The sequence below is a fragment of the Periophthalmus magnuspinnatus genome, chromosome 16 (assembly GCF_009829125.3).
Source record: "Periophthalmus magnuspinnatus isolate fPerMag1 chromosome 16, fPerMag1.2.pri, whole genome shotgun sequence".
Classification (NCBI taxonomy): domain Eukaryota; kingdom Metazoa; phylum Chordata; class Actinopteri; order Gobiiformes; family Gobiidae; genus Periophthalmus; species Periophthalmus magnuspinnatus.
This window is the reverse complement of record NC_047141.1, coordinates 18,525,520-18,813,877: the sequence shown is the minus strand read 5'-3', so window position 1 is coordinate 18,813,877 and position 288,358 is coordinate 18,525,520. Positions and strand designations below refer to the sequence as shown.

At 38.8% G+C, this 288,358-nt stretch overlaps 9 protein-coding genes across 19 annotated transcripts; 6 read left to right on the top strand and 3 right to left on the bottom strand.

Moving 5' to 3' along the window:
- Positions 1 to 75,658: 75,658 nt before the first annotated feature.
- mms22l (MMS22-like, DNA repair protein) lies at positions 75,659 to 90,032 on the top strand. Its single transcript, XM_033981062.2, has 26 exons — positions 75,659 to 75,761; positions 76,061 to 76,267; positions 76,353 to 76,478; positions 76,622 to 76,674; positions 77,061 to 77,148; positions 77,244 to 77,421; positions 77,547 to 77,640; positions 77,782 to 77,912; positions 78,158 to 78,271; positions 78,362 to 78,538; positions 78,630 to 78,689; positions 78,781 to 78,900; positions 79,002 to 79,237; positions 81,067 to 81,283; positions 81,496 to 81,785; positions 85,139 to 85,320; positions 85,579 to 85,729; positions 86,401 to 86,540; positions 86,623 to 86,765; positions 86,920 to 87,076; positions 87,184 to 87,329; positions 87,603 to 87,818; positions 87,906 to 88,068; positions 88,463 to 88,559; positions 89,225 to 89,392; positions 89,573 to 90,032. Exons 2-26 carry the CDS (start codon positions 76,095 to 76,097, stop codon positions 89,646 to 89,648), a joined length of 3,696 nt encoding a protein of 1,231 aa, XP_033836953.1. The 5' UTR covers positions 75,659 to 75,761; positions 76,061 to 76,094; the 3' UTR covers positions 89,649 to 90,032.
- Positions 90,033 to 90,820: 788 nt separating this feature from the next.
- Positions 90,821 to 111,636, bottom strand: klhl32 (kelch-like family member 32). Its single transcript, XM_033981061.2, has 11 exons — positions 111,452 to 111,636; positions 109,604 to 109,725; positions 106,929 to 107,106; positions 103,359 to 103,466; positions 100,063 to 100,161; positions 98,376 to 98,591; positions 95,425 to 96,151; positions 95,036 to 95,094; positions 93,220 to 93,412; positions 92,628 to 92,722; positions 90,821 to 91,995 (listed from the first exon to the last, which is right to left on the bottom strand). The coding sequence occupies exons 2-11, from the start codon at positions 109,624 to 109,626 to the stop codon at positions 91,834 to 91,836; spliced, it is 1,860 nt and encodes a 619-aa protein (XP_033836952.2). The 5' UTR covers positions 109,627 to 109,725; positions 111,452 to 111,636; the 3' UTR covers positions 90,821 to 91,833.
- A 730-nt stretch (positions 111,637 to 112,366) lies between these two features.
- LOC117383947 (frizzled-6-like) lies at positions 112,367 to 121,986 on the top strand. The gene is made up of 8 exons (XM_055228162.1): positions 112,367 to 112,502; positions 113,787 to 114,155; positions 117,365 to 117,561; positions 118,009 to 118,591; positions 119,000 to 119,419; positions 119,594 to 119,742; positions 119,847 to 120,269; positions 120,632 to 121,986. The coding sequence occupies exons 2-8, from the start codon at positions 113,970 to 113,972 to the stop codon at positions 120,792 to 120,794; spliced, it is 2,121 nt and encodes a 706-aa protein (XP_055084137.1). The 5' UTR covers positions 112,367 to 112,502; positions 113,787 to 113,969; the 3' UTR covers positions 120,795 to 121,986.
- Positions 121,987 to 122,159: 173 nt separating this feature from the next.
- LOC117383839 (collagen triple helix repeat-containing protein 1-like) lies at positions 122,160 to 126,746 on the top strand. Of its 4 annotated transcripts, none has more exons than XM_033981077.2 (5): positions 122,160 to 122,327; positions 123,004 to 123,075; positions 125,463 to 125,681; positions 125,967 to 126,183; positions 126,604 to 126,746. In XM_033981077.2, the coding sequence occupies exons 1-5, from the start codon at positions 122,214 to 122,216 to the stop codon at positions 126,744 to 126,746; spliced, it is 765 nt and encodes a 254-aa protein (XP_033836968.1). In that variant the 5' UTR covers positions 122,160 to 122,213. The 4 variants fall into 4 exon arrangements, with proteins under 4 accessions (XP_033836968.1, XP_033836970.1, XP_033836969.1 ...); XM_055228163.1 differs by having other exon boundaries at positions 122,169 to 122,285; XM_033981079.2 differs by lacking the exon at positions 123,004 to 123,075 and having other exon boundaries at positions 122,160 to 122,285.
- Positions 126,747 to 126,991: 245 nt separating this feature from the next.
- Positions 126,992 to 130,368, bottom strand: LOC117383775 (mitochondrial folate transporter/carrier-like). Its single transcript, XM_033980995.2, has 7 exons — positions 129,926 to 130,368; positions 129,317 to 129,467; positions 129,133 to 129,218; positions 128,857 to 129,011; positions 128,487 to 128,600; positions 128,172 to 128,317; positions 126,992 to 127,968 (listed from the first exon to the last, which is right to left on the bottom strand). Exons 1-7 carry the CDS (start codon positions 130,128 to 130,130, stop codon positions 127,842 to 127,844), a joined length of 984 nt encoding a protein of 327 aa, XP_033836886.1. The 5' UTR covers positions 130,131 to 130,368; the 3' UTR covers positions 126,992 to 127,841.
- A 275-nt stretch (positions 130,369 to 130,643) lies between these two features.
- On the top strand, positions 130,644 to 138,000 carry dcaf13 (ddb1 and cul4 associated factor 13). Its single transcript, XM_033980994.2, has 11 exons — positions 130,644 to 130,857; positions 131,757 to 131,956; positions 133,330 to 133,437; positions 133,551 to 133,640; positions 133,713 to 133,868; positions 133,948 to 134,025; positions 134,097 to 134,179; positions 134,265 to 134,429; positions 134,553 to 134,688; positions 136,876 to 137,039; positions 137,531 to 138,000. The coding sequence occupies exons 1-11, from the start codon at positions 130,788 to 130,790 to the stop codon at positions 137,616 to 137,618; spliced, it is 1,338 nt and encodes a 445-aa protein (XP_033836885.1). The 5' UTR covers positions 130,644 to 130,787; the 3' UTR covers positions 137,619 to 138,000.
- Positions 138,001 to 139,256: 1,256 nt separating this feature from the next.
- Positions 139,257 to 239,199, top strand: rims2a (regulating synaptic membrane exocytosis 2a). Of its 8 annotated transcripts, XM_055228158.1 has the most exons (32): positions 139,257 to 139,441; positions 158,473 to 158,505; positions 159,447 to 159,539; positions 162,435 to 162,645; positions 169,744 to 169,967; positions 185,006 to 185,919; positions 190,486 to 190,697; positions 191,727 to 191,846; positions 192,770 to 192,869; positions 193,241 to 193,364; positions 193,503 to 193,549; positions 193,637 to 193,749; positions 194,187 to 194,234; positions 196,017 to 196,147; positions 196,792 to 196,963; positions 197,626 to 197,779; positions 198,354 to 198,380; positions 199,178 to 199,246; positions 201,564 to 201,702; positions 202,800 to 202,916; positions 204,013 to 204,198; positions 205,257 to 205,363; positions 211,024 to 211,056; positions 212,266 to 212,366; positions 215,891 to 216,057; positions 217,121 to 217,357; positions 222,917 to 223,134; positions 235,855 to 235,996; positions 236,073 to 236,185; positions 236,293 to 236,394; positions 236,477 to 236,616; positions 236,703 to 239,143. In XM_055228158.1, the coding sequence occupies exons 1-32, from the start codon at positions 139,257 to 139,259 to the stop codon at positions 236,904 to 236,906; spliced, it is 4,983 nt and encodes a 1,660-aa protein (XP_055084133.1). In that variant the 3' UTR covers positions 236,907 to 239,143. The 8 variants fall into 8 exon arrangements, with proteins under 8 accessions (XP_055084133.1, XP_055084130.1, XP_055084134.1 ...); XM_055228155.1 differs by lacking the exons at positions 202,800 to 202,916; positions 211,024 to 211,056; positions 217,121 to 217,357 and having other exon boundaries at positions 222,890 to 223,134; XM_055228159.1 differs by lacking the exons at positions 194,187 to 194,234; positions 198,354 to 198,380; positions 202,800 to 202,916; positions 211,024 to 211,056; positions 217,121 to 217,357 and having other exon boundaries at positions 222,890 to 223,134.
- A 1,127-nt stretch (positions 239,200 to 240,326) lies between these two features.
- Positions 240,327 to 242,887, top strand: LOC117384189 (dendritic cell-specific transmembrane protein). Its single transcript, XM_055228081.1, has 3 exons — positions 240,327 to 241,373; positions 242,053 to 242,382; positions 242,828 to 242,887. The coding sequence occupies exons 1-3, from the start codon at positions 240,327 to 240,329 to the stop codon at positions 242,885 to 242,887; spliced, it is 1,437 nt and encodes a 478-aa protein (XP_055084056.1).
- Positions 242,888 to 248,175: 5,288 nt separating this feature from the next.
- dpys (dihydropyrimidinase) lies at positions 248,176 to 256,310 on the bottom strand. The gene is made up of 9 exons (XM_033981202.2): positions 256,047 to 256,310; positions 255,453 to 255,611; positions 255,181 to 255,360; positions 253,971 to 254,160; positions 253,494 to 253,650; positions 253,017 to 253,158; positions 252,260 to 252,402; positions 248,973 to 249,180; positions 248,176 to 248,244 (listed from the first exon to the last, which is right to left on the bottom strand). Exons 1-9 carry the CDS (start codon positions 256,296 to 256,298, stop codon positions 248,185 to 248,187), a joined length of 1,491 nt encoding a protein of 496 aa, XP_033837093.1. The 5' UTR covers positions 256,299 to 256,310; the 3' UTR covers positions 248,176 to 248,184.
- Positions 256,311 to 288,358: the final 32,048 nt, after the last annotated feature.

Here is a 288,358-nt window from a genome sequence, read left to right as displayed (position 1 = left end):
TAGTTAGGGGAAATTTCAATATTCCAATTCACAAAAGATTTATATTTATGAAAAGGTGGAGGAGGCTAGGGTGAACACAGTAGTCATAGGTCAGAGGATTGAATGGATAAACTCTTTGCAAGTTAAACCCTGTTAATCAACATCATCTGTTATCCATTTACATTATAAACCACATTGGTACACATTTGAAGAAAACCAAAGATTAGATGACTACACATCCAGCTCCATTTTTCAGAATCAGCCAGAATATTCTTTAGGATTATGTTAAGATATAGTAAAATATACTAAACACAGAATGGCAAAAAATCTGTAAAGCAAAACCTGGTACCTCTGTGTCTGATGGAGTTTATTAATTGAATTAGGCTGTGAAACTGAAACAAACATGAATGCAAAGCCTTCATTGAAAAAGAAACAGCATATTTTCCCATTGCCTCTTTGTTGGTGACTTAGTAAATGGTTCCTTCCTGATGAATGAAACCAGGAAAACAGCAGCTCCACATCTGAGACTATATGGCACAATGTATGTGTTTATTTGTGTGAAATGTGGGAAGAAAGAGTGAGATGCAATGAATGAGCAAGTGTGAGAAGCAGAGCCAAGGAGCGAGCTGGGGATATACAGTCATACACAGAAAGAGAGAGAGAGAGAAAGAGAAGCAGAGAGGAGAGAGCTAGAAGGACTAAGAAGAACTGAGAGGAAAGAGAGAGAGGAAAGATGGAGAGAGCAAAAGGCAAAGAGAGTGTGTGTGTGTGGGTGTGTGTGTGTGTGTGTGTGTGGGGAGGGGGGAGCATGAAAAGGAAATAAAGAAAGAAAAAGAGAGAGGGGCACTGAGAAAGTGAGAGAGTGAGAGAGAGTGGAAGAGGGAGAGAGAGTAAAGGTAAGAGAAAAAAATAAAGAAAAAGGAAGAGAGAGGGACTGGGAGAGGAACAGGGGGAGAGAGCATACAAGAGGGAGAGAGAGAGAGAGAGAGGAAGAAAGAAGGAGAGACGTGCGCTGAATGCTGCTTATCCGCGCCACAGAAAGGTGATATATAGTTTAGTCGGCAGCAGCGGGTCACGACAAAGCCTTTAACAGTAATGTCCTGGGAGTCGGCTCGCCCAGGGGACCCAGCGCTCCATTTTACAGCCAAGCGACTGAGACTGAGACAGTGTGGCAGCTGCAGCAGTAAAGCCTGCCTCTAGTACCATCCATAACATGAAGACAACGCTGATACCTCCACAAAACACAGAGCCCGAGGCCACACCGACAGCTGGCGGGCCGACAGGGATGAGGGAGAGAGGAGAGATTGGAGGAAAGACCATAGACAAAGGAGGCAGAGGGGAGAAGAGCAAAGTCGTATATTTGCAGGTTCAGACAAATGCAAAGGGAGAAAGACTGGGAGAAGAAGATGGTGCACATCAAAGGAGAGTCTAGACAGCAGGCGCAGGAAGGTGAGCTAAGGGAGAGGTGCGAGAGAGCCACCATTACCATGTAAGAATAAATAGGGGCAAATTATATTCATTGAAGTCTAAATATGTTGATAGCACTATCTCATATGTACATTCAGTCTAATTTCTAATCTAATGCATACAGTAGCTTAAAATGTAGTATTAATTATTTTCACAGACTGAAAATTGTACAGACATACAGAGACATGTTGTTTTCTAACCATAGACTGTCTATATAAATGGACATAGCTAACTTGCAAGCCGCTGCATTTCAAATACATTCATTTTACACTGAAAAACTATTGCCCTTCTTTAAGTATCTGCTGCTCGTCTTAAAAGTTTGTATTAACCCACTCTAGGTGATTCTGATATTTTTATTACGCTATTGTGTCCCTAAATCAAAATATGAACATTAATAACAAATCAGGGGCATTCTGTCCCAGAGGTTGTTCCCGCTAGTGTTAGAAAAAGGTTTGACTGACAGTGTCGCAAATCACCCGCTCCCTGCTAAACCAGGCTCACCTCTGATTGGTGCTTTGGTTACTATGGTACTTGCAGTCGGAATTCCAAATATGAGACTCGGCTCCAAATTCGCCCCTATAAGTGCTAGCTTTGATGAACTTCATTTGACTGGAAACAAACACGCTCCCTTAGTCCACTTGTTTATACAGTCTGTTATTTTAACATACAAAGATTTATATTCTATCTCTATGATTTCTGATGGGCATAATTGAGAAGGGGATTAACCAATCAGAGAAACACATGATTTGTCTGTGTTAAAACAAACATGGTATATTACAACTCTGAGGCAAAAGCAGTTGCTTATTTTGTTTGACTGATTTTGAGAGATGCACATACAATTAAAAGGCAGGATTGTCACAAAATTGGATGGTTGCATACTTATAAAATGCCCACAGTGAATATAGTGCTAGATACACTCTGACAATGCCATTGGCCAAAAATATGCTTATGATGATAATCTTGCCACAAGCCAGAGGAATCTATGTAGTGGATCCCATGTCCAGACGAATGATAAGGGTCTGGGCAAGAGAGACTCAGAAAATAAAAAGCCTTAGCCAGATGAAGAAAAGAAAAAAAAAATCTAAATCTATAGCATGTAAGAATATAATATTCAATTTAAACAATTTGAACAGAATACATAATATACATCTTACTACATTAAGCTATCACCAGTTATTCAAAGGTAGTTGGGTACATCTTTACACTGATAGTAATTAAAGCCAGACTTGTCGGTTTTGACCACCTTCTAATAAGAGTTGGAAAAGGGCAGGCATCTCAGCAGCAGGCAAGGTGAAAAGACACTGTTAAATTTGGCCTTTCTGTATGTGTATAGTCCTGAATTTAGCACTGCGTTTCTTCCTGGCTTTTTCACTGTTACCTCCACCATCAACACCTCTTCCTCTCCCTTTCTCAGCCCGTACAGCTCTGCTTTACCTCCAATTAACACTAGTTTGCTTGTGCATGTATCCGCGTGTGAGCTTGCCCAGCACAGTCACCTAGGTCATTTGGCATGCCGCTATAAATATCACACCAGTCGCTGCTCTTTAACAGGCTTATTGTGGCGTATAAGAGTACCCACATACATACATAGACATCTATATGTACTCATTAGCTCTAAACACACTCCTTAGATGTGTTGGCAGTGTGAACTAACCACAGATAGTGAAGCTCCCTCGCCGGCTGCAGTCAGAGCGACAGCCACAACCCCAGGGCAGGCCATGCCAAAGGAGGCGGGGTCCCCTTTTTTGATTGACAGTGCCGATGGCAATATTGTAGATGAAGTTGACAGGACCATCACAGCTGCTGCAATGGTCAGCTCTCTGCCCACACACAGACACTAGCCTCCCACCTTAGCCCTGGAAACACATGAAAACAAACAGTATAGAAAACCTCCATAGCAATTGTTTCCATGAAGTGGGCAGCAATTTCATCTTTGAATGTTAACTTTATCCCCTATTTTAAGCTTTTATCTGCATTTGCGGCCTATGTAAATCACTATACAAGGACTTTGAGTTGATCTTGATCAATCTGGTGATTAATGAGCAAAAGAAGAAATTGAAATGTAAAGATTTGCCAACTTATACAGAATGTGAGACAGGGAATGGCCAAGACGATTGAGTGTTCATACATAGACAGCTACTTTCTAGTCACATTAAACAATTTATGCAATCTCAAATAAAAATAACATTCTATTACATTATATAATCGATTCAATGTCACCTTTGAAATACAGGCTTTATTACATGACATGTGCATAGTAATGTGAATCTGCACCTATGTCTCTGCAACCAACATTATGAGCAACAGTCGCTCCACAAAGTTACAAAAACAATATGAAGGAGTCTGTCTCAAACTGCAGACAGTAGTTAATGTTTAGTATGACCTCGATGTACATCTAAAAAACTTCAAGAATAAAACATGTGTGTCACAAAATTGAGAAAGTTGTTGAAATCCCTTCTGCAGTGATGACACTATCAAGGTGTCTTTTACATCAGACAGAGGTGAGCTGTGGACGAGGAGTAAAGGCCTGCCTCATGGCTCCCTATAGCCGCAGGGCCCCTCTGTCAGGCTGCCGTCCATCACACTCGGGATGTCCCATGGGCCCAGTATGCACACACAAGTCGATGAAGTGGACACCGAAGGTCAGAACTGCAGACTCTGTGGCAGCAGTGACAGGACGGTCCGAAAGGGGAGGCCAATGGATCAGGGTTCAGAAGTGAGGCTGCAGGAGGATTTGGGACATAATACTGTTTGAAAATTTCACTTTTCTTCTCAAAGTTGTGTCTGCTGTAGTCTAGTGACACACGATTCTTGTGCTTGAGCGTGGTTTTCACTGCCATCTTCTTTGAAAAAATGCTTATAATCTGAGTGAGTAGATATTTAAACATGGGAAAGAATTGCCAGTTGAAAACAATGTTTACTTTGCCAGCCCTTACTTAAAGTTACAAATGTTGTGTCTGGATTTCATATTCAACATGAAGTGACTGCTTTTTTTTTTTTTTTTTTTTTTACCCTTTTTTAAACTTCTTACAGTGTGAATTGCTTACAACGCCTCTTAATATGTCCTCAACATGACTGTACCTGCATCTTGCTTTTATGTCCGTTTTTAAAATAGTTTATTCATTGGTGGTAGAAATATTCAAAGTTAGTAAATTTGAAAACAACATTCCTTATCAAAATTTATGTTTAGCAACATAAGAATATTGTCATCTATAAAACGAAAATGCTGCAAATGATAAAAGTAAGAAAAAGAAAAAAAACAGAAACCTGGCATGCAATCTTTCAAAGAATGATAAAATGATATTTCTACACTTACTTTTTATCTTACCATCATGACAGGCTCATTTTACCACATTTTTGATGGATTCCAGAAATAATATCTGTTTATCTTTTTTCAGAAAAATCACAAAAAAATATCAAAGTAATGACATTTGTCAGTATTGCCTGGTCCTACTAGTACAAGTACATTGTACTTGTATAGCTTTTCACAAATAAAGAGTACAAGTGCTAGATTATAAACGATAAACAAACTAAATGAAATAGAAATACAAAAAAAAAATTAAAAAATACAAAAAAATAAATGAAGAAACAGCCCTGGCCCTCCGTGAGGTCCAGGGCATTCCACAGTCTGGAGGCTACAGCCTGGAAGGACCGGTCCCTCCGAGTTTGAGAACTAATCTTTGGGACCATGAGAAGGCTTTGGCTGGAGGATCGGACAGAGCCGCCAGAGGAGTAAGGGCACAGCAAGTCTGCAATATACTGCGGGGCCTGTCCATGCAGTGCTCAAAAAGTGAAAACACAAAGTTCAAATCAATGCTATAGTTTACTGGTAACTAATGAAAAGATAATAACACGGGGGTGATGTGGGCTGCAGCCGAGTTTTGCACAAGCTGAAGTCTTTGAAAAGCAGCCTTATTAAAATAAGTAAAAACTGAGTTGTAATAGCCGAGATGAAAACATGTATGATCATCTCCTGCCAACATTTTCCTCACTTTTGTAATGTTTTTCAAGTGATAAAAACGGTTTTAGGTCAAATGTCTTGAGTGACCCTCAAAAGGCATAGCCTGGTAGAACACAATACTCAGGTTTCTTAGGCTGGTTTGTACAGGGGAGCTCAGAGATTACAAAGTGCTAGATTATAAAAGGATCTTTTTGTCAGGGGCAATGATTAGAGTTTTTGATACAAGACACACACTCTAAAAACAGGGTTAAAAAAGTTCAACTCTGAATAACTGAAAGAACAATACAGTTTGATATCATCAGCATAAAAGTAATAAGACACATTTTTAAAACCACAAATAATCTGACCAAGAAGCACCAGGTACAACATGAATAAAACTAGACCAAGAATGGATCCTTGCAACTACAATAGCTACATATATCATTCTTAGCTTTAGCATGACCTTACATATTATTACTCAAACCTACACCACCAACTCTCTTTTTTAAAATATAGTTATCGACTTCTTAAAAACAGTGAAGCTGAAGATCAGATATATACATTTACAATAGTTTCATGTGTCAATAGCAGCAGACTTAAAAGTGTGGAATCCTACGCTTTCAGAGAGCTCACACATTCACAGTCACTATTGACATCTCTGTAGATGGCTCAATCATTTATCACTTACCTGCAATTCATCTGCCATGCACTTAGCAAAGACAGCTTTTAACTCTATTTATCAATTTTGTGCTTGTGTGGTAAAAGAAAGCACAGTTCTATGGCTCAATCCTGTTCAGTTTGCATAATAACATGATCACTTATAGCTTCAATAACATATTTGGACTTATATAGAAGAATATTGCTGCCTGGTGTGTAGAAGGAGCAATGATTTGGCATTATTTCATCTAGACCAACGGGCTGTAATGTCAGAAACAGTGATGGAGTAACAGTAGCTCAGTTGGTAGTGTTTGTCGACTGATCCAAAGGTTGGCGGTTTGAATCCTGTCCTCGACAGAAAAAAACATCATTGATAGAGTGATCAGATCTACTGATCCATTTTGGCGGTGCGATTCCAGCTCCCACAGATGAATGCCGTTGTGCTCTTGGGTAAGACATTTAACTCATCTCACCCCTAGTGTCTGTGTACACTGGTGTTTGAATGCGTGTAAATGGGTGAGTAGTTCCTTGCTGTAAAGTGCTTTGAGTGCCTTGAAGGTGGAAAAGCACTATATAAAAATGTCACCATTTACCAAAAATGTGACCATGGGTGCCTTGGTAGCTCCACACATACTAAATGCCAGCATTAATTACTTAAGTTTAAAAAAAAAAGGATTTTTTTCTGAATTAGTTATGTTAAGTGCATATGTATGTTATAAGGACAATGCGAAAGCATGAAAAAATTGAACTGTACTGGCTATACAGTATATCAATATAGCCTTAATGTATATTTTATAAAAACTCCCCAAAGTCAAATCTACAAAGACATACTACATAGTCTCCTCTCACTCATCTCTCATTGTCAGACTGTGAATAGAGGTTTTGACACAGCCGCAGCTCAACATGCATCTTTTATACAGGTCTATGGCTCCAGCTCCTGTCTGCCATATTGTTTTTGTAAGGCAGGATAAAATGATCTGAATGATAACATGAGGTCTAACAGCACAAAGACAAGCCTGAAACAATCCTCTGCAGGGCTCTTGTTGGTTTCTATAGAGGTTAAAGTTCAAATGTGGGACCCCTCTTCTGTGTTAATAACACTGTATGAAACAGTCTTTAAGAAAATAGGTCAAATGAAGAAGACATGAACACATATCCAAACATTATCATACTCATTAACTGGTGGTTTATGGCAGTCTCAGTATATCCTATAAAACCCAGTGTGTTTGGTTCATTTAACCCTGGCCAGTGTTACTACCAACACTAAAAAAGCCATTATTGAAGCTCCCACTGAAAAATGAGCTGTTAAATTAGGGTCAGCACCGCTCAATAGCTGCTCACAACAGCACACTTTAGGTGGAAAAAAGAACACAATTATTTGTCTGCAACCGGTTTCTGAAAAAGCCAAAGGGAGGTTTGAAAACTGAAATGGTTAAACATATAATAACCCGGAATTTTGTTTTTGTTTCCATTGGGTCAAATAGTTGGAAAATTTTTCAAGTCAGATTTGCAAAAATGCATAAATCATGCAATTACTTTTATCATCTGTCTCCATTACAGTCAATTTGAATAGCAGGTAATACACAGGATTCCTACTGCACTCTAGACAAAAGTATGCACCGCAGTTATTTCAGTGAGAAGCAATCTTTGTCCAATTCGGGTAAAAGATAGAAAGTGGAAAATGTAGATATATATTTGCATACCTTGTTATTGGAGTAAAACATACTTCACATCTTTGTGAACAAGTCTGTCACAAATCCATTATATATTCTTGACACAATTAACAGCAGTGAAATGTGTTGATCTGCCATGGCTAGATATAGAAACTCTTTATTTGTCAAAAATAAACTTTTAGGTGTAATTCTTGTACATTCTTATACATATCCTGGTAACAATCAGCAACATACCCACAATGCATTGCTGATTGTGTTGAATGTCTACTTTATAGTTTACATACACGGCTGTTTGTGTCCCTTACCTCAGTTTTGGCGCAAAGGGAGATGCCCACACTGAGGTAGGAGTAGCAGGACTTGACAACTTCCTTCTGTACCTTAGGACTGAAAGAGAGAAGACAAGAGAGGTTGGCTACTTATTATTTTGTGGATTATAGATGTAATTATATTCATATCCTACTGTAACATCTTGAATAAAAAAAAATAGGAATAAATACAGGTATCATTAACACAGACATTTTATGCTTTTATAAAATAAATGTGAAGACCTTTACACGAACATTTCAGACAATAAAGTATCAACTAAATTTGTAGAAAACATTTGGATTAGGTGCCTGTTGCTTCCTTTAAACTTTCCGTATGACAACATTTCACTACAGTATGAAAAAAATTGCAGAAACCAACATGTTTTTTTGAAATACAATAACTGTAAGCAACATTGCATATATATCATGACCATTTTCCATCTAATCTGACGTTTTAAAATCATGTTGCACTGTGTCCAAGGGAATAATTCAAGTTTCAATAGGACTTCACTTTGCAGACTGATTCTGTTGTGAGGTTTGCTAGCATGACCAGTTTGAAGTGAAGACGTTTATTTGCTCTTTTTCTCTGAAGGGCTTCAATCATGTGACATTCCTTTGTGAAACAGTCAGGTCAGTACTGGCAAGGACCTGCTGTAAAAGCTGACAGAAAACAAATGGGAGTGCAGTGTGAGGCGATGTAACCCTCAACACAAAACATCACCACGACATGACAGGAAATGAAGGAACGCCATAAAAAACTCTCGCTATTGGCACTCGAATTAGCCTGTCAACATATTTCTTTTGACTGACGGCAATCTCTGTCAGTGTGGCCTGTCTCTGTGCTGGTTTATGTGTGCGCGTCGTAAAAGTGAACATGTTTGAATGACTTATTTGCCAGAGTATATAGGCATAACGCGAGGAGGATGCCTTGGCAGCAAACTGTACAAGTGCAATTATGTATCTTTCTGCTCGCCTCTCCTCCTAGCTTGCGTTCCAACTGGGCTTATCCATGCCAGACAATCTGCTGTGACAAAGTACAAGTTGGCCTGAGCGCTTCAGACTGCCTATAGGATTATAAACGACACAGCGAGCGCAAACAAAACTGCCACTCCACATATGCTTTACAACCAGCCTGTGAAACACCAGAATTAAACTGTTTTATGAATGTTTTATTGATTTTGAAACAAAATTAATTGGCTTGACATCACCACGATAAATAAATCTTATATGGGGTTTAAATGATGCAGATGAAATCATTTGGAAGAACTTGGAGTATTATACTGTAAACTGCCAGGATATTTACTCCAATCAGGCAAAACATTATGACCACTGACAGTAAATAACAGAATATCTTTTCAGAACAGAATATCTCGTCAGTCTTTACCATATTACTTTGGAATAGTATGAGCAAGGCAACAAGTCCTCACTAGGATTGCTAAAAAAAATATACCCTGATACTAACTGACTGACCTATTGCAAACATAAACAAGTGCAAATCTGTTTTTGTGATACTGGTATCAAAAAAGCCCTCACAGTTTTCTTGTTTCTTGTTTTGTGTTTTCGTATTGTGCAAAGGAAATTATTACATAGCGATTTGACACAGCAAAAACTTTTGACACAACAGTTGTAGCCAGATTTTTGATCTGCGGTGACCAGTACGGAACGTCATGCAAGAGAGGTGAAGTGGTGACAGGTGGTGCACATAGTCAGAAAAAGCTTGTCCATGTGGTCTGATTCAAAACCAATGACAGAAATGTGGACACAGTGTATCACAATTGTGTGGGATTGTGGGAAGTTATAACGACATGGCTGATTGGTGTATGAGCATAAAAGTTCAAAATGATATTCATAAAATCCATGGGGAGAGTAAAAATATTTGAGCAGTGTTTCATTTATATGGAACTTAATAAATAATGTAGCCCTAATTCATAGATCTGTGTCAAGTGAAACCATAAAAACTATACTTGTAATCTACACCTTAGACAGCACAAAGAAAGACCAATAAGGGACAATTTAAACCAAACACAAACATTTCACAGCAGAAATTGGCTCCAAAAACTAAAACATGCCCAAGTGCACTAATTACTTTCAACCAAAGAGGTGCTGTTTCCAGTAACTTGCATTGGGTGACAGGTAATTAAAACTTTGAATTTTGAGTGCCCTACTAATTGGTGTAATTAATTTGCCAAAGTGCAATGGGGACGTCTAAGTTTTGTCAAGATTGGGGCTTTTGGTGAGGAGTGTGCGAGGTGCTGAATATGACTAAGAGCCTGAACAATAGGACAAAATAATCCGGTGCCCCCTCAATTTCAATGTTTTTACTGCCACCGTTCTTTGCACCTATTTTCTTTCTTATTATCCTTTCTTTCCACATCAGTTGCCCACTCCTCGCCAGCCCCCTCCCCAAACCGCCTCCATCTCTGCTGCATCAGAGCTCCTGTGGTCTCAGCCGGGGACAGGCGAATGAGGGCCCCAGGAGGCCTGTGCAGGCACTGCCACACATCACTCACTCTCCCTCAATCACACACACGACCCGCCAGCCTTTGTCCCATGTGCAGGAGGGGCCACGGGTTGTCATGGGAACGTACAGTAAGGTTTGTGAGGCCTGAGAATCTGAGGCGGGATGGAGACCAGGGAGGCTAAAGAATCACTGACATGTTAGATCTCCAGCAGTACCTGTTTCTTATAGCACAACTATGAAAGATAGTGCATGAAATAAATGTAATGTTTTTGGAAAGTTCACAATTTCAGTTCAAATTTAATAAGCAACACTCTAGCTAAGGTGACCCATTTTTGTCCTAAGACCACCATTTGGGATTCTCCAATAAAAATGTCACTTTCCAACTGAATATAACTTGGCAACCTTCAACCTTTGTAAACACACTGTCCTCTGAGCAGGCATTTACCGGTGGATGCACCTAGCAAAGAAAACCGCTCTGTGCTGTAATTTGAGAAGAATTCCTTGTCTGCAGGAGGCAAAAGAGAATGTTTTATTAAGAGTTAATCTTTGTTTCAACTCAATTAAATAAAGATGTCTTGGTGTGAATTCACACATGTACCTGGTATGTGTGAGCAGCACTCAGCGTTTAAAAGGTGCCACTGTCACTTATTCAACTTTGTGATGGAAACATCCTTGAGAATTAACGTCAGGCTTCACAGGAGGAGGCAGAGTAACAATGTGCGCAATGCATGAGTAATGCATGTACATAGGACTGAACAATATTAGGCAGTAAGAATTTTATTGGAGACATTTTGGGGCCCTAAAGTTTAAAGAAGGCATAAAAGTTTTATTTGAGATACAAAGTTATGGAGCACCTGTCAAAACTAAGACTTTAAACTATGAAGAAAAAAAACATGTTTTGGGCAAAAAACAAGTGGTTAGTTCATATAAAGTGTTCCAATATAACTTATTTTAACACTGCACATTTCTTTCATAACTTTCAAAAACAAACATTCATCGTGTTTAAACCATCCATAGCATATGTACTTTCAGAAGTGGACACGTTTAACCAGTTCTGGCTTATCTACAGGATGAGCAGTAGGACACTCCTAACAGGTGTCAGTCTGAAAATCACTATTCTGTCTCCTTCAGTATTTACCAAGAAGATCAGAGTGCAGAAATACATTGAGTTAGGTGCATCCTCCAGTATCTATACATGGCCATAAACACCTCCATAAACACACTTCAGCAGCACAGTCCAAGGTCTTGTGAAAAAGTAGAAATTCACATCCCACAGTTAGATGGAACACTGTAGGTGGTGGAGCCAATGCAAAACGCTCTATGAATACAAATGCTTTGAACCTGGCTGACCCGGTCTAGATTGTGATTGTGCGGGTGTGTCTGTGCGCATATGCCCCTCTCGCTCTCTGCATGTGTGTATGTCGCAGTCTATCTACTTGCTCCTGCTCCATTCATGTTGGTCCTTAGTGTCAAACGCACACACCAATCAGACAAGAGGATGCGTCAGGGGCCATTTTGAGCCAACGCTGAGTCGTGCTCGAGATGCCACTGAGAAAATGAACCAAAGGTACTTCAGAGGAAGCCATCGCTGCACCTGGGGCTCCTGGACATCTCCTGCCTTGCACATGTCCGCTGACAGGGTTACTGTACAAGTCAACAAGGTGTCTCTGAACTGAAGGCCTCAGAAGCACTGCCCTGGCCTATCATTGCCCACAGCAGGCACAGTAATGTGGTTGGTTATGACAAAAGGTCATCTGGTTTAAAAAATAATTACCCTTTTACCTCCAGTTAAACATATTTATTCATTTAAGTCTTTAAACATGATTTAAAATGACAGCATTTGTATGTGTTCAACTAAAATAAACTATAACTAAAACTAAACAAGAGCAAGAATCTCTTTGTTCATGGGTGGGGTTTTGCAAGTGCTTCCAGTGTTTGGGTGGCTTTCTTCTAGACACTTCAATTTCTACCATTAACCCAAAATAGATATTATATTTTTGTCTGTGTACCCGGTAAATAGACATAACTCTTTCTTTTAAGGTTGTCCTGAGTTCTGACCACAACATTTCGATAAGGGTCTCCGGGCGCTGCACTGCAGCTGGCCCACTGCAGCTGGCCCACTGCGGCTGGCCCACTGCGGCAGGCCCACTGCGGCTGATTCACTGCGGCTGGCCCACTGTGGCTGATCCACTGTGGCTGACCCACCGCAGTTGGCCAAATGCAGAACACATTTCCCCACTGGAATTTAGACATATTTAGACATATTATGGTTACTATCTAAATGATATAAGAGGGGATATTGTGGAAATACTATATTTTCCAAAAACAATGTATTAACATATTTTATCATGTTTTATAAGTATGTACTAGGCATGGCAAAGGCCTGTGGGCTGAGCATTGCACAGAATCTTACAGCTAATCATAAGCAGGGTTCAAATAGGGCCTATGGGTGATACTTAAAATACTCAAACATGCATGCTTGGCATCAAAAACCTCTTCTCAGACATGTTCTTGATGAGTAAACAACATTATAGATGGGATATTAATAACAACGACTCTTTAAATAAGCTGCTCTAAACACGAGTTACTGTCCATCTGATATAGTCATACCATGTCTCTATTGTCATCACTCCCAAAGAACTAAATGAAATGAAACCTCACCAGATCTAATCCAGCACTACAACTCACAGTCTGAATGGAGCCAAACTGTGGGCTTAAACACTGACTGCAATCCTTCTATAATGAGGCTGCTGGTGGCTGATAATTTGTGTTGGTAAGTGTGAAAATGAAAAGGGGAGTCGTGTGTGGAGACAGAGGTGTGTGGCAGAGCTCTGTCAGGGTGAGACTTCCTGGACCTCACCTCCCTCTCATTAATCAGCCTGCTGTTTCAGAGGAGATGGAGTGGACACACTGCTGTAATTAGCCACATTTGTTAACTGTCTGTGCACTTCTGAGTGTGATTTAAGGATAATGTGAGTGATGGAAAGACTGAAAGAAATGAAAAGCTAAGGGTGGTAAAGTACAATACTGTATTGTGGGGTTATTTAAAGTACTGGTACTTCAAATTTTAGGTGATAATAAGAAAACGTTTCACTTTCTAACCCAGAGCCTTGAAAGTATACTTACTTCAAGTACCACTCAAAGTTTTATTTTTACTAACAAACCCACAACCATATCTGCTAACTACTTTTTCTTTTACTGTTACTGTTTCTACTAACACTGTATACCCTGAAAACTTTGGCCAAAAAGACAAAAAATCCTTATTCAAATATCTTGGAAGTCTTCTTCAGTAGTACTTTTTCAGTCAAACAGTAGTACTTCTTCTGTATACTAATGTAAGACAATAGTTACTTTATACCTCTGAAAGAGAGTGAGCCATTAAGGACAGAAAGTTTAAAAATATAGAAATGAAAAAGGCATATTTGAGAAGACAGAACTAAAGAAAAGGTGCAGACAGGATGTGAAGACGCAGCAGAGGAGATGCGAGGAGAAGAGTTTGACACCTTTAAAGTGGGCATTAGTATTCAAGAGGCAGCAGTCTACCCCTCCAGTGCACCCCACCGCCCCGCAGGCCCAGCGGTCAGCTCTGCTCCTGCTACGGGAGGGATGGCTCAGAGAAAGGTGCCAGTGGAGGTGTGGGTGGACGCCTGTTTGTGTCAGTGTGTTGTGACTGGAGTTCAGTGCAGGTCCCAGACATGGCCATACAACACTCTCACCAATACAGATATCCTGAGATCCAGTGACTTTTATATTGACAGCATTAGCACTGTGTAGCAGTGTGCTCTGAGCTGTTACAAGAAGACCACAAGGTTCTAACTATCTAAAGCTCTATTTCGTATATGCTTATGTTTTGTTTATTTATAAAAAGCCAAATACATGCTTAGGCAAATAAATAAATGAATTGTCACATTCTGAGATAAACCGTGAATGCATTTTAGAGGCATCATTGCAAATATGTATTTAGCAGAGTTTAGTTATAGTAGTAGAGTCCTTGTACGGGTCTCACTACCACAAATTAAAATGTGAATAAACTACAACAATACCTCCAGACTAAATTTACTAAGTGAAAAAGCTGGATATGTTTATGTGGCTTGGGATTGGCACAATATCTACACAGGATTCTGGCCCTCTGTATCAATCTATATTTGGCCATTTTCCTGTTAGTCCCAAAAGCTCTAATTTCAAGATCATCTGTCTGCTGTAGCATCATGTAAACACTGCTGAACTCCTTCTCTCTCCTACACTGCTTTACTCTGATTTGACTAATTATATTCACCCAGAATCATGTTGACAAATTCATTTTGAAATCCATTAGTCCCGCGGCGTTGTTTAAACAATGTTAATGTCCATTGCTTTAATACTCCTGATTCACATACTAATAGGCATCCGATAAATCAGGTTATCTACAACACCTTCTAGACGCCGTGAAGAGCGGAAATTAGAGAATTATTAACTACTGCCGCGTTCTGGGGTGTTAGGAAAAGGAAGAGATGCCACAGCCCAGCAGAAAGAGAAATTAGTGGAACAGATAAGTAAAAAAAGACTAGAGGGGAAAAACACATTGATAAAGACCATGAAAGCAGGCGGACGTGGGTGATAGTAACTTTATGTAAGATTACAAAGAGTCGGGCCATGAATGAGGGTGGATTAAATAGAATATATAGAAACATTTCATGCGTGGCACCGAAACCATTGTAGATTCATTCCACTTAATTCCCTCTGTTCAGCTCTTAGCATTACTCCCAGAAATGACCAATAAACGTAATTGAAACATTTAAACAAGATGACTTTTATCAGCTTGACTGGAGTGCAATTGACTAAAATGTACAAAATATAGACCAGTTATATAGGTTTTCACATAATAGTCTTTAAATTACAGAGGAGATATCATAATTGTAAAGCAATAAGCAGTTTAATGAAGGCAGCGTATGTGCATAGGTCACCAAAGCTTTGTTTAACTTAATTGCTTGTTAAATCAATGGGAACTACGGAAGGTTTGCTGCAGTAATGTATCATATGAATGGATGCAGATAAAGGGGCTTGTGTAGCTCCTCTTTAGACTGGTGTAAGGTGAACTTATAATTCCAAGGAGGTTTTATGAGTTAGGTCTGGTGACAAGACTGATGTAGGGTTTTATATACTGACAACAAGAGTATAATGCAAAAAAAAAGCAATTTCAGTTCCATCTAACATGCTCTGTAAATCTGTCTGTTAAGTGTGATTTCAGAAAGCTGGTCAAATACTACAATTTTGAGCTATTAGACAATGTGAATATACGTGAATTAAGGATTTCACTGTTAGGATAATCACAGCATTAAAATTTTGTATTGTAGGTTCCTTCCAGACACTTAATTGAAACAAAGACTGCATACGTGCCCTAAGCATTTTCACCACTAGTCTAGCTGTCTGCCTGTGCTCCTCCTCTATCCCTCCTGTGACCCCAGCTAAGCCCAGCTCCTCACAGTTCTCCCTTCTATCCCACTGTCTCCTCCTCTCACCTGTGCCATGCCCGGGGTTGTGCGAGGATTACTGTCGACTCACCGGGCTGATTAGCTGCTTGTTTACTTATCGGCACCTCCACCATGCCGACCACGCGGCTTCAAGGGCAACGCAGGAGGATCAACTCTGCACAAATGCTCATGAAATGGCCTCAAAGACAAACAGTGTGGCGGGCTGGTCTCGGGGTTTGGGTGCCTGCGGCGAGTGTTTGTGGCATGCCGCCCCTCTCGAGTCGCCCGCAGTGGCACAGGGCTCTTAATTAAGACGAGTGTTGTGTGTTGAGGGGGTGGAGCAGCTGGCAGGAGGCTCTGGAGCTGGAGAACATCTGCAGGAGGCCACAGCGCCACATGCCTGAATCACCTGCACACGCACACAGACATAGAGGTGTACAATGTCAACATAAAGCAAGAGACAAAGCTTGAGGACTGGGAAAGTATTGTAGTAGAAGTTGCTATTTTTGAAAGTTTGAAATATGAGAAATGTTTGTAGACATATTTAAAAGTGATTGGAAATTCACATTATTCATGATGGTAAAGTGATGACAAAGTCTTCCTTTGTTTGCATCATTTTTAGAATTGAAATATAATTGGGCAAAATTGAGCAAAATATGGTTACAATATTTGTCAAAACGACAGCCTTTGCGATTTTATAAATGTTAAGTGTGAGGCCAAATTGCATTTGTGATTCGATTGTGGCCAATTGTGCAGCCTTACATTAGAACAATCAATTATCAACCAAGTACAAGGGGTATTAGGGATTATTTAAGATACAAAAGCAAACCAAATGAAAATGCACCACTGAGCAAGTCCATTCCTGTTTAAAAACATTGGAGGTGGATATGGCTTCTTTACACATGCATCTTAACAAAACCTGTTGGCATTACTGTTTTTTGTTGAAGAGAATGCCCTGCTTCCTTGCTCTTCTTGGCTTGGTCTTGTTTGTAGTTGTGCTGAACTATGTGGCTCTTCTCCATGTTTTTCTTGAATGACTTCTGCTGAAATATTGACCCATGCTTGGCTGAAGAGTGACTAGCCTATCCTGGCTACCTTGGATTTGAACTCTTATGAGCACTTCCTGATATTTGGGGCTGGGCAGACCACAGCTTCTCCTTTTTTGTGGTATGTCAAATGTATGTTTGTATTAGGGATACAGTCTTTTTGAATGCATCTTTGGATGGAATAAAGAGTTTAAGTAGAAGTGGTTTCTCCGTGGTCATCTTTGTGTTCTTCATATCTGTATAGTGCTGTCCAAGTCAGTGTCTCTGCCGTTGTTGCTTAGATTGAGCCTTTCTGAGGTTGTTGGAAGTGACATTCATAGCATCAATCTTCCCTGGCATTGGACACTGGAGTAGGATGCTGGAGTTGCAGCCTCTGTGGATTGTGTGTGCAGTCTCTGCACAGTCTGTGCAGTCTGTCGAGTGTGTGGCCAAACTGAAATGTACTGCTGAATGTCATAGTCATTGTATGACATTACATTACAAAACTTCAGGCCCTATTGGCTGGTCTTGGTGTCATGGTGACAACTGTGGGCATGTCTTAATTGTTGAATTAAAAGAGGAGTATCTTTTTTGTCAATTTTTTTCTAAACCAGTCTTAGCTGCCTTCCGGGCACTGCGCTGTGGCACCCACTGGTTCTGACAGGTTGCCCCAGCGGCATTGAAAGATGGGTCAAATACAGAGGACAAATTTCCCTATGGCGACAATTAAGTGTACTTTACATTACCAAAAACAGCAGGTCTTTATTTTATTATTTCAATGATCATCAAAATATTGATGTACACTTTGCTGGCAACAAGCTTTTTCTAATCTTACATACATACTGTAAATTTTGTAAGTTCTAAAAGTTACAAAGTGATTTTTAAAAAGCATCAACATGTTATGACAAATTTCTGACATTATTGTTGGTTGCTGAGATTTCAATACATGGATATTATTTGTTGACCTCCCTCTTCAAAACATGTCTAAAATGACACTTTACGTCCAACAGTGAATTGGAAGACAACCACGACTGGGAATGTACCAGCAGGACCGTCACTATGGCAACCCACCAAATGGTCATGTCACCCTGGTTTAGTGCGACGGGTGACAGCGAGAAAGAGAGGGCGAGAGAGCGATCGGCAGGCGATAGAAAAGAGCAACAGACAAAGCGAAAGAGAACGAAGGGCAGTAAACACCCTCCACAATGCTCAGCTTCAAACAAAAGAGAAAAAGAGGGAGGGAATCTAAAAACATGGCTTCCACTGAGCAGCTCTAGATGTGAGGAGGTCAGCAGCTTAGAGAACTTCAGACGCTCCACGGGGCCTTGTGAAGTCCTCTTTCAATAAGTCAACAGGAGCTGCAGTGTACAGTAAAGCACACACATACACACATAGTCCTATACAATCGAAAGGGGGTGTTATGGTGATGGAGAGGAGAGGGGGGGATTTGTCCTTGCTACAGGGCAAAAGCTAAAGCAATGAAGAAAGGTTTAGCCATTTTTGAATATCCTGCTGATATGTGTCTGACCATTTCAGGAATTCAATTTTGCATTTAAGGTGTAAGGTATGTTGCATCTAGCTGTGAAGTTAAATAGACCTTTGATTTTAGCATTACAAACTTGAAAATTTGAAAAGTAAGTTTATGAAATAATTCCTGCATTCTTATGGTTTTAATTCAGTTTGTATAGAACACTATACATTTCCCATTTTTGGTGAGATAAAGTTGGGCGGTGACTGAAGATGACAGATTTTTATTGGTTGCTTAGAAACCAAATACAGAATAAATAAGCCAAAGTCTTCAAAAATTGCATCTAAATATGTAATTAAAAATAAAGCGCCTATAGCAAATTATGAAAGGTATCATTAACTTTTTATAGCATGTCAAGTGACCAGAAAATATACAATTTTACCATTAGATACATTTCATAAAAGACTCAACCAACCAAAAAAGCTATAATTTCATGTTGTTTTGCAGTCACAATGTTTAGATAGCTACACTGCCAATACCAATGCTACGTTAATGCTGATCATTTTTACAGGCGGTATCAATCAATGTTTTCAATCATGGCACAAGAAAAAAGTAATTTCTGCCTCATTTTCACTTTATCTGCAAACATTCCCAGCAGACGGTAATTTGAGCGTTCATCTCTGTCCCACATATTGACCATTAATCAGGTTCTAATCAGACGTCAATCAAAACGAGGTGCTACTCCACATTATCTCAACACTGTCATAATGTAAAACTGGAGAGTGATTGATCGATGACCACACTGACTTCATTGAAAAAGTGAACCACTACTTTAGTAAGGACAAAAATGTGGCATGATTGTACTGGCAACCCGTATTGTACAACACAGAAAATTATTTGTTGTGAATGTACAAAGTTGGTGCATAAATATTTTCCATTTACATTTCATGTTTACTTTTTACTGTTTTTTTTTTTTTAATAATTAAATGAGTGCTCTTTTATAACTGCACTGACATAAGAGTATACTGTAGTTTGTTTTTTTAGAGGAATGACAGCAATAAATATGAAGAATTAGTTAAATCAGTTATCAGTTAAAATAATAGTAAAGATGGTAAAAGCAAAATTAAATCTATTGTTATCAAGTCTCTAGGGAAAGATAAAAATTTACATGAGCGAATGTTATTTGTTTCTCCAAAGACAAAGTGTGATTGGTGCATTCGTCTGGTTCATGGCCTCATCTATTGTTGCCTAGTGTATTGCTATTATTTGTTTAATGACTCCAGAAGCTTCTTTAAATCATTGTTGATGCGTGGACATTTAATCACAACATTGCATAACATGTCAAATTTAAATAACTAAAATTTAAGTGTTGCTTTGCCTTGAATGCTCACAATTTTTATATCAATACTTCAACAATTCAGTGCTAAGCAAAACTGTCACAAGGAAAAAAATAAAAGGGTTAAAGTTTATTACTACATACATACTACTTGACTATCACTATTGATTGACCTACTTTACAATATATTAATAGCATTGTTTTTGATAGAAATAAGTTCTGCATACAAGTGTATTTTGATGCTGATAATTTACACACAGATAAACATAATTAATACAATTGAATGTTTCAGATTATTTGTATTGTATTGTACTGTAATTCTGTAATTTTCTCACGTCACATCTCACTGCACATCTATCTTGTTTCTTATTCTTTCTGTAATAATGGCAAAAAGCAAAACTATACATTAAAAACTGTTCCATGAGAGGTGCTTTAGTAGAATATCTTGTATCTTTGTTGCAATGCCCTATGCCACTGGCTATATACTGTTGCGCAGAGGCTTTTGGTTTGTGGCTATTAGAGAAAAAAGGTCAATCGCTGCTGTATGATCCCGTGAGTGCAACTGTCTGAATGTGAATGGGGAAATGGCCCATGAGACACACACTTACTACAGTTCACAATGGGAGATCTAATGTTCCTCTAACTTACTATAGACAAGAATACACGTGTTGTTGTCTTTATCTTGTTATTACTATATCTCTTAAATGTATGTAAAAGAAAACAAACAAGATCTTTACCATAAAACGAGCACATATGCATTCATCAATACTGGCCCCTTATGCTCTCCTCTGTGGTATTGATCTGCAGCCAGAATGTGGGCCATACACACTTGACCCTTGGCACTGATATGTACATGTATTTTCAACATAAAGCTTGCCTATAGTTTGGCAAACTGGATGGCTCTTTTATGCTAAAAGCAACAATAGCTAAATTAAAAAGTAGCTGTATTTTCAGTCAGGTGCACCCAGGTGTGTGTTATTAGCACAATGAAATATCTGTATCTTTATCTATGTTATATGAAAAAATAGTCACACTGACTGCATACATTTTAACTAAATGTAAAGATACAGAATTTACAAATCCTTAGCCATTACAACATGATTTGAATCTAATAAGACCATTAGATCTTAGAAAACAGAGATTATATTAGAACATTATTTGATGGCTAGAAAAAAAATGTGAACATTTTTGCGACTATATGAGTTGAAATCTGCAGAAATTCTGTTTTGTTGCCATCACCAAACTAGTACAGTTCATCTGAGAAAATAAACAAAATATGACTTATTTAATAGGTCTTAAATAGAAGATCATAATCAGTGTGTTCATGTACAGTGTGTGTTGTACAGTAATGAACGCAAACTCAGCCAAAATCAGAATAAATGATGGCTCGACATCAGCTTTCACTGTGCGGATCAAATACTCCGCCTGCTAAATAATGTAGCACATGGGGGCCAACCAATGTCCCTTATGGAGTAGACATAGAGAAACCCAATGTATAGCAGGTAGTGGAAGTATGTCAGCATGCGCCGTTGAATACTCCAGGGGGCGACGTAGAGATCACTGCCAGTTAATGCACTATTCATATTCGTATGTGTGTTCCATGCCCTTGTGTTTGTGTTTGTGGCTATGTCAGCAATGTGTGTCACTCATCAATAATGTACAGGCTGAGGTCTTGGCGCTTCAAAGCAAGTGACGCTACTGTTCCACATAATTAACTCTCACTCATACACACACAACGTGCTAGCAAACATATACACAATGTGGGAGAAAGAGGCAAAAAGGAGAGCACTCTCAATGTATGATAAGGGGCCCATGATCTGAAATTGATGTTAGCAGCATATGTTTAGTTGCTTCCCTCAGTTTTCACAATATCGATATATTAAAATCATGTTTTCCTTCTTTACTGACTCTGTAGATGATTAGTGCTCATCTTTGAAGGAAAAAGACTTAACCATTCATAAACAAATCATTGCAACATAAAACCATTGAAGGAATACATGCATGGTAGTATTATTTATCAATTAAACAATTAATTTTAAGATATAAAACTCTTGCTCTCATCAACATAAAATAAAAATTGATTCAAATGTTTACTTCAATGAGCAGAGAATAAACCACAAACCAATGGCACAATGACCTTTCAGCATATGCAACACAGCCTTAGGAGAGAAGGCAATAGTAGCTTCAAAAAGATGAAAACAAATAACAGTTTTGATTCATCTAGCTCTCAACCACCCTGTTACAAATAAACAGAATACCTGCCTATGGTGGTTAAAATCCACAGTGCTTTAACAGTCAGAGAAGCAAATGCCATAAAAACGTATAGCTCCCAGGCTTTATGACTGGAGCATGAGTCAGATCTGAATCACAGACGAGAACAGGCACTTTAGTTACTGAGGGTTTGATGCTGCTTTATTTCTTAATGTATTGTCGGCATTATACAACAGGGAGCATTATATTGGGAGCTAGTGAAGTAGTCAAGGAAAGGAGTTATTTAAATAGCCATAAAGCTATAAGTAAAAAGTGCCAAACTTTAAGATAAAGATTACAATGATATTTTTTTCTTTTCACAAAAAACAATCTGTAGTGAGCGCAGAAATTTTATCTAAATGATGGTTATTCTTTCTTTATATCAAAACATATTTCAAATTGCCTTTTTATAGAGCATAAATTATGTTTATGTTTGGATGCTAAAAATATAATTTACTGGTTGTGGTGTCTTTCAAGGATGCGTTCCCACTTGCACAAACACAATATGTGACTAAACCCAAAACAATACCTGGACCAGATCAGGACTAAATCAGGGCTTGAACAGCACCAAACCAAGTCTGCATCAGGATCAAACTCAAACCAGGACAAATATGCACACAATCAAGTTGTCAGTGCAACAAGTTACTGTAAGACTAGGTCTACCCCAGCCAAAGAATTTGCATAAAGCAGAGACTCATTTGGCTCATGAAATGCACCACACATTTTTATGTCTTTTGTGACAGACAGAAAAGTTAATCATTGTGATCATTTCTTAAGAAAATGACTAATAAAGAAATAATCTGGCGTGAAATGCAATGATAGCGCTATTAACAGCCACCATAATGATTTTTTTAGTGTGTCTCATTGGATTTTTTTCTTTTTGGGGCTTTTACAGAAATGGATTGAAATAGTCAGAACGGCAGGGGCGGTGAGGGAAGACGGATCTATTTTCTGACAATTGCATGTGCTCTGAAATTGTGCTTCAGTTGGGGAGAGATGTGTAAAATACTCAGAGACATGCAAAACACATCTGCACACAAGTGAGTGGTGTTGATGCCAGCTCGGAGTGATGGTAATATCAGAGACTGGAGGAGCTGCTAATGAACAGTGCGAATGGGAAGAAAGGCTCCAGCTCAATCCACTAATTGCCTTAAAAGCTTTTCATACAATTTACCCTGTCAACAGAGATGCCGGCGCTGCTGTGTATGTGAAGTGTGTGTGTGTGTGTGTGTGTGTGTGGAGGAGGCTGGTGGGTGGTGGTTGTGTGGCACAAGAAAAGGAGATAATTCGCAGAAAACATATTGTAAGAAACCAAGAAGAAAGAAAAAAGGCACAATGGTCTGACGCCCACACGAGGCCCAGTATCAAACACAGTGTCTCACATGTAGCAAGATGTCTCACTCAGCTCAAGACAGGAGCATTTACAGTGAAACAGAAAGAAACAGAAAATGTGCAATATATGTATGTATGTAGTTATGTAGTATGTAACCTTTTTTTTTTATTTTTGGTCACAGCCAAGGTCACAGAAAGTCATAACATTTCTATAGTATTGAAAGGTAGGATTTTACAATAAAATCCTACCTTTCAATAAAAGTGGAAATAGGAAAAATGTTCAGATGTTCCTTACTATCTTTTAACATTTACCAATTATTTTAAGCAGTTTCACAGATTTAATTATTAAAGTTTACAGTGGCATAAGAAAGACAGAGACAGTACAATTTAAAAGATGGGAAAATGTACAGTATACTTGAGCGCTATGTAACTTTGTGGTGGAGGATCTGCTATCTGTTATTGCCTTGCCTGAAATGGTCCATAATATGGTATTAAATGTAACGTCCAGGTGTTTTTAGTCCTCAAAAACATGTCCTCTTATTTGCTGGTTTGCTTCTCCACAGATCTGAATTGCAATTTGAGCTGGTGGTGTCATTTCCTCCCCTATCTGACACAGTGCACTTTATATGAGCATTTCACTGGTTTTGTTTATTTATTAATTTATATTAGCAAAACTTAAACAGGGGAAAAACCTAATATAAATAATAATAATAAAATGTGAATGCAATATATAATATGAAGCCCACATGCATATAAATCTCAAGGGTAAAGAGGCCCTAAATTGATTGCATCCCTGAGTCCTCTGGCATGAGGCAGCAAATAGAGAGGTGACATGTGGCAGGTCATGACCAGTGAAGGAAGGTTTGCGGGGTTAGCAAGAGGTCGCACTGTCACAGGGTGCCACTAGAGGTCAAAAGGTCACAGGTCAATTTATTACAGTCAATAGATAGATGGATGGAGAGATGAATTGGTCAGCTGATACCCCCGCTGGACCAATGATGAATGACTGATGATGATTTATGGGAGCATACAGCACACGCACAGTCTTATACGGAAGGGTCATCTTGTTCGGCTGGAGATATGGGTTTTAAGGATCTAGCCCCTTAAGACCTTGGCCTCCCCCCTTGGCTCTGATGCCTGTCAATAGGAACGGCATTGTGAGACGAAGCTGGCCCTGGGTCAACACCAAAGCCAATACCTGAAGACAGACAGCACACACACAGCAGCACGCAGCCAGGAAGCCAATATCTGCAGCCCATTATCGAGCCGGCCAGGTCCAAGTTCTGACACGAGCCACAATTAACCCCTGAATCCCCACTGGGTGCTGGGATGTTCATTCGGAGCGGCTAACGAGGCTAAATGTGAGAGCAGTGGCTTCTGTAATGAGACAGGATAACTGCACTGTGTTCCAGCTCCAGAGGGTCAGCTGTCATTGGCCTTCACATAATACCAGAGTTTCACTAAAGATCCAAGCTCGCAGTTAGACTATATTTTGGAGAATAATGAAATTATATACAATAATAAATTTGCATTTGTACATATGTGGTGCAGTTTTTAATTTTCATTTCAGTTATTTTAAACAAGAATTAAACTTATAACTGAAACAAAGCTTAAGCCTACTGATCAAAAGCCTCCATTAACAGTGAATAAATTGACACACATTCATAGCCACAAGTAGGTGTAAACATCTGCTTTGTTACAGCATGATACAACAAAAGAAAAACAAAATAACTTTAGTCTTTAGTTTCGGTACGTCCAAATAATACTGTAACACTGAAAGTTTGAAGCAGGTCAAAGGTTTTAGCCACATGCAATATTTGTTTCTCATTCACAGTAACTTGAGGTGGTTTAGTTACATTTGTCATGAAACTTTTTACTAGCAAAGTACCCTACTACATTAATAAAATCATTTCAGAGAACTAGTTATTATAGTGAAGATTATGTAATAGTTCTGTAATAAGCAAGTCTATTAATAGCTGGTTACCTTCTTTTAATATGATTGTTTACATATACTACATTCTGTATTCTTCAACACTGTAATTAGATTTGAATCAATAATTAATGATGACTATCCAACTTCAAATCCAGCTCCACAATCTTCACCATCATTGCACAACCATCTCAAATAACTTCAAATCAAAGTGAGCAGAAAACTGTAAACATCTCCTCTACTGGATCTGACTGTACTCTATACTCAGTTCCAGTCTCCCTGCCGTTTATTTTCCACTCGGGCGTTATCAGACGGCAGTGTGTGGTGAGCAGAAAAGGAGAACGCAGAGAAAATAATTACCCTCTGCCTCAGCCAGCTGGTTTGCTCATAAACACGCAATTATGATTTCATGGCAGTCCATTATACACAAGCCACTCCAGGGCACAAAACCCGGACCAGAGCACGATCACGGAAAGCGTCTTTAAACGCCTTGCGATGGCTAATACCTCAGCAACACAGAATGCAATTTTCTGATTTGCTTGGCAGCTCCTCAATAAGAAATCAATTAGGCTTTAAGAAGTATGAGCGAAAAGTCGTGTAAATCCAATGAACTCGGCCTTTGGAGAAGTTGTGAGGGCATGGATACCAAACATTCAGAGCAATGGTGGGAAGAGGGCCGTTGCTGAATAATGCTATTATTCTGTTAAACTTTTGAGAAACAAATCTCAAATCTCTCACTTTGTTCAATTAGTTTTGAGTGACTAATTTGACATTTTATCTTTTTTCCTGTATTAATTAAACCAACATTAAGTAATTGGGAACAGATAAACATATTTATATGAAACGAATTCCAGGATGGAATAAGCAGGCAGCCACTTCTGGCTCTAATGGGCCTTATGTAGGATACATAATGGACAATGGTCAGCCATGTAGTTGCATGTATTTAGATTATGAAAGGTGGAGTATTGAAATAGGGACCAAACCCACACTCTCTGCAACAACACACTTAAGTACTGTGCAGTCTACACTGGAGTCTAAACTGTATAAAATAATTATACTTTAGTTTCTACATTAGAAAAAGAAATAATATTTCTTGTTCTCTTGATTTGCTCTGCCATCTCTCAAAAATAGTCAGTCTTTTAAAACTCTCTCATTGATGTAAGTATCTGTTATATTTTTTTACCCTAATTATTCACAAACACAGCTGGGGTCCTGCCACAGCAGAGTGAAACGGCAGGCTAAATTGGTGCCACTGAGCAAAATAAGGCAGAGCAATCTAAATTTAGGTCAAGGGGATTTTCCACCCACTCTGACCCTTCATCAGTGACAGATTCATCATAACGTCATTCTTAGAAGTGCTGCAAAAAGCAGTCTAGTGTCTACTACGACTACTCTGTATCTAAGCCAGGGATCAATGGATGTGGCTATGATGCTAGATATGCACTGTTAGCATGTAGCTAATTTGCTCCTATAGACGCATTTCCTTACTCAAGCAACATACACAGAGAACAAATGAATACAACTATAACAAAACCATTAAATCTTACATTCAGTTAGGAACTTACTAATTGGTTCCCAGGTACTTAAGATGCTTATAAATATTAACACTAGTGCGGAAACTAAGTACTGTTTTATAACACTATTTACAGAAGGTGCCAGTTACTTGAAGAACATGTAATAGTTTAATAAGATTGAATACCTTCCCAACCGCTCAGTTTATTTGCTCTGGCTGTAAAACACCCAGTGCATCCATCATTTGGTCAAAGCTGGCCCTCAGTCACAATTCACTGACCCTTGACGACAAGTTGAAGAAAAATGTAACCGTGAAAAAAAATCCAGATATAAACACAGTTAGCAGCAGGTCGACAGATGTACACCAGCAGCCTATGGGAGCCACCTTGCTGCATTCTGGGAGTAGTGTCTCGATGGGGGGGGGTGTCACTTCCTGGTAGGAGAGACCTCACTGTTAGAGCAACATCTCCTGGGACTGCGAGCTTTGAAATAGCGATACATGCGCATTGTGGTGGAGCAGTGGGCCCAGCGGGTGCATGTGTCTATTGCCAATGAATGTGTGTTACATAGATAGGGAGTAGTACACACACATGAAGGAATGTGCACACCTCTGATCTATAGATACACAGCAGCACAGCAGGAAGTAGGCTTTTGTTGGCTCGGAATACACACCAACAAACACACAACATGTATTCGTACACGCGGATCGCACAGGGAGGAAATATCCCCAGTGCCGCTGCCGCAAACACACGGGGAAGAGATGAAAGACTAGTGCATTCTTAGCAACCAGCTGCAGAGACATCTTTCAAGTCTATCCACTGACTCTACTATCAATATATGCCCGGTTTGCACATTTTCCAAGCAACATCCTAAAAAAATAGAGGAAGTGTTACACAGCTTTGGCCATTGGACCTTGTGAGCAAAAGCCCCCACCCCAACCTCAATGCACCCATGCCGGGCTTCCCTCCACGATCAATGCCTCTCCTCCAACCTGGAATCACATCAAAAGTTTTCCCCTGGACCCCTCTCCCTGCACCACAAGGTTGGCTGAGCTACAGGTAACCTTTTTCTCTTTCATTCCCTCATCCAATCCCCCCTTTCGCTCTCTCTCAGAACCAGAGAGCATCAAAGACCGCCAGGCTTCACACCAGGGGCTCTCCTACTAAGCAACGCGCATCCCCGGACCCCCCGCTAACACGCACCAAGGCCCTCCCCCTCCCCGAATACCAGAGCACTTCCACCCCACGAAGCACCGCGCGGATCCACCTCCCGCCAGGCCCCTATGAGAGGAGATGGCTGGCCCCCACGCTGGCAATGCATACTGTAAACAACAAGCTGTCAACTGGGCTCAAGTGTGCCAAGTACGTGATGTGACCTATGCAATACAAAGTCTGGCTGTGCAGAGGAGGTCTGGGACACAGCAGGGGTGAAGGCGAGATCTGGGGGGTACACAATGAGATCGGGCAGAGGAGGCAGGGGGCAAGGTGGGATAAGATTGACTCTGTAGGTGAGGATGCTCAGAGGTAATCCTTCTCATCCAACTTCAATAAACAAGGCACAAAATAATACATCTCACAGAGTTTACACAAGGATGTAAAGTGGGTTCAGCAGGTGTAACTGTCCATGGTGCTGAAATAGCAATTCGTAACAGAGAGACTTTTACATAGTCTTAGTCATATTCAATCCAGCTAAACACAGCAAGACATTCACACCTGATGTCATTAGTTGTTATAGGACATATGTTATAGAGAGCACTTTTGTGTTGCAAACTGGGTTTATGCCATAGGTTCAGATGACCCAAACTAACAGAAACTTTTATACCATCTATTTTGTATTTTTTTTTTCTCATTGTAAATAAATCAACATTACAATTCTAATGAGTAAAAGCAATATTTGATTTAAACATGTTTAATATCTGAGGACATATGGTAATTCTTATCTATACCTTTTAAGTAATTGTGTTTAGGACCTTAACCTTAAACAGCACTGAACCTATATATATATATATATATATATATATATATATATATAATTTATTTTTATTTTTTTCTTAACATGGAAAGCTGTTCAGATTTCAGTGATTCAGATAATTGAGTATGCATCCATGGATTGGGCTCCAGCTGTGAGATAAGATGTTGTGATAGTGCTACATTCAAGTCGTTTCTCTCTAACCTAGTCTTGTGCCTTCTGATATGCCTTTTTTCATCTGATATTCTCTCTTTTGACAGGACTTGTAAGTCTTTTACTGTCTCTCCTCCCTGACTATTGTCTATATGCTATTATTACGGTGATCTCCTTGGCTCCACGTTCACCCCACGACCACCCCCCGCCTTAGCTTCTACCCCCGTGTCTTCCTCTCAACTGGCACTCAGATTTGTGGCTCTTAATATTGTATCTGTCTCGCAAAAGGACAGGAGCACAAGAAATGACATGTTTCCGCCTGGGGTGAGAAGACACACACTCATTCGCTGACACAAAGTACACACTGGAGCCAATGGAGACTAGGCCGAGCTCACAATGTAATTATGGGGAAAGGGAGCAGCGAGTTGCACACCTGAGTGGCGCCTGGATCAGAGCTGGAGCTGGTGTGAGGGCTGACACTGACGGGTAAAAGCCAGGAGTTAGTGTGTTAAAACACTATGACAGACAGCTACATCTACTGACACGGCCGCTCTGACACACCAAATATTTGGACTGAGAGGAAATGCAATTGGACAAGCTGCACTGAGGAGGGTCCTATGGAAGCACAGAAATACTGTATGGAAAATGTACTCCAGAAATTCAGGTAACGGAGTCACTGGTGTCTAAAATATACAAAATTTAACTGTACTTCAGCAAATAAAGTGTATCAATTAGGTTTCAAATTAAAGCAAGACAAGCTTTATATGTGCATTTTGCAGTAATACAGTATTTTTTTTACAACAATAAATGATAATATAAATATAAATAATAAAATAAGGCAGTCACCATAGCGATAAAAAATGTACATATTTTATTCTGTATATTTAATGGTAAAAAAATCATCAAAATTATGTCCACAAAAACTGACACCTTCCCTCAGAGGAGTATTCCCACTCCAGTTTCGCATCACAACTGATGATGAGAGACGACTGAAAAAGCATAAAGTTTAGGCAATACAAGAAAATGGACTGTCCAATGTGTTTGCATCTGCTTATATTAGTCACATTTTCTCAATTTTAAAACATTCACATGTTCAACTTCACTAGAGCTATCCCATCATGAGATTAAACTAGTGACAGCAGCTCCTTAGACGTCTGTTTCTGAAGATTATCACTGATCTGAACAAATCTCACACAGAAATACCACAAAAAGGGTGCATCAGTTTTACCAGTCAATCAACAACATTACTTAATTAGGAGAACAAACTATAAACACAATTCTGAAAATGTGTAAATGATAAAAAAACATAACTCAAATGTGTTCAGTCACAGATTACATAAACAAAAATATATCATACTACATTGTTAATTGCTTTTGAGGAAGCCTAAAAGATAACATACCAACAAGATAAGGCTAAAAAATAATCCAATGTTAAGCAGGGAAGCACTATACATTATTGTACACCTTAGCCTCCATTATTCTGCTAACAATAGGGTCCCATTTGCACTGTATAACATGCACATGTGTTGGACCACAGGGAATGAGGGGCCAGCTTGATAAATGGCTTAAATAATGAGCAGTCCCAGGAGTGCACAACTTAACTACAGTCTAAGGCAGCCTTCCCTATGAAGATATAAGAAGATTCACACATTTGCAGTATTTGCACAAAAGTGTTGCTTGAATGCCCTTAATCATATTGTTTTAAATGAATGCAATAAATAGCATAGACATAACATCCCAGGCAGAAGATAAAATATTTGCTACATTTGCGGAGATTATATTTATCAGAAGGATGTTCCTATAGTCTAATTGCAGGATTGAGACACTGAGAAAAACAAGAGAAGATAAACTTTTAAATGAAAAAAGGAAATTATGTAAGAAACATATTCAATTAAGGATTGAAAATATACCTATACACCTGCAGAATATATACATACACATGTTTTGTTCTTGGTTATTTTGTTGGTTTCAAGATTAAATTATCTTTCGGAAATATGTTATGTTATGTGCACTGTTTGCCTATTAAAACATAGCTCATTAATTGCACATAAAGTAATCTATTTTCCTTTAACAAATCAGTTGTAAGACATGCTAAAGTTAGGATAGAAGCCGCTAATCTTCACCTCCTAATAATGCAGCAGTGTGGAAAGTGCTACAACGTGTGTAGCACCACCACACATGTGCATATGTCAAGCACGTGAGTGTACACAATCAGGTTTAGCATTGTGCCAACACATGAGAGAGAAAAATAGAAAAAAACAAAAAAAAAAAAAAACACGAACAGTAGCAGACATAATGATCCGCTGAGGCAGTGAGAGACACAGCCGTGTGGGTAGGGCCTGAGCACGAAGCACCGGGTACAGCACCCCACATGAATATCAAAAAGCTCCCTCCCTTTGACCTTGAGATTAATATTTAAAAGCTGGCTACAGTCTGTACGCACTTACACAGGGAGATGTGCGCGTGAATATACACAGCACTGCTTAGTGAGTGCCCCATGGCCGGCAGTGTGCTCACTCCTTCTCATTAACGCGCTCTTCGGTCTGGATAAGGTCTGGATGAAAACAAGTCAGAACAAAATGTGGATAGAAAAATTGACAGTTTTCTGTTTTTACATCCTGTAGGATGTCATCTGTTTTGTTTAAGTCTCTTTACCCAAACAATGACATGATTTAAGGGCCATCATTATACATGAAGTATAATGATGAACTATTAAGAGATATGCGTATGACGTTTTCACTGAAATAAAAATCTAGTCATGCAATACTATTTTTTTTATAATTTTACATTTTTTTATTATTTCTATTCAGAGACATTTTTAGAAGTCTAGTAGATGGAACACCAAGAGACCCAACAAGCTAGTTACGGTTTGCCATTTAGCATCAAATTGTTAGGCAAACCTCTGCCACACTCCGAGACAGGTAATCAAAAACTTTTTTTTTTTTTTATTTACATGAAAATGTAAAGTGATCTAGTACAGTAATTTACCCAGATTAGTTATTATCTACTTTTTTTCTTTTTTCCTCTACACTTTTATAAAGTTTGTGAAGGCGCACTGAGCACAGGTTTGTATATTGAATGGAAAGTATCCTTGCTGCCAGCGTGTTTCATTTGCCAAAATTGTGATCAAAGCTCTGTCCATTTGTTTGACTGTATACTTCAAAGTTCAAATTAAACATTCAGCAGATATACAAAATGCTAGACATGTTTCACTTGTAATCATTGTTATTATTCACAGATATGTCTTTGCCAGTGCACAAAATGCAAGCATAATTGTGTTTGTTGTATGAAAAGACAGACACAAAATCAACCAAAGCACCCTGCTGATGCTGAAGCTTCAAATAAAAGGAAAACAATTTATATTTCTTTATCTATCAAGTTTCATTGTATGTTCTGCGGATGTGTCTAACGATTACCACTACTTTATTTTATGAACATGATGTCAAACCATTTTGAAAGTTTTTTTTTTACTATGACTCTGCATAACAACCATCAACAACTCCGAATTTATAGCCCTGTCATTATTCAGCCTTTTGTATGTGCGTGGTTCATATCAAGTCCTAAGAAAAAAGATAACCAACCAAAGACAACCAATAGAAAAAATATGCAATCTTAAATATGTAATAATGATTTTTGCTTTTCATTAACTGTAATCCATCATTATTCACGTTAAACTAAATTCAAACATGTACTTCACTCACAAGTATGAACTACAACATTGTAGTCAACGATGATGACGCAAACAACTCCACAACTTTATCTAGTACAGAGTCTGGTATTCTTGTTGGGTGTTAGTATTGACATATCACACTGCCGACCAACACTGAGGGAGTTTCTCTATGATTTCATCCTTTGCTTGTATCTCCTGGCCTCATCTCTGTCCCATGTAAGTCTTTCTCTCATAGCTCTCCTCTATCTCTCCCATCTTCCTCCTCCTCCTCCTTCTCTTCCTCCTCCTCCTCCGTCTTATCCGGCACCTTCTCATCTGTACGTCTCTCTCTCAGACATGTAATATCAGGTCGAATCTCCAGCTCACTTCCTGTACCTTTCTGTTCTTCCGTTTCCACAACATCTGCACTCCCTCCTTCCATTTTGATACAGCCCTCCTGTGCCTACATCTCCTGGTGGCATCTATGAACGCATCCCTCCTCTCCCCTCCCTGTATTTATCTCTTCCTTATCAGGATCTCTCGCTCCCTTTCTCCATGCATGCCTATCTGTCTGTATCAGCTCTTCTTCCAGCCTCAGTTATAAGGGGAGGGCGTGCAAGCAGGAGTCTACCTCAAATGGGAAATTGTTTATTCCTGACAGCATTCCCGTTCCCACTAAACCCTGATGAAGGTGGTGAGGAAAAAGGAATAAAAAACAAACAAACAACCAAAACAAGTCATATTCATCACCGTAATTGTGTGGGTGCGTTGGGTTTGCGTGCGGGAGCGTGCCGATGAGGGATGGCGCTGTTCACAGGCCGCGGTGACGTTCATGAATCACAGCTGCAGTCGCTCGCCGGCCCTCAGCCGCCATAAAACAAAAGATGGAGATGAAAAATGCAGCAATTAAGTGATTTGATTTCTGCTCTAGCCCCATGTCCTCCTCCACCAGCCCCTCGGTTTGCCACACACACCACACATTCAAACGCAATGGGACAAAATGGTTTCCCACTCTGCAACTAAGAAAGAAAGAAAATATATTAGATAAAATACATGCAAGCTAACTTTAACATTACCCTGAGCATAACATGATGAGCTATATCTATGTCTGGTATTCCTAATCACAAAGTGGGAAGGTTTATTGGCAGCCCATAAAATGTTTCTTTAGAATGCAATTAACAAGTATAAAGTATTAAAAATCAATATATATATTAACAGGCTCTTGGTTAAAAAATAGAGAGAGAGTAAAGATCAGTTAGACAAACCCAGTCAGAAATAGTAGTATACAATTTAAAATGAAATGAAGATAACAACAAAATATATATCTAAGTGAGGATAATGAGAATCTGTTCCCCTGGCCAATAATGTGCAAATGAGAACCATTTTCACTGCTTAAATGCTGCTGTTGCACAGTGCCTATATTTAAAATATGAGGAATGTGGATGCTTTAGCATTGTTTAGCATGGGGGGTATGCTTAATGGGACTTGGCTAAGCATGTGTAATTAAGAGCAAGGGTAAGTGGTGAGCCGCAGAGTGCCCCGTGTATGCATTTGGTGGTAGTTTGTGTGTGTATTTCAGAGGGGCACAGCAGCAGCAGTGGCGGCGGCTTGGGTCCATGATGGAGTGCTTTGCAGAGCCAAACACCCATTCAGCAAGCTGTGTGCTCATTAATCCTGCCAAACTCCACTTGTTACATGCACGCACAGGAAATCATGAGGCTAGGTAAACAGGGAACTGCTGTGATCCATCACGGCACACCAGCCAGCATAAGACCACACCGGACTGTACATGTGTGTCCACCAAAAACAATAGGCACACAGATATTGGAGGAAAATGTATACAAGTACAGGTGCTCAAATGCTACTATATATGTGCTGGCAGTTTTCCTATGGATTTGAATTAAACTTTAACTCACACAGACTTGTATGTATACTAGGACGCTAAATGTGATTTTTTGACAACTCATACAGTATGTTTAAGTGTTGTCATACCTTACTGTAACATGTTCTGTATGAAACATGTAGCTTTTTTATATACAAAAGCATTTCTGACTACCAGGACAAAAAATAAAAATAAAAATAAATAAATAAATAAATAAATAAATAAATAAATAAATAAATAAATAAATATTTACAAAAAAACACACATAACTACAACAACGCAGTCAGGCACTGTATATTAGTCTATTGATTTTTGCAGCAGTTAGATTTCACATTTAAAAATTACAAGTTACAAGTACTCTCGTTTTAAGATTTTATTCAAATGACGCAGTAAAACTTAACAGTTCTAAAATACAGCACATAATTATTTGGCATAAGTAATCAGGTGAGAGGAGCATAAGACTTTGTGCACATGTGTCTCAAGTACCATTTGCAGAGTATTTTATGTGTCTACACTGTAAGATTTTAGTTCTGATTAAAGATGTCTTAAACTTTAGTTCTTTGGCCAAGTTAGATAAACACATTTAATGTTGTATATTAGTTTGTTCAATAAGACCCATGTCTTGGATATTTACAATAATAGTTTTCCACTAGTGTTGCACACAGCCGTGATGGTGAAGGCCTGTGCACATGCTATTGTTAGTACAAAGAAATACTGCCACAAAGCTGGGAAAGAAATCAATAGAGCTTGACCCTGGTTTGACCTCTGCTTGAATGGAGAAGTTATAGGACCACGCTGGCCTTGACATTAACTTATTTGATGTGTATTTTCCCAACAGCAGCTCGGTCTCTCTCTCTCTCACCTCTCCTTCCATTCTCTTCCTTTCTCTTCTGCAGCTCTGATTGCATCCATTGCTTTGTTTCCATCTCCTAAAAGCCCATACCCACATGTACGCACATATACGCACACACATGCCAGCACACACAAACACAGGATCACATGACAGATGCTGTATATGGCCAGTTACACAGCCCACTGGTTAGATGCAGTGCTGGAGCAGATCTGTTATATCTATACGCCTGCCTGACTCGTACATTTACTGAAGTCATCAGTGAAACGACATCCCATATATCTTTGACAGAGAAGGGAACAATACTATTTACACCAATTTAACCTATCACAGGGATTTACAGTTAGTGGTCAACTTGTTTTTTATGTTTGTTTGGTTTTTTTTAATGGCCACCCTTCAGCAAAACCGATCATGACAACTGACATTAACATTGATTACACACAGATGTATAATTTAGGTTAGAGCTGTGCAATTACTCAAAAAGGAGATCCAGATTCAATCATTTTTAATTGTCAATGTTCAGCTTGGGTCATTTCAATTGAGAGGTTTACAGTCAATCCTTAGTAAAAGCATGTGGTTTGGAGTAGAGTTCAGACTTTGAGGGGAGAAATTTGACTAGTTTTTATGTTAAATGGCACTGACTGAAATTATTGTATTGTATAGCGTATTGTTTCTGTTCAGGTAATTAATATTGAAAGCCATTTTTATCTAAAAAATAAAAATAATAGATATTTTTAATAAAACTTATCAATTGTATTTATCAGCTTTATCAATGTAAATGCATCATGAATTTGAAATCAAACTCACAAAGAAACTACAAAAGACTACAAAAGTGATTTCTCAATATAGCAAAAAATAATAATAAAACAAATAACACCCAATCTCCGCCATGCAACAAATATATCCTTGCTACAGACCAGTTGATTGTTTTGGCCAATAACAGCTCATAATGTTTACACAGCATGACCATTTGTCTGTGTGGTAGCCTGGGAACAGGAGCTCTGATAAGTTCAAAGTTCACAGGTCACTGAAAGGCCAATCAAGGGTTAGTGCTTGAGCAGGTTCAGGTTTGGACTGAAAAGAAAAGGTCACTGGGGCCAGGTCAGGGCAGGTCTGGGAAAGGACTTAGTGCCTATAGGGCTTAGTGCAAGAAGACATAATACCTCTATTTGATACAAACAAAAAAAGTATAGATATAAAACACAAGGACTAGAATGCAATTAAAATGTGATGATTACATATATATTTATAATACATAATGTTTTACCTAAATCAATGTTACTTAAGGGCATTTAAATGTGAACATTTGGAATCATTGGATTACAAAAGAAAATGAATAAAACAAAATCTATGCAGAGATAGAGGCCTGTAAAATCCTGAAATAATATAATTTAATTTGAAGATAGGTAACATGACTTAATAAATGTACTGAACTATTGCATCGAAGCTAGTCTGAAAAAAAGAACCTTACTTCTTGGCTGAGGTAATAGAACTGTCAATCACAGAAAACTCATCCATTGTGACCAATAAACAAATGATTCCCTCATATGCAGGAGAATGCACCACACACACAATACAGGTGCAGAAGCAGCAATCACACATAGCCTAATGCACAGCTTAGAGACACTCTCATAGAAATAAACAGCACAGACACTACACAGCCACTGTTAGGCCCAGACTGTAGAAGTCATCAGGGACCTGTAAAGCATTACCCTCTGTGTGACTCGGGCCACTCCAGAAATAGCCCCTGTAATGTATTCTTACCGCCACCGTCTCTTTTGCACAATAGTGCCCTTAATAACACACTCCATTTCTGTTGGCATAAATAAGGGCTCCATTTCCATCTTATTTCATGCAAATGAGTGTGGCGGCGCCCAAACAGGTAGTAGGAGTAGTGTGTGGCAGTGTGTAGTTGCTGAGTGTAGTGGCATGATTGGGGACGAGTGAATTCAAATGAGCGTTTGAGAGACCCCACAATGTGCCAACGACTCCTACGCTCGCCTGCCAACAGTGTGACAGACAACGTCACTTATGGGTCCGCGCCTGCACCGTTGCCATTACAGGGGCCAACGCAAAACCAATATTTATCCAGGCAAATGGTTCTCTGGAGGGAGATTATTGATGCCGACATAGAGTTAAACTAAGGCAGCGAGCACTGATTTGGACTTGCACTGAACTGATTGCTCTTGCTCTTTTCTGATTGGCTCCATAGTCACCATAATATTTAACCACAGAGAAAAGACATTATACAATTTTCATCAATAGAATTAATTATATATATATATATATATATATATATATATATATATATATATATATATATATATATATAGTCAGATTGACATATTTGTGCATTAGTTTTAAAATACAAGTGAAGGTATACATATTATGAGATAGCATGTACATTTGAAAATTATATCTAGACATGTTCAAATCATACACTCTGCTTAACATTTGAGTATATGACTTTTTTTTGTTTCAAATTCATAGCCTCATTTCTCTCAGGTTATATTAAAATGCTACACAATGCCATAGAAAAACTAATTTATTTATAAAATGCCCAGGCTTCCTTGCAATAAGTGACAATTATCAAGCTCTATGTGGAGTAATATTTTATGAATGATGTAGGTCTATACATGACACGCTTGCAGTATTACACAAGATTCACAAATAAAGCAAAAATGCCAGCAGCAATGCCAATGGCAACATGAGGATAATGTTAAAAAATTAACTTCATGTTACCTCATCCACAGATATAAGACAAACTAATAAAAGTAGTTGTACTGAACCGAAAACTCTTCGGAGAACTAGATTTAACCACACTTACAAGCAGAACCAAAAATTAACTTTTTCTGGCCCTCATTGCTCAATGTGCAGTTTCATTTAAGGGTTTACTCTATTTTGCATTTGATTAGAAGAATCTTTTGAGCCCATGCTACTCACTGTCCTTACTGACATCCTAGTTATGTCTAAAGTCAGCAAGTATAGGTTCTATTTTCATACATAAATTAAAGCAAGGGCTATAAGGCTACAAAGGTTGTAGACTTGGTTCTAGTGGACTTTGTCACCGTATATTTACACTGCACTCACGCATGATGGCTCGTCACTCAAAACGTGTGGGTGCCTCTCTGACAGTTTTCTCCTCGAGGCTTCGGTTCTGTTGACGAAGTTTCTGCTGGTGCTGTGCCGTACTTTTCTAACCACCAAAGCTGTCAATGCAAATGTTTACTTATAGCTAAACATGCCATGTTGACTTATAACTAAATATACTGCCAGCACATAAAAGACCAGCTTCAGGTACTATACTTAACCTACTTCAGGTGGTTATGCTGCACTGGGGGAAAAAAAAAAAAACATGTTTAAATAGTTGATATATAGTTGTTACAAACTGGCAAAACGACATGTAAAAAATGTTTTGTTTAACACTGTATTTAGGGGTTTCTGTGCATGATTGTCACAGCAACTATGACATGGTATGGGCTCTACTGAGGATGCCCTCAACATTTTTCAAAACTTAACATCAGCACAAAACGCACACCCATGCCTCCTGGTGAGATTATTATTATTAAATACAACACTTATCATTTACAGTAATAACATTTGTAATAAAATATGACAAAGAAAACCTAAATATATTTTTACAATATTTTGTACAATCACCAGGAGACAGGTTATTTGGTGTGCGTAAAAAAAAGAAAAAAAAAGAATGACATAACATGCAACTACAAAAAAAACAAAAACAAAACAAAACAAACAACAACAAAAAAAAACAGTACACCTCTCGTATAAATATGATATAATATATATGAATTTCACTTTGAATATAAATACATTTTAGATTGACCTGTGAAGTCCTGGTGGAGCAGCTGGTGGCAAGTTTTGGCCAGACAGGAAAACAATGTAGGTTTACAGGGCTGGAGGGTGGTCCGATAAAATGGCTGCAAACTCGCTTCAAGGAAAGGTTAATGTCTCTCTCTCAGTTTCTCTTTCCCAGCTGAGGTCTTACAGCAGGTCCAGACTGCATTAGATTAAATCATAAATTACCAGCCCACCCCCATATCTGCATCCCCCATTCTGTGTCCCTATCACGCTGTACCCTGGCCGTCCTCTCCCCTATCTCAATCTCACTGCCCCTTTATTCTCACATATTCCATTCCCCATGTATTTTCCCCCGCTCCTCCTCTATTATTTCTCTAATCATTATTCTTCTTACTTCACACAACTCCCCCAGCTCCACACTCTCTCTGTGCATGTTCCACAATACAGCCGTGTTAGAGGATAGTGGAGTGGTTTTGGTCAACAGGGCATAGGGCTGTCCACAACTCAGATGTGTCTGTATCTGCCTGGGTTATTGGGCTTTGTGTTTCAGTGGTGCAAAAATACATGATAATACAATAGAAAAAGTAAAATTTAGAGAGCTAGCAAACAGGAACATGGAGGAGGCGGAGTGTGTGGAGGGAAGGGGGTGCACAAAGTTTTATTTAAAAATATATATATATATGAAACACTGAATAATCTCCAACTATAAAAGTAAAAAATATATATATATATGTTATCTGATAATCTGATAATATATGTATATATATATATCTTTTCTTTTTTTAAGGTATTTCTAATAATCCCTCTAAATGTAAATCATGTTTCAGATCCTGTGTTATGGTCTGAGCATAAAATAGGGATGTGAAGGAAAACTGCTCTGCAAAAAAAAAACAAAAACAAAAAACAGTGTTTGGTGGCCACACACCCTGCCCCAAAGCTCGCCTGGAAAACCAGGGAATAAAATAGAGTGACCCTGCCACGAGCATCTCTCTTTTTCCCCACTCTCTGCATCCTCCCCCTTGCCGTGTGAAATCAAATTTCCATGTGGCTCCTGTATCTGTTGCACAGCGAGGTGATTTATCAGGGATGCAAAGAGCATGCAGAAACAATCTTTATTACATCCATTTCCTGCTTGTCAGCCGGGATCATGTTGGCTGTTCATTAAAGGCGCGGCGCAGGTGAGGAGAATGCATCCCGATGCCTTGATAGATTGTCTGCTCCCCTGTGGTGACAGCAGCTGGATGGATTGAACAGCGGGGGTGAGGAGCGCAGAAAAAAGAGCTGACTCCGGCGCTACCCCTGTCACACACACTTTTACAAACTGGCCAGTGTCATTTCTACAAACAACTACACACACAATCACACACACACACACACGAGTCTCTGACAACCTGAACCAGAGCACGCCTTATGCATATTGGCCATATGTAAGCAAAAAAGATTTGCTAAACTTAAAATTACGTAAAAAATGTTAAAATTTTCAGCTGTATAGCTTCATAAAGTTTAGGTTCAAATCATCAGTATACTGATATTAATCAATAGGCGTAAATGGAATGTGGTTAACTTGTAAGCAGTTAATGTCCATCACAGGTTACACTTTATTACTACACATCAACTTCTGAACAAACTAATTAAAATCAGTAACTATACTGATTATAGTGGTCCATTTTTTGACCATTTCTGTCCCAACAAAGACCACCTTGTCAACTTCTTAGCTCTAATACAACATGATTGACTATGTGATGTCTGTTGCATTAGACTAATCTAAAGCTCCTTTGTGAAAAAGAGCTGGGGACATAAGTGGTGCATCCGGCCACTCACTTTTTAAATCAAGAGTCACAGGTGCTTTTGCGTTGCTTAGAGACCACTTGTTTGTCTACTTTTCAAACATGGAGGGAGATAATCATGTAATTGGGATTATTATTTTGTGCAAAGGAGTGCAACATCTACAACATTAAGTAGTGTGTTGTCAAAGGCTTACATGTAAGACTTTTAGTGCTGCATTGATAAAAATAATGGCTAGCTTTGTGCATAAGGTGCCAAGTTGTACCTAACAACAAGTCATAAGTAATGATCAAAGCACGTCATCTTTACTGAGGGCACCAAATAATGTTATTTCCAATGAACCACACGACTTCTAAACAACACATACTCTACAACATGGACTAAACTGATTCTCACAGTGCCTTGTTTCACATCATTCACAATTGTTTCACATCAAAAGACACTCAATAGCTCAATACAATTCAATCATACTAATACATATGTGAACCAATGAACAGAGAGCACCATATCCAATTAATCAAGCTCCCCCTCCATTGAAAACATGATTTTGGTTGTGTTTTGTTTCATTCAACAATTTTTTCTCATAACAATATTTTAACAATACTTAAGACAATCCTATTTTTTGTAACTATTCCTGTATTAATCATCATAGAACAGCTGCCAATAGTGCTCTCATCCAACAGGCACCAAAACTGTTCGTATTGTAGTGCCTTAACTTTTCTTTTTCATTACCACAGAAGTACCTTTATTTAGCACCCGGCACTATAAATCATGCATTTTCAAGTATTGCGGTACCTCTTTGAGCTAAAAAAAAAACTTTGTTAGACAAATCGCTGCCCACATATATCAGCCCTTTCCTATTTGAGGAAGCACACATAGCACTACTCAGGAAAAAACCTACATTTCTATACTATATTTACAGTCAAATTGTTTAACACAATGCTGTCCAGGATGTCACCACGATTTAGAAATGAAAAGTATAACGTATCACCTTTTAAAAGTGAATATGTTACAGTGCCTTATGCTAAATTAATATTTACCTTACAGCATTAGAAGTAGACAGTCATATAGCATATTCAAAAAAGCCATTACTAGGCTCTTTGCAAACCAGTCACATTGATGACCCTACATTATAGGAATAACCGCTTATTAAGTTCAATGACACGGCTCAGGTTTGTGGGTGTAAATTATCCCCGAGTTCCTTTCTGTCTGTCTGTCTGTCTCTCTTTCTTTCCCTCTCTTTCTCTCTTTCTCTCTCATCTCTCTATATGTCTACTCTTCTATACTTCCATTTCCAAGTCTAATTTGTGGCAGCGTTGTCTGCCTGCATGTACCAATGACATGTAATGACAATGGTGTAAGTGTGGATCAATACCAGCGTTTCAGGTCACGCAGTCAGAAGAGACACAGGCGGGACAGGGGACAGTGCTGATGGGAGGTTGATGTTCGAGCATCCTGGGACAAGGAAGAGGTGGTTAGATGCAATTTTTTTTGATGAATCTAGTTTCTAAAATCAGCAGACTACAGCTTGATCCCTTATGTCAAACCTTGGCATTTTGCACCCTGAAGGCCACATAGGGGCCTTAGCCTGTTTAAAACTGGCCCCTCTTGAAAGTTTTTGATAATAATTATTATAGCATAGTAATAGATTACAGTAGCCTATATTTTACAGAAATTTGCTTATGAGCATTTGCTGCACCAATGACCAAGTTTGTTTAGTCCTCTGACTCACGTCTGGATTCGAATATGGCCCTCAGGAAGAAATAATTGTCCACCCCTGCCTCATGCTTCTCCACTGACAGTAGCCTTAGAGAGTACACATAAACATAAATGACAAAGAAATATATAACATGTATGTGCATTTTTTTAATGTTTGGCATGATTTGGACATTTTGTTGAAATATTTTCCTTTTTTTTCACTATTTTAAGTTAATTTTGTGCTGTGCTGGTATCCAAAAAGTGCACTGTTTGTAGTTTGGAAGAATAAATGACACATACTTTTGTGTTTAATAGTAACATTTTTCATTTTTAAATGGTTTGTCTTATGTTAAAAGTCCTATTCACATTTATATTTTATTTTTATGAGAAACCATAAAATCAAATGTAAAATCATGATCAGTCAATATAAGGAAAATAATAGATTTTTTTTTTTTTTTTTTTTTTTTTTTTTCGCAAATCATCACCAAGTCCTATATGCATGGTATATGTAAATCACTGAAATACCAAACCAAAATCATTTCATATAAAGAGTACTTATGCTTCACTATTTAACTAATAAAAGGGATTCAGCTTTTCCCGAAATGTGCTTTAGAAGACATTCTGAGCAAATCAATATAAATACTCTAATGCACACGTATTAAATGTTGCAACATTGGGACAATATCTGAGAGAGGAGTCAGAGGCGCACACACAAAAAAGCATACAAATTGAAGGTGGCACAGTGAATGCGATGAGACATTTGTAGAGGGGCCAGCTTCAGATGCCAATTACATTACCACTAAAACAGAGCGATTGGATTGAAGGATGGGGTTAGAACGTGATACAGGAGAAGGCAAAGAGGGAGGGGCAATTCGACTGAAAGAAAAATAATTTATTTCATTGTGATATCAAAATCAATGGTTATCGATTGAAAGGTGGCTAAAGGTGAGTGTGTACATGATCCTTCAGTCATGAGAGGCAGACTGTCTTAGGAAGGAGGAGAGGACACGAGGAGGAAGGAGAGAGAGAAGTCACCTCCAGTTAACAAAGAGGGAACAGGGGAAAAAAGAGGAACAGGCAAGAAAATGAGAGAACGAGACAGAGAAAGAGGAGGAAAGAGTGCGGTTAGAATCAATACAGAAAGGTGGAGCAGAGTACAATAGCCAGAGAGCGAGAGAGAGAGAGAGCCGATTCACTGGTGCAGGTCTAATACTCGCACACACACTCACGCACACACACACGGACATTAGCGCACGCACAACCCTCTCCCCTCAATCCTTCTAGCGCGGGCTTTCTCCTGACATTTCCCTCTATATCCTTCCTCTATTTCATTTCTTTTTTCTCATTTTGTCCCCAGTTCTTTTTTTCAGAGGTGAATATACATAACATGTCTGCATGCAAAAAGAGGCACAGAAGATGCAGAAGGGACTGTTTTATAGCAGACCATTTCAACCGCTAGTGATATGCAGTAAAACGTGTTTTCACAACATAAACACTGAAAATGCCTATGTCCAATCTAATAGATACTGATACTAATCGCCACAATAACTTGTATTAAAACTAGATACTCATTTGAACAAGTATCAATAGTAAAACATGGTTCCCAAAGGTTTATACTGGTACAAACAGTCAATATTTTATTCATTTTTTATTTTTTTTATTTCATTTTACTGATAAAAAACCCAGATACAGATAAAATCTAGTTACGTCTATACATTTATGACAATACTACAAGCATAAAGTATTATTTATATTATCTAAGATTTGACTACTGGCAGCCACGGTAGTCATCTCTATTAAATATAACCTTTCCTGAGTGGTTTTAGTCTTGATGTTGTCTAAAATTGTGTTTATTATCAGTATCAAGTATCAAAGCTTTTTCCTGAGTATTGAAATGTTATCAATGTGACAATTGTACTGAACTAAAATTATACATTACAGGTATTTTTTTGTATTTTAATTCTTGTCAGTGCTATATTTGAATAATATATTCTGTCTACATGTGTGTTTCCCTTCTTTCATCCAATGTTGTTTTCTCCCCATCAGGGCTCCAGACTAGCAATCTGAGTTGGGTTCATCAATGCACCTAAGAGTTTCATTTGGATGCACGAGAAGAGTGAGCTCTCTTACTCTCAGTTTCAATAGTTGATCTTTGGAGTCTTTTGCTGTCTAGTTTTCTTTTCTTTTTCACCTCAAACATCGGCAGCCTCATTTGGAGGATCTACAGGTCTGATAAAGGTAAATACAGTGTCTAGATTCATAAATAGATAGAAACAAGCCAAACGTATGAGAGCGGGACCTGAGCTCCGACTGGCTTTAGCGGTCTGTTCAGTTTTTTATTGTAGTTGTTAATTAAAACAATCAGTGTGTGTTATATAATTTTATCTGCATTTATAATGAGGAGAGAAGACACATGAGAAAGATGTAATGAGGATCTGTCAGGTGCACCGGTGTGTCTAAGGAATATTTTTAGTCGCACCAGCAAAATTTTAGGCACATGTGGGCCCAAATTGGTCGCACTCTGGAGCCTTGCCCATGCTTTGATATAGTGCGAAAGGCCCTCAGATGCTAAAAAGTGTCACATATCTCTTTAACACAGAGGGAAGGAACAGCGCACCCCGACACTACTCTGGCTCTATCAGCACTTGAGACTAGTGAGGCTTCAATTAGTTCTTGATGAATGAGCCCATAAGATGCTGCTCTCTCATTTCCCTTGTTGCCAGATATCCCAGCAATCAGAGAGAAATGAATTCTCATTGTGGCGTGACTGAGACAGAGATGACTATGGGGGGATGCACCAACATAAATCACCCAACCTCTTCACTTACAGGCTCAAAGTTCAGCTTCACACCAAACTTAACAAGACTTTAGATGTTGTCTGTCAAAATGTGCTTACCTAAGATGTATGGGACCTAAAACTTTTTTCACTCACTTTTCAGCGGGAGAGACTGATATTTGCAGGTTATGCAGCTGTTGAATGAGAACAATATTACACAGTTTCAGAGTTTATGAAAAAATGTGGTTGTTGGTAGTGAATAAAGCACCCTTTGAAACTGCCTTGCACTAAAATATCACCCATAACTCTTGGTCTCGGAAAAAATAATATCATAGAAAAAAAAAATTCAAAAGAAATTTATAAGATTCTTCTAATTGAAAGATAGACTTGGCCAGGCCATATTTGTAAAAGATAATTAGTCCTCAATCATTTCACATGGAAAAATATAGTTAATTATTACACTTACCACTTTTGTTTCTGGACAGAGTTTGCACAAAATGGCACCAGGGAAAACATGCACTGCTGTTGTCCTGTGAAAAGAAAAAGAAAGATTTGCACAGTTGAAAGTGCACTATGTATGTTTTTTCATTGTGTTTGCCACCTGCTTATCTCCATGGAGATGATACTGTTTTGCCTTTGCTTTGTTTTTGCCCTGGAAAGTTCCACCGTATGGCACAGAACATTAATGTGAAACCTGTGCTATAAAAGAACAAAGGCAAGCCAGATAGATGGTCTAAACATTTGTTTTATCAACTAGAAATAAATGAACATAATGTGCAGTTAAATCAAGTGGGGGTAAAGTGTGTGTAAGTGCTGGTATTAGTGCCAGAACAACCATGTTAAAAGATAATATTTTTGAAATGGTGGATGTGTTATGACATTTAGTCAGTATAATCCCTCTGCTCAGTACCAGCAACAGATCTCAGCAGATACAAGTCTCTAAAAGATGACACATAGTGCAAAAAAGAAATGTGTTTTACATTACATTTATCCACTTTCTTTGTTGAGTTTTAAACATACAATTACTCTTTTATGGATAACCTTGTGCCCAGAATGATCTACAGGTATTTTTGTATAGCATGACCTGCACAAGGATTTTCTTTTAATTTATTAACATACCAACATTTTAGATCCAGGATACATTTAGCCTTGCATCTAAAAGGCTGTCATGCATTTGCTGACGGTAACCTTATGTGAAAAAACATCCATACAAATGCTTCTTACAATTCTATTAACACTGCAGCTGCAATTCCCATGAGACCCACAGAAGCGCAAATTACATGCATACTGCCTTGCACAGAGCCAGCCACACAGGTTAAAAGCTGTATAGGCAGAAATATAGGCAATGTATCTGGTCATATAGAAAAATACAGAACAAACAAACACACTTGCTAAAATGTCAAGAAATAGGCCAAACTCTACAGCTGCTCCATTCGTTTGCTGTTCAAAGTGGCTGTTTTAAGTTCTTGTTGTTAAGAGGAGATATACGGTAAAAAGATATACATTGTGAAAAGGAAATAGCACAAAGTAGAAGGCTGTCTCCGGTGTTAGCGTACATGGCTGAATCTCATGTATGTGTCTAACTGGGGTGGTTTGCATCCTTGGAGCAGTGTGGCTTTGGTAGTGGGTGAAAATAAAGGAGATGAATGGAGGTGGCCAGTAAGCTAACGTCCACTAGAGCATGTGAAACAGCCCAGGGGAGCAGGGTGTGAAAAAGTGTTTTACAATAGATAAAAGATAAGTGTAAAGGGAATTTGGTGAAAAAGTAATTTAAGTATACACAAATGTAAGGTGAATGGTGTTTCTTTCATATTATCACTAATTATTACAAACAATGTGGCTAAAAAGGTTACTCTACTCCACACCTGGTGATGAAAACCTTTCATCTTTTTTTTCTGTAGCCATAGCTGCCCTGGAGTAGATCGATGGTACAAGACTACACCATTGCCACCATCAATCACTTGCATACACAAAAAAATTCAAACATGTGTTACTGTCTACTTACACAGAGAACCAACATTAAATCTATACTTAATACAATTTTAATTTAATGTTATTATCCATGCCACAGTACTGCTTAGATGTCCCCAGTCACTTTTGTTTTATTTAAGTTTTTTTCACAGCAGCCCTCAAGCTAAAACACGCATTACAGCCACTACAACAAGGACATCCAGAACACAGTATGGATTTTAGCAGCTCAGAGGAGATGGACCATGCCAAATCCAGGTTTCTGTCCAATCCGATGTGTGTTTGTATCATCAGCTTTTATAGCCGTCAAGCTAGGATCACACAAACACATATACAATGGTGTGGTCCTGGCAGGCTCCCAACCCCAAGCAGATTACTGACCCTCAATCAATAGCCCCATCCACCAAAGGCTGATTAAACACAGCAGAATGAGAGCAACACAAGCGAAGGGGCAGCCGGAAGAAAGAGTCAAATCTACATCTATTTTATGTTTTTGTCAAAACTTCAGGACTTATGCATGCACTGTAGATCAATATAACAAAGACCACAGTGCAAGCTTAATAAACTTAAAACTAAAGACTTTAACTTTTGTTTTTGTAATAGACAAAAAGGAAAACAATACATGAACAAGCTAAACAAACTTGAATTTTAATAAGAAGATAGAGCAATCAATTACTGTACTCTAGGTCAACAGATTCACTTCAACTAACGTTTGCCCTCTTGCACAACATCTGTAAATCTCTTCTTTGGTCTTCCTCTCTTTGCATGATTCTGACCTGACTCGTCACTTTCCCTTATGTGTCTCATTTCTCTTTTCTAAATCATTCAACATTCATATTTGAGCCAATCTTCAAGTAGTACATTCTGCTATTGCCACAGAGCCACTCTAATCAATATGCTTGGCTAAGACTTCTACTCTGACAGTATTTTGTAAGAAGCAATAAAGGATTTATAAATACTACTACTACTACTGAGAATTGGTGCAACCTCATATTTGTACTGGAAAACGTAATGGTATTAATATAGTTATTTGGATGCAGCTGAGTTGCTTCCTTGAACAGGTGTGAATTGACACCTGTTGGGAGTCCCCAGTGGTTCATATTCTGATGAGCTACAATTAATTTTGCCCACTCCACACATTTGTACTATTACTACATTTGTGCTGACAATTAACATTTACAAAGTCTGACTACTTTAACAGAACTTCTTCACTAAAACCCGAACAGCTAAATAGCAGGAGCGAGAGCATCATCACGTATTTATTACACTTGTTAATGTGTATGGTTGTTGCTTCTCTTGATAAAAATAGTACTACTATGCTTACAATCTTAGCATAAGAGGGCAATTACAGCCAATAATGTTTTGGCTTCGAAAAATTACAATTCTAGATGAAAAGTATTCCATTTGTGAAGCTCGGTGAGTTTTGAAATACAAAAAAGGTTTATTCTTTGTTACAGCTGATATGGACAGGTCCCAGGCATCCCCTGGCCACAGACTGGTAGCCTTCTGGCATCCCAAGTCTCTTTGAGTCTCTCCACTAGAGCATCTCTCCCCCTGGTCCTTAGTCTCCCCCGAGCATCTGAGCTCTGAGTATTTATACCAGAATGGCAAAGCTACATACATTTCAAAGCAGAGTGACACTTGTTTCACACTGATGAGATAATTAACTTTTACACTTAGACAGGTAGAACAACATAGAGTTTCCTGTGGGATAGAGACAGAGCCCTCACACATGTTAATGTCTGGTCTGGGTTTGACAGAATGACACAGATCAATTGCATTTAAAGATATAAAAATATTTTCTTCACAGCATGAGTACACTTAAATTTCCTTCACCACGTGTTTTAAGCAAAATTATTCTGTGTACTTTTCTGGTGTTATGTTGTTGTTTTATGTTATTGGTTAATGGGTTGGGCACAAAAAATGATTTTTTTTTTAAATTTACATAGCACTAATCTGAATATAAACATTTAAAACTGTCTATATTGCTCAAGTTTCATGGTTCAAAAGCCCTGAGAAACATTGGCGCTAGTATCTTATACTGCACTGTGAGAGCTCCTCAGAGCCTCATCAGTCCTCGACATCTGTCTTAGTTCAACACAGACACCCTCTTTACTTTGTGCCTCTCTGTTATTCCTGTCCTGCTCCATAATCTCCCTCTCTCCCTTTGTCTTCACTCTTCAAAGCCTGCTGACTTATGCCTGTCAGAGGAACATCCTTCACAGTGGAGACGAGCTGGGAAGAGGAGAAAGACTCCAGATAAGGCCAAATACGAAGAGCACACAGTTTTACACCCACCTCCTCTTCCTGCTGTGGGCCGAGACATAGCATTGGAAGTGAGGCCCTGGTCACATGACTGTTTTTCTAAGGCTGTCCTCCGTCATTGTAGCCTCTGTCCGTTGGGATCTGAAATAACACAGACATCACTTACGGTTAAATTATGCTGCTTTTTCCCTTTGAATTGGCATCCAGAAGTATCCAACTTGTGGTGAAAAATATTTGTTGACTTTCCTGTCACTACCAGCCACTTTGCATCTATGACTACGTAATAAAGTGTCCATACGATGCTAAATGTGTATAATTTTCACTGAAACATAACTGTAAAAGAGTAAAAGTTGCCTAATTGTGAACTTTGACACAGGAAGTCTCCCATCTTTAACCAATAGTGTGAGCCCTCCCAGTCTCCCCTTCTCTGCTGTGAGTGTGAATACTGGCGGCAGATTAGCATATTATTAGCATCTCATTACTGCAGCAATGCTTGGCTCACAGTCTGCCGCTGTGCTATCAGCTTATCAAGGCCTCCACCTTTTCTCGGGGATATATTACATGTTACTCCTGCTCCTTACACATTTTTCACCTCGGAAATGATGCGCCGTATCGCTGCCATTCCCTTTCTCTCCCCTGCTACGTGCATTACTATGAATCACTTTGTTTTATAGATATTTATGGCGCTAAAATCACACCAAGTGCTAATAGAAAGCTGTTGGCTGGGAGTGTAATAAAGCTTTCCACAGCGGTGTAATGGTATGCGTATTCATCCTGAACATACGCACGGCTCCGTGGTTCGATACTCGCTCTGAACCAAGTAATTACTGTCACATTAGGCTAATACTGTCTAATGAGGTCCATGTCTACTATGTGTTCAACAGGCATTTTAAAATTAGTGGCCGGATGTAAACTAATGCTCTCAGATCCTGTATGGTGATATACTATAATAAATCACAAGCAGGGCATAATGTCATTTAGAATAGACATCAGATATATACACATTTGATCATTTTTTGGTGGTTTCTTAATCATAATCTCATCATCTCAGCTTCAGTTTGGTAGTGTTCTTAATGGTAGTTCTTTCCAAACAATACTAATACAAGTAAAGTGATATACTGAACTATGGGATTACTTTGTTCTAATTACACAATGCACTTCTAGTACTACAATTATTGGCAGTGTACAATTACAACAGTTAGAGAGCTCTCTACAAGTGGTGGGCAATATCTAATTATCAATAATATTGTGACATTTATTTTTAAGATGTGAGGAATTAGAATATAATAATAATTAAATCATGTTACATTAACAATATGTATGGTAACAAAAATAAAACTATAATGTTTAGTATGAGTATTTAGTAAGTCTCCCATGCCTTATCCTGCTTGCAAATGGATTGGGCCATAATCTTGGAAATTAAAACTCACTGAACTCGAGCAGGATTGAAAACAACATTATATTGTAGTATATTACAGTACTTATAAATCCTTATACATAATAAAAATTAGGTCATCAAACAAGATTAAAGTTAAAATGCCACCTGCTTCCTAATAGTATATACCAGCACTAAAACCGAGAAGCTGCATAAGGGTCCTCTCCATTATTTCAAAGTCTTGTCTTTACCGCCCTGTTGTCCGAGGTTAAAAGCATCAAAACCCTCACCTACTCTGTCCTCTACACACAGGACCACAGCTAACCCACACACAGCACTGCTTTCATGGGCCGCTTTGATCTGATAAGAGGCTGATCCTTGTAAAGGTGGGCCAGCCGAATCAAACAACACATCAGACATACTCACAATCACGTACCACTATTGTCCACTCACACTTAAATCAGAGAAGAGCTGCAAAATATATAGTACTGAGACTGGAGGTTTTTATGAGCTGAAAGTGCTGTGTTTTTGTTAAGGTTTTTTATTTTATTTAATCAGCTAGTGCTGGTTTAAGCAACTGATTTGAGTTTAGTCCATAAGATAATATAGGGAAGATAATGATCCTGTGTGTCATGTGTAGTAAAAAAAGAATACATAGAACAAAATATTTAGGGAGAATGAGAAATTGAATTAAAAAATAAAGAAATAATATGAACAGATACAAAAATCGTGACACACTCAAATGGTTGATTTAATATAGTGCTCTAAACAGCCAAATTTTTTTACATTACTTCAAAATACCAATAACCATACTGTTAAGATGATTACTTTTAAAGAAAAAAGTAAAGTTGCTTGTGCTTTTTATCCTTTACAGCTTCACTGTCCCTATTGTGTATAAACCTCAAGTACCTTGTAAAAGCCCCTGCAGCCCCTCCTCTGGAGCAGGAGCCAACACAGTGATCAATACACATGATAGGGAGCTAATCGCTCTCTGTCAAAGCCAGGCCTGCCAGCCACTAATGGCAGCGCTCACAGGGGAGCGTGTGTGAGCGTGGCCTATAATGGCATTGGGACTCTTTAGAGAGTGTTGCTCAAGGTTAGGCTCAGGGGACGAGGGGCAATTGACCGTACTGTCTGTGACACTGACCCCTCCACTGTCAGCGCATTCATCATCCGGAGCTGACATGCAGGAGGATTCAGCACACACATCTGCACACGCACAGATACCAAGGCAGATAAAGCAGCAGTGCACAGTATAATATGTTTAGGCTAGTCAAAGATGAATTTAACAAATGGATAATGATCATAACAAAATTATGATATACATGAATTAAATACATACATACAATATAATTCAAATGAAATATTACAACTCGATAATGAGAAACTAAAATTATTCATTCTTATTTTGCTTTTCTATCTTTGTTCCTCCTGAGAGTTAGCACATTGAGCCACACAGTGACTTCCTGACTTTACTTAAAATAAAAGTGCCATGCTCATAGACACAAAAACAGTATATGTTCCAACAGTATATCAAACCACATCCCACGTATGTTCTGAATATATGTTATTATTGTAAATGTAAAATTGTAAATATATTTAAAATACCTAAATTAAGATCTGTCATTTACTTTTCAGAGGGGTTTGAAAGCACTGTTTTACAATTATGTACCGCTAGATGGAGTCAAGAGTGACAGGAGGCCACTAACAACCAGAAACATTGATTACAAAATTAAAGACTTAATTCATACCTTAAAATCTAAATATCCTTGTGAAATTAGAGAGAATCTATTTATTGGCATTACAATGTCAAATCTGTCTCCACCAATAGGATATTTACATAATGCAAAGTTAAAGAAGATAAAAAGGTTGAAAGATTTAGTGAAATAGCTTTATAGTGGAGAAGTGAACAATGTGCAGGTGAGAAATAACAAAATGAAAAGTGTGGGTCTTGGGTGCGTTGGTGCGTGGCCTCCTGCTCCTATGTGCACACAATGCTCCATGTCTCTATATGAATGAGTGGATGGGCTGGATGGCAGGCAGCTGCAGCAGTCTGATAGGAGGCGAGCTGCTCAGATATCAGCGCTGACATTTTGGGCTTCGCTACCCACCCACGGCCTCCTGGGAAAGTGATGGCAGTGGCTCTGGTCATGTGCCCTCTCCACTAACCCCCTCCTCCTGCACACATCCTGCCTTTGGCTGTCAATCACAGCTGCAGGCTTTCTGATGCTCTGTCGCCTCAGCCCTGGATGGACCTATTGTGGCACCGCATGAAGGACCCCGCCACCCCGCCACCCGGACCCTGTCCCCTATCTGATCCACGGCACTCAGCTACTGCCTCTTCAATCTCTCATCTAGGGTTGCCAGATGGCCCTGCCCACGACTGAAAAAAATAGATGAGCAAACAGTTAAATGAACAGAAAGAAACGTTAAAATATAAATAAATAACAGCATACAGTGGAGAGTCTTATAAAAGAAGAGGAATTGCATAAATCTAAAATAGAGAGTGATAAGAGAGATACACTGTGGCCCCTCCCTCTCTTCTCTCAGGGCACCTGTCTCTCCTCTCTCCGCTGCCCCCCGCCCCTCCTGCCCAGCCCCGGGCCTCTGTGTGCTGCTCACTCCATTGTGTCAGCCTTCACAAGTGCTCAGTTTGAGTGGCAGGCCGTCACAGATCAGTTCCCAGCTAAAGCGGCCCGGCAGGCCGGGGTGACGGGCCAGGAAGGGATCTAAGTGGGGTTTATCAGCGCTTCTTAACGCCTCTCCGGCTCCCTGACACAAAAGAGAGGGGGTATTAAACATCTAAAGCAAACCAAAAAGCGTGAAAGCTCCTTATAGGGCCGCGGGATTGCGGATGTGACTGGAGTTTTTAAAAAAAGAAGAAAAATACTGTTGGAAAAAAGCACACAAACGTCTCAGCGGTGAGGAAGCGTTGAGGGAAATTCTAATGTTTTTTTGATCCCATGTGGATTCAGAGAGTGGGTGGTGCAGAGATATACACAGATAGAAAATGAAAGAGAAAAGGGAGAGTAAAAGAGCATCTGTAGGATCAAGATGGCACTAAGCATGTAAAAACTAGTTTAGTAAAGCTTTACAGCCGCCACCTGGTTTGTTAATCTGACCCCAACAACAGCTTCTGCTAAAAACACAAACAATCATTATCACTGTGTCAAGGTTAGATAGAGACAATCAAAACAAAGAGGAGTACAAGAGCCTCTTTCGACCAACTGTGTTAACATGACAAATCTGACAAAATATTTTTACATTTTGTACATGTACATTCATCAAAATGGTACCATTTTCTATTGTATTTATATAATAAAGATACAGCAATGTGCTGCTGTTGTATGTATTTTCTACCTCTAAGTATTTTATTTTAGATTATTTTATTTTTTAAGCATATCTTTTTTAACTTTCTGCATGCCCTTATTTGTATTTGTATTTTTTCAGTGTGTTTTATGTTGCACTTTATCACCGAAATATATTCCTAGTTTGTGAACTGTGTTCACAGACAATGGCAATAAAAGTCTTCTGATTCTGATTCTAATAAAGTTAAAGCTAACAAATATATATATATTTTTTCCCCTCAAATAATTTAGTGACACTTTGATAAAGATGGAATCATGGATCGTGAAGTCGATTACTGCACTAAGATACAGAGAATACAATGCACAGAAGATTCAAACTATGGCAGGGAAATCAAGTTTGAATCAAATTGAGATTTAATCATTTTCAAATAGTCAATGATCAGCTTCATTTAAAGTATGTGGTTTGGAGCACAGAATTTGTGTGTGTGAGATAAATGTGCAATATTTAAAGTATGTCTGGTTAATTAAATTAATACTGAAGACCATTTTCATGTATTTACAAATGTTGAATCAATTGTATTTATTTATTTTTTCTTATCACTGATCACCCTTTTTGCCATATCACACAATCCCAAAACACTGTAGCATCAATATGAATGACATTCCTATACAAACAAAATACATAAGAATAAATAACTCTCAGGGAGGTATAAAAACCTAAAGAATGGCACACACTTTGAACAATGGTGTGTGCGGTCAGTGCAGCAGCGGGGACTGTGTGTATGTCAGGTGGCTGGCAGGGGGTTAGTAACTGAAACATTTGGTAAAAGGTCACTATAGAGTTCATACACAGTGGATGATGTGAGAGAGCTTCCACAGTTAGGACAGATAGAAGAAGCAGCAATCACAGGTAGAGCCTTTAGTAAACAAAGAGAAAAAGCAAGAGGTCTGACAGAATAGCAAACTAATAAAAAGAGCCTATGTTAGAGGTAAGGTCACACAATCGTAATAACATCATATTCAATTTAGGTGATTTGGATGTTAGGACAGAAGTCAACTAAAGAAATTCTTGTTTGGCTAAAGACATTCCCTATGCATTAATTAATCGACTAAAAGAGAGTGCAGTGCAATGTTGGCAGAAGCTCTCAAAATAATTGTTTTTCAGTCCCTTGTGATATTTCTTCCCATGTTTTTTCCTTGTATGCAGCCATATTTGTTTTGATATGGATGAACTATGCATGTCACTGATTGGCTGTCAATCACACTCATCTGAAAATAGGGAGAAAATGGGTGTATTCTGGATCCAAGGCAGCCAGTCTTCAAATTGAGGAAACATAACATATAGCCTATAACATAATAACTAACTAACTAACTAACTAACTAACTAAATAAATAAATAAATAAATAAATATGGATCTGGCTGAATGAGGCACTATTGTGGAATTTCTAATAGTAAAAATCTTGAAAATATAAAATCAATGGAGAAGTTGTCTTGGATCAAAGAGTCTGGTTTATTGAATCAATTGTGCACCATTGTCAAAGAGCTGTTGTCCCTAACAGAGTGTCGTCTTGCCTTCAGCTGACAAATGAACATACATACAGTGTATTTATACCATCAAAACAATTGTACCAGGTTTAGTCCGCTGCAGCAAACAAGCGATACACCCATGCATAACAACAGATGGTATTACGAAGGTTGGGTTAAGAGATGCATAGCAATACAAGTAAAGATTTAGGGTAAAGAAGGCCATAACAGCGCCCTGCACAGCATATTTTTAAAGTGGTCCTGTATGCCAAAATACACAATGTTGTCCTTGAATTGCAGTAAAAATCTGTAAATTGCAAAATATTTATATTTTTTACATTCTCCCGATCTGGAAACGACATTGTTCCACAACTATGTTACGTTTTGTTTTCCAATAGTGTGCCATCCCCTCTTGAATCCCTATTATTTGTGTATTTAATCACATGTGTTCTGTTATGATGTATTCATTACGTGTTTGCCTTAGAGCTTTCCTTTCTTTATGTTTCTGTTTTAGCACAGCCTGGTTAATTATGTCATTAGCTGTGTGATTAATACTACGGCAGCTGATTGTGACTGGGCTGACGGAGAGCTGCATGTGCTGGATTATATGGTGCCAATGCCTCCACTGAGAGACCACCAGGACTTACATTCTCTCAGTGTAAATGATAGGCTTATAGAACAGGCTCGGAGCAGCTCTCCCGTGGACTGTTGTAATCAAGCCAGCATTTTATATGAGCTATAGCAGCTGCTGTAGCACTCATTCAGGGGCATTGGCAATAGCACTACGCCTGATGTGATTTATGCAGGATTTACCACAAACCTATAAGTTGAATTCTTATAGTATAGTTTGTGCCTAATTAAGACAAAGGCAACATCATGATTTTATGTATTACATTATACTTTTCTAATGTTATTCCTTCTTTTTTAACAACCCCATTACAAATATGTTTGGTTTTTCTCTTCCTACAAGTCTAACAGAAGCAGCTTTCTACCGATGTAGAAATTCATGGGATTTTTAGTTTATCAATTCATATTTTAGTTTTCTCTCAGATGTTAATGGTCCTGAATATAATCCTCCTTTTTAAACATAAATCGCAAACGTAATCACAGTTTGCTTTCCCAAAAATGTTGAGCTCTAATCTGAGCTCTCTGACTTTATCTCCTAAAACAGGGAACTTGAGCTGTCCCTCTGCTGTCCTCATTCATAGCCCTTCCTTATCCTTACGATTACTAAAGAGAACCCCAAAACTAGCTATATCCAGACATGCCTTGGGTATTTTCCTCCTTGTACTACTTTCTCTAGGAGTTTTTAATATTATTGTTACAGCGACAAATGAATGGTTCATATATTAAAGAAACAAGCAAATATATGCATTGTAGCACAAGGAACTGTCCATGGTCCTTAAAGTTTACAGAATGCAGAAAGCAAGTCAACGTGTGTGTGTTGGATTAGTGAATTCCCAGATGTGTTTGAGTAGCTTTGCATTTCTTTGTAACTTAATTTGCCCCACATCTTCTTTACTACATTTGCTGAGCCCCGAGCGATTTTTGATTTGGTTTAGAAGGTAACTGAAGTGCAATGTTACTTCCGCATATATGCAATTGTCAGACTATTCGAGACAAATGAATAAATAAAGTCTATAAAGGTCTATAGTATTTTGACGTGGAGATGTGGAGCAGCATGCAGGATGAATATTTATGTGTAAACAAAAAGCTACCAGCTAAGTAAGGCTTGCATGTTGCTTCAATTAATGAGCCCTAGACTGTAACCCACCTGCATGAAAAGCAAAGGGAGGGCGATCAGGTTTCTATAGACACAGGCCTGGTCAGAGGTGGGAGGAGAGAGCACAGCTTTGGCAGCGGGCCAGCTTGTGTGGAGCTGACACTCTGTAATTGTGTTTGGCAACACATAACCCACAGTAAATATACTTTCCGTAAACCAAACGTCCTTTTATCAGTAACAAATGCATGCAGTTAAACTGATTCTATTATTCCAAGTGGGTTAAGTACGAGAGAGAGAGAGGGAGAGACAGAGGCAGAGATAGAGAGAGAGAGAGTGAGTGAGAGAGCGAGAGAGAGTGAGAGACTAGTTAAAGTGATGCCTGAATGCTACTGTTCATTATTCCAAAACATTATTTGTTTAATCCATTAAATTTAAGACTCATTATAAAATGGAAGCCATTTTGGTTTGGCAAATTTATTTTCCCATAAAGTTACAGAGGAAGAAAAGTAATTAAAGTTACACTTTAATGAAATCATGGAGCATACATGGAATCACTAGAGATTGCTCATAAATTACTTCAATTAATCACACGCACACTGATTCAGATGATAACTCTTAATCACAAACTTTCAGATCCTCCACTTTCTCTCATTTACACACTACTGGGCAGAGGTGGCTAGAAATTACTTTCACTCTGTTACATTTTTTGAGTAACCTTTCTGGGAAAAAAAGGTTAAAGTTAGAGATAGTTATATGATCATGGGTTTTGGGTAATGACCAAGAGAACAAGGTTGCAGGTACAAGTTGTTGAAATTAGCTTTCTCCGTAGGTTGGCCAGGCGCCCCCATAGAGATAGAGTGAGCTCAGTCAAACGGGAGGAGCTTGGAGTACAGCCGCTGCTCCTCCACGTCGAGAGGAGCCAGCTGAGGTGGTTCAGTCATGTGTTCCGGATGCCTCCTGCACGCCTCCCTGGGGAGGTGTTCCAGGGATGTCCCATCAGGAGGAGGCCCAGGACATGCTGCAGGGACTATGTCTTAGACTGTTGTCCCCGCAAGGCGGTCCCAGATAGGAGAAAGAAATTGGATGGTGGGTATTTATATTTGGGAAGGGGAGAATTTTCTTTGAAGTAAGTAACAATGCTGTGTATAATTTTGACTACCACAGCTATTCTTGGTTGACTAAAGACCTACCTCCCTACAAAGCAGTTTACTACAGGCGTGTTCTGATGTCTATTGTCACAGGGATCAGATCGCAATTAAAATTTTCATTGTAATATTGTCCAGCCATATTCTCTACCTACCTCTGCTACTGTGGCTTTAAGTGTTTTGTATGAGTGCTCTGAAGCACGTCTAAGGCTCTGCTACGTCCCAGAGAGAGAACAGGGGCAGCGCGCTGACCCTACCTCCCCAGACTAGACCCTCCTCTTTCACCCCTTCCTGTCATGGGGTGTCACTGAGGGCGACAGTTTCCATGACAACACAAGTCCGGCTTTGAGGCCACACTGTGCAGTCCAATGCACCAGGAGTTTTTAGAGGTGATGAGGGAGGGTGCATCCAATGATATCGGGTGGAACAGACAAGGTAAACAACTTTGTGCCATTACTCACCACACGGCTCTCTTCCTCTTTTTTTACTTGTCGCTAATCAGCACTAGACCCTGATTAAAACAGCAACGCCAGCCAAATGAAGCTCTATTTGCATATACATGCTGTGTAAAATCAGAACCAATGGTGAAGTGTGATTCGCTTTGACATGGCCGTGTTAGATGTATCACACAGTCACGTCTAAGGAGCTGAACACTCTGATTTGCTGTACTTACAAATCCATTTCCCGCTGAGATACACAAACACACTAGTAAGGCCAAAATAAGGTGGCATCTTTGGGGAACCTGCAGCTTGGCTCAGTTCACACACCCACAATATCTCCCCTCTCTGGATGTGAACTAAAGAGTAGAACTAATTTGTTATTAGTGCACTTACCCCTGCTGTTTTTGCAAAACTCTTTCACAAGGTGGCTCTGAGAGGGTGCCCCCTGCTGTCTTGTAGTGGGTACTTCTTACCCGGCTGCCAACCTAGACATGTAAACACAACCCAGGTCATAATAGAAAATTCAATTTAAAAGCCCTTATGTGTATTTCCATATAAAAAGCTGAATATACACATTGTTTCATTAAAGTGCTATGGATAGTTGGATACAGGGGGTCAAATCGCTCCCATATTAAACCTTAATCACCTACATGACCTCTTACACAACATGATTTCACAGAATTCCCTATAGCCAGTCACCTTCTGCTGTTTTTTCTACGAGCCAGAGCAAAATCAAATAGCACACACTTTATCTAACCTTATCCTGGGCTTTTCATTTCCAAGCCTTATAAACTCGATCGTATTGACCGCCTGGGAGAGTTAGAACTAACTAAGTGAAATCTACTCGGCGGCAATTGTGTGTTAGATGCACAGTGCAGCAGCAGTGGTGGTGGGTTTGTGTGTCCGTGTGTGTGTGCGTCGCACTGATTCTATCTCCCTTCACTTTCATTCTCTCTATTCTCTGTCCCTGAGGTGCATCAGGGCTGAGACTGCTGAGTAAATTGTCCCAAATTGAGTTCCTTCTTGCCGGCAGATACAGGCCACATCCCGACCGTTTAGAGCGAGGCAGAGAGAGAGGGAGGAAAAACAATCACAGAGCACATCACGCGCTTGAAAATGCTCACTCTAATTTCGGTCTTTTTGTCTTTCTGTTTCCTCCATTCCACCTATCCCTCCTGTTCTGTCTTGTACTACACTCCCAAAAAAGCTACACAATCTATGTATTGTTATCTCCAAATGTAATTTTGCAGCATTCTTATTGCAACTAAAAGACAGTCACTGTCCACTGAGTAACATCCAGAGCGCTCGTCTATCAACTCAAATTGAATTATTATTATGATGATGATTTAAATCCTGTAATTGTCTAATTTATGTCTGTAATTAAGTCCCAGCTTACATAGTTTAGTCCTGATTTTGTAATAATTTATTTTTATGTAAATCTTATGTAATCTACTTGGACTGTTTTGTTTGTTTAGTGTCATTTAAGAACTGCTTCAGATCTTTGTACAGGTTTACGGAGGGAAAATCCTGATTGTTCTTTTCTTTTCTTTTTTTTTTTAGCCCTGGTATATACATTGTACTGTGCTGTTCTACAAATCAGTGATATAGTAATCCATTTATTAACACATTTTTTAAATTCTTTACATTGTTTTTTTTTTCATATTGGGCAGCTCTAATTCTCCCCCTCTCCTCTTTTGGCTGCAGATTTTGGTCATGCGTCCCTGGCTCTGGGGCAGGCTGTACTCTTTGACACAGTCCCATCAGCGTCAGACCTCCTGGAGGAGAAGTCTCGCTCTGACAATAATCACACAGTAAGTTTAGAGCTGAGCCGAGCCAAGCGCACACCACTCCCCAGACGAAGGCACACTCCATTTAACTCTGCAGGGGGCTGTGGCAGGCTGGGATATGGGATGAAGCAAGAGGCAAGGAGGTTTTTTTTTTTTTTTTTTGAGAAGGAGGAGGGGGAAAGCTGTGATGGGGAGAGACTGGGGACAAATATGGAAATGAAGAAGGAAGGGTTGGTACAGAAAATTGTGCTGCGGGGCAAGACTGGACCCAATAGTTGGGTTTGGAGGTTGTTTAGCGCCTGCAGAAACAGATAATGGCATAATGTTTATATGCTTTCTCACAGGCATAAGCTTTATGACTGTACAAACTTTGCACTCAAAAGGTAGCTGACTTATTTGATGACACTGATAAGCATTGTTGAACTACATATACATATATATATATATATATATATATATATATATATATATATATATATATATATATATATATATATATATATATATATATATATATATATATATACACACACACACACACACACACCCCCACACACACATACACACACACACATATATATATATATATATATATATATATATATATATATATATATATATATATATATATATATATATATATATATATATACACACACACACACACCCCCACACACGCCCCCCCCACACACACATACACACACACACACATATATATATATATATATATATATATATATATATATATATATATATATATATATATACACACACACACTCCAAAGTTCCAAACATCCAACATCACAGACAAAAGAGATTGTACAGTAGATAGATAGTTATCTGCTGCAGAGCTGCACTTAAGTTGGCCATCAGAATTGTACAAACTGATTGACTTAGTACTTAATTAAACATTAAACTGAATGTATAACAGTGCTTAATAAAATGTATATGATTCTTGTGTTTTGTGACACTGAGACCCAAACAGGCACAGTATTTTTGCTTTGATTAAAGATCAAATAAACCTCTTCAACATTCAGTGATGAAGGGGGGTGGTGCACACTCTTCAGTCTATGCTGAGTGGTCAGCTTAATTAATACATGCATCATTGGCAACATAAAGTAACGCTGCAGATTTGTGGTAATATGGACTTCACCCACTCGACTGGTTCATTTACTCTATGATAAATTACTGAAATAATTCACATTTAAGTCACGTCTAAGGAGTACATCTTAATTTTATTTATGTAATAAATAATTATACCATATATTTCATTCTTTTGGCCATTGGAAGAGTTATATTATAATTGAAGCAATTTAATTTCTAATTTAATGTATAATTTGGGTAGCTTTTCCCACAACTAAACTTTCACAAGAGTAATAATTGACTAATTGGCCAATGACTAGTTCTGAATGATTCAGAGAATCAAAGAGTGGTCAGTATCTATAAAAAATGGCCAAGGAAAAAACTACTTTGTTCAAGCAAAAGTTAATTTTAATGGAAAGGTGTCGTAGGTGTTGTAACTGCCATATGGCCACCAAATACTGTGTAAGTGCACATTCACATTAAAGATTATGTTGTCATGAGTGTCTCATAGTACTACTGTATGATAGATGTCAATTATGTCAATTTATTCAATTAAAAATAACTTGACTTTTCACAAAGAGCATACAGCAAAGACACACACTGTGAAAACCACATTAATCAACACACAGCCAAAACAAACACAATCTCCCCAACACACTGTGCCCTGCCAGCACAGGTTCACCACAAAACAATATGAGGCCAATCAGGGGGACCATTGGTATGGCTCTCCCTCTGCTAATGAAGGCACTTTGAAAAGGTAATCTAATTCACCAGCAGCAATTAAGGCTTGGGAGCGCCTTGTCACTATCAATTATCCGCTCCTTCACTCATGTTCTCCAGTGCGGACGCGGAGGCTGCCTGACACACAGCGGCCCTGTTGGACAAATCAAACCCGTCAGACAGGCAGCCACAGACAGCGCTAATCATGACACACATACTGTTACACAAGTCACTGACCGATGGAGTGAAGGTACTGCCATGTAAATAAAGTTGCAGACCTAGGATCTTTATCAACTGAGTACTGTTTACTACTACCAACAGCAATAGAACATTAATGATTCTTTAAAAATAAAAACAAATAAATGCTTGCTTTGGTGAAATGCCATTATTAAGAGGCTAGGCATCTCTGCTTCGCAGTTTTGAACAGGAAGTCAATGGTCCCAGTCCTATTAATAAACTGTTTTAGATCGATATTATGATAATGGTGATCTACATGTCGTTGTTTATGAATAAGCACAAGAAAAAACCATACATTTTGTGCCAGTCTCAAATTTGGATAAACTGACAGAGTTGCAACAAGAATCGCAAGAAAGGAATCTACTAAAACATAAAAGTAGTTCAATACATACTGCCCTGATTGTGTACTGTCCTTCTTCTACCTATTAATCATCACCATCATTAGGCAGTATCATTCCTATTTATCTTTTCCACCATTCTGTCCCAACATTTCTAGACTCTTCTTTTTAAAACTAAGAAGTCAAAGTCACGAAGCTGCTTTCTCTTTTAATACTTATGCAGTGCTCTGACCTGTGACCCTCTTCTCCCACTGAAAACATCTCTAACATTCAAACAAGACCTTCAGACAGTACAGAGGTGGACGCAGACTCAAAAGAACTATTCAAATGCCCTTTTTCTCAAGCTCTTGATTGCTTAACTGGCTCTCTCAGACGGATGACCTCAGTTGGAAGTGCTGATAAGGAGGTGATTAGCATGACGCCAGGCACTGCACTGCCTCCCAAGGATAATATCTATCTATGTCGTCAAAACATTCGAATTCGGACAAAGATTTATCTCATTTTGAACTACAAGTCATTTGATTTACAATGGTCATGTTGTGGGGTCTAATCTTCCAAATACAGACATAGTTCTTTTACTTCATATAAAGTGACAGAATAAATCATACACAGATTTGAACAGGCACTATCATATTCAAAAGGACTTGGGAAAATAAAGATGTATGGTGTATTTTGCAGTTCAACTCTGTGTTGCCCAAGTTTGGGATTTAATGTTTAGCCAAATCCCTGATTCTATATTAAGTGTATGCACAGCTCTGTTAGATCTGTATAGGACAAATGAGAAAAAATATTTGAACATCGGGTTTGAAATTGTGTTAATTTCTTGTTGTATTATATGGTTATCTTGTGTTTGATTTATTGATAATCACGATAATAAAAGCACTGAAGTAACTAGTTACTAATTCTACTAACTATGCCTTTGTGGTGCAAGTTATTTTTTAAATTTGGCAAACTTTTTCCGTTTTGTCTTGAATAAACTAAAACTCTTGATGAAATTGGATGAAATGCACCCTCAAGACTTTGGACTTTGGTGCTTCCACTTCAGTTAGTATTATGTAAGATGGAAGGCAAAGTGTTAAGAAAGAAGAGAGATAGATTATTCAATTAAAGTAGTGAATTTTAATTAGACCATAGTGGGAATTTCAACTGGGTTTATCCACCTCGCTAACACAGAGACATGAGGAGAGGAGCTGCTAATCAGAAGTGGAAACTCTCACAGCACAGTTTTGAATATGTTATAATTAAAGAAGACATATTGTGCTTGTGTCTGCTATACAGTTGTAATCTATATAATAATTTAGACATTTTCAATCTAAAACGACTTAATAAAAGAAGCACGTCAGCTGACTTCTGCGTTGGAAATCCGCGGTGCCCAATGGGAGCTACCATTACCACAAACGTCATCACAACAGAGTCGGCTGCTCAGATGGATAGTTGCACATCACGCTAGGAATGAGTGAATTTTTTATTTTTTTCATTCGTATCAAAATGGAATACATGATGCTGCCAAATCCTACATGTATTACCAATTAAGAAAATAAAATTGGAGAACGAAGTATGTACAGAGAAGTGGCTGTATAGTAAGGACAGTGAAAACAGGAATTGATCAGTAAAATGGTGCCTTGAAAATAAGCCAAATACAACTGAGAGAGTGTAAATGGTGAGGGGAAACAGCTATAACATGGTTAAAAGCTCTGTAAAGTGTAAAAAAAAAAAGATTCGGTTAACAGCACAAAAGTTTTTTGAGTGAAGACATTTCACTGCTCATCCAAGCTGCTCAGTTCTGGACAGATTGTTGGTGGACACTGCCTTATATCTGAAGTGGCGAGCTAACTCCACTGAAACTAACGGAGTTTCTATTTGTTAGCTTGGACTATTACGTTACACAAAGTGTGAAATGTGCCTGAGTCATATTTTGCATAATCATTCAGGCCTCTAATGGGAGCTCTCTCATTTTTTTTTTTTAGCATACTGGCTACCACTATTGTTTTCCTTGTTTAGGAAAACAATAGTGTCCCCCCCCCTTCCTGTTCAAAGATGGACTGTCTTTCCTAACAAAAATTGCCTCTTTAACTCCCCTATCAAACTATTTATTTTCTTTGAAGAAAGTTAGGTACAGATCTTAGACGGAGTGGTTAGTGGCTTTGAGATGGAGATGTAAGGCAGATTGGGTCCCGCAATGGTGTTGGTACATTCTCTTATGGAGTAAACCATATTAATTTGTCCCGTTGACAGAGTTACATTTTTCCTTTATTATTGCTCATATCTAAATGAATGAGGGATTACACAGACATCTTATTAAGTGAATAAAACATGTTATACATATTACACAAAACAGTAAATACTAACTACATATACAATCAACACAATTTTCAATGCTGTCAATTAAATGGCACATCTCAGGTTTTAGACTTATTAAAGGCCATATTGATATTTGTGTAATTAAGTCAGTTTACCCTAACTGTAAATAATATGTGACATCTGAAATATTAATAAATATTGAGTAGAATTTAAGCGCAATATTATTCATCAAACCAGATATCTTGAAAGCAAAAATTTGAAAAAATATTTATAACATAATTTGAGGCAATTATATATTTAATTTTAAGATACAAACTAGCCTCTACCTACATGCTGTACCACATTTAAATACTTGGTCTTAAAAATAAGAAACCTCCCTGTTGCCTTCCCTGCTGCGGCTGACGACCACCAGCCGCTTCTCCACAAAGACACATTGAGCAGCAATGGAGCGGGAGATGGAAGGAACAAGCAGGAAGCATAAACACAAACAAACACAGACATCACGAGGCGAGGAGAGCCACGTGAAACAGCCCACCACCAGAGGGAACAGCAGCTGGTGTGTACATGAACAGACCTGCGGGGGGCGCTACCAGTCTCCATGGTCCAAGCTACGCACAACTTCCAACACATCAGGGCCGAAACTAGCACGCTTAGGGCTAAATGGGGTGAGCAGCTACAACAAGTTGGTTTCAGTGCTGGCGGCAACTGTGGTGCAATGGTAGGGGGCCATATTGGAGAGGGACTTATACAGTATGTCAACTTGGCATTTGGGACTAAAGGCTTAAACCTGTTAAATAACTTTTTTGGGGGGGTGAATATAATACTACAGAAACCAAATGACCCTAAGTTCTCAAAATCTTTAGGCCTTCTACAATAAAGACTACTAACAACATTTATCAGTCTTTTTATAATAACAATGAAAGTCAACATCAAGTAGACAATATGCAGGTATTACTCAGAGATAGCAATAGGACTGAAACAAAAATATAAGAAAGCAGACAATTAGTGCAGCACCTCTTTGTGGATTGAGAGTACTGGTCTATGTTAGAGTAAAAACATATGAACAGTTTGGTGTTGGATTGTTTGTCATATTCATTGAAACAAACAGAATATCACTTATTGCGTCTGACTGTTTTACGTTAATAAAGTCAACAATTATAAAGTCCAACTGGAAATGTATTTTTGTCCTCCCCAATGCTCTCTTGTGTCAGGTATAGGCCAGTTTGTGTGCTCCAGGCCTATTCACCATCTTTCTTTATCTTCTTTATCTTTCTCCCTCTCTCTCCATTTCAATATTGAAGAGAGTTTTATTAAGGGCTAGACTCGGGTGTGCTGAGGCGCTCTCAGTAATTTTCCTACAAAGTGCTTTAATCCATCACACGGCCAACATGTGGCCTTTGCAGCCATACATCATCTCAGCCCAGGGAGAGGGAGAGAGGGAGACGGAGAGGGAGAGAGAGCATCTTTCCTCCCCTCATAGCCTTTCTTCCTGTGCCTTCATCTCCCGCCAGAGAGTCCCACCTGGGAGGGGAAGACCGCATCTCTCGTGCACATTGCTCAGTCAAGTCTCCTCCACATTCCTTCGTTTACAAATGAGAGTGAGGGATAGAGCGGGAGGGAGCGAGCAGGGGTATGGGGGGCAGTAAGCAAAGAGAGACAGTGAAAATGAAAGCGATGGAGATAGGCGTGAGTGAATGAGCGCATGAAGCTGAGAGAGAGAAAGTGATAAGGAAAATGGAGAAAAGCTTACTGAAATGAATGAAATTGGGGACAAAAGCAGGTGATAGGAAGTCACTATGGCTGTGTGTGAATACTACACTCAGGTGTGTGCATGAGGAAATAGAAAATCAGTGAAAGTGGCGGCTGCATTACCCAGAATGCAGCTGGGGCAGCATTGCCCTCTTAGTTGCCCCCAGCCAACAGCTGCCTCCATTTTGCTTCTCCGTGTTCGCCCTCGTCGCATCGAGGCGCAGCGCTGAACTCTGGGCCCCTAGACTAATGGAATGGGCCCTTGCTCCCAACCATTAGAGGATTGGTGTCCCTCCCGGTGCCCTCGCTGCCCTTCGGTACAGGAAAGGTAAAAGCACAGGCCCAGAGAGAAGATGTGGCGCGTCAGCCTCTTTCCTGGTGCATTACACACACCTGCTCGTAACATAACAGCTCAAGTAATCCAGCACTGTACGGCTTGACATAGCTTAGCATCTGACTGAGGCCATTTCTGAGAGGATATTAAAAATTCAGAAAAAGGGGCAGCTGCAGAAGGTTTCAGAGAAGGAGCTCTCTGAATGTGGAGAAAGCAGCTCTGACTGATCGTGAAGCGTTTGTGTGATTTCATTTAACTGGTAAATCCAGTGCTCTACCTCAATTACATCTGCTTTAGTCAGATGGAAAACACACCTCGAGTGCTCCGAGGAGGGAGGGGGCGAGGGGTGAGGGAGCACAGGGCGGATTGGGGATTGAATCTCTCGATGAGCCGATAGCACGTCCACAGACAGCCAGCCAAGCTGTGCTGTGGTAATGTTATGCTAATGATATGGTAATGATATGGTAATCTGCCAGCAGTATTCCACCTTACTGAAAGGAAGGGAGGTCTAGGAGGCCTTTCACCATTGGTTGGAGACCAGGGACTTCCTGGTGTCAGAGTTCAGCATGCGCGCACATACACACACACACACACAATGATATTCACAGAGCAGTGATCTCAGTTGAAATAAGAAACAATGCAACACACAGACCTAATCTGCCTCTAATCGGATTTGCAAACTCTTAAAACAGAATAATACAACCAAACAATGTGCCTCATGTGATGTAACTTCAGACTGGGACTGCTTTATTATGAGTAAATCTACATGTTTTGTCTTTGTCTTTAATCAGCGTGCACCATCAAATGACTGTGTTGTGTAAACGGGCACAAAGTGAAATAGAAAATTGTCTGTTTCAGATGGCGATGAGGTTGTTTATTCTTTGTCATTGTCTGCACCAGTAATGGCCGCCATTACCTGCCGTCAGAGGAGCATCTCTTTGACTCTGATTGCATTACAACAGGTCTGCCTCGGTTAGAGATGAGACTCGCCATTGTACAACAGTAATCTCTGAATCCACATCAGTTCGGACACCGCCACATGCACTACTGATTCATTATAATCACAAATTTCACTGTATTGGCTATGTCCTTTTATTTAAATAATAATAATAGAAGCAAGGGTGAACAACAGCCATAGATAATAGGAAAGGTCAATGCACTACAGTAGAATTAGAAGTAACATTATTAAACAACAACACTGAAAGTGTCTATTCTGCATAAAGACATCAACTAAGGCATTTCTCTTTGTTTCCTGTGCTTGTACACTTCCTTAATGGATATGTCAGTTTCGCACAATGTAGAGACACTGTGACATTTTCCTGGATGCTGTACACTAAATCAAAGAGACCAACAATATGTGGAGTGCCAGCATGGAGACATTTGATTCCCACTCGACTGTACGATTACCACTGGAACGCCAGCACACATCACCACACTCCTCTCAATCTGGCACCGAGCTTGTCAGGCTCCACATTTCACTTCAGCGTTTTCAGAAATATGGATCAGAGCAAAGTGTGCGGAGCGGTCTTATCTTGATATATGATATAAAGCTGAAATCACAGGTGGCACAATTAAAATGGGTTTGACTTAACAAAGAGGATTTAGTGTCAGTGACATTTAGCATCAGCCCCTAGCGACAGGTAAAACAGGCCAGTCAGCACATTGAATCAGTCTGATGCGTTACACAGGTATACAGTGTTACCATTAGTGTGGGACTGCAAAGACAAGGGGGTAGGGCTGAAAAATATAAGAAAAAGATAACATATGTATGACTGTAGCAATATTTTTGAGTCAGTTTTAGATTATAAACATAACATAAACATGAACTAGAAAGATTTAGAATAGTATTTTGGTTTCATGTTCTTATTTAGACACAAAGCAACAACCAAAACCAAGTTGATAAGCAAGTATGGCAGAGGATGGCAGTGGGGCAGTGGTTAGAGAGCTTACCAACCCAACCCAAACTCTGCCCTTAGTCTGATCAATGCAAACTGTTATTGGGTCCTTGGGCAAGGCACTGCACCCACCTTGCCTCCAGTGTCAAAGTACACTAGGGTAAGCATAAATGAGTGTTGTGTGGGACAATGGAAAATGGACAGTCCACAGTCCGGCGTGGTCACATGCATGTGTCTAATGGATGATCATTAAAAGGTACTGACCTGTTCACTGTACTAGTCACCACATAGTCCAAAATATTTATTTGGTTACTGAACCCATCTATAAAACAGCAAAATATTCTCTCAGATAAACAAGTATTATTGCCAAAAAACTGCATTTACTGTATAGATTTATTCATATTTTTAACTGTGGTTATTACCACCCTGTACATACAACAGAGAAATCTATAAAATAGCTAAATCACAAAGACTGTATTGGGTGTAAAAAGAAAACAGACTTCATGAAGGCAGGAAGGTGAACAGCCACAAGGGACACTGGGCGTGAGACAGGCAGAGGGAAAGACACAGACAGGGTGGACTGTCCAATAGCCGCCAGATAAAGGTCAAATACATGTTTTATTCATGATCCAGGCAGCATCAGCAGCAGAGGCAGCAGAGGCAGCAGGGCCAAGGCTGAAATGAGCTCACGCCACCACTCCCATGAGGCCGGCCAGCACACACTCCCACTAACTCGTATCAATAATGTCACAGAGCACACACCTCATCAATGACGACAAATCATATGTCAGACGGTGCATTAGAACAAAATCAGTGGACAAACTGTAAAATTGGTCAATTTTTCTTAACTTTTATACTACATGAGGGGGTCTTAACTTTAGTCAAAATACAGACAAAAACATTGAATGTTGATATTGAATATGAAATTTTTATAAACATAAACATAGCACATCTTAGATAATCAAATGTGTCAACATCAGTCAAGTTTATTTGTACGTGAAATATTTACTGTAAAACTTGTATTGTAAAAATGAATATTTGTATGAAACTGTAGGTATGTGAAACATGACATATTGGAAATGGTGTTTTACTAATATTAATGAAGTTAGTCTTGCAATGTAATTGTAATGAAATATATATTTTTAGTGTGCTCACCTGCCCATGGAGTGCAGATGGACAATAGTAATAGCTAAATCTTTTCTTTTGTAAGATTAATTAATTTGTGCATAGCCCCTGACAAATAAAGAATAAACTAAACTAACTGAAGTTTATACTAACTTTTTAAATTAATCATATTACTTAAGTAAATTACTCTCAGATAATGAAATACTCACATATCAACTTCACAAAAATGTATGTTAAATTATTGGTTGTTTTGACAATAAATGTCCTCAAGCTGAACCAAGAATAATACTATAAATTTAATTCATAAATACAGTTACCTTTCAATCTTTCTGACTGTGAATGTTTTATAAAAGAGATTCTCTCATGCCCTCAAACCTCTCTTTGAACTGAGACTGAGAAAAAAGCAAAGCGACTCCAACTAACCCAGACCTGCTTGGAGCTCTTTTTCATAGTGAGAACATTTTGAGGAAGCTGACATATTTTCCCACTCAACAACCAAAGTAAGTCCCTTTCAAGTATTGAAGCTGGTAAATCTGATCTTTGCTTCTGAAAAATGTAGATATACTTGACAAGGCTAGACCTTGTCCTTTCCAAAACAAACATAACTGAGGAAATAGTTATTTGTTTTGTTTAAGCTTAAATTTATAGTAATGGTTGATTACTAGGTAGGGCTGTAGACTAGTCAATTAATCAATTGATGGTGTCTTAGTCAACCAATATTTTCATGTCAAAGATTTTAAGGATTTACATTAAAAAACACAGAAAAGAAGGAGGAAATGAAGATTAAATATGTCAAAAATAATGACAGAACCAAGGCTAAGTAAGTATTGGCCAGGTATTGGCAAACAATAAACCAGAGAACAACAAAGAGTGACCCAAAATCCAGGACTAATGGTGCTGCTATGGTCAACTTAGAAGTTTTATTCAGAAGAAAATGTCAAATAAACTGCCTTAAATTAGACAAAGTTAGCAGAGAAACTAAACTAGAAAAAAATGTGCCACAAGTGGAGCATGCACCACAGCTTGAGAGCCACTGAACCATACAGTACATGCAAGATAAGATTAATCAGATATTTAATAAGTCTGTTGTAATGTGATGAAAGTGTAATATCCTTGTAGAAGTCAGCTCCCAGGAATTTAAAATAAATCATGAAAAGGCTTTAGTAACTGAGGAGACCAATACGGGGTTATTCGTAACACGGGTTTTAAACACGCACTGACCTATTGTATATTGCATGCTCAGTCCAAGAAGCTCATCCAAAGCCCTCTCTGAAGCCTCAGTCCATTTCCACTCCAAAGAAAGGGAAGCCGTTTGGTACCACGATGCCCCTCTGTGGTCACTGAACTCCTCTGCAACAGAAAAAGAACACATGAAGAAATTCAACAAATGAGGGAGCTATAGAAATATCCAAATTTACACCTAGAAAAAACAACATTGGAAAATGAGGAGTAAAATGGCAATAATTACATAGGTAAAATAGTATTAAATAGTTCAAAAACATGGCAAATAAAAGCATCTGTAAAAATATTTTAGCATACTGAACGAATCAAATTGGAGATTAGCTTAAAGGGTTGGGTAATTTATAAGTACAGCTTCAAATGTGTGAATTTTTAAAATAGGGATCAGTAATATGTATTTATTTCTATGTCATGTATTTAGAATGTGACCTAAAATGTGTAAATAGAACAATATCTCAAAGCAAATACCACCATATTTTGGACTTTTGAGAAGAGTGTTTGCTTTATTTTGTTTCTCAGCCTAGCCTTCTGCTGAGACTAATATGACAGAATGAGTACGTCCCAACAGACCTACTCTTTCCATTAGTTCTTTATAAAGAACACTTAAAAACTTGCTTCAAAAATACCAATCTATGAAAAACAAACACCTACGATTTTCAATATTAACATAACACTCCAAGCACCATCTAAATGCACAAATGAGCTGAGTGGAGTGTGCAACACAGCAGCTTTCCCTATTGAGCATAGGCAACTGTGAAACAATTTGCCCACAGCCACCTCCTCTGTACTTTTGCATGAAATCCACAGTGGCTGCCACCTACAACAAGTGAACCACCCACCTGTAGCCACAGTGAGTGAAACGTCCAGGAGAAATCTTTCACCCAACACAATGAAAGCTAGAACTCTGGCATCAGGGGCCCCAAGCGAGACAACACACTCTCTCCAGTTCCCAACCCACACGTTTAATCTCCTGGCCTTGATGCAAATGCTTCAGAGAGCAAAGAGGCAGCCGAGTGCTTGCATTGTGTGAACTAACTTCCCTCTTTAACTGAGTGAAACAGCAACTTTATCAGTAACTCTTCATGTCATGACGTCTGCAGCTCAAATGCAGCCAAACATGTAGTGTTCTGTTTTGGTTCTACTTTCAATAGATAGAACCAATAGATTGCCCCACCACCTAAGGTAGACTAGTTTTGAGTCTAATTGTCGCAACTTAGAAAAGTGGAGTAAACATTTTTACCTTATGACTTTGACAAATATTAATTTCAGAAAAATGGGTCATAGGCATTTACTTGTAACTTTACTTTTTAAAGCAACACCAAAGTCAAACAATGCTATTTAAACTCTGTAGCATCATTCAACTCCACTCTCTCAAGCTCCTGATTAAAATCAATGCACTCACTTGGGGCTTGAACCCTGTCAATCCCATGGAGGTTCAGGGCTAGCAGTAGCCAGCACCCACCCAGCAAGAGGCCAGCCCGGGGCAGAGCAGGCAGGCTGAGAGGCAGACACCGGGAGAGAGGCAGGGAGAGCAGCATAGCCACACTGAACAGTGCAGAGCCCCAGGGCTTACTGGGGTGCTGATAAAGTACCTGGACATTTTTATAGACAAACTACTTATTTCCGTCCTCATATCGCTCGGGAAGACTGATAACTTTATATTCCTCTCAGGCAGACGAATGAAAGGGGCACTCTTTCAGGAGTTTAATTGATCAAACTGTGGCCACAAGGGTTTTTTCTGGAGATAAAAGGAACTAGCTCACTGCCCTGTACAATGCAAAGATCTTTTAGAAACTAGACCCAATGAAGAAACAGAATGTAGCTCAACTCATTATGCAAAGTCATTACGGGCTTTCCAACTATACTCCTACGAGAGGAGTTAATGGTGAAATTTTATCGTACCGGATTTCCAGAGGTCAAACTGTCGGTCACTGGATAACATTATTTTAGCAGTGAGAGCTTCAATAATGCTCCCACAAAACTTGTACTAAACGTGTGTTTGGAGGTCAAGTTTAAATAGCTGGATAATAGGAGATGTGTGGTGTAACATAGTTTTAGCAGCTCTGGGGTCATTCCAGAAGGTCACACTGAACTGGAGAGACTGGCAAGTCTGGACTTAAATGTTAAGACATGTTACTCTCTAAGTTATAAATAACGGAGTAATCATTTATACATGAACTAAACCTTTTTTTTCAATTACAACAGTGCTGGTTTGACAGTATACGGGGCTATTGCAGATGTAACTTTTAAAGTGTTTAAACTCTTTAATTTTAAGTAACTCAACAACTACCAACTAAAGTGCATGTTAAAAAAGCTGATCAGTTTACCAGTGAGTGGCAGTTAGTTTGAACTTTTGAACTATAATTTCATTTACTCTGACTATAATGAACCCACAGTTTGTTTGCTTTTAATGAAAGACCAACAGTAAGGGCCAGTGCATATCTCTTTCTATCAGAATATTCATCTGTATCAGTGTGGGTTTAGTCAGCTGTTATGAATTTTGCCATATTGTTTTTTTTTTTTTTTTATGTTTAAATAATACAATAGAAAAGGCCAATAAGTAGGCTAAATAAAAATGTCTTAACAGATTGCCATTATAAACCATACAACACCTAGGCTTGAACAAGGCTGTGCACACGACCTAAGAGGCAAATGTGCATCAGCAGCCTGCTAGCTCCACATAAGCTGTTTTCAATTCATTTCAACAGGTGCTGCAGACAAGAAAAAGTTTTTTTGCTGTTAATTATTAATCACAGCAAGTGCTCTGCATAACAAAATGTGTTATTTTTTTATTGTTAGCTGAAACTTCTATACCGTGCTCATAAGCTAAATGGAGACTATGGCTACTCGCTCCAGGGGGCGGGAGACTCGTGTGTGTGAGGTGCACATCTCACACTCCCTCTGTAGCTGCATGTGTCAAGCCAACTACAGTGAATGGACCACTGACTCCGTAGCATCAGTGGCTTTGGATCACTAGCGCTGCCTTACCTTCTGCATCCCGTGAGCCTTCACCCAGAGAGCTCCTGGTGAAAGCGGAGGAAGACAACGATGCAGATGCAGCCCGAAGAAAAAGCGTCGCGACGCGACGCTCCCATCTTTTTTGTCTCAGCCGAGTCCAAGTATTAAAACGTGCAAATTAGCCCATGTAGAAAAGCCATACTGGTGGATTTTTTCACCCGGTGAGGCAAATGTGCAGAAATAACGCTACTGTGAGACGGCAAAATGAGCGGATCCACGGCTTGTGGCGGAAGGGGGATTTTGTAAAGATGTGAGAATGCATTAGAATGCAAGAAATGGTGTGATGGCGAGAGGGGCTGTTGGGAGAGACGGATCTGCATATGGAAATTAGGGATAGCGTCTATAAAATACTGCTAAAATATTACAGTCTCAAAAAATATGTAGGTTGTTTTAAATTGTACCGTTCTGACGCAATACGATTAAAATGTGCCAAATGTTTCAAAGCTTCCATCATTCTAGGTGAATGCAAACGATGGTGAGTACATGGCTGAAGAATATGACCATTTTGCTACAAGAAAACGGCTGTAGCATTAAATATGATTATACAAATATTATGTTTTTGTATTTTCGACGCATTTTGGTGGCATGTTAAAAATAAATGTGCGTCCATTAGATGTTTTGTGACATGAAGATCCCACCCCCTCAGAAACTTTGAGCCAATCAGCGAGCGAGCAGCGCGAATGAGGTTGTGCGCATGCGTGTACGGAATACGCGGGAGAGACGCAAACAACAAAATTGACAGCTGTGTTCGCAGATTCAGCTTATATTTGTGCTCAGAACAACTTTATTTCACTAAGGATAACACTTGGAAGTAGAGTAAGGTATGTCACTATATAAATAATGCAATATTACTTACACTTATATTGTCGATCATGAACAAAGATGACTTTACGCAGCATTCTGCACAAGTTAAGCTCTTCATGGTTTTCAAGCTATGACAATCTCCTTCCGTGGACATAGTAATTAAGCAATTCAAATGAAAATACTATACCTTTTGAATGGGGAAAGGTCCTCACCAAGTTCTTCAAATCAGAAAGGAATTGTTTTCTGAAACCCATGAATAGTATCTTACCTCGATGTGCCTAAATCTATTTGCTGACACTGTTATGTTATTTTGCAGTGTTGTATTGAATAACAAGGTAATCAGGGTGGCCATGGCCGACGACTTCACTCAATCCCTGACCCCACCAGTTTCCCCCTTCGCAGCAGACGGCTTGTGTGAGCTCCCCCCATCACAGCCACCATGCTTTTGCTGTGCTGAATCAAAAGAGGACTCTGCAAGTACTCTCCCTACTGACGGATATATTGCAAGAGGCGCACTGAAAAGGTTATATCATCTATATTTTTCAGTTTTTAAGTTAATCTGTTACTGACTAAAATGAACAATGTGATTCATTTTTATATTTCATTAGGCTTTTTCTGCGTCTGGACCCTGCACCATCAGAATATGAGACAGACATTGTTGAGATATTTGGGTTTCCCTGGGTCACTGAGATAGCTCTAGTAGAATCAACAAAACTTCTGTTTGGACTTTTCAGGTAGTTATTTGCTATTGTCACGAGTAATTTTCTGTGCAGTCTCTATAAAATATGAAGTAACATACATTTTATTCCTGTTACATATAAGTAATGTAACGTAAACAATCTGTGTTTTTTACTTCCTGCAACATATTTTATCTCAGGCAAAAGATTTACAAGCTGGAGATTTTGGTGCAGTCCAGCTCTCGGGATTTTGGTATGTTTGTTTATTTGTGTACACTACTTACAGTATAATAAATATATGCTTTATTTTTGGGGAGCACTATATTAATAATTAAATAATAAAGAAAGTGGTGCCAATAAAAGAGACTTTCACAAATCCCGAATTACCTTTCAAAAATATCTTTGTACAATTAACTTTTAGTAATTACTTGGTAAATTATAGCCACATTAAAGATATATAAGGTTCATTCTGCTAACATTATGCTATGTTTTTTTTTTTTTACATCATAAAAATGAGTTATAGATGTACTTTTGCATTAATGTGTTAAAATGTCTTACTTACACTTTCTTCCATGCATATGAAAACTTAAATGCCTTATCTATTTGTCATTTAAACAAAATAACTGCAATATATTTAAGGTCAAGCTGGAAATCTCCACTATGAGGCAGAAGACCTCAAAAAACAATGTGTAACATTTCTGCAGTATATTAAAGTATATCTGCATAGGTAAGTGATCTACTACAATAATCATATTGTATTTTTAAGTTGAACTGATAAAAAAATAAAAAAACATAATAAAACATCTTTTTGTTTTTGGTCAGATATCTTGAACCCTCCAGCGCTCTGGAGGCAGGATCCTCACACCCATTTGAAGAGTTGGAGGCTCAGTTCCCCTCTTCTCTACTTGAAGAACTTTTTGGCATTACTCTCCTCATAGGACGCCTCAAAGACCTGCCAGCCAACACTCAGAGTGCTTTCACTATACAGAACCAAGGAAAGGTATTCCTATTATTAAATAGCACTTGCCAAAATGATTTCGAGTTATTAAGGATCAAACACCAAGGAATGTATATTTTATGTTATATCTTCGTAGCACTCAACTATGTTCTTTACTTTTCATGCAGCTTTTTCCTCCTTCTTGGCATATGTTACACCTTCATCTTGATATTCATTGGTCCATACTGGAAATACTTCATATGCTTGGTCTCAAAATACAAGGTTTATACATTTTTACACATATAATTATTGTGTTGTAGGTACCAATGCTATCACTTTGAGCAGTAATGCCTAACTTTCTGTTATACTGACACATAATAATACACACAGATTTGTTTTTAATTTACCTGTTTTTCACTCCAGGCCAGGTGGTGTACGCCCACCAGTTTGTGAACCTGACAGGAGAAAACCTGACTGATACCAGTCTGTTTGAAGAGCACCTGTGCTCTCTGCTGTGTGACCTCACTGGTCTGGCCATGGGCAAATACAGCAAGGTAGGCGGCTGGCCGCAACTCATTATGAGTTACTGTTAGTGAGCGGTGCTGAGCTGCATTTTAATGATTCTCTCTTCATGCTCTGTACAAAAATTATTTTCTCAAACTTCACAGTAGAGAAAATATTATTTTGTTTATTTAATGTTATATCTTTATCTTATTTAATATGTATATCTCACAAGTAAAATGCCTTTTCAAAATCACTGTTTTATAAAACTTTCACAAACATTGTTGTTGATGTCTAGGTGAGACCTACAGAGGCTCTTGCCATCCAACATTATCCATGCCCCTGCATTAAAGAGCTGTGGATTCTACTTATGCACCTGCTTGAAAACAGAAGTAAAGTGTTGCACACACAGGTAAAATATATCAAATGCATGTAGATGTGTGTGAATGCTCTTTCCTAACAAACTAACCTTTTTGATTTATTCACCCTGTATTTGATCTAGTCTTTCTGGAACTACATGAACTCATTATTGAGACCTTTGGTGTCTGGAAAACCAGCAACAGAGCAGTTTAGCGGGATCCCCACACACTGTAAAGATCCTTTGGGATTTACATGGTGGCTGGTTACACATACAGCAATGTTGGGACAATACAGCCGGAGTGGGACAATTCAGACTGAAGTGAGACAATATTACTCTAACTTATAAATATGAATGTTCAGTTGTGTGTATGTGTGCATAAAATTACACACATTTTGTATTTTGACCACAGCAGCACATTGATAATTGGGCTTTAATGGAGGAATTACTGAAGATCACTTGTAATCCAAAGGTTAGTTATAGCAACATATTTTTGTGTTTTAAATCATATCTTGTGTTTGGTTGACAAAGCGGGGTCTAATGATGTATTTTTATATTATTAGGGAAATCTTGCTGAGGAACAGGTCCGGATGCATGTCCATTGCTGTCTTACTATGTGTATGTTGTGGACCCCTAGCACTGTTGCTGTCTCCACTCTTTGGGACTACTACAGCAAAAATCTGGTCAGCAATACACAATTTAATACAAATGCATTTTGATGAACAAAAAGGCATAACCTAAAATGTCTGCAATTAATCAAAGACTTTCAACCCTTTCTTCTCAGAATGGCTCATTCAGCGTGCCCTGGTTGGGTGTTTCTGGTCTCGGTGCTCTGTGTAAGTCACCCCTGGCTCTGCTGGAACAGGCCCGGAGCTGCTGTAGTCCATCTCCTCTCCACTCTTTAGAACACACCCAGCTTTACCGCACAGCCAACTCCTTCCACATCTTCCTCCGAATTTTGGCTCTGTGCCTTTCTCAGGACAGAGCAGGTGGAGTGCCACAGAGGCAGATCAAAGGAAGGTAAATATTGAAATGAAAAAGAAGTAGATTCCAGTTGACTCCACCACACTCTTTACATACAATGTAGAGTAGATTTTATTATAGCCCGTTAGCTTTTCTCTTGATCTGTGTGCTATGTGTCTAATGTAGTGTTTGTGTGTACCTGGATACACGCAGCATGTGTTTGCACACAGTCATTCATTTCCGCCTCGTTCATGTGCGTGCCAGGTGCACCACAACCTCCCAGTGCGTCTTTGATATTTACTCAGGCCACCCAGTGAAGCAGGTGTCTCAGGAGTCAACCACCTGCTTCTCAGCACAGACCAGTGCCAAGGAGCCTACTACTCATGTGCACATACATTTTGTACACAGTGTGTAGCTGCCTCCACTGTGCTGATGTGGTAGTTGGGTCATGGTTGTCTTTGTGAACAGGAGGGCAGAAGATGGACACTATGGGCTCATGAGTATCCACACAGAGCGCTGGACCATCCTATATCCCAGACCGGCTGGGTGCCAGGGAGAGGCAGCCATAGATAAATCCGCCTAATGACTTCCCTCTGTCTGGAATGTGCTCAGTAGCTCTGCAGACATGGGGGCTAATTAGCTAACGAGCGTGGCGGTTAATTCGCCTTAACGAAGCTGTGTTAGTTTCCAACACGGATAGAGCAGGGAGCTTAGGTAGTGGGAATATGGGGGTGTGTGGGCAATCTGGCACAAGTGAGACTGGGCTGGGTCCAGTCCAGATTCTCCCCCTGTACTCGCCACAGTCATCAGCATTACCTTCTCCCTCTTTGAGGTGTGAGGCATGTTGTCTGTACTGCTTCAACATTTCGGCAGCGTTCCCATTCCTGGCCGGGCTCGGCGGGACACCCGCACTGGTCGTATTAATGGGATCGACTGCAAGCATGTTGATCTCCAGCACCAGGAGTTAGAAGCATCTGCTCGCTTGCGGAAAAAAAAAAAATCTGTCCGTAATAAACAAACAGACAGACAGAACATAAAAATCTCTAGTGCTGCCTTGCTGTGTGCCGCTTATATCCATGTTACATATTGACTATTCATCTATTTAAATCTTCCTTCACTCTGCCGGCATGGTTGGCCGCCCTCGTCTTTTATTGTCCTCTGTGGGTGTAACTAAGCTGATTTTAGAGTTAACCTGTCTTTTGCAGTTCCTTCCTCAGTTTCCCACTCCTTTACATCAGTCATACTTCTTACACAGAGTTTTGTCTCGGGATGCTCGCCGCTTGTGTTTTGACCTGAACAGCAGCTCCACTCACCTGTGTGGGCTGCATCTGTGTTTGGGGCTGGGGCGGAGGGGTGGGGTGCTCCAGCAGTCTGTGTTTTCCTGCCAGGCGAGCAAACAGCAAGCTGGTTGTGTGGCCAAGCATGTGTGTATGTGGGTTTTATTGATCTCTCTCTGGTGTTGCAGTAAATTGGTTTGGCTGAAGAGAGAGGGACCAAGCACCTACTGCTGTGTGTCTGAGTGTCTCTGACATTTAACATGATCTTTAAAGGCATTTCTCCACAGTGCCCGCAGGATCTAACAGCGTGCTGGGTGTTTGTCTATTCTTACTCCCTTCCCCACTTTTTCTTTCTGTCTAACCCACATACACTGACACACCCGGTGCCACGGTGGTCCAGCTGTGCACCTCAAGCTGAGAGACTGCTGATGAGTTGTGTAGTGGGTTTGAAAAGTTCAGTTAGTCAGCACTTAAAGAAATTGTCATGAATTGACATTCATGTTTTTCCCACTATGCTTACTCATGACTATTGGTAGTAGTATGACTGTGGTAAACATGCAAACATCCAAAATCCAATTTTTATTTTTTATTTTTCTTGTGTATCTCTAGAATTTATTCAAAGTTTTCATCAAAGAAGATGCAGGAGCTGTCAGAGGCAGGCCTCATGAACTTCTTGTTGCTGTTTATCGTGGTGGCCAGACAGGTGGAGCTGGAGGATGTTGCTGGCAGAGCATGCGAGCTGCTTGGCTTCCTTCCCTCAAACTGTCCCCCTGGTCATCGCACTCTGGTCTGGAGGGGGCAGCTGACACTACTCCTGTTGTTCCAGGTGTGTGAGTTAGTAGTGAACATGGCTACTTCAAAATATTTTACTAATTAATAAGTGCAGACAGACCACTAAGACAAGTACTACAACTAAGCTAAAATGTATCCTGGTTCTTCAAAAGCTGGATAAACATTAGTCTTCATGTCAAGTTAAGACAGGCAAAACCATCTGCAAATAATGTCTCCGTGTTGCTAAGATAATTAATTTGTTTTTAGGAGAGAGGGCTTGATGTTGGAGCCCAAGCCAGTTGGCTTGCCTCATCCTTTAATGAAACAGCCAAAGAGTTCTACAACAAAACTACGGAGATGTCCCGTAAACTGGCCCTTTGGGGTCCTCTGGGCTCATACCTGGAGGGAGTGGCGGAGGTGTTTGAGACCAGCACCAGTCTGAACCTCTCAGAGGAAAAACTGCTTAATGAAGGCTTCGACTGGTTACTGCCTGCGTGTCGCCAATCAGACTTAAATTCTGCCCTTGGCTTCCTGCAGACAATCCTTGCCCAGCTTAGGTAGGAACCAGTTGTTTATTCCTTATGGTTTTCTATTGGCCTGAGATTTTGTTACTACAAATGCTTTGAAGAAAGAAATTATATTCAGAAACAAACACTGTCAGTACATGGTGCTAGTTTAGTGCTAAGGACCAAAATACATGAATCATTTGTGTCCAGTATTCTTGCTACAAATACATTGAATAAAAGATAAGTATAGAAAAGTCAAACACTTTTATACAGCCACCACTGATAGGAGTCACAGACACATACAGCGCATAGTCGTCTCTGCATTGAACAAGAAGAGGATTGTTCATCTAATCCAGCTCTAAACTGTGGTTGGTCTCAGGAGGACAAGTGGCCCCAGGCTCACCCTCCCTGGATGCTGGTATAGGTCTATGTTTGGACAAGAGTGTCCTGTCCGGAGCCTCCTGTTGTCATGGAGACACAGGGTGTTGAGAAGTTGTAGTTTGTGGGGTGTCAGGGCGAGTTCAGGCTTGGGACACAGGTGTGTGTTACATGAACAACCTCAGTTGGGGTCATAGGGCCTTTGTGTGAACACAGAGATGCCATGTGAACTTTTGGGAATGCAAGTTTTGTATGAGATACTGTTAAACCCAAGGCTATTCATGCCTGGCTACAAATACTCAAATGCACAAATCTAATGTCAACTCAAGTGTCCAAGACGGAGCTCAAGTATGACACAATTTATGAAAGTATGGGCTGAAATCTCAGTGGAGAAGAAACTGGGGAAAAGTCTGTAATGGTCATAAAAGGCTAAAAAAAATAACTAAAGAAAGAAATCTGATGTTTAAAAACAGAACAGCTTTTGTTTGCTTAAATTTTAAAATTCATGACAAAATTGTGGCACTACTGTGTTGTATATAACTTTGTTTATATTGGCTTCCTATCTGTACACTGTTATAGGGTACACGCTTGGCATTAAAATTATTGCAATGTTTACCTATAGCTTTCAAAGGTTAATAAATAAGCTGATATGCTAAAATAAGGACATTATACAAGTAAGTGCACTGATTTATGTAGATGTATGATTGCTTTAATTCTCCAGTGTATACGTCCATCCTCTTCTGCCTGCTCTCTCACTGACCTTCCCACACACAAAAAGTGAAATTCCAAACCGAGTCTACTCCCTCTCTTATTTCTCCGCCTGACTCCCTTAACATGCTACCTCGTTAGCTTTGCCTAATTCCCAAACTTCCCATCTCAGATGTTGGGGTTGGAGGGCACACATTTGCACATTAATGGCCGAGGAGCAGTAAGGAGACTCGTCCCAGAGCCCCTGTGCGTAATGGCCCGGACCACAGTGACCCATTTAACCAAATAAAAAATATCACGCTCACTCTCTTCAATCCGTCCCACCAAATTAAACATAATTCCTCACACTGGCAATTCTCAGTATCTCTTTGTGATTAAGCGATTTCCGTGACACAATTAATCTGTAATTATGGCTGCGAAAAATTTTGCCTGTTCATCATTATGTCTATTAAGAGTCATGTTGAATCTGCATTACATTACTGCATTAGGAGAATTATTTCAAAGTAGAAAGAAGCAGAGGAGCATACGTACACCCCGTCCTGTTAGTCGTCTCACATGGCGCTTGTCCTGGAGTCAGTCCTGGGATATAATTCCTCTGTTTTATTCCTTCCCATGATCCTTTGCTGCGGGAGGTTTTGGGTGTTGTGGGTTGATGAGGTGAGCTGGCACTGGAATGGGCTGTTGGATCTGTTTTCAACACAATCAATTAATCCCAATCTCTTTAGTTTGCCAAAATACAGGCCTTGCTGTGAATCATTCACTCAGTGTTTTGAAGACATTGAACGATTGTAACTTAACTCACGTTCCAAAATGGCCAACACTGATTAGCTATACAAAAGACACAGTAAGACAAAGCAATGACAAACCATCTAAATCTTCTGTTTAGGGCAAAGTGTGAATTTCAAGAACAGAAAATCTAGAAACTTGTTGTTAGGAACATGGAATATGGAACAAAAGCTGATTAAAGTTTGTCTTCTCATTATTTGCTGCTAAGGTGTGATGCTAGGACGGCAACCTAACCTTATGTCCCATTAAGAAAATAAGAAAAGTACAAAAAATGCTTGCAGAGACTATGAACGAAATGGAATGTCCCTAGAATAAAGTCAAAGTCCTACCATTTTTTCTACTACTACTTCAATTTGGCTCATATTGAATGGGGATTTATAGTACTACATAGACAGAAGGTGCCCCAACTTTTGTCATGTTTCTAGGTTTGGGACAGGCATAAATGTTACACTGGCTGGCAAATGCTGTTCACAGCGCCTAAGGTATGAACAGCATATGATCTTTGCAATTCAGCTACACACCTTAGATAATGATTAGGCACTTAACCTTGTCTTAAATTTATTTTTGCTGCTTCTCCTCTTTGCAATCAATAGGCGATAAAATGGTCAGGGAGCCCTGTTTAACTGTACTTCAAAAATGAAAATAACAGGGTAAACTGTCTTGGTCCAGCTTTACCTTGCCTTTGAAGTGTCTCTCAATCTGTGTTTTCTTCTGTATGGGTTAAAGCGTTTCTAATGATGTTTTGGTATCTTCGGCTTGTGTTGTGTGTGTACACATTTTACAACGCTGCAGCAGTGGAGGATTAAGTGGGGTCTCTGACGATGTCTTGTACAATGAGGGTTGATGGGTGTGAAAGGCCCATCCCGCAGCAGTAACGAGGCTAATGAATTCAGACTCTAATCGATTGTCTCAGCTCTCTCTGGATTAGATGCAACCTTGCTGGAAGGGAAGGCACCGCTGCTGGAGAAGTGTGTGCGTGAATGTGTGTAGAGACCATAGTGTAACATGGAGAGGATTGAAGGGGGGTTTGCTACTTGCTGTATCCTTTTCTCCTCTTTCTCCCCAGCACACCTCAGCTCCGTGCACCCCCATCTGGGCCAAACGGGGGGACAGGAGGATCATCTCCAGTCTAAATGAGATTACAGCTCCTTCAGCTGCTTATCTGGGCTAATGCCAACCACTATGGGGCTGCTGTGGCGGCTGGGGCCCGAGCCAGGGATGAGCCAGAAAAAGCGAAAGTATAGTCTGTGTACAAGGGATCAGCATTACTCCCCAGTCTTTGCCTATAATATCCTGTTCTCTGTTTCCCCACCTCCACCTCCACACTACAGCGCACCACCGCACCTAGTAATCCCCCAGGAGAACAGACAGGGAAAACACATGAAGAAGAGTGAGAGGAACAGGGGAGCTAAAGGATTTGAGAAAGTTGTGGGAGGAGGGTTGTACACCAGGGACAAGGCTATGTTTGACTTTAGCATCGGCCAGATTTGTTTATCTGTTTGTCTTTGTGTTTTGTGTCTGTGTCCGTCCAGGCGAGTCCATCATCGCAGTGTCCATTTAGCACCCAACCTGACCTGGGTTACTGGTAACATCAGTATGGGTAAAGAGCGCCACCTAGCGGTTGCATCAGCTCTGTGGGCTCACTTCTACCCCTTTCTTCGTGGACTGCGCCTCTCCCAGACCCCTCCAGCACAACTAGCAGATGCAGCTGCTGGTCAGTATTAACACCTCAATACTAGTGGAACAGAAATTATGCATAGATGGCATATAGAGCAAGTCTTGCTAAGAGTGATACAAAGCATGCAAACAACTTCACAAATAGTACTGGGAGATACCAAAAAGCTGATTTTTGTTCCAACATTTCTTTTTGAGAATGTTTGTGAACTGAAAGTAAGAGACACTTTCTGCACACTGGTGTACAGTACACCATTAGCAAAAAAAACATTCTTTAGCATGAATCTTTCTTTTTTAGGCTTTACATTACTGGCCTTTGACCTTCCTGGCACTGCTCCTCAGGACCTTCAACCCCACCCAGTCCAGTCCATCATGCAATGCTTTGGCTGGGACGACATGATTCACCCATTTTTAGTGACCCGCTATCTTCCCCACATTCTCGAAAATAGGTATGCTTTTTATTTTATTTGTTTCATTTTTCTTTCAAGCCTTTTTTTCCACTGCACTCCAGGGGAAACATCAGGCCAGGCAGATGGGGATGATGTATACCTTTTTACCTGTCAGCTGTCAAGCTCCATTGCGTTTCCCTACACCTCTTGACAAAATACTTCCACACCAGTCCGAATGGTATATGTGAAGGCATTTAATTATTTATTTAGATAGTAAGCGCCCTTCATCTGTGGGGCATAATACTTAAGTTGAATATGAAACTAGTGCATCCTTAAAATACACTCAAGGGTACTGGAAGTGAGTGTTGAAAGCTCAAAGGACGTTTACTGCGCAGCCGAGTGATATGAAGAGGCTGTACCTGAATTTCAAGTCACAACAAGGACACTCGACAATTTTTTTTAAAACCTGTCATTACTGCATTTATAAATACTTAAACTGTTATTTTTTTAATATAGATAGAATTTAGATTGTCCTTTGTTGTGCTCTCAAAATGTATTATATTGTATGTATTATCAATTAAGTCCACATCTGGCCGCCGTGGGTTAGACTGACAGACACAAGGCTGATCCTCCAACCATCAAATGAGATCAGGCATTGTCAAGGTCTGGCCTTAAATACAGATGACTTCCTGTGTTCTGTTGTAATGATTGATTTCATTTAACTCATACAGTGAGGTAGTGGCATCTCTCAGCCGTGAGTCCAGCACTGGATCATCTTGCTCTGGTATAAGTTTGTCAGTGAGGGCCTGGTTTCGCTGTATGTTGCAACAATATCTTCACAAAAACCAAGATGGAACTGACAACAAAACAGGTAAACTTTTGGTTTCAGACGTTAGGTGTTTTGTTTCTATAGCTAAGTTTTTGGGTTCGTTTTTTTTTTTTTTTTTTTTTAGCCAGAGCAGTGGAAGAACAATTGTGCGAGTTGACCCGACTTGTACTGAGGCTCCCTGAAGTGGATAGTCTATTGCAGAAGGCTGGACTACAGCCCACACCCAACAAGATAGAGCCCAATGTAGCCCTGGAGCTCTTTGTGAAGGTATCATCCAAATCCTATTCAGAAGAAAAAAATAATAAATGAAACTGCTTACATTGCAAGCACTCTTATATATATTAATTTAATTAAATTTAATAACTTGTTCATTTTGATGCCAAAATTCTCAAATCTAATCTCTCTTTTCTATGTTTGCCAGTCTGTAGGTATTGCGTATAGTAGGATACAGGTCCTCTCTGAGCGTTCAGCCATGATCATAAGAGCTTTGGACTATGTGGGAGATATATTCAAACACATTAAACCGTCGTTAGTCAGCAAAAACCAGGAGGCTCTACAGCTCACCTACTGGGCCGTTGGTATGTTTACAGTTACTTTTATGCAGACTTGTTTCATCCTGTGTTGGGCTAACTATATAATGTTGCTCCATTAAAGCATTGTTTGACATTTCGTGTCTGTGATCCAGGCTGCATAGTGAAGCACTGGAGCCCCCTGTTGGCCACATCAAAAGCCCAGCAGCTGTTGTTTCGAATTGTTGACGGACTACTACTTCCACACAATGTCACACTACAAGATAAAGCACTAAGGGACAGCCTTCCACTGTACTTACAGGTAAAAAAAAAACAATTATTGTATGATATGTGCGATTTAAGTCCAGTTTGATTTAGTTCTTACTTATTTCTAATTCAGTTACTGTTTATATAAGTTTATATAAGTTTTATTTCTTGATGTATTTCTAACCTAAGCCTAAATTGTTCTTAAAACATAAATTAGATATATTTTTTGTAAAAGTTTCATAGTCATGGTGGCTATATTTTGAAATATGTTAATAGAGACATACATCTTAAATGTAAGCCACATATTGAAACGTTATCTCTCTCATAGGGCTTGTCGGTGGCATCTAGTGTGTCCCAGTCACAGGGTGCCCACCTCAAGCAGCAGCTGCGCTCTGTTACACGTAGGTACCTTAACCACTTCCTTCCTCCGTCCCCTTCTATCGGGGCCATTGCCAATCACCCAGTGCTCCTGAGTGCATGTGAGTCCAACCCAACCCCACGAGGAGCAACGCTGCGGAGAAGCATCCTGGAAGTGCTATGGCAAGTCCTATATATGTTCACTTTTACAAAGAAACATGTCACAGTATACTGGTCTGAGTGATTTTACTTTATTTTTATTTTTCTCAGTGAGAGTTTTCTTCAGTTCAAAGGATATACACCACCTCCACGTTTGGCATCAGTTTTGATGTTTCTTTGGGAACTATTGAGACGAAATCAAGACACAGACCCAGCGCTATTAACTCTTCCCTTGCCCTCCCTTCTCCGCAGTTTAATGATTGTCAATGAAGCTCAAGGTAAAGTTATAATATATCAGAAGAAGCTGCAAAATAATACAGATGTGTGCATTCACTCTGTTGAATGGAATCATACAAATACATACTTAGTTATACCAAGAATATTGTTTCATATTGTGTTATTTACATTGTGCCAAAATAAACTTCACTCAGTATTTAAGCAAGGCCAACAAAAGGATTGAAGACTTTTATTTATGACACACATTAATCAAACCATGTTTGAAAGACCAATCCATAACATGATACAAGAATATTGCTTTTGCATAGCAACATCTTTCCTTTTTTATCTTTATCATATTGTCATTTTTGCCAACTTTGTTCATTGTTCAACTATCTTTATGAGTCAGACTAATTGTATATCTCTCTTCTGTTGGTGTTTTTGGTGTTTGCTCAGTGAGGACGATGAGCACAGATGCCTTACAGCTTGTAGTGGAGCGCTGTGCTGCTGCATCTGCAGAGGGACCGTGTGAGCAGATGATCACTGTCTTGCGGTAATTGACAATAATGTCTAGCAATAAATGCCTACACCTGTATGAGATTTGCATAGCTCTATACTGCCTGAAGCAGTTTAATATATAAAGTAAGAGAGTGTGCAGTGAATATCCAGTGTTATCGCTCTCAAGTGGATTCAAGTTCAAGTTATCTGATTTAGATGCTCGTTGTGCTTTTGGGTTTGCCCCTCGAGTTAACTTCATCCAGGTCTTCCCTGTGATCCCTCGAATTCTCTTTGAGCTTATAAATAAGGGTATGAAGAGAGATTTCTGCACTTTTGTGTGTATTTTTATTTCACACGAATCTGATAGTTAAACCCCAATTAATACATTTTAGCTTATTTGGATTGACATCATATTGGCTGAATACCACCGGGATACACACAAAAAATATGAATACATTCATTTTTGTCAATACCACTCTGATTTTTGAATGGTACAACAACAAAGCAATGGAACTATGCAAAATGCAGCTTACAACTCTTATTAAAGCTTTTATATTATAATATAACACTTCAGTGTTATTATAACATCTCTTGTGTCTGTCTTGTGACCAACTGGTGTCTGACTAAAACTTGTTTCTTGAATATATAGGATTAATCTCTGACCAAAAACGGCAATAGAAAAAAGAGAAATAACTTAATTTTCTTATTCTCTTCTCTCAGGTCATTTGTGGAGGAGAACGAGGGGGTCTATGACAGGCAGGTGTACAGTGTCCTGGAAATGATTGCTGTCTTAGATGCAGCTGTGGTTCAAGCTCTCATCCCCAACCTGTCTCTGAGTCTGAGAAACACTGAACACAAGCGAGGGCTGGGCAGGAACACAACGCTGAGGTGAGCACGATGCACATGAATCATATCTTAAAAGCCATGCAGAGTATTCATGGCTATCAACTATTTTTAAATTGTCTAGACGTCTTGGAAGGTGTCACAAGCTGAACTAGAAAATTGCAATGGCTCTCTACTCTTTTCTTTTTTCTATTTGAAAATGATGACAATTTGTGTGTCTAACAGGAGTGCCTATAAGAAGTTGCTGTGTCTTCTCGGAGAGAGTGGGCAAGCGGAAATAACAAGTTTGGAAGAGGACTGAAAAGTATTAGCTCCAGGACTCTGCGCCAGCCCTGAAAATCTCTTGTTAGTCATACTGGGCTTTTTGCGATTTTGTGGATCTCTGAGGGACTTCCTTCAAACATATGCTATGGATTTTACTTTGTCCTGGGATAATATAACTAGTATATGTGAGAAATCATGGCTCATAAGTAAAAACATTGTAAATAATGTGCATAATCTAAATAGCAATTATTATTTAAACCAAATAATTAAAATGTTCATGAAATACATGTTTCACTAGTGTGCATTCTTACATTTCATAGTGAATGCAAATAGGGATGTATACATATTGACTATAAATTATCATTGAGACATGGAACAATTCAAAGGGAATAAAAATCGACTCACAAAATATCTCAACTTGAAACCTTTGGTAACCACTGTTTTTTATCAAAATACTAAATCATATAATCAAAGTAAAAATGGAATAAAGTAAAATGAAATTTACTAGGACAGCATATTTTTAAACAGATAATATTTTACACATTAGGGGTATGAGCTATTTTAATCAACTACAAACTTGCTGAGATATGAGCAAACTCTAAATCTTCAGCAGCCTAAAGAAGGGAGTTGTCTCTATAGAGAACTGTTTGTTCCATTTCTCTCTCGCCTTGCCAAGTCACAGCAATCTCTCGCAATCCGACTTTAGTTTGCACCTAATCACACCAAGTCTCACTCCTGTCTCCCACAATCACCCGGCCCCATTTTCTGTCATTGCTAGTCATTTTCCAGCCTCATCAAACTGCAATGCATCCCTTCATCTGTGCTTTCTCTGCCACGCCACATTCCTCCTCTCCAACACTATCAGAGGTTGTGGGGAGAGAAGACTCACAATGGAGGTAAAGCATAAATTAATGTTCAGTTTTCTATTACAGTGATTTTCAAACTTTGGTGCTGGTACCACTGGAGGTGCACTCGTGTATTCAGATACATTAATTAAGGCCTAATTTCCTTTCATTTTAATTTGGTTTAGTGCAGGTGATGGACCCTCCACCAAAATGTTACACAATGCACCTTTTAAGATAGGATTTGATTAAAGATATGCCCTTGCCAAAAAATATTTCTGTGGTGGTTGATATATGTAGTGGTGAGTTCTTTCAAATACACTGGAGCCCCCCATTCATCTCTACAATACCAGACATAAGTCTTTATACTGCCCTGTATAATGCAGGATGTTTATTTGGGTATCTTCACATAATCTTGCACACTTACAGTATTTGAACAAATAAGGAAAGGTGCTGAGATCACATTTTGTTCGTAGCAAAACAACAAAAGTGGAATGAGCCTGACATTGGATACAGTACTGTGCCAAAGACACAAAGTCAAAACAAATAGTAGTTTATGACAAGAACTCAATCATAGATTTACTATTTCAAAATAAAAGCTTTTATGAAAATATCAGTATGTTCATGAGTCAGTTGTAATGTGTTGAGTGAGAAACATTTCTCTTTGGCCCACCACTGATATTTCGCAAATTAAGTTCCATATTAACAACATTGTCCAAATCTGCTTAGAATCTTTACACAGTATTGTTTTTATACATTTGGGAATAATAAGAAATCAAAATGCTCTGGATGACAAGCAGACATTCACATCCGTTTCACCAGTTTAAGGTCCAGTGTATAAAAGTATTTAAAACACACTCATAGATGACTTTCACCCAATAAGCAACAAACCAGCCACTTAAAGCATTTTTTTTTTTACTTACTAAGTGTCAGTCTTGGTACCAATAGCTCCTTAAAGTGCAAAACAAAAAGGTTTTCAATAGCAGAGCTTTATAATTTATGAGGACCTACAGAGTAATAAGTAGTCACATAATCTATAGCATTTTTAAAAAGCCTTAGCCCTTTAATGGCTTGCCTTACTCACAACTTTGTACGGGCTGTGAATAGTGAAGAAGCTCAAACAGCATATTCTTTACCAGTTTCAAGGTTGAAGATAATATCCTTCAATCCTTTTTCCTGTACATTTTTAAAAACCTGTTGCATCTTGACTGTACTTTAAAAACTGGTGCCTTGGGCTTTGGGAAAATCTCCTATAGCTTGCCTTATACAGTAGCATAAGAAATTCAAGTTAGATAAATGTAACATGTGTGCTAGTTTCAAACATAGCGATGTTCAGTCAATATGAGGGTATAGTCTTTTAGTGAGACTTTAAGCAGTGGTTTAGACAGCACCAATTCTGTGATGGGGTACTTGCAGCGTCTGTAGGTTTGGGCAGGTGAAATATGGAGCAGGAAGAAAACAGGTGGCTATTCCATTAGAGGCAAAAGGCAGTGTTGGTCCATAGAAAACCTCCTCCTTGCCCTCTGTACTAAGATCTAGTACCTGGTGGGAGGGGGGAAATCCACATGTTTACAGATTTATTGATTTTTTTTTCTGCTTATATTTGAGTTTTTGTACTTGTATTAGTGTTTTTTCTGAGCTTTGTAAATGCACTTTACTTACACTGATTAATTAATTCTGATATACACAAAGCACATTTGTATAAAATATGTGTGCATGCTTATGTTGCTTATGTTGTTGTCTTCCCACATCCCCAAGACAAGTGTTGGCTAAATTTGTGACACAACTTTGCCCCTATGTAGTAAATGTGTGTAAGCATTATTATGTCTGTGTTATATTATGTCATCTGTTTAAGGTAGAGCTTGACTCATCAATTCGTTTACGCATTTTGTAGATAAAAGTAAAACTTGGAATGAGTGCTGATTTGGACCAGTGATCATTTGAACTGGTTTGGTCTAGCCTTGTACTTTACTTTGACTTACATCATGACGCAACCTCAACTGATAACTGGTCAGCGTTCAAGTTATCAGTGACTTGCACCGAAACACTGTGAGCCTAAATTGAATCAAAACACTGGCTGAACTATGATTAGAATCTAAACAGCTGAGCTTGTGTCAATTTATCAGATTACCCTCAAGTGTCTAAACTGTCCAAATAGAGAAGAGCTGTCTCACCTGAATGCATGCCAGAGGCTCGTTGGTCCAAATGGAGTAGCCTCCCACCACATAGATCCTGTCATCATGAACCGCCACGCCGGACTCGTTCTGACCTGAGGAGGGCAGAGATGACACAGTGCTGCAGTCTGCTGAGCTCAGGGCATTTTCACAATATCACTTTCATGTCCCGGGAGGGCAAAGGAGCAGGAGAAATGAGGTAAAGGGCCCACAAGTAACTTTGTAGTGAACTTTAGAGATTGGAGGGCGCAGGTTCACATAAAAAAACAAAAAACAAACACTGTGTCATTGAGTGTGTGGCTGTGTGTTTTCAAATACCTGGTAATGGGACTGGATTGTAAAATAATTGTGTTGTCCTATTTATCATTTGTTTGCCAGCCACTAACATGCGCACACTTGAAAAACATGAATAGAAAATTGTGAAAAGCGAAAAAGAAACTGATATTTATGTGTTAAGCTAAATGACATTAAATGAAAAATTGTTTCAGTGGCCCAAATCCACAAATCTGCTGAAGTATGGGGGGGTGAAAATATTACTGCAGAGCTCCTTTATTTTAAGTTAATGTTTTATACTGTTTTAATTTATTCCCACCTGTGAGCAGACTAAAGGAGCAGCGTGTCCACTGGTCCATGTCCATATTATATGAGTCGATGTGCCTGACCAGTATCCGGTCGTTGTTGTAGTCCAAATCATTCCCGCCTAGCACGTAGAGATGCCTCCTCACCGCGGCCATGACGTGGTACACTCGCCTCTGTAACATGGGACTGCGAGCCAACCACTGGTCCTGGGCACAATGCAGGGGTGATGGATGGGGCAAGGCAAGCAGATGGAGTGACAGAAAGAAGAGAAGGATGAGATGGAAGAGGTGAGATGTAGTGCAAAGAAGCCGGTGAGAGAGGAACATAGGGGTGGCAGGGGGGAAGAGGAACGATGAATAAGAAGATTAATATTTAAGCAGATCCATGCATGGGTAATTGATGTATGCTCAGTGCTAGATAAATAACGTGACACTAGAGCTGTGGTCTCTACTAATGACTTCCCTCCCTATTTCTAATCATATGTTTCAGCCACTCCATTTTACACCGAGGATCCCTGCTCATTTCACTAAGTGTGCCGAAGCTTATTCTATGTCGGTGTATGTGCGCGTGTGAGAGAGGGAGAGAGAGGGTGCGCTTGATTGAGGCAGGGAATGTGTGTGCGTCTGCTGGGAGCTGACGGGTGGCCATCTGTTGAGGGGAGAGTGGGTGGGGGGTTGCTGTTGCTCTGGCAGGTGAATGTAGATCCGCAGTGAATACAAATGAGATGCTCCCTCTCTCTCTCCCTACTTTTTTCTTCCGCTGGTTCCTTGGTTCGTTCCCTCACTTCCCTTCCTCACAGACGTGTACAAACACAGACCCATATGGAGGTGCACCTTAAGCGTATATACACTCCCCCACATTATATACGGCCTTAACAAGATCCAAGTGTCTTTAGCAGCTGGCTCATATACGTACACAAACACAAAGCTTCATGCATTCCATTAGTGAGTCCTGGATAGTGCACATAAAGGCACTAGTATAACAATCACGTCTTTGTAATTAAATGGTCACCTATACATTTCTTATTGCGTTATATAGTACTTTTTAATTAAAATAACTATACAAGTATACATCTTGAAAGTGTTTTCTTTTTCAATTTTTTACAGCACCCCTTCAAAGTTCAAAACTAAGCTGCTAATTTATCATAGGTCAACCTCTTTTGCATACTAAACCATACCCTTTTATGATATGGTTGTTCTTATGCCCATTGAATAATATTGTGGAAAAGTGACAACAAAGATAATAGTTTTCTTCAGTTTACTTTAAATTCATTATGTTTTACTGTCTCTATTTGGAGAGATGACAGGTGTCTCTAACACTTTTACAATGGGTGATAAGAAATTGTGTATATTTCAAGGTATGCTGTTAGACTTCACAGTCTTCACATTCAATTCTCACATACATTTAATGCTTCTCTAAAATGCGTTTCTAATAATTTCCATATGTTACAAAAATCAATTAGCAGGCTCTTGACACCTGCATGTTGTGTAATCCATCACCATGAACAGAAGGTCTCGATTAATTTTCCATAGTCTCATTATAGCATAATATTAATGTAGTTCAGGTACAAAATGCTTTACTAAATCTTGGCATACCTCCCGCTGCCCATACATATAAAAATAAATGATGCAAAGGATATGAATTTTGTCTGCAATATGTATAAAGATCACATAACTTAAAAAAATAGCCTACATAAAGACATTCCTTTATCTTTTTTGATTTGTCAGGGGGTGTTAGACTGGAGATTAGCGGCCCGGTCTTTCTGTATGTAATGTAAGTCCTCATAACTTCTCCATTTGCCACTGAAATTAACTACAATATATAGTTACCTGTTCAGGATCATAGACCATTAAACGATTCTGGTACTGGGCTGTGTTTGTCACTCCACCTGCAAAAGATTAATGTGAAAACTAGTTATTTTTTACAACAAACAACAAATTAATCTCAAGTCTCAAATTTATTCACTGCTTTGCAAAAGTGTAACACAAGTTATTTAAGTTTAAAAAAAAAAACATTTTTAATTGCCAGTGAAATAATTGCATATCTTTTGTTATTAAACAGACTCTGAAGTTAGAGGGAATTTGTAGAGGGAATTCCATCACTTACACAAATCCGTGATGTGTCATGCGATGAAAATAAACTCTGTTGTATTTTTGAAACATCTTCACAACTCCCCTTTTAACAATATTAAATCGTCTTGGATTGTCTTTTTTAATACCTGAAATCCAGAGCAGGTCATCAGCCACACACCCAGCATGGCAGGAAAGTGATCGGTCAAAGGGCTGGACGAACATCCACTTGTTCTTTTTGGGACAGTAGCGCTCCACGGAGGGCAGCACCTGTCTCAGCTCATTCCTGCCCCCTACAGCATACAGGTACTGCCCTAAAGCTCCCAGGACAAAATGTTCTCTACAAACTTTCATAGGTGCAATTTCAGTCCAGCGATTTCCTCTGGGGTCGTACCTACAGGCAGTCCTTACGGCACATGTCCTCCCTGTTGCGTGCTCCACCTCACCACCTACCACAAAAAGAAAGTTCCCCATCACGGCAACACAGTGGTGGCTCCGTCCAGTAGGCATGGGTGCTAGTTCACTCCAATTGGACCCTCCTGCTACCCGTACGTGATCCTGGGCAGCAGGGTTGAAGTATCTCAACTCACGCACCCGGCTAACTTCACGCTTCCTTCCACCAGCAATGTATAGTGTTAAAGACTGAAATCTTGGTCTAGTTCTGGCAGATTGTTGTAGTGGCTGGGCATAAGTGGCATGGTGGTAGTCCAAGGCTTCCTCCACCAGGGCGGCAGCAGTGGGACTAGACTGGACCAGGGGGTGATTTCGAGCGAGATGATGGAGTGTGGGGACATCCATAAGGCCGTATCTCACGTGCTGTATAAGATCTTCAGTGTACTGGTAGCGACAGTCGTGTTCAAGCCATAACACGACCAACTGGTGAAACAAATAGACATAAACGATCAGAAAAGGGCCATGGAAGTAATACAAATTCATAGTATTGATTAATGACAACTTTTAAAATGATTTGTAACTGTCCGGCTGGATCAATATTTTTGTGCAAAACATTGTAGCACCACCCTACTACTACTAAAGGCTTAAAACAGCTGCTATTAACTCAGCTTCTATCTTTACTACTATAGGCTAGTATTACGCTTAAGGTCACTACTATGCCTCAATGAATTCTGTCACTGCACCTTTGTTACTATTAAGTTACTGTCATAGAACAAGAACTATTGCAGGTTTACAAAAATACTTTACTTATTTAGTGATTATAAAAAATGGCTTTGGGTAATTGGGTAATGTGTTGTTTTCAAAGTCAAAACTCCCAATCCCTTTGTAGGAACTTTCCACGTAGCTTGATTATTGGTGGGATTACTTGATATGATTAAGAGGAAAGCTATATCATCTGTGCACCAACAGAGAAGTTACTCTGAACTTTGTGAAGGTAAAGGAAACAGGTGGTACATTGTTTTGAATACAGGGAGAGCTTGACAGAACCCACAGCAGAAGCCAATAGTGTATGGCGCATACATTATCTCAACCCAAACAAAGCCACCTTTCTCCACTCCCCACTCTAATCCACTCTAAAGGTGGAAATATGCAACAAACACGCAAATCCTCTCTTCTACGGTACGGGTGACACTCCCCTCTTTCTCTCTCCTCCTCTCTATGACGGTGTGTGTGTGTGTGTGTGTGTGTGTGTGTGGGTGTGTGTGTGTGGGGGTGTGTGTGTGTGGGTGTGTGTGTGTGTGCGCGTGTGCGTGCTACAGCAGCTGACTGTGAAGGTCATGCAGCATCATGCAACTACCTCAAGGCACAGAATAAATCAACTCCTTTTCCCTGCTTTTCCCTTACACTCTTTAAAGTGTTAGGACTGTGGCTATGCAAGTGTCTGTGCATGTGTGTAAAAGAGGGGCAACACAAGAAGAGGAAGCAAAGGATGACATGAAATCCGCTAAATTAAACTGGGAGGGTCATATGTGGGTGTCATATTCAACACGACAATGAGGAATTGAGGTTGTCCTCCCTATGTTAGAGTGGGTTTTCTTTGAGCATTCTGGTATACTCATGCCATCTAAAGACACGCTTGTGTCCTAATGGTCCAGTGAAAGAATGTGAATAGTTGTATGTAAGTGTTTCTCTCTTTCAGTCTGGTGACTACCAGGCTGTTGTGCCCTGCCTAAGGCCCATAGGGGCTGAAAACGCTTTCATTCACCAAGTCACAGAAAACAAAATGAATGAAAACAAAGCTGTAGAAAATGTGATTTCCTGAGAGCATGAGAGAGAGTCTAAGAAAACTCTCCCTGACGATGATTGACAGCTGGGCTATATCAGTTTGGTATATTGTGCCCACTCCCTCCGCCTCCACACTTTGGGACGAGGTTTGCCGTTTGCTTCCGTCTGATGGCCAAATTAACCTTCTGGGTGAAGTGAAGGAGGCCCAAAGCAGCCTAATCAGAGGCTGATTATGGCAGCGGCGGCTGGCTAAAGGGTCAGGGTAATTGTGCCATCAGAGGCCTGATTGTTTTCAATCAGACGGCCGGCCGAGTGACAGCTGGGGGATTGGGGCCCTGATGGAGCCGCGGTGGGCCTAATCAGAGAGAAGGGGTGAGAGACACCGAGATGAGGAGAGAGGGACAGGGGAGGGGGGGCTGATTGGTGCAAATGAACAGTCAAAACCCTACCTTGCACTGCCCGCTTTTTACTCCACAATCTCTTCACACTCTGCAGTTCATCAGCCATGCATATTCACACACACCCAGACCAGTGAAGAGTCGATCACACACACACTACCTCTCCGTCATATCCTCAGCAATATAAACAAACAGCATGAGTTACAGATGGCAGAGTTTAATTTGTTACTTATTAGTCTGCCTGCTTTGAGAGCTGTTTTTCTACCCTGCGTTTCTAGGTGTGTTAAACTGTGCTGACTGCTTTTTTACTCCAAGGTATAATTTGTACAGGCTCGTATGCAGACATGATGGTTTCCCACTTCTCACCAAAATATAAAAAAAATACATTACTTTAACATCTTTAAAGTACTTATAGCTCAAGTTTATATTCTGTTCTACTACTACTCTAGTCTATTGTTAAATGCGTATAGGATAAATAGGACTGGAGATTGATTTACTATATAACGTAACCTGTACAAGTTTACCTTCCAGATGTCATCTTCGCTGAGTGAGGTGAGACGGTCGCTTTTCAGGACCTCCCGGAGTAGGCGGTAGGGCAGCTGCAGGGCCTCGTCCTGTCGACTCTGGCTCAACTCAGAGAGATGTTCCACCAGGAAGCCCACGACAGCCTCCTCCAGGGCAGGCAGGTGGAAGAGGTCAGCCACGCGGTACAACTCCAGGTAATTTACACTACTAAGTTCCTATAGGAAGGAAACATGCACTGTAGAATGCAAAAGCTGCAGGGAAATTGTAACATAACACAATTCTGCACTGAATAAGCTACTAAAGGAAGGTGAGTGAAGTGTACTATTTTACAATTACATTTATAGGAGCAAAATGAGTAGAACATTTAAATGGAAAGTGAAGAACAAACGGTTTAAGAAAAAAAAAATCACATGGGACTCTAGTAGTATAACACTGCCATCTTCTGGCCATTTAAAATACTAACCACAACACATACGCATGCATATATACAGTATCTGAGCACCTCTTCTTGAACAATATTGATAGTTAAAGATTAATAAGTAGACCAAGTAAATTAACCTTTGTCATTTCAATCAAGAATTCATACATTTGTATGCTTACATTGTAAAAAAAAATCTAAAAAAAATCCAACAATCTATATCCACAGTCTAATACATTTAATAATATCATTGCTACCATGAATGAACCACAGGTGTACTATAAAAAATATATCTCAGTTGATCTTGAAGCATAAGTAGCATTTTACTAAACCATTCATATGCAATTAAGCCCGGCAGCCACCAGATGGCGGCCAATAGCTGTCTTGATTTATACTGTAGGTCTCTGGGGGAGGATTTTGTAATACAGTATATTTAAACAATTATCTGTGATACCAGCTGATAAATAAAACTATGTGATAGTCATGTAATTGCTAATATATTTCTACTCTGTTTATGCATATATCTGTACATATATACAATGTAAAATAATCTGAGAAATCTCTTAGGACCGTGTATTATGTAACACAAGTGATTTTGCAACATCCTTAACCTGATTTCTCTACGCCTTCTGCAGCATCTGGCCCTGCACCAAAGGACAGCAGTATGACTGTCTGTCCCCACTGTAACATCTCAGTGTGAAAAAAAAACAATGAATCAACAGCAAGGTGGCCCAGTTAGGGGGTAAAGATACACACTTTTGCTGAAACTACATCCCACGATGGGATGTTGTTAAGTGTGTGTTATAGATACAACATCACAAAGGGCTACACATAATAACCAACTCAAAAGTTGACTTCAAACTTCACTCATCTTGCTCATGGATGAGTGTGCCTAATTAGTTTGTAGTACTCTAATAGCTGTGATAGGCTTGCTATGTCTAGTGTAAATGTAGAGCATTCTCCATGATATAACAGTGATTTAATCGTATCGTTATAAGTTATCTTACCAAGTAAATTTAACATGATATCATATATGTATCACATATTTTCTAATGTGTAGCTTGGGGAGCCACATCAAGTTTGTTTCCTGACAATGTATGTCTAGGAAAAATCTATAGGCAAGGCTAATTTGTCAATCTAATGATGAATCTATAATATAGCACTATTGGAGTCTATTTTGATTTATAATATGTGTGCCTGTCCAAAGGGTGTTTATTCTGTGTATGTTGTGTAACCAAACTACAGTATGTTTGTCCTGGTGAGCTTACCTGGATGAGGTAGTGCGAGCAAAGGCCCAGGAGTTCCAGCAGTTGAAGGTGGCTCCCTGCAGACAGGACGTCCTGTATGACCCCAGGCTCCAGGACGATCTGACCACACAGACAAGGCAAAGGCAGTGTCAAGGGATGCAAATCCAGAAAGCTGGGACTTTACTGTGCCAAAGTAGGCTAAGGGTTGGACACCACTCACTGTATATATGCCATTTAGGCTGATGTTCTGATATTAAGGGCATTTAAGAGATACAGCATTTAATAGTGTTTGACATATGGCATGAAATCATGCTGAGAATTAATTAAGGATTTTTAAGGTTTGACAAGCTCTAATTTTTGTTTCAAGTCCATCAATCAGGTTAACTATTAAGTTTTGTGCTCATGATGTGTGTGTGTAATTTTAGGCAAGCATAATGAGTTTATTTATTTGACTTGGAGAATAACTGTGGCAGATTGCTAAGCATAATAACAACTGCTCTAGCATGCATCTACAGCGTGATCATCTTTGCAGCATATGATAATTATTACATCACTGAATCTGCCAAAAACCCTTCTGTTTAAGTGGATGAACAGCAGCTAAAATTATCTGCTGAAGATATAAACCAGCCTTATGAGCTCTGGAGTGGAGCCAGGTAGAAAATCTAGTTTTAAACACTCATTTGAGAAAATTAAGGACCCAACTACAGCTGAACTGAACTAAAGTCAAATATTTTTAGTTTCAATATTAGTCCAACCAATATGGTCAAAGGGGTCAGGTTTGGCAGCAGTAGTGGTATTAGTAACACAAAGCATGTCATAATCAAGTTTTCAACATTCCACCTACATAACCTACATCATTGCTTTCACATTTTCATGTAAAATTACACAAATTTGCTGTCCAGAAACACTCGTTAGAGAAGGATTACATACAGAACTTGGTAATAAAATGTTTTGTTTTTGAAAGCAGGTAAACCTTTGCTAATCCTTCAGAGTGCTCTGGCCTACTTACCCACAGAGCCGTAAGAGCATCAAAGGTAAAAACCTAAAACATACTTCTGTGTATCTTCCTCTTTCTCATTGTTTTTGATACAATATTTAGAGATTTGAGGTCTTTGAAATCATTCACTGGAAAGGCTTTGTCATTATTGTGAAGATTTTTGTTGTAGTATGCAAATGGGCTTAAAAGTAAAACATTTGAGACAGTTGCATGCATGTTCAGGGTAAGTGGTTACTACGGTTTTCATTGGGAGTGCTCACATAACATGGTAAACACCATGTTTGCCTCACTGTTCTAAACAATTCGGTTTATTAATCAGATTAAATTAGCAAACTGTAGTGATTAAGGGTGCATTCACACTTGTCCCTGTTGGGTCCGGCTTTGGGTCCAGTTGAGTTGAGTGAGAGATGTAGACATGGTTAAGTCCTTTTTAGTCCTAGTTTAGCCCTGGTTTGGTCCAGGATTAGTTAGTTATTAGTCCCATTTTAGTCCCAATTCTGATGTGATCTATGTGTGAAAGCACCCTTACAAAGCATAAAGTTGAATTCTAATGTATTGTAGCCTCATTATTATTTTTAAATGACATTGAATGTCCTATGAAAATGTGGCAAAAATCTATAGAGGTGCATCACCCATTATCAATGTAACTTGTGTGTTGCAGCACAGTTACAATACAAATATGGCTAGTGGTCATCATCATCGTGAATTATTATTACTATATAAATGTACAAATTACAGTTTATTGAGAACTGGGTGTGCCATTCTATAAACACAGACTAATTAGTTATTTCACCGTCCCTATAGCTGGAAAACTCTGCACAAACAATATCTTGCATCTTACATAACACCATTAATTTTATTGGACAACCTCCCTCCTATGCCTCTGCCTGATAAATAAAAATAAGCAACGGTAAACAGATGATGAAAACAGCAAATGTGTTTATTTTTCACGTTAACTCAATCTGCTCTGAAGCCCTGCAGCAAAGGGTATGACACGCCATGATAACTGTAATAAATCTAAGTGCACTACTCATATCCTGCTCCCTGCTCTCGTCTCCATAGACCACTGCTGTAGGATCACTTTAAATCTAGCACAGCTTATGTCAGGTTTATGGTGCAGGGCCTGCCATGTGTGGGAGTAAGGGGAGCGCTTTGTAAATCAAAGTTTATTGCACTCTGCTTTACCTGGACAGAAGAAATAAGAAGCTTGCATGACTGCAAACAAGGAAGCTACAGACTCCTTCTAGTTTTATACCATTAATTCATTGTTATTGTTTATTTTACTTGTATTGTATAATATTAATAACATATTTGAAACAAATACCAATTGAATAGCCATGTGTGTACTACAATTGCACTCACTACAAGAGGACTGCAAAGATTCTATAGTGTTAATCAACTCAATAGTATAATACGAATTCATGTAAACAGGGTTAAACTTTAAGTCTAGACCTGAGCTTTATTGTGAGATAGGAACTTGACCTTCAGATATGTAGTGCGACTACATTTAATTATTCTTTGTTTTGTTTTTGTATATTGATAGACATTCTTATGACCCTACATTTTGCAAAAATATTCTAACTATCCCTTCACTAGTTCACTAGTCAACTAATATTACTGCATCTCTGTAGTTTATGATATGGTTGTAGGATTTTACCGAGCCATCTACTGCTACGTCAAGACAAGCATATTGCCTTCATCTCATGCAGCATCTTCTCTGATAGACAGACAGGAGCTGAGCCAACCCAAAAGCAGGGCGGCTTGTGTGCCTGCTGCCGACCTACTTAAACTGCCTCCCCTAGTCTATTTTCGCTCATTGTCACTGTGGGAATAACATTAAGAGTAATTACAAAGTTTTGTGGCACTGAACTGTGAGCACTGTTGAGATAGAATTTCTCATTAGTCATGTAAGCAAGCTACCTTAAAATCGTAATAGTATAAATAGTATAAATATTTATACTGTTTATTTAGATTTTGCATATGTTCAAAAAATGTATGCAAAATCTTATCATAAAAATTCTATTATGTGCCTATAGGTGCCTACAGCCTGAGATCCAGACTGGTTCTTTCTGTATATTCTATACCGAAGATCTCAGTCTGGTCACTATTTCCTCCACTGCGTCGCAGGCCTCAAACACAGCTGTGCTATCTGGTTTGTTAATTTCAGTTATGCATGGGAAAGGAACAGGCTTATTTGTTACCTATTCCTTTCCTATTTCTATGTTGTTGTTGTTTTTTTTTTGGTTTTTTTATATATTGGCTAATCCACACCACCTGTCAATGGCCATTATATTATTCCTAATTGTAGTGGCCCACTTACTTGTCCAGTGTACGCAAAGTCTAAAGCATGCTTCAGTCCTACGCTGGTCACTCCTTGCAGTGTAACTTCATCCGCTTCACTCTCCACCATGCACAAACTGAACATGGCCTGGAAATAGACAAAAAGGGGGTCATCAGCAGGAGGCAACAGCATTTATTCTGTAATAAAATGACCATTTTAAATCGACACACTAAATAGAAGTATAAAGCCAGTGTAATTAAGAAAGGCCTTTATCGAGACAGATAATGTGGGGGCAATGTGAAAATCAATGCCTTTGTACACTCCTAAGTGTTCCTGTAGGATCGATGTCTGCTCATATAATTTAGTTTCTCAAACTATGGTCCTGGAACTGCAAATGGTGCATTGGTGCATATAAGATTCCTCTCATCAGGACCCAGCAGATAAAATCCTGTTTAACAATTGTGGTGATACTTTGTTCATTTTGTTTTTTGGGGAGTGTATTTTATTTAAAGGGTATTTAATTTAAAATGTCATATATCATATGTGGCTCATTTGTAGGTATTGTTGTAGTCCCATATTCTTTACATCTGCATTTGCCTATACTATTAAGTCATGACATCTAAACATTTAGTCATTGTCTAGTATAGAGATTATCCTCCGATTTAAATACAAGATGTAAATACCATCGATTGAAATATTCCAGACCATCAGTTTTCACTCTTTACTTGAGCTTGAAAAGTTGGGATGTGTCTATACATGCAAACTGAGACTATAATCTTGATACTTCTATTGATTTTGTTGCCTTGGCCCCGGAGGTCGGTAGAAATAAACAGCCCAATCAGTCACACATGCACACTAACTATAGTACAGCCAATGTACACCATAGCACATGTGCAATCAAAGCTTAGCACATCCAGCATCTGCTGTGTCTGGACACCACTGTGTGAGTCCAGGCCCTCCCTGCTAATCAAAGCTATTGACCAAGTTCACACCACGAGAGGATGACAACCCTATCGATCAGGAACCAGTCACCAGAATGGAGTGGAAAACAGAGACAAAAACAGTGTCAAATGTACTTATAAAGGAAACTGGTTCTGTGTTTTTGAGCAGTATACTTACTCTTTAGGGAGAAAGTACTAATAATGATTGAAAATGCATTGCATCTAATGATGCAGAAGTTTCAACAATATTTTCTAACGTTGTCAGTGTTCAATCATGTATTTTTTACCAGTCATATTGTTTTTTTACCTGTATCAATTATAATAGCAGTTTTCTGTTATAGCTGTAGCAGCAATACTAAAAAGTAAAAAGTAAAGTAAAATAGTGTCCTGATGGTAATTAGCAATTAGTCTTTTTCCTCTGAATGTCCACACTATCAGAATTCTCATATTGTTATATAACATTCTAACAAGACCTAAAGGTCTCAGGGCAGTTAACTTACCAGAGAAACACATTCTGACAAGAAAAAAAGGAACACCAAATACTCTCTGATACATAAGCTCCAACAGCTGACAAGATGGGGTCAGCAAAAGGCCAGGTTTGAGCTAAAGCCAGCACATCTCTACTCACAACACAGATTGAATCAGTGCACACAGGAAGACTTGTGGTTAGACCTGCAGTGGTCATATGCTCCTGACAAACAGTAACAACATCTGGATAGTTTTTGTGGCAAGTACACAGTACACGCACAGCTTTCTTCTGTTTAATTATGAAAGAGGTGAGGGATATAGGCATGCTTCTACCTCAGTGATATGTCTATATTCACATGAATTAGAAGGATTTAATTGGAGGGAGATTAAATCCAGTGATTGCTCCCTGTTCACATGATGCTACAGGAGGGTACAGCACTGAGCCAGCCTGCTGCCCTGTGGCTCAAACGTTGCGTTTGTTTGTCGTGATCATACCAGAAACTTGACTTGTGACTCACTAATCCACCCAGGGAAATACACAAATCTGCACTGAGCTAGTCTGGTGTGGTTCTGTGTCTTTCTTTTTAAAAACTCTGTATCTGTGTACCTCTGTTCAGACTTTTTACTGCTGTGAGGATGATTGAAAGACACGGGAGACACTTTGAGGACAGGTCCCAAGTAAACAGTTTACATATACTCAGAGAGTTATTTCATTATAATTGCTCATGTCCATTGGGTTAGATAATCTACAAGGATATAAAACAAAGTTACAAAGTTGGAATCTAGAGATATTTCTTAACTGCAATAAAATATGAAAATAATTACTTCTAAATAATCACTCGATTAGAGGTGTATTTTTGATGCAGTAAAACTACTTTTAGAAGTAATTCAAGTTACACGCAAGTGAATCTAACAAGCGGCCATCTCTGAAACATACTTGCCATTCAAGAGAGCACCTTGAGCAGATGATTCAATAAATGAATGAGACGCAGTGGTGGAGTCAGATGACATGCTACAGATAATGCTATTAAGCTCCAGGAACAGGGGAGAAAGGCCAGTATTCTTGCGTTCTGCAGCCCACTGATCTAATAATCTTCTGTGGGATGCTCAGTGGGGATTCTGAGTTTAAAAATGGAGAAGAACAAAGGCAGGATGAAAACAAAGAGAGGAGAAGAGTGTGGCTTGCCGACTCAGTAAAAATAACCTTCACACGCACACAGGATCAGAAATCCCACAGACACATAGACATATTTAATCTCACTCTCATTTTCAAGGGGGATTAATTTCTGCTTCCTAATCTGCTCTGTGTCACTAGATCAAATCTCATCTGTGCACATGTCTAGGGGATTTCCTGCCTGTCTCAGTCTACCTGTAACTACCTGGAGAAGTCAATATTACGAAACAAGTGCAACTTAAAGGGTAGTATTACACAAAAAATGTGATAATGTTTGTATTTACTTCTGAACATACAATTTGTACAACCTAATACAACACAATAACATAGATCAAAGGGTTAGCACAGGTTTGTAGGACAATGACTCTTTTAATAACATCAACATAGAGGACAATTATTCAAAATAATTGTGCCATAATGTTCAAAGTATTAATCACAATAAAATTGATTCTCACACTGTAATAACACAGTAAAAGAGCATGTAAAACAAATACTAGATTCTATTCTACATGTACATGTGTGTCTACATGTTCCTAATCTTAAAATAAAAGAGTGGTAAGAAAGTCATTCAGTTTGGTGAATAGTGATATGAATTTGGCTTTTAGTAGGCTCAAAACAGTCCCAGAAGTGAAGAGTGTTACATAACATCATATTGTCACCGGTGACTAATTAGCACTGTGCTGCAATGCCACATAGTGTTAATAAAATGTGTAACGTGTAAAATGACCATAAATAGACAGTACATTTATAATAATAATACCTTGAAATTATATAGAGTCTTACAAAAAGCTTTACAATTATTACTTATTCAGTCCATACTCGTGGTGGTAAACTACCATTGTAGCTACAGTTTACCTAGGTTAGACGGACATTAGGGATTCTCAAGGTGGAAACACATTAATATAAACACAAATTATTTCACTAGCTGGTGTCTCATTAATACTAATCCAATATCAATTCAACATATGTGTTGTGTCATGTAGGGCATCTGATTTACTGCGTTGTCTCCACAATGGGAATACTTACCCTGAAGTAGTCACTGCATGCTGCCAGAACAGCTTTATGTGCGTGAAACTTCTGTTCTCCGGCCACCAGTGTCACATCACAGAGCAGCCCATCCTTCCTCTGCTGGTTCAAGGCAGACAGCACCAAGTCCTGGTGGGACTTAGACTGACACAGCCTCTGTCCTGTCAGCATCTCCCCACTGCGCACATGGAGACCATAAACGTAATGTACATATACAAAGAGGATACTTATAAAAAATTTAGTTTCTCACATATACTACTATAGATTTCATTGAAATCTATATGTTATTTCATTATAATCTAGTATATTAGAGAAACAAAATTTCATAACTTAATAACTGAATCTCAGATGTACCAGGTGTATTGTGCTGGTGTAAAGTCGTACGCCGTATAAAGCCATTTGTTGTAATCGCTAATGACTGGCCAACACAGTGTTATCCTTCTAGTTTTTATAACAAGCTAGAGACAGTAAAAGCAAAAAGATTAAAAAATACAAAAACACAGAGGACTAGGACAGCACATTTCTGCAGAATCAACAAGCAAAGCACTAAACTCTTTTGTATCTGAGGTAAAAGACGTTTATAGATTTTGTTCTGAATAAAACAAGAATGTTTGAGAGGAGATATTTTCCACATTTGAGAAACATGTGCAACAAATTGCTGTCTGTGATTGACGTGTCCCAAATAAGGACGGTTGTTAGACACACTTTATCGTCTGGTTTCAGACCCACCTGCATTCAAACAGTAGGAGGGATTGGCTCGCCAGATAGGAAGCCCCTCTGTTTAACTATAATTTTAATCAATACATTTCTTATGTAACACACAAAAAATGAAAAGAAGCTTTGTTATGCCCAATTGTACATGTCTATTTATGTAGCAAATGTTCCCCTAACCATTTCCAGCACTTATTTTTCAATTAGCATGTACTCCTGTCTGTCTGAATCCATCTCAGCCCATTTAAGCGTCTGGACGTCATTCTAAATACTGCTCCAGAGTGCCAGCAGGCCTGCTCTGTCACCTTCATGGGTGCCGGGTGTAAGAGACCGAAATAATGTGTGTGCATGTGCGTATGTGGTCAATGTGTGTGTGCTTTGGGCACGAAGTGAGGCAATGGATGAGTCAGGGTCTGTTTGTTTGGTAGTTCGACTACAGCTGGAGGAAGTGAAAGTGAAGCAAAGTGAGGAGCTTGGGAATGAATAAAGGCAAGTGCTGTCAATCACAGGGCAGGGAAACATGTTACAGTGTTTTATATTTCCATATTGTCAGCAGTCTTTTAAGGATATGAGATTTAAATGGATTTACACAGGGTAGAAAGCTAATGACAAACACACACTTTGTAGATGGTTCTCAGGGTTTTTTTTCTCAACAACTGCACACAGATACAGACACTTTATATTGAAAAACAAAGATGTGGCACCAAGGTGACTGCTGGTTTTAACAGATGAACCCTCAACTAGAAGTTTAAGTTATGGTTCAAATTTCAGTTTGAAGACACAAATTTCAATCAGAATTAAATGTTTAGCTACTGTGCATTCACTTTAAATGGTATAGTAAAGTATGCTTTGACAAAGCACTCTGAGCATAAATGTAATGAAAATGTATTGATCCTACATACAGTAAATCTCTCTCAGGCTGAAATACAGAAAGGCTCTCCGGTGTATTCTTCTGAAATAGCACAGTACATTGCTGTAAGTGCTTTTGCAGTAAACAATTTAAGGATCCTACTGTTTGGTTGTTTCTGTGGAGATGGTCATTTAATTGGACAATAGTCAACCACTAATTACTGTAATGCTGTTGACTTCAGATAAAATATGATCTCACTCATTCGATGCATCAGCCAAATCTCAGAGTATTTATTTACAGTACATGCAACTGCCAGTAAACAATGACTCAGAGTACACAAAAATACAATCATTCATAGTCAGGATAAGTGGACATTCAACTAGACAGAAAACATAGTATGTATAGGTTGGGATCAAATGTCAGACAACCATAGCTATTAGATGGCATGTTTGATGCAAGTGTGCAAAACAATAGAGATGCATTAGCCAAATCAATATAAAACGTAAAAATGATGGTTCACACTAGAAGTACAATGGCCTCAGAGCAACATCAGAAGATGTATGCAGACATGTCAATCAATTCTGTTACTAAATGTCCTTCTTAGTTTTGGCCAGATTACCTACTATTTCTTTGTATACATCAAAGCACTGTTAGCACTGTTAATCTGTCTGCTGTGATTAAGGGTGCAAATTTATGTAGGTGCATTTTCAATAAATCTATACCTACTGTAAAACTTGATTTAGTTTATTCCTGTTAACTACCATCAATTACTGTAGATTTCCAACTTTTTCCACTTGAAAGTTCATTAAATTTTTTAACCCTGGTACATATTTTAGTACACTGTCCATCTTGCATTCTTTAAATGGCGAAACCACCTGACTGGACCATATTCTCAAAGATAAAGTTGTTGAGTCTTGTTCTGTGTTCTTATTCATTGACGATGAATGTAGTCAGTATAAGTCTTACCCAGCAGCAGAAATAGAAATTTGGGGGCCTGGAGCAAGAGGCTGTACATGGGACCCTCTCTAATGTTAATTTATAGCAAGAGGGTCCAATTCTCAGCCCCTAAGACCTGGAGCCTGGGACAACGGACCCCTTTGTCCCCTGGGCTTACCTAAGGCTGGGTTCAGAAGGCATGCCCCTTGGGACAGGAGCAGGGCAGAGTGGTCCAGGCCAAGAGGAGGTGCTTTGCGGCTCCCTGGGACTGCAGCTTCCTCACTGGACACATACATCAGCCTGATAGGACACAACAGCACGTCAGCTTTACTCAGTCCATCCACTTTTACCCAACCACCCAACCCAGCCTGACAACTTCCTGTACAAAGTGTGAAAAGATGCAAGCCAATGAACTGTGAACACTGACATTGACTGTCCTTTTGAATGTTTACTATATGGCTTACTGCCATATTTTGACTTCCATTTTGTTAATCTGTGGTGTGTATAAAGGCTGACAACATTAGAAATAAATATAACTTGCCCTTAAATACTCTCTAAAAATGGTGATGTCGATATGATTTTCAAACGTCAATCTCAACCTGGTGAGATCAATTCTAGCCTCCGACAAGTTACTTTATGACCTCAATTGCATTCATCACCATTTATAACTTGTAACTTGTAATTTGTGTTTGGTGTTTTCATCATTTATTTTTTAAGACATTTTTGATCTATAGCCATTATAACACAGGCCAGCCATAGCATGAAAGAGAGAGAGTAACAACCACATAAATGTATATACTGCCCTAAACCTCTACACTGGGGCAGCACTTACTTGATACAAGAAAAATGACAAGTGATGTCAGCCATTAAACAATTGTAACGTGAGGGCTAAAAGAATGGAATAACATAGATTAACATTTGAAACAAGCCAAATAATGACTTTTTGGTGGAGCTACAACCTTGACATTATGTGCTACACACCTGAATCTGATACCCTACTGTCTGCTGTAAGAGAAGTGAACAGCGGTCAACACAAAAGCATTCTGAAACCCAAGCCTTTTTAGATTCTCTGTAATATTCACTCGATATGCAATTATTCATTCAGGCATTCTTATATTTAAATTGCATTGCTTGAGTGTGTAGTGTATGGTTAATAAGGGGAAGCTCAAGTATAGGCTGACTGTATTAGCCTGCCTCTTGAGTGTAATCCAAGTTATCGATCACTTCATGAATGACCTTCATGGCTGCTACCTTCTGACTAGGATAGAGGGGAGAAAGGACACTGTCCAGGAGTCTAACTTTAACCCACAGGCTATGGCTCACTCAGTGCATTAGCCTAGACATGTATATCAAAGGAAATTTAGTCATTAGGGTGAAAGAGGTAAATCCTACACCAAATCAAATTAAATAGCCGATACAGTCATTTATAAAATTACAGAAATCCCCAAAAACTCCATAGTTTTGGTATATATATATATATATATATATATATATATATATATATATATATATATATATATATATATATATATATATATATATATATATATATTAGCCTGAGTAGTAGCCTCATCCATAAGAGACAATGGTGAAATTTATACTCAAAACAAGTGGGCCATTGTTTCAAGGCAAAATAAAACACTATAATTTACTGACAGAAAACAAAATGTTGTCTTTACGCACAGGCAATTACACAATTACGCACCAGTAACAACAGCATGTAACACTGGATGAGCTTGGGGCGGTGAATCGTTTGTGTTGCCAGAAAGGAACACACCATTTAGTGAATTAAAAACTGTCACTTTCCAAAAGCTCCCAGCTGTCAAGCGGTCTCCCAGCAACAGGCCATCGCCTCGTTCACAAACTCAGGCAAAGGGGAATAGCTGCCTCCCTCGTACGAGTCCGCTAATCCTGTTGCATCCTCTCCGGGCGACACTAAATTATATTTAGAGCACCTCTCGCTTTGGCTTTGCCGTTGTCGACAGTATTCAAATCCCCTCTTAATGTACAACAAGCTTGCACGCACCTCATATGACTGTGCTGGAAGACTCCGAGTCGTTCATTTAACCAGAAGCGTCTATGCTTTTGTTGTGTCAGATGTCCGATGATGCGCGAGAACGATTGAGGAGAGAAGGAACGACCCAACACGGACAGCAGCAGAGGCAGTCAGTGATCGCGGACACTTTACTGGTAACACTACAGCACCTAAATTGTGACATGAAACCCCGCCTCTTCACGGAGTCACATGAACAGCTCGCTGGAGTGTGGACGCTCCCCCTTGTGGACAATAAGGCACTGGCCAGAGTCAATGATGCCTGGAGCTCATGATAGGCTGATACAGACACAAATTTACACTTATTTGACACTAGGGGTTTGAAATTATCTCCATATTTGCACAAACTATCAAGCAGGCTATATACCTTTTACTTACCCACAGACCATCAAATATTGCTTTTGCTGTATTGCTTTACCCTCAATATGCATCTACATTTAAACCCACAAGAAACACAAAGAATGCAATATAGACATTTACATTTTCATAGCTAATATATGTCTAACACTGACTACATGGACCCTTATGAATGATGTATTTGCTTAAAGTAGCATAATACAAGAGCTGCTTTCTTGATTTTCGGCTGTCCGTTATTAGTTTGAACGTATTTGAAAGTACTTTTTGTGGATATTAACAAATTGCCAAGTAACCATATGTCAGTGAGCTATTGTTGTGTTGTCTTGCGTTGTATTACTTTATAGCTATAGATTTGCGAAAAAAAAACAAAAAACAAACAAACATTGGAATGTGATTTTTAGCTGTTTTTATGATGAATTTATTGAAGTTATGTAAGTGTTTTTTCTAATCTTCTAAATACAAATGTGCTTACTGCGGTGCTTTGCTACACAGTAACAACATGTCCCATTGTACGTAAACGTCACACTCTCCAGTCAAGAAAACTCGGGAAGAGGCAGCTGCAGCTGGATCACTTTTTCACCGAAACACGTCGCGAATCTTCATCCTAAAACCACACTTACTCTTTATCCATGTAGGAAAGAGAGGTACAACGTCGTATGAATTCAAGGTAAGTTTATTTATAGTTTGATTATTTTGGTTAGTTTTGTTTTACCAACTTTATTGTGTCGAAGTTTTCTGGCTGTGTCCCATGGCGACTGTGGTAGGGAAGTTTACTGTACTACTCTCCCAACACCTCACGGTTTGTTTACTACAGAGAGCATTGATCTTGTTAGCACAACAGGGTGCCTTAGAGCTCTCCTCAGTAGATATTTGCTATAACTGTGCTATTAAGTGAAATTTCTGGTTAATTCAAACAACGAGCTGTAAGTTTGCTAACTTCATTCATTGCTACTGATTGTGTCAACATGCGCCTTTATCTGAGCTATTATTCCCTTCTGTTCACAACAAATATCCAAGAGCTGCCAAATTCCCTTTACTTTCATATCAGCACTATTCAACATACCAATCAATATCTGGAAATGTTTCTTTTGGTGTTGAGTGCGTTGTGGTTAGATTAGATAAACTCGTGCCACAAGTGTCGAATCGGCGCATTATAAACAGGAGTTACACATGTGTTAATCACTGATCAAATCTTAAATCCAACACTGTATTGCATTGAACTGTGAAACCAAATCTAACTAAAAGGCAGGACTAAACACGTTTTCCTTCCTAACCTTTGTCTTTCTAGCCTTAACTCACTTTATTTGTATTGTGTATCTTAACTTCTTGATTACTTGGTGATACACAGCAGTACTAGACTCTCTATGGTAATATCTGCTTGAATAACACATCAATATCACTCTCATGTTTCCTCAGAATATTTCACTGCCTGTAATTGACACTCGGTCTTTACGGGGCCCTATCAAAGCAGGAAAAAATCCCAACCAGAAACATAACTGGAATTTAATGTGTGTTGACAAGCTCAGACTTATGCTCTTAAATCACCCATCTCTTGATGTCATCTTCCAGGTTTGCACTTGTACTGGTATTTTATTAATGACTTGGTCACGTTTACTTTGCCTCAAACCAAATGGCATATGAAATATGTGAGGGAGAAGAGCTTTCCAATTTGCAATAAAAAATATGTCTTCTTTCAAAATGCATTGTAAGATATCTCATTTGGGATTGGAACCCAAAAAAGGGTTACAAGGAGGTTCCACACTCGCTATTCCTTTTGTCTGAAACAGGTGCTGATGTAATTACGAAACATGCTGAATCAATTTGAAAACTTGTTTTTGGGTTGGAGCAATGAATCACTTTGTCTGTAAAATGCAGGCAGTGAAATTTTAACATGTGTCTTAGCATCAGCATAATTAAATGAAAGCACAAACTCTAATGTTTTATATTTCAGATGTGGCAATCCTTTCTTTGACCCGGGGCACCCACTCCAGTACTGTAAGGATGATGGAAACTGTGTCCCTTTTACCACCTCCCTTTTCAATGAGGTGACTCAAAAAAGCTCCAAAACCTATATTCTTCTACCAGTCATTCCAGAGTTTGTGGAACATAGAAGATACAGAAATACGCCACTACCATGCTGCTACCAGGACCACTGTGGCTGTGTTTGGGGCTGGTGTGGGTGGGACAGTCCCATGCCCACAGTCTCTTCACCTGTGAGCCAATCAGAGTGCACCGATGTCAGGAGATGTCTTACAACATGACCTTCTTCCCCAACATGATGGAACACTATGATCAAGACATCGCAGCCAGTAGAATGGAGGTTTGTTCACTTCACATTTAGGGACATTTTTCACTAATGTTTTTTGTGTATATTGTGCATATATTTTTGCCTTTTTTATTTTGGTTATTTGGAATTGAGACCAAGGTTATTGGAAATAAAGAGTATTAGGAATCATAGCAAGCAGCTGACCAAAATAAATGTATTGTTATGGAAAGCTAAGTACACGTAGGAGAATTCATAAGCTACCACTGTCACAAACCAATATGCCGATGGCAATCTGTCAACAGTTTCAGTATACCAACTGGACAGGAGAATTTTCTGTTACACCATTTTCTGTAGTGTTAGCTTGTTGCTGTTCCAACTCTGTTGATCAATTGGAATAATTGTAATTATTAACAATCTGAAACAACTGTTGTATGCCCCAACTGTTGTATGTTGTATTGATCACTTTGTCAGGTTGTAATTAGAATAGTCCAGTTTGAGGTGAAACCAGTGCTTCCTCTGTGTTTGCAACAGATCTCACCACAAAAGTCTACCAGTGTCATTAATGCCATTCACAATGCTATTAGTGCTTCCAGTCTATAAATACTCATCTTGTTGTCTTCATGAGTGCATATTGATTTAACCACAATTAGCATTTTAAATAGTGATAAAACTTAAAGAAATAATAGTAGAAAAAAGTAAAACAAGCAATATTAAATGACAAACATTTAACTGATGTGTTCAAAGAATTTTAACAGTAACCTTTTATTTTTACATATTTCCAATTAACCTTTTATATACAAAATTGTAATTATTAACAATCTGAAACAACTGTTGTATGCCCCACCTCCCCTCCCGGCCTTCCTTTGTTGTTTTATTTAGCTTATCCTAATTGCAGGGTATCATACAGACATTATTATGTAGGCCTTTATTGTTATAATCCCATGGTTCCTTCATGTTAGACGTAGTGTAAACACAGACGTCAGGAGTAATGACATTGACTGTGCAAAAACTACTCCTATTTCTTTGGTATTCCCGTTTAGTGTCTTGCCATTGCCATAGGCCCTAGTGTGCATTACAGCATTCAGTGTGGGAATCTAGAGAATGAGGAGGGATCCATGGATGAAGTCTTTGTGTATTTGGCATCTGGAGGAAAGTGTAGGAATAGGATCCTTATTTCACAGCAACCTTGGCCACAGGCGACTTCTCTGACTTTGTTGTGCATGGTCTTTGATTTCTGTGAAGAGAAGCAGAAGGAGGGGGGACACACCCAGATACATGGACACAAAGCCCACCCCGCATACCACAATGACTTTTTCTCTGTTAATCACTCACTCATTTCTCCCTGTACAAAGTCTTACAGCTGTGCTCTGCTCTCCTAGGTAACCAGCCAACACTACTACCCTGCATACCGCACAGCTATGACAGTGATTCAAAATGTTCTGTTACTGAGAGGTTTCTGGGATTTTTTTATGGCGAAAAAGAAAATACATTTAACAGATTGGATACTAGTTAAATCCTGATCCATCTTTGGATTTGATTCTGATTTTGTCCTGAACAACTGGCCTTGGTAATTCAGAATCTATTTTGGTTTTATGATTAAAAAGTTAAAATACTTTAGAAATAAGCATCAAACTTGTCTAGTAGTCTATAAACCAACCCTGTAATCTGCCACCAGTTGATGGTCTCTAAAACAGGGGCAGCTCATCACAGTTGCAGACAAATAAAGATCAGATTGTTGCTCAAAATGTAGTGCAAATGAGAAGGCATCCAAGACCTCCACAAGAGAAACAAGGACCTGTACTGTCAGAGAGGGCAGGCTAGGCCCTGAGCCGTGGGCATGATGCCAGACTGGAGCTGGGGACTGACAAGAACAGCAAACATTGAATACTGAGCACTGTGTGAATAGCATGTGGACAGAAATAAATCTTTATATATTACTGCATGGATGGACACAGTTATCCTGCCACTAGGGGTCACAAGTGTGAACGAATGAAGATTGGGCTAGGATGGACATCTGTTGGTGGCAAATGCTCTGGTCTCCTTAACAAGAAAAGTCAACTTAAACCCATTCCTTAAATGAACGAGTCTCTAACATTGCTATGTTTTCTGACTTTTAACCATGTTATGATAACTTTCCTTTATCATTAACTTGTGGGTGATTCATACATGTTTTAGTAGTCCTGTATTACCCTGCATTTGAAGTTACCCTTTATCCCCACTCAATTACTATGATCATTTGAAAAATACAGACTCTAGGTTATAAACAATTTAATAATGTTACTTAGCCATCTTCAAAAATGAAAACGCCATAAATGAAAATCTTCTTCTTGCTACGGTAATGCCATTAGGAAGAGGCCGAACCAGCATCGGTCAAGCTGTTGTTAGTGAAGTTGTTTTCAACACTGTGTTATTTAATGAACATAATGTGAAATAATGATCCACATATATAATAGTTTATTAATTATATAATATATCTTCTTGAAGTTGGGTGAAATCAATACTGTTAACAACTGTAACCTGCTGTCTGTTTAATACTACCTACTTTTTCACACCCAGTCTTCAGTTTATCTGCCTCCATCATGCTCTAAGTGATGGAGGATTTACAGTTTATCAACACCAGTATTATTTATAAAGCAAATATGTAGGCATTTTTGAATTACTTGCCAAAAACTAATATGCCAAAAATCACAACATAAGTAAGATTTTTTTTATTACATGTGAGTGATGTTATGTGAACCTAACAAAAATAAAAAGCATTTTCAACAATGCTAGTTTGTAAAAGCAGTCATAATGTGCCCCGCTTATGGGACTTTAATGTTCCATCCACCCCAACCAACAACATGATCCCAGTGTCTCTGCTCTGTCACTGTGAGTTTCCAAATGTCCACACACTCATTTCCTGCCTCTGCTCCCCTCCCGTGTGTGGATTTCTTGAGCGATGTGTTGAAACGGAAGAGTGTGCTTCCTCTGCAGTGAATGGGCCCTTTGTGTGGCGCTATAGAGCACTCTGGCTCATCATCTGCTCAAAAATCTGGCTATTGTGAGCTGGATATGAAAATGTCTTCACTGTACACATATCACGTACTGAGTGAATATTGGTGTATCCATTACACTGAATAGCACAGAGGAGTACTAAGCCTGCCATGTCCAGTTAGAAATATGCATTAAATGTATTTCTTTCTGTACTGACTTTACACTTTTATTCTTTTGTAGTAAAATATGTCACAAGTGATGTTGCATTTCATTCTCTTATCTTTCCACAGCCTTTTATGCCATTGGCAAAGCTGCACTGTTCTCCAGATGTGCACCACTTCCTGTGCCAGGCCTTTTATCCCCCGTGCATCGAGGAAAACAATGTGTTTGGTCCCTGCAGGGAAGAGTGCAAGACAGTGCTAGCTGACTGTGCTGAGAACATCCGGATTTTTGGCATCACCTGGCCTCCTGAACTACAGTGTGACAAGTGAGAGCATGGCATTTGAAACCTCCTAAAATTTTAAATTTAGATTGACAGACAATTATATTTGAAGTAGTGTCACAATAGTAACATTTCGATTTTGACACATATTATTACCTACTTTAATATTACCATGTGGTCTAGTACTAGTTCTGACATCGATCAAGACCATTTGAAAACTATTAAAGAAAGATCCAGTTTTACCCTTTTTATGTGATGTTTTTTCTTTTGCAGTATAAAATACCTGTTCAAATGACTATCTAGTTTCAACAGTAGTTTTAAAATTGTATCTGGTATCTACACTTTTGACAAACCTAATCTGAAGGGTAGCTCGATAAGCTTTGGGGTATATGTCAAGACAGGAAGAAGGTGATGCAGAAGATAAGATTAAATTAAGTTCAAATTATTTACTATAGAAATAAAAATGATCATACTATATTTTTTTGGCTCTAGATTACCTTCATGCGGTTTCCCAAACGGAGATTCTTCATTACAGGCCACCACTCCAATGAAAATCCCTGCAGCAAAGAGAGACCTTGGCTTTTGGTGTCCGCTGCAGTTCAAGACCAAATCAGGTTACGGATCGTCTTTCTTAGGGGCCCAGGACTGTGCACCACCTTGCTCGAACATGTATTTCAAACCACATGACATAGATTTTGCAAAGAGCTTTATTGGTGTGTGCTCTATCATTTGTCTTGGAGCTACACTGTTTACTTTCCTCACCTTCCTCATTGATGTCAAGCGTTTTCGATACCCGGAGCGTCCGATTATTTTCTACGCAGTCTGCTATAGTTTTGTGTCATTAATATACTTCATTGGATTCCTACTGGGGAACAAAGCAGCATGCACCGAGCCCTTTCACCCCACAGGTATGTTTACTGTTGTCCTCGGATCCCAGAGTAAAGGATGCACTTTGCTCTTCATGTTGCTCTACTTCTTCACCATCGCTGGTGTCGTCTGGTGGGTCATTCTCACCATCACATGGTTCCTGGCGGCTGGACCCAAATGGAGCTGTGAAGCCATTGAGAAAAAAGCGGTAAATTCAACTTACTAATAATCTCACTAGATGTCTGATAATGGTCAAAATCATAATATAGAATCAGTTTTCACGGAATGTTTAACTACTTTTTAATACATTTTAATTGAATGAAGGCTCAAACTAAAAATAAAGCAAAGGTTGAAATAGGACTTTTTGTGTATAGAATTGAATATGATATTGCATAGAACGTCTTCAATCATGTTCAAGTATTAGGAGTATAACAGAAGGGGCACCTAGAGTAAAACATCTGCTCATTAATATTATACATGACTAGTAGGAATATAAAAACACTTCCACTATATTCTTATTAATATAAATCTGATGACTTTCATTTTCTTAATGTTCTTTATAGTTATATAAAGTGAAGTCAGAATAATGATAATTGTATATTTTGTTTTGGCTTAGGTGTGGTTCCACTCGGCTGCCTGGGGAATCCCTGGTGCTTTGACTGTCATGCTTTTGGCTTTAAATAAAGTTGAGGGTGACAACATCAGTGGCGTTTGCTTCGTGGGTCTTTACGATCTGGATGCTCTTCGCTACTTTGTCCTGGCCCCGCTGTGTGTGGGTGTTTTGGTAGGACTCTGCCTTATCCTGGCTGGTATCGTCTCCCTTAACCACGTACGGCAGGTCATTCAGCACGATGAGAGAAATCAGGAGAAGCTCAAGAAGTTTATGATTCGAATCGGTGTGTTCAGCTGCCTGTATCTGGTGCCACTGGTCACACTACTGGGCTGTTACACCTATGAGCAAAGCCACAGGAGCAACTGGGAGGCAACATGGCTCAGAGAAAATTGTCAGAAATACAGCATTCCCTGCCCATCCAAGGTATACACTTTTATAACAATTAAAGCTGCATGATGTTTTAAAAGAATATAATTTTGACTCAGTAAATTCAAACTATGAGAAAAATATGTTAATCGTGCTGTTGTAATAACTATATTTTTGTCATATATACTGCAGCCCTAATAAAAGTATTTCTTATATACTATTTTAACACAGGATGTAGAGCCCGATCACCCAGACCTGACACTGTTTCTGGTGAAGTACTTGATGACATTAGTGGTGGGGATTTCTTCAGTATTCTGGGTCAGCAGCAAAAAGACCTGCTCTGAGTGGGCCTACTTCTTCAACAGGACACGCAAGAGAGAGTAAGAGCATTTTTCCAAAGTTTCCTCAGTTCAAATAATCCATACTGATTTGTCCAATATTGCCTTTGTGAAATATGCCTATTATCACCCTTTTTGCCCCACAGTCCCATCAGTGAGAGCCGACGAGTGCTTCAGGAATCTTGTGAGTTTTTCCTGAAGCACAACAGCCGTGTCCAGCACAAGAAGAAACACTACAAATCAAGCACTCACAAACTCAAGGTGGTCTCCAAATCTATGGGCACGAGCACAGGAGGAGTACCCACCAGCGCCTCTGTCTCTGTGGCCACCAACCAAGACCCAGCACTGTCTGCCCATGGGCACCTTCCTCAGGGCTCCCATTCTGAGGCATCGGTAAGGGAGCACATGGAGAGGGGCGTGTCCAGCCGAAGTTCACGTCGGGACAGAGACAGAGAGAGGGACCCAGAGAGGGACCCAGAGAGGGACGGGATGGAGAGACGCAGTAAAGGAGGCAGCTCTGGCAAAGTCAGCAGTCTGTCAGACAGCTTAGCCAGAGTTGCTGATGGAAGGTATTTTATGAAGTGACACATTTTGATGAAGTTTTAATGAACATTTGACTGCATTTGATATATATGTAGATGTTGTATACACTAATACTTGGTCATTAGTTTCAGGATTGCCTATTGTTATAGAATTTATCAAGGTGTATTGTTTCTAACCATTAATATTATAAACGCATAATTCAATATGTGTAATTAATATGGAATATAAGACAATAGGACCCTTTCAGTTACACTATAAAATAATGTAACATAATCAAACCGTACAATATGACATATTGTCCATTCACATATAAGAGCAATTCATTGTTTTCTTAAGTTTGCATAATACCAGTGAATAAATTATCAACACCAATTGTTTTCATTTTTAGGAATACTCCTAGAAGTGACCACTCTGAAGCCAAGAGGGTTTCCCCAGTCCAACATCCAGCTTTAAATCTGTCCCATAGCAGCAACCTCCAGGACTCCAGCCAACTCCAACTAGTGCACAAGGCTCCTGAGGAGATCAAAGAGACAAAAGGCATAAATTGCTGAAACATACAACAATCTCACATGAACCTGTTTCAACTTCAGTGTCCAAATGTCTTTCAGACTCAAACAGATGATTTATTAGCTCCAGTGTATGTCAGATAATCTACACTGTCTGGCCAAAAAAAGTCACACACTCACACTAATATTTTGTTGGACCGCCTTTAGCTTTGATTACGGCACGCATTCTCTGTGGCATTGTTTCGATAAGCTTCTGCAATATCACAAGATTTATTTCCATCCAGCGTTGCATTAATTTTTCACCTGGTCATTCAGTATATTCAGGTAGCCAGCTGACCTCATTCTTTGAGCACAGATTGTTGCTGAACCTAGACCTGACCAACTGCACGAGGCTCATACCTATTTGCTTAGTTAAATCCAGGTGGTGACTTTTTTTTGTCCAGGTAGTGTATCATGCCACTGCTGTCTTACTGTAACATACTAGCCATATTTGACTGGTATATTTGGACCACTTTTTTACTATAAAAAATATTTAGCTTAACTGGACTAGTCTTAACACTGGACATTTTACTTTTAAAGGTCATGCCAAATGTAATGGTGCAAGTCCTTCAGTGGCGTACTGCTTTCAAATGTATCATGTTTAATGATACAAGACACAGTTTTTGTTTGTTTTTTTGTCAATTTATTGAATATCGTAAGTGATGCATTTTTGTTTTCTGTGCTCTTTTTACGATGGTCTCAAACTTTTTTATGTGAATCTGAATAAGGTAACTTTTTTAATAACGCCTTTTGTTTAGCATGGCATGTTAATTATTCATTGTTTGGGATGAGTGCTGTTGGTGTGATGGTTTTCATTATGAAAATTCTTATTGGCGTTGCACTATATTTTTAGAAGCACAAAGAGAGTGTGTTAAATAATAATTGTGTCTTATTGTTGGGTGTGTTGTATATACATCCCTTGTATCTTTTAAGCATTGAAAGATTTACTTCTCTCTCCAGTCATGTGTATTCTTCCATGTTGAAGCTACTGTCTATCATGCTGTTCAGGGGATTCCTGTTTCTACACTGTTTCTACTCTATATTATGTGAACATCAACGCTTCTTAAAGGGAAAGTTTATTTTATGATATGTCATTATATATCAAAACCTCATTGTCTTGTCTTCGCAATATTTTGCATCATGTTGTTGTACCGTTTCATTTTATAAAAATAAAAAGTTACTATTTTTATGTGTATGGAAGCCCTGACTTTCCGTAATCTGGTGTACATTCACGTGCGTAAAATCCTAGACGCTTCCCACATCGCCTTCTCTTTGAGTAAAAGTTTATTTGACACAGCACCGGTGCTTCCCCCTCTCCACAGGCTCCTGCCTCCTCGTCCTGCCTCCTCTCAACTTAAAAAAGTGGTGTTGGAGTCAAACTGTTGCCTCAGATCCTTCAGAGTAGCGCACAGACGCCCGGTTATTATGATGTCTCCTTTAGTTGCCCGCCTGCTGCTACTTGTTTGCTTGGCTTTGCCGCTTTATGGAGTGGAAAAGGTGAGAAATAGAGGATACCGAAAGGATCCTGACGCGGATAAGGTACGTTTTATTGCTTTTGCCGCATAACTAATTCAAAACGCTTGATTTGTGCCAGCTAAATCTGCCACGTGACAAATTTTCTACTTAACTGTCACTATCTTAATTTAAAAAGGATAACTTGCCATCATGACATTTACAAAGTCTACTTTTAAAAGAAAACGTGACAATTTGCTAATCATTTCCAGTGGGTGAGAGTAAGGGCACTTTTTGATGATCCAAGTTACAGTTACTCACTAATTCAGGCTGCTGCTGTGCCAAACAGGAAGTGGTCTGGTCATTGTCTATACTTTTGGCTTGTCCATCAATGTACTGAAAAGGATGGACTGCTGCCTTGATCGATCCGATGCCACTATCCTATCTTAGCTAGTCTTTTTTTTCTGGCCTATCTATGTATGAGCTTTGTGACCCTCAAGTCAGTGTAAAAAAAATATTTGCTTGAAACTGCATAACCTTAAGGATGGTATGAAGGGGGCTGTTGTCCCAATCCTCCTGGGAACCAAATGAAAGCGAAACTGCTGTTTATTTGGGTTGTAGACTCCGGTGCCCACAGGACTTCATCAGATAGCATTTGGAGGGAAGCTTGTGTTTACCTGTTGTAACCCATTGCCCAACTTCAATCCTATATGAAAACAACAGAATGAATAGATTATTGTATTACTATTTTATACTCATACAGTGCTCTGGAAATGATGCAGAAAAACCCAACTGCACTAGACACTCAGAAGAAGGAAGAAATTTGAAAAACATGGTAAAATACTTCTTTGAACTCCACTGGGATTGTCCAGATGCTACATAGTTGCCATGCATTATAATGTGTCTTGCTGTGCCTGTGTCTATGCTTTGATATTGACTTATGCATGAAATACTCCTGCTGCCTTCTCAGCACTATGGGGCAAATGCTGCCTTTTTACCACATTTACAGTAATGGACTGTGTTGCTGCTAATATTCTTAGAGTTGGAGAGTAATTCATGCAGTCAGCTCAGCAAAAGAAACTCCAAACTGGGAGCTAATATGAGCGTGAGCAGTGTGGTTTAGTGGACAGAGGCTCCTTTCATTAGGCTATAGAATGAAAGCTGTTTGACACTCAATAAAATGACACATTTTATGAATCATATACAGTACTGCCTGAATCCAGCTATGGATTCACCATATAGTCCCAAGCCTGTGTAAATAAAGAGTATTTAGGGAAGTAGGGCATCTGGGGTAAAATTCACGGCAACTTCTGTTTGCCTTATGGCAGAGCAGTTAAGAGATTTTTTCAATGAGCCACTAAACCATTACCCTGCATTTGACTTTGGTAAAATACCAAAATTGTTAGTACTATTTGAGCATTCTCACAAAAATGTACTAAAAAGACAGAACCAAATCAAAAATGAATTATTCTCATTTTGAAAATTTAAAAAAACATAACTAGAAAATATATATATTTGTGACATATACTGTAATTCTGTCAAGCATCAGCCACTGTTAGCCATGAAATATGAGGGGCTTCTCGATTTGGTCAATGGGTCATGCCTGTTAACTCACTGTCTGCTGCATATCTGCTAGTCCCATCCGGCCGTCTCGTTTTCCTCGATGATGTCAAGATGGCCATCTAATGGATAAAACAGGACACCGGCTTCTTGCTTAACCATCTGTTAAAACCACCTGGCTTTCAAATAATGATGGAAAAAATGGTCCAAATCCTTTATTGAACACTGGCTTTGTTGGCATAATTGAGTGTCATTATCAGGAAGTCTTAGTTCTTTATTTCTTCTGTTTCTATGTGTCTGAACCTCATTAAAATCCATGCCTCTAAGCTGTATTTCAAGCAAAAGGGCAAATGCAGACCAAGAAAGAAAAACTCCTTTGTTGTCTGTACAAAGATACATGTTGGTTGGGGAAATGAGCGCACTGTGCATGGCTCATATAAGTCACTTGACCGCAATGCCAATCCAGGGCATAAACTTTTATATTGTTTTGGTAAAAATGTCTCATAAAATAACACTGAACTATCTTGGGCTATGGTGAGAGCTCAAGATAGCTGCAAAAATGTTTTGTTTCTTAGCTTTATCTTTTATGGGCAAAATGTTGAACTGAACCGTGTGAGGCTAGATGATATAAATACTGCAATTAAATATTACATGGCTAAATCAAAATTTGAAAAATAAACTCAGCCATGCCTTGTTTGCAGAGCCAAATTGAAAAATTCACTCTCAAACAAAGACATTTTTGTACTGGGAATAATTTGTTCCTAGTTTGAGTGGGTTATTCCGTAATAGGTCAAGATCTTATATATGTGTTATGGCTTTGGTAAGCCCATGGATTTTCCTGGAAAGTTCCTGAGTCAGCTTATGAGAGGCTGCATCTGTTTAAACATAGCAGCAGGAGATAGGGGACAATGAATCACACATACAGACATGTGTGGTCAGACGTCTCCTAATTTAAGTTGTCATCAAGTCTACACTTTCCCATTAAGCATCTTTGAGTGGCCAAAAAAGCTCTATATACATTTTATGAATTATTGTTAGGGGATAATTATAATTTGGGCCAGGTATTAGTGGTTGACAAACATAAACAATGGTAAAGCCTGGCGTGAGTGATCATATGTAATTATTCCTAAGGTACTAAGGAGTATATTACAATTCAATGTTAAATTTTAGAGCCACTTTAATTCCTTTTTTAGTCTTAGTCCCTCATTTTAGGTGTGGAATGACTTAATGGAAGAGTATTGTCTTTGCATCCCTTTGATTCTCAAATGCACCCTCAGTTGGTTTGGTCTGGACACAGGTCTGTGCATAGTTAACTTGGGTTCATTGTTTAGGTGTTGTTGTTTTTTTACTATATAATTGTAATGTCATAGCCAATATTTTCTGTTACTTCTTGCTTGGCTTCATATCTGTTTGGTGCTGATGTTGCTTTGGTCATATGGCTCAAATTGATCACATCTGTTTTCATATTTATGTGCACTCATACACTCAGGGTCAGCCCCAAGGGAATGTTTAGTTTACACATCTCACATGCACTTTTTGATGGGACTTTCCTAAAATCAATGGTGTCTGTCTTCCTCACCGCTTTTCCCGGGACTAATCCAGCAACAGGAAAATCCCCCAAAGGAAGTTCAGTAATAAGATTTGAATCCTCTTTTTTTCCAGTTTGGCAGCTGCATGCAGGGTCCAGCTGGGGCTTCTGGACGGGACGGCAACCCAGGGGCCAATGGTATCCCTGGCACACCAGGTATCCCAGGACGAGATGGGCTGAAGGGGGAGAAAGGAGAGTGCATCAGTGAGATCTTTGAGGAGTCGTGGAAGCCCAACTACAAGCAGTGTGCCTGGAACTCACTGAACTATGGGATTGACTTGGGCAAAGTAGCTGTAAGTATCTTGAAATAACCAAATGTAAAAAAGTGAAACTGAGGTGTAAATTAAATGTACATTTGAAATGCTACATATAGTTACAAATTCTTCAGTATTGTTGATTTTAAAAAGTCAACTTGTACTAAGGCTTGCCACTGAGACAGGTATTATTATATTTTGAAATTGGGCAAAAGAAAACAACAACTGTACAGTGTGTGCCTGTGAGTATTTTCAAATATAGACTTTAGTCAATCAACTTTTTAAGAGTACTAGTCTAGTCTAGAATAACTTCTTATGTTTCAGGACTGCACCTTCACCAAGCTACGCACTGACAGCTCTCTCAGGGTCCTGTTCAGTGGATCTCTCAGACTTAAGTGTAAGAACGCGTGCTGTCAGCGGTGGTACTTCACCTTTAATGGAGCGGAGTGCACTGGGCCTCTCCCCATCGAGTCCATTATCTACCTAGATCAGGGCAGTCCCGAACTGAATTCAACCATCAATATCCACCGGACATCCTCAGGTACAAATGCACAAGGACTAGTCTGCGATTCACACTTTTCACACCAACTATCAGCTCATTAGATATACATGTCTACTAACCTGTGGAAACACTTATTTTATACCATAACCAATCTAAAGCTGAACTAAAGCAGGAATGATAAGACCAGCATATTAGCAGAACTAAGCCAGGGCTACAGAAATAAAAAATAAAAAAAATAAGTCAAGCTGAATCAAAGCATTTAATGGCAAGATTTCAGACTTCCACAGAAATGGTACCACAGTTTTTTTTTAACAGATATAGAACATTGAACTAATCCAGCAGTTTTACTTATGCCTTTGTAGTGGTACTGGTTCACCACATGGTTAACCAATAGTGGATAAGTCAAAGAGACCATTTGGGCGTTCCCTAAAGCTAAAGCATTTTTGTTCTTTTCCTTAGTTGAAGGGCTGTGTGAAGGAGTGAAATCTGGACTAGTGGATGTGGCTGTCTGGGTGGGGACCTGTGCAGACTATCCTAGAGGTGATGCTTCAACAGGCTGGAACTCTGTATCTAGGATCATCATTGAGGAACTGCCCAAATGAATACATATCACTGAAAGAAAGACTTCAGTCGTGGTGCTATTATAGTGTCATAAGGTGGGGTGGAGTGCCAGCATCACTGACACTAACTTGAATGTTCTTTTGTTTGTCTAAATGCCAAGCTAGAGGACGGCTTATAAACAAAGACGCTGTTCGATGTATGCCAGACGTAAACATATACTCTAGCTTTTCTGTTTTTTGTGACACTTACATTTGAAGATTTTAGTTTTTTTTTTCCCCCAATGATTGGATAAAGTAAAATTTTGTACATTAATGGAATTCATTCAATTATTTATCTAAATATGTCAATCCATTAGTGATGGACTATATTTGTTGTGCTGTTGTGGTCAGTAATCAATATTGGCCAATGTCAATATTCATATTTTGAAATGAATATTTTTTCACTTTTGTAAACAAAAGTTTGAGGGAAAAAAAATCCTTCAGAAATATTTGCGCTGATATATTCGGTAATTTTTCCAATATCAACTGAAAATAAAAACAAATCCAGATGTCACTAATACCCACCCAAACTATGTGTCTTCTAACAACATGAGGTGCAAAATCAATGTGCCCGTGGTAACAGCAGCAAGAATAAACTTGCCATTTTAGTTGTCTAAGCAACTGTCTCCTCAATTTTTATTTTCTTTTTGCACAAATAAAACAACTCTTCTAGCTCTGTTTCAAGTCTACCTATTGTGACTGGCACTCTGCTTTTTATTATAATAATTTAAGTAAAACCATTTTTTTTTAAAAGCTAAGACTATTTCCAGCAATAGTGTATATCGCTCTTTAAACTTTTTTACAGCAGTTGTGTCCATGTTAACATGAGCATAAAATGCAATATAACAAACTTCAGAATTTATGAAAAAAAAATCTCCACATAATGCAAACAGTTCTATCACAAGTACTCTTCATCATTGGCTTGCAGTGCAAATGAATGGATCCCACGCCAGCACATTTGCATGTACTGAACATGTTTCATTAGTTATGAAACATCTTTGTTTCTCAGTCCATTTTCTTCCACCATGTGCGTGAAAAGCTCAGTTGTGACACTGTGCACTCAGTCCTTTGCTGCTGCTCTGGTTTTATGTAGAAACCTCAATGAGGTTGAGTGATGAGCAACCGAGACACATTTTCATAAACTACGAAGGTGATGCAACACGCTGGAGTGACTCGGATCAAGTTGGCAACAATTCCTTTGTAGAAACCAAATGTGCCCTCATTTCTGCAAAATGATGAGCAAAAATGTGTCAGTATCTTTATATGAAAAGAGATTTTTTTATCCAAAACTAGCCCTTCCCATGGTAAAACACATGTGCAAATATCTGCAATCATTAACATTATCCATCACACTTGGGCATGATATGTATCATTTACAATAATGTTAAACCTCAATTATCCAAACTGTAATCTAATTATACCCCATACCTCCATGTTCGTCTGACAACATCAATAACTCCGTTGTATTTATTGTGCTGGTCCTGAAGCCTGGCACGCACCACCTGATAGGGATATGTTGTAGCCACCGCAAATAGTTTTGATAATGCTGCCATTGTGATATACTCCAAAGCACTCTGTTGATGAAGACACAAAAATGGGAGTAAGGAGAGGCAGCGGAGGGAAACGGGAAAGTGGATGACTCATTTCTTCAAGGTAAACCTTGGTAATCAACTGCAACCCATTTGTTGAACACAAACTAACAACACCTAAAGCAATATCAGGCTTACAAAAGTAATGACTCACCAGTTTAGCATCTGAAGGCGCTTTTCTGTATTTATTGTAGTCTCTTTTGAGCTCTTCATAGGCCATAAACTGCAGTGCGCCGTGAGAGGTACCAAATAAACCAGGAATATAACCCTGCAAAGAAAAAGATAAGGAAAGTAGTCATTCCTTTTTTTTTTTAAATAATAGAACCAACTCAATTAATTGTACTGCCATTCTAATTAATATAGAGAGTATAAACTTACAAAGAAAAAAAATATACTATACTTTTGTGTAACATTTGAAATTATAGTGACATCTAGTGGCCACTGTGTCAAACATCATGTTGAGCGTATGATGCAACCGCTATTTGAGTACGGTATAGCACGTGGAAAGAGATGTGTAACCTAACCTTGTATAACCCTGGGAGTCCCTCATGGCGGTATATCTTGACCAGGGCATCCACCATTCCCTTGTACTGTTTCCCTGATGACCCTGCATCGTACTGTAGCACAAGTCGAGTTTTGGTCACCCATATAGGGTTAGTTATGGTGAGTGTCAGTATACCTAAACAGGGTGGTCATTTAATCAAAAACATATTAAGTTAGTAAACTGTTGGCACACAAAGAGTCCACTGTGTGTCTCAGACAGCAGAACTGGTTTAGCACCGGTTTGATCAAGCACTAACCTGCTTCAGCTGCAGATACTAAGTGCTCTGTTGCGCTCAACTCAGTCTGACGTCCTTCTTTTGTGTAGCCTTTTATTGCATTGTAGCTGTAAAAGTGGATTTATTTTAACATGACAAGTTATGCATTTACTTTACTAGCTAATGATTGTGTGTGGCATTTTTAGGGTAGGAGTGTTTTACATACAAAAAAAAGTAAAGACCCCAGGATGCTCCAGCACCCCAGACATTAGGGGTCACACCTTGATAAAGTCCTCGGAGTCCTTCCTGCATCCACACACTCCTCATACAGTGAAAGATACCACTGTACTTTGGTCTGAGCTCCAAGCCATCACTGACTGCAAAGATAACAATTAATAAGTTAAAAAAATATATATATATATCCAAAATGTTCATGAAGTTTAATTGTGTAGGTAGAACGTTGCTAGAAAAACAAAACCCAAGGAACTGCTCATGTATTAGTTGAACAATACGAGTTCCTTAGCGGTTTTTTATACAACAATTAACAACAACTATAATATAAAATAAGGAAGAAAACTGAGTAATGGATCAATGTTGGAATTAGGCTGTTGTGGTTCAGTGTTTCCACACAAACCTAAGGATCTGACAACCTTTTGTTTACACTCAGCACTGATTACAAGTTGTGTTAGTCCAAGGATCTAGGATTAATATCAAGGATTAATATTTTCAACAACATGACAATTTAAGCTGAGTACCTACTACATAGTGGTCAATGAATTGTGTAGCCTTACTTTATTTTGACATTCACCGTTTGTAAGCATTGTTTTGGACATACCCGCAAATCTGATTTTGACCAAGTCCAGTGGATGAAGAACCAGAGTTGACACTACTCCACCGCTGAGCCCTGCAATCAAGTTCCCCACCTTCACATGAACGAAAACCTGCTGGAGGTGTTCGGCTAAAGTCACGGTGGGGGCGGCCTCCCCCGTCAGTGCAGCCTTGGACACTGCCACGGCGCCAGGGTTTGAAGTGGGGCTCATGTTTACAGTGAGTTACACAAGCTAGCTTCAGCTAGCGGCATTTACAAATAATGAATAGCACTTAGATAATAGCACACACGTCAATAATCATACAAATAACCCATAAAGTCCCAGTATCTTGCCGTTCCCCCACGGGTAAAACGTGCTGTGCGAGCCACATGTATAACATGCGCCACTCTGCGTCTAGCGCCCACAGATTTCATGACCAAGTTTTCAGCTTTAGCTCCTGACCTTTCTCGTAGTAAAGTTTTACACCAACAACTACATCCGATAGAAACTTTCACAATAAATACACGTTCAAATTAGATCCATGGTTCATATCGGTTAAAACCCGTTATGTGATCATAAAGTTTGATTATGATGATCGTTATTATTTTAACCAACGTACATATCTGTTGATTTAAACAATGTATATTTTAATGGAAATGGGACCGGATGAGACACTTAAAAAAAACAACTATTTTTCCCGGATCTTAATACGGCTACATTTTGTAGCTTCACTACAAACGGTTTGGAGGACTGAGCATCCCACAATGCACCGCGGTTAAGCTCCTCTTGTAAAACACATGGCAGCTTGTTTTCACATCATTGCTGATTTTTGTTTTACACTTTTAAATCAACCAAACTTACAGTATTGTTGAGTATCTATATTTCCAAATGAAAGTTAAAGTCCTGTCGCGGAATCCGGATGATTATGTCCGGGAGACCAAATATGATATTCAGCGAGGTAAGTGGACTGGCTCTAATGTTAACTTTAGCTTTTCAGCTAAACAGCGTACTAAAAGTTGTCGACACAGCAGTGTGCATGGATAAGAATACATTAGCCTTATATAAATAAGCACTCACCATTCGTTAATGTGGAATTAACGAAAACGGTGCCGGTGTCTACAGTAGAGCGCATTTCTTTGATTATTGTGTGTGATGTATAATGTAGATGCTAGCCTTGTTATTATATGGGCTACAAACCGTTTATGGTAATACCCATGCAAAGGTTTGTTGAGACCTGTGGTGGAAAGTGTCCTCAATTTTGTTATTTTAGTAGAAGTATAGATACCGGAGCATAAAATGCTCAAGTAAAAGTATCACATGAAAACATCTACCTAAGTAAAAGTATTAACGCACCCGTCTAAAAATGCACGTAAAGAGTGAAAAGTAAAACCATTTTGCGCATATTTTGAGGTCTTACACATCTTACAATGTATCGATTTTGATCAAGATTTGTGCTGAATAGAAAAAAATTGAATGTATTGATCCAGCTGTTTTTATTATTTATATATTTTTGTTTGCTCAAACCAGTCTTTTCAGCAGATCTAAATAGTGATAAAAATACTTCTCAATCCTATTAAAAATGTAGTGGAGTCGAAAGTACAGATACCTTCTCTCAAATGCAGTGAAGTAAAAGTAAAAAGTATCCACTGTAAAATTTACTTAGATAAAGTACAGATACCTAAAATCTTTACTTAAGTACAATACTTTACTACTTTTACCTTACTATGTTCTACCACTGGTTGAGACTATATACTCTGATGTTGCCTTTGACATATTTTGCTAAATTCTATGTAATTTAGTTAACTATGATTATTTAAATGGCTCATGGTGAGCTGTTGAACTCTTTTCTGTCTGCAGTTCCTAGAAACTATGACCCCAGCCTTCATCCATTTGAAGTCAACAGAGAATACACAAGGGCTCTAAATGCCACCAAGTTGGAAAGAGTTTTTGCTAAGCCTTTTTTGGCATCTTTGGATGGACACCGAGATGGAGTAAACTGCATGGCAAAACACAGCACCCGTCTGTCCAGTTTACTGTCTGGCTCCTGTGATGGAGAGGTACATTTTAGCCCCGTTTCAATAAGGTTTAGTCCAAACCTTGTTAACCCTGAAAAGAGATAAACTCTGAGAGTCACTATTGTAACTCACTCTGTGAACCTAACCTGGTTTAGAGCAGATTAAGTTACTCCTCTAACCCAGAGTTTAACAAGTCTGCTCCCAAAGGGGACCTCTGATTGGACAGTTCACTTCCCCATTTCCAAAAATTTAAAAACAGTTAAAACAAAGTTTAATGATGAGGGTTAACCTTAAGTGAATGTATTTTGTACTTATGTTATAAATTACAAATTGTAATAACATTTATACAACACAATTCACTGCTTATGATAAATTTGTTAGTTTGGTCAGGTTCATCAGCTGTATATCAAGCAATAGGCAATTTAGTTAAATCTTGCCTTAATTTAATGTCACATATAAAAGTACAGTTTATGTTTTGACCCTCCAAAAGTGATGGTGTGTAAAATTGCTTTAAGTTTTAAAATAGTATTTAATGAGCTAAAAATACATCTGTGAAAAATGATATGTTTTAATGCAACATACTAATTATTCATCTGCAAGTGGTCTAACTCTGCCCCAAACCTGTTTTCTGAAATAGGAAACTCTTGAGTTCATCCTATCTGAGTATGATAATTCTGAATCAGGTGTTAAATTCAGTGTTAGTTCAACTTGCTTTGTGAAATAGGCCCTTTGTCTCCAAATAGGACCTATTCATATAGTTCATAATAATAATTTGTTTCAACCCAAATGTATAATGTATGTATGAATACTTCTGGTTAAATAGTTTTATGCCAAAAATTGACACCTCAACTATAACAAATTCAGAAATAAAATAACCCTTCATAAAAACTCATGCAAGTTACAAAATTGAATAAGGGTTAATAAGTGCAATACATAAAATCCAATCCATAGAGCAGGAATTGCTTCTAAATCTAAACGTTGGCCAGACAGACTGAATCCTGCTGTGATGTTTGCCGTTCTGTTAGATTTGATCTTCACACTAACCAACCAGCTCTTAGTAGAGGGCTGGAAAAGTGCTGGCTATCCAGTACACTTGAAAATGGCAAAAACTGTATTTTTGGTAACCACCCGGGCAGCGATTTGTGTCCAAGTCTGTAAGGTGCTCATGTTTTTTTGTCTGCTCTAATGTGCGCTGCTGAGCGGTATGCATGATCATTCGTTGTAATGAAGATGCGGACCCCATTACAACAGTAACATGACTGCGGTCTGCTTTTACCTTAACCTTCTAAAATGCAATTAGTATAGTAAATAACAACTTACCTTAACTTAGTTTAATTAAGTAGGATTCTGAATAAGCTGTCTGTTTAATCTACACAGTAATATAAGAATCTAATCAACTGCCCATTTTATCCTAGTTGAAAATCTGGAACTTGACAAAACGTGAATGTGTCCGAACAATACAAGCTCATGAAGGGTTTGTTCGAGGAATAGTTGTTCGGTTCTGTGGGACATCTTTTTTCACTGTAAGTTACAATTAAACACATTGTACAAAGAACATCTGGTTATTGATATGTACCTGATATGTACGTCTACACGAGCTGACCTTAAAAGTGATGCAATCTTCCTTTTAATGCAGGTTGGTGATGATAAAACAATCAAACAGTGGAAAATTCAGTCTCCAGAATATGGTGAAGAAGAAGAACCACTAAACACTATTCTAGGAAAAGTATGGTTTACAAATTTCACATTTGATTTCTGATATTTCTATGGGTTTGATGAAAAGGATGCATTTCTTCAGACTGTATTCACAGGTCTGGACCACCACAGACAGGAAGGTGTCTTTGCAACATGTGGCCAGCAGGTGGACATCTGGGATGAGCAGAGGAGCAGTCCTATCCGCTCTTTTACCTGGGGTGTGGACAGCTTCAGCTCTGTTCGTTTTAACCCCGTGGAGGTAACACCAAAGAATAACTGCTATTTTTAATTTGACTTCTTTTCTTCAAGAAAAATGTTTCCTTAACTTTTATCAACAGACTGAGCTGCTTGCAAGTTGTGCTTCCGACAGAAGTATAGTGCTTTATGATATGAGGGAAGCAACTCCGCTCAAAAAGGTATAATGTACGTTTGGCCATTGCTTGACCAATGTCATTGTCTTCTTTTTAATATGCACGTGTCCCGATAGGTTGTAATGACAATGAGGAGTAACACACTTTGCTGGAACCCAATGGAAGCATACTACTTTACCTGTGCAAATGAAGACTATAAGTGAGTGAACATGCAAGGGTATAGTAAGTATAGTAATGGGGCTTTTTTTGTAACTATTTAAATATATTTTGGTGCTTCATTTTAGTCTCTACACTTATGACATGAGGAACCTGGAACAGCCGGTCACAGTGCACATGGACCATGTCTCTGCTGTTCTGGATGTTGACTTTTCACCAACTGGAAAAGAGTTTGTGTCCGCCAGTTTTGACAAAACCATACGGATCTTCCCCAAGGATGGAGGCCACAGCAGGTCAGTGTTGATCTGAACCTCACAAGAGAATGTTAGTCTATTCTATAGGCAAAAGAATTTATATGAATTTTGTTTATGCTTACCCATGTTTCAGACATGTTTCATTTGTTTTATCCTCTCCAGAGAGGTCTATCATACCAAGCGCATGCAGCATGTTATCTGCATAAAATGGTCTGCAGACAACAAATATATTTTAAGCGGTTCAGATGAGATGAACATTCGACTATGGAAAGCCAATGCCTCAGAGAAACTTGGAGTGGTAAGTTCACTACTCTTTTTATTTACTGAATAAAACTTTTCAGGGCCAAAGTGTCCTCTTTCTCTGGCATTTAGAGTCACTTCTTTAACACAGCAGTGGCTTTTTGCCTACATAGGCACTGTTGAATGTGGGTAACTGTGCCAGGAGGTAGCCAGTACATTTGCCAAATGCAGTGATGGATGCTGACTTGAGGTGGAATCACTCTCAATAAGTACAATGTACCAACTGGCTCATCGGCATAAATACCAGGTTGAACTAGAATGATAAAAAGACAGTGGCTGTTGGGTGTGTTTACCAATACACTGAAAACTCCTGGGGATTTCTGGGAAACCCCACTGCTTGATTTACTATATTATTGCTTGTTTTAGGTTGAATTGTTATAAATAATGGCCCTGGCAGTATTTTATTCCCAGCTGTACACTACATCCTGGGTTTTACATCCTATAAATTGCTGGGAACTGTTCCAGTGTTCCAAATAGCAGTTATGACTGAATAATAAAGATCTCAAGCATCTTGTGTGCCATCTCAAAAGCCATTTTTCATCCCTAGATTCCCTCACACTTAACTTCAGAGTGGAAAACTAGGCTGCTTTTGGCACTTGTTTTACTGTCACTCCTCAGGAGGAGATTTATTTGCAAGCGTTGCACTTAAAGAGATCAGACAAGTCCTCCTATCAGCAGTTTGAATCGGCCAATCACTTAAAGCAAGCTACACCAAGCATAATGAAACATTAACAATCAAGTTGAACCGAAAAGGGTCTTTAATTATAATGAATTGCTGAGGTGCCGATTCAAAGCTTTGTCACTCACGTGACTGGATCTCAAACGGGTATTGTCATATGCTTTATCAGACATAATTGCACAGAGACATGTTGAATGTTTGTTTGATGCACAGAAAGGCTAGCTATTATTTTTCCTCAAAGCTTGTGCTTTCATACAAGTCAATAAATTCTGGCATAATACATGCAAAAGTTTCTGTCTGTTAATGAAAGAAAAAAAATGCTGTTCGAAGCAATTATCTTAAGGTTTAAACATGTCATTACTTTTTTGTAATGTATGTTCAAAATGAATTCAATTCGGTGTGTAGTAGGTCATATAGTAATGGCATAATATACACTCCTTATTGCATCCCTCTTTATTTTTTTAAAATTGTACATAATGTTTTCTTCAGTTAGTGGACTAGCCACAAGTATATATCCAGGGGAAATGTCTGCTGCAAAAAGATCAGCATCTAACATCTTCCCCCAGTAAATTGAATCTACGACAAATCATTGCTTTTAATTAGAATAAAAGCCTTCGAGCAGAGCAGCCCGAGCCAAGGAGCTGAGGGCGGGGGTTATGAGTGAATGGACAGGACGGGATGATGTTGAGCTGGTGTCTTCACTTTTAACAGACATTGATTCAGTTTTGATGAGTAGGTCACTGTGCTGCTGCACTGGCCAGTGTTGAGACAGCATAATGTGGAAATCTGTCAGAAAATATTATTGTAGTCATAGTTAAAGTGTTTCCAACAGACCGTTGAACCTTTTCTAAGAATGCATACATCTCTTAAATGCAAATGATTTGCCATACAGTAAAGTTTATTATTATTCTATGCTTATATTTCATAAAATGTATATGACTGACCTGGCTTAACCAATACTAATTTATTTGGAGAACACAGTTGACATGGCAACATAGATGGTCTCCTGCATTGAGCTTTTGAACAATGACAGCAGTTAATTGAGTCTTTAAACAAGGAAGATAAAAAAAAATTAAACAAAACTAAACAAAAAGATCATATATTTTTAAATGCTACACCAGTGATGATTCATGTCATTTACAGTCACAGTATAAGTGTGACCTGTATCTTACACATCCCTGCAATATGCAGCTGACTCATCTCCATAGTAGATTTATGTGTAAGGGATATATAGCTTAACCTTGTGTTTGTTTCCTGACTTCATATTTTTATTTTACATTTTGTTTACATAGTGGTGCTAAAATTGAATAATAAACAGCATTACATATAGATGTATTTTTCCAACAAAGTGAAATAAGATTTTTTGTTGTACATTTTTGTAGTGGGTACAGTGTATGTGACATGCTCACAAAATATTCTTGGAAAATGAAGAAACTCATGTGTTCACATACAACCATGAAAGCTGTTCATTCATAACTAGTTTTTCTACTTTTCTCTGACCCACAGCTGACGCACCGAGAAAGGGAGGCTATAAACTACAGCCAGAAGCTGAAAGAGAAGTTTCAGCATCACCCTCAGATCAAACGCATTGCCCATCACCGACACCTCCCAAAGACAGTGTACCACCAGTCCAAGGAGCTGCGAGTTATGAGGGAGGCTCGCCGCAGAAAGTATGTATCATTTACTTTCACTCTTATTTACCAAAGCCACCCTTCTCTCAAACACCCTTGTGTTACCTTTTTGAACATGTTGCCACTGGGACAATCAGGGTTCCCTAATGGACAATTTCCCAGACTAACCTTGCCCCATGACACAGACTTTGTAGGCCTTACATAGTCATTGCTCCAGTTTGTGGGGTGGATTGATTGTCCCAGTTTGCCCTGCTGTCCAGTGATTCATGGCTCGGTCTGGGGTTGTTTTTGTAATTACTGACAGTATTGTGAAAGCTTAGAGGTGTGTTTGTTCTGGGAATGATTTACTATCTCTGCTTTATGCATTATTTTCTGAGTACATTAGTGTAGGCAGTGATGTAGGTGTTAGGTCAACAGTCTAGCCACTTCCCCCCACCTCCTTCATGTTTTGCTTGTCTCCCTTCCTCTGTACTCTATATTTTCAGACAAAAGCAAACGCCTAATATTTTATTCTTTTTCTTTTCACCAAGGGAGAGAAACGTCCGCAAGCACAGCAAACCTGGATCTGTCCCTGTGGTCACAGAGAGAGAGAAGCATGTGGTGACTGTTGTCAAATAGATATTTATTATTGTAACTTTGGATCAATACCTTTTGCTGTCTGGACATACTGGAAGACATATCTGCTAGTTTTCCTCTATCCTTCTAATCATAGGAGAGTATGTATGTAAGTATGTCTAATTGTAAATGATACATTGTGCACATTACATATTTACAGTCCGCCCTAACATGTTAAATTAAGTTGAAAAGAAGAGTGTGGGAGACAGTTTTCTATATCCTAATGCCTGTTTTCCTTTGAGATATGACCTGGAATTCCCGTAAACATGTTTGGTTTTTTTTGTTTTTTTTTGGTACAGTGTGTTTAACATTTGTAAAATTATGAAAATAAACCAATATTCAACAATGTTTGTATGGCAAATAAATACTCTTTATCGCAAAGTTCAAACTACTCCTTTTTGTTTGAACTGCAGATGATTTGGATCAGTGCTAATTTACTCAGACACAGCTCTAATGAGGTAGGCTCTATCCTCTTAATGTTGACTTTCAAATCCTATCAGCGGCCTGAGAGATCTCACTCAGACCAGGCAGGACCAAAGTGACAATAGTATCAATGGAAGTATATCAGATTTTGACTCTTGATTGCAAAGCTAAACATTATCAGCTTGTACAATGTTGTTGGGTGTATTATCTAAAATTAAAAAAAAAAACTTCCATGTTTTTTAATCCGGATGGGTTACTTTCATATACTCTCTAGTGACCAATCAAAAGCATGTGTCCCTATTCTCTGAAACTTGGGTACTTGTGACAGGAAATCCAGTCTCACTTGGGGTTAGTCATTTTCTGTATTTATCTTGCCACTTTATATTGGCCCTTTCATGGGGCTCGTGATCCTCTAATGAAATATGGATGATGCTTTTCCTGTAACAGTGTAGTTCACTCCAGCTGTACGCGCGGCCTTCCAGTCCATGTTTTGCGGCTGCTATGCGCCTGCTGTCAATGAACAGCCAGCGCGTCCTCTCCCCTTCAACAGCTCCCGTCTATTCTTCTACGTGTTTCCAGAGCTCCGCCCCTTCTTCCTATCTGGATTGTTTCCTCTCTCTCCCCTCTCTCCCCTCTCTCCCATTGCATCCATTTTTGTGCATTTAAGAAATCACCAAGAATTACGAACCTGGAGGAAAGCGAGCTAACCAGAGTGGAAGAGCAGGGCTAAGGACTCCAAAACAAAACAAGGGCGGACGGGGCATCTTTTATTCCCACCATGCGAGGAAACCCTTTCTAAAGGATGGCAGCGATGGGTTAGACAGGATTTAAAATGACTGCAAAATAAGAGGCAAGACCTACTTTTATCGTACCTTTGGTCGCTGGATGGATGTTTGTGTTGGGAATATACCTGAAGGTTGTAACCTGCAGCCTGTGCACCCTGCTATTGATTCTATTTGTTGAGGCGTAGTTTGATGTGTAAATGTAGTGTATCAACCTGCAACAGCTTAAATAATGCGAAATCCTCTGCGGTGAGACCATTTGACAACCCCATAAACACATTTTGACGCTTATTTATGCAGCACGGCTGGCGTGTGTGCATCCTGTAAGCAAGATGTCATGCCCCCAGTCCAAACTATATTCACTGAATTGTCTCCCCCAGTTCTGCTGCAACTTTTATAGTATTTTTTCTCGTTTTGTAGCAAGCGTGTGTAAAAGATGTCTGCTCCGCACGGGCCCCGGGGCGGCCCTGGCCCTGGTCCCGCTGCCGCTACTGCCTCAGCGGCGAGCGCCATGCCGGAGATGCCGGACCTCAGCCACCTCACGGAGGAGGAGAGGAAGATCATCCTCGGCGTCATAGACCGACAGAAGAAGGAGGAAGCGAAGGAACAGTCAATGTTAAAGTAAGAACCGGGGGCTTTTGGGTGACTGTCAACGGTGTGAATGTCTAATCGTGTCCATGTTGGGAACTGGTGCCGCTTGACATCCAACCTCTAAGTCCCTACTCGATGCTAGCCGCTGTGACAAGGTTAGAGCGAGGTTTCTACTGCTTTGCAGTGGAATATTAACATCCCTTTGATAAAAACAGAAATAACATGCAATGTATGTTACGATGCGGCATTTAGGTTGGATAAAACCCTCTCCCCTGTTCCTCCAGCTGGTTGTAGGGCAGTATAATGGGGTGGGTTAGCAGCAACGGGCGCCATTTTCACGTAAAAAGCACGCCAAATTGCTTAACCTTTCCCCACTGAACGTCACCGAGATTACACAATATGACACTGGCGAAATCATTTAAGGTGTCCTTTGTAGTGTTGCCGCATGCATGGTGTGGGTACGTGGTGTGCGTGATTTCCACGTTATCTCGGGGCCGATAGGTGGACGGAGCCTGTGCCCTGCTCCTCTGTGTACAGATGTCGCTCCGAGCGCTTCAGCACCACGGCGCTGTCCACTGTAGGGCTGAGTTTTAAGGTGGACCGAAGTGTTTCCGCTTGCATCGGGTTTTAAGCTCGGTGTGAGCCACTTTATGACCAAGTATTAATCACTGTCTCACATTGTCCTGCTTATAGTCAGGTGATGTACTGTTGATGTATTAAAATATGGATGCAACCCTCTGAAAAAGCTAGGCTAATGAGCAGGGACCATAGATTTAAGGGCGGTGGCCTTAAATATCTTCTTGTAACTCTCCGTCTTCAATGAAAAGGATGGATATATTTGCATACTCACAGACCGTGAATGTAGCCGTAATTCTCAGTCTTAAGTTAAAAAGCTTTCTCATCATTTCATATTTGCATACAATAGGCAATGTTTCTCACAGAAAATGATTGAATAATTCCAAAGGTGTGTGAAAAGTACTGATGTGGGGATATTAGTCCCTTTCTTCCTGCTTTTTTCATTTAAGTCCAATTCCTATAGGGCAAAAGTTGTGCATTAATCCCTATGTAATGTTGGTGCATGATAAACATGACTCATGGACTCCAAGACATGGCTACCTCAGCTGCTGCGGTGCACACTGTGTGAATCATCCAGGCCATTTCCACTGTTTCCCTACCCATTTGAGAGCTCCACATAACTCTCCTCCCAATCGTCCAGTCATTTTTCCTAATTTTCCCTTTCTCTGGGGTAAAGGGATTGTCAGTTTTAGTCACTCTGTAGTCTCACAGTGATGTCAAGTCCTTGTCACTGCTGAGCATGTGTGGAGGAGGCTGTTTTTTTTTATTTTTTTATTTTTTTTATGGGACAACCTGAATGAATTCTTTTTTTCCATTTCATTCATTTTCATTGTCTTCTATGTTTGGGTGTTACAGGGATAATATTTGGAAAAATTTAAGCATACGAAGCCATTGACAGAATAGGTTGTATTCTATGAGGCCTGAGTTGTCTTTCAAGTCTGGTTGCTGTTGTGTTTGTCGTGGTTACCTGGGGATTTATCTCATTGCCGGGTTGTAACCACTGATAAAAGGCAAAGAGTTGGGAGCCAGCTGCCACACAGTTGTTCAATAAGAGGTTGTAATTACAGAACATTGCATGTATGTGTTTTCTTGAGTTTATAGACATTGTATCTATAGGCGACTAATTTCTGTTTAGAAAAGTTAAAAAGCCTTTATTGCATCTTGGCTATTCAAGTTAAAAACATACACACCACTGACTTTTTTCAGTTTTTTGTTGTCTGATTTTCTATACGCATTTTTGAGATTTTACCCTAAAGACAACTACTTAATTATTTCCTATTTAAAAAGATGGGCCCAAAGAGCACCTGTCTACAGATTTTAACAATACATGTGCTCACATAGTGGTTCTCATCATATTCTTTTACAGATTTGTGGATTTTTGTCTATAGGTGATTCGCAGTGACTCATCAAAAGCGTAATCCCAGTATCTCTCTGCATGATTCATAACATCCTAAAGCGGTGTTGAGATGCTCAGGGCTGGCACAGGTACATTTGCAGCGGATTAACTTGTCACTGGTTCATAGCATCTCCAGCAGTCTCACAAACAACAACCACACTGCAGCCCTACACAGAACATACTTGGGCAACACAATTGAAAAACATGTTATATTCAATGATGATGACAATATATTTAGCAATAACAGTATTCTTTAAAATATTTCCCATGGATACCTCAATAAGTTTAAGCCAGATATTGCAATAAATCATTTGAGCTCCAGAAACTTTGCCAGAATACTGCAATTTTCTGTCAAACTGAATGTTTTTTGGAGTCAATTTAATTTATTATTCATTTTCTGCTGTGTATGTGCTTATAGTAATTGCTTGGTATGTTTGCATAGATTTTCAAGGAAAGTGACCAGTCTAACGTGTAATAATATAATAGAGGGAATCCTTGAGAGATGGAGGGATGAAGGAAAAGAGGACAAAAAGAGAAGCCTCCAGCTGCTGGGCTTGCCAACTCACTGTCATCTGGCTGAGGTGCCATAGAGAAAAAGAAATCCAGTGCTGCTGACTTGCATGTAATTAGCTTCTGTATGTTTGTGTGTGACAATATCTAGCAATTCCTGGCCATTAAATATATTCCTTTCCAGATATATTGCCGAAACAACTCACTTAGTCAAGTGGTTTTCCAAGATCTCCATTTTATAATTTAGTGACTTCAAATGTTTCTCTAAAGTACTTAATAAAAGAAACAAGTCAGTTGACTTCTGTTTGAAAGTGGTAGCACTGATTTCTGCCTGACCCTTTATAATATGTCACTGTAAATATCATCATAACATTGTGCCGTGTTATCTGACCACGCTGTCGGGACTGTGTATAGCTAGCTACAGTTCACCCTTTTTGGCCCAAATTGCTACACAAGACTGTTGTATCCTATGTGAATTTTTGAAGGTTCACATCTTGATTGCAAGTGAATAGATATTGCTTAAAAAAAGTATGAATCACTCTGAGTGGGTAAAGGCTCTTATTGTAAAATAGATAGCTTCACCTTCATTTCTTCTTATGTATACTAAGTATCACAAACATAAATCGCTATTTGTATTGTTGTGATTGGCAAATCGCAATGCTACTACATCTTCATTTCCTATGTATACAACAAATGTCTAAACCCTTCAGTTTAGACCTCTATTCTTGAATTAGTCTCAGATTTCAGTCTTCTCTCAAATCTTAATGCTCCTGAATGGATTTAAAATATGACCGGTGAATAGAATCCTACAAACAAAAATCACAAACTGAATCATAAACTCAGTGCCTGTCAGAAAAACGTTGGCTGACCCAGTCATTACAAACATTAATTACAAATCCAATAGAGACATTTGTATTTTAAATTCTTTGCTGTCAAGAGTCAATTTCTACAACTTTCAATTTAGACCTTACATAATGTAAAATGAATATATGTAAAATATAATGTAAAAAATGTAATGTAAAATGAATATATATATATATATATATATATATATATATATATATACACACACCCCCACACACCCCCACCCCCCATATATATATATATATATATATATATATATATATATATATATATATACACATGTATATAAATGTTTAACTGATAATTTAGATAATTTAAAATCTAAATTATTTAGTCTGGAACAACAAACTTATATGGAAAATTATGTATTTATTTGAGTTTAACATTTCATTGTTTTGAGTGTCCTAAGTCACGGGTTGGACAGTTTAAATAACATGTCAGGTTTTGGGTTTTTTTTTTACCAGGCAGCTTGGCTTTCACGCCTCAGTGGCTCTCCTCTATAGTACAGTAATGACGGTGCAGACCCCACCCCCCATAGCCTAGCCTCCCTGTGGCCGCCCTCAGCTTCCTGTTAAGGGCTGACCCACAGAGAGGCCTAGGGCATCACTTCTCCTCCCTGTGCCCCTGTGTTTCTCTGGCACTCCAGAGGCTATGAGTCAGCAGGGGCACTGTCATTAAGCCTGTATCCTTTGTCATGTCTGTTACCCCTTAAATGCACACTAACTACACCCTGTGACATTCTTAAACAGAAGATTTCTGTGAGGATCTGTTTTAGGGTTTCTCCTGATTTAAGTTGCCAGAAGTAGTTTTTGGGTTCCTGGGTTGATCTCCCATCTAACTGCTGTTCTGTTTTGCTCCAGGATAAAATCCAGTGGTGGAACTGGTTGAACTTTGTTTCTTTATTGTCCTGTTTGCAGACATTTTGTTTTTGTTTAGTCTTTATTACAGGGTAAACGTAATTAACAAGTGCCATTTTTATTGCTGTTTGACTGCATTCAGGCCCAAACTATATTAAATAAAATGGCAATACACCTTATGTCTGATGTCCAGCATCACATAAAACTATACTATGCCATTTTGTCCAGGCTTATTGCAACATTTGCTGTAGCTATTGTTCCAAACACACAGCAGATGTCCTTTTATTTATAACCCAACAGCTTTTAGCCTGTAAAAGTAAAAAGTGAAGCATGTTGCTATTTATTGCAAACATAAATGTTAAGAAGCATCACAAAGAAACTTTACTGTTTTAGTGTTCTGCTTTATTGTCTTCTTCCATTGTAATGACTGTTAGTATAATCTTGTATTTGACATAACATATTATATCCCTCACATACACATGTATATTGTATATTATATAACCATATGTACATTTATCAGTCTTTTATAAGTGCTTATAACTAATAGCTTAGCTCTCATGTTATTTGCTTTATCACATTGTAATGTCTCAAGGCAAGAGACATTACAAATCTATTTAAACTTTGTAATACTCTTTAGGTCACTCGTTGGTTATTCCTTTGTTTAAGTTCTCCACTTTGTATTGCCACCATGTTTTGAAATGAAAACAAATAGTCTATTCTACTCCCACTTAGGTCATGTACAGTTACAGTGCAATGTGCAGATGGTGTGTCTGTGTGCGCAACATTAAGAGCATTGACCTAGAATTAGCTGTGATTGATTGTATTCCATTTCTTTTCACTACATACCCCCCACCCCCATCAAACATACACTTGCACACTGTCCAGCCCATCTCACCCCCTCTCTGGTCATTTATCTGATGTGCAGGAGCTCAATGTACCAGCTGGGGTCAGAGAAACAGAGCGGCCCTTCCTCCCTGGAGGCTATAGGATCTCTACTCCTCTGAGAGAGAAAGAAAGAGAGAGGACAAATACAGACATGTATTGGCTATTTTATACCATCATGTAACAACAACTATATGTGTGATTTGAATGTCCTTAAAAGTCATCAACCACAACTTATCAAAACAAGACTATAGACAAAACTTTTGCTTAAATTGAAACCAAATGTAATACTTTGACATACTAGAATATGCTGGGATTTAAGAGTTAATTGGTAGAAAATTATGACATTAGGTTTACATTAGGTTCATATTTTTAGATATTTTGTTGAGGTATTAAATGATAACACAAAGAAATACATTTATTGGCATCTTAACAACATAGTGTAAGGATTTAAGCTTTAAATTTAATTCAAATGATTGAAATACATCTATAGACAATGTATCTGATCCACACTGTAATATGATTTGATGATGTAAAATGCGTACATCTCATTCATAAAACTAAAATTACGGAGTAAACAGCCCACAACCCAGCCATATGTTTAAATAATGTTAAAATTAATACATTGATCAATCTGCTCAAACAATTACACAACAACAGAAAGTGGCTAGTACGGTGACACACAATAGCACAACTGTTATGAAATGCTGTGTGATGCTTCCCACTGGAAAGCATAGTGTTCATAGTCATTCTCTCTCTCTCTCTCACTGCTTTTCCTTTAATTCCCATGCTCGCTCAACCTTGCCTTCCCATCCAAAGAGCAGATTCTGTCTTGAGAGTTCAGGAGATCCCCTCCCCCATCACTTCCCCAAGGGAGAGAGAGAGGATGCTGTCTTGACTCTGTAAAGCAGAACGCACGCCAAATGAATACATCACCATGCTAATTAAAGTAACAATGTGTTTTGGTTATGGGAGTTTGGCCTGTTGTCAAGTAGTTTGGCTCAGCTGGACAGAGAAGCAAGTTAGAACACAAAGGCTGTTGTTCAAATGATATACATTATGTAAGCTGCATACATCCATGTTGTACTGCATTAATGAATGAGGAGTCTATTCCATGTGCCACACTATCATTTGTCTATTGGCTACTGACGTTTTCTTTAGTTACATAAAATGTGTTAAGTTGCTTGTAACTAATTACCATTATTTTTGACTAATTTTGCTCGGTTGACTGTCCATTTGCAACATGTTTGGGACAGCAGCAGAACATCAGACAGGAGTGAAGGAGGGACAGTGATGTGAGCGATTCTATCAGTTCTCAGATATGACAACCACACATTGACAGAGCAATCAGCCTGCCATCTCCTTTGGGCTGCTCCTGCATGGCACCGCACTGGGCCTATTGTCTCTGCAGTTTTATTTTAAATAACATCTGCATTTGTCAGCATTCATTTGATTCTCTCATTTAAACTAACTTTGAAGGGATTTTCCTTGCCCTGGCTGCACTTTTTTAAATGCCCTTGGTGAAACATGACTGTAGAACCAGTTATGTCATGCCATTATACTTTTTATTACCTGTGCAAGAACAAACTTTTACTTAAGTGTCTTGTTTTAAATTAACTATTTGTTTATTTGAAAGGAGTTGTGTAGTGTATGTTTTATAGTCCAGGGCTGTATTACTTTTCATCTGTTGTCCCATTCACTCAGTTACAAATACACATTCATTCATACCCAAATATTCCCAGATACTGTAGCCCAAAGTCTGCACAAGTGAAAAGCTCTATCACTGAGCCACTGCCTCCTCAACAAGATATCTCCAACTTACTGTAAATATGATTTACCTATATGCAAATACTAATATTTCACCAAATTCAGATTTTATTTTCAGAAAGTATCATTGTTGAATATAGCAAATACTGGAAAAATATATCAAGCCACATAGCAAGAAGCTCCAAACCAACTGTTAATCTTTTTTGCCAGTTGTGCATGTGTGTGTGCGCATGCATGTGTGTATGCTTGTGCACCTGCACATGTATGTGCATGTGTTTCAAGTATTGGTCAGTCAGGTAGAGGCTTTTAAGCTCTTGGGATAAATAATTGCATCTGATGTCATTGCACTTGTGTAGTGGTTACTGTCAGTATGTGAAAGCATTTGTTCAGAGGTAACAGATCAAAGGTCCAGAGACCAACCAAATGAGTAAGTAACATTCTTTAAGTCTTGGGCAGAATCTTTTATACCCTTAATTTGCCATGGATATTTGTATTCTTGTTGTATGCCTTTGGAAAAGCAATCTGATAATTTACTCTCACAGTTAGTTAATGTTTTACACAAACTGAAAAAATCAAACAGCAAGCTCTAAATGAAAATGTGACACTGATAACACAAAGTCCTCCACCTGGTGGTGGTCCAAAGAGGCAACTCAAAAGCAATGAAAGAAAACATGACTGAAAAGCAAAGACATCCAGAAATGTAAACCTTATTTTAAAATTTTGCTAGTTTTTATCACAGCCTCAGAAACCTGGCTCTATTTACGAGTTGATAATTTTACCGTCTGTAGTTTACACAGTGCTCTCTCTAATCTCCCCTTCTCTCTGTGTTTATATTTGTGTATTTCTGCTCATTCAAGTCTCAGCTGGTGGAAGCAGGTGCAGGCTGGTGACTCAAACGCATGCACGCTGCCTAGGAGCCGGCCTTTCTAATGCATAACGCCTTTGTGTGGCTTCAAAACCTCCAAACAAATGCTCTGTAATGCTAGCAGTCATCACTGAAACACACATTATCTGCATTGTACAGCATAGAGACAGTGGGATTATGTAATGAAACTTTACATTTCCTTATGTAACTCTGTTGCTCAAACTGTGCAATGAAACAATATAGGAAAGTATGGTCATGTGATTATTTTCTATGTTCTTGGTGTATTCAGTGATAATAACACATTACACTTTGCAAAAATGAAAAAAAAAAACAAAAAAAAAAACCCTGCAAATCTTGATCCATGTAGTATTAGAGCTTTTAATGATTAAATCCTGTATTCTTGGAGATCCCTATAGTTCATGCTGAGCGCACAAAACTGTGTAAGACAACCCCATTTTAAATGATAATAGTTTATGTTTTTGTTTACATCATTTTGCTTGTGTGTTGTATAGCCCATATTGTTCCTAGATCTCTATGCATGGTTCTTCCATATCCATCCTTAACCTTTACTAGCATTATAGCTCTTTGTCTCATACATGTGCTAACCAGTGGTGGGCTAGATTACAGAAGAGACCAACTGACACAAATAGTGGAGGATAAAGAGCAGCCGCTGCCCTGACGTCACTAATGCAGCCAAGCACGACCCTTATATAAGTACATGCCAGTGTAATACACATTGTATAGAAAATGCAGACCCATGCTCCCTGTGCCCAGGGCTGGAGGTGGCTTTATGCAAGCTTTCAATGCAATTCCCTTTGCATTGAGTCACTGTATTTGTGCATATTAATAGATTGTCCTACCATGTGTTAGACCTGTACAATATGCAAAGTACATATAAATAAAAAAATTGAAAGCATTTTGTATGAAATTTTACTTTTTCTCCATAAATATTACTTTCGTGACCACTACAGCTGTATGAAAACCAAAAAAGGCGTGTTTGTACTGTCATGTGATTGTGACCAGCAGACACAGAGAGCCGATGTCTCATGGAGGATCACCGTGTAATCCCTTAATATCACTGTCCCGCTGAGTTACTAGCCATCGCCATGGAGATGAATGTCTTTTAACACATGGCCTGTGAGAGGGCCAGGGGGGGTGGGGCTGGGGCTGTGTGCATTTGGGTTTTTTTTCCTATAAGTGAAATGCTCAACTGTAAAATGTAAATATATCAGTGGTCAAAATTGGTATATTTCCTTTATTTGTTATTTGCATTATTCATAATTTTGGTGATTATTATTGCTGTATGTACAACACTTAAAAGGTAAAGGGCAAGTTGTACAACATTTTTAAACCATCACCAACAGAAAGAGCATATTGAGTTGCATTTCTGTATTTTTTATCTGAATGTAGCAACTGCCTGCACCACTGATCAGGTAGAGCTACATCTTACAATGGTGAAACTATTTCAAACAACCATTTTAATTTCTACTTTACATTTTAGGGGGACAGAGTGTCTCTCTCATGTAAATGTTAACAATTCAAATTTTTCATTGGTTTCTTTTTTACCCAAATCATTGTCTTTCCCAATGGATCCATGGTTCCAGTTAATTAATGAAATTAACTATGTTATATGACTAATAATCACTACACATGATGCACATGTGCATTACCAGCTAGAATAAACAATACCAATACTTAGAATTCAAAGCTTCGTGTCAATAATTGCACGAAAATATACAGGCAGCCATATCCCACACAGTTCAAGCAGACAACACACTAAATATTAGATTCATAGATTTATTTATTTATTTTTTACAAAACCATAATCAAATTGATACTGCAAGATTCCCATCCCTACTCATATGATCAAGGTCTATAATTTTGAAAATTACTGTGATGAGCTCATGTATATTATTATTATTTTTGTCTCTCAATGACTAATGCAACTAATGCGAAGCTGATGATTATGTTTCCCACTGTCTACATGAAAAGGTTTGACAAGGTGTTAAAATGGAGTTCCATGAGGGAAAGCTGGTCTTGTCATGCAGTGGACACTCCTTGGACAGCTAGTGGACTGGCATCTGGTTTGTGTTTTTACAGTAGCGACAGTCACAGATCTGTGTGCTGCTGGACAGCTGTTGAGTGGCAGAGAGTTCAACTTAATTTCTCTGCTACTGTAGTCCCACAACATGGACTTATTTTACTGAATGTGCTGATGGTGATCTCTTGAGGCCTTATTGCAAGTACGTCTTTGTCTAATGCTTGGCAGCGTAACCTTCTCCACTACTCATGTGCTTGTTTCAAGATGTTATGAGTACAGTATCACAGATTTATTGATAGACCAACGGCAGCTTACTGTTTCTGGACATCTTGCAGAGATGTGCATGGTAACAATCACTGGACTATGATTGGCTTCAAAAACAGCTAACAGTGTGGAAGCAATTTAAATATGAGTAAAATATTTATTTCCAAACTATAAGACTCAGTGTTGTGTATTCTAAAAACACATTGCATCTCTGTCCAGCTGTACCTGTTCCTCTGCAGAACTGCAAAAAGTGGAATCAGAAATTATTCCAGTTTAATTTGGACTACATGTGTAATTATTGTTACTTTCTACTAATTACAACAAAATATTGTATTTAATCCAAGTATGATTAGATCTTTTGATTTTCCTTTTTGAAACCAAATTCACTATAGAAATGTAAATAATTGCGATATCTTGCACGCCAAACCATGTCTATTGTCTGTAGTTAACTTTGACCAGCTACTGTACCTGTGATGTGCTGTGATGATGAATTGGGGCAGGAAGGAGCAGTGCAGCCTAGGCCCACAATAGGAAGGGTATTTATTACCTCTCTATTGTTAGCAATGGACAGGCTATTATTATGGCCCTGACAAAGACAGAGACGCAGACAGCTGACTGCAGTTTCAGTACAGTCCACCTCCCAATCTGAGTCATAGGCAAAACAGTGTTTAAAACTTTTAACAAATGTCTAGTTAACCATTAACCATTAGTTTTACTGTTATCTGTGAATGAAATGTATAAAATTTACATTTTATACATTTATATTTTATAAATTTAATTTATGTCAATAAAAAATCGTAAATTCTTTCCACAGTGCATTTTTTATATTCAGTAGACATGATTGAATATTACAATGATAATTCAATTTTAATTCAGCCTAATCAGTCCTTAAACAAGTGTAAGATATGTCAGGTAAAGGGACATTACATAAAGTCTTGAAGTACTGGGACAGTCCTGGAAGGATTTGGCAAACGTCCAACGGTTTTGCGCCCTTTACAAAAGCATAAAAAGCAGGGGGCTTGTCTAGTTTGGAGAAATCTAGGCTTTTGCTGTGTATGGGACTGTAAATAATGCGGTGATAGTGAGAGTGAGCAGGCTTGCATCTTGAGATGTGGTTTGCGATGCTTCAACATTTATAGTCTCAGGGTTAGTGGAGGACACAGAGCTGGTTAGTATGTGTTTTGCTGTAGTGGAGACAGGGACTAACCTTGGGGGCAGTAACCCATAGCCCCTGGCAGTGATGTGTAGGTTTCTAGAGGATTCCCAAGGGAGCAGTTTGTTGTATGGGAGGAGCTGTGACGTGAGCATGCTTAACTATGTCAGTCGGCCAGGAAGTGCTGATCGAAGCTGAAATAAATGTATTTCAGTCAGGTTGAATAAAGGGAAGTGACAGAAGAGACAAGCAAGCATTCACACACAGCAGAGACAACTTGGACAGCCGCCATTACCAAAGCGTTTACCACACAAGCCCATGTGACATGTGTTTTAGCAGCACTCTACCAGTTTACTTAGTCTGTAGCCCCAACATTATTACTATGATTTAGATTTTAGTGTTAAAAAAAATTCATAATCAAGATTGCATTTTTTATTTATTCTTGGAGTAGCCAACAAGGTCTAGGTTTAGCGTTATACAACAGTAAGTTATCTTCACATGCTGTTTTTTTTTTTTACAGCTAACACAATTTTTGCAGGTGACTAGTAGCAATACTGCTCAAGGGTTCATGGGAGTTTGCTCAACCAGTCCACATGTGTTTTGTGGGTCTGGAGAAGGCATTCGACCCTGTCCCTCGTGGTGTCCTGTGGGGTGAGTACCGGGAGTACAGGGCCCAGTCCCTGTATGACCAGAGCAAGAGTTGTGTTTGCATTGCCGACAGTAAGTCAGACTTGTTTTTGGTGTGTGTTGGACTCCGCCAGGGCTGCCCTTTGTCACCGGTTCTGCTCATTATATTTATGGACAGAATTACTAGGGGCAGCCAGGGGCTGGAGGGGGTCCGGAACCACAGGATCTCATCTCTGCTGTTTGCAGATGATGTTGTCCTGTTGGCTTCATCGAGCCAGGACCTGCAGCAGGCACTGAGGCGGTGTTCAGCCGAGTGTGAAGTGGCTGAGATGAGAATCAGCTCCTCCAAATCCGAGGCCATGGTTCTCAACTGGAAAAAGGTGGCTTGCCCTCTCCGGGTGGGTGGAGAGTCTTTGCCTCAAGTGGAGGAGTTGAACTATCTCGGGGTCTTGTTCATGAGTGAGGGAAGGATGGAGCGTGAGATTGACAGGCGGTTCGGTGCAGCATCTGCAGTGATGCTGTTGCTATATCGGACTGTTGTGGTGAAGAAGGAGCTGAGTCAAAAGGCAAAGCTCTCGATTTACCAGTCAATCTATGTTCCTACCTTCACCTATGGTCATGAGCTTTGGGTAATATCGCGGATACAAGCAGCTGAAATGGGTTTCCTCTGCAGGGTGCCTGGCACTCTCTTAGAGATAGGCTGAGGAGCTCAGTCACACAGGAGGAGCTGCTCCTCCATGTCAAGGGGAGCCAGTTGAGGTGGCTCGGGCATCTGTTAAGGATGCCTCCTGGACACCTCCCTGTAGAGGTGTTCCAGGCATGTCCCACCGGAAGGAGGGATTGGGGAAGACTCCAAGACACACTGGAGGAACTATGTCTCTGGCCTGGGAACACCCTGGGGTCCCACCAGAGGAGCTGGAGGACGTGTCTAGGGTGAGGGAAGTCTGGGAGTCCCTGCTTAGACTGCTGCCCCCGTGACCTGGCCCTGGATAAGCGGAAATAAAAGGATGGATAAGCATTTTGAGCAGGATGACAAATTTTTGGTAAAACCTAAAAATCAAGCTATGTAACTGTATGATCATCATTTTTACTAGCAAGGACCATGCCACAACATGATCATGATATACGATGAAGATATCTATTGATAATGAGACTCAGGATGGGGGCTTTGTCTCAGCCGATTTAGGAACTCCCTCTCTCCGTAGAAGGTGAAGTCTTCAGGCTGAACAAGTTGAACAAGAAGCACGGAGTGGGAGGGAGGGGTCGAGAGAGTGGAGACAGACGGTTGCCGGGATAGGCTTGTACAAATAGGGCTTCTGGGTAATTGGAGGTGTGGTTGAGGTGAGCTGTGGTTCGCTGGAGAGGAGCAGGAGGAGGTTGAGATGTGCTTCTGCTCCTGAATCTGAGTCAATCATATTAACTCCTTTTGTTCATATACTGTATGTCTGTATATGACCATGCAGCTAGTTGGCCATTGTCATTATTTCTACTGTATTTGAATGAGTACAGTGCATGTAGAGGGAGTACTTGTGAGACGGTTGCTCAGTGATTAGCTGACTCTTTGCCACTTGGAAATATTTCAGGGGGGTAGATATGGGGCAGTTCAATTGATTCCTGGCAGGTAATCTAAGGAAACAGATGGATTTTAGTTATATTTGGCAGCAGATTAGTGAGTTCCCCTGTTGCTCTGAAAATCTGCTGTTGCCAACCTCATGTTTGACAATCTGAATATTAGTCCTTGGTCAGGCGGGCTGGCTTGTGTGTCACTGTTAGATGCTCTATTCTAAGTGCACCCCGCAGTTTCAATCCTATCTGCTACTTTCTAAGGCCCAGCTGTGGTTCTGTGGCCAAGCCCTCACACCAAGGGAAGAGGAAGTTAGCAGTGCCTTTAATCCTATGGAAGGTGGAGAGGAAGTATTAAGTTGCACTAAGTTGGTGTTTACTGGAGGACTATAGGCACTTGGGCAGGTTTTGTCTAATCATACAGTGAGTGAATGGTGGATTGAATGTTTTTTTTTTTCATTGCTATTTGAATATTAAGTATCGAAATGAAAGTTGAAATCTCTGTGAAGTTGGCAAGTAAATTTTCTGTAGAGGAATTTATTTTCTCCATCTAGTTTTGAAAAGGAAGGACTTTGAGAGAAAAGAGTTATGTTCTGAGGGATGAAACACAATTCTTAAGAGATGAGATAAGATTATAAATTAGGTCCACAAGAACCAAGAAGAGATTTTGATCATTTATAATGAATAAATTATGAGGTTAAAGTCATGATACTGATTAAATTGTATACTTTTGTTGTCATTATAGCACTGCTTTATGACTTCTCAAAAAGAGTTGTAACTCATCAGCACTCCACCCATTTTTGTGGCCAAATGTAAACACATGGAATAATCTCAAGCTCATTCTAGCACAATCTTGTGTCCATTTTATTTTGTGAGATGTTTGTGGCATGAGATCTTGCCCTATCCCTAGTACAACAAAATACTTATTTGAATTGCAATACTTGATAAGAAATAATAACACAGTTTTGACTAGCATCTAAAGTAGAAGTTCAATGCTCTTTTGAACACTTTAGAGTCTCTAAGTAAGTAATTTAGCTGTAGACAGACAACAGCTGATGTGATGTGAGCTCACAACTTCTGGCTTGGTGCATGGTTTCTTCACTGCCATATCCCATTTCATTTGGAGATTTAAAATCTCATCCAATTCTCTTTTGTCTATGATCTGCACTTGTTGTCACATATTTAAAAACAGTTTAAGACTGAAAAATCCTATAGTGTGGTGGGCTTTAGTCTGAATCTAGCGATATTTGTGCACTTGTAATTGTTCATGTTGCAGTGTTACGTTTTTGACTTTGTAAACCAGTTTAGTTTAGACACACAGCAATGACTGGCAGGAAAATAATGCCCATGACAACTTTTATATAGTCACATCTAAAGGTACATGTTACTAAGAGAACACTGAAAAATAGTTAAAGCAAATGCAAATATATTTTATATTATGCAGTTGTTCTTAAATCTAAACTTTATTGGATAATAAGATATCCACCTGTAAGTTTGGACTTAAGATTGTTTTTAATGACTGAAATGAAAAGTTCTAGGAGGTCATTGAGAGTATTAATATTCATTATGCTGTAAGAATAATATAGAGTTCATTACACTAAAAACATTTCAGCTATTAAATGTTGGAATACATTAATCTCTCCAAATAAGCACTATATTATTTTTATAATTCATTCATTAATCCCATCTGAATACTCAGCAGTGCAGTTATCTATCTCTCAGGATTATGTGTCCACTAGAGAGCAGTGTATCACAGTACTTTAGCTCACTACATCTCAACACACAGGCAGCCATGCAAGCAAGTCTAAATACAGAACAAAAAAAACAAAAAACAATAGGCCCAGAAATAGCAGCAGCTGTGGCACGTCCCTTATTAAAAGTGAAGTAGGTGCAGTTAGCGGTTGACAGAGTTCACCTGCTCAGACCTGGTGTTCTGTCGGTATGGAGAGGTGAGCACATGTACTTGTTACCTACATTTATTCGTGAAACATTTTGAAAACATTGTACAATAAATCTAATTTCTGGAATAAGACTTTTGGTTACTCCAGTTCTGCCCATGAATGTGTCTACAAATTCCAAAAGTGTGAGTAGACAAGCAGATTATGTTTGGATTCTTGAGGCTGACTTGTAAGAATTCGATTTATTTATTTACTTCCTCACTTACTGATAATGATTTGTTAGAAATTTTTGCATGAAGTTGCGGAGTTGCTGTATCTCTCACCTGTTCTGTTTATCGTAATTTGTTGAAATGTCAAATAAGTTCTGAAACCAAAACCAAAATCCTTCTAACTATTCTTTATGAGTGTGCATTTGAATTTGAATATATTCTTACTTGGGTATCTTTTATTTCAATACAGGGGTAGTTTTGTACGTGTGTGTTTACTTGAGTGGAGGTTGGGGAAGAGCAGGTGAGAGGCAGGGTCCTATGCCCTAGGATTGTGCTGCAGCCAGGATACAACCTGCGTCATTTGTGACATTTTACACTCACTCATTTTACAGCCCCATGTCAAATAATACACTGGCCCTACCATCGTGTCAAGACTTCACAAACTCTGTTGTTGTTATGGTTGAGCTGTTTCTTGTTCAGACACTATTTTATACTTGCTACACATGCATATTTTGAATAGCTAATTTACTGTAGTATGAAAATTATCAGATGTACTCTCAAGTGTTGATACAGTAAATATGTATGAACTCTGATATTTTCTTTATGATTTAGTTATTTAAATGTGCACTAACTTCAAGGTAAACCACCTGCTTTTTAGTTTAGTATAGCATTTTGTTTAATGCTATACTATGGAACATTTCACTGGTGGTGGGCCCTCTACTAAAAAGTTGCATAGCACATTTTTCATTGCTACTACTGCATCTTTTGGGCAATTACTTTCTATATAAATTGCACATAAATCATATTACCACCATTTTACATGTAAATGAACACAATTTGATGCGCATGGTGGAAATTATTGTGCTGCATTATAGTGCTGAATAATTTAACATCTTGGGATCATATGTTGTGGCAAAAAGTATATAACAGTTTTTTTTTATACATATATATTTTACTGTGCATCATTCAACTATTAAAAAGTATTATAAAGTGGTATATGATCCATTCTATTTACTTACAACTTGTTTTTTTAGTTGAATGTAGTATCGTAGAAAATAGAATATAAGAGGCAATATATTCTCTTTTGTATCAATTTCATCTGAAACAAGATAATGTGTTTAACTACCAAACAAAACACATTGTTTTATCTGCAGCATGACTGTACAGAACTACAGCCCATCTTCACACCAAACAAAGCCGCTTGTCACACACCCCCTCTCACATTACGCATGCAGACGTATGAGTACAGTAGACAGGACACGCACACACACACACGCACACTGACCCAGTCCAAAGCGGTGGCTCTCGGCACAGACAGGCAGCAGCGGTCTCCACCATCAGACATGCATCAGGCTGGAATGTGACCGGCTCTTCTGATGGGATCAATATGAACACGACTGTGGGTCACCACGGGAACATCAGGACAGGATAAATATGGACTGGCTCATTGGGAAACAGGCCGCGCAGACTGACGGGTACAAACTATAGCCTTAGATCTTCTTAGATCTTCTCTCATCTTTAAATAAGCAGGAGAATGCTCTGAATTAGACTTGGAAAAGGTGTCATTTCTGTTTGCTGACTAACTATAGGGAGCTACGATAGCGTTACCCAGTGCTTCTTGAGCGTTGACACTGAAGAGGCAGATGTCAGGGTCTCAGTTGGCTGAAGGCTGCTGCAATTTTAAACACGTCTGATTCCTCATTAAAGTTTGCTATAGTTTGTAGACTTTGAATGATGCTATGCTGGTACATCCTGTGATTGTGTTGATTTGAAGCTGGTTACTTGTGAGCACAAACTGTGATGAAGGATAGGCAAGAATTTAAAATGATGAAAATAAAATAATGCTGGTGTGATTGTGTCCAGTAAATAGAACTGCCACAAGACGTACCGCTGGAACAAATTCAAATTAACAAATTAACATTACTGCTTGGATATTTCTGTCAGTATAAAGCCATATCGGTGGTTCTGTTTTCTTTCACTAACCTACAATATGAGACTCACTGGTGAATCTTTAGATCCTGGGTCATCATTTGAGGGAGTAAGGTGCAAAAATCTACTGTTGACCTTGTCTTATTGTCTCAAAAGTTTGTCCTTAATGTTTCCTGTTAAATACATTGACCTACATTTAATTAACACTGTGATGTGACTGAATGCGTTTTGAGTGTTAAAAGTTTGACAAGATTAATGTTTTAGAGATTTTTACAAATGCATTGTTTGAACAGATGTGTATGGAAGAGGTTAATACTCGATTGGGGACAGAATTATTGATATGTTATTGGTATGTTATGTTATGGTATTGTATGCACTATATTCAAGTATTATTTATCAGCACTTCTGAGTCCTGGTCAGAAACAAACACAATCTAATTAACACTTTCTCTTTCACACAACTATTTAAAGCGGGCGTTGCTGATGAGTTGTGTGAAGTTGTGACATTACATTCTCAGTTTGAACTTGTCTCTGTTTAATTAGAATTAATTTAAAAATCTCTCAAGTTTGTCCATATACAGCTTAAAATACTGTAGCCTAAAATTGCTGTATCAATTAAGGCAATGTTATGGCAATGCTTTAAGATCAGGTTTAAAGTAATTTACTTAATGCTTTCTGACACTGACAAATTACTATGGCAAAGTTAAAGCCTAACATTAATTGGATGTTGATTTAAAATTTCATAAACCTTACCTATTTGTGTCCACACACGAGGTAAACATCTTCAAATAAAATATAGCTTTGACTGATAACTTGCTGATCTATTCTTACAAATTACACACTTATTTAAGTTATAATTTGATCCTTTGGCTCTCAAGACTATCATTCAATCAGAAAGCAGAATCTCTCATTTGGTTTGCCTTTTTCAATGCTGAAATCCAGTTGATTTAAACCTAAAATGCCTCTCTTTTAGGTTTAAACCAACTCTCCCAGCCCCTGCTGTCAATCATTAATCAGTGCTACTAGTGCAGCCTTCTATTCTGGAGGTTCTGAGCTTTCACATGAGGCATGGCCATTCCATATGTGGTACTAAATCCTTTAAACGTGGCTTTTGTCAGTTATGCAGCAGCAATATTTCTGGTAGTAGTATAATTGGTTAAAGACAACATAAAACTTTTAGTCTGCTTTTTGCAAAGTATTTTTTATTTGGGGCAGCACAGTCTTTCTATAACATCATCCTGTATCATTTTGCCATTACACAACTGTCGTTGAGCTAGTTCAAATGAGAGATGTCAGGTATTTAATAAATCCATCAATCCATACCTTTTTGTAATGATTAGGATCAAAGTGATACTTGACACATGGACCCATGTGATACTAGGCTTTTACATGAAACATAACTGTTATGTTTAAGTTTGATTCTGCCATGTTTATATGTGTGTGTGTGTGTGTATATATATATATATATATATATATATATATATATATATATATATATACTTATACTTATACTTTATGTTTTATTATCATATCTGTTTATGTTGTCAATAATTGATTTGTATTGATTAAAGCAATGTTTTGTTGTTGATTTGTTTTTTACATTCATCATTTTGAGTTACTTTTGCTCAGCTGTGCGCACCTTTTTATTTTTGTTGTTTTAGGATCAAAGAAGAACCAAAGCCTCAGCCAGCTCAGTAAGTAAACTACGTTACCCAGAGTGCACTAGGCTTTGACACTTCTTCTTCCTGCCAAATGGTGCTGTGTGCTTCATGTGGCTGCCTCTTTGCCTTGAAACAAACTCTTAGATATGTCACTATTGTCATGAAACACTGCTCAAAATTCAAAACACCATCTTGTCTTATTAATGGTGTGATTTAACAACTATTGGAACTGAACCTATAATCAAAATAGTATTTTTTATCACATTAAAAGTCACCGTTTCTCATGTGGTACAGAGCTCACAGTCGTCATTGTCATTAACTAAGATAACTGGCCATATACTTATCCATGGTTTATAGATAAGTATATGGTTTATTGGTGATATGTTCATTTTTCATATGATTGTTTTTTGTGAATGACAAAACACTTTGCATAGTACATAGTAACATACTCTAGTTTACCATATATATACCTCATTTGTAGAGTGTATTAGAAAATAAGTATGAAATTGCTCAAATTAAAATGTGAAAAGAAACAGCAGATTCATGACATTACTGACAATGTAATGTTTCTGAGCTGTAACACTCGGTTAGCGTCCCTTGTTCATGTTCCTATAGGCTTCTCATTTCACCCAGTGTGTTGCTCTGCTTGTACAGCCTCTTTCTGTCCCAAATAGAACGTATGAAACCAATCCACAAAGCTTTTCACTGCTTTTTGCTTCTCTTCCTTAGTAATAGTATCTTAATCTTAACGTGTCTATATCATTTCAATCTACTCTCCTTCTTTGACACTGGTGAACAACTTAATGCTGTGTAGTGGCCCAATCTCTACCCTGCTCTCTCTGCTCCTCCAGTTTTTGTGAATGCCCCTTTGCTCTGGAACTGTCTTAGAAACCGTTCTGCTCCCTCGGAATCCCTTTCTTTTTCCACATGATGCCTGATGCGATGTTGAAGTCACATTTTGCTTATTTGAACAGGTGGTTTCCCTTTAGTGGAATCACTGAGCTGGTAAATAATGTTCTTCAGCCCCAGCAAAAGCCCCAAAATGACAAGGAGCCAGAGCAAGATGCGTAAGTAAAAGCACATACACAGTTCTACTGTTTGATCCCCTCTAATACAAAGGAATACTGTATTGATCCAATCAAACAGAGCGACTCTAGCTGGTGAAACTCATGCCATTGTATATGTTACATTTAGTATGGTAGAATTTTATTGTTGTATGCTACTATTTAGTTTCTCATACTGTGTAAGCAGTACTACTGGTAGTATGGATGCATCCTTCAGCTTGGAGTCTTTCATATTTTCAAATTATGTTATGCTTAAGTTTAGTTTAGTTTGGTCCAGTGCAGAGATGATGAGTGATTAGTCAGACACTGTTTAGTCCTAGTTTAGCTTCAGTTTAGATCAGATTTGCCCTCTTCTCCTTATCTATTCAAGAATGTTATTGATTATCACTTTTTGTCTTTCTTTGAAGAAGGCTCAACTTCTTGTTTTGTCTGTTAAACTGATTCTAATAGAGACATATATTTCCTGAGCAGCTGCTTGCTATGGTAAGGGGCACATTTTTTCTTGGCTCAGTCTGATGATACTGGACACAGAGCTTGTAGTTTACTCGGCTGCTGTTATGTTGTGTTTGTCATACGTCCAAGTGATAGTGTCATGTTACTCTGTGTGTAGCTGTCCTGGTGCAGCCCAGGGGTAAAGGGAGCTCCAGTGTGCTGCCACAGAACGGGACAATGATCAGCGTATGATTACTCGTCAGCAGTGTCACCTACATATGACCGCGTTTGACCCAATACATGAACCATGGGGAATGAGCTCTGTGTACCATCTGCCAGCTGCTAGCGCACAACCCAGACTTTTCTGTGCATGTACACCTTGAGAAATGTATGGTATTTTGATCAAATTAGCAGAAATGCGAGAAATTATTTGTTACATAACATATTATTATTATATATTATGTATGTGTATATATATATATATATATATATATATATATATATATATATATATATATATATATATATTGTAACAATATGCTATTGTTAATATGTATAAAACTAGCAAACTCTTATTTGGGACTAAAAAAAGTTGTTTTTTTTGTTTTTTGTTTTTTGTTTGTTTTAGTCGAGAATTTCATTCTTAGCTTAATGCTCCTGGATGGGTTACAAATGTAATGTAAGATAATAATTTGAGATCTCTTATTTCTTTATTTAACTTTCAAGACTGAACCCCATGAGACACTTTGCTCATGACTTGAAGATGTAATCAAAGTATGACTCAAATAAACACAGTTAATGTGTAAACCTGATATGAAATATTTTGCAACTGTAAATTCTTTTATTATATTATTCATTTTGCAAAGGGGGTCCTGGTTGTATAGTTTAGGGGATCCTGGACTGAAAAGTTCGGGCCATTTTACTTGAATCGTCATTACAAGATCAGAAGCATGCCTTACAAAGTTGTATTCTTGAGTTGATCTTGGGAGACAGTGGATTTATTCCTCTTGTATCACGCTGCTCATCTCTTATCAGCTTCTTCATCAGTAAATGAGATTTGATGGGAGCTGTTAAACAAGGCTACATGCTAATCTGTGCTCAGTAAACACACAAAGGCCTGTCACAATTAGCCCTTAAATCCCTCAGAGGCCACAACAAGAGACCTGCCAATCGCCCTATACCACTGCTTTTACACCCCAATAAATGTTAAACCAGAAAAAAACACTGATGATGCTGATGAAGATGATGATGATGATGATGATGATGATGATGATGATGATAATAATAATAATGATGTTGATGATAATGATATTTGTAGTTGAAATCCAAAATCATATGTTAACAAAAATGTACAAATTTTGTTCTATAAACTTAGGAAAAAAAATTTAAAGTAAAACTTTTTTTTTTACCCTACATTGCAAATGCCAGTACTAATCAAGATTCGTGTTTAGGTGCTGCCACATTTGGACTCTAAATGCCTAAAGTTGTGGCTAAAAGGAAGCACGTTTAGCTCAAACACAGAGTGCTATGAGGTAAAAGGATAGCAGCTAGTCAATAATTCACAAGCACTAATGAATGTTGCAGGGGATATGTGGGGCGAAACCAATTCTAATCGCCATATTATGAAGTCAGCCCAGTGTTTAGTTCCCAAGGAGACGCTCAGTTGACATGTGTCATACAAAATGCATGTGACCAGTGCTGGCTTTTTTGCACTTCAAGTCTCTCTCTGGGCCTGTTAGAAGTTAAGGATCTGTACTGTATAAGAGCAGGTGTAACGTGACAGGACGGGGCCATCTATAGGACTGAGGCAGCAACACATTATACATGCTAATTCTTTCAGGGTGGCCGCATCTGCTGTTAGTGACCACAGCTTACAAATTGATGGCGAATGAAATCACCTCAGCAATTTGTTTAGCTAAAAATGGCTGTGTTTAATTTCCTATAGTCTAAATGTATAGGCCACATAGGTGAAAAGGATCCTTTGAAACACTTGGGCAACCTGAGAAAGAATGAAGTGATGTTCTGAAAGCTACAAAGCACAATTTGATACGCACCCCCTGTTTTGGGAGTGGTATCAAAGACAAGCAAATAAGAAGCGTCTGAGGTCATAGGTGTCTGCTTTTCCTTTCACCACACTGTGTTACATAAGTTTGATAAAAGAGGTGCTTTTTTACTGTGAGATTGTGCTAACTAACCTTCTTACAACTGTAAATATGCATTATCCCTTTTAAATAATTAAATTGTTCAAAAAATAAATAATAAAGCTTCAACAAACCATACTGTATAGAGGTTTACAACAAAGATCTGGCCCCAGCTTGGCTATTCATTGTACTGTATGTTTTGTATTGTTAAGGCAAGTGGCTGTTCAACGTGCATGTTTGACTTCAAATAAAGTTTATGATCAGCCGTTTCTCCTCACTTGTTTATACATTACATTTCTAATTTCATTTTGTCTTTCGCTTACAGGAAATTGCACCAGCAATTTGAGTCCTATAAGGACCAGGTCAAGAAGATGGGTGAGGAGACGAAGCAGGGCCAGGAACAGAAAAGTGAAACCCCGATTTGTGGGATCTGCCACAAAACCAAGTTTGCCGACGGCTGTGGCCACCTTTGTTCATATTGCCAAACTAAATTCTGTGCTCGATGCGGAGGACGTGTGTCTCTGCGGTCAAATAAGGTAACACAGCTCTTTCCTTTTCTGTCTCCCACACACACAAGCACACTGTGCAAATTTCCCTCACTATTTTTATGATCCAAGGTTATAAAATGTTGCAATGAAAACATACCCTGGGAAGTGAGCCAACAGTGTCTCTAAAGGCAACTAATGCTTTCAGTTATTAACACCAACGCTAGTCTAGCTCTCTGCACACCTATGTGCAACCTATGATTTACCCGAGTTTACAGTAGCTTTCAGTTGCCCTATTTCACCACTGGAGGGACCTCTTCCTCCTTTTCTTAAGCTGCTGATGGCTTCCTCCTTCCCAGTATTTTGACTGTTTAAATTGAAATTATGTGATATTTTTACTGTAGACAAATCCCTTTGCTATGTGGAGTCATACAGACCTACTAATGTTTTTGATTGTCTCGTTCTCTCACCATTTTTGTCTCTTGTTTCCTCTGCATTTCTGCTCACTTGGAATTGCAACAGGAGGACAAAGTGGTTAGCAAATGTTTTTCTGTGTTTTATAGGATATAGCCTGAGCATTTTGTTTTTAAAATGCTTTGATATGATGTGTGATGTATATTCATGTACGCATACAGCAGCCAACAACAAGCAAGTGAATTCTGAAATGCCTGTGAGTCTCCAATGGAAACATAAAACCAAACAAAAACATGCTCATAAAATAAAGAGGTTTGATGTTGTTATCCTAAGAGAAAGTCACCTTGAATGGTCAATGACAGGAGAATTGCAGGACCACGCCAGCAAATGATTATTTTTAAGAATATGTTACGGGGGAGTGCAACAGTGGCACAGTGGGTTAAGTACTTGCAAACTGGTGGTTAAATGGTTCAAACCTCAAAGCAAAGCTGCATACTATCACTCATGTTACATTATTTACTCACTACATAACAGGAGTGTCAGAAAAGGTTATATAGTGAAATAAACAGTATACACTAGCAAGAGTATTTTTGTTAATTTAACATGTAGCAGAAATGACTCTAGTTTAGCTTGGGTTTTCAGTCACCTGGCACACTAACTTGGCATACTGCAGTGTGGATGAATGAGAATCTCCATTATACCACTCACATGTATTGGGTTTCTCAACGTTAAATAGTAACTCTACAGGGGTGCACATAGTAGCACCAGTGGACTTGATCCAAAAACACCGAATGGCGGGATAGTCCTGTGTGCCACTGCTCCCCTCGAAGACCCCAATTGTGCCTCCCTCTTTTGTGCCCATGTGGATAAAAGCTGAGGATCAGTTTGCATGTAGTACAGATGGCGATGAGTAGTAGCAGTGGCAGCAAGTGGGTGATGGACATTTGGACCACTGGCACTTTGGCTCTACCTGATGTGGTCTGGCCTTCTCGATTTTTGCGAGAATGTTTTATTTATTTACACTTGTTTTATGCGACCAGAACTAAAATATGTAGCAGTAGTGAGTAGAAATATCAAAAAATGTATAGAACCATACCATACATTTCATTTTCTTTGTTATTTTGTAGTGGAATGTGTTAAACAAGTCTTGCATAACACTTACTCCATCCAACTCCAACTGCTAATGTCAACTTTGGGCTGGATGATAACTAAATGAATCACTATTTCCATTTCAATTTTATTATGTTGTATTAAAAACAAATAAAAAAAATCTTTCAATATAAACAATGCAGAATTATAATCATTGCCGTTTAACACAAAAAATGGTACAATTTCTTTGTCCAAAGTCTGAAATCTGCTCCTGACCACACACTTTTGCTATCCATGGATTAGTTGAAGTAAAAAAGACCCAAGACCCATAACTTTTCCCAGATGGTCATCTAGTATAAAAACCTATATAGGAAATTGTGGATTGTGGATAAATTGTGAGGCAACCAATTGAGCTCTTCTCCTTGAGCTAAGCCTTTGGACATCTGGTGTATATGTAAGTAAATCACTTCATAAATAAGGTTGGATTAATTTCTCTGGTGACTAGACTGGCACAGAAAAGCTTTTCACTAAATGGCTGGATTATGCGAATGTATAATCATAACTGAACTATAATCAACCCCTAATGATCAGTCATTCAAAGTCACCCGTGCTGTTTCTTAGGTTTAGACTTTTGACTGAGCTCATTGGACGCACAAGCTTTGATTACTCCATCACACCCACAATGTGCTCCATTTTGGTGGTAGTTTTGAGAAAGCTTGTGTGTCAGTGAAAGAGGTGCTGCTGCTGGTGAAATGTGCCCTTTTTCCATGCGTCTACTCTTTCTCTCTCACAGATGGTGACAGCAGTGGCGAGAGAGATCTTGTTCTGTGAAACGTCATTGAATATTAACCAGGCCCTATGTCTGGAGCAGCCAGCTTTGTGAGGCAGCGCTGGAATATGATATACTTTAGAGGCACTAAGATTTAAACAGCCTCTGAAGACGTGGGCCTGGTCTAATTGATGGCTGATTGTTTGGTTTCATTTGATACATGTCAGTATAAATCAGTCTGCCCTATCAGAACAAGACAAACACCAGAGATATCATCAGTGCTCAGTGAGTGTGGGGAGAGGGTTGAGACAAAGTGTAAAAAAAACCCCTCAAGAATATCACAATTTCAGGAGTCAGTTTTGTGAATAACGTCTTATATTTTCATGGTTAGTTAGTGTCATAGTGTAAATCTCACATTTTAGGGGATTTCAAGCCATCAAGTGTAGGAGGTTTCATTTTCTATAGCTTGTTTGTAGAGTAAGTTGTGTATATTTTCAGAAATTTCAGTTAATCCTTCCCCTTAGGTTATATGTGAAGGCTATTTGTTGTTTTTTTTGTGTGTGTTTTTTTTTTGTTGTTGTTTTTTGGGTTTTTTTTTTTAATTAATTAATTTTTATTTTTATTTTATTTTATTTTTGTATTTATTTATTTATTTATTTATTTATTTTCGTACCTAACTGATCGGTTTGATAGCGGAGCCATAACGTGTCATTTCCCTGACAAGCGTGTTACTCTTGTGATGACAGCACAGACTGACTCTGAAGTAAGTGTCTTGAATCGTAAGTGATCTTGTTGTCGCGCAGCAGAGAGTGTCTGCCCTCTCTTCCTGTGTGTGCTTCCCTCGCGCACCGCCGGACTCTGGGAGGGATTGGAGCTGGGACGCACACGTAACGAGCTTTCATCAACGCTTTCTGATGAATTAACCCTGCGCTGCACCGGGAAGGGGGGGACTGAGCGTGTTTGGAGACGCTCTATGTGTTTTTTCTTACACCGTGACTCGGATTATTTGCGTGTGTTTGACGGATCTGTTTTAAGAATATCAGAATGCCTTTAAGTTCCTCGTTGGGCTCAATGTGCTGATACAGTGGCTGGACGCGGGTGCTGATTCGGTGAGATTGGCGGTGGCTATAAGACCCCGCTGTAACCTTCAGCTCGGTGTGTGTCCGCTCGGAGCAGCCTGTTGTCTGGAGCTGTCCGTGGTGCTGAAGGTCGGATCACAGACTCAATGATGTCCCTCAGCGTCATCATGGGTAAGCCGAGTGAATGAAACTGGATGGGACATTTAGGCGAACCTGTATTCCCTATATCTTTACTGTACAAACTATACCAGCGTTAAGCAATCTCCAACAGCTAAAATAATTACGTGAGCGCATTTCATTTGACGCGTTTGACTGGTTTGTGTGCGCTCACCCGCTAGACACCAGTCATTTTTTATGTCACACCATGGCGAGGATTTTCCCTGATTCTCGTGCCTCTGAACTTCAAACACGGCACATGCATATTCATCAAGTCTATTATTATTGGTGCTGCGCGCTCTAAAATTAGAAACTCATTAAAATGTAATTCGCCACGTGCAGCCAATGTTGCGGCATGTGAATGCGAATGTGGACGCTCCCTTTGCCGCTTATTGGCCCCACGTTTTACAATCAACTCTAAATAGGCTCCATAGGGAATACCTGTGTGAAACATGTTACTTGAGTAGATTAATTTACTTCTTAATACTTGTATCTTGGGTTGGACTAAAGTGGACTGAGAGATTATCAGGAACGCGCCGCTCTGTGAATGATGAGTCTTTAATGAGTGGGTCACTTTACTTGATTTACTTGAAGTAGAGACCAGCAAGATGATCCAATGACAGCTCGTTTTTTGAGACTTCAATACTGGAAAAAAAATGAAGTCTAAAAAAATGACGACTGAAAGAAAGAAAACAGCCAAAATCAACAGTATCCTAGAGTCAGTTGCAGGATAATGCATGATCTATAGGCCACATATGCCATTCATTTGCTCAGGTAATAATTTCTTGTTGCATAATGATATCAGACCAGACTACACAAAAATAGGATAATGTCTGCGCAGTAAAATCAAAATGGCTCAGATGCATCGTTAGAAGTGATTGGTCAAAATGTCTGTCATTTCATTTAAGGCTTTCCATTTGAAAACCGGGGCAGTTCTAAGGATACTGCTGATTCACTCTGAGCCTATAATAACTGTAGTGCTGGTGACTGGCCACAAGAGAGAGCCCCGTGATCTATATAGTGCACTGTAAGCTTCACTCGAGATGTATGTAAAATGCAATCATCAGAAGAACTAAGAACGTTTGTTATAGGCCTGCTTTTCTAAATGAACTCTATTGTCCTATATTACACACGCTACTTGATGTGCATTTACATATTACATAATTGCAATATTGTCTTTTCCTCTCAATTGTTTCTTAGTAGGAATTTATATAATTTTATAACTAATTGAAAGCACTGTTTCATTCATAAATCTTCTCTTTTCTAGATCTTACATTTCAGACCTCTACCCATAATATCTTTTCACTAACTCAGCATATTTGCTTTCTATCCTACTTGTCTAAACATTTTTTTTGTCTGGCCTCTCTTACTTTATCACCAAAGCATCGCAAATGAGCTATCCCTGTGTCCTGTTTCATTTCTTCAGAGCATCCAAAATTGCTATTCTCTTCCTTTCCTTGTGCACCTTTTTTTTTTTTTTTTTTACAAAAATATACTTCAATATGGCTGCCAAAATAATTGAGGATGTGCTGCTGAGAACTATTAGTGAAAGGAAATTATTTATTGATCCCATGGTGCTCTGTGTTTGTTTCCTTGAATCCAGTGCGTTGGTAAACAGCCTACAGGGCATTAACAGCATATGTCTTTCTGGTGTGTGCGGCATGTGGTGGTGTGTGTGTTTTTTAAGTTTTCTATTTTAAGCAGCTGGTAGTTCAATGTCCATAAAGTGTGCAAAGATCGAAAGAAACTGTAATGCTCAAGGGCCACAGCCTTGGCTTGCAGTGAGCCGTGAAGAGAGGGCATGCGTGTGTAAATGACTGCGGCTAAAAGTGGACATACACTTGAGCCTATAGCAGCCTGACCTCTGTATGTATGCAGGCATGGCGTGAATAATCACCGTGATGATGGGAACTACATGGAGACCATATTTGGGTGTACCTGTTGTAGAACTGTTATTTTTTGGTATAAGCTACTCAAAAGGGAACAAGATTGATTGAGGATTGTATGGATGAATAGGTGATTATTGATTTTCAACTTTTCATTTCTAGTGTACTTGATCTATATGTAGGTACAAGCAAGTATAAGATGTGATGTGTGGGCATTTAGCAGGGAGGCTGGCCTTGGTAGCTTGTGGGTCCGGGGCGATGGCTCATGGTTGAGTGCGAAGCTCTGAGTGTGACCCCAGTTAAAGAGGCAGTCATGGCCCCCTCTGGCTGTGCTCCTCTGGGACCTGTAAAGCACAATTTGTAGCCTCTGCGCCTCCATTGTGTGTCAGCACATTTATGGCCCATCTGTAACATTGATGGTCGCTCATAAAGGGCTCATGTGTCAATATCACATAGCCAAGTGCCTACTGTCTGTGCTCAAAGTCTTCACCTCCTTTGCTCCGCATCACAAGTCCTACGGGAATTGATCATTGTCAGCAGTCTCAAATCCTCCCTTAGGTGGACATGTCAAAGTTGGATTCATATGAGTAGCCTTATCGTCTTTTTTACCATAATAGTTTTTGCTATGGGAATTTCATAGTCTCTTTTGTTTTATTATTGAAGTATTATGCTACTATATAGAATCCGTAGTATTTACGAAATAATGTTTATAACTATATGCTAACTGTTGGCTTGTCCTTTTCTGTGGTCTCTATAGATCATATGCCCAAATTGTACAGTGCAGCATAACTGAACGCGGAAAGACACAACCCCTTTCTTTTACTCATGCTTGGTATTAACACAGACAGTTGTTTATCAACACTGAAGTAAATATGTACAAATGATAAATTAACTGGCCTATAATACAGGGAAGATTGTATGCCACAAAGAATGTCTTTACTGCCTAAAGCTAAAGCCTGTTCCTATTAACCAGGAAGTAGCATATTGTGGCATTTTCTGTGGTGGGATCTGCTAGACTCAGTGAAAAACACAAGTACAGAATAGAGCAGATAGAGAGAGAGAGGCAGCATTGAGAGCCTGCTAATAACAGTAATGCACTGACTCAGCAGTGGGATGTGGGCTGCAGTGGCTGTTGGCTGCCCCTCCACTGTCTGGCTGTCAATCACACAGCTTCTTGGGCGCACAACCAAGGCAACTGTGGTCATCCTGGAGCTTTGGTACAGAAAAACAATATTTGAAGTCATGTATATTGTACACATTAACACTGTGTGTTATTATTGAACATGTGTGAGAAAAGATCACCATTAAAACCAAGTGAACTGGTGTCTACAGCTCATGAAATTAGTAAGGGCTTGACTTCTGTTGTGAGTTAGGTTTGAACTATTAAAATTAATATAAGCAAATAAAGTGAAAATCGCAAACAAACAAATTTGATATAATAAATAGTTTTGACTCACAGTTGTATGATGATTGTGTTACTTCATAAAAAGGCTGCTGCATGTGTCTGGCATCTCATAGTCACTTCATCCATGTGTACAGTACACACTGTTGCTATGAAGTGAAAGTCAAGATTCTTTTGAAACCTAAAATGTATTTTATTCTTCATGGTGGTTCAAAAGATTTCACCCAGCAACAGTACTTAAATATACAAAATCCAGCTACAGTTTCCAAAAGCACCATCTCTGTTCATTTTAAGACTCTTAAGATTTAGCATGTCTGTCTGTCCATTTACTGAAACCATGTTCTTCTTCTCCAGGTTATGTGGGTATGCAACTTGTGCCGAAAACAACAAGAAATCCTCACTAAATCAGGGGCGTGGTTCTACAGCTCGGGCCCGGTGTACGAGGGGGGACCACAGGGGAAGAAGGCGAAGCTACAGGAGCCCGGGGCACCAGACAGAGGCAGACCTTACAGACAGGCCTCCCTGGACAACGGGACAGGACTGAGGTACCCGGGACCTGGAGACTCACCCCTTGACAGGTATGTCCAGTTCGGACTCTGGTGTCAACTCCGCTGCACTGTGAATTGTTTTTATAAATTATCACATTTTTATTTGAATTATGCTGTCACAAATATAGTTCCCTGCACAACAAATATATCTTCTATTAATATGCATTGTGGTAGCACACATGAATTTGTGATGACATGATTGTATTGATTTGGCTAGGTTGAGGCCTATAAGGTTCCTATGTTCATTTTTGGACAGGACATTTTGGATTGTGCTTTCATATACTGTGTCTACCGTGATTTAGATATTAACAATAGGTAACATTAAAAAACATTTTTGACACATAGTTTGGGTATACTTGTGGTGTTCTATTTTTTTCTTTTTCCTGGAGGTGAGGTTGCCTGATCCTTACCAACTGAAAAGTAAATACTGTTACATGTAAGAATTTTTAGATCATTGACTCACATCAACTATGCATTTTGAGCTGTCATCTCGGAGTCTCCACTTTGGATTACATATATTTACAGTGGCATAACAGGACTAAACATGCAGAAATGCAGATGTTGTACGTGAAGTCCATATATAGTGTAAATTAACTTTTGAATTTGTTTCTGGAGGAAGAAGGAGAGGGAAGCCAATAATCTATTTAGAAAGAAAATAAGAGAATAACCTGGGAAACCTCCTAATTTATTTTGGTCTCAGAGATGTCATTTGAAGGGAAACATGCAGAGACAGCTGCAGTGTTGACTCAGACCGATAAAAATAACAATGATTAAACAGAGATGAGAAAATATTCACAGGTTAATTTTCTGTCACATTCCTCATATTCTATTCAATCTTTGTTTAAACATCACAGCAGTACAAACTACCTCAGTGTAGTATGTGAGTGAGTCAAGCTTTCCATTTCAACTGGAAAATTCCTGTTTGTGGTTTTGTGTTCTTATAGATTTGTTTTGATCATCTTATCTCCAGGTTTAGTTTTGTATCTGCATATATTTTGGTATTATGTAATGGTTTGGTCCTTGGTTTGAAGAGAAACATAATCATGCCATGGTAGGAAATGGCAAGATGCCTCACAGCTACAGTAGGCAAAATTCAATGACTGTATGGGTCAACTTGGAGTTCTTAATGCGTTTAGTCGTGGCAATATGCATGAAAAAACTAATGCAGATAAAATGTAATTTTGCCTTTCTGTCTTTATTCGATTTCATATTGGCTAAATTAATTTGTTTTTTGCAACACACTAATCAAATGTCTGAAGTCTAAGGTCAGGTTTGGAAAGGGAGAGGAAAAATCGCCTTCCAGCAGTGCATTCGTGTTTTCAATTGTATCTGCTGCGGTGCGCGTCCCGGAGAGTGTATGAGAGGATGGAGAGATATGGCAAACAGTGCACAAATGCATATCAGTCGCGTATTGTGTTGTGCGTGTGTGCACGCGCACGCTTGTGTTTATGCCTGTGTTAGCGCTCTTCATAGGCGAAGGGAAATATGAGTTGAATGTGAGGCAGCAGCTGAGACGCCGGTAAGTGATGCTGCCGCTGCCTGCTGCCGTACGGTAGGATGTTGCTCCACGTTTTGGCTCCTCCGGGCGTTTCTTCGCCTTTATCCCCAAAGCCAAAAGAGAGATCTGCGGTAACAAGAAGAGAAGCCTCGTTACCGGTGCCTGGTGTATCTTGGTTCAAGTCGGGAGCATTATGACCGAAGGATCCCGCCCGAAATGCGACTCGTGTAAAGACACTTTTTTACCAAGACCAGCAGGAGAAATATGGAACTTGATTGCTGTCCTTTTCGCTTTTAATGCTCCTTGGAGATAATAACGATACTGTGGAGATATATGTGTGGAGCGGGGCATCCGGGGAGAGCTCGTGCTTTGGGATGTATTTGTCGTGAATGGGAAAGGAGTGATCATTTACTGAGGATAAAAGAAAACGGAGGAGGAAAATGCAGTTTGAGACATTGCGTCAGTTCTGTAGCTCGGTTTTATCACATTTCAACGGGGCTTTCACGACACCTCAGAACATCTTGCAGACGGAGCTGTTCGAGCAGGCGTTGAGTAACATTGGGTGAGTGGTTCCTTTGTAAAGAAATGCTCTGATTTATGAGGAAGGGCTTCCCCGTTGGTATGTCAGGCGAGTGCCGGGGGTGGGGGTTGTTGCGTTTATCGATCGGTAGCTTGCCTGCGTAATAATAGCCTTCACTGTAGTAGTGTTTCTGCTGCAGATACTGTATTTCCTAGTCGGTGGATGTGGCGATCAGCCGCTGCCGCGTTTGCTCTGTGCGCGTGCACGTTTGCACACATGTGAGGATGAGAGGGATGGGGGCTGTTAAACTGAACAGTTTGGTTCACTGTGAGAGGTGGGATTGGGCTATGTGCGTAGACCTGTCCATAAGAGCGCGCGTGCGCATAGCCCTCTGTGCACTGCTGCAGCTTGTGCTATGTTGCTTCTGCTGCTGTCTGTCTCAGAGAGAAGGAACAAAAGTGAGCAATGAGCATCATCAGAGCAGGCACGTTTACACACACAATAGGATAGCTGCTGCTGTTAATATCCTAAATATGACTTCATGCAGGATTTAAGTTATGTGCAGGTGCATTTAGACTGTAGTAGAACAGCATCTCCCAGCTTCTCTGATCAGGCTAGCTGTAAAGCAGGTGAGAGTTAAGGCAGAGGTGACTCTCAGTGTTGGAGAACACGATTGTTCTCCTCTCTAGGCCTCGGGTCATGTAGCAAGGCATGGCTGTGTGTCCTGCAAACAGTCCCCATGTGCAAGGCACCAAGAACCCCGGCCTGTTCTCTGTCCCATGGTAGACTCAGACCTATGTCTCTGTCCATGCTCTGTCTGTCTCCAGGGAGAGAGCAGTTCCCTCTTGTCCCCCACCCAATCATCAGAAATAATTTACAGCAGTGCTGGGCTCTCTGCCACCTCACATTACATGGCCAGAACACTCAGCCACTGGAAGGGCTGGATAGGCTTTGTGACCCACCAATTACATTTGACTCTCATTTTCCATCTTCCTTTTCTCAAAGTATTTGAGCTGGGATCAGCTTTGAAGAAATAAGTTATGTATCATAGCAAGCTATTCTTGTTCATTTGTCTACCAGAGTTGTTTGTGTGTAGCCTATTTCTCACTGTTCTTTTTCTGCTTAGAACTATAGCACATCAGCTGCTTTTAGATCCAGCTGACATGTATTATGCATGTGTGCGTCAGCAGAGGTCCTAATGGGGCTTCGGGTCTGTTCTTAGAAGGACTGAATGGTTTTGAATTGAGTGGTCACTACATTTTAACAGCAGCCACACTGCCCCCTTTTATCACACACGTCACTCCACCTCAACACAGACCCTTGAGCTACATCTCTGAAATATGTCAGCATCATCAGTTTTCAGCAGCATGGGAAAATTCTATGTTTTATACTATGTATTGAAAGTGCTATGTAGGCTAAATTCTAAGACCATACACATTTATGGACTTTTGTATCATTTTCATCACTTTGTATCATCACTTACATGTGCATTTTTGCAGGCGTTGTTTCACTGGAAGGCCATGGTCAAGACAGTTCATTCATTCATAAGATTACATACATACATAGTATGATTTAGTGTTAATATCAAAGTTGGTATAAACATTCACCCACCAACATAGTTGGTTGTTTGATCCCCACTATTGGCAATTTAAAGTCAGTGTGTTATCACCCATTCAGATACACAAGAAAATGTCATAATTTTCCAGTTTAATTGTTGGTTTAAGAATCTGCATTGAACCCACCCTGGCTGCTCCGGCTCAGCGCCCTCTACCCCAGGGTGCAATACCTGCTGTTAGCGGCGCTCTGCTACTGTAATTAAGCCCACTCTTTATTGGCTTTGTCTTCACCAGGGGAGGTGTTTGCCGGAAGAAAGAAGGAAGGCCCAGGATTATTGCGTGGGCACCTAGGAGAGGCACTATTATGATTGTACTCTGGAGAGGCAGGTGAAGGTTGCACAGAAAGATAAAATGGACAATTGGGTGATAGCTACATACACCCAAAATGCAAGAGGAGTGCAGAGATAGCTGTACAATCTGGATCGATATACTTGAATCCTCGCTGCTCCCTCACCAAATCATATCTCAGCATCAGCTGAAGAGCAAGAGAAGAAACAGAGGAGAGAAAGAGAGAGTGAAGGGCAGCTAGCATTGGGCTGGAGATAAGCATGTGGCTAATGTCCCTATAGCCCCCGGGCTTCTATGCTGCCAACAAACCGGGGTTTGTGTTTGGTTTCAGGATGGCCTGACACCCAAGTCATCCATGTATAAGTTGATTTTGGAGTTATTATTTTAAAGATTTCCTTTGCCGCTTTATGTTTGTGGTCGGGATTGACAAATACATTGAAATGCCATTCCCATCAGGGCACACTAATTAGTTGATACAAGTTATGTTGCATTAGTTCTCATGATGTCTTTTAGCCAATATGCTTCTGGTTGAGTTCAGTTAGTACTTTTCAAGACACCCAGAGAGCTTTACAGTGCAGTATTCATTCACTCATTCACACTCAGTGGTGATAAACTACTATTGTAACCACAACTGCCCTCATGTAGACTCACGGAACCAAGCCTGCCAATCTGTGCCATTTGCCCCTCTGACCACAACCAACATTGACACAAACATCACTTAGTCTTCATACATAATTTCATATACTTTGAATTATGAACTGATGTAAATTGTTCTGGCTAGACTCATAATGCATTCGGTTCATTGTCATTTGTCATTTATCTTACTAATTCTATTCATTTTTCATTACTGAATTACCTCTGTAAGTGTGTTTTTATGATGAAAGGCTGGAGTTGCAGAATGGCTGCTACATGTCTCATGTAAGTCTGCCCCAGAGCAGCAATGGCTTTCAGAAGCAACTGAGAGTCTAGAAAAGTACTCTTAAGGATGCATTCACACACCTGTTTAGTTCTATATGTACTTGATTTGATCCTGTCCTAGTCTAGTTTAGGTTCAGTTCTGGGTTTAGTCCGAGTAAAGTCCCATGCAATTCTGATGTGTTGGGTGTGCAACTCTGAATGCACCTTAAAAGAAAACTTTATACATCACAGTTGTATTTGTAGTAACTTATCTTTTAAGTACTCTTTCCACCTCTGATAACCTGCAGGCTTATAGTCTAAAGTTAACCGACTGGTCATTGAGAGCCCAATGAAGTGTAACTCTATGCGGATGGTACCAAAGGCCAGCGGGACAACAGCGGAGAAGACTGGCTACTTTTCAGCAGATGTCGGACTGTGCAGAGCGCTGACATCTGGCTCTTTTCATGCTCACAGAGCGAGACTGATTCCCTCAAAGGCTGAATAGACATGTGTGCACTCCAGTGTGCATGTGGCCCTCAACCTTAACATGAGTTATAGTATACCGCCATACTGTCTGCTAAGAGCGAGTGCTCTGCAGATTGGCATTAGAGTCTACTTCTCACTGCGCCCCAGGACCTAAACATTGTGCCCTGTTTTTTTGTCCACTTCTGATGGATTCAGAAGATGGCTACAGCACTGTGTGCGTCTTTGTGTGAGAGTGGCAGGACACTTGTCTGCTCATGCGTTTGAAGCCCAATCGCCAAAAGGTCTTTTCTCTAAAAAGGTTTTTTTTTTTTTTTTTTTTTTTTTTAAATAACTGATGTCATCATTTTTAGACTAAGCCAACTGACAGGCTCGTTGTACTATCACTTTTAACATGGTACTGCTATCTATATTCAAACCAATACTATACCCTTATGATTATGCCACCTCAGGTTGCCAGGCGTAATCAGCATTCTCTCTTATTGTCTTTGTTATTTTTGCTTAAAGCCTTGGCTGGAGCAGAGTATGTGGTGTGGTGTTTTTCATCAGTAGTACGGTCATTTATAGGCTGAGAATGATATTCCAATAAAGTAGCCTATTTGTTTTTTAGATATACATCTATGCTGAGGTCAAATACATTTCAAGAAATGAATACTAAAATGTAAATGATTCAATTCAATGATTACTAACAAGTAATAGTTTTAGTTGCATGCAAAATATATATATATATATATATATATATATATATATATATATATATATATATATATATATATATATATATATATATATATATATATATATATATATATATATATATATATATATAAAATCCTGATTCTTTGCCACAAATCCAAATCTATTTCACGCTTCACTTTATTTAATTACCCAAAATACCCAAAATACATTCAAAGAAGCTATTTCATTAAGCAGTAATGGAAAAGCCTAATCTAAACATCAGTGTCTGCCTGGCCCATTGCGATCATCCTCCTCCTTAACTGGCCTGTGCTCAAATCCTCTTTTGCAACTCTGATGGTATTCACCAGCTTGAGCAGATTAATTATTTTGTGAACAATGCACAGTATGTCGCCTCACAGACAATTAGCTCTCTCTGTGACTGTGTGTGGGCTTCTCCTAACTCTGCACCAGAGAGGTCACAGGTTTACACAGTTAAGCCACATCCTGCACATATACCAACAAGACTGCTGTATATTATTTGTGGATTTTGTAGTAGAATTGTACTTGAGTAGTAGTAGTTGTAGTGGTAATATTAGCTGTAGCAGTAGCATTATTAGTGAGGGTATTAGTGGAAAACCTAACTTAATTTGCCCTGCGTAAGTAGCTGTAGTAAGAGCAGACACAGAAGTGTTAATTTTAGTAGGGGTTCTATTAAGTCTTTATTAGCCCTTTATCATCAAGTAATCTCCACATTCCTCAAACATTTCTGTACATTTGATTAGTACTTAAATCTTCTTGTTGCTTAGGATCTAGAATACACACTTCTTCAGTACTTTACGAAAATGTGAGGCTGGTTACTGTTGAATCTCCCCAAATTCAGATGGGTATGTCTGACAGGTGGAACAACCAATCATGGACACACATGGTCTATCTGTATCAAAACAAATATTACTGCTCACAAGGAAAAAAGAAAGGGAAAAATATCACAGGGGACTGGAAAACATTGCAGATTTCTGATTTTTTTCAATCACTGAGGGAAGTGCTAAATTCTGTTAATCTGAGGAGAGAGAAATTTGTGTCACTAAAAAACACAAATCTGACTGCACGATAATGTTTGGTTCTGGCTGGTGATGTGACAGTGGCATGGAGACCAGGTTGATATCCCTCTGTATAAAAAATACAGAGATCATTGTTATTATTTTGGATTTGCAAGTCTTCTTGTATAATGAATATTTATATTTTGTATATATATTTATATTAAGAATGATAATGGAAAAGATCAGATATCAGATCATATGACTGCACTGCAGTTCAATATCAAGTCTTTTGTTTGCCATAGATCACAAATTTTCATGGACTTGGACTCGGATGTCTGGCTCAGGGTATTTGTTACAAATGCTGTCCCGTGCAATTACAATTAACCCACACAGCCTTTTGCTCCACAAAGGTCTGCCCAAGGGTTCATCGATTGAGACGTTGCTTTGTCAATGCCATTGAGTGAAGGCAAAAGCTCATTCTTCTCAGCACAGACACATGGAAAGTGGCTTTTTCCATAACAAAGCTAAAGTTTGTTTTATTCCATAAAATAACGGTATAAATGCAACAAGTGCAAATAATACAAACAAGCCCACAGAAACACATCACAGAGGAGTCGTGGTGGTCAATTTAAACCCCTCTCACACAGTTAACCCAACAACCCATTCTCATCCCAAAGTATCAAAGCAACAAACACTCTTTCCTCCCCCATTTTCACAGCTTTTATTTGCTGCTTTTATAATATAATCTACGGGAGTGTAGAAAAGGTTTGGTTTATTTGTTGTAATGTAATGGTATCAGATTAGAGTTTAGATCTGTGTAAGTAAAAATGTGATCGACCAGTGGTGTGTTACTTATGCCCTTGGTACCTTGAAAGCTAAGCTACTCAATCATATACTGGAGCCAGTCCTGTTAACTTTGGGCCATAGGCAGGTAACAGATACCAAGTCAAAAGAGATACAGAGGTCCACGTAGACAGACAATTATTCACTCTCATATTAATACCATGCAGGTAATTCACCGAACATTTTCACTGTGTAACATCTCTATTAATAGTATTAGTTTAGTATCATCCTGCCACATGATTCCTCTCCTGTTTTATCTGTGTGCTATGTGCCGGTGTATTTCTGTTGGGATGACATCTCTTAGACAGAAGTGTTTGTGAACGCAGCTCAGGAGACCGCCATCTCTCCATTATGCATCATTTTCTGTCTGCCTCAAGGCAATCCTTCAAGCAACCGATCTGCCACAACTTCAACTTGGGGAAATGGAAATGAATCTAAAACTGTGGGTGCAATACTTTACCAACTTTAAACTGACTCAAAATGAAGATTGCCAGATATGATATGTACATAAATTAGTAAATTGAGCTATTAGTCAGTATTAATATTACAAAAAGTATTTTATCCCATGGTGATTTTAAACATCTAGTTTTAGGGTTAACTAGTTTCAGTGCTCAGCTAGATAAAAGCCGAACAGAACTGAGGCAAGATAGTAAGGTGGACCAAAATACACCACAATGGCATTACCGCTTCTTAGTGGGCACTGGGCTGTATGAATTAGTTAGCAACGACTATTTGCTGGAAACAAAAAATGTGTTGATGATGAAAGTCAAGATTTCTCCCCAAGGTGTATTATATAGGTTTAATTTGTACATTAACAACAATTAACCCATGTATGTACAGCTCGGTTCTATCACTATATTCTATATGTTTGGAAAAAGTGCTGCAATTTGATTAACTGTTGCTCTCCTTTTAAATTTTACATAGCACTCATCTTTAGTGTAAATTCATTTTGGGCAGTATAGTCTAGAAATACTGCCATTGCAGCATTGAGGTAAATGTATATATTTTTTTACAAGCAGTATACCCAAGTGAACTCCATTTCCCATAAGCCCCTGCTGTCCAGCTTTCAGAATGTTATTTTGGAGAGCAAGGATTTACTGAAGCATCCTGTGACTCACCCTCAGCTTTTTTCATTACCTCCACATTTTGAGTGTTGACAGATCCAGCCGCAGCCACAGCGTCACCACCTTTGATTTCAAATGCAGCCTGCTCACTGGAATGAAAAATGCATAGTTAACAGAAACAGGAAGTAATGCATGCAGATAGTGAGGGGAAAAGAAAACAGACTGTTACTAAAACTGCCTGATGAAATATCCACAGATGCTTTTGAAAAAATATCAATTTGTCGATTGCAGCAAAAGTCAATTTTATATGGTTATATAGTGCACTAATGCTGACTCTAGACGATTATCCAACTTAGTTTTTATTAAATTTAGTAAATTTGTCTTATTGAAATGATACAAAAGGCCTTCATGTAACAGGTACAATTGGGACCATATGTTTAGCCCTAGTAGATCATGACATGAACAGTTATTAGTAAGCAACAAGATTTAAGAGGTTTAATTTACCTTGAATCAACTTTCTTAGTCTTTATTGTTTTCTCTAGTCACATTCATATTCATGCCTTTATTAACATGCAATAATGAACATAGTTAGTATTGTATGTTTTACTCAGGATGCATTTCATGGCAGAATTCTCTCCATTTGTCCAGGCTTGGGTTTGGCAGAAAAATAGTAGACTGGTGGCACTCCTTTCTCCCTTTGGCTACGGGTTTGCAGTATTTCAATATGTATGACCAGACTGTGTATAATTGACCACTCCGCTCTCACGGTTGAGTACAGCTCATGATGAAGTCCAGAGGCATAATTACTAAGTACTGCTCTATACCTGTATTTCCACGTGAAGTGCATTTTTTACACATGGCTATTTTGTCTAATATGTATGAACATGGTCTGCTGCTCTAACCTTTCCCTACAGGGAGGGAAATTGCAGGCAGTAGCAGTGTAGCATTCCTGACTTGCTAATCTTAATGGCATATTCAGTTGGGGCTTGGCCTACATAGAGTGGTGCGTTGTCTTTAAAAGGAGACCTGTCTGACAGCCTTGTGCACAGGACGTACCAGCCATCCATGGCATAAACACACAAAGAAGACACAGTGGAGCTGGAGTCTGTCTGTTTGCAGCCAATTAGAGAATGCAAGTTCAGATCTGTAGACTCTGTCAGATCCACTGGGCTGCACCACTTTAGGACCACTTGTTTCACACTTCACTTTTATTGTTACAGGTAGCAGCATAATTCTTTGGCATTGACTGGCATATCAGTTCTTTTAAAATGGACTAGATAGAGTAATTAGCAAGTATTTTGGTATTTATGTATTTCTTTATTAGATGTGAAAGCGTTGTCATACTGTCAATACTAAGAAAAAAAACTTGATAGAGTGAGTTTGATCAATCACCATCATTATTATTTTATTGTTATTATTATTATTTAAAAATAAAAAAAAATATATATGTAATTTATTAAATGCTATGTGTATTGATAATAAAAAACAACAAACTTTGACCTGGCACATTATTAGACCATCTGCCTAGCATACACTACATAAATATATACTGCATACAACAAACTGATGATCTACGCTATTATTCTATGAGACCTAGAATTCACCCATTGAGGACACATAGAAAAGCGTGGTAACATAGTTCAATATACTCAATTTGCTTCAATGTGAAAGAGAAAGAAATGCAATACCAGAATACAAATATATTTATAGTGCAGCAGACAGGAAAGGGGCACTGCTCGACCTGCCGCCAGTTGTAAAAATTACATGATGTTAGTGTTAATCCCCAAACTTGGCTTGGATTTGGTATCCCATAATTCTTTGTGGCAGAGTCATAAGCTGTGTCATGTGTCCATCACTGCAGTTTGTCCTGGGATGATCAAAAAGCAGGTCAGTCTTACATAGCATGATGCTGTTTTTGGATTCTAGCTGTTTAACACACCTTAATTGTTGATGGTGTCAGCTTCTTTTAGTCTGGTCTTGCTTTCTTCAGTTATCTCATTTCGATATGGACTCTTGCAGGATGTAAGGTTGACATTAGTGGGAGAAGTGTGCAACGCCGCACAAGTCATTTGTTCTCATTTGACTCTCCATTACCTGCGCTGCACTAGAGGTGGCACAATCCTCACGGGGGAGGACAGCATTTCACCTTGGCTGCTTTTGGCTTTCTTATTTAACACTGGAAGAGCTGTCATGGGCTAAGAGTACTGTGACATTTCTATGCTTATTTTTATTTTGATGACTGGAGTTGAAATTTTCAATAGAAGTTTGCAAGGACTTGGGAGGCAAAGATGGGATTTGACCTACACCCTTTAAACCAATGGTTAGTGTTTAGTAATTCCATGTACTGTTCCACATCCACAACTTTATCTCCAAAATATCAAACATGAATTTTACATTCATATCTGCCATCTTCACCTGAGTCTTTAAGCGCATGTATTTGTGCTTCATGGGTCTGCGTTTTTTCTGACCCCACCCAACCCGGGTTAAAATCCATGCTTTAATTATTATGATGATGTTTATGCCACATTATGTTAAAGCAGAGGAGTGTTTTTGACCCAGCACACCTGTACTTCTCCTTATCGAGTTATCCAACTTGCTCATCACTAGCATGTATGTATCTTAGAGTTTATCTAAAACAAAAGTGCTCAACATTAACAGTGTATTATTTCTTATTGCATTTGACCTTTGTGTAAAATTGGGTGTAAAACTCTTGCAGTGATCGTAGAGTGTTAGGTTGTGCTGACTCGAGCAGCTGAGAGCATGAAACCAGCAACATCTGTGAAAGGTCCATCACTCACTGGAGCCTCATTATTGACTTTAAATTATTGATCTTTGAGCTTGTGTCATTTATTTTGAGTTTAAAGGTATATCAGCATGTAAGTAAAAAAAAAATACACTGATTTACCTTGCCTCTATTCACTGAGCAAGTGGGTCATGTGATGACTTATTTTAATCTTGCAACAGGTAGACACATTATTTTTCACACACTTTAGCTAGATATCATTGAAACTGATATGCCATACAATAGCCAAGCAAACTAGGTCCATTAGTAGTGTTGATTTATGCTTATTTTCAGCTCACAAATACTACATAATACTTCAACTCTATAATACTTTGCAGATCAATTGACTTGGAAAAAATACCAAAGTACATTCATTAACATTGCACAAATAAACAATGTTTGGCTAGCTTGACTTCACAGTTGACTGACAGCCCTGTGATTCCTCTATGCAGAGAGTCTGGGGCAGGAGGCTTTTAGTGGAGGGGTGAGAGGCTCCAGCCAGTGCTCCCACGATACAGTAAATTACTCACCGGGCCGTGTGCTGCTGATGCTCAGCGTTAATGTTTTTTATCATAACCCACATCAAATGTTAATGATTTGCAACCACCGGGGCTTCCTGCCTCATCTCAGACCTTTTATCATGCAGCACTGGTGCTCACAGCATTCACGCACATATAGGGCACTCCATTCTCAGCCCAGTAACAGAGAGAGAGAGAGAGAGAGAGAGAGAGAGAGAGAGAGAGAGAGAGAGAGAGAGAGAGAGAGTTGTTTTTCAAATATATACTGCTCAAAACCATCTCACAACACTCTTCTGCTTTTATTGGTTTTGTTTTAGTTGTGTCTCATGTGGTAAAAATAACAATATTAAGGTTTTATGATAGCAAGCAAGTCAGGTCACTTCTAATCTTTTTGGGTCACACTTTTAATCTCACTGAGCAGTGGTGTAATCCTGTGATTTTTGCTAGTGCTGGATTTGATACACTGCTACCTTTGAGAAGGACAGTGTTTTTTCAAACATGATTTCTGTATTAAGGCTAAAGGTGTACAGGTGTGCTACTGTATTAAATTCATTTATATTGTCTTTTACTTCTGCTCGGAGGTTTGATCCCATCCCCCAGACTGGTCTCCAGACCTGTTTTACTGCCCTCCTCATATTGTTCTGGTACACCAGCTTCACTATTAGAAATACATGCACATGTATAAACTAGACACCTGTGAATAAGTCTGAATGAATGATTGTCTCAACTTTTGTGTCTAATTCCTGCCATTAGCCATTAACCAGGACAGGGCATGGCCCATCCAAGGCCTGTAGGTGCTGTGAGAGGTTCTAACATACATAATATAAAAATATGAAATGAAAAATGTTTATAGGTTTGAGAATTGCTTAAATATGAGTGTTTATATCATGTGCTTCTATTCTTGGCTGAAAAGAATTAGTATGGCTGGTTCCACCCCATGACTGTGAAGCACATTCCTTGCCTTTGTTTGACTGAGGGCTGATTCACTGATGGTGGCTCTGCTGGCACTAACAAGTATCAAACCATAAAAGGGACTCATTTTGTGCATGGGGTTTGTCACTTGTCTCTAGTCAGGTATGTTATCATAGGATTGTTTTCTCTTCCAATAGTAGCTAATAGCTTACCCAACATATTTAAACAAGAACTTTGAAGGTTGCAGCAGAGAAAGGTTCCATGTGAACAGCAGTTGACCATGGATCATTTGCTTTTTGTCTTTGTAGTTTTTTGTCTGTACATATGTCTGTAAAACTCCCGTGCAGGACTCCCGTGCAGGACTGGGGTACTCCAGTTTGCCCAACTCAAAAACATGTGCCTCAGGTTTGTCTGTTGTGTTAGTGCTTTGTTGTCTTCATCAAATTAAGCTAATGACTAGTACTTTAAAGCACTTTATTCCTTTGTCATTATTATAGTAATTAGTAAATGTAGAATAGGGCTGCAGGATTAATCACAATTGAATTGAAATCACAATTTGAATGGATGCAAATTAGAAAAAGAAAAAGACTGCAATTTTTGAAGTAACAACAAAATATCCATTCTTATTCTGCATAAAAACTGTAGTTTTTGTACAAACACATGGAATGTCATTCTTGTATTAGTTTGTCAATTTATATTAAATTTTTGTCAATTCTTCTTAAAATTTGAACTTTGAACACTGTCCTTGTCAAACATATATCGTAAACCTAATCACAATCGCAATGCTTTCCAATTAAACATTTTTCCAAAATCATTCAGTCCTATCGTACATACTTCTTCCTAATATTACTGTAATATATTTTATGCTCTAAGAAATACTATTTAGTTTTTAGTAGCTATTTACAGTACATTTTTCAACATTTGGACTTTTGATGCATATCTCAGGCCAGCTGAGGCTGTTACTGTTACACTGGAGCTGAGGCAGGAGGGGAAAACCATCACTCTGCTCTACACTCGGACTGTTTTAGCATAATAGTCTAAACAGGATGCTGATGTTGACGGCTTGCTTTACTTGTTGCAGATAATTCTCTATTTGAACAGAAAGAACATGCAAGGCTAACTAGAAGTAGGAAATGTGATCCATGTGTCAAAATGCACTGGAGCTTGTGGATAGAGGGCTTGTTAATATTTTTGGGTGGTAGTTTTCTGTGCAAGAATGTGCTAAGCCCGCAGTGTTAGGTTTCACATAAATCCCAAAAGAGACATTAGTTTGTAGTCCTGTGGATACAGAGAAAAAAAAGGTATTTTGCACACATTAAATACATCAACATCTGGACTAATATGCTCTCAGGTCACTGTACTGTACTGTAGAAATAAGAACTCAACAATATTCATAGTAAAAGTAATGCATAGTTTTAATAAAAGGTATTTGCTACAGCCAAGGCATGATGGTCCAGACTCGGTTATTCAACATATTATTTAGTTCAATATTTTGATCTCTTTCTTGGTATCCTTGTATAACTATCAGGTACACTCACATAAGCCCGGTGACTCACTTGTGCATTATGGTGCTTCACATTACCTCCTTTAACACTGAGCATGAGTGGGCGGGAGAAAACGGAGAATTAGCCAATCAGAAGTGAGGGATCTTTACCCTGGATACAGAGCAGTGCTGACAGCTGTGATTTATGAGCCATTTTTATTCCTGCAGAAAGTTGTCACCTACAAAATTAAGGAAATGCTTCACAGAGCTTTTTATCATTAGTATTTTTTTTTTTAATAATTTGTAGCAAATAAGAGCAAGAAATTATCTCTTACATCCAAAGCATTTTATATGCACCTTTTAGTTTTAAACCTCTTCCCCCCAATTTCCATTTGTGGTTCTATGTAACAATAATTATACTGTAGTTTTTTTGTTTTTGTTCATTACAGGAAACGAAGCCCATCAGCATCCAGGGATCCAAACCAAAAATACGACCAAAGGGAGGGGGACCACTCGCAGTATGCCCCGGGGGACGGCGGCATGCCCAGATCACCGTCCGACTATGGGGATGGGGTCCCTCGGCGCGGGCGGGGCTCGCACTTATACCCAGATGTGGATGCAGCTCGGATGGGCTACCGGGACCGAAGGGGGCCGGCCCGTTGGCACTCGCAGGAGTACCCTCTGGATCAGGATCTAGATGGCCCTCCAAGCGAGTATGAGCTGCAGAGGCAGCGGCAGGAGGAGTACCAGACACGATACCGCAGTGACCCCAACCTGGCGCGTTACCCCGTCAAACCCCAGCCGTACGAGGAGCAGATGAGGATGCATGCGGAGGTGGGGCGGATGAGGCATGAGCGTCGCCATAGTGACGTTTCACTGGCCTATACAGAACAGGATGAACCTGGACCCATTCGGCTGTCCCGTCAGCACCTCACCGAGCGCCGGCCGCCCATGATGGGACAGCGGTCCTACTCAGTGGATCGTTCATCCCCGGGACCCATGGGTCCTGGACTTGGGGGTCACAGCCCCCCCACGCCTCATCGCAGCCCCGTGCTGGGAGACCGGTCTGGGGACCTGCGGAGAGGGGACCTGAGCGACCCTATGAGGAGGCACCATCTGGACCCCAGTTCTGCAGTCAGAAAAACCAAGAGAGAGAAGATGGAGAGTATGTTAAGGAACGATTCACTGAGCTCAGACCAGTCCGAGTCGGTACGACCGCCACCTCCAAAGCCCCACAAAACAAAAAAAGGTGGTAAGATGCGGCAGGTGTCTCTGAGCAGCTCTGAGGAGGAGCTGGCCACCACCCCGGAGTACACCAGCTGTGAGGATGTGGAGATCGAGAGTGAGTCCGTCAGCGAGAAAGGTACGTTAACCTCCCATTTCTGAATCCGCATTCTCTGTCTTTCAAAATTTGAGAACTAATTGGTAGTAATATTTTTAATTATTATTGTATTTTTCTAGCATATCACAAATGTATAATGTTTTGTTTCAATGAATCCAGTTCTTTGCTGCTGCACTGTTTTGAAAGATGTCTGCTTCAGTGTTGTAATGGTTTCATGTGGTTGGTTGCAGTCTTTTTGTGTTTTTCAAATTGGCTTTGCCAAAGATGTGTTCTCTACTTAGATAGTTGTCCAACACCATCCAGCAATAACTGACATGTATACATACATATACATGTATGCTTATATGCCATAAGTAAAAGAAGACTAAGAAGACTTATCAATAATCACAAACTCGTTAAGTTCAATGTATTAAAGCTTGTTTAATTGCTCTCCATTTTACATGTAGTCATTTTAAGTCACTTGTTGATTGACAGCAGTGGTAATGGTAAATTGATTTAGTAATTACAAGTCTCACAGATGTTCAAAGCCCCAAACAAACGAGCGATGCATCTCTTAAAAGGGAAAATAAAAGACACTACTCAACAGGAGTGACATTGTTTCCTCCTGTGATGACAGACCAAAGAACTTGTCCTAAACTTAAGACATTTAGTCATCTGAAGGCACCAGGTTGGCCTGCTCTGTTATGTAACTGTTCTCCTCTAAAGAAAAGCAGCACAGGCCTAGCACTGCATTATTGATGTGGGAGTTTCTGGGTTTCTAGGTGGCAACATAATAGAAATAGGTAAGGTCTAAGATATTGTTTTTGTCTTGTAGCTTACGCAGGAAAAGATGGAGAACAAACTGCATGAACTATTGACTGTATGTTTGCTCATTTATGATCTCAATATAAGAGTCTGCCCACATTGACTTGTAACAGTATAAAAATGCATCATTGTCAGATAAGCCAATTCCTTCATGCTGAATTATCCTATAAAAATGCGTCATCCTATATTGGTCTTGGTATATGCCAACATGTGTTTTCAGAATGCTTGAATCAAGCAAGTTATGAGGTATTTTAACGCTCAAAAATGTAAGTGGAGAAAAAAACACTCTATACCCTAAATATTATCATTGGGATAATGGTGTATTATCAATAGATAATAATTTATTATTATTAATCAGCCAAAAGAAGATTTAAACCAAGACATTCACATTTAGGCACAAATAAAGTCCACTGCTGTGATGAGCCTGACTTTGAGCTTAAGATGGATTTATCTGGACAGTCTTCTCCCTGTGTTTTCCTTCTTATCGATCCAGCAGCGTGCAGTCTCATAATACTACCCAGTAGAGAGAGAAGGTGCCTAGCTAAGTTAAGCTCACAAGATGGCCTTTATATAGTCACAGGCAGTGTAGGAATAGGGCTGTGAATGCATTTAAAACATAATGAATTTAATATACATTATATGGCAAAAGAAAAATTCAATTATGTCAACTGGCTTCTTCAGTTCTGGTCAGATTGCTGATGGACACTGCCTTATATCTATCTGAAAGGAGGAGCTAAATACACTGAAGCTAACATACCTATTTGTTTACAGTTTCTGTTTGTTGGCTAGGTCTATTGAACTACACCAAGTGTGAACTGTGCCTGAGTGATATTTGCAGAATTGACATTTCAGTTCTGTATTTTGACATAATAAGTTCATTTGTATTAAAGCACAAATAAGGAATTGTGTTACTATGTACACTGCCTGGCCAAAAAAAAAAAGTCACCACCAAAAAAAAAGGTCACACACTCTAATGTTTCATTGGACCGCCTTTAGCTTTGATTACGGCACAAATTGGCTGCGACATTATTTCGAAAAGCTTCTGCAATGTCACAAGATTTATTTCCATCCAGTGCTGCATTAATTTTTCACCAAGATCTTGCACTGATGATGGTAGAGTCTGACGCTGCACAAAGCCTTCTCCAGCACATCCCAAAGATTCTCAATGGCATTAAGGTCTGGACTCTGTGGTGGCCAATCCATGTGTGAAAATGATGTCTCATGCTCCTGAACCATTCTTTCACAATTTGAGCCCAATGAATCCTGGCGTTGTCATCTTGGAATATGCCCGTGCCATCAGGGAAGAAAAAATCCATTGATGGAATAACCTGGTCATTCAGTATATTCAGGTGTCAGCTGACATCATTCTTTGAGCACAGACTGTTGCTGAACCTAGACCTGACCAACTGCAGGAGGCTCATACCTGTTTGCTTAGTTTAGCCAGGCAGTGTATATTATTATTAGGTCATAATTTAAAGGCACACAGTGTAACTTTTCTGGTGGAGGTCCGTCACATGCCTGTCTCCATGGAGACCATGTTTGGTTTGGTTTTCACAGAATAGCATTAAATATATATTATCCTCAAGATAAAAAGGTGGCAGACCCTCCACCAAAAGTTGCACACAGCACCTATTTCTAGCACCCAGCATGTAAGTCAATATACGTGTTTGAACTTGCAACATGCTGTCAAATAGCTGTCTCTAAAAACAACTGTGGCTGTTGGTGTGATGCCTACTACTGATATTACTAACAATACCTTAATTGTGAATCAATGAATGAATAATGCCCCAAAAATGATAACACTATTTTGAAAGTCTTGCGAAGAACTAGACAAGACGTCTATTATTACCACATGCTCAGTGAACACATTCCCAAACAAAGCCCTGAATCAAAATGTATAAAACCAGAGACTGTATCAGCTTCATGGCCTAGTGATTGTGTTTAAACATACACAACCTCTTTTCTGCTTTCACCACTTGAATTGTAGTAAAAACAGCTTCAATAATTAATGATCCAATTAATAGTTTACACAGGTTTTTATTGAGCTGTCAGAGTGATGGAGAGGCTGCTGCTGTTGAACTCGGCCGCTGCCTGCTCCTGTCTTCCACCTGAGTCAGCTCTTTGGGACTGGGGCCTGGGAGCCGCGAAGAACAGCAGGCCTGGTCTCACACTGCTGAAGCTCTCAATTTATGGCTGTGATGAGTTTCCCGCTCTCCAAAAACCACAAGGAGCCCAATGCCGAGCAGTGCATCGCCGGCATCATAATGGACATAATTTGTGGGAATAGAAGGAGAGCACTGGATGGACTGCTTGGATTTGTCCTCTCCAGTTGTACAAAGTAAAAAGTAAAAGTCATTCATTGGATCTCATACAGTAGATTGTGAATTATTACATACGCATCCCTAGTTTAGTTCAATATTAATTACAGTAAGTGTTGTTTTTAGGGTTTGGCGATATGACAAAACAGATTTTTTTTTCCTTATGTTGATTTTCGATTCAATTTTATTTTGTCTTATTAAAAAATAATAAATGCTTTCAATATTAATTTCCTGAAAACAAACAATACAGACCTTTTACAACTGTGGATCTCCCAGTTATATCATTGACTATAGAAAAGACTGATTAACTAAAAGATACATGTAAACAACAGTTAAATACTTTTAATTACTTTATAATAATCGAATACTAACTAAACCTATAAACACCTCATATTAATTCTGTATGAATTCTATGTCTATATTTTTTTTCTTAACTCAAAAATATCTGTTTATAAATGTTTGTGTGTCATGATTCTAATGAACATATTGCAGCTTAGCCAATAGCCACACGTGCTCATTGTACTCAAACTTGTATTCAAATAATCCATCATACAATGTACCTTTATAACTAATTAACTTCAATAATAATTTGTCCAGAATCCAGGTCAGAGTTACATACAGCGTTTCACAGGGTCTTTGCTCTCTGAGTGTAAGCGCAGGTGTGCTGGTGACACTGATGGTCACATTAGCAGCACCTCGCTATCTGCACACCGCCCGCTCTTGTGTGCTGGCAGCAGAGCAGGCCTAGAGGCACACAGGCTAATCACTGCTGTCAGCTGTTGGTTAGAGGCTACAGAGGGCACAGCCTGTCAGAGGACATCCATAATGTTTCATCACACTGCCTAATGTTTACACTAAGTATCTGAAGGGCACTTAGCTGATGAATGGGCAACCGTAGTATCAGGTTAAAGGAGAAGTAATAGTAGTCGCTTCAAGTAAATACATTGTCTCTGGCCTATAAATTGTTTGCATTTCTTTTATAATTGTATCTCGGTGCAACTCACTTTAAAAGTAACTAATATATAGAAAGGAAATTCCACAATGTTTATCAGAACTATTTATTCCTCCCCTTAATTTGTTCAGATAGCCCATGTCAGTGTGAGGTCTGCGTGAGAGTGTGCCTGAATTCATTGTAATATAAATGCTTTGGTCTTGTCAGAAGTCTTTTGTTGCTGTTGTGTCCTCACTGGCCCCTCTTGCTGTCCTCTCCTGTATATTCCCGCCCACTTTACAGGAGATTTGGATGGCCACTGGTGGGACCATGCGTCATGGCATAGCAGCGAGGCCTCCCCAATGTCTTTGGTGAGACATGCGGAGCCCTGCCTTGACCCCTGCCTTTTGACCTCATCCCTGTCCTGTCTCTCTTCTCTCCAACAGTCTGTGTCATTTCATGGTTCCGTTGGTTTATTTACACCTTTGCATGTTGTTTTTCTGTTTTCTTTCTGTTTTTATCCCACACCTGTAGGGGACAGTCAAAGGGGAAAAAGACAAACTATTGAGCAGGCATTTATGTCCGAGCCGACACACACCTTATCTGAGAGGCAAAAGAAAATGGTGCGCTTTGGGGGACACTCATTTGAAGAGGACTTGTCTTGGTGTGAGCCACAGGTTAAGGACTCTGGAGTTGATACGTGCAGTAGCACTACGCTAAACGAGGAGCATAGCCATAGTGAGAAGGTACTGAGAATACTAGCCTGCATTATTCCTTACACATCTAGACTTTGTTTGCTCTGTCACTAAGTGTTAACAGGTCCGATAATTGACTTGGGATTTTATTTGGCATTTTATAAATAGAATATTCTAGGCAATCTTGGTTTCTTTTTCTGTTTTGTTTTTCTTCACCTTGTTTGGTGTTGGCTAAAACCTTCTTGGGGCACTTGCTTGCTGCAGTAGTAGTAAAAGAATAGTTCCACCTCTGTGACACAAGAATGTGGGTCTTTCCTAGTTGCATGCACGTTGTCCTTCGTTTGTTGTGTTTTGCTCTGCTGGTCTGCAGTCTGTTTAGTGCCGTAGGAACACTTCTGTAGGACGTCCCTGTCACTGCTGCCCTGTCCCACAGCACCCAGCCCATCAGGAACCTGCTGCCTGTCCAACTCTCCACTGTCTCTTAGCTAAAACCTTCATGGTTGGAAGCATTCAAAATAGGAAAGATTGGATTTGTTTGCTCACCAAAAATGAGTTTTTCTTTTTCCCTTTCACTGCCACATCTCTAAGTCATCCTCTGTGTGTCTGTTTGATGCTTTAGTCTATGCTGTCCCTTCCTTCTATTGTGACCCCATCCTTTACTGGCACCTCATTTTGGGTTTTTGATGACCTTTAACCCTCTCTGCTGTCTTCTGCCCTTACTGCCCTGTGTGATGGTGATGTGTTTGTGTGGTGAAGTTTCCAACTTCACTGTAAGTGCTAGTCTGAGGAGGAGATCTGGGGCTGCTTGCTTTACTCTGCATGGGGCGCTGCATGACGCTCACTCCCCCCTCACACTAGCAGGTTCCCACAAACTATAAATTACACACAATCTAGTCTATTCTTTTACTCCAACTGTACATTATTGCATCCATTGAAATCAATCAGTGAGAAACACTTACTGACAGAGTTTGTGTGAACTGTTTAAAAGTCCCATCACTTAGGACAGTTGTCATTTGTAGTGATCCCATTCTGAGGAATAAGCTGCTAAACAAAAGGTGTATTGTTGCTCTAACCTTGTAGCACCCAGTGACGTGGCAGACATCCAAAGATGGAGATCGGCTAATAGGGCGGATCTTGCTCAATAAGCGCATGAAAGATGGAAGTGTGCCTCGAGACTCAGGAGCTCTGCTTGGTCTGAAGGTAAGGCTCACTGCTATATGGGGATATTCAGTAAATATGATTTATCTAAAAAAAGAAAATGTACCAATGAGAGAAGACCACTGAATCAAGTGATACTACTTACATTACTTGAGAGGTGATTGGTTGAGTGGTTGTAGGTTATCAGTGGTTGACAACAACAAGAGAAACGTAGTTTTCGAGGTGGATTATATTTCTAAAATGAGAAGCTTTTAAACATACTACGTACAGCATTTTTTTCTGTTGTCAGTGTGGGATTTATAAAAGACGTCGTTATTTCTCTGAATATTGTCCTATGTTTTATACGTACATTTAAATAATCTTTAGTTTGAGGGAGCCTCCCATGTTGATTCATCTTGCTGGTGCAGACTTGAAAAAGCTGAGACACTGAGGGGGTGGTGGGAAGGAGCGAAGAGAAGACAGAAGCGAGATGGGGAAAAATCATTACTGATTGAATGAGGCTTCTGAAATGGCATGTTTGTGTCTGCTCAGTGCCTCAGTGCATTTCTGCAGCCTCAGCAGCAGCAGCACATCCAGTCAGTCTATCAGAGCCGGCCTCGCCCTCTCTGTCCATCTCTGCTCCTGCACAAGTCTACAGCTCGAGCCGCTGCCAGTTACATAAAGCCATTTCATTTAGCAGACCTCCCTAAGCTCCTTTGTATGTTGGCATTCAGCTGCCATTAAAAGGGATTTTTATTTGTATGATGCCCATGTAAGCTGTGTGGAGTGGACTATACTGTGCAGCGGCCAGGCTCTGCTGGGCAGCTGGGCTATAGATAGCTATAGATAACAATAGATATAGATCAGCTATAGATATTTTGGTTTTGAACTACCCCTTGGTACTACTCAACACTTATATCCACTGTTTTGAAGCTAATAATTTATCATGTCACAAGTTGGAAGTTGATATGTTTTTATTGTTATAGGTGGTTGGTGGAAAAATGACAGAATCTGGTAGGCTTTGTGCTTTCATCACAAAAGTGAGGAAAGGAAGCTTAGCAGACACTGTTGGACACCTAAGACCAGGTAGGAGATACTATGTCCCTATAGAACAATTTGTGTTTAATATACGATACATATGTTGGTTTTTCCAATGATAATTACACTTGAGACAGTGTCAGTGTGCATTACATTACTACTGAATTGTTTCTTTTTTTTTTTTTTGTGATCAAATTTTTTATTGTTTACATAATAACAGCAAAAACACAATACCCCCCCCCCCCAAAAAAAAAAAAACAAAACAAAAAAAACTACTACTACTGACTTGTTTCTAAACTAAATCATTGTTCAGACATCTATGTGGTTACCATGCACTTTTATAACATTATTTCAATATCTTACATGTGTATACAGATATTCTGATATATATTTACAGCTTGTTTCTGATGTTTGCACAGGTGATCAGGTGTTGGAGTGGAACGGGAAGCTTTTACAAGGAGCCACATTTAAAGAAGTTTACAATATAATTTTAGAATCTAAACCAGAGCCACAGGTGGAGCTTGTGGTCTCACGGCCTATAGGGTGAGAGCTTTTACACACTACTGTTTTATTGTCTCATAAAAAAACTCATATGTACGGGGAGCATGGTGGTGGTTTTTATGGATGTGACAATAATACAAATTTCAGATAGTTTTTCACAAACATTTTTCCACATTCCAGAGATATTCCAAGGATACCAGACAGCACACATGCACAACTGGAATCAAGTATGTTTTATCAAATCATTAAGTAAAAATTAAATTTGAACCATTTGTGTTACTACTTCAGAAGGTAAACTTAAAATATCTTTTTAGGTTCAAGTTCTTTTGAGTCTCAGAAGATGGATCGGCCATCCATCTCTGTCACCTCCCCTATGAGTCCCAGCATGCTGCGGGATGCCCCCCAGTACTTGTCAGGACAGCTCTCAGTAAGTCCCATAATTTTATATCACAAGAATACAACATGCTTATGTGGGCAAAAATCACAGCGTGTCTTTGCTTCCAATTCACTTCTGTATTGTAAGTCCAGAAAGAGCTACATATTCAATCAGATCAATGTGTGTGTTGTCCATTCTCAAGTATAGAATCATCCCACTGCCAGGGTCTGGACAACAGTCTTGTTACCCATAAGACACTTTGGATATGACTGCTGTAAAGTTTCTGTTTCTAAATTAATCTATAATTGCATATACAGGAAAAAATTTATGGATAACATACAGAAAGTCTAAATATCAAATGTCTGGCTTTAATGTCCCATCTAAAAGTGTATACCTCTGTTGTTGTGTTTATATTGTATTGTGATTTTTGTTTTGTTTTGTGGATTTTGGTTTTATTGCATATTTGCTGTTTAATTTTGCTTATCCAGAGCCAAAGCCTTAGTAGAAGAACACCGCCTTTTGCCCCTAGGGTCCAGGTAATGGGCCCTGTCTACAGGGCACACTCTCTATTTGGTCTTTGGTCATTGACTGTGGACTGGCCTTTTATTTTCTCATATGTTTAAAATGCATTTCAGGGAAATTGCAGCTTCAAATTTCCCCCATGGTAGTGCATTTTGTCATATCTGTTTATGGCTTTTAAAATATTGTAATATTTACTCATCTAACCCTCATCATTAGACAAATACGCATGTTTTTTCCAACTGATGTGGGAATCTCTGATTTTGTCTGTTAATGAGAAAACAGAGTGAGCCGTGTTTTCAGTGTGACGTGAAACCAGGTCTGTTTCAGTCTGATCGACATTACAGATACAGTTGCATATATGGACCTCATGGTTTCATGTTGCAGTGAAAATTATTTTAACATTTACTAATAAATACTACTAAATATATACTTACTTATTAGTATAAATACTAATACTAGTTGTACTTAAAAATTGAATTATCATTTGACAATAAGCAAATTGTACCTGCCAAGTATAGTTTCAAAATTGTACTTTGCTATTGTTTTGTATAGTCTCCACATTATAACTTTCAACTCATAAATAGTTTATGTCTTATTCTGAAATGTCATAGTTTCAACTGTTAATAACCCAGACTAAGTAGATGGATCATCATTAGAAAACCTCATAGGCATCGTCCATTATAATTATAATTATAGATTCAAGTTGAATTGGCCTTTGCCTATGAATTGTTGAAAACATTACATAGTAAAACAGTTATTAGATATTTACATAATTGAGAACTTTCACATTAGTTATTATTATCAACGTGTCTGCTCTATACAACTGTGAAAGTCAATCTTTTTTCAATTGGCATTAACCAATTTTGCAGGATCAAATTCCATTATTTTTCTATCACAAGTTTGTGTGGATAACCTCACATATGTCACATGAGATTAAACTCCTCTATAACATGAGTGGTGTAAATGTGGGATAAATCCAGAGCCATAAACCGGTACAATTTGTTTCCTGCTGAGCCTTCTCTGCCTTCTGGCCTAAATCAATACTTTGGATTTTGTCTTGAATGCTCTCCTGCATGTGCAGCTGTAGTTTTAGTCAAGACCTTTTCATTTCATTTTTGTTTTAAAGAAGTATGGATGGTGACTTAGAAGTTTTACCCCTTTACGCATCTTTTTTTTAAATGGATATCTTCTAAGTGTTTTCCTCAGGGTCCATACTTCTCTAGCGTGATTTGGCAGCATGGCTGATTGATGCATAACAGGCTCATTAACTACCATAACTGTGAGCTATTTGAGACACATCATCTGTATTAGTACTGTCAAATTAACTCAAAGTACATGTTTTTTACAACTGCAGATGCCAACTGCTGTCACCTAAGTATAAATAAACTATATTTCAGTTGTATTGCCTTTATCTTGTTTTTTTTTTTTTTTTTTTTTTCAAGACTATACGACATTATGAAATGCAGAATTGTCAAATTTCTACTGTACTCTTTTCACTGTGGAACTTGATACAGCTGAAATTTATTTATACCTAGTTGGCAGCGATTCTTTTTTTTGGACAATATTTCCTTTTCTTAATTAAACACAGAAATATTTACTCTCAAAGTTTCACTTTTTAATTGACTGACTTTCTCATATTCTGTGAAAAATATGAGATGATAATATTATACATTACTGAGGTAAAGACTTAAAATTAAGAACATTACAAAAACTTCAAATATCTATGTGTAATTATGTATTACTTACTTTCAAAGCCAACAATTTATTAGCAGGCTGTCTCTGGTCTGCCCCTACAGGTCAAACTGTGGTATGACAAAGTGGGCCATCAGCTCATCGTCACCATCCTGGGCGCCAAAGACCTACCCCCCCGGGAAGATGGCCGGCCCAGAAACCCCTACGTCAAAATCTATTTCCTTCCCGACAGAAGGTAAGAGCAGGAGCAAAAAATACTGTTACTAGATGTCATATGAATAGAGGCACTGTCACCCTCTACACTATAGTTTTACTATTAATACATTAAAGTAAATGTTTGTTATTGTGGTATATTAAGAGCAACTAAGATACTTCTACAAGAACTCTACAACTGCTGCTGTAGTGAGTAGCAGTAGTGGAATTAGTAGTTGTTATTGTGGCAGTAATACTATAGCTAGTTATAGTAATAGTAGTAGTAATAGATATTAGTCAGTTTTTTGTTCTCATAAATGTATCAGAAGTACTTACTTTTACTGTTTTCCGAGCAATACTATGGTAAGAATATTTAGAGTAATCTCTACTTGTACTTGAGTAATACACTAAGTTAATGTTTTCTAATCTTTGCTGTAGCTTACACCTTAAGCTTTTATGACTTCCTTGCAAAGGTTATATTTACAAGACAACCTTTCAGCAACTAGAACTACTTCAGGCAAAATATTTAATATTTCTTGATATAAATGAAATGATAAAGTTGTTTATTTTGTCTCAACTTCTCTCCCTTGCATGCCACAGTGCTGTGCTGTCCTGTTTTGTGGTGTATTCGTGGCTCTTTTCTGTCATGATTGTAAATAAAAACAGTTTGAATTATTGTTCCTCCAGTGACAAAAGCAAGAGGAGGACAAAAACAGTAAAGAAATCCTTAGAGCCCAAATGGAACCAAACCTTCATGTATTCTCCGGTCCATCGACGGGAATTTCGGGAACGCATGTTGGAAATTACGTTGTGGGACCAAGCCAGGGTGAGGGAGGAGGAGAGTGAATTTCTAGGAGAGGTAAGGCAAGCTTTATACATCCCATATACATTCCAATAAACCCAGCACATGTAGCAGTGAAACAAAACAAAGGAGCATTCTGTTGTTAATTAGTAAAATTATATTGATTTATTTTTATTTTAATACATTATATTGTCTGTATACATTTTTTTCTTGAAAAGTTTCTTTACATTGTCTTATTCAGTTTCTCCTCCCAGTTAGTGGTGATAAGCTTTTTAAAAACACTGCTGGGCATCACACATTTATTCTTATCTTCTTGACTGTGCATTTTTCATACCCTCACTATGACATAAAAATGTGTACACCATTAAAACTCTCGACTATTCCAGATGTGAGAAGTGACTGATTTATCCCACTTATGATTTATGGTTGCAGCGTTAGGTCTCACTCTACAAGATGAATTAATAAATGTGTTACATTTTTAGTCTACATATTCTCACAGTTTATACAATAGACCACCACCTACAATGGAGAGCGAATGAATAATGCATAAAATTGTAAAGCGTCTTTCAGTGTCTGTAAAAACGCTATAAAAGTTATATATTATTATCAATATATAAGCATTTCTTAATTGTGTGGCATATATATATATTGGGGCATGTACATAACCCACTAATTTGTCAGGATGCAGATGTCACTGTTGCCTTTTGCTGCTTTTTCAGATTCTCATAGAGCTGGAGACTGCTCTTTTAGACGATGAGCCACATTGGTACAAACTACAGACCCATGATGTGTCCTCCATCCCACTTCCACGCTCCTCCCCCAACACGCAGCGCAGGCAGCTCCACGGAGAGAGCCCCACACGCCGGCTACAAAGTATGTGCTTTACAACCCCAACTGCAAGCTGTAAAACTTGTCACATGTCATCAGCTTCTGTGTGTGTTGTTACTATGCTGTACTGTATGTTGAGATGTCTGTTTATAGATTATCTTAACAGTTGTAGCAGATGTAGCTTCTTTACATGTTTTATCTACCTTCAACATGACAAAATGAAAGGTTTTAATCAGTTAAACTACAGAATGAACTTTTTCAAACTTTCACTTCTCAGAGCAATTTTGATTTTCTTTTTTTTCCTGAAAATGTCCTACTTGAAGGAGATTTTGTCCATCTAAACTACTCCAAATGTATCAGTTTGATCTATTTATATGTCTGTTTATTAACCTTGCAATTCATTGTCCAAAGTCTGGAGTGTATCCCATCAAATGCCCATAGTTGCAGGAACAGTCTCCAACCACCAGAAACCTGTAATTACTGACAAATGAAGCTTGACGTATAGGGTACTTGAGCAAATGGCTATGTGATTGCTTTAACACTAGCCACATTTAGCTTAGCTCATGCATACTGTATTTGCTACTGGTGCCACATCAACATATTGCTTGTGCTTTCACAGACAAAGGCTCTGGTTCACTTAACTCAGGTAAAAGAGTTCTATGGAGTAACTGAGTGTTCTCCTTTCCTCTTCAAAGACACACCTCTGTGCTCCCATTCCCCAGGCCCTTCCTTGAAAGATGCATGTTTCTGTTGATTTCTGTTTTTTTGTTTTTTTTGTCTTTTAAAAATATATATACTATTTGAGTCGGTTGACTACAAAGACATGCAGCCTACAGGGATGTTGGTTTGGGACAGTGTTTTACCTATTTGTGCCTAAACCTATTGACGTCCCAAGCCATCACCCATTAGAGCGGGTCCTGCAAACTTTGAACCTGATTCCAATTGTCAGACATCTCCAAAATAATTGTTTTTGTCTTTCCTTTTGTTCTGTATACTGTGAAAAACTACATTTTCCCTGTACCAATCACCCTGCATCTATCAGTTTTGTGGCATAGTTAAAATTGCCTCATTACATTAAGGTGCCAAAAATGAATGTAGGGTTGGTGAAAGAGCTGATGTGGTTAGAGTCTCAGGTAGATGGCACTAAATAAGGGAGCAGTTGTAATTGATGTTAACAGGATTTTGAATGAGAGTTAAATAAAATAGAGATTAATAACAAAACATTTTTAACTGTTACATTCAGTATGATATGTATTTACGGATGAATTTAATGGCGCAAACAACAGCAAAAAAAAAAAATCCCAAACTTATTTCTTAGTATTTTGTAGACAGCTTCATAAGGGAGGCACAGAAACATGCCAGGGAAACTGGGACTAATTTGATCTTCTGTCTGTTTCTTCTCCCTTTCTTTGCTGCTGGCATCTTTCTTTGTTCGTGTCTCAGGATCCCAAAGGATAAGTGACAGTGAGATCTCAGACTATGATTGTGAGGATGGAGTTGGCGTCATAACAGGTTTGCACTTTGCTCTTTTACATAATTATATATTTCTAACACACAACCTCTTTCACATCTGCATATTAATCATCATAAAAGGTTAAACAAGCCTATAACCTTTACATGTTATAGAAAAATGCTGCAGCCATGTCAGTGAGAGGTTGTTGTTAGCTTCTGTCTACCTTTACACTCACCCACGCTGCTCTCAAGTAAGGACACACAGTTACTAGGGATGCACTGATCCAGCTGTTTCAGTTCAGATACCGATATCGATACTTTAACTATAATGTATTTGATATTAACTTTAAGTACCTGATATTAACTGATATCAATGTAGGGATGGAAAATTGTACTTATTTCCCTAAAACATCATTACTTATTACACGATACTACACAAAACTATTCCAATCCTGTTATGCCACAGTTATTTATTATTACATCCAATTACAGGCCCTTTCAGGATATCGGCTTTACCAATATCATGAAATCGAAACCCTATTCAGGCAATTTTTTTCAGTATCGGTGCCGATATTCAGTATCAGCAGCATCAGTGCATCCCTAACTGTTACCAGAGCGAAATACAATATATACAGAATTCACCCAAAATGTGTTCATTTTATCAACATAACAACCATATATAGACAAAGATGGTCATTTGTATATTCAATTATGTTTTTGTTGTACTAAAGACCGCCACACAATACAGGATTTTTCAGTCTTAAATGATTTTTAAACATGCGACAAAAGTGCAGACCACAGACATGAGGAAAATCGTATAAGATTTAAAATCTCTGAACACAAAGACTGCAGTGCAGATCATTCATGCCACAAGCTAAAACAGAGCTAACAAAGCTAGCAAACCTCCTCAGCTTTTTCCTGTATAGAGTAAAACGACTCGCTTGAATGTTCTAAATAAAGCATTGCACTTCTACTTTAGATGTGTTATTATTTGTGAAATGTGATGCAATATTTCAGATAAATGCTTTTAATGTGTAAAGTTTGGTGATAAACTACACATGACGAAGTGTTTACAAATGCTAATCTGAAGCTGTGTCACCCGCGTGCAGAGTGGATTAATGTAAACAGATGTGTAAGAAACTACTGTCTCCTTTAGCACAGTTTTGTGGACTGAGTGACATTATTTGCGGAAGACACACACAGTTTAACTTTACAACTTTGCAAGAGTAATATAATTATCAAACTATTTTTCGTTCTATCAGTTTTGTATCCTGCGCCTCTGTGTCCGTCACTCCGTGTGCCCCTGATACTCGGTTTTATCGGCTGGGACAGTGGCGCTGATGTTTTGTGGATACGACATGATCGAGCAGCTCAGAGTCGCACTGACACCACAAGGAGCGCAGCAGCTCAAAATCACACTCAAGCCTCGAAGTCGGGTCACGCCTTCCCAAAGTTGGGGGAAGCAAATCGAGTCCTAAATCGGGCAAATTATCCTGTAGTGTGTATGATCTTAAGTGTAGTTGTATTGCAAATTACTGAAAAAAAAAATACTTTACATCATCACCTTTGTGCAAGTTGGTATTTTAAGCTAATTATATGTAGCCTATAATATTCTATTAGCTAGAAAAAAGATACATTTTGCGGCAGAGAGTGCAGAGTTGCTGATGTTACTATAGCTCGGGGAAATCCTCCTTTAGCCTGTTCAATATTCTGGTCACCTCCTCGCTGTCTCACCATGCCAGTCCCTGCTCTTCACCGACAGTAAAGGGAAACCCCCAGTGCTTGTCTCTGGTACATTCACTCAGTCTGCACCAGATATACAGTCATTACATCTGACTAGAAGAACTGTTGCATTTATTCAGGTTTGTCCTGAAGTATCCTGTACAGAGAGACTTCTCATACATAAAGCTAAGAGTCCATGTCTGAAAAAAGAAATGCTGTAAATTAACATTTAATAAATATAAATTAGCATTCTATCTATCTATCTATCTATCTATCTATCTATCTATCTATCTATCTATCTATCTATATAAAATATATATATATATATATATAAAATATATATACCGGTATAAAATACAAATGTGCTTATCTATATCTATATCTATATATCTATATCTATCTATCTATCTATCTATCTATCTATCTATCTATCTATCTATCTATCTATCTATCTATCTATATATATATATATATATATATATATATATATATATATATATATATATATATATATATATATATATATATATATATATATATATATATATATATATATATATATATATATATATATAAAATACAAATGTGCTTATTATAGGTTTGATACTTTTAAATACATTGAAAATTATGACACACTGTTCCATTGTCTTCACAGACTACCGTCCAAATGGCAGAGATTTCCAAAGCTCCACATTGTCTGTCCCTGAGCAGGTGATGTCATCTAACCACTGCTCACGGTCAGCAGACATCAACAGGGCGCGCTCTCGCTCTCCCAGTGTCCCTCCACCATCGAGGTAACTAACACACAAGCCATACCCACTGACTTATTGCGTGGCCACCAACAAATACTTTAATTAGTGAATTATATATTGTTGTGAAACAAGAGGTAGTGGTATTGCCTGTTACACAAAGCTCTGACAGTGCCAGATTCTAGCAACTTTCTGCTCTTTTTTATTGTATTTTTCACATTATGTATTTGTCAGACTTGACACACAAATGTCCCAGACAGTGTTTTATTGACAGCAGTCAAGTGTGAACATACAAATTTGTCTTAGACCATTTTCCAAAATTTTGGTTTTAGACTAGCATCTTCTTGCAACCCCTTGATTCAAGATATCTATAAAAGTGCAAATGCTTTTCCATAATTCTTAGAAAGCAAAACACTGTGACTCTTAATTGCAAGCACAATCTTGTATCCTATATTTTTATATCACAAATGTGATATGTTATTTAGAAAGATGCTGATTTCTGGGTAACTGGCATTTATTTTCAAGTTTTCCAAAACTGTATTTTGATTTAAAATATCTTTTACTTCAAGAAAAAGAGGAAACAAAACTTCCTGTATTTCATCAATACTTATTCATTACCATGACTCTCTGCCATGTCATCTGCCTCTTCAAAATGCTCACGTCAAACTTTCCTATAAGCCTTCCTACTCTCTTTACATTAAGCCTGATTCATTGGTCAGCCAGTTCTTCTTTCTCTTCCTCCTCTGTCTTATCCTCAGCTCCATCTCAAATCCATATGTTCTCCTTCCTCCATGTGTTTGCAGCCATTTTCTCTCCCTACCTCGAACCAGACATACTCAGCATCTTGGTGATCCTCAGCAGGACCCCAGGTAGAACTTCACCTCGACATGCATGCAGCCTTCACCCCCTTCACCCCTTACACCCATACATGAACCTTTTTGTTTTCCTACTGTAATATGTTCAGAATATAGGGGATAATAAAATCTGCAGGCCTATTTAAAACAGTTTAGATATGGTTATGAAGTTTTGTCCAGCAGAGATTGCAATAACTGTCTAGATCAGTTACACTATGAATTTGAGGTCCCCCTCCTTCCTCAACTCCCAAAATAAAATGTTTACCAGTTGTGATATTTTTTTGCCAGTCGCAACCATCGTGTGCACCCTATCTGCAGAGAGGAGGCAGTCAGGTTACTGCGTTCCACTAGGATGGCCCGCGCCTACTCTGAGGGTGCCTACTCCTCCGACTATGACTTTGAGAGGTATTGACATGCACTGCTAAGGCATCTGTGCATCTGCCATCCTGTGGTCCTCACAAATTGTTTGTCGTCCATCTTTGATTTCTCCGTGCGTGTTGGTGATGACAGAAGTGATATCCTGTTTGATATCGGTCCTTAGAGGGGTCATCACGGCTCTGAAGTTGTGTAGGAGAGTTGAGTCCTGACACAACTGCCTCTCTGTGTGGAGGCTCAGAGCTATACTTGTACTTGTTTTCAGATGTTGCCTGGCCGTTGTGGTAAGGGCCATAGTCTGATTGTTTGTTGACGTCCTTCTTTATGTACCCATATACATGACCCCGGTACCAGTTTGTTAATCAGTCTTGTCTTTGTAAAAAAATATATTGGCCATCTATCTCCCTACACAGTGTTACCTTGTGTCACTGAAGTAGCCCAGACTTCATCTCAGTTCAAGTTGGTTGATGGCTGTAAAATATTTGTGCCTGCATAGAAAGGAAATGTGTTTCTGCTGGACAAATTTTCATACTGTGCACACAGTACATTTGGTGTAGTTGAAATATGGTTGACACTTTATGATGTGAAATGTGTATAATGCAAATGTCAGAACATTTAACCTGCTTTGTTCTTGCAGCTCAGAGGATTTTCACTGTCACAGATGTGGCAAATACAGAAACTAATTCACAATTTATTTTTAAAGACACATTTCACTGTTTCCCTTTTACCTAAATGTGTGTGTGTTTAATGCCTCACTCACCTTTTACACTACAGCACACAGTGCCTCTCTACAATATCAGTTTTAACAGTCTAAGTAGAATCAGAACCACTTTCAAAGCTATTTTTGCAGCTGCATTTTGTGCCTTTATATATGTGCCTTTTATTATGTAGTGTTTAGGACAGTTTATGGCCTGCTCCAGTGCACATACTGGATCTAGACTAGACCATATATGGTGCAGTTGCATACATTCACCTATTGCAGTACACCTGTGCTTAATACATAACTCATACAAAGCCACGCCTGGTTCCCGAATCTCCACCGTGTTTGATGGCACACTCCTGCCGGCACCTGTCCCAGCCTGAGGGCCCCACTGAGTGCCTGCCTGTCTCTCAATAAACTCTTTAGGAACCATGGAGCCATGGATAGGCACGAGTATCACATCAGGTCCCGCTCTGCAGACCAGCGGCCCACTATAGAGCGCCCCTCGCCCCGCTCACGCTCCACTGAACGCCCCCACGACTCTTCGCTCATGAGGTCCATGCCGTCTCTGCCATCTGGGAGGTCTGCACCTCCCTCACCTGCCTTGACGAGGTGTGACCCGACTGGAGAAGCTAACGACTCACTATTATTGCAGTCATGTGTTTTAGCTATGCAATCATTGCACTAAGGTGTAGCTTTTTCATTGACACACCAGTAATGCATCAGTCTTTTCTCTCAGTTCCCTGCTGGTGAGTTGCTATTCACATTTGGCTTTCACTAGATATAAAGTCTTTAACATGCTCTTTGCAAAAAAATCGGTTTACCTGCCCATTGCACTGCATCTTTATGTAATGTGTATAGCTAAAACCCAACTAATAAGCTAAAGATCCTGTCCAAGAGCCGCCACTCACTTGACTAACTCAGAGAGTTACCAGAAAGCCACTTCACTGCCACCCTCCTCCCAACATTCACCACCTCCCCCCTCACTACTACCCTCCTCCACCCACTTTATGTTCGTCCCCAAAAGCTCCCGTGCTGTGTTTTCTTTGCACATGACCCGGGCTTAACAATGTCACAACTGTAGAGGTAGTGCTAAGTTGTTTTGATTTGGACCACACTGCTGATACACTTGTGCGTATAGCAGTGATGGGCCACATTTTGTTTTGGTTTCATTACTAACATGGATTGAAGCTGTAGATTTTGTAATGGCATCCTGTTCTTTTGTGTTTTGTGTTCAATCCTTTTGGGGACAGCCTGATCGCATGGTCACACTGGTCTGCCGGTTCTGCATCAAAGTTTTTCTCTTTGCAGCTTTTGATGAGTCAACAGTACATGCGATTCACATTTATGACTGCAGCTCAGATCCCTGTAATTGATGTACCCCCCATGCCATGTGCCAACAATCATGCTGTTTATGTGTATTTTTGTTGTTTTTTGTTGTAGTTCCCTGCAAATATTACTAACTTTTAGTGTTTACATTCTTGAATGTAAAGGTGCTGTGCCAAACTTTTACATTCACAAATGTAACCACGCAGGTAGCATTTCAGTTTCTCCCCAGTAGAATGTATAGTACATAGCAAGTGTATCTAAGGCAATGAGCTAGCCTAAAGCCCAATTTAGTTTCTATTGTATTATGCTAATGCTACTGTCAAATGCTTTATGTTATCTAGGGCTCATCCTAGAAGCGGCTCAGTCCAGACCAGTCCTACGGGTACACCAATGTCCAGTAGAAGGGGTCGGCAACTTCCGCAACTTCCACCTTCGGGCAAAGACAGAAGTAAGTCTAATAAATTTTATGACTTTACAGTTGTTTACACTTTTGCTGCGGTAGTGGTTTACTTGGACTCTTGAGCAGCTCCACTATTTTGAAGTGGATTAGGGAAGCTTGATATCATTTATTAAAAACAGTTCATGGGTTATACAGTGCTGTGCAAAAATAAATCTTTAAACCGTGTTAAATTGTCTTAAATTAAATTAAGATACATTTTAGTATGTTACGTGCTTGTATGTCTCGAGAACTAGTTCATAAGCTTTAAGAACTGCAGCTGTAACCTCCCAGTACTTGTCAGCACAACTCAAAGCTGAAAACGCTTGTTGCACTTTACCAGTGAAAACGCAGTGTAACATTCAGATGTGCATTGAATCAGACTGGCAACGAGTCTCTGCAAGACAGTGAGAAAAAAAATTCAATGTCAAGTTTAGCCATTTCTGCTGCATTTTTTCATTTTCTTGCTCCACCTTGAACCGTAACAAAAGCAATTCCTTCTGCTACTCAAAAGAGCATTCTGCTGTAACAGAGAGGCCACCCCAATACGTTACACATCAGACTCCTTTCATTTACTGTTCAAATTACCTTAACAAATTCTTTAACTTTTTAAGTATCTCCAATATCCACATTATAGAACTCTGCAATTGCAATGAATTGCATTTTAGTGCACAATTCCAAGCCACTGTAACATGGCGACCCAATGAAGTCAACAAACAAGCATACTTTAGCTTAAGTGATATCTTACCAATGTGCACAATACCCAAAGACAGGGACTACCTAACCGAGAGCTTACTAACTCAACCCCTAGTCTTCGGGGAGAGCAGGGGTGGGTTTTCATGTGCTGTTTACCGATGGCACAGTAGAAACGACCACCACACTGCTGATTCTCCATAACCACGGCATGCTCTAGAGCCAATACAAGAAGACGTAAAGTCGATGCTCTACCTGCTCATACCTCCACACTAGCATAACACAATACATCGAAACCCCCAACCACCACTAAACTTACAAGGGGTTCTACACCTTTTAACTTCAATGCATATTACAAGTTATAAACCTACTTTCTGAGCCAGTAAACATCCACCACTGACCAAAACCATAGAAAAAACAATCTCCTGCACTACCAAACATCCGGCACGTCTCCCTAAGGGCACACAACTATCCATGTAAGGAAAATACCACGCTGAGAAGCTAATCAAATGCATGGAAGTCAAAAAACATAGGAGCTGAACCGTTGTGACACACACTCACAAACAAAAAACAGATTACATACAAAACATGGTTGATGCAAATTTAAACAAACATGAAGCATAACCCTGGGTTTTATCTCAGGACAGAGCCCCCATTTTTTCATGACTGGCTCAATGCCATAACAAAGAGGGGAAACGACATGGAGTAATAGTGCTCAAAAGTATATTTAATTGCAAATAAGGTGATCAAAGAAAGATTAATATTTACTCAAAAGAAGTAATGGGGTTGTGAGTATGTTGGCATTAGTGTTGTAGGGTGGTTCATGCAGTGGGATGAAAGAAGTGTGTGTGCAATGAGTGTGGTGCATAAAACAAAAAGATAAACTGAAATGTACATGGAGATGGCAGCAAAGGATGCCGAGGCACCCGGCAGCAGGGCAAGTTCAGGCAGGCCCAGCAAGAGCACAGAGAGAGCGAGTGCACGCACAGTCAGGCCTTTATACTCACGTGTCACAGGAGGGTGGTGTAGCAGGCAGGGCAACTGAAGACAGGTGAATTCAGGTCATTGGGAATAGCATATACCTCTTAATTGGAGGATCTTTAAGTTCCAGTATTTTTACTATCATGAGGTAGAACTCGGGCCATACTCTTTTTGTCCATAGCCTTAACCTTTCTAAAACGTTTGCACAGCACTGTATATGATTCACTTTATTATTTTTATATCATTGGTAACATTTAACCACCCATAACATCTCTGCTCGGTTACTTTCCCATTTGTCTAACAGAGGATGGAGACGAAGGGACAGAGCCTTGTGAAGGTCTGTACTTCAGTACTGTGTGGGTTAGGCCTCTCAGACTGGAAAGTGCTGCCAGTGGCTCTTTTCACTCTGGAGCTCAGAACCCTGTCTGCAACGGCGGGTGGCTACATTCAGTTTGTTTTGGCCATAGTTGCCCTCCGCTGCAGCATGCATCATCATATATTGTCCAAATATCTTGTCCAAATATCTTGTACCACTGTGGTTGTCTGTTCCTTAAGGCCTGTCTCGAGCCTGTTGCTGATTGTGGTTATGCTGTGTTCCTCTCTGTCCTTGTTGTAGAAGTTGTAGTCATTGTCATATCTTTAGTTGGTTATAATTGTTTAGTGATTTGGACTGCTGAGTGTCTTTCCAAAATGTAAACCAAAAACCGACTCGGGGACTGAAAAGAGATGTTTTCTTTTACAATTCTGCTCCTCAGCACTCCTATTAAAATTGCTGTGTTTTTGTAATTGTGACGTTGTCGTAGTTATGTAAAAGTCTCAAAGCCACTAAAGGCAAATGCAAACATAAATATGATATGAATGCTGATTTTGTTTGTGTAATGACTAGGAAAAGGTTACTCTTTAAAACATGTCAACACATCATCAGAGCAGACAATCCATACCTGAAATACTTGTGTGCACCCATCATTATTACACAAAGCATCATTTCATAAGCACAAAGCAAACATCTTTCAACAGGCAAGCATACATTGATCTGTCTCATTGCCCACATTAAGTTGTCATACATAAATATAGGTATATACATAAATATAGGTATATAGTTATGTCTTCTCACTAGTTGTGTTACCTTTCCTTTCTTCCTATTTCCTGTTGCCTGTGCGTCTGGTCACTCTCCTGCCTCTCTCTTCTGTTTTCCGAGCAACTTGTTGGTGGCAGTGTGTGGGCAGTGGGGGGAGGTATCGATCTAACCTTGTGCTGTAGCTCCCATAGAGCCACGCAACACTGAACTTATGCAATGCAAATGTGCGAGAGACTTCAGTGTATGGTTAGCTGTTTATCGACTATAGATCCACACTATATCATGCTGATTATGTACTGGGGTGGTTGTACTTTCTCACTTTTTTGCCAGAATACTACCACTTTATCACTTAAAAAAACCAAAAACAATAATGAATTTTAAATATATATGAGAGCAGCTTGAAAAATGTATATGCACTTGAATATATTTCAATGTATTTAGTTAATGTTTAAAAGACAACATGAAGCTCTATTTGTTAGGAGTATAACATATTGTGAAATTGTTCATGCATTATCATTTTGATTACAGTTAATAGTGGTAAATATGTTGGTTTGCTACAGAAATGTATGTTTAGTGCAACTCCATCTTCCTACTTTACAGTCTGATAACAATGGCACAGAAATGACCTGTTAAATCAATCACTATCTCAATAACGTATCACTCACTGTGCAAGAAGAATACAATGATAATGACTGTAGGTTTGTGAATGGTGATCTAAAAGAGTCTTCTTTTTCTGAACACTGTAGTGCCAGAGCAAGAGGAGAAACCCCAAGCTCCACCGGTAAATGGTCGGAAAGGCAAGTCCTGTGTGGGGTGTGATATTTGCAGTGAGTTTGCAGTGTGTGGACCATTATTGAGATGATTCCAATTTGGTGGTCTTTACACCACTGCAGTTTGTACTAGTTTCAGATGTGTGTTTTGCAGTGTTGACTTATTTATGCTTTTAAGTAGGTAGTGGTACAGTTTATATCCATCTGTCCTCATTTCTGATCATTCATTTCTGGTTTGAGTTTATTGGAAATCAATTCTGGACAGATAAACAAATTACATACACACCCAGATACCCTAAATATACTCATCCTATCTGAAACAATTATTGATTGATTATTAAAACCCTGCAAATGTTGATATTTTGAATTTTGATACATTTTAAACTGAATTGTAGTTACCCATCATGTCCACGAGATGGCACTGACTCTACAGTCGTCAGAGAGGAGCTGTCCATGTTGCCAGTACTGAAGTGTGTGTTTTCAAACAGCTCTCCACAGCTAAGCACCAGTTACAGAAATAATTAAAGCCGTGGAGATGGTTCCATTGTGTTTGATTATAGATAAGTGCTATATACCACTTTTGTTCAGTCCCAATAGTTTGTTGTGCATATATTTCACTGTAGAGGTGACATGGGAGGACCAGCAGAAAGGCCTGAATGGTTCTTTGTCTGACGGAGGGACACAGACAGTCCCTTCTCTGGATGATGCAGGTTGGTAGTTTGGTGTGGATCTTTGTGGTTACTAGAGTAAACATACAATGACTTTAAAAAAAATAATAATAATTAAACTGTTTGCTGTTGTTTGGGGAACAACTGCTTTTTATATGAATAACAGGACCCTGACTCCTGGATATGCACCTAAGCAGTGAAGTAGTTTTGCCCTCGGACCTATTTTATGCTACTGCAAGTCATTTGACAGTTACTTGAGTTGGCCTCTGGGTGGTGTCCTGGGTTTCCATTTTCTCCCGTGTGCTTTGCTGTGTTTGAGTAATATGGGATTCATAATAATATATAATATGTAACATTGCTTCCACCATTATTCAGAGGCACATATTCATATAAAAAGGGGCATTATTACAGGAAATTGTTAATTGATTACAAGTTGCTTTCATCTCCACATGCCACTGGCCCACATGGCGGTCTGACACCTCATTGTTATGCTAATGAAAATGTAGATGAGATGGAAATGAAATGTGACTCAATTGTTCTTATTGCCCACCACATGTATGCATTTGCACTTTTTACAAGAACATATACTAGGGCAAGACAACCATACTAGAAGTTTGTGATAGTCCAGTGACGTTTTGTTTTTTTTTGTCTGAATTGTGATACTTTTGTCATTTTATTTCTGAAATGTTTGTTATTGGTAAGTGAAGCTGTGCTATTGTAACAGGACCTATCATGAGTTATGGTAACCTGTGCGTCATTATGACGTCAACATGCTATAGACATGCTGCAAAGCTCTTTTTCAACACTATATAGAGTTTACTTTGTTGAGCAGTTTTGATTCTCTCGAGGTGTAGCTGGCTCTCTCTTTTGTGCGCTTGCTGCTCTGTGCTTCCAGTTTGTGTTGTTTTGTTACATTTTTTATTCTAGCTTTTTTTTTCTTATTCCTTTATTTTTCCAGGCCTGTCTTCCCACAGACTTTGCCCCATGCAGATTCAAGTTCACTTCTCCTCTAACCCCGCCCCTCTTCCCTACCCTTCTACCTCCAAGGACTCCTTTCTCTGGGTGGCCAGCTCTGGCGCATTAACATCTCTTTACTATTTCAGCTCTATTTTCTTTAAAAGCACAGAACCTCACCCACCAGTCCTCCCTCTTCTTTCTAATTCTCTGATAACTAAACTCTTGTAGCCCCTACCTCAGCCTCTCCCAGCTTTTCCTTCTGTGCCCATGGTGAAGTTTTGTGTTTTGGTGTATCTATGATTTCTTTGTGTGTTCTGTGTTTGTTGTGTGTTGTTTTGTCCATTGTTGTGTTGTGTTCTTCTTGTATTGTGTCCCCTCTCATCCCCGTCATCCTGACCTTTGCCTCCTCTGGATGGTCATGTGATGGTGCCCCTCTTGTCCCCCGCGTTTCCCCCGTGTGTGCGTCCTCTCTCATCCATCTCCCTCTCCTCTGTCTGTGTCTGTCCATCTGTGATGTGACTCCAGAAGACACGGACTCACCAGGTTGGACCAGCTCAGGTCTGTCCCTTCTTCTCTCCCTCCTGCTCCCTCCTCCTCTCTGTTTGTACCCCCCACAGCCCCCTCATCTCACTCAACTTTACTTTGCGAGGCTTGATTTAATGTTTGCTTCTTTATTTTTGTATACATGAACCAGACGTTTAAATCTTTTTTTTATTTTTTTTTTTATTTTGCTCTTTTGGTTTATGCGGAAGGACTGGCTGGGCTTCAGATTTTCTAGTGACGAGAACATATCTGCCAACCTTAAACTAAATACCAAAAACGTAAATGACGTCAATTCGTATAGCCCAGTTGAACCTGTCTAATTGGAGTAAATAGAGTTTGTGCTGTCTGCTGTGCTTTGAATTGCTCTTTGGTCATTGCTCCATTGCTTTTTATTTCAATGTGTCTCTGTGACGCTGGTTCACTCTTTGTAGCATGGCACTTGCCCATATTGTGAAAGCCCACTTCACTTTTCCATTGCTATCATTTGACACAAAAGTAGAGACAGAGAGCTGGTGGAGAATTAAGAGCTACTGTGCGCTGAGACAATCGAGCGGTGTTTGGGCTGATCTGTTTCATTACTGATATCAGTGGCTTCATTTTGGGCTGCATGTTTGACTCGAATAATTCATTGACTCTCAATTTCTGTTTCAGTTTTCAACCTTTTTTGTGTACAGCTAAATTAATTGAGTTAATTTATTTAACTGTGACTTGACATTAGGGTTGTCAAAAGTATCGAAAATCAGATGCTAATTGATAAACTAGTACCAAAATACACTCATATGAGCAAGTATCAATAACAGTTTTAGAGTAGTTTTTGTTCTCAAAACTTTTATCATATTATCTATCGGCATCAAGCCTATTCCTTAGTATCAAAATTGAGTTTCAAATTTATTACTGGGACAACTACTTGATACTGGCTTTAGTATGTGTTTTTCCTTAATTTACTGAAGAATTAAGTTTAATATGTCTGACAATCAATCTTTTTATTGTACATTAGTTTCAAACAGAAAATAATTATTGGTTATTAGCTATTGCATGTGTAGTGCTTAAAGGCTGTTTTGTCTATTTTGGTTGGTCCTTGGCTTCTCCATGTGGTGTGTCCCTGTCATAGCTCATGGCCCATGGTCAGCTGATGCTTGTCTCTCATAACCCTTTGATCCTTGCATCAGGCCTCCCTTTAGAGATTTTGCTCCTTTAGCCTGACTGTACCATCTCTGCTCCTAGGTTTGGACATGGACGAGCGCACCAGGCAGATGAAAATGAAGATGAACAAGTATAAGCAGGGAGCCGGCTCTGACTCACGGTTGGAGCAAGATTATCACAAGGTAAAATTGGTCACTTTCACTTGCTGTGATATTCTGTAGCAACAAAACACATCTGTTCACCTAACCTGGTTGAGCTGTGCCGCCAACATGCAAGGTTATGCACCACTCAAACACAATCAGATATCTGCCTCAGACATGCCCTCTGCTGTTTGCCCAGAGGTCCGGATATCCTTGAATTATAAAATAGTTGTCGGCCATTGGAAATTCCAGCATAGAAGTAGTAGTGGGCATTCATGGGTCTTCTAGATAACATGGGTCTTCTACTTGTTCGCTACATTCTATCAGATGAGTTAGCCAATAGCAGCCATGGCTATATTTTTAGGAAACCCTGACATGCATTGTCAGGGTTTCCTAAAAATTTCATTTAAAACATATTTGGTGGTTTTCACAGATTTTTTAAATACGTTTTATCAGTGGATATTATGCCTTATTGCAGGGGTGTCCAAACTATGGCCCGGAGGCCAAATGCGGCCCTCAGATCAATTTTTATTGGTCCTCACGCCTTCAGTTGAACTGGCCCAATTGATCATAATCAATACTTTTTATGGCAAATTTGAGTAATCCTACCAATATAACCTAAATAATATCACATTGCATTGTCATACAGACACTAATATTATATTTCAAGCCTTATTTAAAAGTATGAAGTCAAAACTATGTTAAATGCACCATCTGAATTATCCACTGTATTGACCACTGGTCTGTGGCCCTACGTGTTGAATATTTTTCAAGATATGGCCCTCGGTGAAGAGTTTGGGCCATATAAGATCTCAAAATGTTAAAACAGCTAAACACTTTTACTTTTTACTCTTTAAATACACTTTTAAACAGATACTTTAATACTTTTACTTGAGTATTTTTTGGAACTTTACTTTTACTTCAGAATTCACCAATATCCTTCAAATTAGTGACCAGTTATACGGCAACATGTAAGTCAGGTTTGGACTGTAAAACAATAAAACACGGATAACAGAAATTTAAAATATTTTGAGTTTTATTTTGTCTTAATGCAGGGGTCAAAGGTTATGTTTGGAGCTGCCTTAGCGCTGGTAACACCCGGCCGCCTCCTCTGCTCCTCCACTCGTCTTTTCAGTTGAGCAGGTTGCTGTGCGCTTTGTTGCTTTTTTTAAGAGCACATTCAAAATTCTTCTCCATTTTTAAGACACACACCTCCTTCTTGTAGGCTGCAGCTTTGAAGGTAGCGCCTTTCTGGACATCTCGTTTCTGGTTTTGCCGCTCGTGCTCTGGACTGTCCCTTCTCAGCTGCAGGCCTCTGGATCAGTCCAGTCTTGGCGTTTCAGGGCAGCGATCACAGTGTCCTGTTCTTTGAGTGTACTGGTCATTGCTTCCATGTTCCTCTTGGCAAAGGTCAGTTCTTGTGTGAGCTGCATTTTGTCCCTCAGTGCACTGTGAAAATGCTGTCTGATATTGTTATGTACACTGGTGACACTAGCCAGCTCTTTCTCTTTCTTCTGGAGCTTATCCTTGATGTTTTGCACCCCCAATTCGATTATTGCAGCCATGTTTTTGGCATTGCAAAGCTCCTGTTTCAGACGCATGTTCTTGTGTCTTGCACTGATGTACAAGTTTCTCAGCTGTTTATGGGCACTGAAGTGGGAAATCATCTCCTTCTCTTTCTCTTGGAGCAAAGCAGTGACTTTTTGCAACTCCAAGTCTGCCACATTTGTTTTTGCTGGGACCTTTTTGATCTTTTGAAGCTCCTTTTTCACCCCCATCATCTCCTGCAGTGACTTGAGATGGAGGATTCTTCTCTGACAATGGGCCTCAGTCTCATGTTGCAGTTCTTTGGCCTTCTTTTGGAGGGCATCAGTGAGGTTTTGGATCTCCAAGTCTTTCTCTTGGTCAGTCCTCTCCTGAGTCTTGAGCCTGAGGTCCAGTGATTGGTTCAGTTGAACCTGATTTGCGAACTCGGCCCTCGTTTGCTCCAACTTTTGGCGGAGCGCCCTGACCAGAGTGCTCTGGTCCAGGGGTACGTCGTCCAGGGGTATGTCGTCCAGGTGTATGTCGTCCAGGCGTACCTCATGCAGAGGTACCTTGTCCAGGAGTGGCTGGGCCAGACCTCTTTCCTCTGGGTTTGAGGAGTCCTGGATGGTAGGAGACACCAGTTGGGTCTCCTCTGGCTCTTGATCGTTGCCTGATGGTGTGGGGCAGAGATGAGCCTCCAGGTTGAAGTCCTGGTTGTAGAGGTGGGTGTCGTCCCCAGACAGTTATGAGCCACATCTGTGAGTTCTTTAGAACAAAACATCTGATTCACACACACACATGCACATATATATATATATATATATATATATATATATATATATATATATATATATATATATATATATATATATATATATATATATATATATATATATATATATATATATATATATATATATATATATATATATATATATATATATATATATATATATATATATATATATATATATATATATATATATATTCTCTCTTGGTTTGGTTTATCTGAACATATAGTATGACACTGGTTACACAAGATCCTGAGCAGTTAAGTGAATAGTCACTAGCTGCTGAATTCAGCGGTGTGACACTGAAAGCTAACAGAACCTGGTGTTTAGGTTGGCCTCAGTCTGGATCCTACAGGAAAGGAAAAGAGTTTTCCCTTCAACCCTTGTAAGTCTGTAGTATCAAGACTGTTGAACTAATAAAAGAACATTAAATTTGTCCCTTCTTGTTCCTGCTTTTTCTCATTGGGAGTGAAGGCAAAAATACAACAAAAATATTTATTGAGACCCTTATAAACACCAGCTGGAATGTAAATTATAAGTTAGGACAGTCAGGGCTTGTTCAGGTTCTCAGATATTAAACAGCTGGATTCTTAGAAAACAAACACAAGGTACTTAAGAACAAAAAAATATTCAAGTGTTTTCCAAGAAATACATTGTTTAGAACCATAATTCACAACTGACACCTTGGAGCCCAAATGTATCACTTGATATTTAATTGACAATAATATCTTACAATCTCATTCATCGCACATTATTATCCACATTATTATGTATTAATCAATTTCTTTCTTGGGAGAACGTTTATTGAAGCACTGAAACTAACTAGCACTCTATTTTGAATGAGTTTATGTGTTTATTAATTTTATTGACAATTATATTCTCAGAGAGGAGTTGGGCATCTCAAAAGTCGAACTAAACTGGAAGTAAACCCAGAACCAAACATGGCCTAGACTAAGACATAACCAGTGCTAAAATAGGACCTAAAAAGTCTACATCAGTACTACACTGGGCTTCAACTAAGACCCTTATGTCTTGTATTTTTTGTGTGAACATGCTAGTAACTCTTGATTTTAGCCCACTATAGTTAAAATAACAGATTGTTAGTAATAAGAATGACTTTTGTTTTTTGTGCACTTTTTGTGGATTTTTGTGGACCTACTATACTGCTTTCCATTGATGACCACCTATTGCTTTATTTCATAAGAATAATAGTTTTAATCATATGTACTTTGTCCTTTGTCTCCATAGAGGTCAAGCAGAGATCCACGGGGTTCGGATAACTTGTCGGCCAAATCTTCGGACAGCGATGTGAGCGACGTGTCCGCTGTGTCGAGAACCAGTAGTGCCTCTCGGTTCAGCAGCACGAGCTACATCTCTGTCCAATCAGAACGGCCACAGGGAAACCGCAAGATCCGGTAAGCCCCGCCTCCAGAAGGGCACAGTGTCATTTGCCTTACTGGTATCAGAATGGACAACCTCTCGTTAGACTGGACCCTTTGTATCTCTATACCCTGATCAGGCATAACATATGATCAGGTAAAGTGAATAAACACATAATCTTCGTCTATAGCGCGTGTTACTGGGTGGGTGTGTGTGTAGACAGTGAGCTAACCGCAAGACAGATGGGTCATTTTGGTTTAAATTGTGATGGTCAGTGTCTCCAATCTGTGTTCAATCAGATGAACAGTGATAACCAGCAAAATTTGATAAATTAACTAAAAGCTAAGCTAAAACACACATATCACTACAGTTGGCTCTAGGTGGGTATTTCTGACACACCCACCTAAAGCCTGGGGGTCTAAAAACTGTTTACACACTAATATCATAATGCATTATTTAATCAACAACATGTTTTAAAGTTCAGACACGGGAAAAATAGGTTTGGGCAAGTAGTAACTGTTTAGAAGAAGTTAGAATCCATCTCCATGAAATGTATACAAGTCAATGTAATATCCTCAAGAAGCATGTAAATCCAACTTATGTGTATGACCCTGTGTATTTGGCATCATACATTTATCGATCTCCATTAATTAGCCGATGGTTGCAATGTTAAGCCTGATCACATGGCCTAGAGAGAATGAAAATGTTGTTTCGTCGAAGAAAATGCACACTACCGTCTTAAAGTTGGTGTATAATTTTCTTGATGTGGTGAGTTCAAATTTGGCTCCTTCTTTGAAAAAAAAAAAAAAAAAAAAACTGGAACCAAATAGTTGAACTCTGCTATTTTTACAGTAGTGAAAGGTTGTCCATATCTGATAATAAAGAAACATGATTCATATGTTTTGCTGTTTGCATTAAATCAATGCAAATAAAGCTTAATTTGCATGGTGCTTTTCTGTTATTGTACATCTGTGCTTCGATTTCTTTGTGCTTTTTTGGTCTGTCTGCGCCTGTCTTGTTGACTTTTCTTGTTGCTTTTTTATTATTCTTTTCTGCTTTGCACGGACTGCTTTCTCTGTCTCTGTCTGCAAACATCAGCCAAATGCGATCCAGGAGCCAGTCGCGGGAGGGGGAGGAGCAGCTTGAGAAAGTGCATGAGGAGGCAGAGGAGGCAGGAGGAGCTGGTGGGGGGCAGGAAGGCAAGCGGAGCAGCAAAGAGGGCACAGGGGGTAAAAAGGTGTCAGAGGATAGCACAGACTTAGTCAAGGAGAAACAGGATGATTTGGAGAAAGAAGAAGAGGTGCACCAGAGGAGTGTCTCTGAGGCTGATCTAAGGTAAAACATGAGTGAAAGCCTATAAGACTCTCACTAACAACAGCTCCAGCCCAGTGTCCCTACATGACCCTTTAACCTGCTCATGATGTAAGAATAGCCCTAACAATCCCTGCCTACACTATGTGGAGATTCACCAACCCCTCCAAAGTGGATGTGTTACTCCTAACTGCTCCTGTAGACACATGGCCAAACTGCACGGTTTTGATTCAGACCAAAACAAGTGGAAAAGTGAATACAGTTCATGGATTTGTGTAGTTCATTTCAAATTGAAAAACATTTATGTATGACCATTTTGGTTTGCAGAAAAGGGCATTCGTCCAATAAATAATATGTTTTAATTATCAAAAAAGTTATAATAATAAATGAATACTTTTCCAGACATTTTTCCAGTGGGCCAGTGTTTGCTCACTAAACAGAAGACTGTCTTTTTAAATTTTGCTGAAAGAACAAATTGTTAAGAATCGTTCAGCTGTACTGCCCTAACGTATGGATAACATTTTGAATTGAACTACTGAAATCATTTCACTTTTCTGCAGTCATATTTATTAATGTGGAACAGGTCAGTATTAAGAGGCTCTCCCCAAATACCTCTCGCACATGTGGAGGTCAGTACAGACCAGTATAATTATGACCTGATTTCCTGATTATATTTAACACAGCAATACTTTATAGCCACTAGAGATTCTGGACTAATTTCTATAGAGAGTTGGGCTATAGCAGATATAAAAAAGTATGTCAAGAACAAATTCAAGAATAAGTTGGGAGTACAAGTGCCTAATGGATGTCATATGATCCCATAACACATAAATGAAGTTTATACTTCTTAGACTAAAAGCTCTCCTAGCCACAGAGGAGACAATATGTTAAAAGCTATAGACCTTCTTAAGTCTGATTAAGGCCACTCTAAAGCACGTCTTACATAAGAAAAGCACATGGCAGGGGCGTGAGGACCATTATTATGATGGTCCACCATACAAACAATACTTGGGAGAGATATTGCATGATTTCGTCTGCTTGAAATGATGCTTAAATGTTTGTCTGTTGCTGCTCTTATGTTAATTTATTGTTCAAAGTGTTCTATCTCCTCATGTTTCTGAGTGTCACTTAGCTGCTAGTCTATCAGTGTGTCCAGACCATTCCCTGTTCTCCTCAGCCCGAACACCTTACCTGAGAAGCATTCAATTCACTTTCAGCACATTCATTGTCAATAACAAAGACTGTGTCATATGTGTTCATACAAACTGAAAGTGATTTGAGTGGCCTTATTGAAGTCTGGTGATTGAAAACATTACCTATATGACAATCCCTGATTTCTTCATGACAGCTACAGTATAAACATCCACACAACATACACTTTTAACAAATACAAATGCATTAAATCTGCGCAATATTTAAAAAGTCGTATGTTGAACTAAACAGGAGTAAGAATATTAAGACAAAAAATATATGATACTGTATATTGCAATCATTAACCTATCAGAGCTAAATTAATTGTTAGACGTGTTCTATCGTATGAACATTATTTGATCCACTGATTCTGCAGCTAGCACCACAAAAAACTGACCTATATGTAGGTATATACTGTATATGTATGTGTATGCATGAGCCACACCAGGACTAAATCATGACTACAATGGAATTGAACTAAACCAGGAGTATCATTGCCTTGTATCAGACCAACGTAATGACTACAACCAGAACTTAAAGCCGTCCTTATCTAAACTCGAATTAAACTAAAGACTAAAGTTTTACATAACTATTGTTGGTATCATCTTGGCTGGGCTACTTGTACCACAGTTTGAGAACCACTTATCTCGTCATCTCTCAGAAATCGTTTAGGCTTCATATTGCTCACAACCCTATCTGTTTGCAGTGCATACTCAGTTATAACTCATCTACTATGCATTCGGATGTAGTGCAAATACACCACTTTACCCATTAAACAGTCCAGTTTGCTTTAGCTCAGTGTCAACACATGGGACGTTGAATGTACAATGTGTACTCCCACGTATGGGTCTAAGCTGCCCGCTGGAGGATGTAAGGAGCTTTCTGTCAGCACTTTTTAAAATCCCACCTCCACCATCTTTTCTCCTCCTCTTGATTAGTTGTCCAGGTAACAGGTCATTCATGTGATGCAAAGTAAAGCCTGCTGTTTTCGACTGGCACGGACTCCACGCTGCTTAAATGGATGGGAGGGCTGTTTACTCTAACCTTTTTGCATTAGGCCCAGTGAACTTGTTTTGCCCAGTGAATAACAGTGTCCCAATAGCCTAAGCATCAGGAGTGCGTTTTAATATGCAGTTTTAATCAGTCTGCCCGCTCACTTCCTCACAAACCATAACTCGGAAGCTGTGTTGACAGGCATGCGTGTATGATAATAGTCAGACCAGTGTCGCTGTTACCACGGAAACGATAATTCTCGTCTCTCCTCATCGTCTTGGGATAAATTATAAGAAGATTTGAATAGTAAAGCAGTATGAACCTGTCTAACCTTTGCTGTCTGGTCTAAAATAAATATTAATGCGGGAGAATTAAAAGGGTACTTGGATAAACTTTTAAGAAGAGAGTCAAATGGAAAAGGAAGGGATGATAAAATGCTTTTTCGCTGCTAAATGCTTCATAGCTTTTTGGTGTTTTGTCAAGGATTGGCATTAGTATTTTGTGTGTAGCAATAAGCTTTTATGTTGTACTGTATAATGCAAACATATAAGCTATTTTTACCAATTGGAAGTGATGAGAAAATCATTTTAAGTAACAGATAACAGGCATACTATTACTGTACAGTGTTAAACAAGAGCTTATGTTAGATTTAGATATAGTTCTTTAAATATTTATCTACAGCTAATCACAGCCAATAATACTTTGTGCTCGTCCCATCATGAGCTGTGTAAGGAAGAGTAACGAGTACAACATCTATCTGCATTGCCACTGGATGCAGGCTTTGGCAACATTAATCCAAGTTTTTATGTGGCAATGTAGAACCCCATTTGCAAAGCTGATTCACACTGTGAGGAAATCTGCAAGCACTTTTGCATGACAACAACATGCTTAGTAGTTTCACCAGGGGAACATTTTGCCCTAGATGGTAATGAATGGTGAACAATCAGCATGATGAGTAACAGGACGTCCTGGCTTGAGTGAGAGATCAAGATTTCCCCAGAGTCCTTTGGGTGTGAGATTGTGCCATACACGGCCTCCCCACAAAATGCAATGTAATAAACTACTTATTGTATGTATAATTGTATAAGTTAAGGTAATATTACATTTTGACAGAATAACTCAATCATTTGCATCTAATTTAATCTCAACACTCAATTTTATGTGGTATATTCTGACCTATTTAGAGTATTTTAAATAGAAGAGTACAGCTAGACAATTATGTTTATTTGGGGTTTTTGCAAAATATGTATTCTTCATTGTCCCTTCATTGTATGTACCGAGTTGTCAGACACACATTCAGTTTATTCTTCAGTTTGTTCATTTAATACAGTGCTCAATGTATAAAAGGTTAAATTAGCCAAACCTAAATCATACTAATTTGTCTCATCCTCCAGCTAGGTACTCCTAACCGACCTCATTTTTGTGCTTTTCTTGAAAACCTGTCATGCTTTTTAAGTACTGGGAACTATACCAGTCTAGGGGAATATACTGTACAGTTCTTATACATTGTTCTGACTCATGCAGTGTGGTTTAATGGAAAGTGCTTATGTAATTGAATCCTCAGAGGTCAGTCTGGCCTCTGTTCTGATGCCTGCTTTAATAACCGAGGGCCCATGCTGAGGAGATAAAGTGCCCCTCACTGAGATGTTTCTCAAAGAGCATATTTTATAATGTCACTTGAAGCGCATTGCCCTGTGGAGCGTTTGTGGCACATATGCTGCGCTCTGGTACAGACTGGCCACATCAACCATCAAAGACTCCAGACAGGCCACTGAGAGGGACAGTACAGCAGACAAAAAACACAAGGGGCATCTGAAAACACAGATTGATGCTATAGATATTTTAAAGTTTGTAAAACTTTAAAATTCACTTTACATTCTAAATTCCAAAATGGAGGTAACTTCAGGCAAACGTGAAGTGGAACATGATGCAGTTCCATAGGAGAAATGTGGATTAGCGACAGAATGCTACAATATGTGAAAAATCAAGGTGTTTTTGGTAAATGATAACTACTCAGATGCCTCTTGTAGTTTTTTGTTAATTTAACTGGTGATCGGTTTGCAGACTTAGCATTTTAGCTGCAGAAGTATTGACCCCACACTAGGTTTTCATTTGATCCTAAATTATTACCTACCTTACTTTACCACAGTTGTTAGTGTTTGTTACTCTAAATTACTGTGGAAATTTAAAATTGTAGCTCATCTATGTAAAATAAAAATTATTATCTGCTGTTGGTTAATAGGTTGGGTTCATGTTCTGAAATTTGATGATAAAGAAGTGACGTTAAGTAATAGTAATGTTAAACCATAATTTCTGTGCCATAATTAATTGTAATTAATGATGTAATTGTCACAGTGGGTTGTATCATTCTCATTTTATAAGGCTCGCCTCTCCTCCATGGCTTGTCTGTTCAACACTGTGACATGGTAGAGGTCAGAAACTTTAATTAATGAGCGGTGGCCTGGAGGCTCTACAAGTACCTCAGCTCATTAAGAATGCAAGGCCCGTGATACAGAAAGTCATTTGTCTCTTAAAGATAATTTTACTGGCAGGACTAAAATAGGACCTCAAATTAGATCCTGTCCTACTTCCTTTTTAGAGTGGAGAACAAGAGCGGTGGTGGGAGCTTTTCCATTTTTAACCCGTGTCACAAGTTAAAAAGTTACAGATACAAAATTTCTGGTCTACATTGATTTTTTTTTTTCATTTCACAACCAAATATTGATAAACCATAATTTGAGAGGATGATTGATACCCATGCAACACAAACCTTACTTCAGAGTGATCACTGCTGTATTTCAGAAAAATCCCATTAGCATTCAACCCTAGCCTGGATTCTGTGACAGTTTTAGGTCTTAAGGGACATTTAGAGGTAAAATTGAACTGGTTTACTCCTGGTGCCTGCTCCAGTAAAGTATATTAGTCGTGTAGAAATGAGAAGCAAATTGAACTGAATATGCAGAAGAATCATGTTTCTTGTATATGCAATTAATTACACAAAATACAACATTAAAACAACCCTATACAAGTATTTTTTTGGCGTTTCAAATCAATCTTTTTATCTATAGTTGTTATATAGAACACTTGATCTCAGTAGGCTGCATGTTCACAGCCCGGTTAGTTGCACATCTCTCCACACTCCCACAAATTCTATACTGTAAGTCATGAAAAGTTTTACCTGAATTCTGTCCTTTTGTCCCTCTCCACCCCTCACTTCCTGGTTCTCCTGTCCCTGTCCTAAATCCTTCGCACCTTCCTCCTCTCCTCCTCCTCCTCTTCCTCACGGTGCTCTCCACGGGCCTCCTCTCCCCTCTCCTCTGTCCCTGTCTATTCCCTGTCCTCCTGCTTCCTCTGTGGCGGGTTGGCTGACAGTGACTTTGCATCCAAAATGAAAAACAGGCAGATGGGATCCTCCGGTGGGATGAACATGACCAAGAGCACAAGTATCAGCGGCGACATGTGTAATCTGGAAAAGACAGACGGCAGCCAGTCGGACACGGCGGTTGGTACGGTAGGCACTGACGACAAGAAGAGGCGCTCCAGCATTGGTGCCAAAATGCAGGCCATGGTTGGCATGTCACGCAAGAGCCGGAGCACCTCTCAACTCAGCCAAACAGGTAGGACAGCCAACATTTTCACATTTTTACATGTTGTCTTTTCAACTTTGCATTTGTTTTTATATTGAATGTTTAACTTGTTAACAACTTTTTCCTTACCAGTGATGTAGCATTGAACTGTCCAGGAATCAAGACCAACTAATCAATGTGTGATTTTCCTAATTGTGTTTTTATTTTAGGAAAAACTAATTTAAATTTTCTCTAGGTTTACTGGATGCCAGTTTGTGGAATGTTTTTCTGCATTTTTAGCCATCCTTTAATTTAATCATTTTGCAATTGTAATGCTTTCACCTCTATCATAGCTTATATTTTGCTTCTTTTATTACTTTTTCTGGCTTCTTATTTGAGTTTTTGGAAAATATGGATTTCAAAGTTTTGTACGTTCACAATTTCACATGGTTGGAATGAACTGCGTAATTAGTTGTTGTTTTTCCAGGCCAAGGTATTTTTACCATTCAAGAGCACTCAATATCTATCTGGGAAAAGCTGGTGCAAAACAGTATGAAAAACAACATAGCAGGTGGTGTGCGGTGATGTTTTCTGGATGACTGGGGACTGTTGTGGTGTGGGGTCAGTCAATGTGTTTTGCTTGGTGGTTGTGGCTCCCCTGTGGGTCCCTTCAGTGTTTAAGGCCTTTTCATCTGCAGTATTCAAGGCTAAAGTGGTCAGTAATCACGGGTGAGGTTTTGTTTGGTGTGTTTTGGTGTGGTGGAGAGGGCTGGTGCATGTGTGACCGGTGAGAGGAGAGGGGGAGTGGGGCAGGGCTCACGTGGCACACCGCTGCACCCCTGGATCCACGTGATTTGTCTGCACATGCTCTGCACTATCATTGTGCATTAATAATTCACCTTCTCTGTCATATTTCAGTGTCAAGCCACTTTTTGGTATGATCTCCTGGATTGAACTGGGGAGTGTACTGCATTGCATATAAGTTTTTAGTATCTTATTTGGGTTTTTCGTGTATTGTGATACCTAGTTATAATGTTGTTGTTGTTGTTGTTTTAAGACAGCCTATTGTTCAGGGAAATTTGTTTTTTCATAAAAGTCAATAGTTTTTCAGATATTGTTTATGGAAAATGTATATACAGTACATTTTCATACATAACTGAAGTACAAAACTAAATCATACAATCATTATTGGTAATTTATTAAGTTTGGTTTTTTAATATCCAAATTGGTAGAACTGAAGAAGCAGCTTGGATGAGAAGAAAATGTCTTCAGTCCTACGATTTGTCCAGTTGACCAATTTAAATTTCGTCTTTTGCTATGGATCAGACCTGGATGACTGAGGGATTACACAGACATCAGCATAAGCAAATAATTACAACAGAACTTGTAGGAAATATGTTACAGCAATAATAAATAATAATATGTTACAGCAATACATGCTTATTTCTTATAATCACGGACACTTTTTGCTCATGCTTCTGCAGTACAAACTCAGGAACTCTCAAAGAGCTATCAATGTGTCGCCCAGGGCTCCTAAGTGCATCACATGGACTCTGAGAGCAAGGCTTGGCTCTGCTATTCAATATTTAACGTCTCTTTTCTGCACAAACGCCAAGATGCCTCTGCCCTACTTTGTGAAGAGGTGAACTCAAAAGATGCACAGTTTTATTGTGATCACTGCTGTAAACACAGTGCAGAAAGCATCTTTGGCAAACATGAATTTATATAGGGCCTTTAAATGTGCTCCAAGATCTTTATTATTTATTTACTTCACACACTGTGTGGTTGAGCTATTTCTGCAGCCACAGCCGTCCTGAGGTAGACTGACAGAGGTGAGATTGCTGATCTGTGCAATGGGCCACTCCAGCCACTACCTACCAATTGCACTCACCTTACATAGTATGTGCTGAATGTAGAATGTGTGAAGGTGTTTTGCCCAAGGACACAATGATAGCCACTGTCACCCCAAGTGCACTACTTTCCATTATAGCATTTTATATGCATTGAAATATAGAGGTATATAAATTAAAAGGAAAAACGTTATTAACCTAAAGAAATGAAACTTAGGTCTCATGAATAATATGAGGTTTTGTAGCGTTAAATGTGTTAAAATGTGATCTTCCGACATAATCTGACCTTTTACTTAAAAACAGACAAAAAACGTTTCAGTGACAGTGGTGTACTGAGTTGTTTCAAACTGAGGATAGTAGTAGATCTGTTTCATACTGAAATAGTCTTTTAATGGAGACTGTAATGCTATGCTAAGTGCATACATGTGCTGCTTTGGGGTTTTGTGTGTTAGTGGGATCATCATGAGTAAGCCGAAACATCAAATTGATTTATTATACTCAATTGTCCAATGGAGCAGTCAGCAGTCTTCTGGGCAAGAACATTATGCTTGAAGCCTGAACGAGAGCCACTTTATTCTCCACACACTACAACTAAACTGCTGCTCTACCATCTTACTCAGCTCAAGTCAAATCCTGCATGATTACTGCAAGCCTATATTTATTCATTATTGTCTGTGCATTTATTTAGATTTGTACTGTGAGAGGCAGCTCAGGCAGCCTCTTTTTATTTCTCAAGATAAATATACTAGTGATACAAAACCTATTTTAAATGTCAAAGTAATTTCATGTGTTTTACAGTAGTAGTAGTAGTAGTAGTAGTAGTAGTAGTAGTAGTAGTAGTAGTAGTAGTACATTTACTTTAACTTTTTCTGTAATTTTGGAGTGCATATTGCATTTTTAGCATATAATTTACCAGTGCTGTATTTGTTATGGGCTACCCATTACCCATGCTGGAACGTAACAAAGTGAAAGTAGTAAAGTACTGTACTTAAGTGCAATTTTTAGGTATCTGTACTTTACTTAAGTACATTTTACAGTGGATACTTTTTACTTTTTCTTCACTACATCTGAGAGCAGGTATCTGTACTTTTTACTCCAGCACCTTTTTAACTGGCCTGAATGGGATGGGGGGGTAACATCCTGACTAAAGTTTTTGAGTTCAAGCTTCAACTTAAATAATAAGTTGAAGTTTGAATTTTGTGTATTTAAATAATAAATATTCAAACTTCATGAGGAAAATTAAGACACTGATTCAAATTGCTGTTGACCAAAAATGTATCATTTTTGATTGATCATTTTTGATCTGCCACTACATTTAACACTTTAACAAGTTAACAACACTTGTGTGAAATACTTTTACTTAATACTTTTTACTCTTAAAGTTATTTTTTTAACAGGTATTTAAATACTTTTACATAAGTAATATTAAGTAACTTTTTGCCTCTGCATCTCTACTTTTACTTAAGTAACAAAATTAAGTACTTCATCACTGCCCGTTACCGGGTTTTCATAATGGTTCCCATGATGCTTTTCAATACCTTTATAACCCTTGATTTTTAATATACTGTTCACAGTTGGTGATAATTCCAGTTTGAGTATATTTTCTTCATCTCCTGTGACGGTCTTTCAGAAATATAATCACAGCCCGTGTTCCATCTTCTGCCTCATTTAGTGGGACCACGTGATTGTACTGGAGATTGGCCCATTACAGACAATAATGTAGAGGGGAGAAGGAGTGGGGAGTATTATTCTGAGTGTGTGTCAAACCAGGTTGAGCTCATATAGTTCATTTTAATGCTTTGGCCTCAGCCCCGAGTACTCTAGTTATGTTATGTGCGCTGCGCTCTCTTGTGACCCAGACAGACTATTCAAAGTAATGGACGATAATGAATTTTGACCTGATAAAAGTGACTGAGGATTTTTTGCAATGTTGCTCTACTTTGTGCGTGCAAGTTGGAGGCTACCAAAGTGAAGTGACATAGGTAATTATTTCCTAGACCAGAAGCCAAACGTTATCATGACTTTTAAGTACAGAAGTAGAAAATCTTAGGGGTTTTTTTTTGTTGTTTTTTTTTTTAGTTCAGTTACTCAAAAGAGTGGTGAACCACTCATGCTGCTGTGCTTGAGCTTGATTTGACCGATGACAGGGCAACATTGTGGTTTGGAATAGAAGCCAAAGGCAAAGCCTCCAATGGACCCAAAATAATCATGTTGACGGGCTGACAGGCGTACGTAACAGCAGAAATATGGAACAAAAACAGAGCAAACTGTGCATTTGTGAATGGGTAGAGCTGTTCTTTTCCTGATACTTTTCAGTGAGACCAATTGCAGAATGATTATTTGTAGAACTGCACTGAGAGGGTTATATACATCTATTTGTCACCTGCTCAGTTACTGCAGGGGCACTAACATGACCATTGTCTGCTATCTTTGATTGGCTCTAGTTGTATTGCATTATTAACCCAAAACTGTTTTTTTTCCAACTGAGATTTATTTTCAGCTTGTACAGACCTAGAGCTTCTTAACACACTGCAGTGTAGGAATAGAACAGAGGTAAGTGAATGCACTGTGCCTAAAATAGCTGGGAACAATGCAGCACTCCTCTCCCATGATTGGGTTTGACGTAGTTGCGGCCCTCTTTCGTGTGTAGTGAAAAAGCTGAACTTTAAGCTTGCAGCCGAGGTCATTTATCATTGAGACTTGAGTTTTGGTGCCTATCTCAGCAGCTCCTCCAGCTATAGCCCGAGTCGCTAATTAATCTCCTTGGGGGCCTAGTAGACATGCAGCCCTCTGGATGATGCATGATGAGAACACAGTAGTCCAGGTTGGAGCGCTGCACTGGGACACTAGCGACAACTGTTGCTTCTGCCCTCTCTCTAGAAGCTTACATAGTCATTCATTTGCATTGTTGTATATAGAGAGAGCGGCTTGGATGAGCGGCGAAACGTCTTCACTCCTACAAGATTTGTCCAGTTGACAGATTTAACTTTATTGTTTGCTATGGATCAGACCTGGACGACTGAGGGTCTACACAGACATTGTTGTATAGAGGTTGCATTTTGTTCTTATGTAACAGGCCTTTTTAACTTGCAAAGCAGTGACCTAAATTTAAAGTGAATATTGATTCAGAAGTAAAGAAGAAAGATCTTACTCAAATAGTGACACCTAGAGGTCTCAATCTGCCTGTTTTACACAATGATTAGTACCTGCTCATAACTGCTTTCTTCTGTCTTGATCTACACTGTGCATTTGGCTCAGTGTAATAGGAATTTCTTGGTAGTGCTTTGACTATGTGATTCTAGATGCATACATACTATTTTGATGCTACCCCATTATTGTACAATTTTAGTTTCAATTAAGCAATTATGTAACTTATTCTGGCGGAGGGTCCACCACCTGGATTGTTCCACCGTATGGCATTAAACAAATTTAGTGTGGAATGGGCTTGCTTTTCCAAAGATCTGACCTGTAACTCGGTCTTGGACTTATGTGTATTCTCTAGGCAGCACGATAGCCAAAACTAACTAAAGTAACTAAGTTTAATAAACTGGTGATAAAATATATATATTTTAAATGTAAAAGTGATTTCATATGCTTTACTGGGTAGTAGTATTAGTATTGGTAGAAATAATTGCAGGTGTTTTGATTAAAAACAATAAACGCATTCTTACTGTGAGTGGAGTCCATCTACTCTCAGTCAGTTAGGCTTTACATGTTTGCTCTTGCTTTTCAGCCTTGTCTCTTTCACCTGTATAAAATATATTTCTAGCTAAGCTTAGAAACATCATAAATTCTAAATTTACATTTGAGCACAGTACATCCCAGTTTGTATTGTACTAACTTTAGTTTTCTATGTTTTTAGATCTGAGTTAGTCCTAAAAATACTCTGCCGACATATGATTGTTTGTTCCTGTCAGGAGGGAGTTTGGTGAGACATTGATTTTGTGGTCTGCTTAGTCATGAACTTGTGTGAAACATTTCCCACAAAATAAAGTTATTCCTCTTTTGCTATGAGAAATGATCATACTTTGATGATCCACAATCCAAAAACACAGCATTTGCTATATATTGTATGGCCGATTTCAGTTTTCACTTTATTTTTATTGCTCAATGTTTCGCTTCAGCCCACATCAGGTCTTAAATAGCAACTGTGATCATTTTCTGCAAATGTGTCAACTGAAAAGCACCAGCAATTTTGTCCACTTGTTTTTGAATGTCTCTAGATATTACCAAGTAATAATTGTAGATGGTTCAAAAAGAAATTGAAAATTGTTTTTTTCAGATTGTCCCTATCAAGTTTTTGTAAACAGTTCGGCCATTCTCTAGTTCGGTGGTAAATGCTTTTTTAAGTGAAAAAATGGGCACCACATCTTCTTAAAGTGTAGTTATTGTAATGTAGTTATTTTTAAAGTGTAGCTATTGTAAAGTCTTACTAAATAATGATTTGTACAGATTTTGTTTTGATTTTTGTTTTATTATTATTATTATTATTATTATTATTATTATTGTTATTATTATTATTATTATTATTATAGTATTTATTTATTTATGTTTTAATCACCTATTCCAAACATTAACATAAAAATCCAAACATGTCTTTCCAAAGCTAGGTTTCAAACAGACATGCCAACAAACCACATTATATTACTGGTTAAGGCAACAGTTATTAACAGCACATGATGATAGCCCTGGCATTTAAAACACATCATACTGAGTACTTAAGATGACATAAAGATAAAATGAGCAATACGACTTCAACATGCTCTATTTCAGTCCCTACCGTTTATTATGATAACATAGTTATATTTTAATAATAGTACATTTACTCAGAATGTCCTTTACTCCTTATGTCCTGCCAAACCCAAGTGGGAAGCTCCAGTAAATCTTGTCTTCAGTGAGGAATGTAAACTGGGAAGGAGGCAGGAGTGTATTTGTCCACCACCTTTGTGCATGTATGGCTGCGTGTCCCTCTTAAGTGCTCCGAGTGTGTGTGTTCTGCTTACATGTGTGTGTGTGTTCTAGCCCTCCAGTAGACTACAGTTTACACTTCGCAGCGCCCATGCCGTGGTCTGACGTTTGGCCTAGTCGCCCCTCATCAATCACCTGCTCCTCCAGAGAGGTCTGTGTATGATCAGGGTGCACAGGGGAGGGGCTAAAGCATGGACTTCTGGGATATGACACTCCATGTTGTTGAACTAGAGAATAGAAGAAGAGATGCTTTGGATGCTTGCTTTGTGCAGTAATGGGGTTTCCAGTCAAAGAGTGGATTTCCTATCGAATCGTCATAGGATTGTCCAATAGTATGTATATTACTAGTCATGCTTCAGAGAAACTTGTGTACATTCATGACCTCAAAGGAAGTCTGCTTTTAATCACATGATAATATAATGTTTACTCTATAATGATAGTATACTGTATACTCTTATTTATGGTATGTACATTTTAGAATTAAATTAAGCATTTTAATATAAAAAAAAATATGAAATGATATTACAGGTACTACTACAAATAATCAACAAAATGGTAAATGGTCAAGTTTTTGTATAGCACTGTTCCATGTTCAAAGCACTTTACATCAAGGAACCACTCACCCATTCTTACACCAGCGTATGCAGACACTGAGGGCAAGGTGGGTTAAGTGTCTGACAACCTGTGGGTCAGCCGATCTGACCGCTCAGCCAATGATGTTTATGTCGAGAGCAGGATTCAAACCACCAACCTTGGGATCAGTGGACAAACAACTTTACCAACTGAGCTACTGTCACCTGTATTATTACTAAAAATATTACTAATAGATTAATAACAAAATCAAAGATTCACAATTTTTTTATGATTTACTCTTTGTGAAAGACGAGAATAGCAAACTGTCCAAAATTACTGAACTTTGAAATGTGACGAATGTGGAAATATGAAAGTGGCAAGAGACATTAAATAGAAGTGAATAATGAAGCATATTGCTAAGATCTGTGTCCTGTGAAAGTCTAAATATAATGTCAAACTTAGCTTTATATCTTACAGTGTTTTTTACGCAGTACAAATATAGCCTTACAAGCTACTTTGGTTGTTGTTTTATTACATAAAGAAAATAGGTTCACTGAGTAAAGTGCCACATTCATTAACCTTATTTTCTTGTATCTGCTGCTGTTGGGATGTTGTGGGCGTACAGGGTCTCGGAGGGCTTTCAACAGACGGTGAAGCGGCTGTCTGAGTGCTTGATTTATGAAGGTTGTGCAGATAATGATGCTTTGGCTTTCACAAAAGGATAAATGCAAACAGTTAGTTATTATTATATTGTTGTTTTATTTCACTCCATGGCATTAACTGGCTCTATCAGGAAAAACAAACAAACAACTAAATAAGTATATATAACTAGTATGTAAGTATGTATAACTTTTCATCAGAAAGATCTACAGAGTAATGTGTGTCATTTTATATTGTTATCAGTTTTATTATGATTTAAAGATGGAATCGGCAGCATATAGTAAACGGTTACTATCTATTTATGAAAATGTCTATTTCCATACTGCATACCTCCTATAGTACTGTATAATACTGTTCACACTTGCACTCCGTTGATCCAGTTGAAAAAGTGCAGTTGGATGCCACACTTAAGTGCTTCTCTACTGGAAGAGGGTGGCTCTGTGTTTGCATCAGGGACTTTTCTTAAGCTGTGACACTGCAGAGTCTGGCTTCATTTAATATAGTGCCCATCTTTATAACAGGCTCTCTCAGGGCCTCTGCTGCCACTGAGCTATCCAAAACAAGACACAGCCAGGTCTTTGAACTGTGTCAGCTCTGGAGCAGGAACAGCTATTTTGACATTTATTAAACAGACACAGAGAACATGTCTGCACATATGTGAACACAGAGATCACCTGAATGGACGTTTTCATTGTGTAATTAAAAAAGTCTGCAAGTATTGTTGGAGTATTCAAGAGAATGGTGCCAACATATACCAAATCAAACCATGCCATGTTTGGTTGTACAGAGACTGTCACATTCCTATTTTACTTTAAGCATTTGCCCAGCATCAACTCATATCTTTATTTTGTTCTAAAAAGATGTAATTTGTAGACTGGGTATTTGGAGCGAGCCCTTTGTTTTATCAATGAACTGTTCTCAAATTGGTTAATATCTATCTTGTAGATGAATGTTTATTACTTTGTCAGTAAATTTACAAGTTTGTGCTCCATGTATATGATAAGGAGCAAAACAATATCTTAAATGAAAAGCTTTTATAATTAAGCTGGAATGATGGAAGGGTGATGATTGCTGATTTATTTTTCTAGATGACTTACATGTATTTCATGAAAACCCCCAAACCATTTGTATGTTCTTTAAACAAAAATCTCTGTTATACTTTATTTGCCTTTAGAAAAGACACAGAACACAGTTCTTTTAAAGTGCATGCACAACTTTTTCAAAATGATATAATGGCAGTTAGTAAGTAATGGCCGTTGGCTGGCTAAATGAACATCCATTTTTCACCCTGCGTGGACACTCTGAAAACACAGAGCAGTGAGGTGAGCACGTGAACACTGAGTGACTGCTGTGGCACAACCATCTCCAGTGAAGCTGATCAACACAGCCCAATAAAATGAATTCATTCAATCATACCCTCCGTAGATTAGAGGGGACTGTATATTATTAAGAAAAGTTTCAAGATTTTTGTGGGCTCACTAACCGTATCACTGGGTAGAGCTGGTCCACCCGCAGAGCCAGCTGAGGTACGGCTAAGCATCCAAGCGCTCTGATTGGCTATGAGCGATGCAGTTTTCCCCCTCCCCCTCCAGAGAAGAAGAGGTGCTGCGGCAGCGTCAGGCTCAGACAGCACAAGACCTGGACTCTGAAACATCTCTCTGTATCTACTACTCTGAGCGCAAAAGGAATAGCATTACAGCATAATACGATCTAGGCCAAATGTTCAATATAGACTTTTGGAGCTTAGAAAAACAAGTCTAATATTTTTTGAAACAAACATCAGATTGTGACCATGGGGAGGCAAAGCAGTGAGACCTCTGCCCAGGCTGCAGGGATGCGGATACAGCGGTCCCAGAGCAAGATGAGTTTGTCTGCGTCCTTCGAGGCTCTGGCAGTCTATTTCCCCTGCATGAACTCGTTTGATGAGGAGGATGGAGGTAAGAGACAGGCTCCTGGTGTGGGGTGCAGTGCAGATGTGAATAGAGGATTACTGACATGGCTATTGATTGTGAACAGAAGCAGGGTCGCACAGTAGTTTGTTTAATTAGGATCACTGAGATGTTTTTATTACATTGATGACAGTGCAAAATGGATTTTCTGTAGCACTCATGACACAGGGTTTCATTCATTTATTGTATGCAAGTATCATGGCATACCTCTGTTACTCTGTCTGGTTTGGTTAAAGTAGGTATTGGGATTGTTGAATGTTTCCTAAGCTACCATACTGTTATGACCAGCTTGTCTAGAGTCAGGGAGGTAACAAAAAAACAAGAAGGAAAAATGGTAAAATAAAGAAGTAATTCAATGAACAAAATGTAACGTGCAGGGTTTAAACAAAAGAGTAAAAAAGGTCAAGTTTAACCAAGCAACAAATTTTACAAATACATGACAAACACAGAGTCAGTATTGACACAGTCGAGTAAAACAGAGTCACATTAGTGACAGAAAATGAGAGTCACGTTTTACTTAACTAAATACAAGTGTCTCAAAACACCTCTAAACACAGTAACTGGTCACAAAGGCCAGCAGCCCTGAGCAGGTGTACTGAGTCTGCTTAAATGGGGGCGGCAGCTGCAGGTGAACCACAGGATTGGCCAGGTGGGAAAATGGCAGTGAGGGCTCACACAGCTGGGATTAAGTGAGGAAAGGGGAGAGAGTCAAACACAAAACACAGGACCAATACTATAAAATGGAAAGAGCATAAGGGCTGGGGCCGTAACAATAGTTATTATTTAATGATGTGTGATGATTTTGGTTAATAGTTTAATATAGAAACTGATTTTTTCGTTAGGTTGTCAGCTTGTACCATACAGCTTCTATTTAGCCGCTGTCTCACACTTCACAAATGTAAGTGTGAGTATCTAAAATTGTGGGATGAAGCCTCCTGTTTATAATGCTATTTCACATGTTTTTGAGCCATCTAATGAATGAATTGCTTATGTATTATTTATATTTTTATTTATAATTCTACTTGATTTTATATCTTTAAGGTTTTTTTACTATTAGAAATTCCACAACAATACATACTTAAACTTTGTAAAAAAAATAAAAATAATTATATATATATATATATATATATATATATATATATATATATATATATATATATATATAAACAGCAAAAGCAAACGGTAGATAATCAAATGTGAATGAAAGCATTTTCAGCTACAATATATTTCAATTTTTTTTATTTTCTATAGTCGATGCTCCCAACTTTTACATTGCACTTTGCAATAATATATTTTTAGTTTATTTATATACAATGTAATACAGTGATTTGGAGATTATTATTATTATTATTATTATTATTATTTAATGTTGCCCTAACTGGTGGAACCCCCTGATTTAACCGGGCTTGAGACATAAAAAGCACTTTGGTTTTTGTCTCCGTGTTTCTGATTTAGGACATGTGGGCACATAACATAGATCTGTCAGTCAAATTATCCAACAACAATACATCAAAATGTCTTATCTAATAGGAACATACAGCTCTCATAAGCACATTATTAAGCCCCGACAGCAGTTTTCTACTCTTCCTCTGAAATTGTGAATGGTGGAGAAGGCTTTGAGCAGAGATTTACAGCCTACGTCACTGCCGACCTCTGCTGCTTGGGGCCTATTGTGTGTTGTGTGAAGAGCAGGAAGAGGAGGCGGAGGCCAGCTGAATGAACCAGATCTCAAGGTTGAAAAGATGTGGCTCTGTTTACACTTTTGTGAGATAGGAACGCTAGGATCAAGCCTGTTATTCTCTGCACCTCCTTGGATGACAGAAAAATTGTGAAGAATATGCACAATATATACTTGATGATGCCTGGATTTCCATGGCCTACAGTACGGTCGAGGTGTGCTTTACCCATTTGAACACAGAAATGATCAGTTGAATTATCACATAAGGGAACAGATAATAGGTAGAGGAATGCTTGTTATCAAATATGAGCTTGTGGAAAGTTGTGATTGCTTTGATAAAATTAATTAGTTGTCTAATTAGTAATGGAAGAGATGAAATCAGAAGTTGCCTACATGACATGCACAGTCTATGCCATCTAGTTAGATTCTTGATAATGACTATTGCTGGAATTACTGGATGATTTGTCAAGAATATTAGAATATGACGGAAGCATCCATAAAAGTGCACTGTATATATTTTAAGAAGCTATGAATTGTGAATTTTGTCTTATGTTACTAGTTTATGTGATAAGGAATTGATATCTTTCTTTCTCTAAATTAATAAGTAGTAGTAATAAGACCATAAGATGTACTTCACATGTATATGTTGAATGCACTGTTAGATTTTTCCATACCATTTTGCCTATTCAGTATATGGGAGCGCAGGTGTGTGTGACAGTGCGGCGAGAGCACATTGGCCACAGGCTTGGCCACGTGGATCTTGGGGAGGCAGCAGGGAGATGAGCAGCAGCAGGGCCAATGGTGCAGGCAGCTGTCGCCTTGAATCAGCCAAAAGTCTCTGTGGGGGGCAGATGCATGGGCACGGGTTATCACGGGATGTTTGTAGGCGGTGCTTACTGCTGGGAGATGTACATACTGTTCCTTTCACTGAGGTCCTGGCCCTTTGTTGCTAAAGCTGTTCTAAAAAAACACCGCACATAATTGTCAAACTGTCCATGTGGATGTAATGTTGCATGACTCAGAAAATGATTCATTGGTGTTAATTGACCGTTGAGTCCATCATCTTTTTCCCTCTCTTTCCTCGTGTGTGTAGAAGCAGGAGGGAAGAAGTTGCGTAGCACCATCCAGAGGAGCACAGAGACGGGGCTGGCAGTGGAGATGAGGAGTCGCATGACCAGACAAGCCAGTCGGGAGTCCACAGACGGCAGCATGAACAGCTACAGCTCGGAGGGAAAGTAAGGACGCAAAACAAATAGCGTAAATACTTGTTCTGTATTGGATATTGTATTTAACAATATGTGTATTCTTTAGTCTCATCTTTCCTGGAGTGAGGCTCTCCTCAGACGCACAGTTCAGTGATTTTCTGGATGGTCTTGGTCCTGCCCAGTTGGTTGGACGACAGACACTGGCTACTCCCCCAATGGGTTAGGATAATTTCATTTTTGGAACTGATTAACTTATAATGTCAATGTTATGTATCTGTTATACAGCACATTGCCATTTCTTTAACATTGAACTTTGTGTTGTCCAGGTGACATACAGATCGGCATGGTGGAGAAGAAAGGAGCGCTGGAGGTGGAGGTAATTCGTGCTCGTGGCCTTGTGGGAAAACCAGGTTCCAAGGCACTGCCAGGTAATATAATTTGGCTGCCTATAACCAAGTCTTAATATATTTTTTGCAGAGTTTTTAACAATATGTCTTCTCTGTTCCACAGCCCCATATGTAAAGGTCTACCTTTTGGAAAACGGGGTCTGCATAGCCAAAAAGAAAACAAAAGTAGCAAGAAAAACCTTGGATCCTCTATACCAGCAGCAACTGCCGTTTGAGGAGAGTCCAGGAGGGAAAGTTTTACAGGTACAAATATTTAATATTTAGATGTTATAAATGAATGTCCAGTGATATTTTGAAATGTGATTTTTACTGTTTTTGTCTGTACCTAGGTCATTGTATGGGGCGACTACGGACGCATGGACCATAAATCCTTCATGGGTGCAGTTCAGATACTGTTAGACGAGCTGGACCTGTCCAACATGGTGATTGGCTGGTTCAAGCTCTTTCCTCCTTCCTCATTGGTGGACCCCACTCTGGCCCCACTGACACGAAGAGCTTCCCAATCGTCTCTGGACAGTTTCTCTCGGTCATAGCAGCGCGTGGACTGATAGCGTTGTTGTAGCAGCCAGTGTTGCGATACAGGTCACGCCCCCTGTTACACTGCATGCTTGATGTTGTGTCTTCTGAGCCTGTTCTAGGGGTGCAGCAGTGATCCTGTTTTTTCCGCAAAAACGTTGCACATATTGTGCACAATTGCAAAGGGTGTTGCAGGCGCCTGGCTGCGCCGCCGTTTGGAGGAAGCTGGAATGAACTCCTTAGCACGAGGATCTGTCAGTTCCAGGTTTTCATCCAATTCAAAGCCATGGGGGTCAGTACTGGGAACCACTAAATGAGTTCTACAGAAGCCCTTTTTGAATGAAAAATAAATGTTTTGCTTTAATTTAGCTTTGTTTTTAATTTTTTTTTTTTTCCTTTTTAATGTCTATGTGCTTGTATCTGAAGAGGTGACAGTTTTTTTCTATTCAGATGCTTGGTCATGCCATGCCAACAGACCTCGCTGTGTAGATAGAGTTTGGAGACCACTTTGGGTGAGGTGTGTCCCAGCTTGAATCCACACTTCCCTCAAAACTAAAGTATGTGAAAGGCCCACTCACTGATAGGATTATGTACAAACCAAATGGGAAATCAGAAAGACTACTCTAAGACATTTTAGAAGTGACTACCATCAGCACTTCACAGAACATAGCAATGATCAAGTCCCATGAAAAGATGTACAATCTACCATCATTCTATCTTTGTTGATATATTGTATGAAAATTTTATGAGATTTTTTTTTTCCTTTTAGTTAATTTGCATGGACAAATTTAGCGGAATAAAAAAGAAAATTATTTTCTTGAGGCTGCAACTTGCAAAAAAGATGAAAAATAAGTAAAACAGATCAGCCATTTTCAACAATTTATATTATTTTTAAAAATAAATTTCACTAGTGCATGGTTTTCAAGGGGAGTGAATGCAACATCGTGATAAAAAAGACATTGTTTCTTTAGACCATTCAAAGTCTGTGATTTGCAGACAAGCAAATAAGGAAAACCTAAGGAAACTTTTGGAGATATTTAACAGAAAATGTTTATGTGACAAAAGTGAAAATGAAAAATACATGTAAATGATTTACTTCATTGTAAAAGGCCCAGGCCTTATAAAGATAAACATTATGTGCAAATTGTACATGTTTCTCTTTTCTTCCTTGTCCCAGGGTACTCACCATTGTACTATTCATGCTACCATCAGTTCCCTGATATTGTCCAGATTTAGGACTGTTGGTTACGTTACCGTTCTGTATGGTTTACATATGTTTTTTCTGTTGGGTTTGATTTTTTTTAACAAGCATGTTGAAAAGGATTATCTGCAACATGGCTTGGGCACACCTTACAGTAACTCAGCATGTTTTGATAAAGATGATATTTGAAATTTTTGCAGTTTCTTGTACAGTGCATGTCCGCATCATTACTTTTCTTCCTCACCTTCAATTGAACTCTGAGACAAATTCGTTTTCTTGGTCTACCAGGACCAGCAACATTCCACCCCCAAAGTCATGATTTATTTCAGGTTTTTGAGAAAAAATACGTGACAAGGAAAATATTTTATATTTAACAGAGGTTTGACAAAACAGACGTGTTTGCAAGTGTATTTTCTTTCAGTATTGATGACAAACATGCAAAAATAATCTGCATTGGTTCAAGTGAGATGTCTAAAACTAATCAAGAGGCAGCAACATGTGTTGCTGTAGTTCAGTCTTACAGGCACAGTTTGAGAAGAGAGCAAATCACAAATAACAAGGGATATTGCCACAGAAAAAGACTTTTTCTTGTTTTAATAAAAAGAAGAATTAATTTACTATATTTTTGTTAGTTTTATTTAAAAGCCAAGACCAGTTTATTTTTTATTTTCTATTTTTAGTAATTATAAGTACTTCTCATTTGTGGGAAGCAAATGAAACTTCTAGTTGCAGTATGTCTGAATGAAATTAAGCTGAGGCATTGTTCCTTTTCCACACAATGATTACTGCGTTTTCATGTCTGAGAATAACATTGTATTGAGCTACAGTGTACATTTACAGTGTATATTTTCAGTTGATTTTCCTCTGTACATACTTTCATATGTCAGCAATGGCATAAAGAGCTACACAGATGACTGAGCAGGAGGAGGAAGAATGCCTCACGTGATCTATGACAAAGACATATGTTCTGATCCTTTTGAATGCCTTTTCATTTTCTCTTTTTGGTGCAATGTGTTAATGCCAAGGCTATGTCTTGGTGAAGTATGGTTGAGTACAGAGATTTATGTAAGTTATTTTTCAAATTAAAAATAAAAAAATGATATTACACTGATGTGACGCGTTGTGTGATCCAGTTACAGAGACACAGCTTCCACATATTCCTGTAGACTTAAAAAAAAAATACATTACTAACTACACATAAGCCAGTACACCACAGACATGAATTTATTACCACAGATTTAATACATAAATAAATTGTCCTACATTTTTACCCCTAAAATCATTGTTATGTATTTGTTTGGTCAGTTTATGGGAACTATGAAAACTATGACTATGAAAAAGTAACTGAAGGTTCACTCAGTATGTGTTCACCTTCTGATCTTAATTCAGCAGTTATTTGCTTTAGCAGCTTTAGACCCTTAACAGCAGTAAATTCTAAGACTTTTAGTTGACTTGTGTGGTCAAATCACTGTCCATTTTACAATAATCCACTTAACACCGCCTTCTTTTTCATACTGAGCAATCTAGACTATAACTGTTAATTTTCTCTCATATATCATAACATATTGTACAGATATATAAAAAGACACATAGACTCTGCTCTCCTGTGGATTGAATATATTTGAATCTTACATAACAGATGCACATGACACCAGGACAGTGCTGCTCACTTCATTAAGCTCCACCTTTGTCTGTATCTACACACTCATGTTTACAGTGGTTCTGAGTTGTTATTATTATATTTAACTTGCTCATTATAAGTATAGAAATATAACTCACAACTTTATCAGTGAGATAGAAAGAAAGAATCATATTGAAGCTTCAGAAACCACTCAAACCACTTTATCCAAGAACGCACACAATGATAAAAGTAGTTAAGTGAACAGCTGAGAGTTAACTTCAGTTATGTATGTAAATGATATAATAGGTCTACTAATATTTATTGCCAACTCATATTGTCCATAATAAGTATACAGACTGGTTCCTTAAATTTGTGGTCTAAAAACAGAGGTGACTGATACATGACCAATGATAAGTTCCTGTTTGGGCCTATATAAGACGAGAGCAAACCACACATTTGAGGTCTAGACGTCATGTTACAGAAGGCAGGCTGCTATCATCCATTCTTAACGTGACACACAGCTGGTTTGGTTTGGTCTACGAACACTGGGACAAAGACTAAACATTATACACTTTTTTTTTTTTTTTTTTTTTTTTACATATTTTGCCTGCTAAAATGTTTCTCTCAAAGCTTGCATTAAAACATTTGTTAGAAGATTGCTGGATACTTACTATTAATATCTTCACCAATGGACAAAGGGATGACTTTCGGAAATGCCTTATCTTTTTTGGAACTTGCAGTATTTTTAGTATTATTCTGAACTCCTTCTTATTATTATATCTGTTTTGCACTTTGGACTATGACTTAAGAGTGGCTGTTGGGATTACTGGATGCCTCGGTCTTCTGCTGACTATAGCTCTCTTCTATTCCAAGCAAGTACGATGCTTTGGGACGCTATTTTTTATCTCAATTTTTATGAAGAAAAGTCGCAATTTACTCCTCGCGGCTGGTACGAGTTTGGTCATCTTTCAAAATATCCATAACACCTTGGAAAATCTATCAGGATTAACCAGGAGTTTGATATGCAACTTTAGGGCCAAGAAAGAAGCCATAACATCTCCATTTAGCAACTATGTTAAGATGCTAAAATGGATCGGGGATGTACTGAAAGGTGTGACTGATCTTGGCGTGGTCAACCTGGATTCCAAGCTCAAAATTACTCCAAAAGTGGAATCAGAAATACTCCAGGAGAGACTTGCACAAGCAGAGCAGATGCTGAATCAAACAGTTAGGTATACCCAAGCTGTCATGTCCACTGTCTCATCTGTATCCAGCAAGATGTTTCCAGCCATAAGCTTCCTGATTTTATTGACTTTTATAATGCTGCAAGTGAGGAAATACTGCAAAAATATGAAGTACAAAAACAAGTATATTACTAGCAAATTTGTGGATTATGATAACAAGAGAAAAGCAGAGGGGAGACCACATGTGCTGCCTCTTACACCAGAAGAAGAGAAGATATATACAAGAATCCAATTTGTACGACCCACTGCCAAAGAAATGAAGACAATGTTGAAATTCTGTGTCCCCGTAGCAACCCATTTTGTAGCATGGACGATATTTATAACAGTGGATGCCCTGTTGTATTTGTTTGTGAAGATTGTGACAAATAGATTATCAGAGATGGAACCTTTTCATATCCCTTTGATAATAAGCATCAAAGTAAGTAAAGAAAAAAGATGAAGCTCAGTAAAAAGATTGTAAAAAATTCAAGATTATAAACAAAAAAATGTGAAAAGTGCATTGCAAGTGCAGCATCATTGACTCATATACACACAATGACTGCTAGCATTTAAAAAAACTTAAAGGTGCACTAGCTTTTGTGATGAAGGGTCTGCCATCTGTTTGTCGCCATAGAAACATTATACCTTTGCCCAGAATGTTCCACAGTATTGTACTAACCTGTATCTATCTTCATGGAGACAAGCAGGTAATGCTACACAGCCAAGTTTCAGGTTAGATCTATGGAGAGACAAGCCCACGTACAGTAAGAGCACAGCTTTTTCAATAGATTTTTTTTTTTTTTTTTTTTCTGTAAAAATGCACATAGTAAAATAAATGGATCTAGATTCCAGGTGAAGCAATGACATCTCCATGGAGACAATCAGTCGCAGACCCGCACCAAAATAGGACATATTTTAAAGACACCTATGCTAACTCGTTGCTTTTGATTGGCTGGTGGAAAATACCAGCTCTTTAAATGAGCTTATACAAATTACTTTATGCAGTAATATATGTACACAAACTAAATATTTTCAAATGCTTGTAATTTGCATTGAGCTGTATTGCACCTTAAAAGTCTGTATTTACTGCTAATACAACTTCTCTATAATCTTTACAGAAGGTTGCATCTCTAGTGGGGATCTCATTGAATGAAGAAAACCACACGACTGACTTCTCTTACTCCATTACCCTGTTTGAAAAGCAGTGCCTGCCCAAACCCAAGCTGCTGTTGTTTAACTCCATAGCCCCTTTAGTGGTCATACTGCTGATGCTGCTTGTCATGGCTGCCACCAGTGGAAAATTGTCCCACCTCAGACTGATGGTGTGCGAGGCATTTTTTGGTACTGCAGCAGAGGAAAGAGTGGAGTACCTGCATGCTCAAATACTGAGGAAGAGGATGAAGAAGAGAAAAGAGACAAAACACAGTGTTAACAGGACTTTTTTACAAGTAAGTTAGCTCTAATTATAAATGCCACAGGTGGGTAGCAAAAAATAATACTCAAGTAAGAGTAACATTACTAAATACAACTAAAAAAAAATTACACTCAAGAATAATAAACAGTAACATTTATTCATTCATTTTGAAACTAATGAAATAACCATGAAAATAATTAAAATAAAATAATATCTGAAGAAGTATCACACTTGTTCAATTCATTTAATATAGTCAACATAAAGTTTTTGTCATCAACTTGCTGACAATGAAAAGAGTAACCAAAATATATTACTCAAGTAGTATGGTGTCTGAAAACTACTCTGAGAAGTATACATTCTTTCAAAAGTTACTCAAGTAAATATAACTGAGTACTACCCATTTGCCAATATCTTTACCACCTTGTCCTATCTACATGTTTAATATATTAACATTATATTTGTATTTTTGTCTTCCACAGCTACATTTCTGGTGTCCACTGCTCTTCAAACCAAAAGTGCATCAACTCAGCACAGTATGAAACCCTTTTTTTTTTAATGATCTGTGATTGGACTGTAAACATTCTCTACCTTCAGTTCACAGTCCCCATTCTTCTGTCTGCTGCAGTAGTTCATTAAGTTACGTCACATTTTATAAAAGCCAACCTGTCAATTAGTGCAGATGGTAACCAAGGGAAACGCATTATACAAGGAATAGTCATCCACTGTCCACACTAATGAGAGCGCAGTAGCATTGTGAAGCTGCAAAAATCAGCAAGCAACAGAAATGACAGAAGAACCTAACCTTTTATATAACAATATTCAGATACAATGATGAATATTTGTTTGTAAGTTTGGACCATCTTGGAGTCTTGACAACCAAATACCGCTAGCTTGTACTAAAAGGGATCTGTATGTTAAGCATGGTGCACTTAACTACAACAAGGATGGAATCAACAGAACAAATCCATGCGACTATTGTTTTTGCTGTTTTTGGGACAGTGGCAACATTACTGATTGCCAAAAGATGCAGTTACCTCAAATAGTATATGATTCAATTATACTTGTAAGTAAATTATAAATTATTGCGTATTTTTTATAGCGCTTTTCCACCTTCAGTTTCTTAAAGCACTTTACATCAGGGAACCACTCACTCAATCAAACCAGTGTACACAGACACTGGGGGCAAAGTGGGTTAAGTGTCTTGCCCAAGGACACGACAACGGCATTCACTTTTGGGACCTAGAATCACACCGCCAACCTGTGGGTCAGTGCATATCCTCTCAACCAATGATGTTTAAGTTGAGAGTGGAATTCAAACCAACCAACCTTTGGCCCAGTGGACAAACTCTACCAACTGAGCTACTAGTAGTAGAAGTAAATTAAAATAAATAAATACATAAATTATATTGTCACATCCACTGTTCATTGAGACCGACAGAATTAAAGACTGTACACTACCTGATCACTTCTACAGCTGTGACATTATTATTTTCCTCCTTTGCTAATATGTTATGTTATGCTGTATATTTTTGAAAACATTTTTGTTCCACTGCTCTTGCATTGAGCTTACAGAAACATACATACACTCTCTGGATATGTATAATCTTTGTATCTGATGTGGGATTAAATTTGAATGGTTCATTGAAAATTGTGAGTGCAGGAGTCAGCTGTGGTCCCCACTCCCTGCTGCTGATAGAGAACATTGTTTGCTATTTAGAGGCGGCCTACGGTGGCCCCATATAGACACGTTTTTTTTTTTCCCCATAGTCTCAGTACAATCTGAATTAACTGGTATGACAATTTCTACTTTTCTTTTTGCTTTTTATTAATGTATTTTTCAGGTAATAAGCCAATCAGCAATATGTGACATTTATGCTTTTATGGGTCAACTTAGCACATCCAACATCAGTGAAGAAGTACAGTAAAATATAGTATTTGAGCCCTGATGAATAATTGAAACAAATTGTGTTATGACCGCGTTGCTACTTCCACAGTTGGTCCAATTTCTCATTCAGCTAGTTACACAATCCCAGCATGAGAAACAAGAGGAAGGAAGCCGTACACGGTTGAGTAGCCCTGACTCACCCACAACCACTGACCCGAGAGCCAACCTGATAAATTCACATTAACGTCTCAGCTGGCCCTGTGGCACAAAACACGAATGTATCGCCACCCAATGGGAAGTGGCCATGTGACAGCAACAGACCGTTAACAACAGGATGTAGGAATGTTTGCCATATATGGGCATGCATAAAAACTAGGATCAAATACAATCCAGCTGACTATGCAAATTTCCAACCAAGCTGGATTTGTATATTTTTTTAATTGAAAAGCTGATATTTATATATTTATTTATATTTTATTGATATTTGAATTTTTTGTTTTGTTTTTAAAGCCAAGTTGTTACTTTCTTTTAATGAGATGAATCTAAAACAGTGAACCAAGCAACATTTGGAGTAAACCATGTCAGTGAGAGGTAAATATTAAATAGATGCATGTTTACATACTTTTGAAAATGAACTGTGCCCCTCCATAATGATGGTGACACATATGCCCTTCATGCAACCCGCATGAACACACTGAAACATGATCAATACTATTAAAGGTCCTATTAAATTAATTCTTGTGAGCTTTAAGCCATGTTGGAATGTTGTTACTTCGTCAAAAACATACCACCTTGTTCCACCTTGTGATGTCTTGTGATGTTTCCCTGTTAACAGCTACTTCTTACCTTGGAGATTGGCAATTTCAGGGTTGCAATCATCCAAATGATTCTATTTTAAGGTGTACGGAGGTTAAAAACACAGTGGAGTGTTTTCTTTTTGAGAGATATTCAGGGTTTGTGTGTTAAAAATGTGTGAATGAAACAAAACACAACTCCAGGTATGTTTTTGATGAGGAAAGATCATTATAACATAGATTAAATAAATAATTTATAATTTTAAGAAACCATTAGAGTGCCTTGGAGTTTTTGCCAACTTCTTTCCACTTGGCAGGCATTACTGAAGACCAAAAATATGATGAAGGTTAAGTTATTCAATCAAAGAGGTTTTTACACCCTAAAAAACTTGAAATTGACATCTTTGTTGATATTGTTCTTGCTCGATAACTGAAAGACCACAAAGACAACTGTGAGATATGTGCACTGTCCCTGCTCAAATAATCAATAAAAAATATAATTTTATATAATTTGCTTTTGTCAGTGTAATTCCTCTTTAATCCAGGAGTGTTTCTTTTCCACATGCAGTTATACTAATGTAATTGTGATTATATAATACCCCTTTTGCTTGGCATTAAAATATAAATTATATATATTTAAAATTTGAAACCGTTGCATTTTTCCACAGTTAAATGTATTTCGGGATTAAATGAACAAAGGAAATCATGCATTAAGTGCATGTGAGAACTCCTTATGTTGAAATATGTGATTGCATAATGTGTGCTGGGGACATAATTTGCAGCAGAATGACTTCTACTGAACTGTGCTGATTTGACCTGAACATTTGTCTCAAATGTATTATTCGATAAAGGCGCTGTAAAAATTTCTGACCTAAAAATAAACTAAATTAACCAGGCATATAGAAGTCTTTGCAAAAATAAATATTGTGCTATTTCTTCGTACAGAGAGTGAAGTTGGCATCTCTGACTCAATAGTGAAGAAATTCTTCCCTCGCCCATTCCTTTTAGGTCAACTAAATGTCATTAAAACATGATTAGTGAAAAGCATTTGTCACACTTGATCCATACTCTGGGTGGGAGTAGATTCACAGTGGCAGGACCAGCCCAGCCTATAAACAGACTAAGCAGCTGCCTAGGCCCCCGAGACCACCAGAGGGCCCCCAAGAGCCCATACATGTATATTTAAAATAATATTTGGATCATTTTTTTCTGAAAACTAAACGGCACTCGGGTGTTTATACTAGTCTACACAGTCCTCTTAAACGATTAGATGTGTTTTATGTCCATGAACTAGACATGCCATGCCTACATTTGTTTTTGAATCAGGCAGTGGTGTGGACAGCTACGTGTTTACACCGGCGTGAAGGACCCCTCCCCCGAGGTGCACTCTGGAGGCGCTGACGCAGCTGAGGGACATTTGATTGGGTCTTTTACAAACTAAAAGAATAAAACTCAGTTAAGTTCAGTTTAACTAAAGTGCGGGACAATGTATGAAGAGCCCAGAGGAAGATCGTGTTGGGGAAAGGACTTTTCAGAGAAGAGTCGAAATATATCCCCATTTTACACCATTGGACCTGCAGATAAAACAGTGACGCTGGACGGGTATAATTCTGCAGACAGGACACACCTCAGAGGAACAGAGGACAGCAGGTGAGTCTGTTTATTATACTGGCTGTATGTTGTTGTCCTTTTGTCTCTAAACATCAGATAATGTGAGTGTAGCTAAAGTGTCACTTCTCCTGTGTCAGATTAACAACTGGATTATGGCAGAAACCTCTGGTACATGTACCGGACGAAAGAATGACCTGTGAACAACTCCTGAATGCTCTGTGAATGCTCATATAGGGACGCACCAATACCACTTTTTGCAAAATAAATGAGTACTTAATTTTGAGAACTCGCCGATCCTGAGTAAAAATACCGTATCATTATTTTTACAGGTGATTGATTATAGTAGTAAATCTAATTCATTTCAAAGGATGTTTATTGTATAGCCTACTTTTCATCTTAGAATTCATATCTTATCTACTGAAACCATTGTAGTTATCATCTGGCTTTAATATTTACCACTTCCTTTGCAGACTGCACCCTGCGCTAACTGCTAACGTGCGAAAAAGCCACTGTTAGCATAACAGTGATTGTTGCCTTTTACCACGGTTATACTTTCACACATATGGAGATGCTGTTCCTCTTTTAAAAGCTCTGAACCCGCTTTATTCAGTCGCCAAATTCTTTGTCAATTATAATAAGTTACAATGCAGTACAAGTAAATAATCGCTAGCGCCACTTAGCAACATTAGCATGCTACTATGGTAAACACAATCACTGCGCTGATATCCTCTGTGAACTATAAAACACTTTTAGAGTCCTAAATATTTGTATATTTCATGTGACAGTCATATATGATTACAGCTGCGCTTAATGTGCAGAAGAGTTAATGTGCAGCTTTATGTCCAGAGCTCACTGCCCTGTGGAGAGATGAGCGTCAAACAAGAGGCAGTACAGATATAGCTGGTATCGGCTCTTGGTATCGGCAGCCCATTGACGAGTATGAGTACTGGCACCCCATCTGTGCATCCCTATTCACTAATATGCGCATTTACATGAAATCACAGCATCCAAAGCCTGAAAATAAACATAAAAATAATGTGAGCCTAAAATCCTTTTATTTAATGTTCAGTCCAAATGATCTGATGAGTATAAATCTGATGTTATGTCCAGGCTGTTTCTCTTATACAACTCTTAACTTGTATCACTACTTTGTACTTCTCGAGTGATATGATTTTGAAGTAAGTGTACCCTTGCTTAAGTACATCATTTGGCTTCTTCATAAAGAATTGATAAATGTAAGCCCATTTTAGTCCACTGGAACACATTAAAATGCACCAGAAACCAAGAAAAAAATTTCCAGAATTTTAAAGTTTCTTTGGCAGACCCCCTTCCTTACATGTTTTTATATTGTTATACTTACGGTTATTACTGTTGTGAGCCTCTAGAATTTGCAGTCTTTTTATAAGTGGTTGTGATGATGTCTTAATGTCGTCAAATATGAATATGTGGCACTGAATTGGCAAGGGCCCCCGAGGGCAAATTTAGCTTTGGGCCCTCGGAAGGCTAGGGCCGGCCCTGCACAGTGGCTATGTTGACTGTTCTTTGTTTACAGCGATATGACTTCTCCCTGGTAGGGCTCCCTGATCACACCTGTCGGTTTGCCCACCTGTGAAGATAAAGCCAAGAAGAAAGGTTAGAGGGACCAGTTTGCAGTGCTTAGACCTTTGCTTCATTTTGTAATCAGTAATTTAGAGGTACTTTTGAACTGATGGGACTACTTGGGGAACAGGGCAAAACTCTCACTGAAACATATTAAAAGGCAAGATTGTCTCTGATATTTGACCAGGTTATGCCCATCTAAACCACAGATAATCTCCATCCACTTTATCGTTTAACTTTATAGGCTGTACCTGATTTTGAACCATCGGGGGGGACAGTGTTCAGTGTAAACTGTTAGCTCTGCCCTCCTAGTACTTTTTCTCACTCTAATGTTGCACTATGAGAAACAATATCTGTGAGGACTGTGATAGTTGCTTTCATGAAGTTCTTTGCCAACAATGAGCCTACCCTAAATGGGGCATTTATCTGTATGGTGCCCATCCAATTAAATTCAAATAAAAATGAAACTGCAATGTTATTCAGTATTTTTTCACAAATAGTAGCACACTGCATTGTATTGTATTGCAATATATTTAACTCTCTTAAATAAGTTCATGCTAGCCATATTACAACAGTGTTTAAAATCTTAAAACCTGGAAGTGGTGTCCACCCACTCATTGTGCCATTGATCAAAAGCTATAGTAAATGGCTCAATCACACTTTTATCCACTCTCCCACACAAAACATAAACGTGTGGGAGAGTGCTTTAATATCTTAAATATCACATAACGTTACCTGTTCTCTCTGTCTGATCCTTTTATAGACAAATTCAGAGAAGGGTTGTCTATGGATGAATGAGCCATGTCCAGGAGAGACATTCAACGTCCCATTCTCATAGACCACTTTTCCTCTGGAGATTGTCAGTAGAGGGACACCATGACACTCCATCCCCTCAAAGATATTATAATCTACAGCCTGGTGGTGGGTCTTTGCTGAAATCTTTCTGTGAAACAAAAATTGTAGATGTTTTTCACAATGTCAACACAGAAACTCTTGTTTCCTTGTTGTGGCATCATAGAGATAATTATCTGGATCTAATGCTCAAATTGCCCTCTTAAAAATGTCCATCTCTCTCTCTCTAAGATACATTATAGAGAGGGGTAGTCTATCCATTTTTCTATTTGAATGTATAACCCCTTTCAATAATGTGAGCTACATAAAGGAAAAGCCAAGGAAAAATAAAATAGGTAGATCTAAAAAATAGGCAGAATTTCTGAGCAAGTACAACGCCATTGAGCAAACAGATGGTGCAAGTAAAAAGATGTTGTGATTATTTACTCTGTTTGAAAAGTAAATGGGCTGGCTGCATAATAGATCCAAGTAGTAAGCACTCAGCCTGAATCTACAGTCTATAAGGGGAAAAAAATCTTATTTGGACAACTGTCTGATGTAGAAATGTTGAGAGCGATAGTTGCTGAGAAGTATTGGCACTAGTGGAGATGATTGCAGCTGAATATGAGAGTGATGTTTTGTTGTTGAAGCAAAAGTTGGATCATAATAAAATACAGCCCTAAGTCAATCTCTACAGAATAGTTTTTTTGCGGCTCATCTTCACTATTTGTAAATGACAAAATCTGCGATTTTGCATGTTGACGACAGTACCATGGGCGGTAATGAGACAAATCAAGACCTATGATCTGACTAGTTTTGTATATATAGGTCCTATCCTGAACCAAGAAGATTAAGAGAACCTCATTGCATATATATTTTAATAATGTCTTATGTTTCCATAGCTGACCCCTCGCTCAGTGCCTTCACAAATGTAAATTAATTAATATGTAGACTGAAAAACACAAAAAACATTTATCTGTTGTGGAGCCTCAGAAAATTTGTTTGATTTTTTTCTTTATTGTTATTTCTTAAAATTTAACCAACACTCTACATATCTAGTTTTCACTGCAGAGGAGAAAATGTAAATGGTGAGCCCAAAAAAGTGTTGGCCACATAGGACACAGAGGAGTCTCTTCATGGGACAGAGACGACTGAGAGATGATACAATACAAACTGTTTGAGGCCCTTTTGGCAAATGCAAGATGTGGTACACATGTAAATGCAAGATTTGTACCACATGTAGGAGAAAGGATGACACAGAGTGAGCTTTACACAGCCTTCAGGTCCCATGAAAAAAGGCAGTTTGATTTCTACTTACAGCAAAAGGCAAGTTACTATTTGTTGTATTAAATGTTTTGTAGCAAACTATTATTTACCTTTAAAGGAGCTCAAGGAGACTTGTGATATAAACACTCCAGTATCATGTGATGACAGGCACAACCTCAGGTAAGAATTACACAGAAAAAAACCCAAAAAACTGGAAAATACAAAAATACAAAAATTCCATGATCTTATCCATCTTTGCTCCTCTTCTAAAATACTGTGGAAACAAACATCAGAAAACGGGAGGTCCAAATAAAACAACTGATGAGCACTACTACTTTTCTCCTCTAAGCTCAGAGTGAAGATAGTGAAGATGACAATGTTCATGAGCCAGAACAACACAAAGAAGATGAGGAAAACTGCTGCTTCTAAGAAAAAGCTCAGGAAGAAAAGACAAGGGTAAAGGGTGTCTTCAGAGAACTGGGGCACCTGCAAAGTGTATGGATGTTTATTCAAATACAAGGTTGTCTTAACTAAACATGCTCTATGCCATATGTATTATCCAAAAAGAATCTGGAGTATGTGGACAATAACAGGAGTCGTCAGTGGAGCTCAAGAAGCTCCTGGAAACTCAGACTGATTTAAGATGTTGGAAAAAAGGAATTTGGAGCATAAGGACAAGCCTTATAAATGTGAAACCTACTCCCAGTACTTCAAGTTTAAAGTGCAGCTTCATGTTCACCAAAGCAAAAACTCAGGTGAGAAGCTTTTTTGCTGTGATGAATGTAGTAAAAATCTGACATGTTATTGTAATTTCTGCCTCATTAAACTGATTCAGACTGATGAGAAGAATTACAGCTACGAACATTGTGGAAAGCTCTTTTCTTGTACTAAAGTCCTAAAAAAACATGAGAAAATGAATGTAGACAGGGAAAGAAACTTTTTATGTAGAATTTGTAGCAAAACTTTTTTATACTAAATGAGTTACGAATTCACCAGAAAAAACATGGGAAAATAAACATGGTGCAATGTCCCATTTGTGGCAGATTATTAAAAGGAGATCTTGATCTTGACCTACAGTGGAATAAACTTTGCAGTTGAACAGAATGCGGTGCAATATTCTGATTACGAACTCACCTTAAAAGCCCTATGGCCACCCATCTTGGTGTCAAGCCTTACTCATGCACAGTGTGTGGGGCATGCATTTGGGTGCAAGGATCATTTGAATATGCACATGAGGACCCACATGGGCCACAAACCATATAAATGTACACAGTGTAACAAGGCCTTTACTGTGGATACTCTGGATTAAATAATATATCTTTGTTAGAATGGATTAATGACAATTGTTTTACATCACTTGTCATGTTGTAACCAGAGCCTGGCTCATGCTTTTGACAGTCCCAGTCTGGAGGAAACAACACCTATGCTCATATGTATGTTTGAATTGTTTTATAAAAGGGGCTCTTGACCTCACATTTTACCCTCATCCTTAACTTTGCAGTGAAATAAGGATGAGGGTAAAACATTAAAGATGGATTCTCTCGATATATACATATCAATCTGAGCCAGTTTACTTCATGGCCCTAACCATAATCTCACACTTGGGCCATAAGTCTAACCATAAGAGCAGAGGGCAGAATTGGTATTTTACCACCTCGACTTCTGCTACAATAAAAAAATAAATAAAAGTTGTAGTTGCTTTCTGTAAATAACTACTTTTTGGTTTCTAATATGTTTTATTCTGGGATATCTTTACATGCTGCATGTGTTCATTAGTGTAAATGTTTAAGTTTCTGCACTGAGCCTTGCACTATACTTATCAGTTGATTGATGCTGTAATGTAATTTCGTTGTTTCTTTTGTCTGTGACATCACATTATTGAATCTTGAATCTAAGGTTATTGAATTAATACAAGTGGTGCTCACCTCGTCATGATAGGGTCCCAAATAACCACATCAGCATCTGCGTCTCTGGCGATCCGGCCTTTCTGTGGGTAAAGGTTGAAAATTTTTGCTGCATTGCTGCTGGTGACAGCTACAAATCGATTCTCATCCATTTTGCCGCTGTGCTGAAAAGGAAGGAAACACACAGTGACTATAGTGGTGAGTACAGCGCTGCGCTAAACATTTGCAGACTAAAAGTAAGGGTACTGCACAGCATTTCTACACAAAAAAACTTTGATTTGTGAGCCCTGCTGGTCATAGTAAATCCTCTTGCCTTGGGGCAGTCAGGTATTCGCACATAATGGTAAGAAACTGCAACATCTGCTGCTTCCACCTCCACAGTTGTGAGTCTAACAAAGATTTCAGTTCATACTGCAAAAATGTATGTACATAGGATTTCATAAAAGATGCACTGATAAAACCATCACAACACATAAAAGGTTTTGTGGGGCTGTTTAAATGTAAAATGTATTAATGTATTGTAAGTAATGTCATGCAGCAGTGTTGGACAAACTGCTTCTACTATGTGAGTAATAATGGTAATGGTCTAAAATCCAGGCCTTTCATTTTCCTGTCAAAAGTTACAAACCATCCTTGTTTCTTTGGTTAACAAACAACAAATAGTTCATACCGCCATCTAGTGTTACATAAAGGTATAGCTGCCAAAGTCCCTGGTTTCTAAAATACCATTTTAAAAAAAGTAGAAAATGTAGCATGGATGACAGCCAGAGGAACTTACCACTCCCTTCTCCCAGATGACAGACATGCGATCCTCAACACCATTCACTCCATTTGGGATCTTTGTGAAGTTGTCTTTGCCAAGAGCCTTTTGACAAATTGAGAAAGTGCAGTTATCTGTCCCAGTCACAGTGAGGTCATCACTAGAAATGAAACAAAAATGTGTTGTTATGCAACTTAAAACTCATTAATTTATTTGCTAAAATATGTGGTTGTATCATATTAAAAGCGCTAGAAAGAATAAAAAAAAAAAAATCATGGTGCCGACAGAGCTGCCTATTTTTTCCAGGTGTTGGTAGATGGTGTGGAGCATGTATAGTAATGCATCATCTACACTCACACCTTTAGCTGACACAGAACAACTCTTCCAAAGCATTTCATGATAACGCATGATAACATGATAAGATTAGACAAGGTGCCATAAGCAGCTCACCAGTGAAAAAGTGAAACTATCAGGTAGACTTGGCAGTGAGCTCACTTGGCAAGCAGGTCCATGAGGTATCCGGGGGTGCCTGGATCTGGTCTGAGTGGAGGTCCCATCACAAAACCTGCTGCATGGGCCCATTCTTTGTTCCAGTAGTGAGTTCCATCTGTGCCCAGACCAGCTGCAATGGGCTCTCCAAAAACTACCCGCCCTGGGAAAAAAAAAAAAAAAGAAATGTTACTAATTGATTGATTTAGGAAACTACTGAATATAAAACATATCTATTTGCAATAGCTACTGTAATACTGAAATGAATAATATTTTTAAGTATATTTTTCTATGATACATAATGGGGGTTGTAGTTTTTTATATGAACAATGTAGTGCAACATGTATATGCAAAGTGCCATACAAATAAAGGAATGATTGATTGAATATTTGTAATATTATAAATGCAATTTGATACTGTAGTGCTTGATTGGACCCAATGGAGACCTGACTATCAAAAAGTTGCTTCCTCATCCACACTCACCCTCTCTGCGTGCATTGGACACAACTTTGGCTGCAGATTTGCTCATGACGTGGACTACATAGAGAGGACAGTTGACTGCATGTGCGATGGTGATGGCCCGCTGTGTAGCCTCTGCCTCCACCTCCTCTGGTCTGCAAAGCTCATGTCCCTCTGGTCCTGTGATGCCCAATGAAAGCATTTTCTTGGCCCCCTGCAAAGAAAAAAGACTTGTGTAAGATGTGTGACACTGAATGATGATCACACATGAACTATACACTTTTTTTCTATGGCTCCTTCCTATATTTCTGCAGCATAGACAAGCATAGACCCTAAGCACATACTACCCTCTAGTGGAAATCTCTTACAATTACATTAGAAAGCATAATACTGACAATTGTATGGCATTTTGAAGAATAAATTGGCTCACACATTGTTTTAAATGCTGCAAAAAGCTTAAAATACCCATAGAAGAGTAGAATGCTGTGTTGCAAACTATAAATATAAATTTGAATAGGTATAGCAAATAATAAAGACATCTTTAACTAGCCCTATGAGGTAAAAAAAAAAAAATGCAGATATAGAAATAAAAATAAAGAAGTTATTAAATACAATGAAATAAAACTAGCTATAAAAAAATTGTATGTGCAGTATATGGATAACAAATACCAGATGTTTTGCACAAGTGTATTGCTCAACATTAAACATCATAGCTCAATATTGCACTTGATTGTTACTAACTGCTTGTTTTATACAGCCAGACAGCATGAGGAAAGAAAAATCTGCAGAGTTAAATCAGAGTTACTTTAGCAAACAAGAAACGGAGAAACTGATGACACATGATAAAGGGGAAAGGTCATACACTGGAACTATATGACTTGAGAAATAAATAACAGATGTCCAGCCGTAAACCAGTCCATGTAATAACAGTCACTATGCATACAAGAAATTAAATTCACAAAACAGACAAAAAAGCAAGTCCAATGGAACTGCATTGCATTTAACCCACTATCGAAGTCATTGTCTCCTGGAAATGTAACACTGTGGTTTTCAACCCTTTTCAGTCATGACTTCCACATAAACAACCATTGAGGCTGCATCTCTGTCTGTGTTCAGAATTATAACTGATGCTACAAATGTGAATTAAATCAAAACTCAAGAAACATTTGTTTTTGTTTGTACAGGTTGGAGACAAAGTTTGTGATGCAGTCCTGACATTTTTTCTTTTACAAACCTCTGCAATCAGGTCTCCATTCTCTGCATGCACCTGAGCAATAGCCCCTATCTCCTTACACTGGGAGAAGGCAGCATACAACTCAGAGTCCTGCAGCATGAACACATCCTTATAGGCCATAAACATCTTAAAGGAGTTCACGCCTTTTTCTTTGACCAGCGTCTCCATCTCTTTCTTCACCTGGACCAAATACAGCACATTTGAGTCTATAATAATCTCCGTGACATTGTGGAGAGATACAGTGTTTGTATCGTAAAAGGGTGCAGGCTCACCTCTTCACTCCACCAGGTGACAGCTACATGCAGTGAGTAATCGCAACAGACTTTGGGGTCAGCCGTGTTACGCCAGCTCTCATAGGCCGCTAGAAGAGATTTACCTTTCTGGGGGATGACAAAGTCCAGGATCATCGTGGTGCCTCCGGCCAGAGCTGCCTGAGGAAACACACAGAGATAAAGTTGAAGATTAACAAGAGGTTGCCAAATTACACACATGCAGAAAATAGAATACCCTGATTTATTGTTTTTAACTTCTAAGACATACTTTTACTTCTGTTACATTGTAGCTATTGCACATATTACTTTTTTTTTTTTTTTCTTGTTGGTTTGGCCCAATATTTTCCTTAATTAATAATGATAATAATTAATCTTAGGTATAATTATCTTCCCTAACCCAGATTAAAACAACTGAAGTGCTTTAAAAAGTGCTGACAGTAAGCATATAATAAATAGTACTATGATATTATAAGTTTAAGCCAATAAGAAAACAACAGATAGGCCTAAAACACTAAAGGAACACAAAAAAAACATGTCTCGAACATGTGGAATCAATTATCCTCCTCTAAGCGGAAGTGTGGGGGGGTCCTCTACCTTGGTTCCTATGTGGAAGTCGTCCACGGCCCTGGTGCCCATGAAGGCCAGCTCCATGTGCGTGTGCGTGTCGATGCCACCGGGCAGGACCAGTTTGTCAGTGGCATCTATGACCCGAGCCCCCGCTGGAATCTGCAAATTTGGACCAACTTCCACAATCTTTCCATTTTCTATGACCACGTCGCTGATTACGGAGCAGTCTTCGTTTACAACTTTACCTCCCTGTATAAAGATCCTGCTGGGCTGTGCCATTGCTGCGGGCTTGAGCGCGCGCCTGGGTGAGTGTGAGTCAGACACACAGGGTCCTGGGACCTTACGAGAGTTCACTTTTCAAGCTCCGCCTCTTGGTACATGGTTCATAACAGTCCTTATCCTGAGGAAGCTGGCTTTTAACAATAAAGCTAAAAGTTTAACGTAGCTTAAATGACTGAACATATCTATTTGTGCTAGTCTAATATCTGTGAGGGCTCTGGTGTTAAATTAAATAGCCTTTTGGTTTGGTTATTTTATTTTATTATTATTATTTATTTATTTTTATTTATTTATTTTTTTTAAGTTTTATTGATTTGTGTATAATTTTTTTTTTCTTTTTTAAATTTTTTTTTATTATATTTATTTATTTTATTTTTTATTTATTTAATTTAATTTTATGTATTTATTTATTTTTATCATTATCTTAACCATTAGGCTACTACTTGCCAACTGAGAATTATTTTTGCCCAGGAGTAGTCAGGGATATCTCCAATTGACAAAGATTCCCTCCTAACTCTGTCCTACTTGGGAATTTGGGAATTTGGGAATTGACCTTCTGTTAACATCTTCAAGCTTGCAGCCTGAACACTTAAGCAGAGAACAGGCTATACTCAAAACTAACTCTAACACAAATTTCAACATTAGACTATGTTCGTTAAGCGTTTTGATACACAGAAACAGCAGATGCCTGTGGAAACCCGTGTTGAGTCTAGCCTACAGCCACAATTAACAATATTATGGAGATTGTGACAAAGTTAATTATTTTTGCCTATCAGGTTGTGGGTATTTGTCCTTGGGCTTAGGTAATGAAGACAACTATTCCTTTCACTGTCATTCAGTCAGGGGCAAGTTGGAGTCAACAATTCACCTAAAATGTGCCAAAAGTAGACAAAAACAATAGTTCATGGAAGTACTCATTCAAATACAGTATTATAGTCTATTTAAAATGTTAAAATCCAGCTACATTTTTACTTTTTTACATTTGTTAATCTTGCAGCCTCCATCTTTGAAACAGCCTACTCCCATGCCAGCACTGCAGACACGTGACTGTATGTTGCATTGTTTGCACACAGTATTTTAAATTCACCCAAATACAGCAAGCTTTTGATAATGGAGCGATATCCCTGGAGCATGCAACTGCCTCCCTTTCATGAGGAGTTGTTAGCCATTGGGAGAGATTAGCATTTGACTGCAGTGGATTGGTTGTCTGTGCCACATCAGTCCAGACAACTTTTCCTCCATCCATTAGTGTATTACCAAAACAAGACGCATTGGAGAGACAAAGATGCGTGCGCTGGTGAGATAAGCACATGCACAGGGCTTAGGAACACCTAACCTTCACAGTTGCAATAAACAATAACATGTGACTTAAGAGGATTTACATAAGATGAGAGGAGTAATCAGAAGCAGCGAAAAACCAATGAGGCAGCAATGGCATCTCCTCAAAAGTCTCGGCGAGGCGGAAAGAGAAAAGTTGCCATTCTGCGGGATTTACTGGCAGCGCTTGTTATCAGTGTATTTCCGCCACAAACCAACAGAGATGTCAGGTTATTTTGGGGGAAATTGTGATGCAGAGAAGCGAGGATGGAGTGTCGACATGGTTAAACTTGGGCTGTTCAAAATGTGATACACTATAATGCGTAGATTATCAGTGTTCTGTGCCAAATGTGGAATTGAGTGGAAAAATGTACAAATTTAAAATGCAATAGTTTCATGTATATGTATATTATTTTATTCATATATTTTTTTCTAAGGTCACAACAGTCACCACCTCCCAGACTCCAACCTTCCTCATTTATCTGTGCTTGGGATTGGCACAAAGTCGCCAGATCCTGTGACTTGATATTCATCTGAACTCCAAAAAGGTATGAAAGATGTATGTTTACTTGTACTTATATTGGTGTGTATTTTTTCTGTGAAGTCTGTTCCATTTAGAAGTGAAATGGCACTTAGAAAAAGCAAAGCATGGCCCAAATCTTTTATGTGACCTCTGTGTCATTGCTAAGATACTACACTGTGGAAGTGTTGAAAGCACTGAGTATTACTTTTTATTTAGGAATGTAAATTTCTATTACTATGTCCCAGCTCCACATCTTGTATTTGTTCTACAGCAACAAAATTAATTATACATTTTTGTCCATTTGCTTCATCGATGTATGTTTAAATACTAAACCCTAATGTCTTGTGTTACCACTAATTGAAGGCCAGATGGCAGTGTTCTCCTCATGTTGGAAATTGCTGTTTGAGATGTCAGAATATTCACACGAAAAGACAGAAAATATAAAATACCTTTTGAGAATTAACATAATAATGATAATAACAATTAAAAGGCATTTAATTTAAAATAATTATTCCTGAAACAATTTGTACAGTATTGCATTGGGAACAATTCAGTTATCAGAAACAATATTTGAAAATGCAATTGATGTTACAAAAATCTAATGTTGTGTATATCTTTAAATTGTGTAGTTAGCTATAAATTCTGACTTAAATATGGATTGAATTGCATCACTGATCTCCATAGGATTCCCTGACACTGGTTTCGCGAAGACAGTGGGAAGTGTGCGATGACTTCAAAACATTTGAATCACAAAACGGCTGTTCAGTGGAGTCTAAAAATGTTAAGCTTCCAACAATGGGAGGCAGAAAATGTGAAGGGAAACAATTAAATTACGCCTTGCATGAAGTTTGCTTTTCATTTGGTGAGGCAAATTTAGTGCCTTGGCTAATCATTATGCTGTTGAACACGATTTGCAAAAAAATATTCAAGAGCTTTACGTGCCTCAGTGCCCCTTCTGTATTGAAAAATAATGGGGCTCTATCCAATTAAAAACTGCATTAAATCTCTTAAGGATGACATGCACTTTGCGGGTATCTCTGATTAGGGTTTGTGCCTGTGTGCAGATGTGACACCACGCTCAAGCACGCAGCTCTCACTGACTGCTCCATTTTACATACAGTAGGATGGGGCGGCACACTCAGGCTCGAGCCATGTGCACTCACTATTGACATGGAGACATTTTTCAATAGTGCCATTTGTACTGGAGTGCATATGTTTTTGTAGTCTTGGAAAATATTTGTCTTATTTATGTTAGTATTTTGGATATTTGTTGCTAGGCAAACTTTTAGGCAAAAATTGTTTAAAAGCCACAGTACAAGGTTAAGACAAGGACAGTAAACTTTGCGTAATTGTGGACAACTGTGTAATCCTTCCAGTACAGATTTTTGTTACAATGCAAAAAGAAATGTGTATTAAAATCTGTCCTGAATAGGACAACAGTAGATGAACTAAATATTATCAATAGTACAAATATCTTTTTCAGAAATTAACACAAAAAATTCCTATTGAACTTAATTAAAACATGTATAAAAATAATAAGACCTGCAAACTGTATTTGTTTCAGATTATGTTACAATCTTATTGTTGGCCTACTTAATGAAAGTGTATTTATTGATTTATTCATCTAAGATGGCAATATTTAAAAACATTTGAAATATTAATATTATTTGTCATTATTATTTGTCTATAGGGAGCATTTAAAAAGTCTAACTATACTATGCACATAAATATATAACTTTAACTTAGATAGGCAGTCTAACAATGAAAATGTCAAGTCTACATGTATTGATCCATTGTATTTTGACTGTCCACTGCCTTTGGATTATTGAAGTCCATTTTATGGGCTGCATACAGTACATAGACATACTGAATTATTCATTCTCAAGCTTTTCCATTATTACTTCAGTCCATATTTGTTATAACTGACCAAATTATGATTGCTGCTAACGAGCACGATGGTTGCACATTTGAATCACTCCCTCTGTCTATTCAATTAAAAGATTTGCAACTACATGCGTGTGCTGATAATCAAAATGTCTCCTTTCTCCCAGATGCATCAGCAGCAGCAGCACTCCAGAGCTCAATTTGCTCGGCTGCGATCTTGTGTTTGTGTGTAGACTTAATCAATCCAGCCACAATTGAGTTAATTAATTAGTGTTTTAAAGCTACTCTTTATAATTGCAGTCAGATGAGTGTGCAGACAAAGCAATCACATTAATGCAAATACAACAGATAATTATTATTATCCCAAACTTGCTCAGCCTCAGCAGCAGGGGACAAGCGGCTTCAGATCGTCCTGGTTTGATATTAGGCACTAGATGGCACAGTTGAGCAGTGTTTCTTCTCGCAGTTCTCTTGTCACTTTTAGATATTGTTCAATTAGGTTCAATACTGTATGTACATGCAGTGAAAGACAACTCCCACTTTTTCATATAGAGCTGCAGCAAGATATTTCCCACAATGCAACACGGACATTGGTTGGTGATGTAGGTTTGTATTTTGAATCTGTACATTTATGTTTATTTTTTTTTCCCATAATATTTGTTATTTCCTTGTGCTTTTACAACAGAAACAACATATTTTTAAATCTGTTGTGTTTTGTTTTCCTGCATTTGTAGATTAAATAACTTTACAGAAAAAAATGGTTAGCTTCATGTCTCAGTAAATGTTTTTAAAGATCTGAACAAGTATAATGGTATCATGAGTCCTATTTGCATTTAGTAGATTGTAATGATTCTTCTTAGGAAGAAAACAAAAATAGTTCACAAGTCACAAAAGAATCAAAAAGTTATTTACACAGTTTTTGAGAATTATCCTTCACAGTATATTTAGTTTTTCTGTTGTGTTAAGAATGTTGTTGTCTTTTCAGGAAAATGTTGCAGGCCTCTGTGGTTTGAACATTGATGTTTAATGAGGAATCCCCAAAAAGAGCTTATATGGTAACAAAAACAATCATGAATGATTATTTATTTTTTGAATAAAAAGTCATATTCTACTTAAATAACAGGTTCGTTATTGAGAGCTGTACTTCGTAGCTCCGATCTGAATTTCACGGCTTTGTTGTAAAAGTATAAACGTATCAATAATGTATGAATATTTTACAAGAGGATTTAATCTGATCACATCTGCTCTCAGTTTAAACATATTTTCTTTATTTATGAAGACACTCTAGCATTCTTGAAGGTTTAGCTAAAAATATTGTCATTTTATTTACTGTATCTGGCAACACACTCCAACTTTGTTTAAAACTTCTTTACGCACTCCTCACTGAATCTCCCTCATCATTATCCCCATCATTAACTGCATTGCTTTGTTTTTTCTTTTCTTTTTTGTTTACCCATTTCCTGGTGTTTCCTGGAAAGTACCGGTATCATTTCTGCACCCATTATTCCCTCATCTCTGTAGTTGATCTCTTCTGATGATCGGCTCGGAGAGATATGACAGCTGAATAAATATGCAAGCGTTGCTTCACACTTCACATAGCTGAATTTCTATTACAGACTTAGGCGAACACTATATTAAGATAACAATGGGGCTCTATGGGGATTTGGTTGAATGGGGAGGGTTTTCTTTGTGGTTATCTCCTGATCAAGTGCCGATATCAGCCAATATCTAGACACTTCTCACTCATTCACTAAGACTAATTAAAAGTCTAACTCTGCACAAATGCACTGTTGATATTTTCAGAGAAGATGATCTGAATGTGGGCAGAATAAATGGTTGTGGTTAATTAACTCTGGTGTCATGTGTGCCGCGTCCTTCACCAGGCTTTTCATTTAAAGTGATCACACAGACATCTTCTCCAAGGCCTAACCTGTAGGACCCAGCTCTCATTCAAGGGAACAGTTCAAATTTAAATTATACCAGATCAACAATGTAGAATTTGTTATTCTCTTTATAAGCAATTCACTTGAAATTCATTGGTGTTTAAATACACTGATTTGAATTGGCCATTCATTTGGGCTCTTATTAATAATGACAAATGATTGTGCCAGTTTCCTCAGGCGTCAAAACACTGACCTGGTTTAATTAATAAGATCCTTCTAAGTCATTGTTATTGCATTTAATTGATCATTAAGGCTGCACACTGTTTTGTATTGATAGATGTATCATTTATGTTTTCAAATCAGGATACATTTCATAACATGTTTGTAGTTTTCTGAACTACAAGGTTAAAACAGAGGACATTCTATCAGATCAGAGTTGCAGCTTTTATCATTCTGTCATTTTGATTGGTTTGTGGTCAATTGTGCAGCCCTATCATTGATCTTGTCAGACTCAACTTGAATACAAACCATTTTCAAATTTGAACAGCAAAAAACAACACATCACATAACAAGTGTTTGCAAGATTTGATTAGAAGACTCGATGGTTAGATCCTTCCATTTTTATTAATATTTAAATTCTCTTTATTTTTATTTTTTTTAAATCCACAGTTTGATGTGTTTTTTGTTGCAAAACTGTGTATTTATAGCACATACTGGTGCCTATCTCTACTCTAATACTTTGGACTTCCGCCTGGCCCCTCGCTCCCCACATGCTTTGAAACATGCCTCTTTCATTTTTTTCATCGATATTGGCCACATTGATGGCAGAGGAGAGGAGGAGGCACATTGGCAGCTGTGTTTGACAGAATTACCAGGGGAGGGGCTGACTTGACCCAGCTTTTATGCACAGAACTGAAAAGCAAAGGAAACGACAACAAATAGGCCGGACTATATTTAACCAAATCTGCAGCTTATATGGGAATACACATGATAATGATATCCTCTTAGCACTTCCTTACTGGTGAATTACAGTGCTGGCCGCAACAAGGGCCAAGAATCGAGACAAGAGAGAGCCCATGGTTATTACAGTCATTATGTAGGATGCGGTTTGTGCCTGTTCACCTCAACTGGTCAAAAGAGCAGCGCGTGAAAATTAGGAGTTAATGAAGCAATGGTAGTGCTGTTTGTCGAGCAGAGAAAATAGGCCTTTTCACATGTAATTATATCTGCATTAGGGGTTGTATCGCCTGTCCTTCTGATGCTAGGTGAGTGAGAAACAAAAGATTCCATCCAGGTAAGATCTACATAGAAATAATAACTGGTGTAGTGTGGTGTGAATGTGACCATGCGCCTGTTTTAGCTTTGAAATAATACACTTGAATAGAAGCCTTTTATATGGGCCTTTTATATGTTGTGATGGAGCTACTTTTTCATGTACACAGTTTATGTTGCTTCCATGCTTATATTCCTATTCTCACTATTGCTCTGAATCAAAATATTCTAATAATAACTTGTGCTGAAAATCCCTTAAACGGGCATATCTTCCTTGACCGGTTACTTGTTGTTTTGCAAAATCTTAATTAGTGATTAGTTAGAATAATTCTCACTTTTTTTTTTTCTCCTCAGCGGACGGTGGTCTGTTATTTTAATTAGGAAGAGGTCAGGATGATTAACTCAGCAGGAGTGTGTGGAGTGAAGGAAGCACCTCAAATCAGCAACAATGCTCAAAATCAGGACTTTTTTAAATGATTCCACATGGCTCTATGCTTTTCTGAAGGTTGTTGCTACATCTTTTTCTTATTCTTTTCTTTTGTTATCTCATAGGCAAAGGTTTTCATTAAAAAAACTCAACTATCTCTGCCTTTTTTTGGAGTGCTTTGTGTTAAACTGCAGATCAATAAAACATAATACACCACCTGATTAGTGACACCTTTTGAATTTGGTTATTTGAAGCACAGGTTAGCACAGAATGTAATGGGCAAGAGAGCAGGAGATAGGCCTGTCAATACAATAATTACTATATCGACTTATCATTCAATGTATAAAAGCTGGAGCAATATATTTTGGGGCTCAGTATTTGTCAAATGTACTTTTTGTTTGCAAAATGGGGAGCTTTTTCCCACTTTTAAGTAATAAAGGTTCGATTTGAGCTGTATAAGGTAGAATAAAACCCCTCTCATGCCTAATTATTGGTTCATTCTTCTATTTATTTATTGCAGCTCAGGCCTCCTAATGGTACTGTCGATATAAAAAATTGGTTCACTGGGATTATCCTGCATTATTTTAGGCATAAAGTAGTTTCAATATTATTGTTTATTGCAATATTTCTCTGTAGTGATGAGTGATTAGCTACAAATAACTATATAAAGCATGACTATACAGCTTCCTTATAGGTTTGAGGTAAAAAAAAAAAAAAAAAAAAAAAAAAGGGGGGGCATGGGGATAGTTTGTAGTGAATTTAAATGACATAATTTGGGGAAAAATGATCCAAATCTGTCCTACATATCGGCAGAGTTTATCGCCTATGGGTTGCTCTGTGTTCTAACAATCGACATCGACCATGAAAAAACAGATATTTGTCGATCTCTAGTAGCGATATATCATGCTTCAAAATGTTGTGTTATTGTGACAGGCCCCGCAGGGGAATTTTCTGCATACGTGCTGTAGGCCTAACCACTTCTCCACACGGCAGCACATGGTTGGATCTATCCATATACAACCATTTTATTTTAGAAAAAAAACAAAAACAAGTGCGTTTAAAACTGAGCAAAAACGCTACATTTAAGCACAAGTGATTGATGGAGAGGCAGCGTGCATCTATATCCAAACATCTCAGTTGTATCGCGGTTCAGATCTTTCAGACAGTTTATTGCCTGTGTTCTTTGTGCAGTGTGGCAGCTGGCTCCTCATCAACTGTTGAGATGTACAGTAAATAAAGACTCAATTTCATTCCTATCTTAGATCCTGAAATCTAAAACACAAATGTTATCCAGCCTGTCCAACTCAATCAGTACACTGCTCATAAAAATGCTTTCTTCTTGGCAACAGCTCTGTCTTTTTAGTTTTACACAAAGTTAGTGCAAAGACTGGGCTAGTTTACAGTACGGTATATTGGAACATAAATCCTGGGACATTCCTTTGTTTATTTGCTGGATAAAGAGGGAAATTTCAAAGTTTATTCAATGGAAAATGCAACTGCTTATGTGCCTTTATACTTAGGCTTTATATGTCTGTGTAATCCCTCAGTCGTCCAGGTATGATCCATAGTAAAAGAAAAATTCAATTCTGTCAGCTGGACAAAGTTTTTTTTTTGTGTGAATATTCACTCAAATAACTTTAATAACTTTAATTTCACTCAAATAACTTTTTGTCCTTTTTAATTTTTCTTTTACATTGTCTTTGTATGTTACATTAGGTAACAGTTAAGGTGACATTATGGTAAAAACAATCGTACCATAACTATTTCCAAAAACAATGATTGCAACATATCTCAAGATTTGAAGATGTGTTTCTGAGAGCTGAACTGCTTTCATGCTGAGATGGTCAGATAGTCCAGTGAACATGTATAGAAGACTTCCTGTGTTCAAGTGTGTGTTTGTTTGTTTTTCAGATCTCTCAAGAAATAGAGGCCCTCACCTTTGGGAATAGAGAATTATTTAGCTATTGGCATGTTTTTTCAAATGCAATATGATTAATAAAACAGTTGGTTTGACGTAGGCTATATTAATGGCTCTAAAACTGAATGAAAAACAGTTACTCATAAATTATGTCCTGTCCCACAGCTGTTTAGGCCCATGTCCCTCATCCCAGTTTTCATGTGTCAGAAGAGTTGTATATAAAACATGGGGCTTTCTTAAATAACACAATAACATTTTCCTTGACCTCTTTTTGCTAACTTTTAACGTGTGCTCTATTGATATTCAAAACGCTTACTGTCAAAACATGTTCACTGTATTGCAAGATAAAATAAAAAAAAAATCATGGCAGTCTTTATTTATAAGCTTAAATTGCTAGAGTCTATCCCACTATGTCTCACTACAATACACGACTTTTACAACTATTTGGTTGGTTTTGTTTGGCTGTCACCCTAGTTACTCAGAGAAATCTTTTCATCCACAGTTAAAATGAAACTGAATACTGTATGTCAGGGTGTGCTGTTGCCTGGCATCACTCAGGCCCCACACTGACTGACACTGAGCCGCTGATGGTGAATGATAGTGAAGTGTAGCAGGTGCTGTGTCCTGCTGCATACCTCTGATCACCACAGTACAGCAGTGGGCTTGTCTTTTTAGCAGCCTGTATAATAAGCTCCTTCAAAGATCACTATGTAACCCCCCTCTTTCTCCTGATAACATCTGGAGTATGTAGTACTCAGCTTCCCTTTTATTCCCAACTCTTTTTGCTTAAGAAAATGTCAGTTTAATCATATCTTAATGCTTTAATAATGGGGTTCCTTTACACGGGCACAGAACAGTCACTTCAGTGTCTTTACAAGCCCAGGGTGTGGAGGAGGCAAAAAGAGAATGTGTCTAAATTAAATTTGCTCTGGACCTGCGTCTAACGGGGTGCGTGTGTGCATGGGTGGTGCAGCCTCACCCCTCTTGACAGTCACACAAAACATGTAATTGTTTCATGTGCCCAAGCAAGGACTGTTAATATTAAAATGTCAACTGGCTTGATTTCAATAATTGTGAAATTTAAGTGGGGACTGAACACGTTTGTCACCGCAGGCCTCTTTGGAAATGCTAATACATGAACTGCTCTTACTGTAGGTGCTAGAGCCCATTTGAACTGTGGACTATGCACGATTGTGATGGAATTGTTTTGGAGGGACATGATGCTGTGCTGGTGTAATTACAGCAGCTACAAAGAGCAGCTAGAGCAACAAAAAAGTGCACAAAGAGTTTATTACTTCTAGGACTAAAAAAAATGTTTTGATCTTGTAAAACGGAGCACAAATGAGAAATTGCAGTGGTATATAAGGTCAAAGTTAAAGGCAAAATCATGAATAGCCATTACCTATATAAGCCATTAAGGGGCTTTGACTATCAAGTATCCCACCTGTATGTCTGTTGTAAGAATATAATTCAAAAATGTGTATTTTCAGTTTGTAATGCATTTTCACTGCATTGTCAGCGTGTTTATATCACTTTATATTCATATCTATTGTAAGTAACATCATGACTTCAGCCTTGGGGGCCCTAGATCACAGTTCGGCACACTATTGTCACTTGTGGTACAAACTAAATTTCTCTTAACAATTACAGCCTAGTTGTATATTCTGTCCAACTATTCCTGTGACTACTTTTACAAACCCTCCCATAAGAACCCAAGCTTTCCAAATTTTCCCTATAACAGTCCATAAAGAATAATTAGTTGCGTGTCAGTCAGTGGTACAGAGGGAGAAAGCTGTGGTCTCTGATGGGTTGTGTGTGTTGCTCTGTACAGGTGTGAAGCCAACTGCTGTGTTCTCGAACGCACCCCACCCCACTCCTCCTTCACCTGTCAGTCACCGTGACGAGCAGGTGAGACGGCACTTTCACGGACACACACGCTGTTCGAGGTGTGTTACAGACGCCATAAGGGAACACTGCACTGAACGTCTCTGGTTGAGGTGAAAAAGAGAACTTGTCTTCTAGGTAAACCCTGAAACGAAAGTATTTTTGTCTTATTTGGACTTGTGGAAACACGTCCTCTGTATTTATCATTTTTAAATACGTCTACGACCTTGTCCAAATGCAGTTGCAAGCTCTTGACAAAGTTGGAGTTAACTGGTAATTTACATAATGGTAAAATTAGAGATACAAACCTTTTAAATGTATATTTTTATGGCAAAAATATTTGTTCTGGTGCTCACTGGAACGCCACAAGAAAAAAACAACAGTTACTCTTCAAGTTGTTGTTGTCATATGTGGTATTGTTGGGTATTTTGAAATAGAAAAATGTTTACATTTTATTGTGATATAAATTATTTTTGACTCTCTCACTCACACACACACACACACACACACAAATACTAACTAAAAATGAATGACTGATGAAGAAAAACTTGTTTAGCTCGCAGTATCATCCTCAGTGACTGGAGGTATATTTACCCAGCCCATGCTTCTCCATCTTTACTGTGTCCAGTCTGTTTATGAAGATCCTGCTGCACACTGCATTGTCTTGACCTACTTGTGACTCGTTATTGCTGCGAATTAGAGGGCTGGCTGACAAAAACCACGCTTGACAAAGGCAAAGTGTAGGGGGAAAAACAGCTTAAGAAGCACTAGCCGTTTGTGCTGGAGTTTGGAGTTGTAATCAGTGAAACAGAAGCCAGCGCAGAGCAGGGGAGTCTGTGTGCCGCTAAACATTATCTGTGTCTCAAGATGGATCCCTGACTAATCCGACAGTGGAAGCTCAGCGCTCCCAAGATGCTCTGAGAGAAGAGTTTAGTAGGAGAGGAGGAGGAGGTGGCATCACGGGGAAAGGGACGAAGATTGGACCAAAACCTGTGATTTTCTTCTGGGCCAGTGTACATCCAGAGAGAATTATATTGGATCTAATTGGATTGCATTAGCAATTATACCTCCAAATGAAAGTTTGTTTTTTTCTCATATACTATCCAGCATTTTATTTTATTTAGACGTGATGTTATTATAACTACCAGTATTCTGAAATTATTTTATTGTTACTACTATGGCAACGTTTACTATTGCACTGCTCACAGTCGCACAAAAACATATATACTGTCTAGAGACCAGTTTCCAAAAAAAGTCATTCTTTCTTCTACCAGTGTATTATTACTTCCTTCTGATAGTAGTGTACTTCTGCCCACCACAATTGCAAAAAAAAACCAAAAAAAAGCTTAAGCTACGATATCTTTCTAAACAATATTCTAAATAAATCCAAAATACTTGAGTAAATATAATCCATCTTTGTGTTTGTATAACCATTACTAGATCCATTGGTGTCCATTTAAGCGAAGGCCAGAAGAAAAAATCTAACTGCAGCTTCATGTTGTAATGAGTTGGTTTGCATGTAATGGTACAGTAAGTAGCTGGATTAGTTATTTATTTGGTGAAAATCAGGCTACCACAGTATTGTCCAGCTCCGCACAGGCGGCTGTCCTCTTTGATTCCAGCTAATGGAGTCCCACCAAGCTACATAATATGATGTGTATGAAAACCCCCTAATTCCAAATCATCTCAAAGGAGCGTTGTGTGTAAGAGTGTGATACAATACCACAGGATACGCACAAACAGAGAAGACAGGAAGACCATACATGTGATTTTGGACATAAAGTATCTAACTAAGTATTAAAAGATGGCCACTGGTGTTTTTAGGTAAATTTGACAAATCAATAGAATGTAATAGTTTTTGACTAGAGCAATGCTTCTTCAAATACATAGAATATCGTGTTTAGCCCAAGTCCAAGTTTAATCTTGATTTGGTTTAGTCTACTAAACAGTTACTCCATTTGTCTATATAAAACATACCAAAACAATATTTTCAATATTATCAGACCCTTTCACATGCCGCATTTGGCTCAGCAGTTAAACTCTTAGTTTACTTTCTCAATTTTTTGTCAGATAGCTAAAGCAAGCCATGAAATTTACAATAAAGTACTATTGTAAGAAAAAAAAAAAAAATCATATTATGTAGAAATCTACATTCTTTCAATGTTTAACTCTCAGCACTAATTAACTTGTGTTAGTTTTATTTGTATTGGTTGATGGCATGCACCTTGGTCCTATATGTCATTGTGATAGTAATAATAAGTGCAATAGTAAGGCTTTGCAGTTTTGATTTTTGTCTTAGTATATACTTTGATCTCATAATCATTTTATACTTTAGCTCTTATAATAATTTTAATTGGCTCACTCACAGGAAAACTCACTGGAAAACTGGATTTGCTTTACTTTCGTTTCTGTTTATATGTTTGAGTCTAGAGGAATAATCTGACCTTTTCACAATAGTCTAATGTTCTGAAGTGTGCCTGTCTGTGGTTTGTTATTAAAAAGAAACACGCAGGAGTATAGCTCCTCTGTCTCAGCTCTATGAGTCTTCTGCTTTCAGGACTGTGTCAGTCGCACTCTGCACACGTGTCAGGGTTACTATTGAGATGAATCTCAAACTGCCCATGGGGTTATTTTTAGACTTGGCTGCAGGATAAAAAGTTTCTGAGTCCCCATAAGTAGGTCACTGCGAGTGCTGTTCAGATTGCTGTTATATACAATTACTACAAGTGGAAAAGTAGTCACAGGCAGCATCTCTGGTCCAGAGCAACTTTTAATCCAAAGTAGTCACTCAATGAGCACTACTTCAGGGCTAACTTTTTAAAAAATCTTCCGTAATCTGCAGACAGTTTGTTTTAAGTGTCAGGAAACAGATGCTAGAATTTTGCCGCCGCTTCACCAGATTTTCTATAAGAGCACTAATGGCAGACTGCTTCCTTGTTAAAGCTAATGCAGTGAATGCAGCGCTCTGCCTAAAGGTGTATGTTCAAGCATTTTTCTCCCTGCAACATATGTTTACATTAGAGGGAGGCTCACTTCAGTCAGTTTATGTGAACCATAGGTCATATTCATGTTAAACTATGCCAGCTTTTGCTTTTAAGCACTGTGCCGCTAATGGTCGTAGCGCATACCATATCATATCACATATTCCCCCTTTGATCAGTTCAAGAGCAACTTCCCATATGTTGAGTGAGAATGATGCTTGCATGGTGTGGTAAAAAAAAAAAAAAAAGAACTCCCACAATTCTTTTTTCAGATTGTGTTAATTGAAAAGCAGGAGTGGAGCAGGAGTGGAGCAGGAGTGGAGCAGGTGAGAGCGGGTTTGAGGAGTTCTTTCAGCAGCATGGCCTCTGTATTAACTTTGACAGGTAAATAAGCTAATTGATTTTTCGCTGGACTGTTGTGGCACCGTATTTCCAGTCTAAATACCTCAACATTCTCAGTGTTTGCAGAACAGACAAGCCCGTCATGTGTAAGCTCTGAAAACATGTCAAGTTAGGACGAGTAATTTGTGGTGATGAATGACAAGTGCAGGCTCCTGTTCACTAGTCTGAGCGCTCATTAGAAAACACATTTTGAGATGTCACCACCACGCGGGCTTCTTCTGAGTTTTGGGTACTTTTTTGGTGGGGGTGGGGGGAAATAAACAAATATCGCTTGAATACTGCAATGTCACAGGATGCGAGCAGAAGGAACTTAAACCTCAATTGACATGTCTCTTGCTGCCGACTTTTTTTTGAACGCTGACAGCCATCTGCGTGGATTCCTTTCACTCTGCGCTAATGAGCCGAGGGGTTGAGGAGAGCCAATCTACAGAGGCCTATCCCTGGGGCCCCATACAGCTGCCAAACACGCACACACACACACACACACACATACACACACACACAAGGAGACAACAACAGCATCCCAGTGCATCTGAGACACTCTTTGGATAACTAAGATCTGTAGTCTTGCACACAACCTCACATGCACGCTTCACATACGCATACACTTTCCCTTAAACCTGCTGGTTGTACAGAGTGCCAGCCAGAATGTTGACAAGCCAACAGGAAGAAAAGGAGCTTCAAGACAAAATGTTGTTTTTTTCAATGTAAGTTATTGTATGGGGCCCGTTTGCTGTTTGTTACTACTGTCTCTGTACAGTAGCTTAGTTTTACTCAAGAAAAACCCTTCGATACATATTAATTTTTATTTATTTATCTCTGGAATGCTCATGTTTTGCTTTGGGATAGTCTAGGGCAAATATGGCTGCCACTCTGCACCCATCACTTCTCCAATTCACCACCAACTCATTCAAAAAGCAATGTGGGAAAAGCATCAATCCAACAGTCTGTCTATAAAATATTGGCTGATACAGAAAGAGAATGTCATTAAATGGTACATTGCAGTATGTTGTATAAAGCACATTTGACTAAAATCCATTAAAAATACTTTTTTCTAAGGTAAACTTCAGCTAATTGTTCAAACAGTTGTATGTTTTGTTGAAGCCCAGGTGAGTGCAGTAGACTCATTCCAGCTGCTTCAATAAAGCGTCTGTAAAAAAAAAAAAAAAAAAAAATGTTATTAAGTCAAACTTTGCTCTCCTATTCACACTTCCCCCCGTCCACATATTCCCACACCTGTAAATGCAGCAACAATGTGCAGAAATCTATTTGATCCCTATCGGCGCACAAAGGCAGATGAGGGAGAATGGCCGTGATAGAGCGTGAATGGGGAAATGACAGGAAGAGCCTAATCAATGCGCTCCAGCTCTGGCACCCACCTCGCCTTTGTTTCTCTGTGTAAATACAAGCCTCTTTAACATCACAATATAAGCCATTATCTTCCCCTGGCAAGGTAAATTTTGGGGGCGAGCCGCACAAAAACATACATTTTTCCTTTCGGGCTCTGAGCAGATCAGTCGGGCGAGATCTAAAGTCATGCAAATGTTAGAGAAGAAAAAATACTGGCAAAACTCATTCTAATTATTCCATATCAGCACATTTGCATGGAATGGATTTTTTTAAAGACGAGTTTATGATCAGTGAAGCTTGGGCATAGGGCTGTTTAGGAATTCACCGCATTTTGATCTAATCACCAAATCAAAATATTCATGAAACACAATGATATCTCCCTGAAGCAGGCGGCTGGCCATTAATTTTCAAATTCAGGTAATTTATTAACACTTATCACCGTCTGAAAAAGGCTCTGCTCCGTGTTTGTAAAGTGGGCGAGCAGGAGAGAGGAGTTGGGGAAAACTGATTCTCACATGATTTATAACGGTGTGCATTTTCAACCAGGTATTCAATTAGAATGTATGTCCAATTTTCTATTCCAGATCTACAGTTAAAAACTCTATTAAAGCGTTAGCATACGTATCTATTATCAGCCTCCGTGGGCACATTTGATAACTTTGGCTCGGGGCGTAGTGATTGTCCTCATTGGTCCCTTGTTAATTGGAAGATGTTTGACTATAAGTAGAAAGATGCTGCCCTGACACGCGCATTATTCTGCCCAGGAACAATTGTGTTTTGTGTGTTCTCTATAATAAATAAAGCTTACAGAGTGAATACATGACCTTGACTGACCAAACAACTGTATAACTGTATACTGCACTTGTATAACAGCCAGTGACAAACCTCACCAACGTGATTCCAGTGGGTAGAGTAGGTTTCAAGTGGGTAGTGACAGTGGCTGAGGTGGTAAAGTGGGTCTCTTATAATCGGAAGGTTGCCAGTTCTATCGCCATTGTGACCTGTTCATAATGATGTAATCACAAAACAACAAATGACAGACATCAATATCTGTAATTTTCTGTCACAAAAGTACTCAACACAGATATGTCCTGGTGTTATGAAGTGAGATTATTCAGAAAGCACTAATAATTAAACTATAAAAAACAAAGATATAGGCTTGGGTGAAGTGTTGCGTGAAAATTATGTAACAAATGTCTCTTTCTATGGGAAGTCAAAGATATGTACTGTGTAACTCTTTACTTACCACCTGTGCTTGATTTGGTGGAAAATAAAAGTTTGTGTTTTGTGAGTTTGGTGCACTGTGAGAAGGTGAAGTCTTGCCGCGGCCTTCCACAGAACAGACTGAGGAACAGGCCATCTGGGTGTACGAGCCTCCATCTGGGAGCATGTCTCCTGAGGGAAGCAGCCAACTTCTCTCACTCTGCCTCACATTAGGGCACTGTACTTCTGCAAAATATCTAATATTACAACTCAAACTTGTGCACCTTTCATTGTACACACGATGTCCCTATATGTTCATGTATCTTTTTAAAGTTGAACTCATGTGTGCCAGGGCAGTTTTAACTTCATCACAAATATGCTTATTCACCCTAAAATTTAACGGCAAGTTTTAAGTCTTCTTTCAAACTATTTTGCAGATCAGTAAACACAATATGCTGGCTTGCTCTTGTAAACAGATGATCAGTCGTTTATTACTGATATAAAATGTGTGTTTAATTGTGAAAAGTGTGTCCTGCCCTTTGGTAAAAATCATCTTTGCTTTGCTGTTTATGTTAAAGTGACTATGGACATTTAGACAGTTGTGGCTGCAGTTAGAGGGGTAAACAAAAAAACATTAAAATCTAAGATACTGAAAGGCTGATAAGTTGCAACTAACACCTATTTAGCTCATTTATTATATGATGAATTGATAAGTTGTTTAGATTTCAAAAGGCCTGTGAATGCTAGATTGAAAATTAGATTTTTTTGTGAAAGTGAAACTGCTTGAGGACATCCTGACGGAGGATTTTTACAGACAAATATAGGTTTTTCATCAAAAAACATAAATATACATATTTTCTGTGTCTCCATCCACATAATTTGCCATATTTTAGAGTCCAGAAAGTGATTATCCCATTGAGAACTTAATTATCTCAGCAATTGATTAGTTGCACTTAATCGATTAATTTGTTTCAGCCCTAATGTTATTCACTACTTTTTTATTTTTTACCTGAGATAAGGTTTGCGCTGTTTTGTGTTTAACAAAACTTAAATCCTTTCTTTACTTTCCTGCACCTTTCATACACAAACTCTTAATTGAGTTATTCTGAATCATATCATTCTGCTAATAAACACATTTCTCTGTTTAGACCCAGTATAAAGACTCTTGCTCCAAAATCACCAGTGGGACTATGGAGGCGTTTTTTTCTTAATCACTCTACTCCACTGTGCCAAGATGATATCTCCAACCTTCCATTGTATATTTAGTCATGGCTTGGAAACAGCGGTGACACGTCTCCCACTGTTCCCCAGACAAAGTGTTCAGGGCTAAAAGGATGATCCAAGGACAGGCCTGAAAAAATAAAAGGGGTCTTGGATGTCTTTGTCTCTTGCTAATATCACACGGTGGATTCCAATGACCCCCTGAAGCTGAGCCGTGAGCCGCGATTCTAGCGTGATAACAAGCGTGTGGATCGATATGTGTGTTGTAAAGGTTAAATGATGTTATGTTGTGCGGTGTTATTGGACAGGCCGTGTCACAGTGCATGATACTTACACTGTTTTTTTTCCTCTGCTCTTCCTCCTCTGCAGGTTGGATGAGGTTGGGGTCAGATTGGATGAGGTTGCGAGTTTGATGCCCCCTCTGTGATCCCGAGAAGAAAGTCAAGTGAAGGAGCACACGGCCAAGTCTACAGTTCAACTGCTCGACTGATCTGGACTGGTGAGGCATCTGTTCTTGGGCTAACAATTCCATATGGTTATCTTATTGTTACAGCAAAGACATGTCCTTCAGTAATACAATTCATTACATTTTTACATACATCTCAACAGCTTTAAAGAGAGACAGAAAAAATACTGAATATAAAAAGGACTTACAATGAGCGGCTGGGCTGTGCTTATTGATGCTAAAGATGGGTAGCTATTCCCCTGGGGACGAAACGACATATGAATCCTTCGTGACATACAACAGGGTGTTTACTCCTGTTGATAATTAGATTGTATCTTAGTTTATATCTCATCATATCTTATTGTCAGTCACGTACCTATATTTTGTCAAGGTAACTCGGACAAGAGGGGTTTGTCCTATAGTCACATGATCACAGTTGCTTCAAGAAGTAATTGGAATGAGAATCAAACTTTTATTCATCCCTAAGAGGAAATTGTTTTTGTTACAGATATGCAGCCAACCAGTAGAAGAAATAGTGCAATTGAAGTTAAGAAAATGTAATATCAGTATCACAGTAAAAATTAAAAACACCAAATCTGTCTTTTTATCAATTAAACCCCTGGGAAATGAAAACAAACTTACAATATAATATATCTTAATATAGTACCCTCACAACATATTTACATATTTATGTGCAATTGTACAACAGTGAGATAATCAACAGAGAATTATCAGTATATAGTGGCATATACCGGTGTTATGCCAACTAAATTCTATTGGTCTTTTGCCAAAATAGTACATAAATGGAACAGAGATTTTTTTTTTTTTCATCAGTCTATGCCCCTACTGTGCTCTTGCAAAAAACAGAAAATGCAGTAATAAAACCCTTTCGATTTCTTTCTCAGGCCCACTATATTGACAGTAGGTTTAAATGGAGGTGCATGGGTTTGACACTGAAATGCATTTGTTTGTTTGACTCCACATACTTGTTACCTGTTACCTACTCTGCCATCATCATAGTTCATTGTTGTGTATGCTGTACTATTGCTCCCATTATACCTCACATATACACACACACAAGGCAATTAGCAGCTTAGGTTGTACTTGGCGGCGTGTTGACGAACCATCCTTGTTTCGGAGGTGCTTTTGCAACTTGGCAGTCCTGGAGGATTATCAGTGCTCCAAATTACATAACTCGACTAATGAGATACATAGTCGCGCAGTTTCAACCCCTATTCCCAGCGGGTTCCTGGCTGGCATAGTGAAATATTCCACAGCTCCCCATGGACCTCTGTGCACGTCCCCAGCTTGTCTAGGGAGAGCGGGAGAGGCAAGGAAATAAATGGAGATGTATCGTCTTGCAAAACGTCTGACTGACAAGTAGCTAATGCGCTATAATTGTTTGGTACGTGGATTGGAGCGTCCCTGTACATAAGGTGTTCATGCAGGTTACACCATTGTGAATGCCTCATTAAATCAAGGCTAAAATGTATACGTTTAGATGTATGACAAAATAGCTTGGCTTAATAGTTGCCCGTGGACAGCATAGGTAGTATTTTAATTCTCAACACTTCGATTGTTGACTGTGTAATGGGAGCAAAACGCAGACCAAACAAGCACTTTAGGATAGGAATACACTTAAACTGGAGCTGTTCCTTCTCCTCACACATGGTGCAGAAAATTGGGGTCATGCTGTCATTTGTATTCATGGGAATATTTAACCGCAAATAATACCAGGGTTTGTTTAAAGTATAGTGCTCTAAATGTACACACATGCTTATCAACCTGACAACCCTATACTCGTTCGGAGAGTACAGCTTTTATATAAATCTGGCCTAAAATCCAACAGCTATGGATTTATGCCTTATAGGAATGTATTGTTTTAGTCAGTTCAAACACAAAGCACAAATTACGGCTTGTTATATTTATACCATGAAGCTTAAACTAGTGCAAACAATCCACACATTTACTGTCATCAAGGAATGTGCGTCTTTGAGAGGAGCAGAGATTTAAGAGTGCTTTATCTTCAGATGGTTAAAGTGAGGGTGTAACTTTTAGAATCAAAGGTAGTGGTGGTCTTCATTGTAGTGCTGCTTTTCTCTCTCATTATATCTTAAAAATGAATTCATTCCTCATAAATGGTATAGGGTGATAATAATAATAATGTATAGTGTAAAGGTATGTGCAATTTAAAGCCACTGTACCCGATTTCCTGTCTCCAAAACGTGAAAAACAGAACTAGTTCGTTTTAAACTGTTTGCAGTGGTCCAGAGTTGCTCCCGACTTCCGTTTTGCATTCGTAATTATTCACTGTATTGAGTTTCTAAGTGCTTTTCACAACTCCCAGAGACCAGTGCGGACTTTCGCTGTGACGGTAAAGCTTACAACAACTAGCATGCTAACGCACACTTCCTGATAACATGTTTTCTATTGAGATGCAGACCGTACACAGCTGACTTTTGACCTCAAGAGCTGCTCATATAATATATCTCTACTGGGGCAATGCTCAAATACATGGGACAAAATGAGATACGGCTTACTTATTATTGTATACAAATATGCAACTGCAAATCTCATTCTCTCTTCCCGTCACCAGTATGTTCTTCTTTGTTGAGTAACAAAGGAAACATTCCTGTTTACAGTTAAGACCTACACATGAGATAGAATAACATAAAGAAACACTAACGCACACAACTACATCCAGTTACATAATGAAAACGTTTCCTTCAGGTTTTAACTCACTCCACCCTTTCACAGCTCATACATGTCCAATCCATTCCAGCAGAAGAAATGCTAACTGGAGGGGACAGATTCCAGCCTTATTTATCATGTTACAATACGCTTATCCCGTAATTACCTCATGCTAATTCCTTGTTGGATGTCAACTGTGTTTTTCCCCCTTCTCTCCTCATCCAAATTAAAATCTACACACGCTTCTTTATCATTCTAACTACTGTATATTACCTCCGGAGCTAATAATGAGCCTTTTAAAAGACACTTACCTCAAAAGGCTAATTGTTTTTGTTTGATTTTGGTGACATTTTTATCACGGCCCCACTGTTAATTAATAGCAATTATACATTAACTATTAAAGGAGGCACCTTATTAATTAATAGCCTCAGATGCAATTAAATTACAGATGCACACACCAATTTAGCAACCAACTTTCCTTAATCCTGCGTAATTTCAAAGGGATTTCACAAAGGGGGGAAAGAGGGTGTGTTATTATGATGGCAGTAGGTGTTAATTAAGAATGGACTACAGTGAATGATGCTAATGTAGACGTCTGCTATGTGTCTGCATGTATGTGGGATCACTCTGAGCTTCAGCTGTAGGGTTGATTCAATTTTTGGATCAAAAAACAAACTAACAAAAACAACAGCAATGTGGCATAATTCACTTTCCCTTATAAAGCTACAATACAATTTCACATTTACTTTGACTTTTACTTTTATTTTCAATCTACTCTGGTTATAGCACTGCTGCTCCAAAATCTGTTTTTTTTTTTTTTGTCATTTCTTCCCACAGACAGTACATGCAGTAGTAATCTTCATATCACTGTTCCATTGCCTCTTTTGCCAACCTCCATTTCCATGTATTGTAGGTTTAGTATCACACACCATTTTTACTTGTTTTGCATAGCTTGAGTCAAATTAATATTTAAAAACTGTGTACCTTCCTTATCTTTTGTAGGGATGGTTTCATATGGAGTTGATATCTGACATTTGGTTTGGAGCTGTGGCCGATAATCATTATTTACCAATATCGATCTCTTTGAAAAAACTTGGAATCAATATGTCACCATATTTTTTTACAGTGATGGCTGAGTACATAACATATTCAACATACTGTATAAACAACAAAGAATGCACAAAATAGGAAGCTTTGTGTGGTTTATAGATTAAGCTTTTGATAAGCGACACATACCTGGCTAGTACTTGAATGGGAGACCACTGGGAATTCCAGCTGCCACATTAGGGTGGTAGTAGCAAAAACTGTCGTTGTGTCCTTAGGCAAGGCACTTCACCCACATTGCCTAATATGAAAGTTGTGTGTGTGTGTGTGTATGTGGTGGGTGGACGGGCCAATGGTGCAGATTGACAGTCTTGCTTCCATCAGTCTACCCAAGTGCAGCTGTGGCAACACTAGAAGTTTACCACCACCAAGTATGGAGTGAATGAATAATGCACAACAATTGTAAAGTGACTTTGAGCGTATTATTATGATTATGATTATGATTATGATTATGATTATGATTATGATTATTATTATTATTATTATTATTATTATTATTATTATTATTATTATTATTATTATTATTATTATTATTAAAATACTAAATCCATTGTGCCCGGGACTGGCCTCCTACTGGTGCCCAGAGTCAGGACTAAACAAGGGGAATCAGCATTTCAGTTTTATGCAGCTAAAACCTAGAACACTCTCCCTGACGATGTGAGACAGGCCTCTACTTTGACAATGTTTAAATCCAGGCACAAAACAGTTCTGTTAGCTGTGCATATGACTGAAAAGTTTTTATAAGGTTTTTATTCTGCACTCTTCTATTTAATTTTATGATGATTATTTGTGATTATTTATGTTTTGATTTGTATGATTTTAATGTTCTTCTTATTTTGTCAAGCACTTTGAATTACTTACTACTTACTACTACTTACTACAAATAAACTTGCCTTGCCTTTAGATTCTTTAGTCTCTAGTAAATAGCTCCATGTTTTCTTCCATGTCCCACTAACTAGCATGACAACATGTGCAGTGACAGTGTCCGACAATAATTAGCAGCATGTCTATGACCTCTCTGATTATAGCCCAAGTGTTCTGCTTAAAGTGGATATGGCTGTAGACAAACAGTGAGGAGCTCTCGGGACCTGGCAGTTTGAGGTTTAGAGGAGCAGTGCATCTCAGAGGGGAATATCCAGTCAACACGCACGCTGCCCCATTATATTAATAGGCAATCCAATTAAACACTCGCAGTCCAACGCTTGAGAAGGTAACTAAGCTCGTTGCCCATGGGCTTCTTCACGAGAGGAGTCAGTCGACGTTTTAATTTGCAAAATAGCGGAGTGAATATATTTATTTCACAATGGGTTGAGTTATGGTGCTGGTGTATAAAAAAATAACGCAGAATTTTATATTTTGTAAAAGATTTAAATATTTGGTTTAATATTGTAGGCCACAAATTTGTACTTTTTTCTATTTCAGCATTTGATCCGACATTTACTGTTTATGGCATACATAAAACGCCCTCTAAAACACCCAACTGCCTGTGTCCACGCTAATTAATGTTTACTAAAGTTGAAAGCCCGTATAGGAAACATTGGAAACCATAATTACGAATGTGCCGTCAACAACAATTTGTTTCTTGGGTGACGGAGAACATTAGAAGTGGGACTTAAATGAGCGTACAAAGGCAGTATTTACACTATTTCAAGCCCAGTTTGATCCCCCAAGACATCCTATCAGTAACAAGCCCCTGATCGCACATTAAAACTGCACAACATAGCCCAACCAGCAATTAGTGCAAATTAACAGACATTTTCAAAACTGTCTTTGCTTAGAAAATGGCTGCTTTGTAGTTCAAAAATTCCCACTTTGGCCTTAGAGTGGGAGTGTTTCCAGCAAATGCTTAAATCCTAAAATAAGTCCTGCAATCTTCTGGCACAGACACACTGTAACGCTTTAAAAACAATTTAGCAACTGTCATCGCTGTAATTACAGTAACTAATTACCATCCTCAGCAAACAAATAGCTCAACATAATACGCCGACCCAATCAGTTTGGAGGAAATGCAAATTCTGAAGGCAAAAAGAGCATTTTGGCAGACCTGAAAGAATTACGGGGACATAATACACTTTGTTTTATCCACATAATTCCCAGGGAATATCATATCATAAATATTTGCATTCAGTTGTTATCAGGACATTTGCATTTGCCTCTTATCAGTGTGCAGCCCAGGCAGCGGCAGATAGGCGAGCTGCTCCACGCCAGCCACACATTTCTAATGAGTCACGTCGCCGCCTGATATCATATTTTGGCTGGAACTTTATCACCAAAACGAGGAGGTCATTTTCTCCTGGAGTTGGCTCATCTTGGAACTGTCTTTGACTTTTTTCTGTGATGTGATTCAACTGAGATTCATTTTTTAAAGCCACCAAAAGGATTATTTCCTTTCCTCTCCCAACTGCAACAGCCCCATATCAGTGGCACGTATGCTTGCAATGATTATCATTCTGTCATAAAATATTTGCGTTTTATCACAGTATTATTTTATTTGCCACAGCTTTCGAGGGAACAGAGGCTCTGGGGAAGGCAGGAGGCAGCTCATCTGCATGAACAGCAGTGGCTGACAGCTCACACCAGCCCCACCATCTCATTTTGAGGCGTGTGCAACAGTTTCGGGGGGGGGGGGGGGGGGGGGGGGGGGGGGGGGGGGGGAATTAAAGTAATTGTTTGATAACATTTTCAAAAAGGTATTCCACAATAACAATTTCATGGTGCATTGCAGAGTATAATTATAAATCAGGCTTTTTTGCTTGGACAGCGGAGGAACACTGGAGGTCAAGTAAAGAATCCTAGTCAAATTCTCCTCTCATTAGTGCAATCGCTTCTCTCTGCTAATTATTTCTCCCTCTGCGTGCCCGTCCCTCCTTCACTCGCCATTATCCCGGACAACACACACTCCTGCAGCTCGTCCCGTCACTTGTATTCAAATGTGTTGTTCTTGCAAATATGTTTTGCATTAATTACAAGCCGATGTGACAAAATGTTAAATATCCGTTTGATGTAATGCAATCACGCATGTGTCACCCTGCAGTTAAATGCATTCCCTAGCTTCTAATGCATTTGGACAGTTTATTTTTTCACTTTGGTTTTGAATGCAATTAAGAGGCAGAATGCATTAGCCGGCCAGCACTGACGGGAAGTGAAGTGAAATAATTGAGAAAACATACAGCTATCATTAAAATGTGCTGTAAGGAAGGGATGAGACACAAACGATTTGCTCTCCAACTAATTCACATGTAAATCCAAAACTGAAAATGTGAGTGAAAAACGGATTTATGATTAAAGGGCAACAACAACACCGGCTCCTCAGAAATAAACAAGGAGCGTGTGACCAAACTCCAAACGCTGCATCACTCTTCCTCTCACCCTCCTCTCCTCTTCCTCTTGTCCTTGCGGTGTTTAACATTGTGACTTATGAAATTAAAGGGTGCACTATGCAACTTAAGGGGTATGCCACCAGATATGTTATTACTTTGCCAGCAATGTTTTGAGCCATGAAAACACCTGTAATTTAATACATGCAAGATAGATCTGTTTAATGCCATACGGTGGAACAATATAGGCAAAGCAAATTAAAAAAAAAAAAATTGGCAGTAAAGTTCCTGTCTCTGTTCTTCCTCTCTGCCCTTAACTGTCTCTTTCATTATGTTTTTGTACACTGTTGGGGACCAATGAATTTATTCTGCCTTTTACTTGAGACTGGGTTCGGTCTGTATGTGGCTGCTGCTCTGGGGGCAGCTGGACCACCATAAGGGTCCTAAATCTTATCTGTGGCTTTGTTTATACAGAGGAGGTGGACATTCCTCCACAGTCCTGAGCTCTGAAGATCAGACAGCAATCAAATAAGCACAGGCTTATTCTCCAAACATTCAAATTAGGATAATCTCTTCTCAATGATATCGTGCAGCAAATATATACCACAGAGTGACTTCATGCAGCACAGGTGAAAGAAAAACATCACCAAATGTGAAAAGTTGCAGTTACATGTCACTATTTCTTAGAGTAAAGGTTATTTTGGGTAATATAAATCACATAAAATGTGCTTACCCAAGCAAATTACTTACCAGTCTCGTGCCCTCATTGTGCTGAGTTAGGTGTGGACACCTGATCTGTATTCTACGATGCAGAGCTATGCATCAAGACAAAGACGATCACAGATCTTTGTGTTCTAGACAAAGTGTTTTCTTCATTATAAAATGCCAGCTGTTGACATTTGAAGTGATTTAGGAGTTGGTTTGATAAACCATTGCAGGTATCAGCTGCAGATGTCTCCCGTTCTGGACAGTATTTACATTGAACATTTGTGCAGGCTGTGCTCTCATTATCTCTCTCTGCTTGTAAGGCAGTGTTACTGCACTGCTTTTGGCCCTCTGTAGTACATGTGGGGTCAGAGCATTGGGGGCCAAGTTCGCATGTGCTCTCAGAGGGGGGCCTCTGTCCATGCCCACTTTTACAACTGGTGATCTGCCATCAACCAAAGTGCCGCTAATCACAAACTCATGAACAGCTTAAGGCCGTGCAAATGAGAGCAGAGATTGGTGTTCTGCTGTTTGCCGAGAGCTCTGACCACATGTCCGTCCAAAGAAAGACCAGTCTGGGGCCAAGCTTTGTCTGTGCATCTCCATTTGGCCACTGCCCTGCCCCAGCAGTCACAGGATTTGCAGGATTTGAGTAGAGCTTCTGCAGATTTTTCAAATAAGCTTGTTGGGAGATGGTAATGTTCAGAACACATCCAATGCCCCGCAGACTGTGATAGCATTATTAGAAATTTGACATTAAATTCTGCTCTGTGCATGTGTTAAAACTGTGGCATTCAGTCATGAGAACAACAGTGACTATGTGTCATGTGAGGTGTCCCGTACAGCAGTGTCTTTGATCTAGATCTCTCTTATGCACTTCACCTGCAGTCTTTGAAATATTGAAGATTTAAGACTGCAGTTGCTTTGGTCATCTTTCCTTTATGTACAGAAAGCTTTGTTAATTCCAGGCCACCCTCCACTATGACAGAGCCATCAGCACTGTGTGTTGGCCTTTTACTCCTGGGCTGCCCACACACACAGAATTGAGCGTTGTGAGCGGGGGAAATGGAGTATGATGGAGGACGGGCCGGTGCCGGGTGGAGCCTGGCTGATTAAGTGATTGGGCGCGTTGTGTTACTGAAATGCTTTTCTTCAATCGTGCAGATAAGATCATCCTTGGCCACTATCTTTGTTCTTGAACTTATTTTAAACATTCCCCTCTGCTCTCTCTTCATTACATACTGTCCTCTTCTTTTGACATCCAGTTTCATTACTAGAGACTTATCGCATACATCCTTCCTTTCTGTCACTCTGTTTATTGTGTGGCAGGGATTTTAAGATTAGCTGTTCCCACATAAGCACTACTGTATAATGAAGATGCACCGTGCCAACACTGGCCTGTGTGCTTTGCAAGGAAAGAACCAAATATTTATTTATAGTTGAAGTAAATTAATTAGACTATCTAAGGAAAGATAGCAGTATAAAGCGTGTGCGTTTAATTTGAAATGGCATATCAGCAATGCATTTTTAGTCCATAATCCCACTGCAAACAAGCTGTCTGCTTCATGTGATATTCCCAATTGCACCAGATTATTTGCATATAGGTTGCAAAATGAAAGGATGTTGTTTTGAATGACAAGGGAATTGTGCTTTGAATCAACTGATATGGACTCAACCAATTAGAAAATGAGGAGAAAAGAAGAGGAGGAAGCTGAAGAAGATTTATAGAGTTCATATTTACAGCAAATAAAGCAGACCACAAATATTCAAAAGAATATGTCCATGAAGTTCTGTTACATAAATAGAAGATGTATAAATTAGCATGGACGCATTCTTAAAGGATTATTAGTTTGCCCTTCAGACGATTATGGTGAGAAACATGTGCAATGTGTAGTTTTAAATTTGACACCCTCTATGATACTAGAATAAAAGTGCTGGTGATTAGGGCAGTCTCATCTTCAACCATTTGAATTTATAGGGCTGCTCCATTTGACTAAATACTCTTTACACAAAAGATACAAGTCCAACTCAAATTCCCAGAATGCAAGTCTAATGGAAAAAGAAAGTGGCTTCTATCAAATTATTACAAATGTACTTCTAATAAAAAATTAGGAGCTCTTTGTACCCAGCCTATGTTCATTACAACATTTGTACCAGTCAAATAAAACAAATGAAGAGACAATGGAAGATATTAACGAAAGGAAATTTTGCAGCATGAGGGCTGGAGTCATATTTTAACAACTATGGGTCTTAAGCAGGATGTAACACACACAGAAAATCAACAGTAACACAGGGAGACCATTTAGATCATAATTATTGAATACTATGCAAGTCTTCCCCTCACTGATATTATTTGTCAATTTGTATTATAAAACATCTTTAGTTATGTCTCTGATTTTAAAATACTGCAGTTTTTCAGCATCGGTGAATGGCAATTTTAAGTGAAGGAATGGAAAAAGGCTCACTCCCAGCTCGTGACTCTATGAGCCGATACCATCAGTGTTTTGATATCTATAAGAGCTGGAAAATGCTTGGGACCCAGGACCCAAAGTTATCTGGTGTCTTTTTCATCTGCGTCCTATCAACCCTTGTCTGCACCGCACTGATGTAATTGCATCACTCAACAAGCAGGTTAAGAGACAGGGTTGGAGAAATTAACATTTTTTATATTGTAGATTTCCCCAGTTGTTCTAATAACCCATCTCCAACCTGTGATCTAATCTGCAGGAACAGTGGAAGTAATTAAAGTTGAAATTAATTACGTTCTGCGCCTGATATTCTAATAACGCCTTTGAGTTTTGTAGCAGGAAGTTGATATTTTGTCATCCGTGTTTTATCTCTCCTGGCCGTGCGTGATTGTCTGCTCTTACGATTATTAATGTAGCCAGGAAAGGAGCAGGAAGTGGCAGATAAAAGCGGGTGGACTTTTCTTTTGCTGCTGCTCCTGACCATAGTGGCCCCTCTTGACAGCAGCAGCACCTCCCCTTCTCTTCCTCCCCCAACTCTGCTTTAACAACACCGCCTTTATCATGACACTATTTAGAGGAGATACTGTAAGACTGAGCGGGCCTTATGACTGCTTTTGATAGAAATTATACAATTCTTCATTAGCGGCTAAGATAATGTTCCCCTATAGACACATATAGCCTGGCCCCACGGCTGAAGTTTCCCATTGGGACCTCATTTAAGACCTGCTCCAATCAGCAAAGCACATGGGCAGGCTGGAGACGTGACCCTCCACAGACACAGCACCAGCAAATGTCAAGAGAAGTAAGGGAAAGTGGTGGGCCTGCACACTCTGGTAAGCACACCAAGTCCCTATGGGGGGCCAGCTCTGTCATTCCTACAGTGGCTATCATGTTTTTAATGGGAAACGGTCAAATCAAATCTAATATTAAGCTTTGATAACCACAGAGCAGGAGCAGTACCTCCTCAAGTGGAAAGGACCTTTTCTGTTATAGCCTTTATAACAACCTCTCTCGGCGGCATGTGTGTCCAGGATCATGCAGGTGACTTTTAAGAACTAAGCTCTCTGAATACTTTTCTACTGGTCTTAGCTAGTGCTTTCCCTCTGGCATTTGTTTTCTTAAAGTTGACTTTCTCTTATAAGTAATACATTTTGTTTTACACCCAATAAAATGTATAAAAGCTGAAGAATCAGACCATTTTGCACTACATAGCACTTTGGCCTGAGAGCTGATTGGCTGTCAGGTAGTGCTAGTGGCCAAAATCATACATGCAAAATGATTACACAGATCTGTGCTAAAGTCATTTTGAGAGCTGGGAACTTGTTTTACTTACAGATGGACCTATTTTCTACTTTCATGGTTTCAAAGTATCCACTGTTAAGGAAATTTCATTTGCATGGAGTTGTGTGTGGCATGTCCATTCACAACCAGTGTGCTGTGCAACCCAATGCACCTAAAATAGATCAGGATATTTTGTGTGGAACATGTTACTGACACAAGTGAGCATTTTGACAATAGTTTTTTGTGTGTGAAACAAGAGTTTTTAAGGCATGTCTTTGTAATATGCCAACTGTTCAGACACTCAAGCCATAATATGCAAAATGAAAGACTATGCCAAGGTTTTTGCTGTACCAAGAGTTGAAAAGGTGGGTGAAGAGGTGGGGTTAAACAATGGGCTGGACATAAAACTGTGATAATAGCTCTCATCCTTCATGTTGTAAGAAGAGTTGCTACTGGGCCAATTTATTGAACTACAAAACAAAAATGGAACTGTCCTGTCTTTGGATGCCAACACTCTTACTCGTACCCCAAAACATGGAATTTGCTCTCCAGTCCAATTTGTTCAGCTAATGAAAGTGGATTGAGCAAGAGTTTAATATGTAAAAATGGCAGCAAAAAACATTCCGAAAACACTGGTCAATGTTTTATCCTAGAAAATAAAGTTTCTTGAGCCAGAGCTGAACTCCTCCTTCCTGCCAAAACTGAGTCGGTGACAGCCACTTTCCTGTCTCCTGGATCAACTGTAAGACGATTTCAACATGCAGAAGATCAACAGCGAGGAGGAGAGAGGACAGCAGAGGAGTGAGCGGAGGGAGAGAGGGAGCTTAGAATCTGGTCCTGATCACATTGAGTCTAACATACAATCAGAGGCAGTGGCACGCGGCCTTATCTGGCCTTTCACGACGCCTGTCATCATCTGAACGCTCCCTCAGCTGCTCCTCTCCCCCAAATGAGACGACGGGGGCTTTTCTGGCACCGGCCCAAAGTCACTCTGTTCTTCTGCATTGGAAAAAGTTTTACAAGAAGATCGAGGCAGCGCAGCCACAAAAGAAAGCCATAAAAGTTGTAGAGAGGGAGGAAAAGCCAAAATGAGGAGTCAGGATGTGTCAACTCAGGTGTGAGGAATAGAATCGAATGCATGGAGGGCAAGATATCAGGCTGGAGGGCATACAAAATAAGATGAAATATAGCTGAGATGTGTGCGGACATATCTCACATAGTGGTTAAAGCCAGGGTTTTCAATTACTGTTTTAATATTTCCATCCCCAAAGTGATTTTATTTTACATTTGCTGTTGCTATTTATTAATTTATTTTGAGGGGACAATCATGTTGTTTGATCAGCGGGAGATTGGAGATTAGCAAGCTTCACATTGGGCTGCTTAGAGCTTGGTATTGCGTCCTCACACATCTGTAATTTAAATAGGCTTAATGTTAAACCAATGGAAATTTTGATACTAAATACTACATTTAACATTTATTCAGAAGTACGACTGTATATAGTGACACATGTGTTTACCGTCAGAGACCCAGCAGCTTATGGGGTTGTTCCACTTAGTAATAACAAAAAATACTGAATGCTGACTACTGACAAATGTCCCCCACAGTGATTCCTATTGACTGCATATACGATGCTGCTCTCTGCACAACACACAGCCTGCCTTAAGAAGAGGGAGTCATATCAGAGAGTGATGGTGATGAGATCTTGCGATGCTCCCCAAGCGACCCCAGCATATGTCTCCTATACTTCACACAAAGCCCATTTGGCATCAGTGCTGTTGGCGCG

What these genes read in the sequence shown, in the direction of transcription:
- mms22l (XM_033981062.2), top strand. Translation starts at nt 76,095, where the DNA reads ATGGCCGACGACTTCACTCAATCCCTGACCCCACCAGTTTCCCCCTTC. An exon ending in CTATACAGAACCAAGGAAAG is followed by an intron (nt 77,422 to 77,546) that starts GTATTCCTATTA and finishes CTTTTCATGCAG; the next exon opens with CTTTTTCCTCCTTCTTGGCA. An exon ending in ACAATCCTTGCCCAGCTTAG is followed by an intron (nt 81,786 to 85,138) that starts GTAGGAACCAGT and finishes GTGTCCGTCCAG; the next exon opens with GCGAGTCCATCATCGCAGTG.
- klhl32 (XM_033981061.2), bottom strand. Translation starts at nt 109,626, where the DNA reads ATGCCTTCTGAACCCAGCCTTAG. An exon ending in CCTTCTGAACCCAGCCTTAG is followed by an intron (nt 107,107 to 109,603) that starts GTAAGCCCAGGG and finishes CCATGTGCGCAG; the next exon opens with TGGGGAGATGCTGACAGGAC. An exon ending in TGACCTGCTCTGGATTTCAG is followed by an intron (nt 95,095 to 95,424) that starts GTATTAAAAAAG and finishes AATCTTTTGCAG; the next exon opens with GTGGAGTGACAAACACAGCC.
- LOC117383947 (XM_055228162.1), top strand. Translation starts at nt 113,970, where the DNA reads ATGCTGCTACCAGGACCACTGTGGCTGTGTTTGGGGCTGGTGTGGGTG. An exon ending in CCTGAACTACAGTGTGACAA is followed by an intron (nt 117,562 to 118,008) that starts GTGAGAGCATGG and finishes TTTTGGCTCTAG; the next exon opens with ATTACCTTCATGCGGTTTCC. An exon ending in AAGCCATTGAGAAAAAAGCG is followed by an intron (nt 118,592 to 118,999) that starts GTAAATTCAACT and finishes GTTTTGGCTTAG; the next exon opens with GTGTGGTTCCACTCGGCTGC.
- LOC117383839 (XM_033981077.2), top strand. Translation starts at nt 122,214, where the DNA reads ATGATGTCTCCTTTAGTTGCCCGCCTGCTGCTACTTGTTTGCTTGGCT. An exon ending in AGGATCCTGACGCGGATAAG is followed by an intron (nt 122,328 to 123,003) that starts GTACGTTTTATT and finishes ATACTCATACAG; the next exon opens with TGCTCTGGAAATGATGCAGA. An exon ending in GAAGAAATTTGAAAAACATG is followed by an intron (nt 123,076 to 125,462) that starts GTAAAATACTTC and finishes CTTTTTTTCCAG; the next exon opens with TTTGGCAGCTGCATGCAGGG.
- LOC117383775 (XM_033980995.2), bottom strand. Translation starts at nt 130,130, where the DNA reads ATGAGCCCCACTTCAAACCCTGGCGCCGTGGCAGTGTCCAAGGCTGCA. An exon ending in CGCCTTCAGATGCTAAACTG is followed by an intron (nt 128,318 to 128,486) that starts GTGAGTCATTAC and finishes CTTCATCAACAG; the next exon opens with AGTGCTTTGGAGTATATCAC. An exon ending in GTTGTCAGACGAACATGGAG is followed by an intron (nt 127,969 to 128,171) that starts GTATGGGGTATA and finishes ATCATTTTGCAG; the next exon opens with AAATGAGGGCACATTTGGTT.
- dcaf13 (XM_033980994.2), top strand. Translation starts at nt 130,788, where the DNA reads ATGAAAGTTAAAGTCCTGTCGCGGAATCCGGATGATTATGTCCGGGAG. An exon ending in TAAACACTATTCTAGGAAAA is followed by an intron (nt 133,641 to 133,712) that starts GTATGGTTTACA and finishes GCATTTCTTCAG; the next exon opens with ACTGTATTCACAGGTCTGGA. An exon ending in TGTGCAAATGAAGACTATAA is followed by an intron (nt 134,180 to 134,264) that starts GTGAGTGAACAT and finishes GCTTCATTTTAG; the next exon opens with TCTCTACACTTATGACATGA.
- rims2a (XM_055228158.1), top strand. Translation starts at nt 139,257, where the DNA reads ATGTCTGCTCCGCACGGGCCCCGGGGCGGCCCTGGCCCTGGTCCCGCT. An exon ending in AGCTACAGCTCGGAGGGAAA is followed by an intron (nt 235,997 to 236,072) that starts GTAAGGACGCAA and finishes TGTATTCTTTAG; the next exon opens with TCTCATCTTTCCTGGAGTGA. An exon ending in ACTGGCTACTCCCCCAATGG is followed by an intron (nt 236,186 to 236,292) that starts GTTAGGATAATT and finishes TGTGTTGTCCAG; the next exon opens with GTGACATACAGATCGGCATG.
- LOC117384189 (XM_055228081.1), top strand. Translation starts at nt 240,327, where the DNA reads ATGTTTCTCTCAAAGCTTGCATTAAAACATTTGTTAGAAGATTGCTGG. An exon ending in CTTTGATAATAAGCATCAAA is followed by an intron (nt 241,374 to 242,052) that starts GTAAGTAAAGAA and finishes TAATCTTTACAG; the next exon opens with AAGGTTGCATCTCTAGTGGG. An exon ending in TTAACAGGACTTTTTTACAA is followed by an intron (nt 242,383 to 242,827) that starts GTAAGTTAGCTC and finishes TGTCTTCCACAG; the next exon opens with CTACATTTCTGGTGTCCACT.
- dpys (XM_033981202.2), bottom strand. Translation starts at nt 256,298, where the DNA reads ATGGCACAGCCCAGCAGGATCTTTATACAGGGAGGTAAAGTTGTAAAC. An exon ending in ACTTCCACATAGGAACCAAG is followed by an intron (nt 255,612 to 256,046) that starts GTAGAGGACCCC and finishes GTGTTTCCTCAG; the next exon opens with GCAGCTCTGGCCGGAGGCAC. An exon ending in ATGGAGACCTGATTGCAGAG is followed by an intron (nt 254,161 to 255,180) that starts GTTTGTAAAAGA and finishes TTTTCTTTGCAG; the next exon opens with GGGGCCAAGAAAATGCTTTC.